Genomic DNA, 245,558 nt, shown 5'->3' on the forward strand with positions numbered 1-245,558 from the left:
TCCACCCACCGCCTTTGAAATATGTATCCCGAGACAGGATTTACAGTGCAACCAGCTTGTGGAGGATTAAAATACACAAACCATTTGAAATGGGCAAGGATTTAGTGTAGAAGGGGGTGGGCCTGGCCAACAATCTGTTAAATGTTAACCCATTTGGACCCAAGCTGCAGCGGGCTCTTTGTTAGTGAATTTTCCAAGGCTCTTCACTCTTTGGTTGTGGAATCCCACATGAAACGCCCCCCCCATCACTTTTGATGTTTGCTGGGAGGATGCACGAGTAGCTACTTAACATCAACAACAACCTTTCAGTCAGGGAAAAAGTTCCAGCGTGCTGTAAGCAGCTTTTTTCATTTCTCCTAAATAAACTTATTCGGGAAGAGTCAAACAGACGATCAAGCCATCGTTGAAATTTCTGGAGAGGTCTGTCCTCAGAGTAGGTTTAAGGATAATGTAGTAGTACACCTTATCAAACGCACAGTAAAAGACTGGTACTCGCGTTCCTACCACTTTCTCCCCCTTGGCCTTTGTGTTTGATTTCATTCAGCTTTGTCTGGCTCACCGACCTTCCTTTCTTCCAGGGTGAAAGGCTCTACAATGGACGAGGTGCCATCGCGATGCGGCATGCCCCGAGCTCCTTTCTCCCACCTTATTGTTCTCCAATTACTGAACAAGCACACGGGGTGGATCCAGCATTATTTATGGGTCCTTGCCACCACAACGCGCACATAATTACCTCTCAAAAGCTGTAATTGTGCTCATTTCTCATGTCCACGGCGGACATCCACTCCCATGCCCTCACGCTGTTTCCATGGAGATTGAGAGCCAATTGCCGCTGAAGGACACCACGGGTCGTAGGTCGCTCTCTGGATTGAGGGAGGTGTTTGTGCACTGGACGGTGGAATTGGGTTGAGCGAATTGTACTTTGCTGTCAGTGACGGTGGTTCACACTGTATAGGCTTTGAGCAGCTTCTCCAAGATGTCAAAATAGTAATTAAAGTGTTACTTATACCTATTTGGAAATTTAATTAGAGTGCTGTCTTTTCTGTCATTTAGACTCGTTTGTTGAAGTGGATGCTTTTTTTTTTTTTTTTTTTTTCTTTTTTCAGTGGAACCAAATGAAAATGCATGCTGCATAATTCTCCTGCTTCAGTTTGTGACTTCAGTTTTGAGGCTGACTGACTAATGATTGAAGTGACTGTTGAGTCCGTCAGCAGCATCCGGGCAATACAGAGTGACAGTTTGTACACGTTTGATCAATGGTGCATAGCTCAGGGACCGAGCAAGAGCAGGGGGCATTTGCAACTCTCAGACCTCTTTGTCTTTTAAAAGGCCCACGAATGGCACCCCATGAAATCCATTAACACCAATTTAGCCACAGCCGTACAGCTTAGAGCTCCGTGAACACTCGGCTCATGGTGAATTAACAATGGATTTTTTTAAACTTTGGCGATTGAGTTGATTGCGGAGAACTGTTTTCAGGACCTGGTGTGTCATTCATCATTAGTATGTGGTGTAAAGGCCTCTCAATGTGGGACTTTTCAGTGTGCATTCTATCCAGCCTCTTCTTATATAATGAAAGTTGTATTTATAATATTTCTTTTTTTCTTTTTTTATTTTCTCAGCTCTTTTGAAATGATCCTGTTTTAATACAAGTTGTCAAAGTGGCTGCTTAAAGGAGTATTACTATGAGTTTGTCTGGTCCTTTTCCCTCAAAAATAATAATGGAATCTATGTCTTTAAAAAATCTATCTAACAAAAAAAAAAAGAAAAGAAAGAAAGAAATGCTTACCTCATACACAATTCTGCCCACCAGCTTCAAAGCAAAGTTTGGATCCTGAAGTTTGAATCTTGTCCAACCAGAACTGGATATGCCAAACATTAACGTCCACTATCTCCAAGACCTGCAGAAATAGAACTGGTTGTCACTCGACGTGATCGTCCTCAATGTAATGTGGAGTTGACCTCGGGAAGGTCATGGCTATTAGGAAATTAGTGGACACCTGACACTTACTTTGTAAATACAGGTTCATAAGTATTTTAATAGTGACAAAATTTGGATCATTTTGTCTCTGAATGACACCACAATGAAACAATCAAGATGGGTTTAAAGTGCAGACTGTCAGTTGGGCTTACTGTAATATTTTTGATTGAATACTTAACAGTGGAGGAAAGGTTTTTTTATTGACAGACGCCCAATTTTAGGTGCTCAAAATTAGTGAGCCACATTAACTTAATCCTAAATTAAATTGTGGGATGAAATCTTTTCCAGGCAATCCTTGTTTGAGGTGTGGAGCCCACAGACTCGACGCAGTGATGCTTCACCAGGCTTTTATTGCAGCTGTCCTTACTTTCTGCTTGTTTTTGGGAAGCTTTGCCTTCAGCAAGTGAAATGCATGCTCAATTGGATTCAGGTCACATGATTGACTTCGCTGTCATTGACTTCAGGCAGTCATTGACTGCAGAGGATCTGGAAGCAAGTATTAGAGCTGACAGTTTAATTTATGATCATGTTACTTTGCCGAATTATATATGAAAACAATGGTTGAGTTTTCTGCAGTGAACATACAGCTAAGTGCTAATTGAAAGTGCACATAAAGCACATGTGCGGAGCACGCAAATAATAAAATATAAAATGCTGAAAGTCCAATCAATAATCAAATACTTATGAAACCACACCTCATTTTCAGTTTGTGCCATCATTTTTAACAACAGCACACTTTAAAATGTGGGTTTTTTTCTCAAAAAGCTATTTATTTTTTTTAAATGCAGATTTACAACAGAGTAGGTCTTACATAGAACACGATCCAGCCCATATGGACCAGTTAGTAGCTATATTTATAGAGCATTTTATGTCCATTGTGCCACAAACAAAACTTGTCACAACAAATGTGCCATCTACAAATATTCTCCACAACCCCTGAACCATTCACGTTATTTCATGAGATTGTGTGAATGAGTTTTGAAGCATCTCTTTGTGATGGGAGCAGGCACTTGCGGCTTGTACAGTAAACTCTGCTTTCGTGCAGGAATGAGTATATACAGTCTTCATGTACATGCACATTGTGTGTTACTGTTTACACATCTTCACTACATGCATAGCCACTTACTGTATACTGCCGCATGTCACATCATTGATGCACTGATGCATATGGATTAACTATCTGGCTATGTGTGTGTGTGTGTGTGTGTGTGTGTGTGTGTGTGTGTGTGTGTGTGTGTGTGTGTGTGTGTGTGTGTGTGTGTGTGTGTGATCATGCTCTCTCCTCCTCTGACTCATGCCTGTTGGACTGTCTGGGTGCACAGTCACTCCCCCTCACTCTTTCTCCCTCTCCTCCTTGCTCCCTCACTCACATCAAGCATGTCATCCACCACAGAGTGCTTGAACACACTCATGGGAACTGCCTGACCCAGATCTGTCTTCTCCCCTGCCCAGTTGACCACACACACACGCAGGAACTGCAGGCACAGATGCACTTGACATTTGGGTCACTGACAAGACATCAGGTGAGGACAGAGGAACCCAGGTGACAAGGAGAAGCAGTGAACCTTCTCTGTGATATTGGCCCTGTGAGCCCGAGAATACACAAACACACTCACAAACACACACTTGTCTCCATGCTGTGTTTGCCTGTCAAGCAAACAGGAATAACAGTGTATGTTTCTCTACTCTGAAAGCCAGTGAAGGCCTCACTGTTCAGAAAATGGCCTTCCACAGCTCTCATCACAGCACTTGTGAGAGCTTCCTGCTTGATATCAGGGCCACAGAATACACCCACAGAAAAGCTGCTGCAGATTATTGATGAGCTAAAGTCAGTGCTTCAGCAACGGCAGATGCAGGAGCAGCAATCAGGTGATGAAAAAGAGTTGAGCCAGATGTTCTAGACAGCTTTAAATAAATGATCAGTCAATCCTTCCTCATTGCTACTGTTACCTACATAGGTGTGTGTGTGAACACACAGATGAAATAGCGTATCTGAGGTAGTAAACAGTACATGAAGTGGTGCTGATAAACACTTTACATTCATCTAATCATCTGATTGGCCCAATAACTGGCTCACTGATGACCAAAGCGCAAGTACAAGAGTCAGAAGTTGTGGAGTTGTTGGTGGAGACCAAAGCTATGTTCATGCAGCTTTAGTTCCATTCTTAGAGCATATTGTGATCGTATCACTTGGTTAGAAGTAGCTGGCCTGATGATTCCGTCAGCATGTAATTTACATCCTCTGCTCTGACCAAACGGTCGTTCCTGACTGGTCTGCTGCTGATGCTGATTTACATACAATGACAGTGTTCTTTGTCTTTATATGTTGTGTGTGTGTGAGTGTGTGTAATGATGATGATGAGACTGTGATGATCAGATTTTCCTCAGTTTTTTTAGTATCAAAAATCTGTTATTTAAGGCCACATAGGCCATGCTGTTGTAATATGCACAAGATGTGGTTTGGCATTGTGTTGCTGGAATAAGCAAGATTTCCCTGAAATAGATGGTTGTCTTGATCCCAGCATGTCGTGCCAAATACCTTCAGATACTGGTCAGCGACAGAATTTCAGCAGAATTGTATCTGTTTAAAATAAAGTGCTGCATGAAAGGCTGAAATATTTACTCTTTACGCAGTGTCTCAACTTCTTTAGAAATGAGGTTGCAATTCCTTCATGTAAGGAAGTAAACAGACTTCTCTGCTTCAGTTTCTGCTTAAGTCAAGATTGTCATTATTGGCTGTCACTTGGCTGAGTTATGTGAGAGGATATTTGAGTTGAGCTTTTATTCACTTTCCCATTTAGCTGGGTCCTTTTTGAATCTGCCATGTTGGAGAAGCAAGCACCCACAACCAGATGTTTTGCTCCATTGGTCCTGGCTCAACCATAAAGTTTTATAAGATCTTGCCACTCTTCATGCTTTGATGTAGTAATTGTATAATATGTGTCACACAAGTCTCCTGTGGGCAGTGAACATCAAAGATTACATGAAGGACTGTAAAACAGTGAGTTGCAAACTCACTCAGCAAGACGGACACCGAGAGACTCACATCTTGTTTTAGGTGGAAGGACCAAGGTTATTTTATTTAACTAAAACTAAAACTGACACACTTGACACAAACTGAAATTAAATTTAAAACAAAATTGAGACATTGTTAAAAGGTAAGTCAAACTAAATAGAAATGACAAGTAATGAAACAAACCAAAAATGTTGGGATGTAAAACTGGGAAGTGCCATCATGAGTCTGGCTCTGGAGAACGAGGAGGCTGTTTATACTAAGTTACCAAGTTGCACATCACTCGGTGTTTGCCTCTACTTACCAATGTAATTTGTACAATGAACACACACGTTAAGAATAGACTTCGCCAGCCAGCTCTTCTTGGTGAGAAACTGACTGCAATGCAGGGAGATCTTTCTATTGTGTCGGGGATTGTTGAATACCTGAGTGGCAGACCCCAGTATGTATGTCTGCAGCACGACGTGTCACACAGAGTGGTGAGTAACACTGGGGCCCTACAAGGCACAGTCCTCTCTCCCTTCCTCTGCACCCTTTATACCACGGACTTCAGCTACCAGACAGATTCGTGCCACCTTCACAAGTTTTCTGATGACTCTGCCATAGTTGGATGTATCAGTAAGGGTGACGAGTCTGAGTACAGAGTTGTGGTGGATAACTTTGTCAAATAATGTGAGCAGAACCATTTGCAGCTCAATGTGGCGAAGACAAGGGAGCTGTCGGGGAGGCTAAGGCAATAACGACTCCAGTTTCTATTCAGGGTCACAGTGTGGAAGTTGTGGAGGATTATAAACACCTCGGACTGTTTATTGAGAATAAACTGCACTGGGGTAGGTGCACTAAAGCCCTCTATAAGAAGGGCCAGAGCCGCCTCTATTTTCTGAGGAGGCTCAGCTCCTTTACCATCTGTCAAACCTTGCTGAGGATGTTTTATGAGTCTGCCTGTCTGTCTGAGAGCTGCAGATGCCAGCAGACTAAATAAACTGATCAGAAGGGCCAGTGACATTGTGTGGATGGAGCTGGACACTTTAACAGCAGTGATGCTCTCCAAGCTGCAACTGATAATGGAGAATGGTTCCCATCCTCTGCATGACATGCTGGTGACGCATAGAAGCACCTTCAGCATCTGGGACAAAATCAATTTCCCCACAAGGATTAATAAAGTGTTTCTAATTCTGATTCTGAATAGACATTTAGAAAAAAAAAAAGTAAAACTAACTTTTAGTTCAAAGAAATAAAAATGAAAACTGAAGAATACTGAAACTGTAACAGATGTGCAGAATATGCACCTACATATTCCTACATACATGAAAGTGAATTATAAAATCGGATGTTAATAGGTGTTTACAAGAAATAGTAGGGTGATAGTTTTCCCTTCAGAGATGTTTGAAAAGTAGGATTAAAAAGTTTAAAAGTTGAGAAAAAATTAACTTTTTATTTCTCAGATGTATTAATTTTTTTTGTCAACACAAACAAATCATCTGTGTTCTTTGTAAGCTAATTGTGCAGTTGAAATATTTTTAGGAACCAGCCTTTCTATTTTGTAATTACCTGTATCTAACTACATTATATACTGTTTATTGTCGAATGCAGCTTTGCATGGCTTCCTTTGAAATGTTTGGATTTGTTCAGATAAAATAATCCTAGTTAAAGAAAGATTTTCTTATTTTTTGTCACAGTGCAATGGCTCTGCTGACATTACTGTTGAATATAATAAACTACCAAATTCAAACATATTCAAAGTTATTATTCACAGCTATCAGTGAACCTGTATTTCAATCCCAATGTAAGAGATTTAATATATAAGTAATTTGGAAGCAAAATTTCTGGTAGTAAACAGTAGTTTTAGTAGTAGTAGTATATTAATGTAAAGAGTTGGAGAAATTGAATTGAAGATGTATTTTTATCCATTTATCCAAATGGAGATTACAGGCAAGCTAAGATGTGTGCAAGTCATCTGGTTGAAAAGGTGTCATTAACATACAGTAGAAACGATCAGGCAAGTGAACGGATGATAGAACCCAGGGATGTGGGATAGAAGGAGAAGGGAAGAGAGACTAGAACTGAACCTTGGGGCACTTTGATGGAGTGTGAACTGGATACTTACCAAGATAACTTGAAGGTTTGCCTGTGTAGGTAGGAGACGAACATGCACAAGATACGGTGGCACATTTATAAAATTCTTTAAATTGCTTGAAAGTAAAATTTACAGAATAAAACAAAAATGTTCAGGTATAATACTGTTTATATGAATAACTAGAAAAAGCATTTCCATGGGCGTTTCCATTCAATGGTGTTTGCTGTAATTGCTGAAAGTTTTGCTTTTGCTGAAATAGCTCTAAAGAAATGTCTCTTCCTTATATACTGGTTGGGGAAATTCTGAAGCCAGTTAGCCTTAAAAACTTCAAGGCAATTGTGTGATGTCAATAATGATTTAATAGATTTTTAAAACTATAATAATTTTAAAAAGTATGAAAGATATTAAAAAGCTGTATAAGTAATGACGTCCTTTATAAGCTAAACGTTTTGAAGTTTGAACAGAAAATGTGAGAATGAAAAAATGTGCCAAAGTCGTTAGTCGCACCAAAAGTCAGAATAACAATAAATACTAGGATATAATAAATAATTTTTTAAAAATACTGATAATTAAATATTCCAGCCTCAGATTTGACCGTTGCTCCAGTGGCTGAAACTTCTACTGCACCTACCAAACACCCTCTCACTCTGGCAGGGGTGTCACCTGGGGTTGCCAAACAGATTGCGTCCCCTGGTTCCTCTTTGAACCCATCCCCGGGACCTGAAACAGATCGGAAGTGTTCCGTGAGACGCCAAACCCAGAGAGGAGGATCTGTTCAGGAGGGTCTGACAGGAGGGTCTGTTTGATAACAGTGTCAAAGGCTGCAGAGAGAAGATGGAGTAGGCTCATCATACTGTGTGTTCATCAGTCACGCTGTCATGTATCAGGTACATCCTGATAATCAGAAAATATTGCATGTCCTAATAATGTGGGAAAATGTCTCATCATTAAATGTACTACTGTCGATCTCATAAAAATGAGAAACTGTAGTCTAATCATTTTAGCCTACAGTGTTCATTTTCCCACAGCATTTATTCCTTTTACCTTCAATTACAGCCATGTGATGATGCATATTTAATCCTGTTTAATTGAATATATGATCAAACATAATTGAAATCTGCATCCATTTTCCTTGCACCCTGTTGTTATGGGGGACATCTCCCTTCATGTCTCCCTTTATGTCTCCCCCACATACACAAAATCTCTCAGAAATCTCACTTTCTGGCAAAAGCCACTCTGAGCTTCATTCATGGCTGTAACAATCTATTCTCTGAGGTGTTTGCTCCTTTATCTGCTCAGGCCTCAGTGTTTCTGTTTACGTATGTGTGTGTGTGTGTGTGTGTGTGTGTGTGTGTGTGTGTGTGTGTGCCTGCCTGCCTGCTATAATAAGCCTCGCTCTACGTCTCCCTCCCTCCTGCCTCCCAGTTCCACTTTCTGAGCGATGTGGGTGGAGGAGGAAGTGACCTATATAGGCTGCATCTCTCCCTCTCTCTTCTGCTTGAGCTTCCTGCATTTCCAGGATGTGTGATATGTGTGTGTGTGGAAGAGAAAGAGAGAGAAAGAGTGCAGTGGAAGGCATGTATGAATAATTCAGCAGATGCCTCAACACGACTGCCTTCAATAAAACCATCCCCCTTAATGAGTCTTAATGACAGCCACAGTGTGGAGACAATCAAAGGGTGTGTGTGTGTGTATGTATATATATATATATCTATATATAGATATATATATACATACATAAATATATACACACACACACATATGTGTGTGTGTGTGAGTGTGTGTGTGTGCAAGTAGAGTGTGGGTAGGAAGAGGGAACTTTGGTGCTAGATTTGGTGGAGTGTGTGTGAATCATGGTGTGCATGTGTTGCCACATGCTCTCGTGTGTGAGCCCGTGCAGGTACAGAGCTGAGCGCTGCCTTTGCCCCGGGCTCTGTCAAGGTTGCCCTGGGTAATACTACCTGAGACTTTGAAAAGAACATGAAAGCTGACTTCTCAGCAGGGGAGGTGAGAGGAGAAGCTTGCTGGGGTGGAGCAGCTGAGGAGACGAGCAGCAGCATCCTTCCCTCCCATCGGCTCTTCGGTCTTGTTTGTGGGTTTGAACTCTGAAAATGACTTCATGCTTCTTACTCCTCCTCCTCTTAGTGTTTACAGCATCTCTCTTCTTTTTTTCACTTTGACCACTTTATCATGAGGACTAGAGAATCCTTTATTTTCTGGAATTCACAGGGCAGGGCTTCTCCCATTTTTGCTGAATTAGTGTTTCAGATGTGATGGCGGAGAATAGATGAATGGAAAAAGTTTGTTTTTTTGACAATGAAGATGCAGTGACAATTCAAACCACTTATGGAAAAGATTTGAAAATGCATTACATAGCACAGTCATTTGAAACTTCGTTAAAGTGACCTGAGCTTTTGACTCAACACTGATATTAGCCAGTCACATCTCCATCCATTCAACCAGAGTTTTGATGACGTGATTTTACACGGACATGGAAATTGTGGTAAGGGGTTAGGGAAACCTGATAGAATGCAGATTTCTCTGGCATGTGCCATAGGCATGACCAGGTTTCTTGTCCAACAGCAAAGTTGCATAACAAAGGCTGCAGAGCTACAGAGCTACAAAGGCTGAATGAGGAAAAGATCGTTACCAGAGCAATACCACCTTGTTTTTTACACAAAGTGTTTAAAAGAAAAGTCTAAATAAGTCATGTTCCACCGCAGACTTTTCTTTCTAATTCAGACAGTTGGCACAATGTATCAGCTTTGTTTCTCCCCTCTCTTTTCCTCTCTCCCCACTGCATTGTCACTGTGCTTCTCCATTCCGCAGAGACACGAACTCAAAAAAAAGAAAAAAAAAAAGGTCAGAAAGCATCACTTCCTATCACTACACAGTTACAATGTGGGAACCAGGCTTCCAAAGTAGGTCCAAACTTTTTCATCTTCTAAAATATGGCAGCCACAGTCACTCCTGCATCTGTCATGTTTACTATAACTGCTATTTGTTTCCTCTTTATCATAACATTGAAATGGAGAAAATTTAAAGAGGATTACTGCAGCATTAATATGGACTGATAACAGCTGATAACACCCCATTGAATGGGATCATAACTCAGTCAATTTAACCACAACACATTGCAGAGCACAGTACTGCGTGGACATACTGTAGCTATTGCTGCAGTACTTATGCATTTATAGGGCTGCATGGATAAATCTGTGCAGAGGAGTCTAGTATGACTATTTGGAGTAGTTTTCTGTCTGGACCCACCAGCAAGAGTAGCCAGGATAAAGTTATTGAACAGATTTTTGCTTGCAGAACAACACCGTGGAAATGTCCTTGTAAAATCAGTGGGTGTTGATGAAAATCAGCAGTGAAAGTGTCACCTATTTAGCAGTAACTGCAGTGTCCATAGCAGAGTTAGCAGATTCATACTAAAATAAAATAAAAATGATAAGGAAGGAATGATTTGTTAAGGTGGCCCAGCAACAATGAAAACATAACTATATGTACGTAGAAAATAATATATAAATCATACATACATTAATTTGTTAGCTGAAGCATGTGTTGTTCCATGATTAGTGTGGTGGTGAATGTGTGTTGTTGTTGTTCTGAGGTATAAAGATGAAATCTAAATGAAATATTATCAATCTGAGGCATTAACATTCCGTTCTCTCAAGAAAATGAGAACAAAATGCAAACAGGTGATCTGTTCGAACCCCCACAGCCTCCATGTCTGGAGAATTAAGTCACCAAAGTCAACATTCCTTGTAAGAATGTACAGTACGAAAATCAACCCAAAAAGGACCCGTGAGTTTATCCTGCTGACCGTTCGCTTTTCTTCCAGATAAGTGGAGCAGCAGCCTGATATGAAATCAGTTTCAATCTCAAACTCATTTCCACTCAAAATATCACTTCCAGCCCTCTGACCCTGTGTTTTGTGTCTCTCAGTCCAGCTGCTGGAGACGGTGCCGTGCTGGCTGTTGTGTTCCACAAAGCCACAGATGACCCTGTCACCACCAGCCCAGCAACAGATGTAGGGGCCACGGCTGGCATGCAGGTGTCACTGCCCAAACAGCTGTGCCACCAGAGGCGGGTAGTCTCACTGGCAATGATTGATGACTCGGACAAGTTTTGCCATCTCCACTAGCCCCCGACAACTTCTGGACTGTGCGGTTTCCCAACACGACTGGTAAATTTAACGGAAAGATACAGAGACGTTTCATCCAAACTACTCTGAATTTAACTTGAATCAGAAACTCTGAAATCTGAAAATCTTCATTTGGCTTTAGGTCTGTTCTTTTTATTGGGAGGGGAGATTTTAAAGTTGCCTGTAAATTGGTCACATATCCTATTTGAATTATAAAAATAAATAAATAAATAATTATATATGTCTTTGAGACCATATAGAGTGAATAATCCTAACTCAAACAACTGCTTTTGGATGGCATTACGTTCTAAGGTTTAGCCATGGACCTCTCTTCTTTGTTCTCCCCTCTCAAACAACAAAACATGCCAGCAGCTCAGGACCAGATTTTTCTTTTTGTTTCACTGACTGCAACATGAAAACATTTCTGTATCTTTCGTTTGGTGGCACTTGTGTTCACTCGCACTCCCCAGTGTTTCACATTAAAACAAACCATTTCTCTCTTACCTACAGATACGTACAGACATGGGGATTATTGTTGCTACACTTCTTCAAGAAACGAGGAACAACTTTTTTCCCTGTTATAACCTGACAAAAGTAATGCAGGAAATAAAATGTTAAGAAATAACACAAATATAAATCCGACTTTGGAATTGTTCATGATTCAACTAAATATTTTCAGTATTAGACGAAAGGCCAATTTAAACAGCAAACTGACTACTTTTCAGAAAAAAAAATTAATAATTATTATATGACTGATATACTACAAGATTAAAGACGTGATGATACAGAAAAATTACAGGAAATACGTACTTTGAAATGTTACGATAATCCAGTCATTCATAATCTTTTGTAAGAAATCTGTTCCGGTCATTTTCATTTGTTGTTGTATTAAAATTATTGTGTTGAATCTAATATTTAAAGCCAGTTTATTACTTTTGTTATTCTTTTTTATTCTTTTTTTTTTAAACTTTTGTCAGTTTAAATTTATTTTAGAAAAAATTGTGGGTTTCTTTTTTTTTTTTTCCCTTGAAAGTGGAACAACAATTTTGTCTACATCTGTTGGTGATCTGAACCATGAAGTATTTCTGAATGCCACTATCTTCACCTAATGATGAAATATTGTCTCCATTAGTTCATTCAAACAATCAACCTTTTGCTCCAGATAAAATTCTTGTGGGAGAATTAATTTAATGCTCGTTTCACTGAGACGGAGTGAGCAAGTTTCCAAACATGGAGTTCAATGTCAAATTCTTCATCAAATCTCATGGACCCAAGTCAGTCTCCATCAGATGTGAACCCAGGATCAGGATCTTAACCCAGTGTGGGATCATTGCCATTAGGCTCCTGGCTCTATTAGACAGAGGCTCTGCATTGTTTTACAATGGCAAATTCCAACCAATCTTAGAAACCTTGATGTATTTGTTGCTTTATTGGCCATAAGGCTCCTGTAAGCTATGTATTTTTCATTATTATACCAGAGCATTTTTAAATCTTCTTCAATTTCTATATTTATATAGAACGGTCCACCTACTGTAATGTTTCTAATATTTCCAAATTAATCATTTTATTATTACATTTTTCCTTTCCTTTCATGCACATTTATTGTGCTTAATGCAACATATTTTCTAGCACTAGGTAGAAATAGCAGCCCAGTATCCATGGTTGTCAAATTCAGTGTCCAGACTGCATAGATAGAGTTCTTAATTAATGTGATTATGATTGTTTTTAAATGGGAAAAGGCAAAATCTGATTTTTTTTTGTTTACAGGTCTGGAAATCGCTCCACCTCCAAAACTAGTGTGGGGATTTTGGGACCTGACAGCTTAATAGAATGATTATTCAAATCTGGTTAATACTGGAACTTGGAAGCGCAAAGGGCTGAGGAGGTTTGTACTAAAGCTGCTCAGAGGGGAGAAAGCAGGAAGCATTGTTTCAATGTGCCATGTATCAACAAGATGCAAATGGAGCCAAAATGGAGGTCAGATGTGCTTTTGTGGAGCTGTAATAGGGAGTGGAGTGAATACAAATCTTTCATTTATCCAGTGATAGATGCAGTCACAAAGGAGACCGATTTGAATAAAATCTCATTTAGCCATTTGCCATCTCTTCTATGCAAATTGCATCGTCATACCGGCACCTTGGCAATTAGGCAACGGATGGCGGTGGTTGTGTTTCTCACGCCTTTTTGCACACACCCTCTGCTCCAACCTCGTTTGTCACACAGCTTTGTGGGTTAGAGACACATGGACTGAAGGAGAGAAAGGGAAATCGTTTCGTTTTTAAGCTGTGGCTGAATAATTTGTACACAGCATCTCAAAAGCACATTTCCCTCTTCAGACGTCTGTGTGAAGCAGTTGCTACTAAGGAGATTTGCACTTCCTGGAACCAAATTTGAGATTGGCACTTGACCACCTTGCTTGTGCTGCTTGCACATTTGGGCAGACATGACATTGTGTTGTTTGGTTAAAGAGTTATACTTATAGTAAGCATGTCAGCCAACTGACGTGTGCTCAGGGAATGCTTGTTCTCAGCAAGCACTGAAAACCGATCATCAGATTACTCTTAGGCCTGAGTATCACTTAGGATTTGTGATAGTGTATTATATTTGAAAAAGAGGGACTGGTGGCTCAGTGGTAGAGCATCGGGTTGGGATGCAGAAGGCTGTGTGTTTGAATGCCACCCCACAAGGTGTGGCCCCACCCAACCGCCAAGGATCACCTTGGAGCCGGTCCCGTGCCGGGATTATATTGGAAGGTTGCGGCAGGAAGGGCATCCGAGGTAAAAAGTCGTGCTAAATCACCACGCGGGACATGTTCCACTGGGATGACCCCTGACGGGATAAACCGAAGCCGTTGTTCTTTGATATAGTATATTTGAAAGATATGACTACACGACAACACACAGCTTTCTGTCTTTGAAAACGTGTGTGATATTATCACAGCTGCCAATTGATAAATGCCTTTACTGTATGTTTGCCTATATGAGCATTCTCCATTCTTTGTAGATTATAATGGGGGATTTGCTACCGTAACTTAGGGTTAATGGCAGTACTCACTGGGTTCCTTGTATTTTTGTTCACTCTGTCATGATGGTTTCCTAAGAACGTATTAAAAAAGGCAATGGAGATGTCAACATCCATCCATCATGATATCAACCACTTCTACTTTTAAAGGTCGTGGGAGGCTGGAGCCAATCCCAGCGATCATTGGGTGAACAGTGAGGTAAAGTCCAGACAGTTCATCAGCTGATCTTAGGACCAACCCAGAGAGACATACAGGAGCATTTAAAGTCCAAACTTCACCTAAAATGCACGTCTTTGGACTGTGGAAGGAGGCGGAGTACGAAAGCACAGCGATAACATTCAACCTCCACACAGGAAGTGGAGAAGCGCTCTGTTCTATTATTCAATGTTGCCCATACACGTGGAAGTCTTTGCTTCTGGATGCCATGAGCTGTCACAGATTTTCACGTCAGTTGTCATCCACTGTGTAGATAAGATAAAATGATTGATTGTCAGGATTGTTCCTCCAGGTTGGTGGCTTTCTATTGGGTAGTCTGAACCCAGCACAGTTGCTGTAATTAAACAGCACATGGAGTAGGTGCAGATAGTTGCTGATTCAGGTTTACCTTTTGGTGGCCTTTTGCAGCTGGACACATCACCAAGAATTAAGACCCACGAAAGTTTGCCAGGAAAACGTTTGGGAAGGTTGGCTGGGCCACAAAACCCAGGACCTTCTCACACAAACTACTTCTACTTCTGTCATTGTAACCAGTCATATGGAAAACACCATGAGACCAGTGGAACCCCCAGAAAATTTTAATTTGCACGGCTTTGGGCACATTACCACCTCCACAGGTGGAGGTTGGAATTGCAGCTCCTCAGTCGCTGAGCGCTGAGCAAGCGCCTCAGTCAGCGGAAATTGGTGGGCAGGCATGTATATTTATTTTATTCATGATTTATTTATTTCCTCATAAGTTCTTTATTTATCTGTGGATTGGGTTTTGTCATTATGTCTCGATTGAAGATGATTATATGGTCTGTATGTACTGAATATAAAGTTGGCTTGGCTTGGCTTGGAATATGATTTATTAAAGGGGGGATCTTCTCCGGGGGGCCAGTGGGGTGACCAGCAATTTTCCCGGGTCACCATTGCATGTGACATCATGTAAGGAGGCAGTTATGTTTAAGAAAAAACATTTTTGTGCCATTGTGAGTGACTTTATCTGCCAAAGTGGCTCCAAAGAAGTGCAGTAAACATTTGAGTGGGGGCACATTTCCTTGTGTTTAATAATCTAGTATAGGGCTTTTAACAAGTAAAACAAGTTGAGCTATGTGGCAATCTACCAGACCAAGGTGCTAGAGACATAGGAGTGAGGGGGAAGATCTTTTTGAAATGAATTGTCTTATAAATTAAAAAAAAAGAGTTTTATTCACAATCTATACACCAGTCAAATGTCATAATGAAGTTTAATGTTGTGGCTGATGTACAGATGCGTACGCATAGTAAAATAGTATTTTCCTCACTTTGGCCAAAGAAACCAAACATCCCATTGCCAGCTTTCCGTAGAAGACAGGTTTCAACAAACGGTGCTCTAGAAACATTTTGGTAGTTTGAGAGTGATGTTTCCCCCCCCTGATAATATTGATTGTTTTTTAGAGAAGGTTGTTACTCTGGCAGCTGTACTTCCATCATCAACACGTCAAAAAGTTGTAACCCGACTCCAGTGTGAAATGATTTAGTGCAAAGCTTGTATGTGTAGGAAAGCTATTGATCTACAGCACTAAAAGATCCCTCCTTAAAAATTCATAGGGCTAATAAACACGCACGAACCCTACCTGGCAAAGCTTTTGTTAACAACACACTCAAAGTGGCTAATGGCTAATGATTTAATGAATCTCACAGTCATTTTATGACTCAGAGCTTCTGCTTATTAAAAGGCAGACTTGGGAGTAAAGGGTGGGTATAAATTATCTGCCTGGTAAGTTCATAGTGCACGCTGCGCTGTGAACAACATCCAAATCTATCTTCTTAGGTGTGTTCCACACCTGCAACCTGGTCAGTCCCTCGCTTTTCGAGCTAGTGAAGATCATGTTAAGTCTTCCAGTGGGCTTCAGTAGTGGCAATCTCATCTGTGTTAACCTCAACTTGAAATAAGTTTCATCTTCCACTATGAGGGAATAGATAGAAATATCAGAATTCACCACAGCACACAGCTCTTCCTATTGCACAAGATGATATCTCCTTCTATACACTGTATTCCCATGCTGTAGAATTCCATTAGGCTGCTAAAATGACTTGTCCTGCCGCCGCAATAGGTGGCGTCCATTTGCAGATTCTATCATCGACCGGGCGCTAACCTCTGTTTCTCGAAAGCACACTCTTCCACATGTTCTCCCAGACACACACATGCACATGCACACTCCGTCCAGCCATGGCTAATAATGATGTGCTATGTTCGGATGTTACAGGAGTTTCTTCAGATGACCAGATGGCTGTAGAGAAGCAGTCTAATGGTCCAAACACCCTGGTGTCCATTAAATACATAGGAACCAGCCACGGTCGGTATCACAGTAATGACCTATTGATACTCCTGCTACTCCTGTTGCTGTCTGTAATTGGTGTCCTATGACACACATTCGTGGTCTTAAAGGCTTCTCTCTCTCTCTCTCTCTCTCTCTCTCTCACACACACACACACACACACACCAGGAAGCACTGCAGGTCACCATTAACACACATCAGTCCTTCTTGTTCTGATAAATCGTTACTCTCATTACTGTAACAAAGAAGAGTTTTTTTGTACTTTTTGGACTATTTTAAACTGCACTTGTATTTTATTCAAGTTAGTTTATTTTTAGGTGTTCTACTTTGAAATTAACCCAACTTTAGTTACTTATTGTACTGGTGCGATTTAAATCATCTCCTCCCTAACACTAAGGGAACTTAGTTAAGCCTGAGGATGAAATCTACTTCAAGTCCTAAACAGTGACAGCTTCATTCAGTGACAGTATCATTAGGCTGTATTTGCTGGAGCTGCATTCAAAGTTCACTGTAGCCACGGAATTTCAGATTTGGTAATAACCAGTAGCTTTAGCAGCAAATTGTTTGTGTAGACACGGCTCTCTTGCAGCTTGAACCATGTCCGCTCTTGCGTTCCCTCTAATCATCCTTGCAGTTCCAGTTGTTAAATTGTTCTTGTAGATTGTTTTCCTTCACAGTTGCTGCCCGAGGTTCTATCCCTTGGCTATCTTTAGGAGTTGAGTTGAACATATTCAGTGTTATGCTTGCATTTGACCCTGTTGTGGAGCTACATGTACCTAAGTTTCTCTTTTTTCACGTAGCTGCCTGTAAGGAGCTCTACAGCAGGAAGCAGGATGGAAAATAAAAGCACACCACTAGAAATTCATTTTTCAACGTAAATAAATTTAATAACATCTACTCAAAGTATATTTCAAAAAAGTTTTTTTTTTTATTTCAGTACAATTTAATACAAGTTCTTACCTTTACCTCTTTCCCTTTTTCTTCACTCTACAGCTGTGGTATTTCCGATGGGACTGATGTTGCCTGTCTGTTTTCGGCCTCCCAGCCACTCTCATACGAAGGACACCAGTGGGTTAATGCGGTCAGGGCCATTCAACTCTTCTTGCCGTGACTGCCATCTGTGCAACAGTGAGGGGCTCATACTGGAGACGTGCAGTGTTCACCTGAATATGAATGAAGCTTATTCAGAGGGAGTTTCTCATCATGTCGATGAGTCATGACTCATAATGAGGCTGATGGAGGAGAAAGCTAATGGTGGAAAATGCGGGTAAACAGACATGCAGACAATAGATGGTGTAGACTGGATATGCACACACACACACACACACACACAAACACACACACATAAACAAACACACACATGAATCTTCTGCTGTGTGTCTGTCGCATTCACTGCGGGCCACTGCAGTAGTGCAGGGTAGGGTAGAGTGGAGTAGGATTTCAGATTTAATTGTTTTAGGGGAGAGTGACAGGCATGGAAAAAAGTGCCCCCCCCCCCCACCTCCCCGTTCCTCTCCAATCCCACCAGCACAGCAAAGAGAGTGTGTGGTACTGAGCGAGACAGTCTATTACAGAGACTGGGGAGGGCCCTAAGGTACACATATGGGAGGAAGATAACACATAGTGGTGGCAGTGAAGGGCTGTACAGGCTGCCAGCAAGTGTACACACATGATGATGGGTGTTGATTCTGTGTGTGTGTGGGTGTGTGTAGGGGGGGTGGGGGGGGGTGTGCTTGAAAATGTTAATCCTGTGGTAATCAATGACAGAGTGTTATGCTGAGGATACCCTAAGCAGTGCGTATACATGCGCACATTTGTGCGTTTCTAAGCCGCTCTCTCACTGTCTGTCTACCTCGCTTGCTTCGGAGAGAGGAACAATAAGAGGGGTGTGGGAGTAGCAAGGTGAGACTCAGATATGAAATTAAGTATGTGTTATTACTACTGGGACGAGACTCAGAGGCTGTGAGCTGCTGGCAGCCTGTGGGCGGCCCATGCGCGCTATTTTGGCTCGAGATAAAATAAAATACCACGTGTACATGACTGTATGGCTTAAATATTTGTGTAAATGGATTAAGTGGAAGTTAAGAAGGAGCTCCAAAGTTCTAATCGTGACCGAGGAGAGAAAAATACCTGCTTACACTTGACCATAAATAGATTTTTAAATGTGTATTAGTATGTGGGTGCAAGCTATTGAATGGCTTTCATTGATTTTTAGTCGTTAAAGAGGCTCGACGTTTTCTCCCTGATATGTGACTACTTTTTTCAACCCTCTCAGAATGAAGATGGCTGATCCGGGATCCCCACCCAGCTGTCTTCAACAGCATCTTTCATTACAATACGACAGATGGAAAGAAAAGGAACTGGAGCTCAGCAATTCTGCAGACAAGATGTCAGATAAAAGGTTTGCTCCCAAAAGGACACATCAGGCTATATAGAATAGGTGCACCTCGATCGATTATCACATAATGATGGCCATAATGAGCCTTAATCAACATTCTCTTAACATCCTCCAGCACTAATGCATCCAGCCCCACCCGCCATCGCTCGCAGTTGATCAATTACAAAGCCATTACACTGAATGTCTTGCACAGCTCCCAGCAGCTCCAAACATGCGATGCAGTCCACTTCTGGGCTTGTCGGTGGCCACAGCAAATGAACTTAGTGAACAATCTGAGGATCAATTCCATCACTTAGCCAATTAGACAATAGGGAGACAGACGCCCATTACCATAAGAACCAATCGATAGCCGGAGCCAGGGGCCGAGGCGGACCGTCTAGTCACTTTGAACGGCCAGAGGTTTGTGTGCAGCTAATGTAAGGCAAAGGGGGCGGGGCCAGGTCGGGTATCTTGATGGATGGCACGGACGGGATGCTATTGGCAAAGCTGGGAGGATGCTGACACCGACAGCTGGGAGGTTGTAAACATGACAGAAAGAGCGGTGCAGGGTTGGACAGACAGACACCAAGATCAATGACAAAGTGTAGTCAAGTCACCAGTTGATTTTCCTCTCTGCACTTTGACAGACTTCCTTTCACACTTTGGACACTTTAAGTGGAGGATTCGTAGTGGATTGACAAGTTGGACAAAATTCATTGTGTGGTGAATGACTCCATATTTCTGTTTTTCTCCTTTCTGAATATCATTTAGAGGCTTTTGTTGCACATTTTCCATCATAAAACACGCCACGACTCTTGTTTATCAGTGGTCGCATTAGTGTAAAAACATTGACAGCTGCTGAAATAATAGCACCAACATTTATTACCAAATGTTTCATAAAAAACTGTCCGAGTTGTTGCTTAAATGCTTGTAATTACATACATTCACAGGGATTTCCATTACAATAAGTTGTTGTGTCTTAGCCTGATTGACGAGGCCTATTGTATATGAATGGCATGTTATTTTTCTTTCTTTTTTCTTTCTTCTTAGATGCCAATGAAACCACTGTTTTATCACATGGCACCTTTTTTGAGAACTCTATGCAAAGTGCTACTCTGGCTTTGGCTATTGTGTCTAAGGGCAATCAGCAGGAAGGAATGGAAGATGTAAGCTGTCAGCCGGCTGAATCTTTGACTCTAGTCTACACGAAAATAAACATTTTTAGCATTATTGTTGGCCATTTACCCCTTTGTGCAGACATAGTAATGAATGATAAATGAATAAATGTCCAAAATGGTCAAATTACATGCTCTGTGTAATTTTTAAATCCACCCCTTGCTACTCATGTCTGTTCTTCACTTTCTTTCCTTCTCCATGTGAATTGCAGTTGTGTTGACTCAGTCAAAAAAACAAAAAAAAAAATCTGTGTGATGTTGATGGAAACTGTTTTTTTTTTTTTTGCATTTAGCCTTTGTAGGTTTTTTCAGGTCTGCCCCAGCTTTTGGTGTCTGTTTGTTGTTGAAAGGTGAGGATGTCTCACTCTCTCTCTCTCTGTGTCTCTGTTTATAGCCACAGGGCAGCATGCCCTCAGGGGTGAGACTTCAACATGGGATTACTGTTAACATCCTGTCTCTGTCTCTGTGTCTCCCTCTCTCCGCTCCTTGCTGCCACCATGTGATACCTAGTCCACCCACTTTTATCTTTAACACTCCCAACTTGCAATCTACCTGGAGAGAGATTGGCAAAGAACTTTGGTTGTATGTGTTAAGTGTATCTCTCTGCCTTCTGTGGATCGTAACATAAAATCATGTTACTGCACAACCTGCCTCATATCACATCATATGCACAGTAACGTTCACCCATGAGAGGACGGACGGTAAATTGTAAGTAAACCACGACAAGTGAAAAAGTCAGCTATTTGTTATGTTCCCATCCTGGGAGTCGGCTGCTGTTACTGACTGGTCTAAGGAGAGCAGCTCTATAGGCAGGGCTGACCCTGGTCTTCTAGGGGCCCTATTCAAGTCTGACTTGTAACCTGATCTTTACCAAAAGTCACATCTCTCAAAGAGCACATTTTTTTGCCGAGCTGATAAAACACAGTCTTGAACATTTATGTCTATATTGAACACACCCATTAAAAATATATAAGTGATGGTGAAAAAAATAATGGCAACACAAGGCTTCTGATGTCACTAAATGCAAGCTGGAGTCCAATTAGTGAAATGAGAATGGAGCTGTTGTTTGGAACTACCTTGACATATAAAACCTCTCAAACAGAGTCAGTGTGCTATTCACAACCAGCATTAGCTGATGTAAGCCATGCCTGGAAAAACACAAGAGAAGGGTAATCTCAATGACTTCAGATATTCATCAGCCCCGCCGGTCTTTTTCTCTAGACTTGGAACCAATTTGGTTTTGTGGCTACACCCTATAGAAGTTGGTGCCCAACCAAGATCACTACAAAGGCCGAATCCATATTGCTCAAAGAGGTAAAAAAGAAAGCTAGAAAGGATAAAAGCTAAAGACTTGAACGATTGATTGCAGTCGTTTAACATCTTTGGTCATGAGTCAAACATATCCACTGTTTTCCAAAAATGATTGTGCAGCATGCTGGAAAATTCTAGTAAAGTAGAAATGAAATGAAAATAGAATAATTTAGGAGGAACTCACAGGACTACGTAAGGTATAAAAGAGAACAGTGAACTGAGATGAAAACATCATTCCGACAGAGATTTGAGGCTGCTTTGCTGCCTCTGGACCTGGACTGTTTGCCACAGTGACGGGGAAAATGAATTCTCAAGTTTTTTTCTACAGGATAATATCAGGATGGCTGAAGTTTAAAAGAGGCTGGGTGATGCAGCAGGACATTGACCCTAAACACTAAAGTTAACGCACTTTTTGGAACAAACAACAGCACTCAAATGTTAGCGGACTTCTTACCAAAGAGCAAATCCCAAATAGGAAAATGTTGGGGAACGTCAGAACCTTTGTGAAAACTGCATAAGACATTTCTACTTAAAAACATTTGGTGAATGATCCTCAATATTTAAGACTGGGTAACTACAGTACCTCTGCGATTTAAGGTAAAAACTACAAACCTGATTAGATATTACTGTATTTGCAGTGCTTTTATAAAAAACTGTGGTGGATTTTAAAAACAGGCCTATTTATTAAATGCTCATATTAAGCATTCTGAAGTCCGACATTCTAAACATTTACTTAAATTAAGCAGCATCCAGGGTCCATCGCATTAGGACATGAGCGGAAAAAACTAAGACAAGACAGAGGCATTGTTGCTGTTTCCATCTTTCCATTATATACTTCACAGTCCTCATCAGCCGCAAGTAGAACTAGTTCTCAGGAAACAACAGCTATTAAATATTAAGTGTGTCAGCTGATTGCTCAGCTGCAATTAGGTTGATGATGAATGCACAGGCCTTTAAGTGGATTTGAATGCTTTATGTTTTTTTTCACTTTTCAATATTACATGAATTCTTTTAAATACATTACATTACATTATTCTTTTAAATTAAAACCCACACAAAGAAGTAAATGGTGGCAGACAGGTTAGCTCTCTTGCCTAACAGCAAGAAGTTCCTGGGTTCAGTCCCTGGACCGGACTTTGCATGTCTTCCCCGTGTTTGCGTAGGTTTCTTCCAGGTGCTCTGGTTCCCCCCATCGCTGAAAACATGTGTTAGGGTGGTGGTGGCTTAGGACTAAGCCTCCAACTGACTTTTTGATGCGGTTTTGTTTTACACCTTGTATGTATAATGACAAATAAAGCTTTTACCTTAAAGTGAAATGTATTACACTTATTATTCATATTAGCTTTTTTGTTGTTTTTCCATGTGGTAATAAGGACTAAAAGGTAGTGCCCAGTCACTTTAGGGAGATTTGCTGACCTCGCGTATGAGCCAAGATGTTTTCTAGCTTCAGTGTTTCGCTGCACAATAGCATTTTCCCGCTGTCCCTCCGCAGTCCCACTCAGCCCATAGACATAAGCTGCTTTCACACATGGACTGTCACCCTGAACTTCTCTAGACTTTACTCTGAAAAGCCGCATGTGAGAACACAAATGACAGAGTCAGACAGCCCAGACATAAGCCAGACTTTATCCTGTGAGTCTGAGTGTGGATGGAGCACACTGCTCTATCGCGAATTAGTGGGAGGATGCAAAGCGAGCAAATGGGTGTGGTGACAACGATTTTATCATGGCTTCTTTCTTTTTTTTTTTTAATTAGCATGGGGTGGAGGTGCTGTTAAAAAAAACCCCTTTGATTCCTGGAGAATACTTTTTCTATCACGTGTTGCCCCTGCATGTTTTGGCTGGGACACTGATTTAAGCAACGTTTCTCCACGTGACAACCACGTGAGGTAGGTGGCTTGTTGCACCACTGTGAGAACACAACAGCTTTAATCATTAAATCAAACATGGAAAGAAAGCGGAACCCTAAGGCCTGTGGTGTGGAAAAGAAGCTTTAGAAAGCTTGGGTAGTGTATCCTGTAATGGAAAAAGTTCTCCTAGGGAGTTGGGTGGTTCCACGAACCCAAATTTCATGGCTTAGTTTTTTGGTACAGTGAGTGTTGACACCTAAACTAATGAGTAGTCCCAGATGACCAAACCATTTCCTGCTTTTTACTCGTGCTGTAAGGCCTAAGGTAGCTTAAGTTAAATGGTCTGGATGCCTGGGCCCATTGGTTGGCATTCCCTTTTTCTGTGCGTCGCTCCTACTGATTCCTGAAGAATATGATGCTTGTTGCAGAGAATGAAGCAACAGCACCAGCAGGACCACCACCAGCTGTTGCCTCAGATCAACATCAGTGCTGTCTACCCATACAGAGCAGAGTGGCCAACAAACTGAAAGAGCAAATCCCAGCTGACATTGACTGAGAGGTGAGGTGTACGCTGGACAGGCTGCCAGTCTCTCACCGTGCTGACACTTATTGTAGAGGCAGATGACCGTTTGCACCTGCACAGGCAAAGGGGGAGCATGCAAACTCTGCACAAGAAGCTTGCAAACCTGGACCTGGACCTGGACCTCCCTGCTGTGATGTGGCAGTACTAACCACGGCACAGCAGCACCAGCTCAATCACCAAACAATTAACCTATAGTCAAACTGCACTGTTACGAATTACTCGAGTGATGCGATGATATGTCTGCAGCATAAAACCGCGCACGTGTCAGTCAGCACCTAATGCCCAGGGGTGTAAAAATCATGGTTCATAAAGTGCTGCTAGGACTTTCTAGGTAAACTGTAGATGAGAAGAAATTTCATACGGTGTCTCAGTCACCTTCAACGTGCATTTAAAAAGCTGTGTTGTCAACTGAATATGGTTGTAGATCTGCTCCTGTAAAAACATGGTAATTGCTTTGGCCTGATCTGAATTATCAGGATAAAGTTGTTTAAACAAAGAAGGGGGCAGCGTCTATGCTCATTATTTCCTCGCAGCAGTGTTATTCACATTCACGTGGCGCCATTTAAAATGAGTTAGTATGTTTGACGTATTGCCAGCAAACGTTCCTGGTCACCACTAAACAATGAAGGCAGACTGCTTTCATCTTTAATCGGGAACATGTTGGTTTCAAAAGTTTCAGGAAAGCTTACAATTGAAAAAAATAACGGCTCTGTCTTATTTTTGGAGTAACCGTGCTCCTACTGTACAAGCCTTAAAGGGGAATTCTGGATTCACGTCATCTGGGTCAATCATTCCTGTATCACCTGTGTTGGACATCCATCCTCTCCAGTGATTAAGTGTCTGGTTACAAAATTGTGGAGTGTCAAAAATATGAGCATTTGAAATGTAATTATTGACTCTATTCTTTCGAAATGCATTGTTTTTAATACTAATTAGTGGAGGAGGGTCAGTGGTTTCCCTGGCTTTGCACCTGCTGACTGATTAAGTCTAATAAATAGGGATGTTATACACTCAAGAGCTGCACCCTATTAAATGTATCTTGTTTCTTTAAAGAAATTTCAACTGTCGTGAATTATTTGTGCTAATCTCCCTGCGACTATTTATTTATTTATTTATTTTTTCATTTGATGTAGATGATGCCAATTCCCCAAAAATTCCAAACTATCAACATCCAAGTTCAATCTCAAATCACGGCGACAAATCGGTCATGCAGGGCACTCGTGATGCTGCAGCTGATTACCTTTTCACCACACCCACACTCCCAGTCATTTCTCCCATTTAAACTAGCACCACGCTCCTCCTCTTTCTCATTTCAGCTGCAGAGGGGAGGTGCAGCTGGACCAAGGAAGGTGGGGAAACCGTCCATCAGAGGCGGGCCAAACAGGGACATGGCCCATAAGAAGCAGCATGAAGCCCCACAAGTTATTACCCTCTGCTACTCATCCCATTTTGTCTTCATCAATTCTTAAACTCATAAGACTCCCTCCCTCTCTCCTTTTCCAAATTGTACCATCTATCAAGCCCGCCACTACTCCTGCTGCCTCCCCATTCTTCCTGTCTCTTCCTCTCTTGCTCCTTGGTTTTCTCTCTCGCTCTCGCTGCTAAACAAGGCACAGTGGCAGCAGAACGTCAAATTATCCCCTGGCATGATTTTTTTTTTTTTTCCTTTTTAACAGGTAGTAATGAATACAGGACCCTTTCACATAGCCTCTTTGTCTGTTCCTTTCTTTTTCTTTCTTTTCCTATCTTATGCTTTTATTGCCTCCCTCCCTCCCCCGACCCACATCTCCCTAAATCTCTCCTTCCCTTGATCCAACTCTCAATCTTACTATATCTTCCTCCCTCCACTTTATCATCCTCCGCACCCTCCTCTCTCCCTCCCTCTCTCTCTCTCTCTCTCTCTCTCTCTGTAGCCTGTCTTTGTTTTATCTTTTTCGTCTCGCTGCTGGCTTCTAATAGTGCTGGACCGCTGGTCTTCCTTTCTTCCTTCCTTCCTCTTCGCCTCTCTTTCTCTCCATCTCTCTAATTATGTGCAGAGACAAAGGCGTTTGATTCTCCCTCCTCCCACTCAGAGCTGTCAGGCCTGGTGTAGGAGAGAGTTAATTTCACACTTACTGCATGCTTTAATTAAAAAGGGGTGAGGGTGGGGGAGGGAAAAAAACAAGAAGGGATACAGGCACTCAGTTACACATCACACAAAGGGTGGACGGAGCATGTGTGTGTGTGTGTGTGTTGACAGTTGTGAACATGCGTCATGTTTGTGGCAAATGCCTACAGGCATGCGTATGTATATATTTTTAGCTGTGTAGGTGTGCGTCTCAACACGTGCAGGGTTCACATCTTTGCCAATCAGGTGGGTGACACGTGTACCCTCTCTTCTTCCCCAGGAGCAAACATCAGGCTGTATTTTTACCTGGGAGCTTTAAGGAAGAATCAATACAATTGTTAGTGCTTATTTTTGTGTGTGTGTGTGTGTGTGTGTGTGTGTGAGATTGGTGGGGGGGGGGGCAACATTCCCGCTTTACTCTACTCACACATACACACACACACTAGCACCACTGCTTTGATCCTTTGCACTAGCAGCTGGAGTGTTGTTCACACACATACATGCTAACACATAACATTTCACACATACTCGAGCACATGCAAAAACACCACACACACACACACACAGAGTCATAAATACAGATATGACATCACAAAATGTACACACACACTTTTAGCATCCCCACCCCCAAATACAATCACTCTCACTACAACAGCACATGATAACCTTTGTTGAGCTTTTGAGATATGGATGATAGTAGTTACACCCACCATTGTCAAATCGGGTAATTTATCATCCTCATCCACTTGCTTAAAGCAGTGAGGCAGTGATCTGAGGAAGACACGTACTCACATATCCCTTTCTGCTGGCTGATCATTAAAAATCTTTGGTGATATGATATACTGCATTACAAACAACAGTGTCACACAATTCCTTTATTTCTCAAACCTGCATTGCATCATTTATGTCCTCCCCACCTACAGGAGATAGAGTTATGGTTTTGTGATTGTGAAAAAATCTTGTGAAAAATCTTTAGATGTGTATTTGATGGCCAATTTAAAAAATGTAGGAATGTCCAAAGTGTGTTGTATTCCTACCTGTAAAATTACATAACCATCCAAGGTTGTGTAATGTCTGTATGAGCTATCAGTCAACATGCTGTGTGTGTGTGTGTGTGTGTCAGTGAGTGACTTCTTACATCTCTGCACTGTAGAACATGCCATGTGCTTCTGAGTGTTTACGCACGTATGTACACATACTTGCATACATCCACTAGCCTTATGCAAGTACGTATGTCAGGGTATGTAAGTTGTATTGAAGTATGAGTGACAGACTGTGTGGCTGCGTTACGAGAAAATGCATGAATTTTTGTGTTTGCAACGGAGGAACACTGCATTCTCCAAGCTGCCAAGTTTAACATGCAAATCAAGCTCCGCTGAGGAACATGTGAAATGTTACCTGCTGTTGGATGTAAAGCCTCGAACTGGAGCCCATGGAAAAATAATTTATAATGCGTGTCTTCATTCAAGAAGCAGTCCTGGCCCAGTGCAGGTGTCGGAACACAACCTGTCAATCCAGACCCACATTTAATTGTTCCCACACTGAGTCCTGTTCTTCTGCAAACCATATTGTAGTTACATGGCACAAATTCCTAAAACTATTTCTTTTTAATTAACTTGGACTTCACCTAAGGACCTCATAGTGCATTAATTGGGCCAACAGGGTCAGTTAGGTTGAACCCCAGAACATTCATCAACATCATCAGCAATCAGTTGAAAGGCGAACATCCCATAATCCACAGACATCCATAGCACAACATGTAAAGGACCTGCAGTGTGAACAGTGAGTAATGCAGAGATGTTGGTGCTGAGTTATACTGAGGTCAAATTGATCATGTACAATTGGTTAGATAAGGTCTTGTTGTTATTTTCATGAGGGCTGTTCCAGCATAATGCATCATTAATAAATGCACCGCTGAAGAAATCTGCATCATACATGGACTACAGCTGCAGCAATACGCCCCCATACCTCACCTATAGCTCAAACTAGGCAGCCACTAGATATTAGAATAAGCTCAAGGAGAGGCGTGCTGATTCCAATTAGCAGTCTGTTGTTTCACACTGTGGCCAATGGAGCTTGTTATTCCTAGCGTGGAGCGAGTCTGAGGAGCACTGCTCTTCGACTCCCACCGTGCAATCAGCCTGTACGACTCTTTCGTTCCCACCAAGCACTGATTGCTGCATTCATCTGGCACTATTCTCACTCTGTGAGGTGCTGCAGAGGTACATTTGTTAAGAACTGTCTTAGGCACCTGTGGAACGAGGTACAAAATGGTCTGGCTTGAGGGGTTGATGTCAAGCCATCACTGTGAGCTATAAGTAGCTATAATGAACCCAGCAGAAAAAGAGTTAAATCAAGGAAAAGGAAATAATCACATTTTCTCTGTGCAATCATAATTTAGGGTATGAGCACTAATGCTTTATTATAGCCAGTAATTATATGCCTTGATTAAAAACCAGGGGATTACAATAGAGAATTCAATTGCAGGCTGACGACGCCGACTCTTTGTTTTGCACTCTCACTGCTCCGTGCATCAAGGGATTCGGAGAAGGATCCAGGTGCTGCATCTAAAATGGCTTGATTGCGTGCTTGTCAAATAATTGTGTTTGGGTGTCTGATTGTTCTTCAGAGGGAATTATTTCTACTAAACCCAGTCCCACAACCACACAAGGCACTTTAATCTGTGGACTGGCATGTACAGTATGGGTGAAATGTTAACATTTGGTAGGAGGTTTTTCAGGAACATAAATCCTCAGCTGAGTGTTGGTCGTCAGTCATTTCTTTGCAGGCAGTTTGATCAAGCTTCGAAAAAAAAAAACCCAACTAATAATAAAAAGAACTGAATCGCATGGTGCGTTAAGTGATGGTGAGGAATTTCAATTATGACAGAATCTTCTGCTCGAAAAAAGGGTGCTGTTGCTGCTCTGTGTGCACGTGAGGAAATCAAGATTATGTTTTTCATGTTATAAACAAAATAGGAAAACGCAAACACTTACATTTTGAAGAAATGCACCAGCGTCTGCATATTGTTTCTTTTTTCCCATGTTTCTTAATTCTTTAACCCGGATCATTTATAGTGAGGAATTCCGTATGTTGGACATGTTGCGAAAGGGAGGAAACCCACGCATGCATGTGGAGAACATGCAAACTCCCACAGTTGGGGGCACAGAGAGGCCACGGGCGGCAGGTGTGTGAACCCGCAACCTTTCTAGCAGCTAGTTCACAACCATTTAAACAAAAATTGTTTTATTACATTTGTATCAGAGATGATGTGAAATTACATTGCCACTGTGTTTACCTCTGGTTTGGCCCCCAGCACCACCTTCACCTCTCTCTTTGAATCTCTGTAACTCTTTAAATCTATCGATGACCCTGCACTTTAACCTGGATCATGCAGTTTTCACTTGCTTCCTGTCTTAAGCCAACTGATATACATGTCTGATGACCTACTCATGACACACGCCCAAAAAATATAAGCATATTTCCAGAAATATTGAGCTGATTCTTTAATTAATAATAGCACTTGTTCTCGTGCATCTGGCCGAGTTTTATTCGGCCTGTCATTCTCTCCTGACCTGAGTGACTTTATCTCGGGGTTGGAGCGATTTGACTGCCACTGCTGGACAGAAATGATCTCTGAGGCAGCTGGGAGGAGAGTGACAAGAAGAAAGGATGGAAGGGTAAAATGAGGGATGCAGGGAAGCTAGCACAGATGGATCGAGGGGTTGGATAGACTGAGGCAAATAGGAAGGGAGGAATGAAATAATGGACGGGGAGGACAGAAGTGCTAAAGGCATTGACGGTGGAAAAAATGCATTGATGGATAGAGGTAGGCAAGTGGATGGATGGCTCACAGGAAAAGTGGCAAAGGAGGAGAATTGGTTGATGGGATGGACAGGTAGGACATGGTGTGGGTGAGGTATTTAAGAGAGGACAGACAGAGATGTGCAATTGGCTCAGGGGTAATGAAACGATAGGCACAGGGTTTGGGTTTTACAGTCTGCTGACAGTTCAGACAAGCAAATATGGGCGAGTGACAAGGAAAAACCAACAAAGTGTCTTTGCAAACTGTTGTGTCATATATGAGCCAGCAGAACAGCTTTGTGCATCTGTTATCTCCAAGTAGAAATTTCCTCATTGGAGGACGATTGGGAGAGAGCTGTCCAACACGTCAGTCCACAGTCTCTCTCAGATGTTCAGTTCGGTCGAGATCTGGTGACTGTGAAGGCTGTAACACATGATTGTCATCATTTTCATGCTCATCAAGCCATTTAGTGACCCCTCTGTCCCCGTGGATGGGGACACTGTCATTATGTGTATGTATACACACAGACACTGCCCACTTTATTAGGTACATCTGTTAAACTGCTCGGTAACACGAATGAATTATTAGCCAATCACATGGCTGCAACCTAATGCATTCGACATGGTCGGGATGATATCCATAAGCTCAAACTGACACGAAAGGTGATTTAAGTGTCTTTAAATGTGGCAGCGTTCTCTGTGTGAAAATGTCCTGTAGATGCCAGAGGTCAGAGGAGAATAGCCAGACTGCTTCGAACGGAAATAAAGGCGACAGTAACTCAAATAACAACACGTTACAACAAAACTACCTTGAAGCACATGACACCTACAGCAGCTGAAGACCACGCCAGCGCCACCTTTGTCAGCTAGGAACAGGAAACTCAAGCTACAACTCAACTGGTTAATAGAAGACTGGAAATATGTGGCCTGGTTTGATGAGTCTCAATTTTCTGCTGCAACATTTGTACAGTGGAGTCAAAATTCGGTATAAATAACATGAAAGCACGGCTCCATCTGTTCATCCTTCCTAGTATCAATGTTTCAGGTCGGTAGTGGTGGTTTAATAGTGTGAAGGATATTTGCAGACTTTGGCCCCTTTAGTACCAGCTGAGCATCATTTAAATGCCAACGTCTACCTGAGTATTGTTGCTGACCATGTCCATCCCTTAAAGTTCACAGTGGACTCGTCTTCTTATGACTACTCAGCTTGTTAACGCACCTTCTCATAAAACTTAAAGTCCTCCCAAACTGATTTCTTGACAGTGACAATGAGTTCACTGTAGTCAAATGGCCAAATTTGGGTAGTAGAAGATTCATATCATATATCATCCACCAACTGTGTGATGCTGTCATGTGAAAATGAACGTTTCCAGCACTTCTTTAAATCTATGCCAACACAGTTTCGAAGGCAAAAGTGGTTCAATTTGGTACTGGTACATGTTGTACACAATAAAGTGGTTGATGAGTGATTATATATAGGGGATCAAATTCATTATGAAAGCAAACATAAAGCCAAAAGCAACTGAATACGTCCTTGTTGCCATTGTTGAATCTTCACCGTCTCAGTTTGTTTGTTTAACATGAAACTGAATCAATTCATGGTTTCCACAGAATGAAGCCTTCTGACTTTGGGGATGCTATTACATTTGATGGTAACTTGACATCTGTGGCTGGACGACCATAGATCGGTTCATGTTTCCAAAAAGAAAGGATACTGTATGTTTGCAGCACTGGGACAGAAAACATACTTCCACATGTCATAACTCGGTGGCCCTGAAAAATCAAAGCACTGCAATTTGAGAAAACACATGCAAATATACAAAAACAACTTCTTCAATTTGACAACGGAGGCGCGGCATTAAGAAACGTGTTGCTTTGTCTATTTGCTATTTGCCTATGTGCTTTCTCAAATTGCAGTGCTTTGAGCTCTCAGGGCCAATGTACATAACAAATTATTCACAAACATGTTCTCTACTTATTTTCTAAAGCAGCTTGCTGGAAAACAGAAAAAAATGCTGTTAAGGGGGAATTTGTCCTCAACAAACATCCTTACAATCAGAGTCTTTGTGTAATCGCACTCTGGGCGCGTATATATAATAGCATCTAGATCCACAGTAACTTGTTTATCTTTATTTTTATTCAACTACAATTCAGATTCTTTATTTTACTATATTTATTTCACAGCGTTAATCACCAGATAAATATACTAAATAATCTACTAATAAATGCTGATCTATTATTATGGATTAACCAGCTGTAAATATATGAAGTTATATTAAGTTGTTATTATTATTATGAGTAGTTCTTCTTCTTCTTCTTCTTTTTCTTCTTTGTTTATAATAATAATAATAATAATAATTATTATTATTATTATTTTGTTTTTGTTTGATAAAGTTTTGCAGAATAAATCTAAATTCGAATATAAATCTAATTACAAATTTGCCCCATAACGTGATATCATCACACATGAGAGTTTAATCACATTATATTAGACACAAGCTAAAAAACTATCAAAAATGCAAAGTGACGTTATTCCGTATTGACCAATGGGATACGTGGGCCCCATCTTAAGATCTACACAGCCCATTTACCTGTTCTTAAAAAGAAAGAAGAAAAAAAAGGGACCCTACCTGCTACTGTACTTTATAAATTCAACATTTGTACATTTTTACATGACTAATAACTAAGAAAGGATTGTCATTAATTACTGTCTCCCCATCACCGGGGCCATGGACACATTGCCAGCTGATGTTCTTGCGTGTCAAACATGGCGTAGGTTCGGCGCAATGTGGCGCATCGCTTCACTAACTTTTTTATTTTTCGTTTTGAAACATTTCTTACAGTGTTGGCATCCATTCTGCATCGAAATGCAGAGGCCCCTTTGTACAGTTATGCGTGAGTAAAGCTACTGCCTAACACCAGGGGTCAGTTAATGCTAGCGTGTGACAGGAAGTGAGGCTTCTGTTGGTAATGTCATACCGCTCCTATCCATACATTTCCTATTTTCACGTTGATTCTGAAATTAAGTGATCAAGATCTAAACCCAGTAATGTGGGATTGAGGTGTGTGCACAACAAAAACTATTCTATGCTGGAGAGTCTAAACAATACACCATTTGTAGGAACTTCTTTTCAATGAGGGGTCAAAAATGATCGTTCTAAATCCACTCTGTTTAAATGCCTGAGCCACTGAGGACAGTGTTGACAGCTGAGATACTGTTATTGTGAAGCTGCAGTGTAAAGAGGTCGAGGAGACGAAAAGTGCCCTTAGGGAAAGACAAACTTCCATCAGTGAGTCCTTTGGCAGTGGCAGCATTATCCATGTCTAGAGAGAGACAGTGAGTAGCTATCGATGTTTATCAGTGACTGTGGGAAAGGGATTCATGTCTGTTTATGCTTCAGTTTGGATGTTCAGACAATGGGAGTTCCCTACAATCTTCAAACTACACAATGTGGATTTATTCAAAATTATGTAAATAGCGAAATCATGGAGTAAATCTTAAAATAAATAGCTGCCACAATAAGTAGAGATTACTGCTGCAACCTTTGAGTTTTTTTGGAAAATCAAGGGACCTGGGGGGAACCATTTGTTGTTGACTCCATCTCTATCCACCAGTCTGTGTTGTCTGCATTCATCTTGTTTTCCTCATTGCTTTTTTTGTACAAAGTATTGTTATCAGTATTGGTAATGGTGATAGCAGCCTTGATTTGACTTGGATCTGAAAGCGAAAAAGTGTTATCACATATCACCAGCTTCTGTTTTAATGTCCTTTTCGAAGTGGAACAGGGTAAAGATTTCAGTACAAGCACAGAAAAGCCCTCACATAAACTCATCATGTGGTTTGCATCGCACAGTAGTTTGCTCACTGTTGTTATTAAATATGTAATATTACAAACCCAGATAATTGGTTTTAATACTGATGTTAAGCTTGGAAATATTGTTACCTGATATGCTTTTCAACTTCAACCCACTATGTCATGTAACCTAAAATGGAGCAAGAGAATGAATGAATGCATGGAGAAAAGGATGTCTGGAGACACACAGAGGGAAATAGAGAGAGAGGTCTAGATGGAGGAGATGTCCAGAGTCTTAATGCACCCCGAATGCTTTAGGACATTACTGATGTGAGCAGGTCGCTCCAAATCGCTCTCCTCGGGTCCATGGGAGCGTTGCACCCCTGGTACACCCTGTGGCTCATTGAAAGGGGTCAGGGGCAGGGCGCTCTGCTCCATTTAGCAGCCTACTCATGATGGATGAAGGGAGGGGGGGGAGGGGGGGGGAATGAAGAGAAAGAGTGGTGCCATGCTGAGTGCATGGGGAACAGGCTGCAACTAGGGACCTCCTCTTGGTCCTCTGAATTGTGGTAATGGGAACAGACACAGGTGGAGTCAAAGGTGAAGGCAGGGTTTGAGGTTTGAGCATTTCCATGTGCTTTTTGGCTCGCTGTGGATGCGCTACCTGTAGAAAGTATTTTGTTAGGAGTCGAAGCTTTCAGAAAGGATTTTAATTAAGAAAATAGTTTGAAATTCTTTAAAATTAAATTCGTATGTTGTTTGTGCCTGCAGATTACGGTGACTACCGGTAAAAGGTAAATAACGTGTAGCAGCTTTGCTATGAGCTGACATGAGCAAAAGAGTTATTGATAACATAAAGCAAGAAAGTCTACATTAGGAGGAGGTCAGCTCAGGAAACACAGGATTCTCACTGAGCGTAGGTTAGATTTCAGTGTGAAACATTATGTTTTTTTCCCACAGCACTGCTATAACACTTAAACACTTTTATTATTGCAATATTGTTGCCCAAGCTCCTGTTATGTAAAGGAAATACTTACTTCACACCTAAAGGCAGATTATGACTTTTTTCTGAACTCAAATTTTGTATTTTGGGTTCAAAGTGAAGTTTTCGTAGAGCCTCAACATAACCTGGACGGTTCTATACGGTGGTCTTTAGTTAGCAAATGTACAAATGTCCAAGTTATATTGTAGTAAAAATAAAAGAACCACTCTGACATTTCTCATTAAGAGTAATTAGGTAAAAAGTTTATCATTTACCTAAAGTGTTAAAAGTAAAAAGTACTTGACTTTTTTTCCAACTGTCCTTTTCTGGGGATCAGTGCTTCTTTATGTATGTTATAATATAAATAAAAAGTATGGAGTTGTTAAAAATTACTGATCATTCTTCTAAACTCAAACATTGATATCATACATAAAAGGTATTATGAAGTAATAAAATCTGATCATTATTGGTTAACCTTGCATCAGTACATAAAGTGCTTAAAATCTACTCCACTTTTACCAAGTGTGACCTTTAATTTGTATTAATTACTGTATATGTTTTGTCATATTTATTATAATTAAACATAATCTTTGCACTTTAACTTCAGTAATGAGTTTGTGTACTTTTACCACCGATGTACCAGTGTATCACATGCTGCTGTGTACCGGACTGTGTTGTTGCAGACTGCTCAGATTGAAGATGCTGACCTTTGACCTCCATTAATTGAGACAGACAGTGGTAATGTTGTAGCTGATATCATTATCATCCCACATCATAGCTCTACTGCTTTCCCCATGATATATTTCTCACTTTGATTATTTTGTAAGTCAGATTTTTTCTGTTACCCTCAAACCATAATACCCTTAAACAAAAGACTTCCCATAAACAATTAGTTTTTTTCCTTTTTTTTTTTGTATTAATGTGAAAAAACATTTTCAACAACGGTTGGAAAACTAAGAATTTAGTAAGTAAAAACTACTGTGTGAATGTGAGGAAGTTTTTGATCACACCAGTGATAAAGAGTCCAGGTATAATCTGGGGGTAATTTATCAGTTCTTAAGTGACCAGAGAGTGAGATTAGTGGTTTGGAAATTATAGTTTTGGAGTTTATGGTGCAGGAGTTTATGGTTCAGCCTCTCTCCCCTCTCTTTCTTTCCCCAGTTGTCGCTGGGCTTCACACACTGGGCGGCACAGACAGAAGTTGTTGAGGAGAACATGTCATCAGCTGAAGTGAAACTTCTTACTGAAGTTGACAACTATTGATGGCAAAATAGTCTTTTCCACTGACGAGAACTGTGCCCTTTACCCAAATCTGTATCGTCAGTCTTTTAACCAAGGCCATGGGTAGCGAGTGTCAGTCTGCTCTATGGCAACTTCTCCAGCATCCATCTTGGTAATGTTACAACTCTCACATAGGGGAGGAGGGACTAATGCCATATATACTTGCACTGAATGGTTTAGTTGGTTAATTTCTATTGTTAAAAGAAAAAAAAAAACAAAGAAAGTGCCATATAATAAAAAGTATGAAGTAATGTGATTTTAACGTTTATCAGGGCTTTAAATAAAAAGGTAGCAGAGCAGAAAGTATTTGTGCTTTTAGATGTCGCTGAGTAAAAGTCGAAGTAGCCAATTAAATTGAAAAATTCTTAAGTACAGTGAGAAATGTATTAAAATACTTTCCACCACTGGTTCCATTATTGTAATTGTGTGTTTATGAATGTTTGCATGACAACAAAGGTCCAGTACACCACCTGCCATTATGGAGCTTTTTTAGACAGTCCTATTATGAGTTGCACCAAAGGGCAGGACCACTGACCTATATTGGTACAACACTGTACAATACAATCGTACTGTATAATCCCCTTGATCTGTTTGAAAGGCTAAGACTGCAAAGCTCAGATCTTACTTCAAAAAAGTAAAAATATAAGGTATTTTCCATGTAGTACAGTTGTAGTTTGCTAAGTAAATTAAAAGTCCATTTTATTAGCCGATTTATACGAGAGTCAAGATGAGTAGTCTGCATAAGTTCAAACACAGGATTCAAGTCACACTGATGTGAAGGAAAGGCTTGGCTCTCAGCCCAGACTTTGGCTATATCCAATTTGTTGTTTCTCAACCAGTTCTTGGGGCCACGCCAATATTTTAAAAATATTCTATACTTTAATGGGGTTTTTTTTATTCTCGATGCAAGCTGCATGATCCAGCGGTAGACTTTTAGTCATAAGATAAATGAGAACCATCTTGGAGAAGATGGCTGAGTGGATCAAAGTCCCATCACCTGTGTACCATGGCACTTATCTCTGCTAGCCACCAGATAGCACTGCTAATTTGTTGAGCCACTGGCGAAGTCACGAGGTGACTCCCGACTTCTTGTGGTCTGAAGGAAAACTACTTGGAAATCTGTTCGACTAGAAACAAACCACTACAGGTAATCATGAGATATGTAACTGTTGCATGCAGGTGGTTGTTGTCTGCTGTGCTGTAGTTTAACTAATGGTGATGCTACAGCACAGTCAGAAGGGTTTTGAGGCTGAGAGTACAGTGAGTGTGAGCATGTGTGTGTGTTTGCGTGTGTTATGTGAGGCACAGAAAGAGAAGGGGCTTGAGAGAGAGAAGGAGAAAGAGAAAAAGAGAGGCTGTGTGGGAGGAGGCAGCTATGCGAGTTCCTAGGAGAGATTGGGAGGGCGAAGGGTCATTATTGACTGAATGAATTTTTAAAGAGGGCCCTCATTGGGGGTGGGAGGGGCAGCACGTCTGTGTGTGTGTGTGTGTGTGTGTGTGTGTGTGTGTGAGACTGTATGTGTGTGAAGTCATGCTGAATACTATTCTGCAGCACAGCACAGCACCCCTCTCATTCTTTCCTGTCTTTCCATTGTGCCATTGTACGTAGCTTTCCACCCAACACCACCTCAAGCCTCTTGGCTGATATAGATGCTCCTGCGTCTCAGTATAGGCTCTATAGTTTACATGCACACAAGGAAATCCTTATTGATTGCCCTTTCGCACCCTTTAACAATCAATGGCGGGCCTGGTTTTAGGAAGAGAACCTCTGGGAGGAAGGAGAGAAGAAGGTTCAAAAGGAGCAAGCAGAGGAAAGAAGGACCTCGGTTAGTGAGAAAAACAAAAACATGAGGCCTTGGGCTTTTTATTTTTTTTTCTCAGGAGGTGGGAAAGGACTGGGGTTGGGGAGGACTGGGGGTTACTTAAGGCCATAACCTCCAGCTCTGTGGATGTTGGGAGCGAGGCCAGTTTCAGTGCAAGAAGTGCCCAGAGGCGATGCATGTTTTGCAGGGAGAAAGATAGCGTTTGGAAATGCTCTGCATGTTCGCTGACCCTGGCAGATAGCAAGTGAAAAAGGGAGGGGAGGTATTTAATCACAGTAATGAGCAAAGGGAGGAAGGGGGGGGGGGGGGGGGGGGAGAAAGGGGAAAGCAGCAAGGCAGAAAAGGGGGTGATGGTGGTGTTGGGTATGGAGGGTTCTTGGGTAGTGCCAAGCAAACACCCTGCTTCTGTAGTCCCCACCACACACACACACACACACACACACACACACACACGCCTGAGAGCAGCTACACTCATTAATGCCAGAAAGACCCACTATTGGATGGAGGCTCAAAGCACCCCCCCCCCCCCCCCCCCTCCCCCCTCCTCCCCCAAACCACCACCACCACCTTCATTCATTCTCTCCTGGTGTTCCTCCATCCCTTGCATGCTCAGTCTCCCCGTTTCATCTGTTTCTTTACTCTCTCTCTATCACTGTCTTCTTTCCATTCTTCTCAGCCAATTAAGCCCTCTGTTGTTTTCCCTATTCCTCTTTTCATTCCTTTCATGCTTCCTTCCCTATATCTCCTCCTTCATCTTCTGTCCTCTGATTAAATACACAATTCTCACCTCTCATTTGTCCATACTTTACTTTTACTCTGCTTGCAGTCTCGTTCATTAGTAAATCTGTCCATTTGTCCCACCTTCCCTTATTTACTTTTCTCCCCCCTTTCTTCCTCGCACGTCCATTTGATTCCCCCTCACAGTCCTCCCCTCCGATCCCTTGCTTGTCTCCGCTCCTGTGGTGGAGGGGTGATTTGGAGGATTAGGCTGGTGGCAGGGTTGTTGCTGTGTCAGTCTAACAGGCAGGGATCTGGACCAGAGCTCAGTCCAAATCCCTTCCTCCACGCCTGCCTGCCTAGCCACTGAATTAGTGGTTTTTCTTCTCTTCCATCTTTCATCTTGCTCATCCTTTTCTCTTTCCATGCCTGTCATCCCCTCCTGTGTTTTTTCTCAGTCAATGTGTTTCTCTCTCTGGCACCTTTTAATGTCCCGGCACAATTTGATGCCACTTTTCGTATCTTTTTTCTCCTATTCTCTACTGTGCACACACTGTATATGTTCAAATTATTCACACAGGTCCAGTTATGTACCGCTGCCTGACCTTTTGACCCCAAATTAACTTTGTAGCACAACCTAAAATCATTTGACAATGTGTTTAAATCTAGATTTGCTGTAAGAGTTCACAGCCTTTTGGAGAGAGATAATAGAAATCAATATGACTCCAACTTCAACTTCTCCAACCCTTTTAGTTAAAGTAATATGTTTAGTGAGCACTCTCTTTGTATGAAAACACCTTTAAAAAATCCTTAGCTGGCTTAAAATGTCACTCTTCCCTATAACCCAATCCTTCTTAAAATATCAGGGGGCAAATGCTCTTTTTTAATTGCAGCTCTAGGCAAGTCTACAGTCAATCCTCTTGGATAAGTGAGCACTTCCTTTAGCAGCCTTAAAGGAGCTATGTGAAGCAGGTTGCCTCTGCTTTAGTGGGTTTGTTGTTTTTTTTTTAAAGATGTAATAGGTCAGAAGAGATCATTCTGGTTTACTGGAACATGGGTCTTATTTTCCTAATTTTGGCTGTCATATGCATGTGAAATGGGTTGAAGGATAACTTGGTGCAGTTCCCATGTGGAAGTAGGTATGGTGACCCGGTGGCTTGTGTTGTAGAGATTTGGGTAAACAAGACATTACATTGAACGGCAGTAATTGGGACAATCGCTTAGTGTCCAGAGTAAATGTGATTTCAGTCCAATGATTCACACACTAATCTGTCTAACCTCCTTTGACCTGATACTTCATCCTGTACTCTGATGTCTATTGAGCACTTTGGTTTTGGATACTTTAAGTACATATATTGACAAAGACTTTGGCTTCTTTTGTTTCTCCTCAGTGTTATTAGAGAGGATAAGGATGATGGGCAAACCTGCAAAAATAAGTAATAAGCAGTAACATTTTAATTTCTTTTATTGTAAGATTCCTCACTCTGTTGAAACTTGTAACTACCAGGAAAGAAAAGTGACTCATCAGAGAAGTGGGTAGTGAGAAGAGTCCAGACAGTTAATTTCCATTGTTAGTGATTTTTTTTCTGCTTCATATTTCAACTGAATGTGGCTCAGCAGTGGAAGTAGGTGCAGTCATTTCATAGCTCAGTGTTATTGTCTCTGCCTGTATGTGCACCAGACTCACTGGACCCATGGGAGGAGAGCAGTTTACACCGATGCTGTCTGAAGGACACTGGGGTGCTGTAAAAAAATGTGTGTGCGTGTGTGTGTGGAAAAATTGTGAGAATTCCAGAGCGAGTGAGACAAACAGATAAAATTTCACAGTATAGGTTGCTTTTCTGAAAGCATGTCTGCGTGTGTGACAACCTACCTGGAATGCAGTGCAAAACACTGCAGTATTGTTTACCCAGAGCTGAACAGGTGAGAGTGAATGGGTCCACACTTGAGAGTCCACAGATTTGGAGTCCCAGGCAGAATAGAATTCAGTAGTAGCAACATGAAAAGAAGCCTGATCAAGGCTGGTAGTGCAGTTCAAAGAGAAAAGTCTCGTCAGGAATGTTAAACAGTTGTGTGCTCACATACGCAGCTCTCTGTGTGAGGGAAATTGTTTTGCTACTAATTTTTTCTGTGTCATTGTGTATCTGCTTTGTGTGGCAGAACAAAGACCACATGAAAAGACAAAAAATGTGATGGACAACCGGCAGGTCATTCGTTAATTCTAATCTCATATTTATCTGCTCTGTAGTCCTCAATATTGGGTTGTTCAGGAACTGCTAATTGTCATCAGTTATCAGGATGCTGCTGATTTGTTCCTAATTAATTTCTCAGTAACTGCTCTCAATTATTGTTGTAAGTTGTGACTGTTATTTCTTCAAATCTGACTCCAAAATGTCATCAGTTTAATGGATAGGTTGAGCCAGACTTATTGAAACTTCTCTGGTCCAGCCTCCTCTAATTTTCTACTACCCCTCTCATCCGATTCCTTCAGTCTCTGCACAAGTCCACACCTTATCATTTAAAAATGATAGTTTTCCTCATGGTCCTGATTTCCTGCCCAACCCAAGATACTCTAACCACCAGAGGGCTCAAGATGCCTCCTCCTGCACTGCTTCCAAAACCTTTATCAAGAAATCGTGTTCATTGCATTTTATTCTGGCGAGGTCTCTTCTATTTGAACTCTTTTTCTGCATCAATATGACCTAAATTGTGATGAGAAATGTATGCAAGTCTAAAAACTAGTTAAAGGGAAGCAATTTTAACAACTTAGACTAAAATTACATCGTTGATTTATTGAAGAAAATGACCCGATCGTACTTTAAAGGGAAAATGAGTTAGACATTTCGGTCAATTAGATGATGATTATTAATTTAATTAATCTTTTAAAGAGCTCAGTCTTCACTATCAAAGTCTGATGTTGTCAACACAGGTTTGTACAAGGCTGTCATGGCTCAACCAAAAGAGATTTCTGGGGAGCTGTTGATGCTCACCATGCTCGGAAAAGGTTGACTGTCAAGAACAGCAATGACTATTGGTTTCAGTGAGGAATGTTCTGTTCGACGACTGCAAACTCTGCATTCCAGCATCAGAACCTTATCGGATCTGGTGGCGGTTTTAGTGTCATGGCCTTGGGCCTGCTTTGTCACGTCTGGACCAGGATAGACCATTATTGGTGGGGTTATGAGGTGATGTACCAGCTGATGTATTTAGGTTTCTTTTATCTAGCTTCAGAACTTGCATGATAATCGGAGCATGTTTTAGGTCACATTTCCACAGACGTGCGTTGAAAAATCACCAATATGTGTCACAGGCCTCTGCGCTGCAGCCCAAACAGGGGTTTGTTAAAGGGCATGAGTAACATGAGCCTGGCATTTTACTCACACTGCCGGTAGCCTGGCTAGATATACAGGACGAGTGCGTTGATCAGAGGGAGAGAGAGCACAGAGCGGCATCAAACAGATTTGAAAGATGGTGTTGACTTTTGTCACACCATTCATGCCAGTGCAGTGGGGGCACACACACAGGCCCACACACAGTCAAATCCAGGCATTCTGATCCAGACATGACTATCCTACACAGCTGAGAGAGCAGGCACAAACACACACAAACACAAAGATGCCCACAGGACTCACTTGCAAACACACAGCCACTCAGTGACTCATTTGCATACAGATATGTGCACTATAGGAGAGAAATCGGGTAAAATAAAAAAAGGACAGGCACACACACACACACACACACACACACACGCACACACAAACACAGTTCTGTCACCTGTGTGCAAACAGTTGTTTGATCAGAGTTCTTTTGAAGCTCCAGCGGAAAAGCCCAAAAAACGAACACAGGAGCGTCTCAAAGTCCCCACTGGAAAAAAAGAGAGTGCTGACAGTGACAGAAAAACACCCAGATGGGAGCTTCAGTCTACCATGGGATCACATGTACGAAATTAGATTCTGAAGTTGCTGGAGGTAACAAGAAATTATGTCACCATTACTGATAACAAGATATTTGCCGTGTATGTCGGTTTGCTTTATGCCGGGTTCAGGCTGTGTGGTGTTCGTTGGAACTGTAAATGGGCTTTGTGAATTTTCTTCTTTGGTGTCATGTGTATCGTAGTGGACATGAACAGAAACACCAGGCACCTCAGTGGCAGCATCACCACCTTAAAACTCAAAACTGGCATTTTACTACCAGTTTATTGGTGGTTGGCAGAGCAGCCTGGGTTTGTATCTTAGCCATCCAGTGTGGAGTTTGCATGTTGTCCCTTTGCATAGGAAATACATGGATTAAATGATGACTCTTAATTTAGGAGTTAGTTAGTTGCTGGTGTGAACAGTTGTCTGTCTGCTAATGTTTCTCTATGCAGTAAGTTTATCCAACAGATTTGAGTGTTTTCTTGTACAACGCCAATTTTTAAAAGTTGGGACGATGTGTAAAACGTGAATAAAAACAGAATGCAATGATTTGCAAACCAATACTTTTTTCCCACAATACAACACAAACAACATATCAGATGTTGACAATGAGACATTTTACCCTTTCATGGAAACTATTAGCTCATTTTGAATTTGAAGACATTGGTGGGATACATTGGGGATCATTTTTCTGAAAGTGTTCCACAATTTGTAGACACAGTTTGTCACAGATTGGTGAACCTCTGCCCATCTTTACATACATCAAATGCTCCTTTTTATCCCAGTCATGTTACTGAACTGTTGCTAATTAACCTAATTAGTTGTCAGTTGCTCCATTTGATTTTGATTTGCAGCAATTACTTTTCCAGCCTGTTCCAACTTTTCTGAGATCTGTTGCTGCCATCAAATCCAAAATGAGCTCAAGTTCCAACATCTGATATGTTGTTTATGTTCTATTGTGAAGAAAAAATGAGATTTGCAGATCACTATATTCTGTTTTTATTTACCTTTCATTATTGTGGAGGTTGTTATGGTTCAGAAGGTGCCTACTAACTACCAGTAAATGATTACCATAAATATGAGTGAGGCCATAGTAAATAGTACTATGTAAAGTATAGTAAAGTCCACATACAGAGATGGCCAGTGTGGAGAGGTGTCAACATATTCTCATCCATTCTTCACACTTCCTAAGATGTAAAATTGTGCCGGTTTGTACATCCTTTGGTTTATCATATTGGCTATATTAGAGGCTCCAGGAGCACCACTGTTTGATGCCCTGGGAACAACTGCGTCTGTCATTGACACTGCAGGTGCACTTTGGCATCAGTATTGGACGTTCCAGGAGCGTCAACTTATGACTCCACAGGGACAACACAAAAAAACTACATTAGGGTTAAAGAAAACAACTTCAGGGCAACATTACATTAAAAAACAACAACGATTAGGGTTGGGCACAAAAATGTCCGGGTAGGGTTAAGAAAAATTACATTAAAACAAAACGCTACAATAAGTGACTATGGCACACCTGTACTTTCTTACAAAAGTAACCATGTGTGCCAGGTCGTGAAACAACACTCAATGAAGCACACTAAAGTCAATCCCCATCCTCTCGTGGAAAAGTCCTGTGTCTTGTTGTACCATCCACCACCCTGTCTACCTCCCTATATTTAGGCATCAAATGCTGACGCGCCAGGGTTTCTAATTGACTACACTGAGAGCTCAGAGCATCAGTCACTGACGTGACCGGGTACATTAAATGTCACCATTAGATGCAGAAGGCACTGTGCAAAGCGTCGCTTTTTTACTCGTCAGGAATGAAAACGGGCTGGAGGTTTGTATTGAAATGCAGGGCTTGAAAACCAGTTTGTTTCCCCTTTCAAACAATTAGCCAATGTTGTTACTTCAGTCAATGTAGTTATTGTTTTGTATTGTTTTTCACTTTTCCTAATCCTGACCAACTTGTTTTTGTGCCTAAACTTAACCATCAGTGTGGACTTTTTGTGCCAAAGCAAACTGACATAGATTCTCTGCGTAAAAAAGCTGCCTGCTGCAATTGGAAGCAAAAGGAATTTGAATATAAAATACGTTGACTGACTTTGAAGAACGAGATATTTTTTTCAACAAAGTTGCACTAAGTTTGCACTGATGATTCATTTAATACACTTTCATTACCATCCAAGTCTTGGTGTTGATCCAACTAGCAGTTACCTTGTGTTCTTGCTTCTAGTCAAACAAAGCTGGACCAAACACAGGCACAGCTTTTGTTCTGGCCTGTTGTTACTGTTTATTGATGTTACATTAAATAATACACAATGTTGTACTGAAGAATTGAAGCACTTTGTAAGAGGACAACATGTTGCTGCTCAATGTTGGGCTAGTAATTATTTACCAAGATGCTTTTTCATGTGCAAAGCACTTATTTTTGAACTGCGCCTCACAAAAATCACCTCTCAATCAAACTGCGTAATCAAAACTAAAATAATACACCTACATAGCGTAGCTGTGTTTGTGGCTCCAAAGGCAACACAAATACAAATACAGTAGTATTGATTTGTACAATTGATTGTTTTGTTATTATATTTATTATTTCTTAATTCAATGCACAATTAACATCAAATATTTACAAAAAAACGTGTTTTTAGGAGTGATTTTTCATAATTGTTTATTCTATTTCTAGCTTTTTGAGTTTATTCTTCTGGTCACTTTAAATTGTTTGTTAAAGAGCAGCTCTCCATTGTTTGAAGGTGTCTCCTTTGTCTGTTGAGGCTTTCTATCGGTGGCTCCATTAGGCACAAAGCTTCTGAACACATGGAAGGGACCCTGTGTCGTATTCACACTGGATAAATTGACGTGTGTGGTTTCCCAAGCCGGGCCTACTTTTGATCTGTGGGCTAATGCCATCACGTTTCTCTCCCATCAGATCAAAGGCATAAAGAGAAACAATCCCTAATGCTGGTGCTCAAACCCTGACTCACAGTACACACACACACACACACACACACACACACACACACACACACACACACACACACACACACACACACACACACACACACACACACACACACACACACACACACACACCTGCAGCCATACATGGGTACTCTCTCACTCTCCTTCACTCAGGCAGCCACGCACCTTCCTTACAAATATTGATGGAATAGACACACATATAAAATGATGAGTCTCATAGTCAGACAGTTGCACGTGTCAGCCACAGATGTTCACATGCCTTTCATACCCATTCAGAACAGATGTGTTGGTTGCTCATTTGATGCTTAAAGGCAAAAACACACTTAACACTCAAGGAAAATATGATATACAGACAATCCACATTATGCCATCACACACACAAATTTCTGGAAACCTGTTTCTGGATGGTTGGACACTTAAAATTATACAAATGCCCTATTGACATGTGTTTCAGTTAGATTTAACCATCATTGTTGATTAACAACAAGAAAAAGTTCCTGTACATTGATCCTGAAAGGGCAAAATCCTTCTTTACAGATAAATATGAAAGATTTTTAAAGGACAATTCTGCCCTGTTTTAAATTGGTGAGAAACTGAGTTTTTAATTCAATTCAATTTCAGTGTAACTTTATTTATATAGCGCCATCTCAAGGCACTTAACAGAATAAGGTAAAGACTACAAAGATGTATAGAGAAAACCCACAAATCCCCCTTGAACAAGCCATAGGCAACAGTGGAGAGGAAAGACTCCCTTTAATGGAAGAAACCTCCAGCAGAACCAGGCTCAGGGTGGACGACCATCTGCCTTGACCGGTTGGGATGAGTGGAAAGTGGAGAGAGAAAAGAACAGACCAACAAAAAGCAACAACAAAACATCGGGCAGATTGGTAGGACCAGTAGCTGCACGCTGGAAGACACACAGCTTCAAAGCCCGGGGACACCTGCAGAAAGGGACAGAGAGAGGGGGACAGAGAAGGACAAAGACAACTACGGGAGAGAACACACAGAGTTAATGTCATACAGTGGTGACAATTGTGGGGTGAGAGGAGAGGAGAGAGGGTCAAGAGGAGGAAAGGAGCTCAGTGCATTTGGGGGTGGGTCCCCCAGCAGTTTAAGCCTATAGCAGCATAATTACAACTAACTATATGCTTTATTAAAGAGGAAGGTTTTAAGCCTAGACTTAAAAGTAGAGAGGGTGTCTGCTTCCTGCATCTGAACTGGGAGCTGGTTCCACAAGAGAGGAGCTTGATAGCTAAAGGCTCTGCCTCCCATTCTACCTTTGGAAATTCTGGGAACCACAAGAAGGCCTGCATTCTGAGAGCGAAGTGGTCTACTGGGATGATATGGTGCTATGAGGTCTTCTATATATGATGGAGCCTGACCATTCAGAGCTTTATATGTAAGAAGCAGGGTTTTAAATTCTATTCTAGATTTAATGGGAAGCCAATGGAGAGAAGCTAGTGAAGGTGAAATATGATCTCTCTTGCTAGTTCCAGTCAGCACTCTTGCTGCAGCATTTTGGATTAATTGAAGGATTGTTAAAGACTTATTAGGACACCCCAAAAGTAGAGAATTACAGTAGTCCAACCTAGAAGTAACAAATGCATGGACCAGTTTTCCGGCATCACTTTGAGACAGGATGCTCCTAATTTTGGCAATGTTCCGTAGGTGGAAGAAGGCTGTTCTAGAGATTTGTTTTATATGTGAGGTAAAGGACAAATCCTGGTCAAAAATAACTCCAAGGTTCCTTTCAGTAGCACTGGAGGCCAGACTTATGCCATGTTGTGCTTTTGGGTTAGTTAAAAAAACATAGTTAAATGTCAGCCCCCAAATCAGAAAAAACAAAACCGAATTTCATTAACTTATCACGGACGTTCTCACCCCATTCAAGAGCCATTATCTGTTTTTAATGGCACCATAGCTGAACCAGTGTGCACGTGTTCCACATGCTAGGAGTCTCAGTAGGTCATCAGTGTGCCAAATTATGCACCATTACTTCATTGTCATAGTTACAACAATAAACACGGAGCTACAATAATGTTTAGTTTAGGCACAAAAATGAGTTGGTCATGGTTAAAGATCATGGTTTGGATTCAACTAAAGTAACAATAGGAAGGGGATCTGGCGCGGAACACCTTCCGCTGTGACGACCCCTGAAGACCATTGATCCATTGATCTGTGTGTCTGAGAGGAAGCACAGTGGTGGAGTTGTTAGCACTGCTGCCTCCCAGCTAGAAGGTCACTGGTTCATGGCATCTCTGTGTGTAGTTAGCATGTTCTCCCCATGCTTGCATGTGTTTCCTCCAGGTAGTCCAGTTTCATGCCACAGTCCAAAGACGTGCATGTTAGGTTAAATGGTGACTATAAAGTGCTCCGTTTAAATGTGTGTGAATGGTTGTCTGTTTGTGTATGTCTCTATGTGTAACCAGGATAAGCGGTTAAAGATAATGGATGAATGTGTCTCCGGATTTTCCAAACGGATGCGATGGTGCTCGATGGATTTTCATTTATGGTGCTGATAGAAACATTTTTTTTCTAATTTACAGAAATCAGCATTGTAATATTTCCATATTTTGTTTCAGGAAACCTTATAGAGCCATGCTTAAACCAGAAATATGTAGGCATATTTCATCAGGAACATGCTTTACTTCAAATGTTTAGTGTTCATTGACAGTTTGTAGCAGAACAGCAGCAAGCCCCTGCATGAAGGGGTTTTGTTTCATTAGTAAAATGTAGCCTTAAAACTGTTAAATGCGAGGTCTGCAAGACATACTGCTGATGAGAAATCATCAGCATTATCTCAGTTTTGCATTGTTGTGAGCACCAGAAGTGTAAATGTAATCGCTGGATTCCTGATGCAAACCTATTTGAAGTCATTCCAACAGACTGGCTAAGAATAGGTTCTTTCTCTTGTGGCCTTTGTCACAAGTTGTTGCAAATAACTTTTGGGGGGTTCTGAAGGCAAAACACAAAGCCTGCAACCAACCAAATACAGTTTCAATCCAGCAGCAGCAGCAGCAGCAGCAGCATGTCTGATTCTTGAGGAAGAACCTTGACCATATGTAGCATTCTGTTTGATGCTCCGAGCTTCAATTCCTACAGCCTGCATGAGAGATCACAACACACACAAGACACAAGTTTGCCATACCCTCGCTTCCTCTCTTTCTAAACCTGCGTCTCTCTTTCATGGTGCTGTAGAGAGAAGAGTAACCACTGTGCTGACTCTAGACACGAAACCTGCAGCACAAGACAAGAATATATAGGTAATGTACAAAGTTTGACTGGAAGAAAAAATAATCCTCTGAACTTTTCTGTTACACTGATTACCTTTTACGCTTAGACTTGTGTGTTTCTCCTTGTGTTTGCCTGTTGACTGTTACCTCTATGATGTTTTTCTGCTATGCATTGTAACTGCTAAAACAGGCCTGAGTCCTATTTTACTGGCCTTTGAAACAGCAGTATCTAAATTTTTAAAAATATTTTTATGTATTAATATATATTTAAAAGTTATTGTGGAGAGATGTGTGCGTCTTAAAGTTTTTTTTTCCAGGCTTGGTCGTCTAACTAATCAGAGAATTTTAATAATTTCTGCTTGATTACTAAGTAATTTAACTACTTATTTATTGTCATTTGAAAATGACTAATACCTGAAGTGCTGAGCAAAGTGTGGCAGAGCATGCTAGATGGTAGAGTTGGCAGAGCAGTGAGAGGAAGAGTTGGGTGTATGTCAGCTTTAAGTGCTGACATTCGTTTTACATTCAGGAACAAACCAGTACTGGCGTTATTTAGCGTGCATGCATCATCTGAGCAGCATCGAAACAGTTTCTGCACTTCATCAAACCTTTGCTGGTCATATGGAACATGTCATTTCAAACATCTTCAGCAACTGTCTGACCCAATTAGTCATCTTCACAAGTCTCCCATGTGATGACTACAGCCTCAGGGCTTTAAAGGTTGGTCCTGCAGCCCATTAAATCCAGACTCGCCACCACAACACAACAGAAATTGGTCCGGGAGCAACTAAAAATACATTTACAAATCTAAATGTCTGTCACTTTTTTGTGTCCACTGTCAAATTGCAGTGCTTTGAGCTCTCGGGGACACTGTAAGTAAAAGCATCCTGACCATCACTGTCTGCTTTGGGAACTGCAACACTCTAAGACCTTACAATGAACAGTGAATACAACAGTAAAGATCAATGGCGCTTCTAAGATCATCAGCATATAGACAGACCCCTCCCACTCCAGCCACAGCCTCTTCACCTTCTTACTATCCAGGCAGAGGTACTGTACCAAAGTATCCTGACCTCCTCTGTCAGGTGGTACAGAAGCCCCTCCCCTCAAGCTGTGAGTATCCTTCCAGGCTGAACACCAAGTTTAAAGAATTTATGGTTGGAATTCCACCAGTGTGTCAAGAACGCTTGAAGAGAAGAAGGTACACTGGAGCTTGTTTACATCCAAGTTGTTGCTGCTAAAGCAATGTCCCTAAAACTGTGTGGTGTTCGTACTTGCTCATGTAAGTGCTGACATAGTTTATTTGTTAGACCAGGGAAATGACCGTTTTTTTGTACGTGCTGTACAGTCACATAAATGGAAATAATAATAAACCCGAACCTTAAAATGGGGTTCAAACAATGTGTGTGAGAGGGATGACTACGTATGTGTTACTTGACCTGCGATGCACCCCTGCCTTTTTAAGGACACACCCACCTACATTCCCTCCCACATTCAAATACTTAGATAAATAGAGCATTTTACACGAAACTACACTATAGTCATACATACGCAGAGGCTCAAATGCACATAATCACACAGACAGAAAGAGCAGGGCACTCTGCAGGCTGCAAAGCTTTGCCAAACGATGGGGTCCTAAGAGGCAGTGTTTGTGACCTTGGCTGCCCTTGTGTGTGCCTGACTCCAGTTGAGCGTCCATTACAGGGCTCCACAACAGACTCTGGCCTCTGCTGAGAGCCAAGGGTCAAGTGCCATGCACACACACACATACACGCACACATTTGTAGAAGGTGCCATTTGGAAAACACAAATCCTTGAAAACACACTCATGCACATGTGTGTACCTAAGCATTTCATAAATACACTCCAATGTAACGCTCATGGTATGAACAAAGAACCTCGTCCTCTACACACCATCACTGTGTGTAGTGTGGGGATGATGGAGAAGGACAGCAAGCAGTCATTTGGAACTTGAGCATAAATGCTTAAAAACAGGTGTTGGGGTGTTATTTTAATATTTGTCAGTTATTTAACATCGCTTTATCCCAATATTAAATAGATTCACAGTTTTACAAGTCAGATGCCCATATGTTGATAGAACCAGCAATGAAGCTGACAGACATCCTTTTCTAATGTGATAACAATGTAGTTATCAAATTTTCTGAAATAGCCAATCAAATCAATTCGTCTCATCTGGTTGGGGTCTCTGTGAGAGTTAATGTTCACCTCTCTGAATAACGTGAAGTTCCAAAATGAACAGAATTACAACCATTAATATAAACCCCCACAAACATGTTGTCAGCAGTAGAATAAACAGGCAGTTTGTGGAAAGTGGTGCAGCAGCTGTTGGAATCTCTGCAGGCAGAGAATAATAATAATCACATATTCACATATTTGAAAATGAATTACTCACTTACTTTAAAAAGTAAAACTCTTTTACTGTATGTTTTTAAAGTACAATCGGCATAAGTGTAATTGCAATCAAAGAATCTCAAATGCCATAATAACCAAACCTGACAAAATAAAAAGGTGTTTTTCATGTTTGAGGAGTGTGTACATGCACGTTTGCTAGTAAATTACAACAATTGCACTTGAGATTTATGTCAAGTGGTATTTTGGCATATATTGAGCAGCAAAAGTGCATTGTAGGACCCAAACAATCTAGGTCACACCTCTTTTCCTTATACTTGGACAAACAAGTTGCCAGAAACACTGCAAAATGGGTGCAAATTGACTTAGTGCTGCATTTTTACTGGCATTGCACTTGCAAAAAAAAAAGAAAAAAAAAAAGTGATAAAGGTATTTCATAAAAAAGCTGATCCAACTCTGTTGGATCATGTGTAAATGGTAGAATCCACAGAAAAAAGAGGGGCTTTCCAAATGGAAAAACAAAGAATTCATCTATTCACTTTGTTCTGAAAGACAAAAACCTAATGATAAGAAGAAGAGAAAAATGCCTGGTGCTCTGTGCTGTGCAGCATCTATGCCTTCGGAATCTAAATGTTTTTATATTCACTCTGCATGTTAAGCGTCTGTGGATACATGGCGGCATTTGATCCACATTATTACACACACACTGTGGTAGCAACAGGACTCAAGGCAAGCGGTGTCAGAGGGTCGGGTGGTTGATCCACTTTGGACTTTCTACAGACACTAATGGTTCCCAGTGGAAGAATCTAAGCACAGACTTACAGTGAGACACTTGCATGGCTGTTTACTGTATGTGTGTGTCCCCACGATGGCAGCATCAAGCAAAGTGTTGATACGCGCCTTAAAAATGCTGTAATTTCATTATGTTTCTTCATTGGATTGACACATTTTGCCATCGTGTGTACTACTGGCATCAAATGACATTTTATGATGTGACATTAAATACTGAAGCATGGCTGGCTTCTTGTGTTTTTCTGTGATCTTCATGCCATCACGTCTTGCTATAAAACTCCTTTAAACTTAAAACACTTTCTTCATTAAGAACATCGACAAGAAAAACCCTCAGAAAGAGCAATTGTAGTTTTTGAATTGTAACAACAGTGTTCAGGCAGCTCCCACAGCTGGCTGGCCTTTCTCTTCCTCCTCACAAAAGGACAGAAAGGCTAATTTTACCCTGCCTGCTGTCTGCAGTGGAGCCACTGAGCCACAACACTGATATGCTGCAGACACCACCTCACAGCATGCCATCTCCTTTTCCTTCTCTGTCTCCCTCTGTAAGCCGGTCAACTCCAGCATCACAACCATCATTAAAGCGTTCTGGCTGATCACACACTTTAATTGGACCTCACCAGCAGCCCGGGCAAAATGGCGCCTTGTTAGCTCAGCTGCGAAGCAGAGGGAACGCACAAACAAACAAGCAAACAAATGAGGATATAAACAAACCCCATGGAAGCTCACTTGGAACGCGGGGTATGGTAAGAAGCAACGTGAAGGCTGACCTGCAACCACAGGAGCTGATCAGTAGACATGTAGCAATGTAGTGTAGAAGGATGTGGGGCTTTTGTATCTGACAATTTCTGCGTAGTTTCTGATGATTGTGTGGAGAAGAGCTATTTTTCTGAGGCAGTTTATATTTCACCAGCTAAAGAGAACATCTAATGTATGTGTAACACTGTAGCCATTTAGAGGCAAATTTGAGTCAAATGAGAACCAAACATTCAGTTGTAGCATGGGTGGCCCCAGTGGGACTTCTAATGAAACGTTAGGATTTATTGTTATTTAAAGAATTGAAGTTAGATATGGATAAAGCAGGTTGCATTTTGCAATATAAATAAGCATTTATGTATCAATATATAAGTAACACACTGTCTCCACGAAATATTGAAGATTTCTCCTCCTCTCCTTTTCAGTGGTGTTTAATTTGGAGCCAGGAGTGTGTGCATTGTAATTTTTTCCATTTAGCGCTGAGGGACTTGGAGAATTCAGTGGGTCGTTTCACTTTCACGCTTTGCTGAAGAAAAGGCGAGGACCATCTGACAATGGTTTTCTACAAGTCACCTTGGCGCTGCTTTTATCCTAACAGGGTGACAGATAATTCAAGGTTGTTAATGCACACGCTTACCACTAAATCAAGGAGATTTAGCTACAATACAGCTCCTCTAATCCACTCTTGTTGCTTTACTGATTATAAAGATAACTGTTATGCTGCTCACTGCTGACAGGAACTTGTTATGTTGCTCAAGGGCAGTTCGGTATGTGAATGATTGCTTTCACAAAGACTTCAGCAAAAGTCATGATGTGTGTGATTTTACTGCCCAAATCGCTGACTGAAATCACCAATTTTAAAACACTGTTCCATCGTGTTTTATTGTTGGTATAAAATGTTACAATGTTCATTAAAATCTTTTAACTTTATGGCACAAAACTGATTATTTCAATATCAATTTTTAATAGCTCAGTAGAGGTAGCTCATATGGAGGGGTGGCTGTGGCTTGGTTGATAGGGCAACTGCCCATCACTTCCTGGATTGGACCGGTGGTTCACTTCCTGGTTCTTCTTGGCCACGTGCTGAGGTCTCCTTGGATAAGAACCTGAAGTCCCTGTAGTAGTGTCATCATCTACTGTGCAGCTGTCCAACAATTTCCCATTGGGTTCAATAAAGAATCTATAAGAAACAATTTTACTCGTACACAACAGCTTAAATACGATGCAGGGTTATGTGTGTCTGCATGTGTGGTAATTACTTGATGTTTCTGTGTTGTGAGTTTCATCACTAGGTCCCTTAGACAGACAATGGTAGTTGTAGTTAAATAGTAGTATAAATCTACACAACTCCTCCAACCTTAATGTCCCACCCTGTCTTAAAACCAAAGGAAATGCTTGTTGAATGGGGGATGCTGTTTCTTACAATGGCGCCAGCTGCTTTAACACTATTTTTTATTCCTTAACAGTTAAACATGCTGGATTACAACTGTGCAAAGACAGGAGATTGGTTTCAGTTGGACACAAAATAAGCATAATCAGGTTTAGTTACATTTTCTGGATTTTGCTTTAATTCACTGCCTCATCAAATGATGTGACTGATCAATACTGGACAATTCAGCAAAACTTTGATTTGATCTACATGGACTTTGTTTTTACATCATATGACTGCATAACGACTGAGATGGGAGAAATTATGGTCATGGATAGATTTTGATTGGGCCTACTTCGGGGTCTGTCTGGTTATTGGGGCTCACAGGTCACGGTGGTGGAAGCAGGTAATAAATGGTCAGTGGCAGGAGAAGTAATTCAAATTTAAGGAAAAGTAACATTAATAAAGTCATTAGAAATAAAAGTAATGCTTTTAAAAATTGTACTTCTGTAAAACAACATACTGTGAGTAAAACAGCAAAATGTATTCATATTAAGTGAACTATTTATGCACAGCAGTCACGATTGGAGTGTTATATTTATCATATACTGGGTACATATTTAGAGTGAAGGTAAAGCAAGTGAGTGTGCAAGAAGGAGACTACTGGGGGAGGCCACCAAGACCTATGACTGCTCTGAAGGAGTTACTTAATTAGACCTGTTAGTCCATCAGACTGGACACTTTGACTGTTCTAGAACCTGGGCTGCAGTTATCTGTGTAGTTCTATCCATCTCAGCTTCTGAAGCTTGACACTCCTTCAGAGGACTCAGGTGTCTTGGTGCATTATTTCTGAATAGTTTTGTAAAAATAAGCCACGTTAAAATGACCATCATTTAGCCCTGGAAAAAAGAAGAAAACTTTGAAGGGTTAGACTTTTTTCTATACCCCCTGTATCTCTGTTAGATCCTACTAACAAGTAAAAGTCAGTCTGAAATTCAGCCTTTTGCTCCATTATTCTTTCTCTGTTGCTTCCTCCTTATTGGGACTATTCGCTGGCTCTTCCTCCTTCAGCGATACTAAATATATCTGTCATTACAGATTAGGTAGGGACAGCATGCTCGTGATTGTATTCTGAGAATACCGAGCTAGCCTCTCCTTATGTTGTGCTGTAAAACAGTACACAATTCTTGTGAGGAACTGCAGGATGGGGAAAAAATAGTGGAATATTAAAAAATCCCGGCACATATGACATTGTCAGAGATACTCTTCACCTTATGACAAGTCAGTGTAACATCAAACCATTTTGAAGCTGTTAATTGAATGTAAAAATGTTTCGTACAGGGGCTTTACAAAACACTGCAGCAAGATTGTGCTGGTTGTTGTTTGGTTTGTAAAAAAGCAAAGCTGTTATACTGATGGGTGAATGGAATGGCACTAATGATTAAAAGGCATAGAAAATGCTTTGTTAAGGCAAGTTAAAGCAGCTATAGTCTAGCTATTAAAATATGTATGACTGCAGTGGAAGGGTTGTGTTGAGAGGACATGTTTAATAATTTTGTTGCATTCAGCTGTGACACACTATTTTGTCCCTCTGGGTCTGTATTCAGCAAAGGCCTTACTGCTGATTTAAAGTTATGAAAAGCTCTACAGTGAAGTAAGTGATGGAATTTTGAACACTATTGATTGTCATGTCTGCAACAACTAGGAAAATAAGGCCCAGGTTGAAAATAACTGTAATCATCCTTTAAGCACACTCGGTAGTTGAGCAGCGTGCTGTTTGGCTGCGAAAGGGAAAGGTTGCGTTCGGGGCTCTGCTGTAGTGCTCTCTGTGCTGTGCGCTAAACAGGACACCTTATTCAGGACAAAGTGAGGGAGAAAAAGGAGTCCTCCCTCCCTCTCTCTGACTCTCTGACCTTCTCAAAATGAGTAGAGACAAAGAGAGCAGAGGGGGGAGTGAAGTAAGGCCATTTATCTCCCTATCTAACCCCCCCCCCCATCACCACCCAAGTGGGGCAGAGAAGGCGTCATCCAGTGCACACCTGAACTTACACTCACTCACATTCAAGCGGCTAACAGCATTAACACAATGGCAGATTAATCCTCAAACACACACTCACAAACACACATGCTATAACACTTGCCCATCCATCACAGCCACCCTGGGCTCTGCTGATCCTCAGCCAAATTTGAGTCTGTGTGTGTGTGTGTGTGTGTGTGTGTGTGTGTGTGTGTGTGTGTGTGTGTGTGTGTGTGGGTGTGCGCACACGGAGCTTGGAGGGTGTGTGCAGGGCAGACATGGCTGGCTGATCACACTGTGCCAGGGCCTCCCAGACGAACTGTCATCACCAATTAGCACAAATGCTAACAACTGATATCCCATAATGTAGATGCAGTGTTGTGGCAAAGCCAACTTCTTTAAATCATAGGGCTAATTTTTATCATACTGTATAAAATTATCAACACATATTAAAACGTGTAGAAAAAAAACCATTTGCCCTAAGTACTTAGTACTGCACTAAGAGAGTATTATACTCAGATACCATATTGCTTGTACTTTATTTATGATTAAAAAATACAAATTAAATACGTGAATGTGAATTATCTCAATATATACAATCCCAGAAGTTGGGACCAAATGTAAAACCTAAATAAAAGCCAAATGTTATGATTTGCAAATCTCATCGACCCATATGCTGTTGTAATATCTACAGACAAGTAACAACCCTGAATAAAGTCAGAGAACTCACTGGGTTTGTTCCATGCAGTAAGTGTGAAAATGACTTTCAGATACACAGCTGTAAGTTACCACATCCAGATACAGCCTATAGAATATTTCATGTGTTCAGATCAGAGAGACACTGTGTTAAAGACAGTGGCCGTGGCCTTGTTATTGGGGTCATGTCTCTGCTGATGAGACACAGAAACACGATGAGTTATAGATCATGACTTTGAAGCTTATCATATGCCAACACCCACAGAGGTTTATGATACCATTGACAAAAGATCAACAGCGTTGTCATGGAAACAATAATATTATTGTTCACTGTGTTGATCGCCAGACATTTACCATTGACATTTTCACTACAAATGTCTCTTTGGCCATTTTCTTTTCAGCTTTGCTGGATGATAAATATATGTACATTTAACTGTGTTTGGGTGCATTCTGGGTATCACATGGTTTCTGCTTCTATCCCAATTATCTCTATTTGGAAACCACAAATAGAACTTTTACCGCCATCAGGATTACTCTGACCGTGCTGTTGACATCCAGAGGTGTTACAGAACAAGGTTGAAAGAGAAGCGAATGAGTTCTAAGAATAATCCGCATAACACATCAGCCACACCTGCCATCAGCTGCTCTGCTCTGTGCACCACAGCCATCAACCAGTGCAGCTTGCTTAGTTAGCAAACAGTTAACTGCAACAATCCGCTTTGAGCCTCCCTCGCCAGAAGCTCCCATCTTTCCCGTTCCCACACTTGGACGATGCCCGAATCCACTGATGTGGAAAATAATGACAATACTGGTTGTATGTTCACAGGGAGATTTGTGCTGTGGTGCAGTGTGTGGGGGTATATGTGTGACAGCAGTGCACTCTGTGTGGGGTAATGGGGTGTGTGTGAGGGGGCTTGAGGCCATTGGTACTAGATAAAACTCCATCAGCTTCAGTGATGTATAAATAGCTTTGCCCTGGTTTGCTAGCTTGGCACCCTCACACACACACACACACACACACACACAAAGTGTAACCCTGATCTACTTGCCACCATGCAGCCTTTCGGTGTGGTTTGGCTGCCCTTCAAGAAGTGTGTGTGTGTGTTTGGGAAGGTGTGTTTATCGAACTGTCTCTATCTGACCCTATGTGTGTGTGTCTGCAAGGGTTCATGTGTACCCTTTAATACCGTGTTTGGCTCTCTCTGCAAACAGATGGAAAAGTTTTTGTTAACTGCTGTAAATTACCAACGTGTACATGTTTACACCTGTATTTGTGCAGCGACCAGATCATAAACACACACAAATGACACAGTCACGTATGAGCACTGCTCTGCAAAAAGCACAAACACATACACATGCAAATGTCAATGTGAAATAGCAGGTTTCTTTCTCTTTTTACGGCGTGTAAATTCATTTCTTTATTTTTTCTCCTACTCATCCGAAACTTTTCCATCTCTCCTCCACAAGGGGATGTGAAAATACTCCAAAATCTCTTCTAATCCCTGACAGGTTTCCTGTTTCCCCTCGCATCATAGCCATATTGTCCCAGTCTTAAAGCCTCTCACCGGACTGCTGGAGTCTCTCTTTCATATGTTGACGGGCCAAGGAAACCACTGAGCGCTTGATGGGATGTGGTTTGAGAGAGTTAGAGAGGGAATAAAATGGTATGAGATATCACTTCAGACTAAGAGGAGGTTACAGTAACTGTGCCGCTGTGATGGCTGCAGACCAGACCAAGTCTTAATCCTGACCCCACAGAATCACTCCAGCTGAATGTGGGAAAGTAATGTCACAGGGTTGGGCGATTGGGGAGTTTAGCACTTCTTCTACCATTTGACAGATAGTGTGACCATGAAATGAAGTAAACACATGTATGAGTATCTAGTTTTGTATTATTGTGAAAGCTCCCCAATATCTAATACAGGAATCTCAATATACTCCATACATTTAGAGCTCTGTGCCTGGAAAGAAACACATCATGAACCTAGAGAGAAAAGTCTAGGAATAACATAAACATACAAAACTGCTGTTTGTGTCTCATTTCCAATTGATGGGGTTTGCTTTTTTGAAACCACCAGTTTTCCATAACCTTAAAGAGGCTGTTTATACATCATTGTGTTCCTTTTTGTATTTTGGATTTCTACTGAAATTTTTTATTATATTAGGCCTTTATGCAGTACTGCAGTGTGAAATGGATTGTTTTTGCTCCTGTCTCTTTGAGACCCCTTCACCCTGAGACCACTCTGTTCGGATTAGGTCGGCCAGTGGATGACCACTGAAACCACTGTTAAAATCTGAGAGCACGTGGGCGTAAATGTGTAAAATATGACCACGGGGACCCATCTTCACCCATCGTCAGTTAGATTACAGCAAGAAAAAAAGACTTCTTTAACAAAGGATATTGTTTTGACACAAACGTTGTTGTTTTTGTGTGGTAATAATTTGCTAAAAAAAAAACAAGGTTATAGAAGGAAAGACGAAAGTTTGGAGTCTGCAGATTGCAAGTGCGTTTATTTGAATTCTTCCACTTATTTCGGACCCCAGTTTGCGGCGTATGTTGTTACATAATCTGAAGTGCTCAGGGGAAGTGAAAGAGTGGCTGGCAAATGATGACTAAATCTATCTGTATCCTTACGCAACCCTCCTCACCCTCAGTCTCCCTTCTCTTATTCAAAAATATAAACCATACAGATCACACACACAGACACACACACACATTTTTCCCGTGAGCGCAACCCAGTTCAGAGCAAGTGTCAAGTGCATGTTTGTGTGTGTGTGTGTGTGTGTGTGTGTGTGTGTGTCTGTCTACATGCATGTGTGTGTGTGACTGACTTGTCTGTCCCTGATGCTGTCTGGCACCCCTGCAAATGACCTGAAACCAACTACTGTTGCCAAGAAACCAGCTATTGACTGCATGTGTGTGTGTGTGTGTGTGTGTGTGTGTGTGTGTGTGTGTGTGTGTGTGATAATGTGTGTGTGTCTGCTTCCATACTGATTCTACAGTGGGTATGAAGTAGGCCTGTACCCTACGTACTGCCCTTCACAGTAGCCTGACATGCACCACTTTAGAAATGTACAGGAGCTAAACATGGCTACAACAGTCAGGTAGACAATGACAATAGTGACTCTGTAGCACTGCATTTCATCTAATGTCTCCTCTGAATATGAATTGCTGTTCAACACTTTTTAGCTCCGACTCCAATATGATCCACTCAGGTTTCAGTCGCCATTGTTTGTGATGAAGAAAAGTCAAACATTTGTATGTGGGTATTAGAATATGCAGCCTATTGCATATTCTCTGTAGATTTAATGCAGACGCATAAATCTGGCTTAAGTCTCTAGGAAATTAATATAATTCAATGTAAAAACCTACAGGAGCGATAAAGACAAATGTGTGTGTGTGTGTGCGCACACTGACATAACACACAAAGTATTTTCCATTCTATATGGAATAATAAACTTTATTATCCACATGCCATCAATCCAAAATGCACACCTACAGAATTAAACAAACTACTTGAACATTGCTGACACTGTTAGAATCTCTGTATATCAAGGGTGGAATGTGTGAGTCATGGTTTGTGGGGGTGGACCATTTATATTGTTGGGGGGTGGGAGATCTAACAATCCACCACCACAAAATGTAAAAACTAAACATTTTCTGTCATGTATATTTAGCTGCTTAGATGACTAAACTTGGAAATATATAATTCGCACTAGTCAAAAGAAATGCAAAAACCCACCTGACCTGAGGGGGAGCAGTTCACTGTGACACAGAGAAAGTGATGTAAACTGCATGCAAAATATCATAGGAGTCTATTGGCAACATCATCAGAGTTTATCAGTTCATCTCGCTACACTTTATTATGCCAAAGTACTCAAAACAAATGTGTTTTTATTTGGACTCTTAAAGGGCCACTCCACCTGTTTTTCCTTCTAAGTTAATTTATTAGTGGGCGTTTCCCAGTCCAAGTTCTTTGACCTTTGACACATAATGGGTAGAAAAGCATAGAAAATGTTGTATTTTATTTTCAAGTACTTTGAAAATCTGTTGATCATAAATCTTCTAGGATTTAATGCAGTACAAAGTCCAGAAATCTTTCATTTCTGCCGACTGAACTTAGCTCCATGTAAATCCTTGCTCTATTATAAAACATCATCTTTTCACATAGACCAACATACTTTGACTGAATGTTTAGGTCTCAGACTGCTACATCAACTTTCAAGCAACTATTTTTATGGTAATCTCAGGAGTACTAACAACATTTTGACACACTGATGAGTTTCTGAATGCAAGATTGGAAAAACGTCATCTATACATTTATTAGTCCGTCCCTCCAGGAAGTCGCAACGTTGCATTGCAACAATTAATTCGACCAATCCCCCCTTGTACTCTGTGCGACCCCTGCAATTTGAAAAATCATAACAACAGCAATCAAACAACACTTTGGATGCATCACTTTATTTTTTAGAAAAGCCGTCAGTTGTGTTCTGTCAGTAACATGACAGAGTGCCATGAAAAGCACAATACAAAATAAAACCAGGGGCAAGACATGGACGGTGGCTAAAAACTGTCTGCCTCTTTGCACATCATCACCACTTAAAGCTAATCAAGCCTTACTTCCTTTAATACAACGTCCAATTATCCAAAACAAGGAAGCACCCCCTGATGATCCGAGATGTAAACATAACTAATATAAACCCACAGAAAACTGAAATTGGCTCCTACACCCTTAGTGTGTTTTGACTGATTAGATGTCTTCTCAGAACGTTGCGGTTGTTCAAAGATATTAATCTACACCACAGAATTGCAGTGTTTTTCCAATGAAGCCATTCAATACATTTACAACCAGTAAATGACTTTTGTATATAGTTACTTTTAATCTTTTGCTCTCAGGGAAAAATCCAGCATCCAATGTAGCCACAAGAAGTACTACAATGTACTCATTAAACACTTCTACTTTTGACTTTTATTAAAATACCTTCACTTTCTTTGCCTGATACACTAGGTGCTTTTTATTTGACAAAGCAAATGCATATTTGCTGTAGTATACCTGTTACCATGGTAGCCAAAACCACTGAAATCTTAATCGTTACATCCTCAGCATCGGCCTGACTGTAGTTAGTTCAGTTGACCCTGTTTGGCCAGAACATCACACAGTTTAGATTTTGGTAAATGTTTGCGTAGCACTCAAGTCTGAGCAAATCTGTTACGCAAAATCAGTCAATACACAGAACGGCTGACGAAATGCTAAATGTTCTGTGAAGCACTTGAGGCTCATACTGTCTCGCACTGTCTATCTGCATCCAGTCTGAAAAATGCACACCAACACACCACTATATCATCATGTCAGGGGAGGTACCAGCTGCTGTCATCACCTATGACCGGTCTACCACAAAAAACCTTGCTGATGAAATCACATTAGCAGAGCTGGAATTGCAAACTTTAGGAGAAATTAATATTTCGAACTGTGTGCAACAGGTGTTAATGTGGCCAACAGATATCTTATAGAGAGACATCTAATACACAGCTACACCAGCCAGGCTGGGAATGGAATAATTTCAGATATTTTAACACTGTAACATTAATGTGGACAAATTACAGTAGCTTACTGTGACCTCAAAAGCTAACTCTATACCAGAGCTTACAGCGTGGCAGAGGTGCAGCGATAGAAGGACATTCTTAACACCCCAATGAGAATGCATCATTATTGAATGGAAACCCTCACATGTCCCACATGTTCACCTAGTCACCGCGAAAAAGGCTGGATGGGTTTGATATGAAAGCAGGACCCCCTTGAACCAGGTAAATCTGTACCTGCACTTTTCAGTCTTAGCTTTGGCTGTCTCTCTGACGTGGCGTGTACAGGGAAACTGGATTTATTAAAAAGAAACACGTTATGTCAGTAGCTGATCAGGTCGCGGCATTAGGGCCTCATTTTAAAAGCAGTCTGACTTTCATGTCTGGGCGACTGGAAATGTTCAATTTGCTTGTTTCCTAGTATTGTTTTCTGCTGGTTCTGTGACAAAGCCATAAACTAAACGGAAAATAGCACGGCCTACCATTTCTTTTTTTTAATGTGGATGGACTTGAATGCAGAAACACCCGGAACTGCCTGAGGCATTTTAGAATGTACCTGGCTTAATGTTGAGACAGTCTGAGAAGGGATGCATCAAATATTTGACACTGAAGACTGGATGACATGATGCATGCTTCCACTTTTTTGGAGAAGGTTGAAAAGGAGGAGCAAGTACAAGACAAGTCCTCTTCTTCTCAAGTCCTCTTCCTCCTCTCTTTGCCTCAGTGAGTTGTATGTATAGACTTACAATGTGAGAACATTCAGTGACATGATGCATTCAATTACCTTTGACCATAATGTGGTCACGAAAAGTACACTAGCATTTTGTTTCTTACAATGAAGAATTTGTAACATTTATAATGTTGGGTACGGATCCATCTGAGGCCAAGCAGCTATTATAAATCATCCTCTGTACAAAATCCTTCTGAAGTTAGTTTCACCCAGGTCATCCAGGTGAGAAAGTTGAGTTGAGTCATGGCAACTGGACTTTTTTTTTGTTTCATTACGCATCTAAGTAGTTTCTTCAGAGTGAATAAGTTACTTGGATGAGTAGAGAAATAATTCAGTGTAACAAGAAATAAGTCCAGTTGCCATGACTCCCCGTCCAGTGAAGCCCTTTGAAGATGTGAGAGAAAGTGAGGACCAGCCAAGATGTCCTACTTTCTTAAAATGGTCTCAAACCAGTTTTAACAATATATGAATGTACAAGTACAAACAGACAATGGCTTTTTTAGTGTGAAGGTTCTTTCTTGACACACAAAAGTCACACATAAATTAATTAAGAAATTACTTAATTAAACAAATCCTACCATCCCATACAAGCATTCTTGGCATTTACAAAGACGCAAACTCTGGCCAATTGACAGCCCTGCCCCGCACTTTCAGAAATGTTAAAATAATCTTCATGATGCCAAAAAAGTTTTATACATAGATTATTTTTAAAACAGAACTGAATCAACACTATGATAAAACTCCTTACATCTATGTCCCACATCTGGTACAAACTAAAATATGGGAGAATTGTATCAGTTACAACTTAGGTTTTCTGTGTTTCAGGAGCCTAAGTCCCAATTTGGCCTTTCAAGGTAGGATTTTCCAGTGGCCAAGACTGCAGTGCTTAATGTTGTTGGTTGGTAACAACAGGAAGCTCTGACTCTACAACTTGTAAACAGGATTCATTCACATGTGTTGGAACCGCTGCCTTTAGCTTTACTGTATACAGTTACCAGCTTACCCAGGGACTGGGTTTTGCTGCTGCATATGGTTTGTGAGACAACATGGACATCTGACACCTCCAATAAGCTAAGCTAAATCATAATCCAGTGGTTTTCAAACTGTTTGTGTCCAAGACCAAAGGTATCTCTTCCCCATTTATAGGAGTTCTCTTTGTCTCATGTTTGTTCACTGAAACATATTTGCCATTTCATCATTCTCTGTGTGATGTTCTGCGGTTCATACATGCGGATATCTTCACTAAAATTAATTATTGATTAAAACTGTATGCCATAGTACAGTATGTGGAAGTCAACTTTAGTCAACCAGAAAGTGTGTCTATAAGCTTAGGTGGCACTAGTAACTGCTGAAATGGTTGCGGAAAAGAAAGAGAGCCGGCAGAGTGTATAGCAAGTCCTGAAAGAAATGCCTCTGTATTGGGAAATGGGTGCAGCTGTTTTACTGTGCCGGGTACCCTTTGAGAAGCACTTACATAATCAGCATCTATACGTAGCCTGATTGTTTGACTGCTCATGTTTCTTGAAACCTTGGATGAAGTAGAAGCAACATCAGTGTTTCAAAATACATCGGAATTATTTTGATGGATACATTTTTAGCCCAACTAGAACAACAGCAAAACAAATAGTTTATACAAACTGGAAATATACTTTGTGTAAAGATTGTTTATATATGAATGAAGGTGCTTTTTCATGCAGCTTAAGCAGAAGCTGAAGAATTCTGGCTGAGAGGAAACTGGTGTTGTTTTACTGTGTTGCAGAGTTATTTGCTTTGGAGATGTGTGGTGTTTTGGTGCATGAAATCATCATCAATGCATGCGTTTTTGTTGTTGTTGTTGTTGTTGTTGTTTTAAGTAGAATCCTTGTTAGCAGCTGTAAACCCAACAGCTGTTTTCAATTTTTCCTTTGGTTTTATATGCTTTGGAGAACAGATGTGCTCATATGTTATTCCACTGGAGCAAGCTGGACTGACCTGAAACAAATTTAGGAAGACAATACAGTTGTGTTTGCATGTCAAATCAATATTGAACTTAAAAAAAAAAACAAGGAAAACTTGCCATAAGTCGGTGCTGGAAATCAATAATAAAGGTAAATAACCAGTGAAGAGTAAGTAACAACAAGCTATAATTTCCTGCGCCATTACTAAAAAGCAACCAGCAAAAATGCTAACTCTGATAATGATGTCTGCTTTCACTTTGTGTGTGTGTGTTTGTGTCTGTGTGTGCATACTGTGTGTGTGTCTGCATGTGTTGCAGGAAACGAGGTGACCTGCTGTGGTTGAACGCGTCGGACAGAATGCATCGTCAGATGTCTGGAGAGAGTCGACCAATCAGCTCTCCTGTCTGTCTGCACTGGCCCAGACACGCAAGGATAAAGCATGCGTATGAACACTTCAGAGATGAAACATAACAAGCAAGAAAGGACACAGATTATATCTGTGGGCACAGGAAACACGAATACACACCTTTATTAGTATGCAGCTCATTCATGTTCACGCACACACACACACACACACACGAAAACACAGGAGGTGACTCAGACACTCTTCCCTGACAGAAGCCCAAACTACTTCTCTCTCTCTTTTTCTCTGTGTGAACATCATATGGCTTTCACTGACAGGGACGGATGGCTGTGCTGGTGTTATTAACTGCTCCCCTGTGTGTGTGTGTGTGTGCGCGCATGCATGCACACGCACATGTGTGCTGACTGCTTTGTAAAAATGTTAATTTAATTTATTATTATTTCATTTTATTGTATCCAAATGTTTGCTTTTTGTTAGTTTAGTATATTTGTTTCTAATTCACTCTACATCAGTAAACCCACTTCAGGACAACAAAATTTAACCTTGTTGAATAAACTAGTTGATTTCTTGTCCATTTTCCTAAAACACTATTGTTGAATGAACTAATATGGTTTTTGTTCGTGTTCCTAATGTGTCATCTTCTGTCATCTCAATTAGATTTGTTTTAGACAGCCGCACTAGAAAACATAAAATTATTAATGACTCACTCATTTATGTAAAAGCACAGAAAACATGCAACAATTTAACATTTTATTTTCACACTTGACTTTTTTGTTTAGCACCAATATTATCTTGAGTCCTTGGGGGGGGAAAAAAGCAATGTCACTAGATTTGTGTTTCAAGTTTTCTAAATTTCTAACTAAACCTTTAAACACTAACCTTGCCCAAATGCCTGCCCAACATAAAAGTGAGCTTACAATGGTAAAAAAAAAAGAGAGAGATAACCACTAATATGCAACAGTAGTTTTTCAAATTTTTAAATGATCTTTTACAGCAGAAAATGACCAAAAAACCTATTTCAGGCTATGAAAAACAAATCCGAAATAGTGTGATGCAATATCATAAAATAAAGTGTAAACATACCTGCAACAAAAATGCCTTCATAACAGTTACCGCTGTAGCTATGTTAGTAGTCTTTAAACAGGACCAGTCCACAAAGTATTTATAAGTTTGTACTGCTTCAGTCACAGTTGTCCATGTGGTAAATTCTGGGAATACAAAGAAACACTTGGACATTTGTTTTAATTTGTATCAGTCTTATTTAAGCTCATGTAATCCAGACACTTGTGATGAACTGTGCCAAAAATAACAGCTTTCCACATACCTAAAGAAATATCTCCGGCAGAACTGTTTGATTTGTATGAGTCCTCATCAAGCTCACCTGCTCCGGAAGCTTGTTTTTTTTAGAACTCTACCAAGGAAGACAACCTTGGTGCACCTAGAAGAAGAAAAATTAAGGAATTCAAAAGTGTATTTAAGTTCTGCTGGTAGCGTAGGTCCAAACAGCACATTAGTCCAAATTAAAGAGCACCAGCCAGTGCAAAGTCTGACTTGCCACCTGATGTCTTTCAGAACTTCAATTGGGAACCAAACTCCTGTGGGTGATTGTCAGGCAGTGCATCTTCCTTCAGTATGATGTACACTCCCATCACAGTTTGGGACTGTGTGCATTAGGGTCTGTGTCCTGTAGTATTAAACACATGAGGGGTCACATGAACAAGAAATATATTATAGGTGCATAAGTTGAGCAAGATGTGGACAGTAAGATCAAAATTGACTGAAACACAGATTCAAAAAAAGCTCAAATTAAAGAATATTCCCACAAACACTTAGGGATAGAGAACCTTGTAGAAAGCATACATTCAGAGAAGTACCATAGTAAAGGAGGTAAGATGCATGTATAACATTTAAATAAAACAATATGTTTTCTAGGAATTAAGTATTCACTGGATAACCACTGAAGAAAAACATCGCTAAACCTCTGCCAGCCGCTCAATATCCACTTCCTTGTCTAAGCAGAACACTATGACCACCTGTGCAATCTCTCATGAATCTGTCATAGCTCTGTCATGAATTCTACTTTTACAATGTTTTAATTTCTTAGCTTTCAGGTTGAGACTGTCAGAAAGGTGATAATTCTACTAAGTGCTTATTATTGAGGCCAAAGTGGGTAGTAATGCCATGCATTAGAAGAAGGGGTGGCTTTACGCTTTTGGTCATAATGTTATGCCTGATTGGTGTATGCTCTTGTCCACGACCACAAAAGCGCAAAGTTATCCCGGATGAAAAAATCCATAGTTTGTAATTTAACTCTCAAGGGAGTTTATGAAGAATCAATGATTAATGAATGAGCTAGGATTAGAAGATCCAGCATTACTCCTTTGATCTTGGATCTGTTAGGCCACGTACAGAGAACAGGCCCTTTAGTAAGGCTGGCCTGCCATTGCCCAAGAACCGTAAAAGCTCACCTGGAGTTTCCCAGAAATGAATGATGTATGTGGACTTTTGACTTTTGTCTCAGTAACTCACCACATATGTCTTTATGATTCTTCACAAACACTAAACTACACACAAACTAAATTGCAGCTTAAAGGTTATTGTATGGGAGGAAACGGTTGCACTTCTGTCTTTATCTGCATTGAGAATGAGGATGCAAGTTTTATTTGAAAAAATTAAATTAAAAAAATAAAAGGTCAAACTGGTATCTTCCAGCTTACGACTGACTGAACAAACCTGATGCAGGTGATCACCCTTGAGCATATGATTGTTGTACATGTAACATTAGAAAAATTGGAGTAAGTTGCCTCATACACACACATGAAGAAAGGCTCCGTGCTACCAAAAACATCAATAAAACAACACCACAAACATTGTTGACTCACTAAACTCTGAGTCTCCAAATGACCCATTAATGTTAGTTTAACTGAAACTAGAAATGAAAAGTAACGCTAAACATTGACTCAACACTAATATATGGCGTTTTGTCAGTAGAGGTGAATTATATAATTAAATATAGTCGCAGGATACTTTATAAAGAAGTGTAGCAGAAATAACTCTTGGTTAACATTATCGCTGGGCATGTAAAAAAACGTTGGCATTACATGAGGAATATGATTAATGTACTCTTACAGATGGGGAAAATAGTGTTTAGATCCAAAATAGTTTGATCCAAACATGTGCTTCAAGCTAACAGTAAGATTTAACAGCACAAAATGTGTCCAATAACTACTTTTTACTAATCGCCAATCCCACAATAATCATTAGAGACAAGTATTTACGTCGTACTTACCTACCTACAGAGCCTACCTGTACTTAAGTTCCAGGATGTCTAGCAATGAAATGCAGAATTATGATGCGCCACTTCCTCATAAAACTAAAATTCCCGCTCCTTGGATCTGCGTATTTCCGGGGGGGTTGAGCATAACGCACAAGCGACTCATTGTTTCGAATCTGTTCATTCTCATTGGATGAACAGATGCTTATCTAACTCAGTTGAGTTTTCTTTCATTTATTTACAACAAACAAGAATGACTTGTTTAACATAAGAAAACACATTATATGCAAATCAAACACACCGCTTTTGGAATTTTTTTGAGTGGATCATACAGTATAGGAGAGGAAACAGAACAATGGAGTCAAGCGATTAGTCAGGGTCTTTTCCTCTGTAAAATTATTACAGAGGATGGGATAAAAAATTAAGGATGAATGTAGGAACAATAGGAGAGAAGACGTTTTGAAGCAGCTATATGGGGAAGAAAAGGCAATGAGGAAGGGACAAGGTGAAAAAATTGAAGGTTGAAGAAAGGAAGCAAGGAAAGAGGGTAAGTAGGAATATAGACAATTAAAACCAATTCAACGTAACACATACACACACGCACACACACAAGAAAGCCAAAACAGAAATAACAGATCACGAGCTCCACTGTGGAACCTCAGCAGGCCAATATCAATACACACACAACTACACAGCAAATAAACAGCCTGGAACAGATATTTCCTTCTCCAGATCCAGTCCAATCAGAAGCAACGTGTATCTGCCTATATGTTCTAATGGCATGGATGTATATTTCAAAATGAGGTTCTTTGTTATGTCAAACTTTGCCTGGCATGTGTGTGTGTGTGTGTGTGTGTGTGTGTGTGTGTGTGTGTGTGAGTCATATCATTGGATGTAATGGGAGCTAGCAGGTAGGACCATACATGGAAACACTAATACACTAATGGACAGTGGAGATAGAAAGCCAGATACTAAAAGGCAAAATCTTGTGGTTGCACTTCGATCACGATCCGGGTACATGATTGTGTCTCTATTTGCCAGTCGACTTTGGAGTGACAGCTGTGATGACTTTGGCCAGTCATCCCTGACCTTTTCTGTCCTCAAAGCTTGGCAGAGACTGTACGGATGGTCTGATTCAGTCACACCTGAATGATTTTAGAATCAGGCCAAATTTCAGCTTGACCAGTTGTCATTGACAACATGACGTGAATTTTCAGCAGTTATTCAGCTGAACAACCAACGGTCCTCCTCGCAAATAATCGGCTGGATTTCTGGCAAGTCCGAAATTTTGGTCGGCTGTGTTGGAGTCAGGGGAAGTCAACAAGGCCACTTTGTGTTTCCACTAAAAAGTTGGACATCAGTTGTCTTTACTACGAGACTGGGGTTGTCAGCTAATAGTATAGTGTCTGGCAGCTTAATGCTAACATTTGCATCCATCTAGCAATGATAGAACCAACCCCCACTGCACACAGTGCAGTAGAGCCTACATCTGTGTTAAAGCCAGCATCTGATTAACTGAGAAGCCGGCAGATCTCTTCCTTATCAATCTGAGTCAATAGACCCACTGGTGCAGGTGGGCTATTTATTCAACGCCCCCCGTTAAGTCACATTCCCACCTCAGCAACCCCAAAGATATATGACTGACTGTGTCTGTGACCTTTGTTACTCAGCAGGTAACATCTCACTGACCTGGCTCGTCTATTCTCAGCAGGTGAGTCACATCCTTACAGCAGTCCTCTGCATATATAACTGACTGAGCAGCCAGCATTCCTACGGTAGCTGCTAGAATACATAGGCTTATCTTGAAAATGGATGTGGAGATGAAACGAGGGATGTTCACAGTGGAAGCTTTCTTGTTTGTTGGGCTTTGAACGCCACACCTGTTTATGAGTGAGCCTACGGTAGCAATGCTAGTACCAGTTTAATCTCCTCAGAATGTGAGTTAGCAGCCGTTGGAGGCTGTGGTGCTGATGAAAGTAGTACATTATACTAACAGTTTCTGTTATTATTTCCACCTTATCTATATCAGTGAGGTGTAATGCAAGGTAGTTATAGCCTCCAAAATGAACACAAATCAACAATATCACTTTCATGGGGGGGGGGGGTTATTGTAGAACTGCATTAGCTGTAACTACTATCTGTGCGTTATGTGTCCCTGGCTGAGGATAGCATTTGGCTGCATAACACTTCATATTAGTCCAGTCAATGAGGACTGAATGTAGTCTGAATAGCTTCTTGAGCAACTGTATGATACCAGCAATAATGAATATTTTTCATTAATGTTCTTTTCAGTTTCGAATGACAGTTCATCAGTGCAGGTCTTCATCTAAGGTAGTGTTGTAACTTCTGTATTACAATTTCCTTGACCCCCTGTAAAACCTCTATGAGCTTATACGTTCATTGACTGCTGTAAAAGCTCTACAGTGTGCATTTGAAGTTTATTTTACATAGAGCACAGCTCTCATCTACAGGGCTGATAGGAAACCTTGTGCAGCCAAACACACCCGATGTTTCTGACCTCCACTGCAGTTCCATAGAGGAAACTTTGCCCTTCACTTTCTCCAAAGAAAACACAGCACACCTGCTGTAGCGGTACAGGCTTCTCTGGCTAGGGACAAAACCATACAGGCATTTATACTCTAGTTATAACTTTGTAGGTACACAAACTTGGCCCTTTGACGAATTCGCAGCATAAACTTTTCAAGATAAAAAATTTATTTATTATCTTTTTTTTTTTATTTTAGATGTTTAGTTTCTACTAGATGTCTTTAATAAAAGGAAGTTGATAACAAGTGGCTAAATGAAAGTATAGAGGTTGTAAGGAATATTAAACGTCATCGTAATGAACATGGAGACTCCTCCACTCACTAATCTGCCCTTACAGCTTCATTAAGTTTATACTCGTGACTTGATGTCGACAACAAAATGTTATAAAAAGCCTCTTTTCCACTATAAGACCTGAAGGACACATAACCTGGAAATTCCCATAACTTGAACCTGTGGGAAAAAGGTTGTTTCTGCTTTGGTTTTCTATTTTATTTTACAAACTGTAAAGGGTTGGATGTATGTTGGGATGTGTGCAGTATTAACTGGGTTGATTAATTGGTCTTTCCTCTCTGTAAATGTCAATATAGCTAATCTCACTTACCTGTCTTTCTGTTCATTTTATCAGACGGTGTCGTGGAGTAAAAAAGCGAGGCTGCAGGAAAAAGTCTCCCTCTAATCTTCTCTCCTGTTGTTGGGGAGTGTGGTTCTCCTCCCTCTCTAAATGCACACACACTTTAGATAACTTATTACAGGCATTACTGTAAATTTGCAGGAATATTTTGGGCTTCAGCTAGAAAAGGATGAGCTGATCGAATAGAAATACACCTGGATTTATAAACACAACAGGCATATGTCAAATGAAGACAAAAAGGGTTTGGTGACACTTAACGCGTCTGTTTTGACCAATCACAAGCAACAACACTCTAAGCACCCCTCCCCTCCACAGACTCCACAAAAATTACTTTTCCCCAAACAACAACACTAAACAATGCAAGCTGACACATATAGTTAGTCTCAGTAAGCTCATTAACAGTCTCAGGTGAGCTACAGATTTTTGCAAGAGAGTCTATGCAGCATGCTGCGCTATATGATGCCCCTGATGCAGCCTCAAAAAAAGCCCTGCTGCTGATTCTTTCCGATGCCATACTGAGACCTGATGTTTCTAGCCTCCACTGCAGCTGCACAGAGGAAGAATTTGCCCTTCACTTTCTCTAAACTCTGCAGTAGTAAACACAGCAGCGCCCCACCCTCCTCCTGCCAGCCTTCTGTCTCAAACAAACTTGGGTGTTCACACAAAAGCATGGGTGAGCAACAGTCACCCATTCATTGTCAAAAAAAAGCTGGCTTTTCTATCATGAAGATACAGATTTAGCATGAATGCAAGGGTCAACCTCATGCAAATATAGCAACAATATAGCAACATAGCAATATGAGTGTAAACCTCTGTGGCTTGGACAAGGAAGGTCTTTAGAGCAAACACCCAGCTCTCTGTGCTCCAGATTACCAGCAGAGCTACAGTAGGCTAACAGCTCTACTTCAAGCCCACAGCCCTCTTCAAAAGAGCAATATCTTTCCTGAGTAGATGTCAGTACAGCATGGTATTCTGTCAGGTGTGTGGAATCTGACACCCTGCACTCAAGGGCCACCAGTCTATGCCTTTCCCACTGCTGATTCGGAGATTGAACTACAGTGATGGGACCCATTTCTTTTTAATAGATGGTGCCCAGTGGAATAGTTAGAAGTGCTGTTTTCAGTCATCTAAATTTTTTGTAATATACTGCATGTACTGTATCTTAACAGTTTATTATCCTACTCTACATTACATTTAATGCCCCTGTGTTTAAAATAAAAATTTTCCTAAAGTATTATTTTATTCTGCCAAACAGCACAGACCAACTGTAATTGTTGTCTTTCTTGTCTTTCTGCATGTCATTATATTCCTATCACAATTTTGTACAAGGACGGACCCAAGTGAAGAGACAGTGAGAGTGAGTAAACTGACAAAAGCTAAAGGGTTAACATAAATTCGCTCCTGAGAGGAGGACACGAAAAAACACGACAGGTAGCAAACATTGAACACGAGGATATATGGCAGAGATAACTAAACCGAATCAAGAACAGAACAAACCAAACCTTGGACAGGGAACAGGAATCCAAAAACGCATGTCAGGTAAACCAGGGAGCAAGGTGCACTGTCCGGTAGCTAGACAGAGGATCTGGCAGGGGACTGTGGGGACAGCTGGGTATAAATGGACCGGGGAAAGGTGAAAGGGTGATTAATTAACAAGAGGCAGGAAGCAGGTAAACGGGGCTACAAAATAAAAGTCTTGGGCAGGAAGTAGAACTGAAGTCCAGATCATGACATTTCTCACCTATAGCTATATAGATGTATGCAGTGAGTCTGAATCACAGGTTTGACACATTAAGATACAAACTGGAGCATATTTCTACGTAAAATTATGCAAAAAATAGCATATTGCAGCATTAAATTTATGTCAGCTTATTGCTTCTTTAATAATGATAATGTTGAAATACAAACTAGTATGCAGGTGACCCAAATAGCAGATAAACATAGCGCATACATCACAGGATGGCACTTGCATTCAAACCATTAACATAACGTGGGATAACGTCACATTCTCCCTTTCATATTAATTTACATTAAGTGGATCTGTTAATATATAAGCCATACTCTAAACGTGCTACGGTAAGATACAGTGAATCTAAAATTAGATAGTATGGTATTGCAGCCAATCTAGCAGCTACAATATGCTTTTCTCCATTACAGACATAACAATACCTTAATAAAGGCTTCATTAGCATTAAGAGAGGAAGCACTATATATATACACCTGCAGGTCTGCATGGGTTTGAGACATCATCTACATAGACAGGGACAGTGTTGGCTATAATTATCCTGAGCTCTGCTGCCCTCACTCTGCAATTTTCTGTCCAAAAAGAGTAAGTAGATGCTTGATAGCTACAGTGTATATCTGTCTCGATAGCTGCCCAGCAGGCCCCCATGCCAAAAGCTGCACCCCACCTGCACAGACCTGTTCAGACCCTACCAGAGCGACAGAGGGAGGGGAAGAGTGGAAAAGATGTCGGAGGTCCGCAGAAAGCGAGGATGGGGAGGAGGAGCAAGCGAGGAAAAACAAGTGGAGGAGAGAGGCAATGATTGCCAGCCAGCATGTAGCCAATAATTACAATGTCGTGTTCCCTTTCTCACTTTCCCCAGCTTTCGCTCACTCTTCCAGCCATTCACACCTTCCTGTCTTACATGTCTGTGTGCTCAAGGTTGATGGAAAGTTGGGGGCAATTGGCTAAATAAAGACACACAAACACATGAGTAATACCAAGATCTGATGATTGAGAGCTAATGGCACACGCTTTGCTAACATTTCTCCATTTATTTAAGGAATTTGATTGCTTTTATTTATCATAGATCTACACAGATCAGTATATTGTAGGTCAAGGAATGAGAATAACGTTTAATTTAAATGCAATGGTAGTATTATCATACAAATAAACAGTGTAAACATGAGAATGAAGTTCTTATTAAATTAAAGTTCCTATTGAAATAATATACAGAAGACAACGATGAGGGAAATGGACCGAAACCGGATTTAACCCTAACAGTTAGATGCAGTGGATTTAATAGATTTAACTGAATTACATGAGCTTCCAAAGCTGCACTAATCAATATTTGTATATTAACAATGAAAAGATTCCCTGATCAGCGACAACATCATTACCATTGGTCATAATAATGTCAGGTGTCAGCATAGCCATAAACAGCAACATTTGATAAATTGGGTGCGGAGGTGGTACGAGTACACAAACTCAATACTCAAGTAAAGATGCAAAAAGCAGCACTTTCAGTCTTTTACTCAAGTAAAGGTACTGAGCATCTACATTTTACCTAAATCAATGCATTTCAATGCACTTTAAACAAAACAGTGGTAATTGTGGCAAAATATGCACAGCAATTAATAAAAATAAGGATCAAAGGTCAGTGTTGGTTAAGATGGAGCTGATATTAACCACTTTATATACTGACAGGTGGTTAACCCATATAGACACATTGGTATATATTAATTTAAACTAGTTTTAATAAAACCAACTGGTGGTATTAATGTTGTGGGTGATGAATAACTACCTCAACAGCTAAACCAGTTGGCCATATGTAAAAAGCTCTTACATGCACGTCGCTCATACAAAGAATGTTTGCAATAATGAATATTTACCCAATTCAAGTAAATGAGAACCAAAGCAGAGAGTGAGTAATTAGACACTTAGTAAATATGACCATAGCAACAATCTGTAGCTAAATTGTCATATGTTGCCTTCGGGAGTTGTTGGAAACCAAAATAGACCAAGAAGGTGATTAGGTATTGGACATACATTTACCAGCTGCTCATGTATGCAAACCAAATTAGAAATCAAAAAGGCAGGTTCCTCAGTGCACTAAAAGTCTTATCAATACAGCCTTAACTGCATTAAGCTGTAGAGACCTGCCTTTTTTGTGTGTTTGGGGCATTAAAGACAGAGATTGTCAGTCAACAAAAGTTCAGATTCAAACATGTGCTTCCTTAGTTATACAGTATTGAAACCTGCTCATAAAACCATTGCTGTATAGTGGTGGTCAGGGACTCGAAAGTTACCCTTTAACTAATTTATCTGGCTTCTTGAGGACAAAATTACTCATTTTGGGTTTTGTTAACCTCAAAATATGGTCCAGGTCTATGTAAATGCTTAATTTCTACAAGTGTGTCTGATGTCTGTTGCTGTAAAGGTAGATTGATCTGATTTTTGTATTGTTTTTGCTGCAAACAGGTGCCTGCTACTGTGCAAGAGTAGAATTCTTAGGCCACAAAACAATGAACAAGGGCTGCAGAGTGATTATTCTGTTGATGCAAACTGTCATTGCAACGTTGTCCATTGTTAACATACTACATATTGATGGAAGGAGCTTTAATATGTATTAATCTCACATTTATCAGTTTGATTTATGACCTGTGTATTTTGTATTTTTAATTTTTTTTAAACACATAACAATTTGATGCATATTATTGTGTTGCAGTATACAGGAAAATATGTGAGTGTGTGTGTGTGTGTGAGTGTGTGTGTGTGTGTGTGTGTGTGTGGGAGATCCTTCCAGCAGCCACAGGATTCATTATTTACACGAGTGGTTAAAGTAGGACAGCCTGGCCTTCAACGCTGCCTCACTGAGAAGCCTTGATATCTTCTTGTTCTCCTTTCTCTCATCAGTGCTTCCTCTCTTAGCCCGACCGTCTCCACCTTCTTCATTTTACCATTTCTCACCAGTCCCTTTTTTGTCTCCCATTCTTATTTTCTCAGAGTCCTCTCCACTGCTGTCTTGCGTCATTTATTGCATTCCCCCTCCCCATCTTTCTTTTCTTGCTTCCACTGTTTTGCTCATTGCCTTATTTCTCTGCTTAGCTCTCTGCTTGATTCATCTCTCTCCCTCTTCTCTCTCTCTCTCTCTCTCTCTCTCACACACACACACACAGACACACACACATTTATATAGATATCTATCTATATATATTTAAAAACACATACACATACACAAATTCATTTGGCTGCTCGACATCAGTGTGTCTTCTCCACCCTCCTTCTCTCCTCCCACTCATTCACCCCAATCTCCATCTCTCCCCAGCCCCTCACTCATTTTTATTACTGTCACAGGAGCCTTTCTCTCACTCTCCTGCTGCCTCTTTCTGTCTTTCTGTCTCTGCGTTTATGAGCAGAGCTATATTGAGAGCGTCTGGCAGGCAGACACAGAGGAGAAGAGGGGGCGAGAGTGCATGATGAGGCTAGAGGAGAGAAGATGAGCCAATGTGAAAGAGAGATTGAAAGACAGTGACCGACAACACAGAAAGAGGGTTAGATAATGTCATACAAGCATATATGCACATAGCATATACATGCTGAAGAAGAGAAGCTCAGATATTCAGATGCAGTGCCTTCATTGAATCACTGCATTTAGTTAAATGGACACTAAAGCAACAGCAACAACAACAACAACAAACATTTAAAGTAACCTGATGAAAAAAAAATGACAGAAAGGATTCAGGTTTGGATTTACAGGACCTCCCACAATAAAGAAAGTTTTAGCCTTGATCTCACTTTTAATATGAAAATGTGGCAAACGCTTCCAAAAATGTGGGAAACTGTCACAACAGATGACACACATTTTAAATAAATAATTATTGATGCACTGTTAAATGATAGACACTATCATGAAATGTAAGGTTGACGCAACAATGGTCTTTGGCTGAAACTGAATACTGTGGTTATGTGGCTACAAGGATGCTCCAAGATACAGTATGTTTTTAAAAACTTAATATTAAGCCAAACAATATTTTTTGCAGTACAAACAGGATTATTTCGAGAATTCATTTGTTGTTCACTGCATCCAGTGGCAGATTACTTCACACTTTCTGGCAGCAGAATGAGTTAGTGTGGGATTACCGCGGTCAAAAATAAACTAAAGAGTGTGTGTTCATGGTAATGAAGGAACTTGCCACCCAGTTTAGTAAAGCGGCTCACTGATGCGTTTGCAAAGCATACATTCACATTTTTCAAGTGTGTCCTAAAATACTAGTCATGTACCTTTATGAACCCTGAAACGGGTTTTACCTGCTGTGGTCACTGCTCTTGTTATTACAGATCAATCTAAAAGATGTTTCTCAGATGGGGCCAGAAAATCCAAATCTTCATTATTGACAAAAACATAGCAGCACAAGGCTTCTTCCACAATTGGAGTTATAAACTCAAACTGTTAAAGAATGAAGGTTCACATTTGATGCATATGCAAGAGAACAAGAACGCTGTAGTTTAGCACCCGTCACCCAAACGGATGGAGCTTTCAAAAGACATCTCTAAATTGTCAGAATAAACATGATTACAGGGCCACGACATAATGGCCGGGTCACCCCAGACTGACTGCCAGCCAACATCAGGATGATGGGGAGTGTCTTTTGGCCTCATCTTTGCTGGCACTAGTCGGACCTCCATCTGTGGATTTTCAGACGATTCGACACGTTGAATCAGCGTCGATCAGCATGGGCTCATCAGTGAGTGTAGAGAATCTGTTCATGAGAAGAGACCATGGTGTTAACAATGCCAGTTCAGCTTGTTCTGACATGACTTCTTACTGGACATATCCTTAATGTGAACTGTTTATAAACCATCTGTGGTGAACAAGGGAAGTGTGAAAATGAGGATAAAAATGTCCAGGCTCAGCATAGTTAACTCTACTTTGTTTACAGTGTTTCAGTACTTGTGGTACCAGGTCTTCGGCTTACTCTTCCTCTGACAACAAGCAGAGCCCGCAGTAGGTATTTTAGCGCCACTTGTCAATGACAAAGGAATCAATCTATGGTTTGGTTTAAGCTCCTCAATGGATTCGTTAAAATATTGAAATTTCAAATATCACCATATTGAAGATTCAACTGCATAGAAGTCTCCTCGGTGATATTTATTACTGGTTTGGCTCTCATGCAGAAAATCCTTGAATCTGATGCCACTGTGCAAAGCCACAAAATTGGTTGAACAAACACAAGACCTAGAGCTCTAAGCGATGAAAAATCATCGGATGAGTCATCCAGTGTTTTGCTTCCAACCAAATGTGTTTATATTTGGAAAAAGACAAGTAGACCTCCAGCTGAAAAGCTGGTTTTGCGTGTATGATTACCGTAGCCACCTCTCCCTATAGACAGATTAGATGCTACAACTGGAAGCCACATTACAGAACCTGCTTTACTGCTCCAACATCCATCCACATAAGGCCAAAGACCAGAGAAATCTCTATATCACCATCACTATATCTCTATAACTGTCTTGCATTGTAGTCACAGCTCACATCTAACACAATGCAACTTATTTTACAATGGGGCAGACATTGGCAGTGGAAAGTCCAAGAACTAATATAGATTTTTCACATACCTGTACTTTAGTTAAGTGGTTTTAATTATGGCTGCTTTGATTTTAATCCCCTAAATCTAAGAACAAATAGCTATACTTTTTACTCCACTACATTTCTAATCAAAGTTGCGTTACACATTACAAGCATGTCTCTTTGCATCTTTCATAATAAACCACGTTTTCCATCTTTTATGAAAACTAATCACTAGAGAGACGGGCATAATGTCGGTTTCTCCATCGATGGTCTTATTTAAATGACATATTTGATTTTTCAGCAGTCCTCAAAGTGAGCTGATATGCAGTAATTTTACTCTTTGGTTTCCTGAACTTGGCACCTCTTCTTCTCTCTTGATATGAGTAGTTTAGAAATAAAATTGAAAGAACATCAGATCTTTAACCCATCACTGATGTCTGTTATCATTAATTAATTAATGTCCCCCCCAAACATGAAGAGGCACTGATCCAACAGAGAACAAAAATAGTCATGTACTTTTACTTTTAATACTTTAATTGAAATATAAATCATTACTTACATTTACTTAAGTATAAATTTCATGTTCCCCACTAGATTAAAAGGCGACTTCACCAATTTTCAACTTGCTCTCTATGGATTTAGTTTAGGGTGTAAATGCATTTTTTCTTTTCTTTTTTTTTAACTAACTAACTAACTAGTATAATACAAAAACATGGGGAAAAAAAGTTTTCCTTTAGTCAAACCGGACAGCCATAATTGAACTTTGACATGAGTTTTTATCATCTGTAAACACAAGCCAATGGTAAATTACCACAGATCTTGCTAAATTAGCGCTGTTCCCCCAGAATGAAGGTAGACATGGTCGGTTGCTGTCAGGAGCTGCAAGCTGCTGAGATCAGTGCTGTGGGAGTGGGATTCACTGTGCCTAGAAAATCTGATCCAATTCAATTCAATCAGCTGACCAAATCTTCTAAATTTAAATTGTTAATTTTCCACATGAAAAATATCAAAGTGGAATCAAAGCAGGATGAAAATTACAAGAGCTAATACTTTTCCACCATGACTGCTGGTCCAGTGGTTGACCAATGTGACTAACTGCGTTTACATGCACTTAAGTAACTGGAGTACTCAGGTGTCTGTGGGGAAAAGTGACTTATTTAGACTAGTACGAGGTACTTTGTGTTACTTAAATATTCTGTCAGGCTTTAAATGGTACATGTTCTGCACTTATATAGCACTTTTCTGCCTATTGGCACTCAAAGCTCTTTACACTGCTTCTTATTCACCCATTCACACTCACAATAACACACACACTCATACACCGGTGGGGGAGCTGCTATGCAGCTGGCCAACACTCACCGGGAGCAACTAAGTTGGTGTTCAGTGTCTTGCTCAAGGACACTTTGACATGTGACCGGAGGAGCTGGGGATTGAACCAACAACTGTGAGATTGTTGGAGAACCACTCTACCTTCCTGCACCACAGTCGCAGGCAGGCCAAAAATAATGGGACACCCCTGCGTTAATGACCTCTATCTCTTTTATTCCGCTACCTGTTACTGTCTGCAACCTTCCATTAGGCACAGTTATAGGAAGCACTTAGAAACCTGTTTATGCGTATACATGGCAAAGAAATCTACATTCTCCAACAGAAATCTACCTGGGGAAACCAGGTTTGCCTAATCCACTCCAATTTCAGAACCCGGACATTTAATTAGGTCCATGGAAAAGCTCAGACTGATGGCTCCTATTCGTGCAGTGCAGAAACACCAAAAAGGGGATCTTCCCCTAATAGTCTTAAGAACTACAAATCAGTTCCTTCAGTGACTAGAGAATGCATGTTTTCACTTTTAATAATTTTTACATACAAAGAAGGCTGAAGTTCGTCATTTGGAGCAGTATATTGCTGAAAACAGCACTACCTATCCTCACAGAGTTGCTAGCTGCTGTAAAGGCTTTGCTAATATCCACGCTTCTGAGAACTTGAAAGCCTCTACTGTAGGTGGTGGGCAAATACATATGTCCCTCCTCAGAAAAATGCCACCACACCGGCCGCTTAAGCTCCACTAGGCTCATACTTCTCTCAGCACGGGTACAAAGCACCATAAAGACCATTCAGACCCTGCTTTTCCATCACAATGAGTCAAAATACAAGCACAGAAACACAGAAATGCGGACCTAAAGTTAGTTCAGTCTCAAGTGCCCAGTTATTCCTTCCGTAGCCTCTGCAGTCAGATGATCTGAACCTCTTTAACCCATAACAGGAAACATCACTTCCTTTAATCCTTTTAAGAACTGGAGGCAGTTTTAGAGTAAGCAAAGGTCCAAAAATCAATCGCACAAAGTTCAGGCTGTAGTTTGACGGAAAGGAAACAAAGGACTGAAGCAAGAGGTTAAACTCCTGTTACTGTTACCATTGTTATATTTTGTATATGTTGTAGTTTAAAGAATCTGCATAGAAATCTAGTTACAGCAATCCTGAAGAAGGAATGGGTCATTGACTAGTGTGTGTTTGTGAGTCTGTGCATAGTCACTAGGGAGAAAAAGCCAGTGCATTTCAGAGTAACTGCATGAAATTTTTGCTTTGAGTAGGTGTTTGCTGATGTAGGGGGAAAAGCATGAGAACACCACAGTATGTGATTGAGAAACTAGTCAATAAAGAGAAAGATGGTGTTGGAGAACAGTCCCCAAGGTCCATTTGTGGAGAAATAACATTAAACAACGTTACAAATCTCTCGGCCTCCCTGCATGTTCTCAACTATTCCTCTTTCCTAATTCTGAGCAATGAAAGTTCAATTCCCCTTTCTGGCCTATACTGATAATCACTGTTTTCATCAGGACCATTGTTGCTGGGGCCTGAGAGTAAATAATGGAGCAAATAAATCAGCTTTATAATTAGGCAAACTGTTGTGCAAAGTAAAAACAAAGATTGGTTCTCCTGTGCTCTGCAACAAACTGCCTTGTTTTCTGTATGCACCAAAATCAGCTGAACTCTGAACTGATTCAACTCCTGCTTTTGAAGGGCGATTTGTGCTGCCTAATGGCACACTAACTAATGCCCTGGGTGATAATAGCAACACATTAGATCGAATGTGTAGGCTGCAGTTGTATAAATACCAGTTTAAAATGAAATAGGAGTTGTATTACCTCTGTTAAACTATTCTTTTCAACACAAAAGGGGTGCACAAAGTGAATATAGATGCTTTTTAAGACTCGTGCATAGAAATGTCGAAGAATAGATCAAGTTCCGCTCTGTACTGAGGGCTATAAGCTGATCTGGCTGCTTATTTCTAGGCTTTTTCAATTTTCCCTAAAGTGTGTAGCTATTAAGCTCAGTAATGAGAGCTGGGATCAATTCATATTTCAGTCATTTATGTAAAAGTAGAACCCTAAAACTGTATATTGTAGTTTTTACTTGATAAATGTCATAAGAAGTGGTGTGATTTTCTTCTAACATCCCATAATTCAACCGAAACTCTGAATTGCCTTCACCTAACGAAAGAAACTTTTTTCTACAGAAGAAAAAGACCAATAATGACTTACAACTAATGACTAAAGTATTTCTCTGCAACTTTTAATTTTCACGGGGAATTGGAGAAAAAACAATTTGAAACTTCACATTTCAGGGTAATTAAACCAATTTTATGGCACCTTTTTTTGTAAAAACTGTGTATAATGTGTACTAATAATTAATATATACTATATACTATAATACTAATACTATATAATAGGTAACAAAAATGATGCAGAGGGTTAGGGAATAAAGGGATAACAATCATTTCTACTAAGTATTTATTAGCTAACTATCTATTCTAAATATTTGCTAAGTGTTTCACTTATGGTTGTAAGTAAAAATTATGGAGGAAGTTTGCAAGAACTGGGATTTTTCCTTTTTCACAACCAGGTACATTCTTTAATATTACAAGAAACAGTGTGATCATTACTGAGCAACAATCCAGAATATTTGGCAGAGATGGTGTAATGAGTTTATTTCAACATTACCCAACAGGCTGTTTACCATCATCGGTCCATCAGGCTGCTCTGCAGTGGAAAACAAGCGTACCTCTTTTCAGATCTTTACTAAGATGACATGTCAAAACACCACTATTTGTATCACAGAGCACCCGCACAAATAAAAAATAAATAAGTTAAATAAAACTAGATAGATAAATAGATGTAAATAAAGAACTGAATCTTAACTGTGATGCGATTGCTTAACTTGTACAAACTGAGTAAATGACATAGTAATTATGAACCTTATTATTATTTGGGGGGGGGTCTCACTTTCTAATGAATGTCTGCTGCTAGAAAGGTTAAAGGATTAGTTTGATGTTGAGATGAGAAGCTCAATACTTTTCTTATGCCTGTATGCTTAATGCTGTATTGAAGCAGCAGTAGCTACAGTAGGTGATTAGCCTCTATTTGTTGCCTGGCAACCTCAAGATCACGATCAAATCCCAGGAAGTCACTGCACACAACTCCTCATGCAAACTATAACTTGTCAATTTTGCACTTTAGCTTTTGTACAGATGAAACTAATGAAAACCACTGCAACATGTTAATTAGTTATGACTGAAGTGCTGGTAGGTTGCCAGGTTAGCTGCTTCCCCCGTTGCAGCTCCTGCTTTCCCGTTTGTATTTAAGAATCAATCTTTTTCTCTCACATTGTCAGCATATTTCCCAAAACATTTAACAACTTCATGATTGATAAGGATTCAATGTACAAGGATTCACTCTATGTGTTGCTCTTTGAACAGCAGGGGTTGAGGTTGAGGTTGAACAGCATATTTGACTGATCCTCTTAATGAATGAACCTTAACATACAGTGAGTGACCGAGAAGATTGCAGCTTGAAAAAAATATTAATTACTACTTAGAAACCCTGAACAGAAGCTCATTCAATGGAATATACGATTCAAAAATACAAATACAAAAATCAACAAATACAGCTAAATTTGTAACAATATGTAAAATTCAGAGCTGGGTGAGTTCGATTCAATTCAGCTGATTTCAATTTTAATTTAACTTCTATTAAAATTACATATTATTTACTAAATACATTCATACAAGCACTACACAGTTTTTGTTTTAATTGTTGTAGTATTTTTCATTTACTACCCTATAGGTATTTGACAGCTTCTACTTTTAGAATCTTACTTTAACTAAAGTTGTTGATAAAGTTGATATGCACAATTTTCTAAACTGTGGAAATGGTAGTTTTTTGACATGATCCCCACTCTGGACTCCGTTTACCCTCACATCTGACCCTCCCATGGACCGTCCCATTCTGCCCACTCTTACACCCACATCAAATCCCACACCTGCACTCCCTCTCTGCATCTCTCAATCTCTGCCTTGGTCTTTACTTACAGCCCTGCTTTCTTGTTCTCCCTCTCCAGGTCTGCTTCTGGTTCCTGGCTTTTATTTTGGTGGTCTCTCCACATCTTTTCCTGTTCCACTGTTCCTTCTGGCAACTTCACCAATCATTAGCTTCACCAGTTGTTTTTACCTTTGCCCCTGTTCATTTACACCCCCTGTAAGACTTCCTCCCTGCCAGGTCCTCATCTGTACTCACATGGCTGCGATCGCCTGTGTCTGCATCCAGCTTTTCCTCAGCTCCTTATCATGGACTTTTGAGTATCAGATTCACTGTCGGTTGGCCTCAGACTGTGGCATAGTTTTATAGTTTCTCAGATTTAACTACTCCCTGCCTGTTTAGTTCATCTAGCCTGCTTCGTGTTTATTTCCTCTGTTCCCTAGTTCAGCCTCACTCTCTATCTTTATGTATAATTTTCTAGTTTAATCCTCCTGCCTTCATGTTTAGTTTTTGCTCAGTCTGTCTCTCATGTGTAACACTGGTGTGTGCTTAGTTTCTATTTTAGTCCAGTCCATGTTTAGTTTCTTATCCATGCTTGTCCACGCTTTTCGGGTTCACGTTTAGTTTCTCACTCACACAACCCTTGTTCCCTGAGTTTCATTCTAACTAGTTGTGTTTAGTTCACACACCCCCGATTCATGTCTGGTCTAGTTTATTCAGCCTGGTTCAACTTTCCCCCATTGTGTTCTTGTTTTAGTTACTTTAGTTACTGAGTTTCCTCCATTTATGTATTCAGGTACCCTTGGTTAAGTTCATGTTCATCCTGTCATCCAGTGTGATTTTTAGTTTGACTAGTTTCTGTTGGTTATCTAAATAAATTCTGTTAAAACTCCCCTTCCATTGTCTTTTAGCTGCTTTTGTTCCATTATTAAACGAAAATCATGATGAGGGGGTTGGGATGCAAAAGGCATCGTCCTCGAATCCCACCCCACCAGGTGTGCCCCCACCCAGACACCAACGGCGATCCTGGTGCCCATACAGAGCCCAGATAAAATGGCAGAAAGCCGCGGATTGATTCAACCAAAATCGTGATAGTTATATAAAAAAAAAAAGTAGAGTAAAAGTTAAGTAAAACATATGAGTACTTGAGTCAAAAGTCAGTTGAAATGATGTGATCAAACCGATCTCACCAAGAACATGGAAAAGTCAACAGTAAATAGTGGACTCTCCCACGCAGTAATGTTACTGTGTCAACCTGCTGCTTCACAGTATCACAAAGTACTAGGACGCAGTTTTCACTGACAAGCTGCAGACTTGTTACTGTGTAATGCTACCTTCATTTGTGAGCCCACATCATAAATACCACTAAACACTAAACAGATGCAAGTGTTATGACATCACTGACTTATAAAAGAGGACTTCTCAGTAACACTTACACTGTTAACACGGTTAATGTTGCCTCGTTCCAGCCGACTGCTCTGCTGATAACTTTACTGTGACTGTCAGTTTTTCCTGTTGCCTTCCTACATCAATAATGATGTTTATTACTAGCTGTAAAGCTGATGCTGCCTGTGCATGTTTTTCACTTCATTGTTATTCCGTCACAAATTTCCTCATTCTTTCTCCAGAGTCTGAAAGACTTGCAGAGCTTGGAGGTAGCTAGGCCTGCTAACACACACACACACACACACACACACACATATACACACACACTGGAGGGACCAGTGGTCGACTCAGGCTTTGGGGGACAGGGACAAAAACTTGTAATACCAGTATGTTGAGCTAAAAGTCATAGTTTCTTCTAGAATCTTTGAGGGCATTTAACTGTATTTGCCGTGCTGACACCATATGGGGCACTTTACTGCGTGGGGGCACTGTAGAGGGCACTGTTTTGTGTTTGCTACACTGTGGGGGCACTTTGGAGGGCACCTCTGTGGTTTTCTTTGTCCTTGTCAGCAATGGGGGGCAGTCACCCCTCCTCCTTGTCCCCTGAGTCCGCCTATGGCAAGGACACCGAAACGGATCGGAGCACCATAAAAAACAACAAGAATACTGCAGAAGATTTATTTATTTTTATTTTTTTTATATGTTAGACCAATTTTCTACATAATGAAGCTGCAGTGTTTTACTAAAGTGACCATATTTTTGACTCTAGATTTTCCAACGTGTTTCCGTTAATCTACTGAAAAAAGTGAACTTTTTTCCTCATCAGTGCAGTAACACCTCCGCAGACCTCCCACAGTGCCCTACAGGGTCAACCAAACTTTCCAAGAGAGTTCACCCCCCCCCCCCCTTGCCCTATCCCATCATGGGAGGTTTTGAGTCACAGGACTGACAACCTTATTATGCCGTGCACTTATTATTGATATTACACCGCAGAGGCGCGGTTGCCATGGTCACCGAGCGAGAGACATTTAATTTTCTCTCCTCCATCATCATTATCTATGGGGCCATCTGTTGTGGAAAATGAATTCAGCCTCATTTGCATGACTGATAAGCACATTCTTTATCTGTCCCACAGAAGGTCATATGCCATGGATTTGGGGACTAGAGAGAGAGAAAGAGAGTGAGGGGGTGAAATGATGCGTGGTCTTACCTCTATGAATGAGGTAAATGGGGTGTATGTGTGTGTTTGAGTGTCTATCAGAGCTTGGATGTGTGCATGTGTCTGCATAATGCATGGACATGTAATGTTTATGTATGCCATCTTGTTTAGAGCCATGCCGTGCCTTTGTTCTCATGTGGGGCTTTTGAATTTACATAAGCATGTGCCTGTGTGTATGTTTGTGCATGTACTCACACACACAAACACACACTGTTGTGGAAATATATGCATTCACACCCCCCAAAAAACTGCATGCACTCGTGATGGGTAGTGTAGGTCTGTGCTTGTGGAAACTAATCAAGAGTTTTTGACTTCAGATTGAATGAATTTTCACAGAGCCATCACATTCCAAGAGCGGGCTATGCATACAAACCCTATTTCTAGCGATGTTGGAAAGCCTTTTTTTGATTGTAGATCGTACAAAGACAGCATGCTGTATGTAATCCTGAAAATGAGAAATTTTTTGCTTACTTTGCTAAAACTAAACTAATGTTCTGAAATTTTTTTTTTTACAAATTTGTGTCTAACATTTAGAGAATAGCCAGCTCAGCTAAGCAGAGATCTTAGGGCCCACACAACACCAACATCTGCATACAAATATTTTTATTTTTCACGTGTTTTACATGTGAATTATATTAGGCACTGATATGTGCTGTTTTGTAAAAGTCAGTCTTTAAATACAGCAACCTGGCAACCTACAGCAAACCAATCAACCAATAGCAAGTTTTTATTTTGACAATTGGAACTCTCTTCATGTTGCTTCATGTCCCCAGATGCCCAGAAACATAAAAAAACTGAGGACGTGACCTTAGTGTTTTCATTTGTGATTATGTTCCTGCTCTTTTGATGTGTTTTAAAGCTGAAAACAGCTGCATGCTGCTACTGCTGCTGCCTAAACAGACTGATTTAGAGTAGAGTTTGTCAGAAAAACATTCAGCTAAAATAGGCTGAAAGATCCTAAGAGCTGAGGAGAATTGCTGAGCCGGCTGATAATTCTCTATGGCTTTGTCACTTTAAGTGACACTTTTCACATTACGCCTAGTCATTTAATCTATTGTTGGTTTAAAAGCTATTGATTGCTGCAGCTCTAATTTGTTGGGATTAGGTTCTGGCCGCAGGGCTGATGTTAGATATGCAGGTTTGGTGGGTACAGGTGCTATAGGTTTTGGGGCTAAGAACTGAATCTAGTTGCTGAGGCTCCTTACAAGTACAAGTAAAAGTGTGTGTGTGTTTATCCCCTGAAGCCAGATTTGTGTGTGTGTGTGTGTTGTGTGCTGCTGCAGGTAAAGTGGCTCCCTAAGGGTTTGAGTGTGCTCTGGTCTTTTATGTCTGGCACATTTGTCATCCCAATGCAAAGACACAAGTCTCTCGCTCTGTCTCACTCTCTCTCTCTCACTCACTTACTCACACACACACACACACACACACACACACACACACACACACACACACACACACACACACACACACACACACACCATACTGTACATAAGTAGGCTGAGGCTTGTTATTCCTCCTCTCTTACTCCCAATGCACAACCAATGCAACCTCTCCTCCCTTATATGTCTCCTACTGCTCCCTTAAGGTATCACTCCCTCTCCTCTTCCTCTCCCCCATACACCTCATCCCAGCCTCTCTTTTCCCTCAGCCCCACTGAACAACAAGCTTTAACCTTCTCCCACGCTATTGTCTCGACTCCCAAAACACGCCAATTCACTTTCTCCTCCTCCTTCAGCTCCCTGGCTCTAGCTTGCTTCCTCTGCAGCATTAACACCTCTGAGCTCAGCAGCATCACTCTCACATGCTCCCTGCATCCTTCCTGCAGCTACGGGTTTCCCTTTATTTCCCTCATCCTCTGTTGCTGTATCTGTAGGACACAGGGTTTCTTGAACAGTTTATCATTTGAACAAAATTTAAAAAAATGTCTAAACAATGCAGTAAAACAAGCAAACAGGGAATCGTTTTCTCAGATATCTGAGGGCAACAAGTGCATGCAGCACATTAATTAAATAAAAATTGAAAATAACATGTCTTTTGGTGCTTTTTAAAGTCTATTGCCCATTGCATATACCAGTAAAGCTTTGGATTTGAACTTACTGTGTACTTGTTAGTAACAACGGTTTACCTCCACAGTACCTATGAATACATATTTGTTTTTACTTGATAACAATAGGCATACTTTGGGGAATAACAGGTTAACAAGTTAAAAATAGGAAAAATACCAACATTGTAAGTATTTTGTAGTTAGGAGATACTTATTAATATTACACGATAGGTGCAAATATTTATAGTACAAATAAGAAAATGGTGAGAGACTCTACTTTAAGTTACAGCCCTCATTAGTTGTATACCTACTGTTTACCAACAGTTAACAAAGGGGTTTAGATTTATTAATTCCTGACGAATTAGATAATAATTATGCTTTTATTTCTATTCCCTCATAGTATTGAAAACCATTTTAGTTATTAGTAGTATGCACTTTTCATTTTTAAACAACTCATTGATAAATAATTAAATATTACATGATAGTTGTGACAGGTTTAAAGTAGAGCCTCTTACCATCTTTTTATTTGTAGTTACAAAGTAGTTGCATCATAAGAATTCACAAGTAATATTTAATAGGTACCCCATAACTACAAAATACTTAAACTGTAGGCATTTTTCTTATTCTCATGTTGTTATCCTTTATTCCCCGAAATATGCTTATTGTTTATTGTTTCGTTTGCTTATGTTTCAATAGACCAGCCTCTAGGTGTAGTTACTGACTAACCTTATTATTGTAGTGTAAGATTCATGGAAGATTTTTTTGATTTCTATTCCCAAGCCACGCCAGCAAACAGAGCTGACTGTTTACTGATAGGGCTGATTTAGGGGTTTGGGTGGTATGTTTGACTCTTAATTTGTCCGTTTAATTTGAGGGATTTCGGCCTTTACCTAAAAAAAATCCTTAACCACCAGCCCCACCAGCACTAGTGCATTCATTCATTTCTTTAAAACATGTAAAACATTATTATAAAAAGTGATCAATTTTTGCCATCAGTTGTGGACACAAAACGTGCCATGTTGATATTGATGAATTTTAGACATTTGAAAAGACAATTTTTTGTGTTGATGCATCATTCAAGCTTTTTTACTCCTGTGGCTTTTCCCTATTTCAGCACCAGGAACTGTCCATCACTACCACTCGCCTCCCCTCTTGTCCTACTAGGGTAACAGTAGCTAATAGCAGAGTGGATTAGAAAGAGAGTGGACAACATCTCCACTGACTCATTAAGGGAAGTTTTTCTTTTTTTTAAAAAAATGGCAGACCATGGAAACTTAAAATAGTTTCAAACACTGGGGTTGTGTCTGAAATCACCCCCTACTCAACATACAGTTAAATGCACCATGTGTGTTGCCATTTTGCTGTAGTGTCTATATGTTGAGTGTGTACGTTTATCCACTATATACTGCACGCAAAGTTTACATATCATGTACAATACTTTCTGCTAACAAGCCCACAATGCAATGCAGGCCCTGGGTTGTGTCTGAAATCCCTCCCTATTCACTCATTCTCCACTCCCTATATGAAATGGTTTACTCAATAGTGAGCAGTCAATTGTGATTTTGGACACTTACTTTTATCATATTGGTTCATAAATAAAAGCTATGTGAATGGTGTGGCAATGAATTTTCCTACTTTTAACACATGGAGCAACATTCAGACACCACAAAATAGCAAACACAATAAATAGTTCACTGTCTAGTGAGTAGGGGGTGATCTGGGGAACTAGCAGATGTGGAACTACACAGTTGTTTGTTTTCAACACATATTTCTAAAGTAAGAAGTTGCAATTAACTGGGATTATAACATCTGTTATCATTTAGATTTATAATAGATTTATAATTTTAGATTTAACAACTGTATTTCCAAGCATGTGAGTGTTACAGGTTACAGGTTAAACAGTTAAAAGATATAACAATCTAGAACTAGAACAGTTTTTTTCCCCTTCAGCAGTAAGAATGTTTTCTTGAAACTATGTTTGAAAAGTTTTTTTTTAAATGTAAAAACAGCAACAATTAACAATTCGAAAACATTACATTAAACATTAAAACATTACACATTACAACGAAGCATTAAAATTCAAAACTACAAATACTTCAAACTCTTATTTATTGATTTACAATTCATAGAATTAATTTGCAAGGCCATCCATTGGCTGCTAAATCTTTTTTTTTTTCAACAGAAAACAGTGGCTCCGGATCACAACCTTAAAACTCTTTGATATTACGTCATGTGACCAACATCGACGGTTTTCCCAGCTAAGGGCTAACAGCTAAAGGCTAACAGCCTTACTCCTAATTGCAGCTAGGTAACTAGTGTTTATACTAGTAAAGCAGAGTAAGTTTTACTGTAATGGGTTGTTATCAAACGCCAGAATCGTTTTCTTGTGGACACAGTATTTACCACCATAAGTAGTAAGTAAAAAAAAAACAAAGTTTTAGTGCGTAAACTAGCTTAGTTAGCTTTTATATCGCATAACGTTGACGTTGTAATTATTTAGCTACGCCCCGTATTTGTGCCAGTCATTTGTCAAAGAATAAAAGTCACAATAGTAGTGTAAGGTATAATGTTAATAAATGAAAATCGTGCAGAAAATGCCCTTTTCACTGCATATTTTTGGCTAGTATATTTGTTAACATAATTTCATGTGACAGCTTCAGTTTTAGGGTTCTGTTGCTAGATGCTAACCCACCTCACTGGCATGGCTTACTAAGGCACACTTTGTGTCCAATGTTGGTTACACCTGTAAAAGGTTGATGCAAGCTTTAATTTAATACAAAAGTAAACCCTTTTGTGAAAAGACATGCTACAGTAAAGGTGTGCCCCAACCTTTTTTTCAGGCATTGCATTGTAACCACTTGTCAACAGAGGGAATCCAATGCTTAAAAGCTAATTTCATCTCAGCACTGCACTGATGCAATCTACTGCACCGAGTCCTGACTAGTACTTCCTGACGTGTGATGATTCCTGAAATGACCAGCACGTTCCGATTTGGTGCACATTTCTCTCCGTTTCTTATTTGTTAAAGAATGTAGGTTAAATTAATTGTCCTTGATTGGCATTAACATAGTGAAATAAGAATTTCAAACTGCTAATATTGAATGCCTCGGGGGCATCTGTGTCCCAACCCACCAGAGCACTTATCATGCCTTCCTCAATTGCCTGGCAGCGTTTTAGCAGCGACGAGTGCTTGTTGGTTCTGTAAAATACTGCTGCATGGCATTTGACATATTTACAACTATGTGGGGGATCAAAACAATGTACTTCATCTAATGTGCTTGTGTGCTGGTTTGGGTGAGCACAGCATAAACTCATATCTTTGAATAATATTCTGCATATTTATGTGTAAACATGACTTTATTTGAATTAGTTATTGGTTGTCATATAAGCATATGAGAAGTTACCAATATTATTTTCTGCCTATAGGGTGGCTGCCACATTTTCAGCTGAATCTCCCCCACTGGTGAAAACTGAATGAATTAGCACCTCTTGTCCGGTAAGAAATGAACCTAATTTATAATCTAATTATGATGATGTCTCAGGGATCAAATTAGCATTCTCCGTGTTTGCATATCTGGATAAATATGGAAATCATCACTCTGTTGTTCTCATTTTTATTCACACAAGAGCGCACATGAATGTCGCCCTCTTTATGGTTTGAGCATGATTACATTGTAAATATTGTCTCCTGTTTGGGAGCAGTGCTCATCACTAAACACATGGCTACAACTAGCCTGTTTCAATACTCATTCATCTTCTGCACTTTTATTCTGGTGCTCAGCCAGCCTTGAAGCCTGGAAGTGGGAGAAAAAAAATCGTTAATTAACAGTAGGTTAGAGATTAGACTTCCTTTAATTTCGCATCCTATATCTCTGTTTTGTGAATGATTCGATGATGATGCGAATCAGGCCAAATAATGTGCACTGAACCATGAGTGGAGCCCATTTTACCTATTTAAAGGCACAAATTTACGTCTTTCCCATTTGAAATAATATACCGAACATGTTTCACATGGCTCCGTTCACCCTTCCAACCCCTCCCCAATTCCTCTCCTATTCTCCCTCTCTTCACATTCCTCTTTTGCTCCATCTTTACCCAGGGCCCGTGGGAAGAACTGACTCTGGGAGCAGACAGTCTGCAGCCCTGAATAAATGTATAAGAGCAAGAAAAGGGAAGGGAGGGCACATTAGAAGGCATACACAGAGAGAGAGAGAGAGAGAGAGAGAGAGAGAGCAAGGGAGGGAGAGAGAACATATTGAGTGTTGGAGGACATACATGCACAGTGTACAGAGAGAGGGAGATACACAGATAGAGGGAGAAAGACCCAGAGAGAGGAGGAAAGCAGTCCAGCTTATAGGACTGCAAATAGAGAGAGAGCATTTTAGCTCCCTTCACCCATCTCTCCCTCTCCTCCCAGCACAAACACATGCTCATACACACTCCCACCCTTTCTTCCTGACACACACATACACACTTGCATGCAAGCACACATACATACACACACGCGCACACACATACATAAAGACACACACACACAGACAGACACGCACACACACACAGACACAATTGCTTTAGGGTATACCAGTCGGCTTTGGCAGTCCTCTCCTTTGTTGTTTTTGCTATTGGTTAGTCTCAGCGGCAGCACGGCGTGTGCCTATATCGCTGGGGTGGGTGCATGTGTAAATGTGTGTGGAGTCTGCGAGGCGGTGTGTGAAAGATGCCACTAGCAGAACCCGGGTAAGTCAGCTCCTTCCTTCTTTCTCTCTCCTGCTTCCTGTTAGTGCCTTTCTTTTTTTCTTTCTTTGAGCTTTTCTTTCTTTTTGTTCTCTCTGATGTTCACCCTCTCCATCTCGCTTGGGATGCTCGCCTCTCTCCACCTACTGTGCACATCCGCTATGTACAGCTCCCCTCTCTCTCTATTTCTCTGTGCGCTTTCCCTCTCCCTCAGTGTCTTTCTCAGCCTGCGTTACACTGTCTCCTCCCGACTGTGCTCTCGCCATCCCTGCTACTCTCGCCTGTTTCCTTTGCGCTCACTCTCTCTCTCTCTCTCTCTCTCTCTCTCTCTCTCTCTCTCTCTCTCTCTCTTTCCCTCTCTCTCCAGGCTGCGCCTCATTGGTGTGTCCTGATTCCCTTTTTCCATTAGGCTTCAGGCCCATTGGTCGCCTGCCTTCCAACCATTATCTTTACTCCTCCACCCTTCTGTCATCCTTTCTCCCTTCGCTCACCCTCCTTCCCTCATTCCCAGTCATCTCTCAAGTCGTAAAAATGATTTGCATTCTGGAAGAGAAAGGAACTTTGCTGTGAGCACAATAAGTGAATTGGGAAAGGGTAAGGGAGAGAAGGAAAGGAAAGAGTGAAATAAGGAGAGGAAACGCGTTCTGGAGAGCAGGAGGAAAAGTTTAAACAGAAGACTGCAGTTGGTAGGTAACTTATACTTATGCCTTAGCTTTCCTGTAGATTGAAGGTTCTCTTGTAGGGTTAATTTCTAGTGTTCTGTTGTTTTGAGAGGTTTAGTCGCGCGATCTTATGGTACTGGTGCAGTGAGAAAAAGTAACACCTGGCTCAGATGATGAGTTTCTTCATTATTTTTTGGTCATTTCTGGAATGGCTAATATTATGGTCACGTTATGTTGCCTTTGCATTTGTAGAATTGCTTTAGCTACTGAAGATTAGTAATGTTTTCCTTCCTGAATGCAGTTGAATAAGAGAGAAATACATTTTCTTTACAGAACAATTTCACAACGATGTGTGTAATGGTCAAGTAAGAGCGCTCATTTAAAAGTTGGTTCTCTAAGTTTCAAATAATGCTACTCTGCAAACTTCTGCTGTGTGTGAGAAAATAAAGGGTTTTTTTATGAAGACATTTCTTATCACTATATGTTTTAACTATTACATATTATTTTGTATATGTTAAATATTTTTAATCTCCAACATGCCTCTGTGACTCATTCCGTGTGGTATCATTTTGAGGTTCAAGGTCTGTAAAGTAGCAAGGACACAGTTTGGCATCAAGTGAAGGAAGATGCAGTGACTGCCAGAAAACAATTAGAATTAGTGGAAACAGAGACACAGATGTTGCTGAAAGTACAGGAGAAAATTTGAAGTTGGAAGAGAGCTTGAGCTCTCAACTTCAAATGTAGTAAACTTTTTGCTTGAACTGGTTGCATACAAATGATACACACACGCACTTTGGTCCCTTTGGTCTATATTTCATCCTACACATAGTTTCTTTTCCGCTTTGCGTGTAAGAAAAGACAATGCAGATGTGGTTGTGTTTGCTCCCGTGGGTGGCATATACTGTATACACACAGCAGAAGGCAGATGCGCCGCAACATGTTTCATTCTGTCAAGACAAACAAAGCTCGGATACAAAGTGAGCTACTTGTGTCTACTCTCCGTTGCCCAAAGTGTGTCAGAATGAATGTTTTTCATGTCAACAAATGATGGAGACAATGTTTGGTGACATCTGGGGATACTGTGCAAGATCTTAACATTATGTTTCCCATGCCAACAAGATTTGATATGAAATCAACTTACAGGAAGTAGTTGAATTAAAAAAACTTAGAAGAATATGTATTTTTGGATCTGACTTTGATCTTTGGTCTGATGTTAATATTTCATCATAAATTGAGAAACTAAGGAACACTGCAGTCCAATGCATCTTCTTATGATTTTCCCCCATAGTAAATTTTGTATATTTACAGTGTTTACATTTACAGTTTCTGTCACACAGTAAGAATGGTGAGCTTCTGTATTTTGGTCAGTTTCCTTCAATGCCATATCTTACAGAGGGTTGTGTGACTTTATCAACAGAGTCAAAACAAACCCCTTGGCATGAGATGAAGCCATGTTCTCTGGGATATTCCTTTAGCTAGAAGAGGAAGGAAATGTCTTGCTTGTTAAGGGGAGACTTGTGTTGGTGTGCCGTGTAAGTGTGTGTGTGTGGGTGCGTGCATGCGTGTGTGTATTTGTGGCACCGCGGTGCCTGATGTGCTTTGCTGAGCGAGCCGAGGACAGGGAGGCAGCTGAATGTGATTAAATTATAGAGGGAAAGCACGCTACCCTGGTCTTACTAAGACCAACATTGCGGGAACCCCCCTCCCTCACAACAACTCTCCCTGACGCTTTCTCTCTTTTTCTCTCTCTTACACATTCCCTCTCTTTCTCTAAAATGAAAGTAAAAGAACCCAGCCCCTCATAATCGCAACAGTCAAGCTAGTCAAAGCTGGAGGGGAGAGGCAATTGGGTGTTGATGGGATTGCTGAAAGGTACTGATACTGTACTTTGCTACTGTAATGTGTGGCAGCTGTTCCCTGCCTCTATACTCAGTGCACTCTTCTATATTTTGTTATTGTTCTACATTCTAAATATTCAACCTATGCCTCGTTAATTTAACAAAATAATGTTAGAATTAAGAATTAATCAACAATGTATGTTGCTGCAGACCAATTCTGGATAGATGATTTGATGGGTGGTTTTCACTCCAGATTTGCGTGGAAAAATCTGTATGCCCCAAATTCTTCAGTAGCCTAATGAATGAGCAGCAAAAAGCCTCCTGGGGAACCCCTACATGCAATTGGCAGGGGTGGGTTGGGGGCTGGGGGGCAGCCACGCGCTAAAATTAGCTTCCATGTTGAGTGGTTGGGTTGACATGCGAATGCCTGAGTCATAAACCACCATAGCATGACTCTGCATTCATGGTAGACTGTCCTTTTGTCTGGTCATTTTTGCTGGTGCCTTCGCATATGGACTACACAAAAGTATCTATTTACACATAAAACACATTTGATATATGTAATATACAAATTAGTATTGGTTAACTTTAATTATTAATTAAATAATCTGCATGTTACATTGACATCGTCTTTTTTTCTTTTGAAAAAAATGTTGAAAAAAAAAATAAGCAAGAAAAAAAAAATCATCTTGGTATACAAAAAAACTATAGCCAGGGGGTCTCATTCTTGTTGCTGCAATGGTAGCTCATCTGTTCTATTCTACCAGTAACCTTGAATAAGATCCCTTTACACATCTACAACCTGTATCCAGTCTCTCTCTGCAACCTCTGCTATACTGGGTTCAGCTCCCAGTAGATTGTGGTACCACCAGCTACTCAGCAGGAGCCTATCTTCCCATCACAGAGCTGCTCACCCTCTCTCCCTGTGGAAAAGGCTAGGACAGGCTCACAGGCTGGCCTTCTAACATAACCTGCCCTTGACGTCAGAATGTGTTGCACCGAAACAAGTATTAGGCGTATATATTTGCCCACACCATTAAAGGTGACTGCTGCCTTTTCTTATGGTGACTCATAGCACAGCACAAATCGATTAGACAACAACCAGGATTAATTTAAACATTTTGTCACCAACACGAATTGTATTTTTTTCTCTTTCTAACTTGTAGAGAGACCAGAAGGATCAGCTTGTGGTTGTGTTGTGAATCTGTCCTCGTGAACCTGTGTGAAGAAACCATAGGGAATCAATGTGTTCCTCCACTCAGTCTCAATGACGTGGTCAGGCAAGGGCAGAGAGGGGATTGATCTATTTGAGCAGACACAATGTCAATACTGACGTCTACTCAGTGTAAGATGTAGCTGCTTCTGTGTCCTTCACACATGCATCCTTGCTGCACTTGCTGCCAGAGGCTATTAATTATAGCACGTTCATCACTTAGGCCCAAATTCAGGATTTGTGGAAGCAACTACAAAATTTAGCTTTGTCATATCTCTATTAGCTATAGGCCAAAATACTGTGATGAGTGTGATACTCAGAACTACAGAATTACGCCAGAATTAACTAAACCCCTCTTCGAGACCCGGTAAAGTAAATTTTGTGATTTGTGGTATTTTACATGTATTTCATGTACAAGTAAGAGGTGGGTGCATTTAAAAAATAATATATATATATATATACATATATACACACACACACACACACACACACATATATATATATATATATATATATATATATATATATATATATATATCTTAAGATGATAATTTTGGATATGAAAAATTGTTTTTATTTACTTGTAATTTAAGATTACTTGCTCATTTGGTAGCTGTCAGGTCACTGTTGAAATTGAAAAAAGATTGCACCACTTGTTGTTGGCAAAAGTTATGACATTTGGCAGGATACCACTTATGTCTTGTTATTTGTCACTCTTGGAAATAGGTTCATAGAGAGAATTTCGATGTTGGTATCCCTCCAGTGATAGCATATGTGCCCCCCACCATTCGCACACCTCTGTGCCTTTCCTGGGGGAAAACATGATCTGTCTTCTGGCGGGCAGGCCAATTAAAAACCAATCAGGCTGCTTGGAGTTTGCTGGTAATGGGAAAGCCACGGCACTGGAGGAAGTAGGGCTGATTAATGGACATTTTCACCATGTGGCATAACAGCCTCCCACAGGCATCCATCACCCCAGGGGACAATGCTCACCTAAACCCCAGGCCCCACACCCATCAGATACACTGTATAAGTTTGCAAATGTCTGTGTGTATGATTATTATCATAATGTGCAAGACCCACTAAGAGCAGTGCTGTATTAGCCTGTCTGGTCTGCTAAGACTTACAGTGAAGAAATTAGCTAAATCTGGCCTGGGACTATTTGACATAGAGCATGTGCTAGTCAACTTTTCCAGAAAAACAACTCCTGGAATTTTTCTGTTAGGATCAATAGCTAAAGCTCTGCCCTTTGCTGATATTTACAGGCTTTCGAGATGTTGCTGTTGTGGTTTTGTTGGGTAAAATCTGAACTTTCCTACAGGGTGCGGACACATTTTTAACAGTAGAGTCAAGATGCTTTTGCTAAGGAGGAGTGTTTGTGTCTTTCTCTCTGGTGCCATTGTAAGGCAGCAAGCAGCATTCAAAAGAAACATATTAAACAATGTGAGCGAGGTTTGTTCCATTTCAGGAGCTGCTGTGACCTACTTCACACAGCCAGGCAGATAGCTGTAAATAAGGATTTTCATAACCTGGTCTGGCCTTTTCCCATTAGAGGCACAACTGTACCTTGAAGAATATTACAAAGATCACAGGAACAGCTGTTTAAAGCAATGTGACAATATCATCAAAATACTGACCTTGAGACTGCTTGTGCTGGTGTCATGCGATTACAATTAGTTTCCGTACTACATTTATTTGGAATTTAAGTTGTGTGTGCAAACAGTCAGAGAAGGGGAAGGTAGACAAGCATTATTTTTGATCTTTTGTTCCCCAGTTAAACCTTCTCTCTGGTAATGTTGTGTTATAGCCATTTCGCTGGTACGTTGCCAACACATAATCAGGGAGGAAAACATTTCAGAGATTGTAATTCCAGCAAGTTTAGTGAGTTAAACCTTACGTCCATCAAGCTGTAGCTGAAAGTTGACAAGAAGCTCAGTGGTGTGTGCAACAGTTTTCCTTTTTTCCTTTTCCTTTTATGTCAGTCATACAAGTGTCGCATCATAAAATTGCTACCCATGCTCATAAAAAAAAGGAAAGTGTGAATGATTATTTATTCCTTTAAAATATTTCCCTTGCCATTACACTTAGATGGAAATCATGGACCTGACTCATAAAGTAAAAAGTCGCTCTTGGGATGATCATTGTTTGGACCAAGCATGGCATAGCTGCAAACCAGCGTATCGTTACAGCTATATCCTTGTTACATGTGTATCTATAAAAAAAAAATCTAAAAAAAACCCTGCTTTGTTTGTTTTTAAACTTTTCAAATTAAATCAGCTGCAACATTCACACCCGTTGACATTTTGTCTCTAAACTAAAACCAGATGAATCAGAAAAAGAGATGTTTCAGTCACACCAACACCCGCCTCCTCAGTCATGATGCTGTCTCTGTAGCATCATTGAAGGTCCCCAGATTCCTTGGGTCAAAGACACAGTTTGGTTTGTGTTACTTTTGGGTGTTTCAAGGGAATGCTGCAAAAACATGCAGAAAGCATTGGTGAAAATAAAAAGCAATGGAAAGGGGAAAAAACACAACCAAACGAAGAAAATCATGCAAAACAGAAAAAGAAAAGAAATTTAAAAAAAATAGGCCTCTGCTGGGCCAGTCTAAGGGAAAGTGGTGTGATATTGGAAAATGATTACCAAACAGGCATCCATTATTCAGCAGCACAATCAGGGAGGGCACAATCTCCTTATTTATGCTAGCTCTGTAAATCAGATTTGTCGGGTTTGATCACTCTAAAATTTCTTAGTCACACGCTGGCAATATTGGGCGAATATTACACTGTCTAATGGGTAATTGATGACGGCATGTGGTACCGGTTGAGATGAATGGACGGCTTAGAGGAGCAAGGAGGAAGGGACAGAAGATGTTGGGCGAAGAAACGACTACTGAGTACACTGTACTATTGCATTCAGCAGGCACATTACAGGTCTCCATATATAGTATAGGCTCCATCCTGGATAATCTTTTCTAAAGAGGTATTGATGCACTGCTGACTAAAGAGAGCATTGTATTGTTTCAGTCAGGACTCAAAGCAGTGATTGTTTTAGACAGCAAAAGCCATTTTTTCCCCAATCATTTTGTGTACTCAGTAGCTGCATTTGAAAAGAAGCAGACTTAATTGAAATTTCAAATAAATGCAGCTGGTGTCTGTGTGTGTGCGCACATTCGCTTGTCCAAATGAATTTGTATGGTGGTGTTTTAGGCACGAGAGTGTGTGTGTGTGTGTGTGTGTGTGTGTGTGTGTGCGTGCGTGCGTGCGTGCGTGTGTGTGCATATGTGATGGGCTGAGGTCTATTCTACAATGTTAGGAGGCAGGCAGGCAGACATGATGTGCTCTGAGTCGCAGCGTCTCTGTGAGGGTGGCCTGACCTCTGCCTTCAGCTTCGCTTCACAGGACAGCAGCAAATGAGAGGTGTCATTGCATGACAGCAGCACAGCCCCTCTTTAGGACTGACGGCTCATCGAACACATACTCTCTCTCAAACACGCACACACACACACACATGCAGTACAAGATGCGTGGATGTGGGCAGGCATATGTGTACACATGCATGCAAACATGCAAGTGGAAGCAAACGCACAGTTGGAACATAAACTGACATAGATGCACAAATATTGACACATACACTTCTGCACAAATTCCCAGGAAAACATAGCACAGATCAATAGCTTTGTTTCGTGAACATACAGCTTTTGTTTGGGGAACAATTTTCTGGATTCAGTTTTGACCATTTAGTACTTGCTTTGACTAGCTCCAAAAATCAAACTCTGATGAACAAAGGATTGTGTCAGACAACAATCCCAACAATCTCATTTTTGGTGTGGCTCCTTTTTTAAGAGGTGTCACAATAATAGGTAATCTCTCTGTTTGTCTCATCATTTTAGTTGGATCAATTGTTTTGGAGTGCAGTTTTTCGGGGAATCTGGATTAGACATTTTGTCCTGGAAGCGCACAGATACATAAATGATTAAGAAAGTTTGTTAGAGAAAGTTGACCAAGTCATGCTTTCTGCATATCTCCTGTACATCTGTGTAAGTGTGAGTGTTTTAGTAGACAGTAGACAGAGACACCGCTCCCTAAACTAGGGCATATCCACCTGCCACCTGGAGGCCTCTCAGAAATGGCCTCTGAAACTGCTGACAAGACACCCTGCACCTTGCTACTCCCCCTAACACACAGCCTCACACATCTTTCCTCATGACCCCTGCTCCCTTTCTATCTCTCCTTGGCTTCTTCTGTCATTTCATTGGCCTAAAAACTTGTGACTGGATCTTAATCATTACATGTATGTTTCAATGTTAATATTGTCTCTGCAACTGAATTTTCCTTGTCCTAGTGGTTGATAAGTTCAAATACTAGTGAAAAGTCAAAGGGGGGGGGGAAGTTTTGCTTGCATTTCTTCATTTCAGTTTAGCTGTTAACAAGGGGGGTGGATCACATATTTACTGTTAACAAGGAGGAAGCCATCATTTCTTATTCCCCCTCACCAATTGCACCCCACAGTCCCATGCATAATAAATCAGACCCTCTGTGTCAGCATCAGTCTTTGCACAGAGACAAGAAAGCTATAGTGTGTAGTGCGATCTGCTACAAATGCCGGAGAAATTTGAAGCTGTGTTCTCAGAGCTGAATTCTCATTTCCCCTCCATTGCTGCAATGTATTCAGGTCATTGCCAGGCCTGTTAAAATGCCTCTATGCTTTGCCTCCCGCATCTTGTTCATTTTACTCAAATCTGTGTACCCCCTGCCCTGAATAAATAGCACTACACGTTTTAGTTCTTTAGTCTCAACCCTCACCACCGCTCGCTTCCCAAAAGAAGGCACTGCCCTGCTCGTGTAAGTGACCTAATTTTCCTGCTCGGCCCAGCGTTTTCCGATGTGAGCCGTTCCAAAATAGCTTGGCTACAGCAAAGCGTGGCAAACTCATTTCCATCTTGCATAACAAGAACCAAACATCCCCCCTCTTCCTAAGCTCGATGGCGAGATGGCACATACTCTCACAGGCTGAATATCAGCTTCCCACCTCATTGTATGAGTTTGATGGTGATATTGTGAATTTCACTAATTTATTTTCATCCCACAGTTTGTGCATTAAGTCTGTTCAGTCTCTCATATTTATTGAATACATCAATTCTGAATGTAAGTCTGACTTTATTAAAAATTAAAAGGATATATCTGCTTTGTCCAGAATACAAAATAAAGGAGTGGGAAAGGATACAGTGACACTGCAGAGGTAGCAGGACACAATCACAAGAATTCCATAAAGATTCAAGAGACATTAGCCTATGCTATGATCTCTATTTTATACCATAATAACATCAAAATGACTATTTACATCAAATATAAAAGCCAATTGCATTGCGAGCCCTTCATAATACCATAGTAAGATGGCATTACAGAACAGTATAAGGACTGTACATGCCATTGGCCCATATCTACTCCCTGTCATTGAATTGGCTTTGGAGGGAGATAATGAGGAGTAGGGGGTTGAGAGAGGAATCATTATTTTACCCATGGCTGCAGCACTTCTTAACAGGGTCTGTAGGGCGCCTTCACAAAGCTAATGTAGAGAAATGGAAACAGATGGAAGGCATGATTATTTGATCTGCAAAGAGCTCTTGGTGGGCTTTGTAGTAACTGGACTAGACTGCTTAGAGGCAAGAGAGTGGGTTGTATATTTCTGTGTGTGTGTGTGTGTGTGTGTGTGTGTGTGTGTGTGTGTGTGTGTGTGTGTGTGTGTGTTCAGAGGGAAATGCATTAATGTGCTCGGGTGTGGGTGGCTATTGTTTGTGTGTGGAGGCCTGCATGCATGTGTGAGTGTGTTTGTCCATCTGTTCATATGTTTGAATGCGTCACACGTGCCTGCGTGTGTTTGCGTACTCCCCTAATAACAACAAGATGATCTGTTTCACACTCCAGACATACTTCTTCTAATTAGAATTCAGAAGTGATAGAGGTATAAATCTCATTTAGAGAGTTTACATTTTACATGCAGGGCACTCTGTATGCAATTCTCTTGACTGTGTTGGTGGTAACTTTCTACATACTATTGTGACATGCTTATGCTAATTTGGTAACTGTGCAGAGCTGTGTATATGGGCAACAGAATGGCTGATGTTGTGCATGAAGGATGCTCCATTCTAAAATGTTCATTCATCAAAAACAAACGCTCACAGAATGCAGCTCTTATCTGCTTTCCTCATACACATACGTGCTGTATATATACTAATATATACTACAGGTTTTTATCGCTACATATTTTTACATCAGTGCCTCTATTGTATTCGGAGTCAACCCAAAAAGGCCATTCTCCCCGTGAACAGTACATAAACACACATCAAAAATACAGAGGCATATGGCTCTATACTGTACAACCCACACACAATAGAGAAAGAATAAGTCAGGTTCTGTGTTATTCTATTGATCTTGCTGCACTGCTGGAGCTGTCTGCATGCCTTTCTACACAGTATTCACAGCTGCAGCTGCACTCCAAATACTAGCGGTGCATAGATTGGCCTTAATGGGACCACATAGCATACACACACAATACAGAATAATGCAAACAGATAAACTCAACATTACACACAATATACAGCATCATGTTTTGTCCCTCTCTCTTTGCGTTTAATAAATGCACACACTGTCACAAAAAGAAGTGCATTATAACATGTGGCTTCCTGTCTGGTGTGGGGTTGGAGGACATGTCTAGCTGGTGTGTGCATGCGCGCATGTGACTGGCGGGCCACACCTGTCAAGAGTACTCCATAGGCATGGTGGTGATGCTATCTGACAGCGTGGCTGCCATGGCAGGATGTGTGTGTTTATGTGTTCCGTGACCATTTGGATGAGTCACTGTTATGCCTCCCCTGCTATGTTTCCCAGAGGACCCTCAAGTGTCTGACTGGTGGTTCCAGTATGTGTGTGTGTGTGTGTGTCTTTGTGTTTTTTTGTTTTTTTTTTGTCTGGCTGTGTGTTCAGACCCTATTAACAGCTGGCCTCTTACTCACACAGTAAACAAACACGTTGAACCATCAAAATTTTTAGCAATCTAGTCTCTAGTAGTGTTTGCACCATGCCTCTGCAACACATTCAAATATGCAATGTGCTAAAACACTCACTCTTCATCTGGTGTGTGCTTGTGTCTGTAACACAGCAATCTGCTTTAATTCATGAGAAGAATTTATCTTAAATATTAACACCTTTGTAAAATTGTCTCATTTTAATGCACATCACATTGCTTTGAACTTGATGTTGTAGCCCACATTGCATATAGCAACTGCTTTCTTTCTGGTCTCAAACACCTCCCTTCAATCATGGCTGCCACAGACCCAGCATTATGAAGCAGCTGTACCCTCCAGTGCCTCTCAGCAGCACATGCATTTGGCTGAAATATTCAGCCCAGCTCCCAGCGTTAACTTGCATGTATAATTACCGGATATGCTGCCTGCCGCTGATAACTCTCCCAAACAATGTTTGAAGGGGGAAGGCGGCGATGAATTCCCAATGAAGTGTGAAAAAGACTGATTAAAATTGCTGTGGTCAAAAGCCAGTGCACCAGTGTGTTCTGCTCCCGTGGACCAGGGGAGATGGGGAGAGAGGCTCTGCAGTGGAGATAGCTTTTTTTTCTGTGTTTGGGATTGATTTTTGGTTTCTATTTTGGTCCACAGTGGATATTATATTGGTAAACACTTTTTTTTTTCTGTTTTTGCTGAGTTATTATTAAAAAAAGATTTTGTACCACCCTTAGCTATAGAAGCTCCATCCAGTAAACAGTTGGGTGTAAAACATCAAATCATGGAGGTGTATGTTCTATTTGTTTTGTTGCTGTATATAGTTTCAGCGGTTATAGTTGTTATTTACATATGTGTCTTATATGAATTATTATGTTTCTGTGTTTGCATATGTAAATGTGTGTGTTTGTGTGTGTGTGCGTGCATGCGTTGCTGCGTACCACAACCCAGGCGCCAGGCAGCCTATTTTGCAGAGGGGAGGGAGGGATAGATGCCGTTTCATTCGAGGCGTGTGGGCGTCAAGCTTAGGGCACCTAATTACAGCCCTGGCTCCCGCCGCCTGCCTGCGTCTCCCTCAGCCCGCATGTTTGGGTGCATGTTCCCTGGCAGAGTCAGATGATACGCTCCCCTCGTCCCGGAAGCTTTGGTCTCAGGAGGGCTCCACCTCAGCACAAAGCACCTCTGCGTCTGATTAGTTGGCTTAAATGAGTTCCCTAGCTAGCCAGCTATATTGTCTTTGTTGACAGTTATGAGATGGGCTGCCAGACAGCCACCAATGCACGTTTAGCTTGTTAACTTGATCAGGAGATTTCTATATCATGTCTAACAAACTTCGTCATTACAAATCTTTGGGGACCTCATTTGGGCTACTCTAGTTGAGAAACTAGTTAGCCAGCTAGCTAGCTGTGTATGTCTGGGCTAACAAGCACTGACAAAAACACGGAGGGCCTTTTTATTTTTCTTCCGCTCTTGTACACGGATGTACAGTTCAGTAATTGGTGGTTATTAGTGAGCTTGCTGGAAGAGGAGCTGGGTAGCTTTTTAACCCTTTCCTCCCCAAAAGGATGGCAGTTGTCTTTCATCTCATTTCAGGGGATTAAATAGCAGAGAGCTCGCACAAGAGACTATGAGATGGAGAGAGTGAGAGGCACAGACAGAGATGGATGCCTATAGTGGGGGTTGGTTATTATTTTTTTGCCAGCAGCAGATGCCAGGCACAGTAGTTTCAACCAGGAACACTTTAAAACAAAACACAGCTGCCTGCTCTGCATCTGGGCACCAGATAGAAAAAAGGAAGGAGAGAGAGAAGAGATAGATGCAGAAGATAACAAGAAAAAAGACAAGGACTAAAAATGATAAAGAGACAGAGAATGGGAGACAGACGGTGTGGGGAGAAACAGAAAGAACATAAAAGAAGAAGAAGGAAGAGAGAGGAAGAAACAAAGGCTGACACAGATAAGATCTATCAGCAAAGCAGAAACATGAGCTGGGTTTACCATTATAAATAGAGAGATACCCACATACCCCTCCCGGCTCATCCCTAGTTTAGCATCCCCTTCCAAAAGCTGGGAACCACTAACTGGGCCAATCCACAACAGGGATTAGGTATCTAGCTGCAGAGGCATTTAAATATGCTCATAGCAAGCGCTGTGCTTTATGTGGGTGTGACTGTAAACACAAACACATACTGAGGTGTCAGAAAGAAGAAAGAAATACGGTTTACTCTATGTTTATACTATATTTTGAAAAAAAATGTCACATAGAATTTTAAAGGCAATACAGCGTTTATTCCAATGAAATGTTCTCCTGAAACAGTTGGTTACAACAACAAGAAATTAGTTAAAATTAAGGTAAAATGAAAAGTAAAATTAACCAAGAGTGCTAAATACACAAGAATAGGTATAGATACTGAAAAAATCGGAATAAAATAAATGAGTGCATGCATTATTACATATTACAAAGATTGTGTGTTGTTGAAAATGTATATATTCCAATACATATATTCCATTTAATGAAGATATTGTAAATGACATTGTGCATGCTCAGTGCCCAGGGGGAAATGTAGTGAGTCACTCTTTGAAAGCTGTCTATTGAGCTGTGTGATATGTAAAATAGAGGTAGATTGAAATTTCCTTTCTTTTTCACTCTCCACCTGTGGACAGTGGTGCAGAGCAAAAGTCAGTGCCACTGAAAAGGGAATTACACACTATTATTATTTTACAATATGTATAATTTCAAAGACCCTTGCACCACAGTAAGCTTGTTTCTCTCCATCAGTCTCTTTTCCCCCTCTCCCTCCCCCATTTTCTTTTGTTCTACCTCTATTAGAGTTGTCCTTGACTGCCGAGCAAGCGCGCAGTGCAGCCTTTGGTTGAGAGGAGCCAGTCAAACGCTCTCTCGCTCTCCCGTTGAGACAAGAATAGGAGAAGACGTGGGGGAGCGAGAGAGGCAGAGAGACGGAAAGGATGGTGAGAAAAGAGAGGAGAGAGCCTTTTTCAATTCAGCAAACATCTTCCTAAAGCCACAAAGGGCTTTGAATAAGATAGGAAGCATATTAGCAGGAAGTTGGCCTGATGACTAAGCGTCTGAAGACAGGGGTAGAGCTCCGGGCATCTTGTTTGGAAAGACGGTGAACGGATTGTCTGCCAAGAAAGAAACCCTCATAAATTGCATTGCATCATTCCCTGAGATGTACTGTGGAGCTCTTTGGTTCTGGAAAACCTGCTCCTCATTTATGGCATGGGGAGATGCCATTAAGAATAATACAGATTAAATAGGCTGCAGAAACTTTTGGTGAAGTTGTTGTGTCCTCATGATCCATTATGAACATTAATCAACAGTTGTCCCTTTGTCCAAACGTCTTGTTAATATAAGTTTTGGTTGGGTCCAGAAAGATCATATAGTGTCCGACTGAAAAAGCTGAAGAGATAAAATTTGGGCTTCATTCATAACATTGGTCCTTTTTCCTTTCACAACACAAAATCCTTCTGAAATTGTAAAGTAACCACAAGCTAGAGGTTCGTGTTCGCCATTTTGAAAAGCACCTCAATGTAGAGAGGCATACAGCAAGATAAGCAAATAAACAGATAACAGACAGATGGACAGGCAGACAGGTAAACAGGCAGACAGACAAGCAGGCAAACAAATAGACACAAACAGATGACGAATAGACAGGCAGATAGTCAGGCAGATTGGCAGAGCGGCTGACAGCCTGGCCGCTTTCCGGCAGAGCAGTATTGGCTAGAAAGAGTGGCTGGCAGGCAGACAGGCAGATGGACAGGCAGGCACCCATGCACAGAGACAGAAACACAGACGCAAAAGCAGACAGACAGGAGGACAAGAGGACTAATGGATAGACTGGCTCAAAGAGAGACGGGCATGCAGAGCAGCAGACAGAAAGGCAGGCAGAGAGGTTGCCAGACAGTCATGCACCGTTGGTAGCAGGACAGGCAGTTGGCGTAGGCAGGAGACATGGGGACAGCAAGTGCCTCTGGCAGGGAAGGAGAGCAAGATAGAGGGAGACAGAAATAGAGAGAGAGATGGAGCGAGAGAGAGAGAGAGAGAGAGAGAGGGATGAGGTCAGTGCACGGCTAGCTGGCTGACTGTTGATCTGTGGCACTGGGCTGGCAGAAGAGGCTCCTCAGGGAGACAGCAGCTCCACACAGACTCCATCACTTCATCCCTCCATCCCCCAGCTGGATGGAAAGCCTATGAAGGGAGAGACTTTTAGCAATAGTGGCACAGAGAGGTGAAAGAAGACAAATGTGGACAGAATTAGGAGTCAGAGTGACACTATCCAGTAATGGCTGGAAGAATAAAAGCTGGAATGAAAACATCTAGCATCTAAATTGAGTGCAGAAATAAATGTCTCCTCTCTTTTCCACTCCTCTGTAATACACTTCAAGGACGTCGCGATAGGACTTACTGCCACATGGGGCTTTGTGTACCACAGGCTTTTAGAAAGGGGGACATGATATTCATTGGGCCTCTTGTCTGATGATAATATGGAAATATAAACTGCAAATTGCATCGTAGTGTGTGCATCACACAGCTGAAGTTCGATATTTAGCTACCCCCAGGACATCACATACGATCAAAGGAATGAAATGTTATACATGCTTAAGTTGCAGATGTAGCCCTTGAAAGTGTCAGGGTTTTTTCTGTGCGGCATGTTCGTGGTTACCCACTGGTAGCGTTCCATCAGCAATGCAGTGTGTTTAATTCAGAAAAAGGCTCATGAAATCCAACCTGCAGCTCGTCTTTTTAGCCACCAGGCGTCGCAAAGTGTCGTCCTCGTCATCAGTCCACAGTGCTGAATCCTACCGTCTGTGGATACATTAGCAACCTCTTGGCGAAAATGTGATTAAAAAATTTACTCTTTCATGCACTGTCTCATAAAAGGTTCACAAGCAACCAAACTGCAAAATTATTTGAAAGGGAACATTTGATATTTGGATTATAGACCACTGCAACATGTCTTTAACAGATAAATCGATACATTTACCTACAGACATGTGAATCCATGTTTGGAAAAAGTTTGCTGTTCTCACGCCTCTTGATTAATACTGGATATATCTTCTACTCTAGTACACTGTTGGTGTACAAATACAATACTATTTGCATGGTACACCGTGATGTGCGCACGCACCGGGTGCTGTAACTCTGAGTGTAAGCTGAGCGCCTCCCTTCAGACCATATACTGTCATCACATGCCGTCCCAGGGGACAGTAGACAAGTCATCACCGTAAGTGTGACTAACTGTCACTTTCAAAATGGGTACATCTGTAGTTATGTCAACTGATCCCACAAAATCTAGTGGAACAACGAGTAAAAATAATTCAACGCAACAACATGTTGTTAAATTAATGTAACTCCTGTAACTCCTCCTACTGCACTTAACATATTAAACATTTATCTAACACTTATATTATTGAAAGCAACAGCAGCGTTAGATTTATATATCTCCAACATTTTAAAAAAGCCGTATGTAACTGAGAAAATACATTGTGAGCCAGATGAAGCAACTCTGTCTCCAAATACAAATGTTAATCACTGTATAGAATGTTTGCCATGTGATGTGTTTTGGTAAGAATGATGTGCTACATTTTTAAAATCTAAAGTGTGGAGATGGCCCAAAAGGTTGACAGGACACACGACAGACCCAAGTTGGAATTGAGACCGGTATGTGATGTGATCAGCACTTTGGTGAACAATCACAGTTTTGTTTAAAGGTTAACAAAAACACTGTGTTTGAAGTGACAGTTAAAACTTTATTTATTATGCCCAACCACTAACTTTAACCAAGTTGCCATGAGTGTCTAAACCCAACCCAAAGGTTTTATAACAATGTAGCATTTATGTTAGTTGCAAACATGTCCTAGTTGTGTTAATGTAAATCTTTAACTGGTTGCAATTACATTCCCTACTAAAGGTATTGTGTTTTCTGTCAATTGATATAGAATCTGTGGTTCTGATGAAAAAAATATTTCTATTTATGAAATGAATACATCAGGGGTGGCAAACTCCGGTCTGCGAGGGGCACAGCCCTGCCTGTTTATTCCTGCACAGCCGTTATCTTCCAGCTTCTGACTGAACATACAAGACCAGGGTAGGCCACCCCTAGATTAGATGTTACAGAGTGGTGCAGATACCATAAAAATAAACTAAAATGATAATACAAAAGATTTAATTTATTTTTCTAAACAGACATCATAGCTTTTACTGGTATAAGTGGTGTAATGTTTCCTGATCATGTTTCCAGACACCCCAGATAAAAGGCATTGTATCATGTTGATGATGCATGAAGGAAAAGTCTCTAGCTTGCTAACAAGCCACTGGAGGTATTTTCAGGACACAGACGAAATATTAGAATATCATGGTCGTTTAGCTTTACCTCATGTTTGGACAGTTGAAATATTGGATCAGTATGTCAATATGTGATTTGAGGTGCCGAGGATGTTTTTTATGGCTTTCGCACGGCTAAAGTTACACAAGGTTAATGTTACAGCCGTGTGTGGGAGGGTGAATGTATGTGCGTGTGAGCGTGTGTATGCATGTGTGTGTTTTGCTGCAGGGTGCAAAGCTGCCCCAAATGTCCATCTGCCGAGTTCACAATCCACCTGAGCCTTCTCACAGATGCACATGTGCACCTTCACACACAGACACATCAAATTGCAGGCATTTATACAGGCACGTGCTGAACACTGAACATAGCCCAGGACCTCAAACTTCTTGTACATACCTGTACAGTTGTGCTGAATGTTTCCCTTGTTTCAAGTCTATTCAGACCTATCTTCATTCTCACAATCATTTGCATAAAAACATCCCACCTTTTCTCAAGCTGTCACCTTGATGTAGCTGCAATACGCAGTGTGATATCAACATAACAAGTTTTCTGACAAGAATCCAGAAATGCACATATACATATTTCACAGGTGTTAAGAGAAGTACGGGGGAAAGGAAAGAATCTGGCGGAAGGACCCAAACACACACACACAAAGACAAAACAGGGACTTACATATACACGCAGCCATTCATAGAGTATGTGTCTGCATGCACACGTACATGCTTATATGCACTATTCTTGTTTGCAGATTATTGTTTTTTCAGCTTGTATTGCAGTGTGGGCATGTGTGCTTGGCACGCAAAGTGCCAAGCTGATAATTACTGAAATGAGCTTGTGACTTTCTGTCGCTGGTACGACTGTGTCAAACTCTCTGAATCGGGTTCTTTTACAAGTGCTACATAAAGCACCTCGTTTTTTTGTGTGTGTGATTTCGGTTATGTTTTAAATGACACTAGGCATGGCCCAATCATGGTATTGTCTAAATAAAGAATCTCTTGGAATAAAGACAAGTGTGTGTGAACTGTAACGTGCAAATGCTGCTTTTTATGCCTGCTGTGCTCAACTATTTATTGACTGAGTACAAAGCCAGGCAACGTGAGCTATAAAGTAGCCAAACAGGTGGTGTGCAGGTGACTTTTTATAGGTCTCTAAGAATGAGCTGAAATTTCAACGCTTTCTCTTAAAGGTAGAAACTTGATCAGGCACTAAAAATTTTTAATTACATATTCTTTTAAATGTTTAAATTACAATTATTTAAAGTGTCTCATGGAGACATTTTACTTACTAATAGCCATAATTAGAATAACACATTTATCTGTTGCCTTATAGACCTCAGGTCTTTTTCACAGCAGATTAGTCACAGTAGGGTACTAGGACTGTGAAACTGAGGCAGCTAAATGTAATTTATCTTTATTTTTTTTATTTTTTTAAAACTTGAATTTCTTTTGATTATGTTCTTTTCAACTCCTGTTGTAAAATGTCATATTATAATGTCTTCCATAAAAAAGGCCAGTTGTGAAAATGTGGGAATTTTATTTATTTTCTGAAATGAGAGACAATAGTTAGCTTAATGTTTGAAACCATCAGTGTTGTCAATTGAATCACTGCTGTTTCTGTATTTTACCTCAAACCGTGGTCTTTTCCCTAACTGTCCTGATTGTCATGTTTTTGTGCCTAAACTTATCGACGGGTATGTTTTTAATGTCTAAACCAAATGACATTGGGGCACAAAATCTTACATGAAAATGACTTATTGATACTATTTCCATGTAGAGCAGAAACCTACTAGCCAATATCATTGGTGCTAAAGACGACAGATAATAATCACTCAATGGAGTGATAACGTTCCAAATGAGTCCGTAAGAAGATTCTTAGAACCTGTATTCACAGCTTTTTTGTGCATAGTGTAGGTTTCTATGTTCATAGTTTTACAATTAGAATTTTAGCTTCAGTTGTTATAGTGATAATTTTACTAAATGAAAAAAGTTCAGCGAAGCAAACAAAGAGTAGGAAGAAAATGTAAAGAAAATGGTTACATTTTGAAATTTGAAAAGTAATACTGACACCATGGCTATGGGGGCAAAATGTCCCCAATGCTGAACATTACTCAGGTTGTGTTATCAATCTCTAAAAGGCCTCTCAATTTGTACTCAAATTTTAAACTTTTTTTTTTTTAATGTGGCAAAGAAACGAATATTCGAACTGTAATACTCTGTTCGGATGCAAAAATGTACTTTATGTTTCAAGCAGAGGCCGTTTTTCAATTTCACTATCCTCCATATAGTAAACGTATCTACTAACATTATATTTTCTATGGCAAAATGGAGAACACTAGCGAGCAAAGCCGTGCTGATTGGACAATAACAACACCGTCGCCTCTTAGAAAGCAGCGTGTATTTTGGGTTCTACGTCGTAAATGCCAAATTCTTCATAAGGATAAACCCGTTTGCAGACTCTTATGTGGGTTGCGTTCGAATTAATTCAAACAAATTCATGTTGTCTAATAACAGAGCTTTTGCACCCAAGTTGCTGATATTTAGTCAACTGAATTAAAGCTTAGAGAACAGATAATATTATCATCAGAATTGACTTTAAAATTATAATTATTATTTTTGCAATTTGTGTTATTAATCAGTAAGTCAGGGGAACGTTAACCATATTTCCCGCTTATTGAATTATGTGCAGGAACCTCTGAACTGCCACCTTGAACCTAGCAGACAGCGTTTTGGGTAGTAAAAAGGCCACACTCTGCCAGTGTGTGTAAGCCTCTGAGAATACTGTCTGGCTTTCACAGAACTATTTTGGATTATCGTGTGATTCATTCAAATCAAAACAAATTCTGCATCATGTTGTCCAAGGTCTTTGACTTTGATGGAAGATATAGGTACTATTTGAGTAGAGAGCGAGAGGATGTCTTCTATTCCGTTCTATTAGGCTGCTATTTTTGGTGCCACAGGATACCCAGTGACTGTGTAGAGCTTTGTCAGTGACGAATATGTTTGTGTGAGAAACAGGCGTGGGGTGCCTTCCCACAGGAAGATATCTGTGTGTGTGTGTGAGATGGATGGAATTGAGGGGATATTCAGTGTTTTTCTATCTTGCCTGCAGGACTGTGTGTGACAGAAAGAGGGAAAGACAGCATGTGTGTAGAGTGTCAGGGTGTTCTTTCTCTTTCTCCCTCTCTCTATCTGGCTCGCTCCCCTGCAGTGATTCAGTGTGTGCCCATTAGCTTGCCCGAGTATGTGTATACCTCTGAATGCCTGCAATGGTTGTGTGTGTGTGTGTGTGTTTCTGCCTTCCTGCTTCGTTGCCTATGCTGAGATACAGGATGCCAAGCTGGGGGTACCTTTGTGTGTGTGTGTGTGTGTGCTGCACCTGCACCTGTCATCCTGGGGTAAAGCCTCAGGACATATAGGGTCGTGTGACAGACAGCCCTATCTATCTATCTGCAGACTGCATCATTGGTATTCTGGGTATACACTGGGAGCCAGGCTTGGTGTGGGGGTGTGTGGGTGGGTGGGATGGTGTTGGGGGGGTGATGATGGTGAAGAGTGAGTGAGAAAAAAGACAGAGAGAGGGCTTTTGTGAATAGAGGACTAGATGAAAAAATAGAAAAGAGAACAATAGACCTCATCAGAGTATTGAGACCTGAGTGCAATCAGACGCACAGATATTCACACACACACACACACACACACACACACACGCACGCACACGCAAAAACACTAACAAACCAGTGCACACACACTTGTAGGATTGTAGGTAGAGGAGAAATCTAACAATCCTCGGACATATATTATTCCCTTGTAACATACCAGAAGAATAAATATAGCTTGTACACGTGTGCGTGATTTCATAAGACTTCATAGTATGTGTGTGTGTGTGTGTGTGTGTGTGTAGGTGCAGCCAGTTAGTTGCATGATTTCCTTTTATCTATTCCTTAGAGAAAAACAGGGGGCCATGCCTGCCCTTTACTAGCGTCGATATCTATCCATATCCAATGATACACACTGTAAATAGCCTAGGAAGACTGCTCTGACATGCGCACGCACACACAGACAGACAATATGCCATTGTATGGTCATGTATGGGGAAAGTGGGCCTGCCGTGACATTTTCTATGACACATACTGTATACGACAGGCATGTTAGACAGAAAGACACATCAAAAACACACACCCATCATATCCAGAAACACACATGGCACATAAGGGGGCACACACAAATAGGCACATATTACAAGAGAGAGAGAGAGAGAGAGAGAGAGAGACATGCTTTATTCATGTGATGAGTATCCACACACAGACACACGCAGCAATCTCCTTCTACCAGGCTCTGAGAGTGACTGGGGCTGCCTGACCTACATTCTAGCAGATATGTATACAGGCAGAGAGGAGATGAAATCTCTCTATTGCTCTCCCTCTCTCTGTTCCATATCCTGTGTTCTTTTCTGTGCCTGTTCATTGCCTCGTGGACACACACACACAAACACACACAGTGGAGGTGAAGACGCAGCTATGGTTTCTTAGCCTGAATGTCATCATGCTGCAGATGAAACTGGCACTGTGAGAGTATAGCTACTGTACATGTGTTTAATGGATTTGGGACAAAGGCATGAGTAGGATCACTGTATGCATATTCTGTCCTTCCTCTGCTGCTTGTAAAAGATCCCTCAAACTACTCTTTGCTCTTTGTGTATGCAAATTAAATATTTAGAATCCCCAAAGTATTGCAAGTCTAAAATTCCTTCTTAGAGCAACAAATTATGAATTAAGAGTGATGGTGTGTAGTAGAAACATAGATAACAAGGTGATAAGAACTGATAGTAATGTATGCTTATGTGCAAATGAGTGTTTGTTGGGTGAAGGTCTATAATTAGCTAGAGAAGTGGATAATAAAGCCAGCTGTCACCTTTATCTATTTCTCCACACAATATTCTGTGGAAGCCAGTGCTTTAACTGGAAAGGACTGCAAACACAGACTGAGATAACGGGGAACAGCACACACATAATTACTAACTTAAATGGACCATGATTACTAAAACCTGTGTCTCCTAATACAGTGGGCGTCTTTCTCATCAGTTGTCATGGTTCATGTCCACATTTTTATATTTGTACCTATTTTGGGCAGTGTACTCACGGAGTCTATAAAGGAATCATCTCCATGCCCAGACAGCTCAGAGGTTAGTAATTCAAAAGGTTTTCAGTTTATAAAGACATGATCCACTTTATCCCTAAACTAAAGCACCCCAACCCTCTAAATCCCAGCAAGGCATTACATTGACCACACTGTCAAAGCAGTGATAGTGCAGAAAAAGAAGAAATCCCACGACCCTGCATCTAGACCATTTTAATATTGCAGGATTTGTTTCCAGCAAATCCTTTAGCAAGTGGAAAGGAAACAAATTTCTGGGTACAGCATATTTGCCTACAGTTTTAACTTTTGGATAGTTCCCGTATAGAATTATGTCTTGAGTGACGTGAAAGGCGCTTCTAAATAAAATATATTATTATAATTAAGAATATTATGCATAAGTCTGTTTTTAATTCTGTTTTTCATATTTTGCTATACACATTTCTGCTATAGACACATCCTGTATGTCTGATACATAAACATGTGTTGGTAATGACATTTTAATATAAAATTAAATTTACAGTAATTATTTGTTTTTGCAAACATCAGAGTCAAGACTTTTGGTTTACATTCTGTGGATACGGCGTTCGTCAAAACTGGTCCAAAAATGCAAATAGTTGAATGGTGTTGCATTTTTTATATTGTCATATTGTCTACTGCCATCCATCCATCCGTCCTTCTATTTCTATTCCCGCTAATGTCTCCTGAGGGTTGTGGGGCTGGAGCCAGCTCGCACTCAGTTAAAGTAATGTCCAGCCTGGATACACAAGCAGATACGTAACAAGAGGTAACCATGGAGCTGCCTGTATTGAATCATATTTTACTCTAACTGTTGGGTGATCTCTTGTTGCAACAGCCAAAAGAAATTAATCTGCCTGTCGGGCTGAATCTCTCCCACAAAATATCTTTGAACACAGCAGTGTGGTGTGAGACACTGAGGTTCAAGGGTGAAAGAAGCTGGCAGGTAGTGAAGTGGGCTGCCTCTTTATGACTTTCCTGCTCCTACCAAAGAGGAAAAGTGTGACAAGGTAAAAGCAGTTTTCTGACCTGCTTTTCTCTTCAAGGACGGGAGAGATGGAACTGACCGTGTGCGTGACCTGCTGCGCTTCACTGTGCTCACAAACACATGCGGAGTTACACAGCGTCCACTCAGGCAGCCAAGATAAGCCTACTCGAGAAATAAATAACCCAAATAATAAATATATAAAATCCACACAGCATCACATGCAGTATGCTCATTATTAGCTTGCCCCTCCCGATAAGACACACATACACATGCAGCTAAAAGTGTACCCCTACACCCCTTTTCTTTCTTGATGGACCTCATCCTCTGCAGGAGCAGAGTGTGGGGGAAATAACATCGAGCGAACCTTTGTCGCAATTACCCACAGTGGGGTAATCACCGGCACAATGCACTATGGGTTGGCTGCCTGGGAGAGAATGAAATACTCAGGTGAGGAGAGAAGCCAGACAGCAATCAGCCCAGCAGGAAGAAGGAGAGAGAGAGAGAGAGCGAGCGATGGAGGGAGAGAGAGAGAGAGAGAGAGAAGAGCAAAGGGCCATTCCTTTAATTTCCAAGGGAGAGCCAGGGCCTTAATTACTTGATGAGTCTTCTTCTCTCTTGTTCTCTCTCTCTCTCTTTGCCATGTGGCTGTAAAAAGGTGCGCATGTATGTGTGTGTGTGTGTGTGTGAGAGAGTGTATATGTGGCCCATTACCAGTCTGGGAAGACTCCAATCACCTCTCAGCACAGATAGCGAGTGAAGAGAACAACATTGCATTAAGAGAGAGGGAGAGGGAGAAGGAGCGAGTGAGGGGGGAGGGAGGAGGCGAAAGAGAGAGAGAGAGAGAGAGAGACAGGGAGGGAGTGGTGATTTACGCCTTTGGAAGTGTTAACACCATCTCTCATCCCCAGCAGCTACAGAACACCAAGGTCGAGGAGTGAGACAGCCAAGACGTGAAATAGCCACAGGAAAACATCGAGCTCTACAACACTTCTACCTATAGAAAACTACACTGTTCATGCTCACTGTTGTACATGTTGCCACCAGGGCGCGTTCAATATTCTTCTTGCAGCATGGCCCAAGCTCTACAGTGACATATGTCTTGCATATGTGAATGAAACGGTGTGTACATAAAATATTTAGGCACAATGGAGCACGTGACTGTTCTTTTAGTAAATCACTGAAAACCGCAAATGCAGCTAACATTTTACAGAGCTGGTGTCTCACACAACAGTAGGCTGCTTTTCATCCAGTCCTATTTACGAGCAAAGAACAAAACATCAAACCTCGATTGCTGGCCACAATGACAAAAGTTGACTGCAGTTAATTTTCGGTTTATTCTGTGATTGATTTAATGATAGCCCACACTGAAACATGGCTGTTATTTGGTCGATTTGCTTTCTGCCACTGACACAAGCCCCACTGTGTGTTTGTTATGTTTTACTGTTCCACTGGAATCTGGAATAGTTCAGGATCCTAATAAAATCTTTGGTGCTATTTTTGCACATGAAACAAGCTGTTGATTGTTAGGTTTTCCTGCTCTCCATGGTGTCCGCAAATGTTTCCACTCGGAAAGAAACGAGAGCCACACTGTACAGCCCTCATTTCACGGAAATACTGTACTTTGAAGCCCAAATGAGAGTCGTTAAATTTCAGCAGTCTATAAGCCAAATCAAATAAGCATCTATCAAAGTTATAGCATTTAAGAAAAAAGAACACAAAAGTTGTGCGTTGTTGTTCTGATGACTGGTTCGTTAACTTGGACCATATTTGCATTTTTTTTTATTTATTATACATCTTTTTAATCTTTGAGATGACTTGTTTTGAATTGGCGCTATATAAATAAAGTTGAATTGAATTGAATGACTAGATTCAACAGCCGGAGTGTTTTTATAGTTAATGGTTTTCCGACACAAATAATTTGATACAACATATGTTATTATATTTGTGCATGTGTGATTTGCTTTGGTTGTCACCTGTACAATGTGGATTTGTTCCTGCCAATGTGGATTGTGTTTGTTTTTATCTACAGTGTTTTGAAAGAAATAAGCAATAGGTGAAAGTGTTACACAGATTGAGAGATGAGGGGTAAGCAGAGTTTTAAACATGAATTCAGTTCCGATTGCTTAAATCACTACAAGAAGTCACTCTTTCCACCGAAGCTCAGGATAAAAGAAAAGTGTGAAATTTGTCTTTAAAAAGTTTGATTTATTCACAATTTTTAATGTCCAGGGCAACCACTGCAGTTTCATATGAGTCTTAGGGAACTTTAAATTGCATTTGTAGACAGAACAATAGTTGTAAACTGTGGCCATCATTCCGCAGTGTCCACATTTGTGGACACTGCGGAAAGCAAGAAAACTTTTAATCAACCGACAGCGTGTTCCATATGCATACTGTATGTAGCACTTACGTTTCTATTAAGACCAGATTGAAAAATCTGAAAAAATCAAACTAATCCTTTGAGGGTTCAATACAACTGGTTATTAAATACCAACAACTAGAAACTGTATCAGGGGGTTGATGTGAAGGATTGTAGACCACTTGCCACTTACTTGGGCAAGTAGCTGAAATGTTTTATTTGCTTGATACCCAAACTAACTTGTCCAAGATGGAAAATTTAGGCCTGTTAAAAATAAATATACAGGGATCGGACCAATTATCATAATTTATTACCATACAAAAATAACACTGACAAGAAATATTATTATTATTACTATTATTATTTAATTTTTGAAAGTTTTTTAATTTAAAGTTTTACAGATTGGCTCTTGAATTAAAGTAAGAAATTCAGTGTTGTATATGTATTTTTAGTTGATTGACAAGGCAAAAATACTACCGTGTTACAGTGAAGCATAAATACTGATCACAGGTCATTATACCAGGGAATGAGAATGAAAAAATAACATGCTCATTAAATGTGTATCTGACACATTATTAATGTCTGTAGTCTGAATTTAGACCTTTTAACCATTTAACAAGCTAAATGATTCAAATACTGAAAGGCCTGATTCACAAACACTAGTGAATCACTAATACTAATTCAGTACTATGTTTTGCAGTATGAATGATAATATTACGTCAGTGAGAATAAGGGCGCCTTGCAAAATGCATAATAAGAAACATACAGGTTGTTATTCCACCCTATCATTACATCTCAAATACATAGAGCCTACACTGCAGTATTGTGGATTTGAAGAGATGATTTTAAGGAAATACATCTTGCCTCAAACAATTTGCTAATTTATTTAAAGATTTGTTTTGTATTAGCGATCAGTAAAAAGCAGGCCGTCCCCTACTTAATGTTGGTCCAAAGATACCTGCAGGTAGCACCTGTGTTTTAAATGTTTGATTTTTTAATAGTTTTAATAGTTTGATGTGTATTGTTAGATACTGATAAAGTATAATATATATAAGTACAGTAATGTGAATGTTCTTTTAGTGAATTTATTTGCCCTTCTGTGCATCTTATGCATATTGTCTTTTTAATTGTAAAAGTGTAATACATTGTACATACATACATTTCTTTTAGTGCAGCTGGAATTTCTAACTTGAAGTCTCCATAAAAATGGTTTAAGCCCTGATTTCTAATACTGACCTACAACATCACAAATTGCTCTACTTGTTCTCAGAAATGTTTACGTATGGAGAGCTAAATGCTTTGCTAGCAAATGATATTAGATCCTGAGCCTTTGGTTGGTGAACTGATACCCCTGCATGTGTCCATCCGTCTAGTGAAGGCTGGATGCTTATTTACTGAGAAGGCATATACAATCTTTCCTCAATAGCCAGACAGAGGGTTCAGTAGAGAGCGGCGTTTTGCAGTATCTATGCAGTGAAAAGGGTAGCAGAGCATCTTTGAAGGTTAGATGTCTTTCATCATATCAGATGGGAGTTTAACCCTAAGTTGTGCTAAAATGATGACGTGGTGGGGAGCTTTGCCCCTAATGAAAAAAGTCTTTTTGTGATACTACATTTTCCAACATTTAATCCTCATGGCATCGTCCTTCTCCTTATTTATATCAAATCTCCCTTATGAATTAGCAAGGACATAATTCTGTGTGTTTGCACACCTGCATTTACCGTAACCAATGCACAGTTGAAGGGAACTGAGTATGCATGTGCTAGCATGCTTAGAAGAAAACGTATACTGTGTACAAATCCATGTTTGTGTGTGTGTGTGTGTATCTGAGTGTGTGTGTGTGTGTGTGTGTGTGTGTGTGTGTGTGTATTCTTTCATTTGAAGGTCCATTCTTCCTTTGCTGTCACTGTCCTTGGTGCTGAAATCAACTAGCGTCTCAACCCTATGACTTGAATACCATGCACACACATTCACGCACGCACAGGCCAACTGCACGACCACAACCGATTATGTTGTCGTATATTTTTTTTGGTACTCAGGTAGACCCTTGACACCCCCCCCCCCATCTTTTTTCCTAACAAACACACACATACCATGGAAATGTGGACTATGTACTGATGAAGAGTCAGAGAGCTGTGATTTGTCATCAGCCCCCACATGAAGACCTTCATCAGAGGGCAGACCCATCACTTACACTCTGATTATAATGACCAAGAGGCCAGGGATGATCGTGTGTGTGGTTCTGTGTGTTTGGGGGTTGCTTCTATTTTCCTGGGGGCAAAAACAGGTGGGATTGGGTATTTTTTAGTACAGTTCCAGCTATCCATGCCAAAATACGCTTTGTCTTGTTTTGTTTGCTTGTTTTTTCTTGTTTTTTCTTTTACTGGTCTTACGAAGTTCGAAAGCTTGTTTGAGCGTAAAGATGTGATTTTGGGTTTAGGGTTAAAATTGGGTCTATGTTGGGGTTAGGGTTAGAGATTACGAAATGCATTATGTCCTCATGATAATAGCAATGCAAAACTGCGTTTGTGTGTTGATGTGCATGAAGGATTGGTAAAAAAAAAAAAAGACCTCCTGCTGATTCAAAAGAAAGTCCATTTATTCACATAACCACCACTGCTTCTTTTACATAACATACACTCACATATACATATGGCTGTGTTTGTCCTTAGAGACTAGCTGTTTTAATTGAAGCTACTATGAGATAGGTTGGGAATGACTGTGTGTGTGTGTGTGTGTGTGTGTGTCTGTGTGTGTTATGGGCCGTCTGGTAGGCTCCCCATGGGGGCCTTCATTCTTTGTGATGGTCCCTATACACCATCAACACCTCATCTGTTCTCTCCCATACATTCTCTCAATTAGCAGTGCCGGATAGAGGGAAACAAAGACAGGCAGAATACACAAGGAGTGTTTGCATGTTCACTCACATGCATCTGTTTTTCTTTCCGTCTCTCGGTCTTTTTGTGCCTCTGGTTATCTCACCCTTTGTGACAGAGTGGGACATCAACCTCTCTCACTCACTCTCGCGTTGCTCCACTTTGCTCTCCTCTTTTAACTCAACGAAGAGCTGAGGAGAGAAATCATGGAGGCAGGCATGGATCATTAGCTATATTTGTCCCCACTTCCTGTAGAAGATGATAGATCTAGCTAATTACCCCATGTTGCCAAGCCTATCCCACACGACAAGCGACCATCGTTATGGCAGAAATTAGCGTTTGCTGTGGCATGTGCTGCATAGTTGATGCTATATGACTATTCATGAAGCCGAAGTCAAAGAAGAAGAGGAAATTTCAGATCCTGTCAAGGCTGTGTGCGAATGTGATTGTTCTGCAAATGACTTTAATGATGCATGTTCTCTATCTTCTTTCTCTGTTTAGAAAATGAGTTTGGAGGAGACGTGGTGAGCCATTCCTCCCCAGCTGAACATCAGTAGGTCACAGTGGAAGCAGAGGTGTGGACCAAAGATCTGTCTCAACCCCAAACCATTTCAGGTAGCATTTGGTACATCTAAACCTCCACGTCTTCAAAGTCACAATTAAAAAGCAAATTTTTAGTTTGTATTCACTTTTTTGTATTATCGCTATTCAAAAAATGTTTATTGATTTTTAAAGTAACAAAATCACACTGCACATCGGGCTAAAAAAAGAAAGCATTAAAAAAAAGACGAGTTTTAATAAAGCTTAACACTCATCGTCACATAAGATGAGGAAAAAAGTATGTGTAAAACTTTTTGTCAGACAGGACATTATTGCAAATAAAATGATGCAGAATCTGTGAATATGCAAAAAAGAAAAAAGTTAAAATCTAAATGTGTTGGGATAACAGGCGGGCGAACTTCAACTGTCTTATTATTGCTTTTTGGTTGAGGCCCAGATGAATAGTTTCCATAGCCTGCATCTTGAAATCAAATGTTCAATTTGTTAAATATAATCATGATTTCTTTTTCCACTGGCCTCATTCTAGACCACTGGATTTTTAGAAAACGATTTTCAAACACGAGCCACTATAAAACCGTTTTTAAACATTCCAGACACAACTGACATTCAATTGCAGGTTCATTTTTTCCACTCTCTACTCAGTGAATGCAGGAAAATATGCACTTTTGCTGCAGAAAGGCAATAAATCTGAATAGAATCATGTTTTATTATCAAGGAAACCTCATGCCCACTTAGACTCTGTAGCAGTCATTGAAGTTACAAACACACTCCTCTATTTAAATCCTAAAGTGTAAAGCTCTCTGTTATGGTCAGCTGAAAAATAGTCTCATTGTATTCAGATCACAGCATTTCCCACTGCTGCCATCACCCACCAAAGCCCTATTACACACTAGTTAGGAATCACTCCCCATATTTTAGCCTCTCTTTCTTTCTCCTTCACCCGTACTCTGACTGCCCACCCCAACACCCCACCCACCCCCTCACCGCTCACTCAGATGCTTCACAACAGACCCTTCACACTAATTCAGATACACTGACTATTGGTACGCGCACATGTTTACTGTCACTAGATGATGCATGTCGTAAATACCTATTTGCTGTGAAAATTGATAATGCCAGCACCGTTTTGGTGGCTCCCTGCTGCTACACTGTACAGAAAACCAGTGTGAGATATGTGTGTGTGTGCGCGTGTGTGTGTGAGCGGCAGAGGGTGGGGCTGGGTGCCATATGCCTGAAACACATTCTCCCAAAACTTCAAGGTGAAAACAAAGGGAAACCGATAACGATGTGAATTGTTGTGACAGCTGTCTGAGTGCTCCCATCCCCCCTTTACCCCCAACAAATTGATACACACATGCATGTGCGCGCACACACACACACACACACACAATGCTTTTTCTATTACTTAGTGTATAATAAAATAATTGCTGTTTTTTTTTTAGCATGTTTCATTCCCCGTAATATCTTGAACTTTCTGTATCGAACAGCAAAAACCTCCTTGTTTTTCCTCTGTGCAGTTTGTCTGTGTCTGATAGCATACCTGTGTCTTATATAATGATGGAGACACACTAAAAATAGGTGCATCAACAGAATCTTCGGCATGTTAGTTACGTACAGTTGCCAATTGGACAATCAATACCAAAAAAATGCCTAATTCCACTCACAGCCTTTTAAAGATTTTTAAAGGGGGCCTGAATATAGCTTTGTGCTGACTGTACATACATTTGAAAAAGGATGCAATTTTCATTTCACGCAGCCACTTTATCTCAGTGTTTGTATTGTAAAAGTAAATGAAATACTTATATAATACTTGCTGCATAATTTGCCACATGGATTAACAATTAACTTGATGCTATTTACATGGGATCATGGAACGACTGACTGTCTTACATGTTGAGAGGCAAAGATTAGTAAATAGGAATTTTTAAGTTTTACACCATTATTACCTGAACACCTAATGTTTTGTGTGGAGGTCGTGTAAAATGGTGTGAAATTGTGAATAGCACCAACACTAGTGAGGTCCTGTAACTCCAACTTACATTAGGTTTGTGCAACAACACAATCTATGATCCCAATGATCCCTACAAAAATGTATAAATGTAATGTGATCTTATCAGTCCAAGTCCTGCCAGTTAATGAGATTATTATTATTATGTTACGTTTTAATTTAATTTAAGTGGTCAGATCATATGATATTATATATTATAACTGCTGGAAATAAATAGTGTAAAAGTTGAATAAATAAAAATAAATATTAGAAATCATAAGAAATACAACTATTAGATTTAAAGTATTCTATTCTCCTTATATATATATATATATATATATATATATATATATACACATATATATATTTTATTTTTTATTTTTTTCCACAAACAGCCCTGTTTTCACATTTGTGACGTATTCTTCAGATAATCCAATGTTTTTTTTTTTTGCCACAAAACAATTCATTTCGTCTAAAAGTGTAATATTCACCACATCAGATCGGTTATTTGAATTCTAATTCAGACTGATGGTTGTATAAAAACAGAAAATTGGCTGGATTTTCTCTGGGGTTACAATATGTGTATTAGCTTAGCCAACACAAACTTTAGGAGCTGGGATGAACGTGGCTTTGTGGTTAATCATATGGGCCTGCAATGCCATTGATTCAGGGTCTAATTGAGACACAGACAGAGAAGGAGTGGGCCTCCACCTAATCCTCAATAAGCAGGCTAACCTTCATTACAGCCTTGACATTTTCCCATGGGGTGTGAAGAGAGAAAAAACACCAGACAGAATATGAAGAGCTCGCCAACATATGGCAAGCCACAGAGACATGCATGCTTCCTGTGTCCAACTCTCATGAGGAGCCTTGAGGGAGGGAAGCGTAGGCGACAAGACTTACACAGCTGCTGCTGTTACTGTTGCTGTTGTTTTATACTGTTGCTGGATTTGCTTGTTGTTGCTGATGTGTTCAGCACTGATGCAGGCCTCTCTTTAAACTGGGGCCCTTAGAGAGAGACTGACAGCTTCACATAGGCACTGCTTCAGCTAAACATCCATTTAAACATTAAGTCATATTTCAGTCTGCAGTAGATTTTTTTCTTTTAACAAGGGAAACGCAGGTTGATTCTTTTTTCCCTCTTGTTTTCAGTGTTTCATTAATTTTCTTTTAAAATCAGGAAGCTCCTTCTATGAGTTACAGAAAGAGATTTATCTGTTCTAATGTGATTATCAACATCATCACTGTGTAAACAGATCTTTTCTGTCAGAAAGAGAGGACTCGCAGCTCCTTTTCTAAACGCCGGGTGCTGTGTTGAAAAGGAAATGCCATTTGTTTAGAGGAGAGAATACTACCTTCCATTGCTAATCGGACAGAGAAACACCACCTACAGGAATTCATATTTAAAATTTAATGAAGAAAAAAAAACTGGCTAGTGAGCTTTGTATTTCAGTATAAAATTATCAGCAATTAGTAGTGTACATAGCAATTAAAGAATAGAAGAAATAATACAGACTTTTCTGAATTTAGACCTGTATGATATAGAAGCTGAATTAATTGCTGCTGTAGATTATGTATTATGTGTTTAGGAATTTGAAAGTTCAAATCAAAGGACTCCATAGCTGTATAATGTAAGTGCTCTGTTGTTTAGACACAAATGGCCAGTGTGGTGAGGACATCTACATATGCAACATGACTTCTCTTCTAGTAGGGACGCTATCACTTCTGCTCGTAGTGCGGATTGTTCCAGAGTAGCTGTGATAAAACAGAACAATGTTGAGTCCGATGAGAGACGCTCAGCAAAAGGGGACTAACTTGACTTTCCACACACTACTGCTTCAGAAATCTGCACCACTACACACACACATGCAATATGCTCAGTTTGTCTTTGTTAGAGCACTTACAGGGGAAGAGGAGCAAACTAGATTGATAAGTTGTTTTCTTTTCTTTTTTTTTTTCCAAGTTTTGTTATCAAGGAAACCACACTTATACTTCTGGTTATATAGATATGTATGTGTAGATATTTTTGGCTTTTTCCCTCTACACATACACACCCACACAATAACCTTACTCTCATCAGTATACCCCAGGTTATTCCTTTCCTGCTACACTAATAAGATTTACAAGGTATCCTTGTCTTTCATCATATTGTTTTTTTTCAGTTGAAACATTTATGGGCATTCATAAAGAAACACACCATTAGGACTGAGGGGCTCTACAGTACCATAATTGGGCTGTTAATAAATCATGTTTAACAAAAAGGGACATCCAAACATCACTGTGGCCCCTGTCACAGTCACAAACCCAGCAATCATGACTGTCTAGGAACATATTTAGGAACTGGAAATAGAGTTTCAAAGGCCATATTTATGATCAGTGAGGGGGTAGACCTAGGTATAGACAGATATATAGGCTTAACTTATAGCTTAACTTTTTACACACAGCCTTATTCCAAAATGGATTAAATTTATATTCTCCTCAAAATTATATAAACAATGTCCCATAATGACAACATGAAAGAAGTTTGTTTTTTTAATCTTTGTACATTTTGTTTTTAATAATCACATGTACATAAATATTCACCACCTTTTCTTAATACATTGTTGAAGCACCTTTAGAAACAATTACAGCCTTTGAGTATGATGCTACAAGCTTAACACACCTACTTTTGGGCAGTTTCTCCCATTCTTATTTGCAGTACTTCTCCAGCTCCTCCAGGCTGCACAGCCATTTTCAGATCTCTCCAGAGATGTTCAATCGGGTTCAAGTCTGGGCTCTCCATGGGCCACTCAAGGACAATCACAGAGTTGTCCCGTACCCAGTCCTTTGTTATCTTGGCTGTGTGTTTAGGGTCGTTGTCCTGATGAAAGATAAACTGTCGCCCCAGTCTGAGGTACACAGCACTCTGGAACAGGTTTTCATCAAGAATGTCTCTGTACATTGCTGCATTCATCTTCCCTCAATCCTGACAAGTCTCCCAGTTCCTCATGCTGATAAACATCCCCACAGCATGATGCTGCCACCACCATGCTTCACAGTAGGGATGGTATTGGCCAGGTGGTGAGCGGTGCCTGGTTTCCTCCAGACATGACACTTGGCATTCAGGTCAAAGTTTAATCCTTTTTTCATCAGAGTCCTTCAGATAGGGTGTCATGTGTCTTTTACTGAGAAGTGGTTTCAGTCTGGCTACTCTACCATACAGGCCAGATGACTCTGGAGTGCTGCAGAGACTTTTTTTCTTCTGGAAGGTTCTCCTCTCTTCACAGAGAAACACCCGATGGTCACTCTGAAAAGAGTTCTTGGTTACCTCCCTGGCGAAGCCCTTTCTCTCATCCATTTATGGATGATGGACGCCACTGTGGTTATTGGGACCTTAAATGCTTCAGAATAAAAACATCTCAAGGATGATCAGTGGAAACAGGGTGCACCAGAGCTCAATTTTCAGTGTCATGGCAAAAGCTGTAAAAATTTCATTTTTTTATTTTTTATTAGATTTCAAACAAACTTCTTTCACGTTGTCATTATGGGGTATTGTTTTTAAAATTTTGATGAAAATAATGAATTTAATCAATTTTCAAATAGGAGTTTAACATAAAATTTGGAAAAAGTTGAGAACTGTAAATATACCGGATGCACTGTATATTAAAAAGACATAGGGTGCTTATGAAGAGTGCATGAATAGTGACGACAGTGTCAATGGAAATCTTGGAAATTGTTAATGTAAAGATGGTGTGACAGACGCTGACAAGTTAATTTAAGCTAAAATTAATGAGTGTAGAAACATACAAATGCAGATGCATCAACACGCACATGTGGCATGTGGGAAAATGTTGAATCTGTTGATTCAGAATTTGACTCAAGATGGCATCAGGTCTTAATGAATTTGAAAGAGGGTTCATTGTTGTAGCACAAATGGCCCGAGCTTCAGTCACAAAGGTGGATCAACTAGCTTGTGTTTACATAGGAACAGTGTCTAAATAAACTTCTGCATTTGGATCTTTGTGAAATCCCTCAGGTGACTAAGAATGTCAGTAAGAGATGTGATCAGACTGGGTCAGGGAAAAGAGTCCATCAGCAATTGCACGCCGAGGGTTTCAGTGAATAAAGGCCTCGTTACAAAGATAATCACTCATACCACAAATACTGGTGTACAGTGGAAAAAAGTCTCGACAGATGACTCATCCTTCATTATATTCTCAACAAGTGGACGAGTGCATGTGTTGCACACTGCCAATCAAGAAAAAGTTGTGTGTGATCACTTTTATTCTATGATGAAACACTTCTGTCAGGATAAGAAAGGTGTTGCCCAGACAATAGATGCTTTTGGACCGGAGGAGCACTCTAGTTCTTAGAACGATGCTTGGAAGTTCCTCCTTTTTCATGTGTTTGGATTGCATAAGATTCAAATGACAAATGTTCTAGAAACTTGAGGAACCTTTTTACTGTAGCTCCTACTGTACTTCAGACTAGGTACTTTCTGACCTGAATAGGAACGGTGTTCATATGTTCCAGCTGATTGACCGAACACTAACCCAATACAATGATCAGAGGATTATTAAAGCCATTTTTTTTTCATCCTAGAACTGCCGGTTTATTAGGTTTATATACGTTTATATAAACCTTTATGAACTTTAATTTTTTCATTCTAAAAGTTAACCATTTGAAAAGATTTAGTCAGTTTATCCGGACCGTGGATAAATGTGCCTTACCCTTTTCACCACAGTGAGATCCGCGCTGCCAGATGAGACCATGGTGATCTCAGCAGCTGGCCCGACTTTCTGGAGCAGCGCCCTGTTTGTGTCTGTGTCTTCCCAGGGCAGAACAGCTGGTGCAGCAGTGATAGCGAACTACGGTCAAGACTTTTTGACCTAGGACTGATGCTTAATAAGTTAATTTCTTCATGCAAGAAAGTCCCCATTTAGGTTTAGAAGATGTGGCCAATTTATCCAGATTTATAAATTTGATGTGTATCTGGGCTCCCCAGCTCTTTACAGTGCCATCCGGTTTGTCTCTCCCTGAGGAAGGAAATGCATGCAGTGGTGATTGGTGGTTGAGACCCAAAGAACTGCTGTCATTTTTATCCTAGGACTGCTGCTTTATTGGGTTTTTATATAATTTCATGCAAGAAAGTCAACATTTAGATTTAAAAAATGTGAACAGTTGATCACAGATCTTATAATATAGATCTCAGCATGGTGAGAGCTTTGCCAGGTGAGACTTTAGTGATCTCAGCATCCTACAGCCCAGTACCTGAGAGCAACCCACCGGTGTCCGCCTTCATTTCCGAGGAGGCAAACAGTGTGTCACCTTAGTTACTTTACCACTGGTCCATGTTCTTAGATTTTAATATGTTAGAATTAGTTTTGGAAGAGAGAAGCTGGTGTTGGAGTGGAAATTTGTGCTGCCATTTCCTGGAAGGAAAAGTTGATAAAACATTCTCTAAAATTTAAAGTATAAAAAATTATGTTAATCTTGTGCTATGGTCGTCACAGCCCTTACTATCATCATCATCAAACATCATCAAAAGAAAAATGACCTACTATCCCTGCAGTAGAGTTCCAGACATTTGAAGAATCAATGCCCTAAGACACTGTTGGCTTTTTCCTTTAAATTGTTACCTGTCTGTGTGTCTTATAAAGACTTATAAATTAATACTTCAGAAATCATAAAGTTTAGAAAAGGTTAAGAACTCGATTTTTGTATCATTCCCAAACGTGAAAACATTATTTTGTATAAATGCATTTATATACAGTATGTATAAATATTTGAGAAGACAGATGTATTGCAAAGAGCTTTAATAAGTCTCTCAGCAATGATTTGAACAGCAGGAAACTACATTAAATGATTCACAAGTCTTTGAATTCCTCAAATCATTTACGAAAATCCAGCCAGTCAGTCCATCATCTACAAGAAATATTAAGCGTTACTGTTGTTGTTGTGACCCAGAACCTGAAAGAAAATTAAAGATAATTTGGCAACGCTGTCTGTCGTGTGTTTAACAGCTTGTTTGTACCTTCTCTGCAGATGGAGGTGGATGCAGACGATAAGCGCCATCGCACACGCTCCAAAGGTATCTTCATGGACGCACACACATAAAAACAGGCAGCAACAGCACTCAGGGTGACCTTCATTCCCCCAACACAAACACGCACATGCACAGACACAAGTATTCCACAGTACACACCCCACTGCACAAATCCCGGTCTGTCACACTCGAGTTGTCTCTTCTTACTGCCCTCTCTTTTTCTCCTTTTCTGTTCTTTTTTTCTCCTGTCTTGCAAAACTATAACCATAAAGTCCACATTTTAAAAGCTTTGTTCAAAATGAAACGTCTACCACAGCAACATGTAATCGTACAAATTGATACGGAAGGTAAACTGCAAACAAATTAGGCCGTAATGGTCCTTCCTGCCAGCTGCCTTTTGCTCTCATAGGTTTGAAGTATTTTAAAAGACTTGCCCGTCAGTGGACCCTCTTGATACATATTTTATTGCCTCCTACTTTAGAAATGATCTAACATGTTTGACCAAACAAGAAAAAAGGTGATGACCATTGTCTCTACATTATGTGGTTCATGCCCTTTGTCTGTTGTAGTAAAAGGGGTCACCACAAGACCCTTTTTTGATTGGCCAAAGGGGGAGCAGATGTGTGAGTCGAGACTTGGCATTGAAACCATTGTTATGTCCGTGACCAAAATCACTTCACCATTCAATGTTTCACTGTTTCCTCTGTAGACACTCCCGAGTTTACACTATATGCTTTTTTTTTTTTTGTTCACTGAATGAACATTTTAAGCAGGGCATAAACTCTATGCTCAGAATTCAGAACCGTAGAGAAGATAGCACACAGTCTTTACAGTCATACACTATGTAGGTGATAAATGATTTCATACACAGCCTGTTTCTCTTAGTTTACACTAGATTACTCTGTTTTTGTGAGCCATTTCAGGCCTTTACCATGTTAAAGAATAAGTGGATATGCCAGCATTTGCCAACAATGGTATTTAATTTCACTGTGTGGCCTAAAGACTGTGATGATGTCCCCTAAACAAGCAAATCAGTTTTACTGTACATGTGCTATTTGAGATAACTATCCACCCACTGATATTGGGTTGTTATATCCACATGGCCTTTATGCAGTTAAGAACCTGTAACACACTGAGTTACCTGAACATGTGTAACAGGAACAAACATGAACTGTATGCGTATACAACAATCAGCCACATCATTAATACCACTTGATAGTTTGATTTTTTCTTTTGTGGTGGACTGGGGTCAGCAAGGGCCCTCTGACAGGTTACACTGTGAACATTTACGCTGAGTCCTTGAAAGAAACACAACCAATTCAACCTACATAGATCACAAGTCATAATGATCAACTATTCATAGGGTCCATTTATTTGTGTTCTACAAAGGGCCTGTGGGTTTATCATGCTCAAGCCAGTGCTGTTTTATAATCATCCTCTCTTTGTCTCTCTCTCTCCCTCTCTCAGTGCCTGTGGATCCAGCATTAACAGAGCTTTTCAGGTCAGTGGGATTTCAAAAGTGCACTGCACTGAAACACAAACACACATACAAAAGCAACGCACACACCAATGCACAGACTGGCATAAAATAGCCCGAGCTGCATTCCCATACCCACACGCACTCAAACACAAACACACACAGAATGTTCCTATTGTTCTCTCAGCGGCAATGTAGAGACAGTCAAACAGTACCTGGATCACCTGTCGGCTTATTATCAACCAGAGACACTCCTCATTTTCCTGTGCTGTTTGACGGCTTAACATCAGCAACTAGTCACAAGTGTGTGCTTTGATGCCGCTGCTTTCTCTTTCTCCTGCTTTTCCTCTCCACTTTTCCGTTTCTGTTTCTTCATTCCTCCCTCCTAGTGTGACTTTCTCACTGTCTCCTTCTTTTTCTTTGGACATCTCCAATGTCACAGAAGCTGATAACAGCAGAACAGAAAACAACAAGCACTAAATTCTTTATTCTCTCTAGTTAATAGAGGTCTCTCCCATATGAAATATGAAATAAGAGGCTTTTCTCCTCATTTAATGTTGCAGCTAGACAAGCTAAATAATTCTGTTTTTGTCTCACACCCTTGATGATATTTAGCATGATAGCCAATTATCAATTCATTACCCATGCAGCACAATTCTTTCTCTCCTTCTACGCCCACAGCCTTAAAGTTGTTGTTGGGTGAGTTGAGTGGGTGGAAGGTAGAACACAACTTCATTTTACATTTGAAGGTTTTCTTTGTCCCTGGAAAAAGTTTCTTCCCAGAATATATTTAACAAATATTGTCACTTTTTTAAAAACAGCAAATATGTGAGAAAAGCCTAAAGTTAATTAAAACATATGTTTAAAAGTAGTAAGAGCCTTCATTTAATTGTTATCAATAAGATAAGGCTTAATATCAGGTCTACTTATATAATATATTGTAAGATTTTTATTTGACCCTGTATGGAATATGTGTGTTGCTTAGCTGGCAAATACTCATTGACAATTAGTTATAAACAGTTGGGCGGAGGTGATATTATCTGCCTGATAATATGCTGATAATGATTCATTTCTGGATTAAATGTGGTTCTCAATTTTTTTCCCTAATCGTAAACCAATTACTTACCACCTTCTGACTTTGGCAGGGACAGCTAATCAGATGTTTTTGAAAGGGGCCATACTAGCTCTGGTCACCCCTCGGTTCATACCCCTGCAGTCCTCAGACTGTACAAACACACCCAAGAAGCAATGCCAATTTCAATAAAAGTAGCTTTGTCACTTGTCAGTCGAATGTACGAGCCATTCGTCAGCCTTAACCTTTATGGATCCCTTATACTTGCTTTGTACCACCTATTGACTTTTGTTACACAAGACCCAACACTGTCTCTTGGGAGGACTGTGGCCCAAAGATCTGCTGAGTTTATTACTGTTAGGAGCTCAGCATTTTTATCAACCGTCGTTCCATTTGTAACAGTAAAGTTAGCCACACAACCGAGGCTGGAATGTTTTGTACCTTTTTTTCCTAATTATTTTTACTCTTACTTGCAGAGTATTAAGTATAATCTGTTTGGGAATTCAAGGGTGGGTATTGCAGTGTCCTCTACTTGTCTTTGCAAGTTGTTTTCACCCCACTAATGTGTGAATTTTGTTTGGTCCTTGGCTGTATGTTGGGGGGTGGTTGCAGCTAAGATAAGGGTTTCTGCCTACCCATATATCAATAAATAATATTTCTCCTGGAAGATTACTGCGTAGCCTTTAGCTGATATTCATAGATAGTACAAGGTGTACTCTCCCTTCTCTCTCCCCCGAATCCTTCATTCGCCACCACTTTCACTCTTTCCCCCTTTCCCCGTTTTCTATCATTCTCATCTCCTCCTCTCACTATCCCTCTCTCTTTCTCTCTCGCTCAGCCGCTGGCAGCAGATCGTAATTAATCAGGGGATCGATGTGAAGCCTATCTCCAGGCTGAGGGATCTATATTGTCGATAATGCTGCTCGATGGCCTCTCCCCCTGGAGAGCTGATAGTCTTCAGGACGAACACGCTTGACTTTGCATGGAGCAGCCTGGGCAGTATCAGATAGGTGTCGGCTGCTGCTACTATGCTTGTGTGCAGGTGTGTGTGTAAATATGTGCACAGCCTACCTGTATGCATCAATGTGAGGCTATACAATACATTTACACATGGGAAATGGCCTAGAATTATCTACAATCACAACGAGTGAGAGCGGCTGCGAATAAGGGAAAGTAGCATGAGGGAGCTCTCACCATGTACCTAAGTGACAGTTTCTTTACACAGAGACACCGCCAAAATGATGTTGACATGGTTATTATGAGAACCTACATTATTGAGAAGACATAATGGTAGTACTTTACATTATAGAGTTGTGTAACAAGGTAATTAGGGATATTGTTATGGAAATAAAAAAGTAATATTGTGGTAATTACCAAAATAGTAGCTTTGTATTACCAACTGGGATGTCTAGATTATTTATCTGTAAACACATTTTGCAGTGTCTGTGTAAATAAAAATTGAATAGATCTGGAGGCCAGAGATACACATTTGGAAACATTTAATGGAAGTATTGAAACTATTTTTTGTGAATATTGCAAAACACAAGTAATGAATCTGTGAATATTTAATCTTTTGTCCATCTCTCTCATGTAAATTCCACTGTAAACACTGCAGTCACAACACAAACCTTTAGTGAAAACAAAATAAACCCCAAAATGTGCCTTTTTGTGGAGAGTTGTAGTGCAGGGATATTCCCTTCGCAAGGTTTTTGAAGTTTGTCTATTTAAGCAATTTACAGAACTTCAATAGTTTTACAACTATTGTAGCAACAAATGTCCTACCTTTCCTATAATGGCACAAAAAAGATGTGCTGGTTTCTCTGAAACACTATTACTTCTTCTTTAAACACTGGGTTAACAAAATCAATAAAAATCAAAAAATTGAACGATTATCATTTGTGCCATTTAGTTACATTTGTGTGTTTAGAGTAATGGCTCTGTAAAACAAATAATACATTCAATGGTGTTTGACTTGGACTAAATTGCAAATTACAATTAGTTCTGATTTTGTTCCATTTGTATGAAGGGGATGAATTTAACGAGTTATACCTGCAGTATATATCACATTATTAATGAATCACTCATATTCAAATTTTTTTGTGGTACTGTAGCTCTATGTGGACATCTAAAGACATGTTGAGCCTCTTATTCTTATTTTTACTTTCAAACCCCCCTCAGCTACTGAGGCTGACCTGACCTCTGTAATGTGGTGACTGACAGCAGATAATCAGATGCCTATTTCGCTTTAAAACAAGCAAAAGCAAGAGTTACAAACCCATGGCTGCTAAAAATAACATTACCTTACAGTCACTACATTTAAAAAAAACAAGTGAAACCAAAATTTGGAGTGAAATTATCAATATTTTTAAAAACATTTGCCGTTTCTATATTAAAATTCAACCAATATACTCATAGTAGTGGTATACATTACAAAACTAGAATGATAAAACATTGGCTGATATTATTTCATTGCCAGTCGTCTCAGATTTTTTACTAGATCACCTTTATCCAAAACAATTGAATCTCAGATGTCAAAAATTATATCCCCAGACCATCGTGTTAAGCAAATCTATGATTCACAGTAATCACAAACTTGCAGGATGGCTAAGTGATGTAATATACAGTACCTCACACAGGAGAGAGAGAGGACGGACATTTGATGCATTGAATGATGGGATTTACGTCCAGGTTTGATGCGATGATGAGGGAAAAAGCAGTTTACCTTTAACATGTGATTGGGCATCACTGCATCTCTGCTCTGTGTCTGTGTAACATATCTGCAACCACTCCAGTCAAATAATAATAAAAAAAAAAAAACAGCAATACTGCAGGTAAAGGCATCTCTTCCCATTTAAATTACAAGGGTTGTTTTTTTAATTTAAAAGAAATGTATAGAACTTTAACAGAGACTCCATGAACCTCGTGTTTATTATATGGGAGGTGGAGGCTGTGCTGGAGAGCAAATACATTCCCCTCCACATCTCTTTTGTAATTTGCATATTTACAATCCGCCATGCCAATTGTGTTTTTTGGGGTTGGTAAGTACTGGGCATAAACTGGAAAAGATAACTTTATGTCAAAAAATGTTGTGAAAGGCAGCTGAAAAGAATTGGCCCTACCCAATTTCTGGAACTATTTGGTTTCTCCTGTGTGAATCCAATTTCAAAAGACAAAAAGAGACATCTTATGTAACTAGGGCAGCATAAGCTTTTGCTAATTATGGTGTTAATGCAGACGGAACAATTCCCCTGATTTCTAACAAAAGCCAAGATTTGTGAAGATATTGTAAGATTTGATTTTGGTCTTGTGTAGTTGAGCAAGTGACGTTCTTACATTAACATATCATAAAACAGTGATTATGCAAGGTGATGGATGTCTGGTTTACAAGAATAAGATATTTGTTTGTTAAATTGCCTGTATCAAAATATCGATATATTTTTTTGATACAGGCAGTTTAAGATATTAAGATATTTGTTTGTTAAATTGCCTGTATACATTTATTCATTCATTTATGTATGTATGTATGTATTCATTTAAAAACCAGGAAAAAGCTATCATTATGTGAATATTCAAAGTGGATGTTTCAGTGCTAAGGCTCGCTTGCTGAGGTAAACTATTCACTCTTTTATTTGCATTAATCAAAATAAAATCCAAGGAAGCCAAGACCAGATTTGTGCAATTTCACCTTGAGCATGTAGATTTCATTGTTAGCCCAGGTTTACTTTAGCACTGAAGTGGTGAGAACAGTTAAGTAAGGTGGATATCTGCTAAAGCCCCTGATTTTTTCCTCTGTCAGATTTCTGCTTCCATACAGAAAACACAAAATGTCCTCTGACTGGCTGATTGAGAGAGGCAAACAGATTTGGGCCTGACTTTAATTGCTGGTGTCAGTGCTGCAACAGGGCCGAACAGGAAATGATCAAGTTAATGAAACGTTTTAATTATTCAAGATAATTGTGGAACGTGACGAGTGCGTCGGTGAATCCCTGGCCTGGCTGTTCACACTAGGTGTCTCCCCAACGCACACTGCCATTTATACACTGGCGCTCTTTCTCTCTCTCATTCCCTTTGTCTCACCCACATGTGAACACTTGCTTTCCCATGGTGCTCTCCCTCATCCTTATTACAGCCGTTCTCCTCAGTGATAGAACAAGTGAGATCAGTCTGTGTTATAATTACTTGCCCTTGTCTGCTCGGGGTCGTTACTCCCGTCCTGTATGCCCACTGGCCTTAGCCCCTGCAGCCATTCTGCACATCACTGCAAAGCTGACGGGCACTGGCAAATCGATCTGAGAGCTAGAGGAATGAAAAATCGTGTTTCTCATTTTCTTTTCCTTTCCTTTGTCTAATACCACACACATACCCACACAATTGCCCACTGTTCACATCAGATAATTAAAGTCAACTTAAACAAACATGAGGATATCAGTTCATCAGCACGCCTGAGACTCCTTCCTATCTCACTTTCAGTCTTCAGTTGCTCCTTTTTGCAGTCCTTCTTTTTCTTCCTCTTTTCATCTCATCCGTGCCCCTTTTCAGTTCCCCTTTCCCTTCTAACACCCTGTCCCTTCCTTACTCCTTTCCTTCCTTCCTTCCTCTTTCTCTACCCCTCCCTTCACTCAGCTGTCTCTGGCAGAGCTAATTCCCTCTTCAGATGGTGCAGCTCTCATTTGCATACTTATCAAAGTGTTTGGACTATCCGACAGAAGCTGTAGGAAGGTGGGGTCATTAATATGTTAATTACCCCACTCTTTTTCCCTTGCCTTTAGATGGCGGCACACCATCCATATCCTCTACCTCTCTCTTTGCTTCACACTCAGCCTTTGAATGTTTGAATACCCTTAGAGGCCCTGTAAATGCCATAAGACCCACAGTAGATACCCACAGTCGGGGAGTGGGGGTAGGTTTTGCAGTTCTCAGCTATCTATAATGTGTAAGCTACCATAAATTACATGACTACAGTCATGGATTAGCACCATTTGTACATATGGACAAATGTGGCTATAGGACATTTAAAGCCATAATATGATCTGGTTGCACAATAGACCTTTTTCACAAACACCTGAAGTACTTAGCGAACAGGAAACTATTACCGCTGTGCAATGCAGTGACGTGGTAACAATGGATGCAGTAGTGTTTTCAACTTCTCTGTCAAATAATAAAGTTACTGTATTTGTATAGTTATGAGCATAAACATCCCTAAAGCTGGACAGCTAACCAGGTTGCTGTATTTCAATATGTCAGAATATTTTTATTTGACATGCTTGATAAATGTAATTGTGCCCAATTTAATGACTCACTGAAAAGACTACCACCGTTTTTATCGCTTACATTTCTCCTGTACAGATTGCACCTCAGACAAAGATGTTTAACGTTATGTTATGTGGTACCTTTTCCATGTAAATGGAATTACTGTTATGAGCAATAACTTGTATAGAAGTATGTTAAACTTAAGTTAAGTTGGTCAGCTTTAAATTAGAGCCAACAAAACAGACTAAAAATGAAAAGGGGTAAAATTCCAGCATAACAGCTTTTTATATTACATCACATCTAACGTTAGAGTTAATTTTTCCTATCTGTAGTGGTGGAAAACATAATTGTGGTCCAGTTGAGAACATCAGTGGCAGCTTCCACACTTACACCAGACCGTTTCCTTTCCCTTTCATAGACATTCTCTCCTTTCTGTGGTGCGAAAAGTTGTTCCACGAAAAGCGGCTTGGGACAACTACATTTCTGAGCAGAGTGCTGCCTACTTTCATATGATGATCCAGAGTGAAGTGCTCACTATAAACATACTTGCCACCTCTTTGCACCTTAAAACTTTGTTGTACATCTCACCTAATGGCCTGCACCCAACTTTTTTTGAGGAGGGAACTTTTGAAAGAACAAGTTTGTCTGTTTTTGCGCCATCCACGAAGATTCCGATTTGCTACAATAGCTCAGGTTTTTAGATTCTGCTTCCAACGGCAGTTATGCAGCATGTTCTCTGCTGCTTCTAGTTGAGAAATGCGCAAGTGTGAAAAAGCTCTATACCTATTGTCCAATCATAGCTATAGCAGCTGTAACTAAGTATGAGAGGCCTGTCAAGCTTTCAATAATTTTAAGAGTGTGGTGCATGGTGTCCTTTTCTCCAGTCTACAAGACTAAATACACAACAGCAAAGGTGGGAATGAATTAAACAGTATCTGGTCTAACACAAGCTTTTGAGCACACCTGGGTAAATAACATGCTGCCTACAGCAATACCTGAATGTTAATGCTACTTTTCAAAGAAGTGTATCCCCATCTATCTAACTATGATAAGATATGAAAAACTTGTCAGTTCACATTGAAATTTATTTTGCATTTACATTACAGTGGTTTGAGGAGTTTACGGGTTGTTGTTTTTTTTGTTTTTGTTTTTTCAAAAAAATCCCTCTTCACAATTTGCAAACCTCCTGTGTATTATTTCACCACTGTGTGTAACCAGGTGCAGGTTCTGAGTCAAGCACCTTAGCCACGCCACTAACAGCAGCCATCCTTAATATGCATTACAGCCATTGCCCTTATGCCTGTCTCTGATATTAAAAATAGAAACCTTGTAGTAACATTAAAAGCTTGTTCCTTGTAATACAATGAGTATCCACAAATGTACGTACGGCCTGATACAGTATATACATTTTGTCCAACACCCACTCCTACAGCAAAGCAGTGTTGATGAAGAATTTTTGCCTTCTTGGTCCAAGACCTAAGTGGCATATTGTACAGGATGCTGCTCCCATGTCAGCTGAAATAACCAGATTAAGATAGCTGTCTGTTCTATGTATATGTAAGGGCTGCAGGGTCAGTAGTTACACTGAAGTAAAGAGACATCTTGTTAATTCTGACTCTGCTCATGAACAAAGGTTAATGGGTCATTGGTGTGTTGGCTGTTCTAACAAGCCTTGGTTGGCAGTGCATTGCAGATTAATCAACATGGGGGCACGTGATTGACTGGAATGCTTACAACATGCAACTCTGGCTGACATTAATTGAAAATGGCACGACAAGTTATAAGCAAATGTTGGTGCAAGGCATCATGGGAATTGCTGTCCTTGATGAGTTTGTTTTCTAGTTCCACATTTGTGGTTTCATTCTACTGTATGGGAATGCCAAAATCAAATTTTTTTTTCTAACATTTACTGAGTATTACGCTGGCAAACAGAGGTAAGTGGTTCCTGGAATGAAAGAGAAACATGAAAATAAATCAACATTTTTCTCTGTAGAACTGAAAGGTAACCAGGGACACAAGTGCTTTCTAAAGTAGGTTTCAATAATTTAACCAGGAGAGTGAAGGCAGAGTAACTGTTCCAACATTCCTGTTCACCAGTTTTGATTTAACTTCAACAAATAGCAGTTCTAACAGCTACCTCAATGAACATGTTTATGTTAAGTAGACTATGTTTTAGTGCCTTGCTTTCACCTCTACTATTGTCTCTTTCCTGTATTTTGGTGCCCCTCTGCCAAAGGGAGGCCGGGGCGTGGGGGAGGGGGGGAGTGCTTTGGGTTAGTATTATGTGTGGTAGACTCAAGATAGACTCGATGTAGAAGGCAGTGCAATATATTATCACGGAGCCATTTTCGTCAATTGAAGATAAACAGTGGGATTTATACAACAAGAGGCAACACACATCACTATCGCTTCCTTTGCAACCCCCATTTTGTAAGTGGTTTTTCTCTTTTTGTGTCTTTCTCTGCAGGTAAGATAGAACAAGACAGAGGCAGTGGAGGTTAGGGTAGTGTAGAGAGTAGAGCACAGTGTTTGTACAACTAAAAATATACCATTAGAAGCAGGTCAGATGAATAAGGACAGAAGTAAACGAAAGGCAGTAAGATTAGACAAGACAAAAGGTGAGATGAGGAGAGCCCTCATCCTGTTCTTTGCAACAATAAAAGCCTCACAAATCCACCTGGCCTTGCCTCTGAATATATATTTCGCTCTGTGCCAAACTGAGAGGGCGTTCAATTCAACCCACACAGGGCAGACTTAATAATTACTCTCACTTTGAACGCAATTTTCTAGCTGGGGGAAGTGATTGACAGATTGCATCCATGGTGTCAGGGGGCCAGCCACGCCCCTTCTGACTAAGGCAGAAATTAGAGAACAGCAGGAGCTAAATTACACCTTCGAAGAGACCTCTGGCAAGAGGACAGGAAAGGAAGCATGATGAATGAGAAAAGGATCAGAACAGAAAGGTAGAGGGTGAGTCGCGTGGGAGCATGGAGATGATTGGAGGAATAGCTCAGAAATACATTTGTAGCCACACACAATCACACGTACACACAGACGCTGTTAGGAACACAGACACACACACACCGAGGTAATGGTTCTGCAGTAGTATTGGAGAGCAAAGGGAGAGACACTTAAATGCCATCTCTATAGTTGGGATGCTGTTTACTCCCTCACACACACACACACACACACACACACACACACACACGCTCACAGCCATCTCTACTCTCTCTACTATGTCATGCTCTCAAAGCACTCAGACTGATATGAGAGCAGCAAGCAACCAGCAGAGTGGCACAATGAGTCTCAGGGTATCTACAGCAGAAGAGCTCCACAACAGCAGGAAGCGGGCAAGACGAGTGACGGATCATTGGCTTGTACGTGTAAAACAAAACAGAAGTGATAGAGAAAAATGTTCTTTTATAAACCTAGATTTGGTCCTAATGTATAGGCCTGCTGATGTTGCATTATTATCAAAAAATGCAAACAAACAACTGGTTCCAATTGCAAGTATTACAGGTGTACATGGGTCTAGACCCTAATATATTTTGTTCTTCTGTGCCATAGAGCTTCACTCAAAAGCTACTACAGCACACAAATGAAAGACGTTGAGTACATCTCAAGTCTCTTAAAAGATTATTCGTCATCCCTCGATCCTTGATCCTCACTCGCACCAGAAGTCCCTCCAGTCCTCCATGTTCAAGGACGTCCCAAAGCCTCTCGTATTTCATTGGGGCTTGAGGACCAAGGACTGAGGAGAGATAAAGCAGCCATACAAGAGATCATCCTTTGCAGAAGGATGGACTGACACAACCCTTATTTGAAAACCTGTTGCAGTGAATGGACGCTGATTCTGACCAGACTAGTCTGAAAGCATATTCCAACGGCAGCACACTTTATGCTGAGATATACTAATGTCAAAGCTCCCAAGCTTTTAGGGTCACCAACTTGGTAAAAGTTGTGAATTTGTGTTCCATTTTGACCTGATAACCATAAACAATTTTCCATATTTATTGAAAAATCAATCTATTCGAGATCTCTTATTTTTTTACATTCATTTGTGATGGCCTTTGGATTGTTAGTTGAGGGATACTGATATGACCTTAATTTTGTCATGGACAAGAGAACCACATTTTAATTGTTTGTCATCATGTCAATTATTCAGTCACATGAGGCAGAACATCCTTGTGCATACAGAAATACAGTTGTGATCTACTTTACACTTATGTAAAACATATGATATAGTAAAGCATTAATCTGCAAAACTTTGAGCTGTACAACATAATTACATACTAATATAACCTAGATTGGATAGTTAAATATTTAATTAGCAAGCAGAATACCAATAAATGTCGCTGCAAAAATGCATTGCTGATACTTCTGTGGTCATGCAGAGCAGCATTAGCATATCATTTTCACACCACCGTTGCTTGTCTCAGACACTTTACAACTAGTACTAATTGAGGACAAGAAATAATGAATGGCCTTCCAGGTTTTGTCAGCTCTCTGTCTCTTTTTGTGTACATATTAGTTAAGCCAATCAGAGAGGTCTCTCTCAACAAGAGGACCACCGCTGATTCAACGCGCTGAATGGGCTGAAAAGCTGCCGACTAGTGCCAGTGCTGCAGGGCACACCACAAAAACTGGAGACATACTGCATTATAATATCTCTCAAGTAATGTTTGACCTTTGTTTTTATTAATTACTGTGGGTTTTGCACAATTATCAAAATCATCATAGCTTAAAATACAGTGTTTTCTTAGTGGATTACTTTTACTTATGTGCTATTTTACTTTGTAAAATGTATTTAATCTACTTGGCACTTTTACTTGAGTAAAGGAGCTGAAGTAGTACTTGTGGTAAATGTTTTCTTTTAGACAAAAACTTTACTTTTACTTGGAATTCAGTTTGTGTACTTCTATCACCTCTGCACACATTGTATCACATTTAGCTGCATATCTGCAGACTGCTCAGAGTTTCCATGCTGCCTCTGGTCATCCATGACATTATTAAAACCACTAGTGGTAATGTTGAGGCTGATCACTGTATGTAGAACAAAACCAGGCTTTTACATTTTGTATGTAACATGAATGTGTGACATGAATTAATTGGGCTAGTCTATAGTTTAATCTCTTTCAATTTTGTAGTCAGAGTGTAAAAACAATATATATATATATATATATATATATATATATATATATATTTTTTTTTTTTTTTTTTTTTTTTTTGTTTAGTAGAAGAATACAGTAAAGTAAAACTTTATGTGGATGTGGATAATTTTTTTGCAGCATGGGGCGTTGCTTGCTCTTGGTGCCAAACAATTTGTGGCTGCTATCTGATGGTCCACAAAGTGTTAAGACTGCTAAGACAGATGGTGTACTGTCAGTTTACCTCTGTCTGGGTAACGTGCTGCCAGCATGGCTTTATGGGCCCTAGAACGGAGCAGAGCTCTCAGAAAAGGCTGTTCACCTGCAGAGAGAGAGAGGGAGATAGAGCGAGAGGCAAAGGGCAGCACACTGACACGAACACATTCACACGTACATTCACACCTACATAGGCTGTCTTAATGTGCATTGACACAAATGTAGCCATACAAGACACACACACCTCTTAAGCCCTGACACACACACACACACACACACACACACACACACACACACACACACACACATACACACACACAGAGACAACCTACTTCACATGTAGAGCAGCATTCCCAGCTGAGTGCCTCTTTCCAACCTGGCAATTTCAGCGAAAAGAGAATCCAGCTAAAGTACACAGGGCGTCATGCTGATTTCACAACAGGGGGGGTTGAATGGCAGAATGGCCTCACTACAGCCCTTGTTACTGATCTGCCAAGATCCGACTCATCTATTTCAATAGCACTCTATCATTCACACTTGTGTGTGCATGTACAGATGGAGCTAGATTGCAGAAGTCCTAGATTTTTTTTTTCTTTTTTTTTTTGCAGTCTTCCAACAGAAGTGTTGGATTGTTGCTGTAAATATCGTTTATTTAATGCAGGACAGATTTAGGGTGGACAGACCTCTACCCTTACTTCCATTGAGCAATAACATGTCTACACATTCATGCATAGATGCAATTTATACTCAGAAAAACTATGTTCATGTTCAAACCCACAGGGCCATCTGACAGTGATGTTTTGGGTGACATTTAGTTTCTAGGTTGCACAAGATGCTCCTATAAATGAATCATGAGTAAATCTGTGATGTGTGAATAATAGATAGGAGGAGAGGTAAAAAACAAAGGAGTGCTGTTATTATTTGTTAATAAGACACTCTGGAGCATCACTAACTAGATCTCATTACCACAGTACACACAGCCATGCACACACACACACACACACACAGACCTACAGCCACTCGCATGCATTCTCCCACTCACATACACGTACACACACTTTGTGTGTACAGCCCACATGCCAAACACATGTAGAAGTCTCTCATCCTGCATACCTGTGAAGCTTGTCGTTGCCTAGCACTCTGTAATTACATCCCACACTCCACCAACGAGTGATTAGAAACAGTGATGGATGGGTTAATGCTGTCACCTAAGAATCCCTCTGTGCAAAGCTAATTACACGTACCATACATGTGTCATATGCCTGATACATTTGATGGCCCTCTCAGCCTTCTGCCATAACTGGAGAACAAGTGTGATAAAGGTGGACGAGGTGTCTCCTGTTAATCAACAGATAAGACATGATGAAGTGACCGCTGATTAATAGATCTTTGTAGCTCAGTGGTTTCTTAAATGTATAGGCGAGCAGATTGACAGAGTTCCTCTTTTGGCGTTTGCATTCAAATTTGACTCATCAACCATTTCACATTTCTTACATGTGAAAAAGTTCAACTTTTTTCCCCGGCAATAAAATGAGCCCGTTTCATAACGTAGTTTACTTAGTGAAGTTTTATATATCTTGGAGATGGACTGAAGCACTCCACCTACAGTTGATGCTGATTTCATCATTATCCTCTATGAAATCACTGTCAAAAATATTTTTAGACTTTCATTTATTACTGTGCTTTTTTGTGGAAAATGTATGAACGTATAATGTTTTTCTTTTCACTGCCAGAAAAATAGTACTATGGATTTACTGTAATGTACGGTGAGAAAGTTCTATAGACTTTGTCTTTGCACAGACAATTTTGGTGTTATTTGGATCAGGTGATGGAGTGTGCATGTCTGCTTATCCATGCAAAGTGTGTGTCTGTGTAGTGTGTGTGCAGATGGGGATGTTAGGGTTTGCGTTTATGATTGCCACGACTGCAGCTGGAGCTGTGGGCTGAGTAATTGCCTGTCTTGGTAGGTAGAGCGTGGTAGCGAGCTAAAAGTCAAGTGCTCTCTTCCTGCTGTAGACCTCATTTGGATTCCACATAGCTAGCTAGCAAGCTACAGTAATGCCAGCCTTGGGCCTGTATTATTCATAGCTTGACAGATAGCTCTCACTAAAAGCATTGGAACTGGGCCAGATGGTGATGGAGCGACAGGGGGAAGCAGCACCACTGCACCTCATTCTCTGCCTGGCAGGAGGAGAGGATACAGGATGTATGATGAAGGTAGGATGGGAGATGAGGACTTTTAACACAAACAGGTAAATGTGTAAGTGGGACACAAAAAAGAAAACAAAAGCTGTGAAGACTGGACATGAGGTTAAGGCATGACTTAGACAGCATTGTCAGAAGGCTCTATGAAGTCAAGAAGTAATTAATAGGTGTTAAGGCATAGCTGTTTGTTGTAAAATAGACAGGATGAGTGCTTCAACCACAAAACTGTGAAAATGGAGAGAAGGCAGAAGCAGAAATGCAGAGCGAGTGAGTGAAACCATTTCAAATAGAGGATAGAAAGAGGCCTGAAAAAAGGAAGAAGAGAACAAGCAGCCATCCACCCCCGCCAAGCTCAGCAACCCCTTTGCCTCCATGTGCACAACCAGATAAGGTCGCATTAATCAAAGTCTGCCACTTCCCCTTCCAAAAAAACACAGTCTATGCCATCAGCCCCCCTCTGTGAAGTATCTGTCACCTGAAACGGAAATTTCCATATTTAATGGGAAAGCTTTATATCACCAAAAAGGCAGTGTGGGCTGAGGGTGAAAAGAATAGAGCTGGTTGGATCTGTCAGCTCTGTCATTAGCTCATACACTTTAGACTGTTTATGGAGCCTTGGGGTTCGCTGGAGTTTGACTGTGATATGTTTGCTATCATTTGAGCAGTATGATGGAGCTGGACAGAGATTGGTTCTTGTCTTGTACAAATACAGTGACTGCTGTGATTAAAGTCTGTTATAACAGTACTCTATTATTTATTGTACAGTACAGTCTCTTTTTTTAGCAGATTAAAGAGTATTAGTACTTTTCTTCTTGCTGCATATTCCGTCCTCACATAAACCTCTAATGCAATTTAAAACACACTTTGAAAGCATTTCAAAACCAGGGCCGTTAAATTTACAGTGGCATGCACGTGACTTCCCTCGTCATGACTTCTGCTCTGATGCCATTTGTTTATTTTTTCCTTTTGTAATTTTCCCCCTCATTTGCCTCCTGTGCATATTATGACAATCCCGCAAACTACCTTTCCAACATTACCCGGCATCAGATAAACAGGCCGTGTTTTTTTTTTTTTTTTTTTTTTTTTTTTTTTTAAATCTGTCTTTTTCCTAATTTTTTTAAGCAACCTCCCCGAGGAAGGACATCAAAGGGAATAACAGATCATGTGCAGTGAGTGCGGAGTGTGCCAGGGGGATGTGGGCATGAAGGAGGGAAGTGGGGAGGGTTGGGGAGAGAGGAGGGGCAGCTGCACAGGGCCAGCTTTGGGCCAGGCATACCCTGACCTCAAACCCCTGAACCCCCACCCAATCTTCTTGATTCCAGCCTTACACTCCCACCACGAGCCAGACCTCCCCTCAGTGCAGCTGCCAACCAAATTACATCAATGTCAGAAAGGCCTCCTCATCTGGTGTGGAGCTAGAGCTTGGTAAACATTATGCAGAATGGGACTCAGTGCAATACATGAAGGGCAGACACTTTATTTTGTTTATCAAAATTACAGATTAGGATAAGACTGGTGGTTTTTGTTACTGTCAACAAACCCTTCATACTTTCCCATTTCCCCGGCTTACTCTGTAGTTCTTAGCCCCAAGACTGTTGGATCCTATAGGCCTGCATTTTTTATTGGGCATCATGAATGTATGCTTTTATTTTCAAAATAGGATCAAATATCTGGATACTATAGTTTATTGCAAATGTTACTAACTAAAATTGTGCATTTGTTGACAATTGTTTTCTATAGAAGAAGATTAGAAACATAAAGAAAAAATTATTCTTAAAAAATAAATTATTTTAGCCTAAATTTGAAATACATTTGTTTGATATTGTACCTAAATTGATTTGGTAGTTTTCAGAAATAGATTTAGAAAAAAATAGAAAAAAAACTGTACTAAGTATGTTTTCAGTATTTTCTAATTTTAGACAATTAGCACGTGTTTTCCGTAATTGTTTTAGCGTAGTTGTAATTTTTCACTTTTTTCTTGCATTATAATATTAAATAATGCATCACACGCTATAAAAAATAAATTAAACAATCAATTGAGGAAATAATCAGCAGAATATTTTATAACGCTTTGATGATTATTGCGGCCATTGTAGTATAGGTAGTGACTTTCAGTATAACAAACAGACTCTAATTAAGATGGTAAGTGTCATTTGCATTCATCATCTACACATCTTATTTAGCTTTTTCCTTTTATCTATTCACATCAATTTGTTTCTTTTAGCTCATACGAGTAAACAACTATATGGACAGCCTGTAGTTTGGCTTGCACAAATGAACAAGTTAAAGGAAAGAATTCCGTTTCTAAAATGGCTGCTGGGCAAGCAACTAACTAGCTGCCTTCTCTGTGTATGTCTCTGAGTTGGGGTGATTGATTGAAGTCATTACGCTGTTAGAGAGACTCCTTACCTGGCTAATCCAGGAGTGAATTTAGCTGCAGGATGACAGATAGCCCCATTAAACCCCAAGAAAGTGTTGTCCGATGAGCTATCCTGTTCAGAGCCTCCACTGGAAATGTATGTAAAATAACTTGTATGATACACATATCAATATTGTGCCCAATTAATTGATGGAGTCTTAGACCACAATGATCTCTCATATTTAGCTATTCTATTGTGAATTAAAAATACATAACATGTACGCTTACTTGTCATTTGGTTATTTTTACCTGTGTTTTCATGTGTTTTATTTTATGCAAATGAAATCCGAATGTATCCACACGCTTTTCACAATGTTCTTATTTTCTGGATTAGTTGTATGGTGTATGATGCTCAAAATAGGCTAAAACAGGTTTATGACAGCTTTGCATGACCAACAGTCCAAAACCTCCAAAGAAAAAAAAAAAAAAGAAGTTTAGTACAATGTATAAAATAAATTCATTACAGAAGAGACATTTTAGGTCTTTAGCTTGAAAAAATAAAGTATCAAAATAGTTAATAATTAATATTAGGTCGAAATACGTATTGACAGATAATTTCAGGACCTTGGATATGCAAGCCACCATAGACGGTTTATAACTACTTATAATAAAGAATATGCCTTAATGGTAAATGGCCTGCTTATATATTTCACTGGTTTTGTTTATACCATGGTCTGTTCCCATGCGATGATTTGCTAATCGGAGTTGATAAATGGCAATTTAACATGTTAAATTGTGGTAACGCCAGCAAGTAGTCAGACCACTGCCAACAATATGGAACCCACCGCAACAATTAAGGAGTCAGACGGTTACCAAAGGCCCAACAGCCAGTTGCTGGTTGGGATGTTTGGTGCATTGATTTGGGCAGTGAGAATAGACATGTGAAATGTCCACTAGACAGACATTAGGTTATAAGGACAAGCGCAGTGGTGTGGATCAAGAGTTACCAAAGCAATGTAAGGGGCAGACTGTTTGACTAGCATGGGTTTATTAGCTCCAGGCTACAAATGTTAATGCTGGAGCAGTGAATGGGTTGCAACAGGCTTATTGAACCAGTGAGTCTTAACTTCTTTATCACTGCACTCGCTTTCTAAAACATGCTCTCCACTGTTTGGGGAAAAAGTATGATATGCTATGTTCAAATATGTAACAAAACCTGCAAACCTTTAATGTGTTTCTTGTATTAAGACTCTGGTTTAAACCCAAGAGGAACTGGAACTGCTGCATATAAACACTTGCACACGAACATAAGCATCCCTGACACTGAGGATTATTTCGATACTGTAGCTATGAAGTAATATTTTATGAGTTTTAGGAAAAACTGACAGTCATTCCGTTATGTCTGAATGAGCCATGGCGGCTGATATGCGAGCTGGAGCCTGAGCCGCCAGAAAACGCCCCAAATTGCAGCGTCTGCCATGCGCTGAGTATCCTGCACCAAGTCACTGTCTTTTGTTCTCCCCTGCTAGCGGGAGAAGCCTGACAGCTCTGAAATGATCCTCTCTGCTCTTTCTTTCTCTCTTTCTTTCTCTCTCTCTTTTTGTCTCTCTCTCCCTACCATACAAACACACAAACACACACACACACAAACACACAAACAGCATCTTTCTTTTTAACCTCTCTACTATATACTTCCCAATCTTGTGTGCGCACAAAAAATGTGTATACACACATGCAAACTATGCACAAAACACGCATTCCTCTGCCTGTCTCTCTCCTATGGCCTCTATTTTTCCCACCTCTGTTTGTCTTTCCCTCTCATTTTTCCTCACTGGCTGGCTATGAGGATGGCAAATTCCTCATGGATTTCTGGAGGGTATCACCATGGAGACAGGGATCTGCCACACATGTCTATAGCTTCTCCTACTGGATAGGGGGCACAGCCAGAGGTGGTGCATTTCCTCAATCTCCATTCTGTTCTGTGGGGAGAGAAGGAGAGACAACAATAAGATAAGGTTGTTGGAGAGATAAGATGAAATGGGGAAAAATGTAGAAAGGGTAAATTGGTGTGAGGTAATGTATACCCGTAGATATACAATATATGAAAAAGATGTATGTATGGAAGGTAAAGGACTAGCTGAAGTTATGATGTGTGAGGGCAGAGGAGGAGAATTATGAGGTGAGAATGTTGGGTGACAGAAGCAAGAGAGTAGTCTTGAGACAAGCAGCAGTGAGAGGGAGCAGAGGAAGAGCAACAGCAGCCTCATCCCTGTGTCAGGGAGACAAATAGCGTGTGATGCTAATGACTGGCTAAAGCTTTTGCCCCTGCTGAGAACAGCCGCTAATATGACTGCTAATAAAGGCGCCGTGGAACGCTGTCGCATTCCAGCAGTCGCTCAACTGTCGCTTGAAATTAGTCAAACGGGAGCTCTCTTTCTCCTGCCACTCCACTCTCCTGCCTCATGGTCCAGAAATGGGGCCCTCTCCATAACGTTTGCAGAAGGTTATTTTCTGCATTAAGGAACCACTTGTTCACACTGTAATAGAATTTGTTCCATCTTATAATGCTGAGGATGCCCACTCCATAAAATATGAAGTGGTCTTTTTGTGATCTGAAGCTCTTTTCTTCTTTGATTGCTACCTCTCATACCACACACTCCTCATGGAGGAGTCGGTGATTCTGCCAGTGGACGAAGCAAAGGGAATCTCTGCAGTATTTTCTCATCTCAGTCCTTTCTATGCACAATGCCTGCTGAATTTCTTTTTCTTTTTCTTTTTAGATATATATTTTTTATTGAAATGCCACCTAATTATTTCTGGAATGTTAATTGCGCAGCGCAGCGAGTGGGATGCATCGCCTGTGATGACGACTGTCGTAGCCAAGGTCATACGGCGACAGAGCCAGGGAACGTGGGATGGCAGAGCTGTGGAGGCTTCCTGTGGCTTAGTCATCATGGGGCTTGAGCGCCGGAGCAAACGCACTTCTCACACTGTCACAACAACCTGACAGCTCAGGGACGGGACGACACCTGAGACCTAAATTATTCTCTATGCAGGACCCCTTAACATGAGTATGATTAAAAGTAATTTAGTAATTTACATAAGATGCTCTACCAAACGTTTTAGCCAAATATATGTTCAGCTGTAGGTGGAACTTTTAGCATAGCAAGGTTTTACAGCATCTCTGCAAACATAAGGCCTCTTTGTTTGTAGAATCCTGACCCAAAATAATGAAGTGCACTTGACTCCTTTTAAAGATACAATGGGGGAAAAAAAGAAACAAAACCAAGCATTTATTATTCACTATCCATTAGCTGATGTTGCACAGCAATTATAGCAATTCAACAACTATTTTTCAGAGTGACTCAGGTGTAGCCACATTAATACATGTCAGCTACTGAGCTATGCTGTGACTCTATGCTTGACAGCAAAAAAGGTAGAGAGACAGGACCAAAAGACAGGGAGGGGGGAGGTAGAAGAGGGTGGGAGGCTGCCTATCTGCCTTTCCCACACCGCTTCTCCCTCTACCTCTTTCCATCCCTGCTCCCCCTCCTTCTACCCACTCACCTATCCTCCTTTCCTGCCAGCCCGCCTGCCTTGGCAGCCGCTAACCTTCTGGGACCAGCCCTTGATTTATTTGGAGAGGGCCCTGGAACGGAGGGGCCAGGATGAGTGGCATTTTAATGTGCTTTTGAGATGTTTGGTCACAAGCACTATTGATCACAGTGCTGCAGCATACCAACCCCCCACCCCCCAACACTGCACCTCTTCCCCCTCACTGTCCCTCACACTCTCACACTGCCCTGGGGGAGAGGTCCAGCTGTCAGGCAGGGAATGAGTTTTCATGTGGGCTTAGATTAATGAAATGAGCCCCCTGGTTGCGGGGGGGGTGGGGGGGGGGGGGGGGGTGGGGGGGTGGAGCAGGGTTTAGACCATTAAGGAATCTCTGGGCCGGGCAAGATTGAGCCTGCCAGCTGACTGGACCCTGACTGACTGATGGACGTGCAGGACTGAGGGCTGGGGGGAGTGAGAGAGAGAGTAGGATAGATGGATGGGATATTCCACTGTGGGACACAGTGACATGAAACCCAGCGAAAAATGGAACAGTAATGACACCATCCTGCAATAGGCTGTTAGCACCTAAACACCACGATGAGCCTTTTTACATAGCTGCTCCACCACCACTGAGTAGAAACTACCATTTTCCCACTCTCACACACAGCCTTGTGCCAATCATTCACATCAGGTCTTACTCTAAGTAGCGCAGAGCTGGGGAAACATCCAGAGGTTGTAAAAGTAGAAGCCAGGGATATTTCACAGCCGAGTGAACATGCCTAAAGCGTGTTTAGCGCTCTTACACTCCAGCCTGGACAGAGGGTTTAATTGATGGGCAAAACACTCAGCAGAGCTCATCATAATTCTGACTGTGTGGGTGCCGTTGTTCAAACCTGCCAAAGATGTGTGTAAATACACAATATAGGTACATAGATCTATAAACAGCAGCACACATTTTAAAGTCATACACACACAACTGACATTGGAGGGCCAGGTGGCAGCTCAGTGCTCTCAGAGGTTTGATGAGTGAAATGGATTAAGCCCCTGTGATCAATAGCCCGAGCGCATACACAGATTATCAGATTATCAGATTACGATCTGTCCCCTTGCTGCCGAGGGGAGCCAGAGAATACATTAAAACCTGAGGTACCTTGGCAAGAATCAATTAATCAGGCTACAGGTTGTCTTTTCTTCCTTACAGTCAATTCCAGACGAGCAGTTGTGTTTTGCTTTGCTTGGTTCACGTCAGAACAGTGGCATATCAGTCTGGAACAAAGTGTTTGCCAAGCTTGCACAGTGATTTTCTTTTGCCCCAAGAACAAAGTGATGTCACCTGAATATAAATTTATGTAAAAACAAACTGAATCTTCTACTTTGTATGCTTCAAAGATAGTGATTGTATCCCCGTTTTGTTGAAGGAATGGCTCTTTTTATTATAATTGCTCAATAGTTAATGAGCACATGCCTAATTAAGGTTTGGTGAAGCAAGGTTTGATACTTTTCCCAGTAGAAGAACTTAAGAGGCATTTCTTACTCGTAGTAAGAGGCTCTTGTCTTGTTCCTGTGCTGCTGTGTGCCTTACACTCTTTTACATGCAGTTTAAACCACAGCACTTTGACACAGAGATATGAGTGGAAATGAGCATTAGCATTTATGACCAGGTACCACTAACAGCTAATGGTTGCCCTCTTATCTCTCCCCTGCAGTGTATATGGCTGCCCTCTGGCCAAGAAGAGAAAGAGTCTAGACAGACAAACCCTGGAAACACCGCCCAAGAGGAGCACCTACCTTGACGACATGGACAACTCCACAATGGAAGAGTGCTATGAGACAGATGGAACAGAGGAGATTGATGACAGGGAGGAAGAGGAGGAGGAAGGACCTGTAGAGGAGGAGGAAGATGAGGAAGAGGGTGAGGTTGAAGAAGAGGAAGAGGTGGAAGGCTACATGGACTACAATGTAGAGCAAATGGAGCATGAAGACGGGGAGGTGGAGCGAGGGGATGGAGAAGGGGAAGAGGAGGAAGATGAAGAGGTAGAGGTGGAGCAAGAAGAGGAGGAGGAGGGTGATGAGGAGAGAGTGGAGGAAGCGGAGGAAGACGAAGAAACAGTAGAGGAGGTGGACTACGAAGAGGGAGAAGAGGAGGACGGAGAGCAGGGTCAAAGGCCAGGTGAGACACTCACTAACTATCCCGCGTCTGATTGGTTAGCATGTTAGCCAGGCCCTCTGAAACCAAATCAAGTCCAGCTCCCAGCACTTTTCAAGCTCAGTACTATCACGTTATTTCTCAGTTGTCAGGTGCACAAACACAAAAAAAGTTAATTAACAGTGCATCATTTAACTGCAAGACTATTTCTAAGCCGTGTACAGTAATGTCCTCTAGTAATGTACATGAAATGGATGTAAATGTATAAATTAAAAAAGAAAAAACATGAATTAGCAATCTTTAGAGCTGTAGTTTTTTACCCTCAGAGTCCGGCTAACTTTCCCACAGTTTCCAGTCTTTGTGCTAAAATAGGCAAACTGGCTGCTCCCTGTAGCTTCATCATATTCGGACATTAGAGCAATCTTGTCATCCAACTCTCTAACCAAAAACAAAAACATATAGTATTTCCTGAAGTGTCAAACTATTTCCTTAAACACTTGCCTGTTTAAAAATGTTATTTATTTAGCATGCAATGACTGTGGTTTATACTTCCATTTTTTTATGATAGAAAAAACTTGGGGCAAGCGAGTGAACACTGTTTCCAATTGGAATGTGATTATTGGAGCCTTAAATTGCATTAAACCTGTAGCAATTGGTTAGTTCTTGATTTTCTTTTATCGTTTTTTTTTTCTTTTTAACAATTTCATCACACATGTCACTCATTTCTGAACCTATGAGAATCTGGAGTAGTTGTACCTGGACTGACACCAAATTATTTGGAAACAAAGATTTGTTTGCTACCTTGTTACTATAATTTTTCAGTGAGCTTTTGAGAATATTTTCGACTTCAGTGACACATTGTCTAAATTGATGGCTAAAATTCTCATGTTCTACATTTCAAATATTTCCTACTGAAATACTGTAATCTTTTTCCTTAAGACTTGTTGAATTGCTACAACTGTACCCATCGTACATTACAGAAAGACTACATTACTAAAATTAGTAAGAAAAGTATCAAGAAATTAGTAAGAAAACTACTAAGATACTTACATACTAAATTGCGAGGCTCTTGATAAATTTAAAATATCTTAAAATTTAAAACATTAAAACTGTCTAAAGTCAATCATTACCTTAATTATCCTATCACAAAGTATTAGTATGGGATAAAAATCTATCACCCTGGTATTTGACAAACCCCTGCCCCATATGTTATCGCATGTTTCCTCTCGACGTGCCCGACACCAGATTTGGCAGGTTTCTCTCTGTTTTGCACCCCCGCATCACGATTGGACCTGACAGTGCCTTCAAGTCCAATTAAGAGTGGAGCTCAGTGTGGAGTGTGTTAACCCCGGTTGGCGTGTAGCTCTACCCACCCAAAGTGTTGATGTGGCATCTCAGCAGCCATGCTCTGTTGTTTTTTTGTTTTTTCTTCAGACCTGTGAAAACATCTTTACAGACTGGTGTTCATTAGAGCCCACATTCGAGGCCTTACCCTTAACACTGAGACAGTGGACTCTTGCCACTGTCTTTTCAGCCTGTCACTAGCCTCTCTTTCTAAGGGTGGTAGCTAATTACCATGTGTTTTTAAAAAAGTGCCATCCACTTGATGCTTACTGGAACAGAAGAACAGTACATTAATCTGCAGTATGTTCCTTTAAATGATGATAGAACATTTCTATATGCAGCTTTACTACATATGTTCCTATTTACCCCAAGACAGCTGTACTGGATGGTTGCTGGGCAGATTCCAATCTCCTGAATTTGTGATAGAGGTTACATTCTGGAGCTTCTTTGTGTTTCTCAGAGGCATGCACATCTCTGTAGCTAATCCAAAGCCAATTCAAGGCAGGGCAGTCTCTCTGTTCCCCCCTTAATCTGTTTCGCTTCCATATCCCTTTTGTGTACCTTGATTGCTCTTCAAATTGCTTTCCTGTGCCATGTTTCATGCCATCAAAAATTAAACCCCTAGTGCAGGAGGTTGCTGTAAGAAGCCTTCCGCTGTCAAAAGATGTGCCTGGTCAATCGTGACTGTTCCCTCTTCCCGCTCTAAAGCCCTCACCCCCCGAGTACCAATATTGTGTTACTCTCGTTAGATTTGTGTGTGTTTGTGTGTGTGCATGCACATGCACATGCATGTACAGTGATTGAGCTAAAGTCAGAATGGCTGTTTGTTTACACAATATATTTAGATAATGTTAGGATTAGTTTAAGTGTGCATATTCCAACATGTTTATATACAGTATTTTATATTAGTAACATTGACCTGATAAATATAGGATATTGCAATCCCCTGAACCTGGTTCGCTGTCAAATTAACATTTCATCACTAACAATTACACTTTATTTTCCTAATTATTTTTTGTCTTGTGATTTGCTCATTCCCACCATAAGTGAACTACTCATTTATTATTTTCTGTGTGTGGGCCTCTGGGTTCATTTTCTCTGCAGGAATGTAAGTGGCAAATGTGACGCCAATGTGAGCGATGTGCTCTTGGCGGCAGGGCGGAAATGTGAAAGGAGAGATTGGAAGTGCTCCAGGAGTGAGTGCTTGAAATTACTGACAGAAGAGGTTCAGTAACCTTTTGCAGCCTGTCAGAATCAATTAGACAGTGAAAGGAATTCTAAAGATACTGATGAATGAATGAAAAAAGAACTTTACTAGTAAATGACAAATAGCTACTGAGTGGAAATCATCTTGTTGCAGATAGAACACCATATTATTTCTTAGGTTTCAGACTCCCCTGTACAAAACTGCTCTCTCTAATTGGAAGGTTTTCTCACAGACTTTTCATTTAAATTACTGAAGAATAAATAAAATGTTCTCTCATTTGTAACTGTTTAAATAATATTGCATTCTTTTGCAATATTATTAATTGTAAGCCACGCGAATATCTTTCCTAATGGAATCCAGTAAATTAGGGCAAAAGTAACTCTTGCCAGTGTCAAAGATAGTCTCTTGTTTCCTAGATTTTCATTTACCAAAGCATCTTTCTCTGGAACTTTCCCAATCTGCTATATTTAACTTCCTGTGCTGATTCCCAATTCAGAACACAAGCTGCTGTTAAGACTCTCAAAGTAAATTATTAGGGGAAGCAAAGAGTTCCTTATCCAATTTAGATGGACCAAGCCCAGAAATCTGATTTACCAGTAAAATAGAATGACGGCAAATGAAATTACAAGACGTTTGTTCTTTCTTTCTTACAGAGGACGATCAGATGAGCAGTGGCGAAGGGGGAGAGGGTGATGGTGGAGGTGGCGGTGGCAATGCCAAATGTGGTCTGATGACTGAGAAGGACGACAACAACAACGACGAGTATGAAAACTATGATGAACTCGTAGCCAAGTCCCTTCTCAACCTGGGTAAGATCGCAGAAGATGCTGCCAACAGAGCAATGACGGAATCGGAGATGAACAGCAACTCCTCTAACAGTGCTGAGGAAGAAGAGGAGGATGAAGAAGAAGAGGAAGAAGAGGAGGAGGAGGATGAAGAGGATGAGGAAGAGGAGGAGGAGGAGGAGGAAGAGGAGGATGAAGAAGAGGGGGAAGGTGATGAAACTCAGAGGGGTGATTTAAGTTTAGACGTTGACAGTGATGTGGTTCGGGAGACAGTGGACTCCCTCAAACTGCTGGCACAAGGTCACGGTGCTGTGTTGTCTGACAATTTAGATGGACAGGAGTTTGAGGACAGAATGGCCGAGAACGGGAATGAAACTGACTGTACCCTCACTGGGGGAAATGCACACAATGGTGGTAATGGACAAGTTAAGATCAACAGTAATGGACAAATAGAAAACAGTGATGAGGAAGTGTGTTTAAGCAGTCTGGAGTGCCTACGAAACCAATGCTTCGACCTGGCTCGAGAACTAAGTGAAACAAAGTCTGCTGACAGAAATGGACCATCCCAACAAAACCATTTCTCATGCGGGGACCCCAATCAACAGCCCCAGCATCATGGCTATGGGGATTTCCACCATAGCCAAGATGACAGGCGGGGACTTCATAGGAACTATTCCGACATGGACAATCTCATGAAGCTTGAGGAGCAGCTGAGCCCACGCTCCAAAGGTTTCTCCAGTTGTGCACAGGACAGATATCACAACAAACACCCAGATTTTGACGAGGACACTGCCTCAGTGTCATCAGACCGTTCTGAAGAAGTATTTGACATGACAAAGGGAAACCTGTCCCTGTTGGAGAAGGCCATTGCACTAGAGTCAGAACGTGCCAAGGCAATGCGAGATAAAATGGCAGCTGAGGCTGCCAGGAGAGATGGGGTGAGGTATAACCATGAAGATCACGGCCCGCGGCACGGCTATGGTGTGGAGCGTAAAGCCCGGCTTCCTGATGGTATGAAGAAGCCTTTCTACCATAAAGGTGAGTGTTTCTTTCGGACATGGTCATGCTCAGATGAACACAGAGCTTCCATTGGAAACCATATCTACACAAGTATAGACATGTTTACCTCATTTAACAAGCTCAGGTAAAAAAAAAAAAATGTTCTGCCAGCTTTTGGCTCTGCATTCTATCGTGTACTGGAGACTAGGCAGCCCACATGCATTCTGGGAACCTCGATATAACCCCAGGACAAGCTTTTTCAGCCAATTTGGAAATTCGCATCTCGGTAGCAGCGGGAGCGGCAGCAGCAGCTTATGTTGTTAAAATAGGCCAGCATGGAAACATCAGAGGGTAGGCTTGTCAGGCATAAGTAATGGCAATCTGCACGGCCTGTTAGAACCGCAAATCTCATCCCTACGATGCAGCTTGGGGTAAAGCTGCCTATTTTTAAACCTGCACAAGCATTTTGGAGAGGAAGCCACAAAGCACAGGCCTTCTGACTTTCGAAAGGATTCATTCTGTGATCTTTTTACATTTGTGAATATCATGCAGATATACTACACAGAGACAAATACTGATTTAATGTACAACTACGTGTATTTGATAGCGGCTAATCAAATATGAGAAAGATTGCTGTATTGAATAAGTGTTAGGAGTAGTAAATGTTCCAAATATCTGTTGGTAAACCTACAGAGGAGAGTTGCAGTCTGTAAAACATGGCATTGACATTTACATTGGTCCGATTGCAACTCCCTTGGTAAACTCTTGTTTCTCGCATCCATTACTGCAGCAATATTCAGACTTAGGTTAAATGATTTCCTCCCATAAAGAATATATCAGATGAGACCAACAAATAAGAGCATGCTAATTCACAGCAGGGGGATATTACACCTTAAATGCCACACAACTCACAGCAGGTATATATTGCGACTTAAATGCCATACAAATGTTAATTTCAAGAGCCTTCCATGGCCCCTGTATCTGGCTAATGTTGGGATAATGAGAGGACGCGAGACAGTTGCATCGTGATAACATCTTTCCTTGGGCAAGATAGTAGCAGACACTCGTTGACCAGGGTTCTTGTTTGTGATTTATAAAACAGAGCGTGACAAGGAAGAGCAGAGAAGGCGGTGGTCAGAGAATATCCCAGCCTTCGTAAGAGAAACATGAGCTTGAAATGGAAATTGAACAGTATCAGAATGACCGATAACGAACGACAGGCCCACTGACTGCACATTAATTATCTAGAGATGGTATGGTAATGGGGGCCATTTGCTATGCAAAGCGCAGACCGTCCCCAGCCACAATCAATATCCCCTGCTTTCTAATATGCCTTCCACTTGGCTGCCTACACTCTCTGCAATGGAAACGTGGCAGGCAAAGCACATGGGCATCATGCATGTGTGTGTTCGTGCATGTGGAAATAGAGAATTATTTCCAACAGACTCTTCAAACACTAACAGCCAATGTAATAATGTGCTCCAAAGAAGCCATATTTTACATGCAAACCAAGTTCTTTATCAACATGAAAATTACTTTATTGCACTGGTGCCAGATAGAAGAACCAGACATGACATAGCAATATTGTACCAAACTCATATACCCCTAACATGACATAGATAGATGTCAGCCATAAAGGATAATGAGTTGCTTTTTCTGATGAATGAGACACAGAATTTCATTTGGTGACTCACTTGTAAATATATGAGTAGGTGTGCACTATGCGACCTCTCAATTTTGTCCTTTATCTACCCCTTCCTCTGTCTTACTAGATCGTTCTTGTCTTTGCTCTTACTCTACATCCCCTGGGTTTCGTTTGTTTTTTACTAAGTACCTTAGGTTGAACTAAGTTACAGATGCCCTAAAACTTTAATGATCTGTCTTTTTGTGGCATGAGGTAATAGCCCACGCTCGGTCTCTGGATAAATACGTCTGTCACTCAAATTGAGTATACAATCTGATGCCTCTCTCACCTTCTGAAATTCTGTTAAACAAAGATGTTATAGGCTATAAAACTGTAACATAAACTACACCTGAAAGGGTCACTGCATGTTGACAGTAAGAATTTTTGACTTGATGCTTAGATATGGTTGCATTAGCACCAAAAAGCAGATGCAAAGCAGCTTGGCATCTGCTTTTTGGTGGTAACCAAATATGTTATCTTGGTTTGGAAGTAATTGGAGAACCAGACAATTTCTTTCTGTATGCGTGTGCGTGCGTGTGTGTGTGCAATGCAACATATCTTTTGAGTGAATGAAACCCCTACATTTAGTGATGAATACAAACTTGTCAGAAGTTGGTTGGGGCGGGTGGTGTGCACACATAGCACGGGAATGTCATTCTACAGACCCGAGTTTGACTTCAGAATCCCATTTTTGGTTGGGTTAAAGCATGAAAAGCACTTAAGTTAGGTTTAGAGAGATGGTTAGCAATTAAACACATTGTGTGTGCAGTGACATTGTTAGATTTTCTGTAATAAGCAAGTCCTTGATCTTTCTTTAACACTAACAAACTGCTATGAGTGTGTAAACACAGCCACACAATGTTTAATAATGCTGTAGTTGTCTGGTAACATTTTATTCATATGTTCAGCATTAATATTTTTCTAACTTGCAGTCAAATGTCAACAAATCATCATAATGTTCATAGAAATTGTAAACTGGTTCCACTGCATTTTGCTGCATTTGCGGTTTAGTTGTATAAAAATGTAATTTTTAGGAGACAGGATTGTTTTGTCAAACTGTGGAACCAAGAGTGGTTTTAATGAAGTGACTTCTGCTAAATTCTTCCTTCAATATAAATTGGAAGATGAAACACTTGTTGTTGAAGGTTACTAACATGAGAGTTGTAATATTTCACAAATCTTCACAATTTTATTACCGTAAACAAACTGATCAAAAGATCTGTCAGCAAGCCAGTTATTGCATATTTGTCACTGTCAGTTTTCACTCAATCTCTATCGATAAATGCAGCAATACATGATGGCGTATCGATAAAAAACAAAACCCACTTAAAATTCAAATGTGTTCATCGAGGGTGCGTTAGATTGGATGTCAAATGTGAAAAACACATGAAGTCAGGCTGTTCTGCTCAAATGAAAATTAACAATACTTAAAAGTACTAAACACATTGTTTCCTTTGTCAGCATCTCTTCTACAGTGCAACCTGTGACAAAAATACATACTTTAAAATATTTTTATTAAAAATCTAGAGGCAGTGTATGTCAACAGTCTTCCTTTCTGGCTGCAGTTCTGGCTGCTAAATTTTCATCATGCAGGATTGGGCAGTAGTCTGTCTCAGAGGCGAAACCAGGGGAAAAGAATCTCAACAAACCACTCACAGCTGCTCATTAAAGGTTTTTGCGCTGAACTCAAACTGAAAGCTAAGCAAATGGCAGTATCAATATTTTTACCATCTCTTATCTCACATCTGAGTTGTGGCTGCTGGACAGTGAGGGGACAGTACTGAAGGACATTCATTCACTGGTGAAACCTGTGATTACCTCCATCTGCCTTTCCTCTCACAGATGCTTCGCGCGCAGACAAGAAGGAAAGCCGGTGTCCAACACCGGGGTGTGATGGCACGGGTCACGTGACAGGCTTGTACCCACACCATCGGAGCCTCTCCGGTTGCCCACACAAAGACAGAGTGCCGCCAGAAAGTAAGCATAAGTCACACACAAACACCCATTAACCCAGGTCTGTTTACCGAGCCTTGATGTTTTTTGATGTTCAAGAATCGGCATGTTACCTGTGATTGCTGCTGTGTCGTTGTGGTTGGAATGTGTTTGATCCTGTATTTCAGCAGGGTGTACAGTGAAGGCTTAGGCAGGTTGCAGTTACACTTCTCTTGTGACCTTTTGCATGGTGCTAGGGATTTGCTTGCTGATTGCCTGCCCAGTGTGCTATTGCGATGAGATGGGAAATTAGGCCTTGGTGTGTAAATAGTGACCATGTAGTGATTGGTGGGATGCTTTCGTTCATTGAGTGCATGAGACTTTCTTCTCTAGTAGACTGGTTGACAGTTATTGAGAGCAAATGTTACAGGATGCTGAGTATGGGTTGCATGCTTCTTCACAGCATGGTCGGTCACTGCATGTGTGACTGAAGAGAAAAGGCCAAATGTCATGCTTTGTGTTTCATTAACTTGTGTAGCTTTTCAAAGTTAATTGCGTCTTAACATATCTTTTTTTTTTTTACAAAAGTTGAAAATGCTCACATACCTTGGTAACACTGAGCCTGCTTAAGCCATCCATGCCAATATCCCCTTTCATTTATTGTATTGCTTGCTCAATTACGTTCTGTTGAATAGAAAGGCAGCATCATAATCTCAAAGCCACAGATCAAGTGAAGTGGCAATAAATATTAGCCTTGAATGAATAGTGAATTTTTCCTTTAGAGAATTCACCCCATCCATTTGGTCTCATTCACCTTGTGCAAACTTCCCAATAAAACCCCTTTACATGTTTCATTAACTGCAGCATGAAACATCAACGTGTGATCTTCCATGACCCAGACTGCAATCAAAATAAAAGAGGGTTTTAATAATGGCAAAGAAATTTGTTACCATTAAGCCAGGCTTGTAAAGACCAGCAGTGTCACACATGACTTTTGTTCAGTGGATTGCCACTGACACAAAGGTCCCCAACCAGAGACGGGCCTGTCTCCTAGAAATGTGAAATCACTCTGAGCAGTTGACCTTGACTGGGATCAAGAGCCCCAAAATGGAATTTAGCCTTGAATTGATTGTCACTGGAGATTTTGGAGTATGATGTCTGTGTTCCTCGTTTGTGTCGATGGGGCTGACTTTTGGGGGAAATGACACCAGTAATACTGCACAGGATGCTCTAGATCACTTCTTGATCTTTGTGGCATCATCTTCAGTCTTTCTTCCCTGACTATAAAATGATATTCGAGAATGAAACACACACATCTTTGTTTCTAAAGGTGACCTGCTTTAGGTAGGCATTACCTACCTACCTACCTTGGGACTGACTGCAGGGCAGACTCAGCTATGGGCAAGTCTCTCTCCCTATTAACACATTTGCTGTCTTGAATAGACAATGTATTATTAATGCAGTGGTTTCATTTAATTTAATCACACAGTGCAGCCAGACTCTTCCTTGGGAAATGTGAAAAATGACAATTAAATTACATCTCAAATTTCTCATTGCTCATTGTGGCGCATTGTAGAATATTAAAATATTTAATCAGGGACTCTTTGTTTTGTCTTTTAAAATCATTTACCTTCCTAACATACAAGGCACTCGGAACCACGTCGCTTCCTGTTTGCTTCCTTGTATTATTCTGCCATAGTTAACCCCTGTAGTCCTATCTGTGCCCACTGAATCAGGCCCAGGACTTTAATTTCCTGCCTCCCTATCTATCTCCTTACAAATGGGGGAGGGCATAAGTGGGATATGCATAATGTATTCACTTGTCGCATGTTGAGGTAGCAGGCTGCGTCCATTTACCTGCACCGCACACCAATTAGTATGGAAGACAAGGAGGATGATGAGGGGTTAAAGTTTAAGGGGATGATAATGATGAAGCTGATGCCGATGGGGGTTTGGCCCTGCATGCCACTAGTGCCGAGACGACCCTTTCCCTCACCCCCTGCCTGTGGTACTCCAACAGCTCCTGTTGGACATCCATAGATCATTAATCTAATTGGCTGGTTGCCGAGGGGATCTGAGACAGTTATGGACTGTTTTAATGGTAAATGGTATTGAAGACTGCGCTCTCTACCCTAACAACGTGCAGATGATAACAAAGCACACTCAGCCAAGGTGCTCTATTCCATCTGTCTGCTTCTTCCATTGATTTCCAACCTTGTGTTTTACATGATTGCTAGCTGTTGGTTACTCCAGTCTCTGCATGCCTAAAATTTCCCTCCATCTCTGTCTCTCGCTGGCTTTGTCCTGTTAAACTTAAATGACATCTTTTTATTCATGACTGTCCCTATTCCATGAATACTAATTTAAAAGGGCTGGATAAGTGGAAGCAATGTGGTGGGAAACCTTGCCTGCCCTTTCAAACTAGTGTTCATTAAAATGAAGAAGAGGTCATTTGGGTTCACACAGGCTCATTTCTTAATGATGTTTATAATGCCAAGCTCCTCATACACTAATAGAGCTCGTGCGTGATTGTAAGGGGCTCCTAACATTCCCTGTCTTTCACTCCTATCTCCTGTCTGTATGAAGTTGTGGCTATGTATGAGAATGTTCTTAAGTGTCCTACGCCTGGCTGCACGGGACGCGGTCATGTCAATAGCAACAGAAACTCTCACAGAAGGTAAGTGACAGCCTGCCTAAAATAACTGGCACTGTCCATGTTGCACCCTTCCTTTTTTACTGTGGGACTTTTTTGGTTCATATTTCTTTAGGTGTTGTTGAAATTGTTGTCATTTGTTCTTTCATGTCACTTATTGTTTAATTTTTTTTGGAACACATTCTTTTTCTTTTATCCAGTACATTATTTTCGTGTGTGGTTAAGTTACGTCTTTTACTTAATGTTGGGTAGCAGGAACTAAAGTGTTTCAGATGCTTCACAATCCCGTGGTTTAACTGTGACTGATTAGAATGCAGCAGTTCACACCTTGCACAGCATAAATCATTTATCAGCTTGTGGCGAAAAATGGTATCTATCAGGTGCAGGTTTGGAGGGAGAAACTAAAATAGCAGGGCGCTCTTGCCAGTGCTGTCAGACGAGGTGAGGTGACAGTGAAAGAGGAGTGTCACCCACAGCAGATGCTGAGGGAGTCGGGCATAGCAGCAGCCATTAGCACCTTTCTGCCACTCAGCCAGGGTGACAGGAGAGGTGCAGACCTAGGAGGACCAATGTGCCTCCATGCTGTGCACAGTCACACGGCTGCAGCGCAAAATAGACATGAACAGTAAATTTTCACTTTTGCTAGAAAGAGCTGATACAAACCTCCATATACTCCCTTACACTCCCCAACACTCTCATGCCTGCACACATTCATGCACGTCTGATGACAGGTGCTCATGAACGCAGCTCTATACTGGCTTCAGGCCATTGTCAAAGATAATTTTTTCACTACACACCGACACACTACAGTTGACAGGTTGGATGGAGAATAATAGAGGTTAAGGATAACAACATGAACTTTTGTCACATTTGGTCAGTTAGTTGTCACGGGGAAGTTTTACAGCCCTAAATTCTGTAGGAGCATACTGTAGGTGTAGATCCCAAGTGTATGTGAGTGTGTGTCACTATGTGTTTGATGGAAACAAGATGCTTCAGAATGCACATAAAAATGCTTATTTGTCCATATGGGAATATCTATTCTAAGAGTTATTTCAAGCCGCTCAACCAGAAACCAGCAAGCTGTTGCCAATTGTGTTGTTATTTAAAGTATAAAAAGTGACTAAAATTAATGATTTTGCAATTTAAGCAGAGGCTTTCTGAACTGTAGTCTGGAATTTTCAAACCGGTAGATGCTTGTATTGATTGGCTGACAGACAGATGTGCACTAGCTGCTTTCAGGCTGGCAGACTGGCTGACAAGCACTTTAACAAGCCCAGCATTTTACAGTATGTGCATTCAGTGTTGCATTTGCACCTATGAAAATGTGTCTCAGATGCACATTGCACAGCATCTCTTAAGCCGTTTTCTCCTTCCAGTCTGTCAGGGTGTCCCATCGCTGCAGCCGAGAAGCTGGCTAAAGCGCAGGAGAAGCACCAGAGCTGTGATGGACCAAAGTCTAATCAGGGGTCCGACCGAGTCTTAAGGTAGTATTCACTCTACACTTTCATCCACATCAGGAATTATTGAATAGAAGGTGTTTTTTGTAAAAATGAGTCATGCATTTGCGATTAAATATTTTGACTTTACTGATCCCTGTTGAAATGTTTAGTTCTTTTTTTCACCTACATTTTGTAAAGCTGTTGAAATTATAAGTCTCCTCTTCTTGTTTTATGTTCACCTGTCCCCCTGAGAATACTTCCAAGAGACTGCATCTCCATTTCTCTGCTCGCTATTGAAGGCAAATCGCTTTATTAGATTTTAACAAAATTGGCCTCATTTGTCATAGCGAAGGCAGAGCTTTTTGAATGAGAGTTTCTTTGATAGTCGTGAAAATGTTATGATGAAAAGTCATAAGTTATTGTAAATTTTATATTTATATCTAACAGAACATCAACAACATAAGATCTTCCACTTCATTTCTTCCTGGTCTCAGATTAAGCCTCTAAATGCATCTCAAATGATAAAAGCATATCAAAAGTATGCAAGAGTAATAAAAGAAATGTGGAAATTGAATTTTGCATGTTCAAACACTCTTGTAGCAGGGTTGTGTTTTTTAAATAGAGGAGGAAACTATCCATGCTACAGCATATAAAAAGGATGCCGTGCACCCACAGTTACTACTCCACCCACCAGTATCATCCTCCATATTCTGATACTGGAGCTTAACCATAGCAGCCTGCCCCCGTCCTTGCACCTGCCCATTTTTTTTTAACTAAACCCCAAGTCCCTCACCATCCCCTGGGCAATGTTGAGTGCCTCGGTCCAACTTCCACCCCCTCGTCATTTATTTTCCAGGCCTATGTGCTTTGTCAAACAACTGGACTATCCACAGTATGGTTACAAGAACAATGTTTCCACCAGCACGCCCCGCTCCAACCTGGCCAAGGAGCTGGAGAAGTACTCCAAGACAAGCTTCGACTACAGCGCCTTTGACAGCAGCAACAACCAGCAAGTATATGGGAAACGGGCCATCGTACCCAAAGTTCATGGACATAGGGACAACTCACCCAAAGAATATGACGGTACTGTTTTACAGCTAGATAACTATTTTATTTATACTGCCATGACATTTTTGTAAGCTCTTTTTTAAAATCAGCCCATGGTGAATTCAGTGTTCAGTGTAGGCTAAACATGATATTTGAAAAACATTGGTTTCAGCTGTATCAAGCATCACCAGACTATTTTTCTTATCTTCTGTTGAGAAAGAAAAAGTTCAACACGGAAAGCTGTCATCTTTCTAAAGGACAGGCTTACAGTTTTTCCAGTCTGTACCTATATGAACAGTGATACAGGTATTTACTTGCTTTAAATATTCCTCCTGTTTGTACTGGCCTTTATAAGATTTGAATAAATAGTGTAAAATACAAATTAACTTCCCTCTATTGCAACTCAACAGATACACACTAATTAATGCAACATAAAGGGGGATTTTTTTACTAAATAGGACGGGAATAGGAGGAATAGGAGGAATAGTGACAGCACACCTATTTCCGAGAGGTTGAAAAATAATGTGTAACTGTCCTTCATAAGAATTGAATCGGTAAAACATATATAAAATTAAACTGACGGGTAAACTGCTCACTTTGGAATGGAAAAATGAGTAATCTGTCTTTTTTTAGGCAGTTAATATTATACAGCACTGTAAGTGTGCTTCCCTCATTTTAAATTTCTCGGTCTGTCCCACAGCCAAACGTTACTGCAAGAACTCCAGCTCGGCCAGCAGCACCACCAGCACCTACGCGCCCAGCAGTAGCAGCAGCAGCCTAAGTTGTGGGGGAGGAGGAGGGGGCACGGGAGCTGGCGGCAGAGGTGGTGGTGGCAGCAGCGCCAGCAGCACCTGCAGCAAGAGCAGCTTTGACTACAGTCACGACATGGAGGCCGCCCACATGGCAGCTACGGCCATCCTCAACCTGTCCACGCGGTGCCGGGAGATGCCCCACGGCATGGGGGAGAAACCCCAGGACCTGTGTTCGCAGGTAAGAGGGGAGAAAAAGGCTGCTGGCATGAGTGCCATGACATGTATTATATTTAGTCTGTCAGTTAAAGTTGTCCACCAAAAAAATCAACAGGTTTATAACCCATTTAGGAAGTTCGAAGCATCCCCCTTTGACACTGAAGCCTCAGACTGACTCAGTAGCTACCACATCTTTTGCCTCCTGCTGTATTGTAGTTACAAAAACACTGACAGATTATATCTATTCTTGCTTCATTATGCTAATGCTAGCAGTGAAAAGTGACAAAGATAGGGAGATTTGAGCTGCATATACCAAACGTACATACCCACACGCGCACACACACACACACACACACACACACATTCCATTAAAGATCCAAGGCTGTGTCTTACACTCAGGGCTCAGCAGGGCAGTTTTTTATTTTCTGCCTGGGGATCAGATAGGAGCAGGACGAAGCGCTGTTTGACACGGCGTGAGCCCAGTGTGTCATTTCTGAGGAGATAAGGTAACGGTGTTCCTGTATTATCTGCGCCCAGATGCTGAGCTGGAAAATGGGGCCAGAAAGAGAGCGCACAGCAGAGAGCTAATGCTGGCTTAATGCTAATGTTGACAGCGGAGACTGCCAGAGAATGAGAGCCAGTAGAATAGAAGAGAAAATAAGGGAAGGGAGCAATAAAATCCTTTTCGGTGGGAGACTTCTAAATGTCACATTGCAGAAGGACAGGAAGTTACAGAAGAGGAGAATGGTACGGGGGACTGGTTACAGAAAAAGAGGCGGGGAAGCAGAGGAAAGGAGAGCCAATGGGAAAAGGCCATAAGCAACTTAAAAGTGGAACAAAGTAAACTTGGAGGCAACGAATGCCTGAAACAGTCAGGACCTCCTCTGGTCCTATTTCGTTGTCTGTCCTTCGGCTCTGGGACCAGACATGCAGGGTGCTCACAGGCCATGATGTAAAGATTGGAATTCTTCTGAGGGGTGTTTATTTTCTTCTTCTTCATTCATCTTAACACCTTACCGTGTGGCACATATTCTTCCTTTCTGTGTATGAATGAAACCTCACACGCCTCTAGTCAGGCCTCCTGGTTTTTAATCTATTTCTCAGCCGTGCTTATTGAATTTATTGGTAGTTGGCCTGACTGAAAGACTGAAATGAACCTTCTGTCTTTACTCTCTTATAGTCATGACAAATTAGGCTATTTTAGGGAATCCTACTTTACCAACAGTAAATAATGTTCGAGTGCAAGAAGCGTTGGCCAGTGATATTAGCCTGGTCTGGCAAGAGTTAACCATTATACACTTTCAAACAAAACAATTGAGAAGCCCAACAGCATTTTTTCCTCTCCACTGTCAGTAGTTATAACCTCTCTAAATTATCCTGTGAGCTCTCAGACAAGTGCTGACCCTTAGGTTGAGTCCTACTGGTCTACAGAGTCAAATTGCAGCTCCACACAAAGTTGGGGGACCATATCTATGAAAAGTTACATCTGTGTTTTTGTGTGATTTAGACATTTTACAAAACATAATGAATAATATTTAAAATGTAAAAGGTAATTCAGCTACATTTCCAACTACACAGTCATTTAGCTTTTTCGTGTTTTGGTACATTCACTATTCCAAATTCCCAGACCTTAAACCTGTTTGCAACAATTAAAATTGTTTGGCTCAAATTCTTATTAGACTGGACCAAATTTGCAGCCCAGGGAAAAATGTGTTTCACATACATCAAACATTTAGCAAAAAGGTGCATATTACTAATAAACAGCAGTGCACTGACTCAGTGGATTTCATTAGTTGCTTTCACATTCAGTATTTGATATAGTATGAAAACATATGCAGGCACATACACTTATTTTCATGATAATGTGAAAAGTTAGTTTTAAAGGTGACAAGCTGTTTGCCTAATGATATATATTTTGTTACTAATATAGTAATAAGTATTGTGAAGACAGTGTAGGGTTTATGTCATCTCTTTTATTTGTCTTCTTTTAACATATATAACATCGAAATTCATCTTCAATTACTGCTATGCAATTATTATTACTATTACAGTTATTATTTGGAGCGTTAGTTTTCGTGAACCATGCTGATTTTAAAAAATAATAACATTTTTAGTTATATAATGATATAAAGTGAAATGTATAAGAAATGACTTTTGTAAATTGTGCATTAATTGCTTTTTAAAACATAAAAAAAATCATTTTCAATAAAAATTAAATATTGAGACATGAAGCATATTTTATGTCATGGTAGCAACAGTATCCTGCCATAATTTTCAAAGGTCTAATCTTGTTATTATTAAAGGAAATTATTAGTGAGGACTGGGATGCACGGGCTGGAGGATGCAGCCTTTCTCTGTGGAGTTCTTTCCCATGCTTGCGTGGATTTCCTCCTGGTAGTCCTGAACAGGATAAGCGTTTACAGATAATGGATGGATGGACGAATTAGTTATGAACTTTGTTTGCTTTAAAAAAAAAAGTGATGAGACGAGAAGCCGCATTTCCCTGAACAACTCTTGAGGTTGAACATTCCAAGGACAACCAGAACATTTTGCCAAAATAAGAAAATGTTGGTGTCAACACAGTATCAAAACATAGGCACCCAAGAATGTTAATATGGAAAACCAGCCCAAAGAGAAGAGGCAGGAAAGATTGAGCACAGTGAGACAAAGAAATAACAGAGGGGAGAAAAGGCCAATATGAGAGGAAGACAGGACATTATGCTGGTTTTATTTTAAGAACTGGAACAGGAAGTAATGTGAGAATTAGCAAGAGACCTCTGACACTCTGGCCCACTGCCTCCCAGCATCACCATAGCAACAGAGGTCAGGGGTTACTGCGGCTTCACAGTAAGAAGGGGTGGCCTCTAATGAGGGGGGGTGAATCCGCACATATCCTCCTTGTTAATTTGATATGAAGGGGTGGGTCACATTAATTGGACAGTGACATACAATTCAGTGGCTGACAAGGAGAGGGCGGTCTGCAGAGCATATTCACAATGACAAGAAGAGTCATTGCAACACACAATGAGGCGCATGCCATTAGATTTGTTCCTCACGAACTTGACCTTTACTTAACAGAGACTGTTTCTGTTGCGCTTACAGTCCTTTACTCGTTTTCTGCTCATCTTCTGCCTCCTCTCTCTTTCACAAGCCCCAAGCCAACCTAGTGTTAAACTGTTTTAATAGTGAAGCGCATGTGTGATAGAAGCTCATGCAATCGTGTCAGCAGAACAGGGGCTATTGTAAAAGTTCAGTTTGTCTTAGGTCTGTTCAGCCTTGTCATGAACAGTTGTCATTATCTTCCCTTCATCTCCATGTTTGTCTGTGTTGCGAGATTGTCATTTGCTTTATTGTTTTTCTGCACAGTATTCTAGCAGTAGCAGTGTTTTGGGGGGGGTTTCTTTGTGCTCTTTATTTATTTATTGTACGTCCTTGGCCCAGCTACAGTTTTTGCTGCAATCATGTCCAGTCCCAAATCGTTCACCCCGTGCGTTTGAGTCAGTGTGCGTCAGAGAGGTTTTGGCTTCAGACACCAGGAGAATCCACCCCAAGGGAGACTGTCAGCTGGAATAAGCATTACTGTGGGCTTTCCTGCTCATGAAAGGAAGCCAAAAGAGTGAGGAAGATAAGGAGAGATTAAAGAAACAGGGGATATTATTAAAAGCAAGGACAGAAAAACATGCACATACATAAAAAACAAAGGACATACAGTACAGTAATCCTAAGGGGTTTGGGACCTATTTTGAGGTATGTAGTTTGCCCTATCTACTGTGGATTAGGTCAAATGAATGTGTGCATCAATATATACATAGATTTAGACTGAATATTTTAGTGAGCAGTCAGTCTTATTGGATGTGGCCCACTTTGTTTTAGAACACAGTTCTGCCTCTACTTTTGGGTTTGCAGCAGTCTAGTTCCAGCCACTGCTGCGCATCACTGCTATCAACCCCACCCCTAACCCTCAGCCTCTGCGCCCCCCCCCCCCCCCCCAACTCACACACACACACTCCGATGTCCACTCACATTAGGCTCACACACACATGCCCTTCTGACTGCAGACCAAAGTAGGATGGAGGGAAAGAGAGAGACAGAGCAAGAAAGAAAGAAACGGAGGGGTTCACAGAGGGATGCACTCGTCCTCTTCTTGTTTTGACCCTCTTCTAGGTGTAAAGCTACACATTGCTACTGTACACTGCAAGTGGCTAATGATCCATGCTAGACAGACTTGGGCAAAAAAGACATTTGAATATTGTTGCAGATCTTTGAACTTGGAGGCGTTCTTCATCTGTCTTTCCAGACATCAGGAAAGTTAAAAAGTGAACCCAACATTTATGAAACACAAAATTCAAGCCCTGTTTATTTACGTCTTCAGTAATCATCATGTATTTAGTTACTGTTTTGCCCAGCTCTGATGCTAGAATATAAATATGTTTGACTTGCTATTTAATCAGAAACTCTCTCTCTCTTTTATCCCTTTTCTCTATTCCTGCTTCCACCATATGTTCTGTGCATCCTTCCCCATAATCATCTCAAAAACTCAACGCGAACACACACACACATTCACGTACACCCTCCAGAGTCCCAGTCTAGATGTTGATGAAAATGGTACGTTGGACCTGAGTATGAGCAAGCGTCTGTGCAGCGGCGGTGGAGGGGACTCGGTGCTCACCCCTCTAGAGCCCATGTCCCCCCAGAGGCAAGCCGCCCTGCTGGGCTCCCGCTGCTACGGCATGGGGGATGCCACCGACTGTTGGGACCTACCGGTAGACTACACCAAGATCAAACACATAGACGAGGACGAGAAAGAGGTAAAAAGGAAACTAACAAGGACAATGTTGAAAATTCACTTAACCACTAATATGTGGTTATAAATGCTTTGAATACTTTTTTTAGGAACAACTGTACACAGTATTACTACCTGAACTTGATCGTACAGTATCTTCGAAATATAGAGAAAGCTGTCTGTAAAACGGGGGTGATCTCAAAAAGATAACATTTATTTTGGATCAGCTAAAACCTTAAGGTTATTTCCCCCTCTGCTTCAAAATGTGCCAACACAAATTAAGCGTCCTTTGAGATGTTCATGAGAGTGTCAGCATTAAGTTAGAAACTATGATGAGTGACAAAGAGAAGAATAAAATAGTTATGACGATGATAATTATAAAACAGTAGTTAATGTGAGTTTGTGGTTTTTGAATCTGATAGACTGCACAGTTGGCATGTGTCACTTACAGTATCTGTTCCATGTGTCTCAGCCCAAATTATCTCCCTCCAAGCCATTGATTCAACACAGTGTCTCCAAGACAAACATTTGCATTGCCGTCTGATTGTCTTCAAGGTTTCTTACCTCCCTTACTGACTCACTGTTATATTTGGAATCATTAGAAAGTCATATTAGAGATTTTTGAGGGAAACCTAATGAATCTGCATGTTAATTGATGTCAGCATTGGCATGCACAGAGGTATCTGCTCTGTTTGTATCATGCTCCCTGCATGCTGGCTTTCTGTTTTTACATTTCGCTCTTCTCCAAAATGAATTATGCAAAGTAGCACCTTGGGAGGGAATCAGAATGGCTCATCTCATCAAAGAACTGCTGGAAATCAATGCAGGACTGCTGGGTGTGCTTGTTGGTGTGTAGACATGCACACATGTACATTTGCCTCCGTGGTGTGTGTGGGAGATGTGAATATTCATATTTGAGTGTGTGTCTGTATCCATGTCTCTTTGGGAGTGTGTCTGCTTGTATGTGAGTTTCATCCCTAGCCTACTTTCTGCTCTGCATCTCTGTATGTATGCATGTGTCATTCTCCTTCCTGTCTGCCTCCCAGCCTGTACTCCCTTTAATTGGAGGAGCTCGCTGGTTGACCCAGCATAACATACTCCGAGGCAGCTTGAGCGCTGGATAATTTGGGCTGTATCTGGACCTGTCTCTTTATAAGCATTACTGTACATACACTGCATGCATGGAAGAAAGGAAAGGGGATTTGCATCAGTAGCCGTCATGCCCTGGCTGCATACACTGCAGACAAAGCAAAGCCCCACGGTAACGCCACTGCCAGCATCGCTCTAATGCTGCACCAGAGTGCCATCTAGTGACTGCCTGATGCATAACAGGAATACACACAACTCGCACGCACAAACAGTTGTGCCTTACTCTACTTATGAGGAAACTCATCAACACTAATCATCATAATTAAGTTTTAACACCAGCCATCGCTCTAATAGAAAGTTGCAATCCTCAAAACACCGTTTGAAGTTCTGTGAACCGGCCAAAATGTCCTCAGTGGTATCGAAATTTGTCTACACAAGGTTTTAAATACATGAACACACACAAAAACATGTTTCCATCCCTTCAGAGGGCTTTATATTGACTTACCATAATCTCAACTATAGCCACTACTGACTTAAAACAAGTCTTGTCTTAATTTCAAACAAATTAATGATTTACTTCATGGGGACTTGCTTTTTGCTTTCTAAAAGGGAAATTAGTCCCCACAATATGATAGTGCGAACAGATTTATGTGATAGAAGCCCACAGAAACGCCATTAGTGAGCCCAGACGCAGACACACACATACTGCTCACTTGGCACTGAGTTACTTCCTCTCAGGAATTCTGTTTCCTAGCTCTGTTCAACTGACCAGTTAGACCCAGTAGCCACACAGGCTCATTAGATTTAGGTTTCAAACCACGAAGAGCCAGTGCCATGTGTGTGTGTGCTATGTGGTTATGAGGTTTATTGTGTGAATTTTGAATTTTCGTATCATTTAACATGTATGAAATCATTTCCGATTTTGAAAATATGGCCACCCAAGCATGATTTCCTGACAGTGTGTAATGATGGCGTGACAAAACAAAAACTATCCCTTCCTCTTTTCTTCACCGTCATACGATACCCTTTTATTTATCCTTCTGTTTCCACTCAACCACAGCCAGATGACCTAGATCCTTTCCATGACCTGCTGGAGGACCGATCCTACACCACAGATGTTAACATGTCCAGCCCCAAGCCCAAGTACGTCCAGTGCAAGGAGAGTAAGAAGGACCTTATAACGTAAGAGCCCTTCTATTGTCTCATTGTTTCTTCTTTCCACCTGACCCCACTTGCTTATTTTTTGCTTTGTCCCACCATCCCATTCCTTTCTTAGTTTTTCATCCTTCTCTTTGCTCCTGCTGGCCTTAGAGAACCACCTTTCTTGCGCTCCCTCATGCTGTGCTGCTGGCAGTGGCTTGCTATATGAGTTTTATTTAACAGCTTTATCCATTTGTCCACACTGATCTTAGAGCTGGAATGATGGCTTCATTGTAGTTTTAATGCTTTACCTATATAAGACACAATACTAGTTGTCAGTATCCTGCCATATAAGATGTAGCTGATCTCAGGAAGCATAATAATAATCACAGACAGTGAAGCTAAACTGGAAACAATGAAAACTATTAATGGAAAAAGAAAAACAATTGAACAACCCGTTTTCCTGTAATTTTCACATTTTCTTCTCCTTCCTTTTGGGCTTATAAATCTGTCTATTTTTCCGGTGGCAGATGTCCCACACCGGGGTGTGATGGAAGTGGTCACTTGACGAGCAATTTCGCCTCACATCGAAGGTGTGACTTCCTTTTCTCCTGGTGGATTCTAAGTCTATTTCTCTTTATTGTTTTCAGCTTACCTCGACTATGCTGTCACAGACCTGTAGGAAAAATGTGACTCTTATTTGTTAGACCTTTGACTATTGGCAACTTGATATCCTGAAATAAATAAAGAACAATTAATTAAAAATTGGTTATGTGCTAATTTTTAAGATAAACCTTTGCTTAAAAGTAAGAGTTTGTGTAAAGCCTCCCGAGCTGATGTTGTTCTTCAGTCTTCCACTAAACATTACCGAGCAAGACGACTGAAGCAGGTTTGCTGAGTGTTGCAGTGTGAGATGAGTCTGCAAAGACTGAATGATATCCAGCAGTCTGCAGACTGACATGGCTCCACATACATGAGATGTATCCTGAACAATTTTCTCACAAAGTTTCAGCCTTATGCAAATTCACTCCATATGTAAATTTACCACTTATATCCTTTCAGTCCTGTTGGAATACAGTGCAAAGCAGAATGTGCCTGAAAACAAATTCCTTCTTGTTGCATACGAATACTAATACTCTGAGGGTTAGATTGTTCTGATCAACTCCCTGCACTTGCATCATGGCTTTTTGCATTTCCTGGTCAATGTTTTATGTATGCATGTGATTGTATATGTAGATATGAGTTCGGGCTAAGAGACTGTTATGCATTACCGGGGAGTCATGTCATTTTGGTGAAACTAATGTTCCACTGGTATATTTTTCAGTCTCTCAGGTTGTCCTTTAGCTGATAAAAGCATTCGAAGCATGCTGGCCAACAACGCACAAGAGCTCAAGTAAGACAGGAGATGACCCACTGAGACACACTCACAACCTACATCTCCCAAAATAATCACTTTCAACAGGAACAGAACACTTTCATATAGGAAGACTTGTTACAGAACTGTTTTATTAGACCGCATTAGTCTTAGCTTGGTCTACCTAATAAACTGACAACTAAGTATACGTAAGATCCGTATGTCCTGCTCATTCCGTCTAGGGAAAAGTCAACCTTATTAGTGTTAGTTCATTCAAGCTCAAACGTGGTCAAGCGTTAAAACACTGCATGAATAAAAAGCCATGAGTCTACAGTATATGTAACTGTCCTCACATGTAGCTGTAATAGGCTTCACCTGCCTCATAAGGAAAAGTATTAAAGACTGTTGATTCTCTGCATTTTTCTTAGTTTTCAAAAATCTGTTAAAAGACTAAAGACAAATAAAGAATTCTTCCTAATAACAAGTATTTCCATTGTTGTTCAGAAACGGTAAATGAGCCACACTGTTCCGCGGGGCAACATGTTCCTCCTTTCACATGATCACACACTAATTTAGTGTTTGAACTCAGTCCCAAATACACTCTTACTGCCACAAATACTCAAGAGAGAACCAAATCCATCCTGCCAATTTGAATTAAAAAAATACTGTAAAGCACGTATCCAATACCTGTAGCTCTGCTTGTTGAAAAACCTCAGTGGAATGGTTTGGGTTTGGTAACCTGGTTTTATTGCATTATTGAGGTCCTTACATGTACATGATGTGATATTATGTTTACTCTCTTTTTTCAAATGCACTGCATTACATTTTACCCAGAAAACGTAAGTGTTTTGAGGCCAGATTCACAGCCCTCGTTTGGTGCAAAAGTGTAGTCCAGTGTTCAGCTGAGGCTCATATGAAACTCTGCGTTGGGAGTCTGACTCGATTTAAATTACTGGGACTATTGAGTTTCATATGAGTCTTAGCTGAACTTTGGAGTTCTGAGTGAAATTTGATAAAGCGTGATTAACAAAAAAAAAGACCTTAGTAGCAACCAAGACATACTGCCAGAAACCAATGTGGACCTCAATTATGTAATAAGACCAGCTGCACACACTCAAACTAATTCTTTAAGGTGCTGCACTTTTGCTGTAGGCCCTGAGCCCTTTTTGTGTTTTCTGCCCCAGGTGCCCGACACCAGGGTGCGATGGTTCGGGACATATCACTGGCAACTACGCCTCACACAGAAGGTACACACACACAACTTTTTTTAATGTGTCTTCTTCCTGTCTTTCCTGTATTGTAAAGCTCTTAGCTCACCCTGGTTCTCTTTCACTCTCACTTTCTCTCTATCTCACACACACACACCGATACACGCAAACACACACACACACACACACACACACTTTATGCTTTAACTTTGTAGCACTGTCATTTATCTGCAGTCTCTCAGGGTGTCCGCGGGCCAGGAAAAGTGGGATAAAGATCATTCACAGTAAAGAGAACAAGGAGGACCAGGAGCCTATCAGGTACAATACAGACACTGATCATCAGTCTTCTGTCTCCCTGTAAAACACTGAACTCCTTCCTCTGTCCACCAGTACTGCTCCCTGCGCACACATTTACCATTTCACTTAAATGTTTTCCGTTTTAAAATGATTCAAAGGTGCTGTGTAAATTGAATTGATTAGAAATCAGTACATAACTCTTTGAGATGCACTGATGCAAGCGGGAATAAATCATTATTCAGCTCTGACAAGACTAATGAGTGATGTGAGTGTGAAGTTTCAACACAAATCAGAAGGCAGTGCAGGAGAAACTTCAGAAATGCAAGCTTGTAGCAGTTTAGAAAAGGTAGATTCTGCAGTCTCCGGTGAGCTCATGCAGACACATACATTAGGAAAGGCAGTGAGAGATTGATTGGACTCTACCTAAATTCCACAATGGGCTTCTCAGGCAACAGCCCTGCAGCTGCATCGATTTTTCCGGTGCTGCAGAGCAAAGACACCACACTGTGGCCATTCTCGTTCCTGTCATTCGGTTGGATTTGGGGGAAAGTTATCAAAGATATCACTGTCAGTATGTTCAACTTACATTGAGGTGTCTGTAATATACAGCCCCAATTCAAAAAAGTTGGGATGATGTATAAAATGTAAATTAAAAAAAGAATGCAATGATTTGCAAATGTCATCAACCCATATTTCTTTCACAATAGAAAATAAAAAATATATCAGATGTTGAAACTGAGATGTTTTACAATTCCATGGAAGATATTTGATAACAGGATTGTGTTTATTAGTCCTATTTTGCTGAAAAGGGAAATTCAGTTTCATGCTATGCCCAATATTTTCTTCTTTAAATTTTTTTGTTTTAAATATAATATTTCTCCCAGACTTAATTGGGATCTCAAATAAAACATGTAATATAAACAAATATTATATGTCGGTTCAGTCTCCTGCCCCCGGTCAATAATTTCTGAACAGTTCCTAACTTGTTCTACCTCTGTGGTTATAAAAAACAACAATGCACTGACTGTCATTTGGGCTCCGTTAAATCAGTTACAGCACACATGTTGGTCTCATCACAGATTGCTGGATTTATTTGCTGCCAGGTTTTGGCATATTGGATCCAAGGTCACTGATGTGATGTTGTGAGCAGATATCTGATCCAGGCAGCTGAAACATTTATGGCTTGAACAGGCATCCAGAGTTCCTGTCAGAGGACAAGAAAAGCTGCAGTGAAGCGAGAATGTAAAGACATTTCTAGAGCTTATACTTTACAAATCTGTAAAATGTTACACACACGTTTACATCCTGGAGATTGACTTTTTGACTTTTTTTTTTTACTGTTTCTAACACAAACAAATTCTTTAAAAAAGCAAAAGTGGTTTGAGGAAAAATCCTATTAAACATATAGAACCTTTCAGAATGCTTAGTTGTTTTGTATTTGAGTCACCAACAAACTGACTCATGAAACACTACTGGACTCTAAGCACTTTTTAAAACACGGATTACCGAGCCTACACTCCACTGTCCCTGAACGCCTCACATCAAGTGCACCAGAGATGTTGCTTTGAAAGACAGCTCCTCTGCACCTTCTGTATAGACAAAGAAGTTTATTTTCTTAATGTAGAACCAACAAAAAAAAAAAAAGCAAGTGGTAGGTTACAACAAGAACAGGTGAAATACGACATTTCAGGGACCATGTTATAATGTCAGACGTTTTTCCTCCCCACCATCACCTGGGGTTGTTCAAGGGGGGTTTGTTTTCCTACAAAATCTGTATAACTTGACTTTATTGTGTAAAGTGCCTTGAGATGACTCTATTGTGAATTGGTGCCGTTTAAATAAAGTTCAATTGAATTGAATAAAGTTTGTCAGGAAGCTGCTATTAATATGTGTGAACACAAAGATAGACCATTAAATAATTTGGTCCAAAAGGTGAAATTTTTTTAAATAAATATTAATAACAAGAAAAGATTTTATTAGTAAAGATTCAGCTATATCATGTTAAGTTTTGTGGCAGTAAGATCAGGAATTGACACACTTAGAGGTAGATCTCAGACACCACAGAAAAAGACACTGTAGCAGACACCAGTGCAAATATTAGCCACCATGTTTGTTTGTTTTTAAGAAAACAAACTCCAAACCAGGGTGCAGCTGATACATTCATAACCAATTCTAGGTTTAGCCATAATCCATTTCACGCGCTATGACATTTGGAATAATTTACTGCCTCATTGCATCTGATTAGCACTGGCGTTGATGCACTGTCAGCATTCCAAAAGTGTGATAAGGATATCACTGGGACAGCTTTAAAATAAGATGATAATATCTTTGTTTATATCAAAGCAAAAGAGATAGAGGGAAACAGAAAATGAAATCTGCTGATATACTATGTGGTGTTTTGTATTCACAAAGCAAAGACTAAATACTAGTGGATACCAGAGAGCCAGAAGCTGAGATTCAGCACGTGACTCTTTGAAAGAAAAAGAAAACTGTCTCCGGTTTGATGGCAAACGGCATCAGCTTTGAGTGTGTTTGCATCGGATGCTTGTGGTTGAATGCAGAGATGTGTGAGTCAATCTGTATAGTATGTGAACATTTCCCTCTGACCCCCATCCAGGTGTCCAGTCCCAGGTTGCGATGGTCAGGGTCATGTGACAGGAAAGTACGCTTCTCACAGAAGTGCTTCAGGATGCCCCATAGCAGCCAAGAGACAAAAGGACGGCTATCTAAATGGCATTCAGTTCACATGGAAGTCTGGCAAGACAGAGGGCATGTCCTGTCCGACGCCAGGCTGTGACGGCTCGGGTCATGTCAGCGGCAGCTTCCTGACACATCGGAGGTGGGTGTGGCCAACATAAACTTATATAAATAACTTAAAAAATTACATATTCTCTAAATCCTGCCAAACTGAAAAAGTTGCGTTGTTTATTGTTTGAGCTTCACTGTGCAGAGGTTATTATTATCATCATCATCATTATTATTATTATTATTATTATTATTATTATTATTATTAATCTGCTGAAGAGGCCAAGTTTTTTCTGTGCACACCTTAAATCTAAGTTTAAAAGTGCATGTAAAATGATAAATCTAGCAGGAATTACTGCTACATTTGTGACATTTATTGCTAACATTACCTATCTGTTTTTCATAATAATATATCCTAGAATTAGTTTGCCTGTCTAGTCTTACCAGAATAAATTAACATTTTTTCAAGTATCACACCAACTACAAACATGATAAACACGTTTTGTATAAAAGTGGAGATTTTGATAGGCGCCCTGCAGGGGTTTCGTTCGAATAATTATCAAATCAAAATCATATCGTGTTAGGATAAATTACTTAAATATCAGTGGAATGAAGATAAGGATTTACAGTCACCTTCGCTTTCTTATGGTAAATTATTAGTACAATATGACCTTCCATTTCTCCAACTTTTTCAAATTTTTCTTCTTCTTTCTAATTTTTGTTTTCATTCTCAAAGCAGTGTGTCACCAAATTACAAGGAGACACCAAATTTCATTCATTCATTCACGGACACGTAGTTTTTTTGTTCTGGGCTACTGTAAAAACATAGACACAACGTGACAGCCTTTTAAGAAGGAGACCTGCTCTCTATGCATTTGTTCATTTGTCAGGCAGAGCGAGTACTATTCTGCCTGTGAAGGCACCTATATGTTCTCCTCTGTGACTCTGAAGCAGATTTGAGAAAAAGCAGTCTATCACTGAAAAATGTCTAAGAAAATATGCTTGTTGTTGTGTTTTTTGGAGGGGGCCCAAACTATGAATCGTGAACATTCTTTAAACACAGTGCTAAGTCACTATACTGCTCCCCTTTAAGACTGACGCTGGTGGAATACTTCTACTCGCACCAGCAGTCTATTAACCACATTGGCCCTGTTGTTTCTGTGGAATACAGTAAAATAATGCTTTCGTCCTTGTTGCTGTGTCCAGCCTGTCAGGTTGTCCACGTGCCACCTCCGCCATGAGGAAAGCCCGGCTCTCCGGCGTGGAAATGCTAACAATTAAGCAGCAGCGTACCAGCAATGGTAACTACAGCTACCACTCACTCAAACAATACAGCCAATCAGAATTCTGGATGGATGATTTTTGTGAACACCGTTCCAATTTCACATAATAAACCAATCAAGAGGAAGTGTGTGTGTGTGTGTGTGTGTGTGAGCGTGTGTGTGAGTCAGCAAACAGCATCTGAGTAAAGACGTAAATTGGAAATAAACTGCTATTCAGGAGCAGGGTGAATAATACGACGAATGGCTCCAATCTGCAGTAACAGGGCTGGTTTTACATGGCAGTAATCAGACATGAAATATGTGAGCTAGCTCATAGTTGTATGCTCCATCTGTTTTCCTAACACATTATCCTGGACCGCAGTCAATGTCAATGCTTCATAAAGAAATGTGACAAGATCACAATGTAATTTGTCTGTGATGTTTGGGAATCTTAATCAGCTAAAATGACCTGCTTCATTTCTATTGTAGAGAGGAAGACAGTCACACATATGTCCAGCAGAGCTACCAAGTCATTTTTTGTTAACTGTATTACTTCAGTCAAACTGTGAAAGTGGTTTAAGCTAATGTGTGATGAGAACTGAGGTTTAAGTGCGAGTGCTAATGCTACTCTTCGTTTGTAGGCCTAGAGAATGAAGAAGAGATCAAACAGCTGGATGAGGAAATCAAAGATTTAAGTGAATCTAATTCACAAGTGGAAGCAGACATGATCAAACTTAGAACACAGGTACGTCACTTCCTTTCTGCTGCATCCATTGGCCTGGTGTTTGACTCGGCCACCGTGTGTAGCTGTATTCTAACACCCTGTCATCCACCCGCCTTCTCTGCAGATTACAACAATGGAGTCCAACCTGAAGTCCATAGAGGAGGAAAACAAGGTGATTGAACAGCAAAATGAATCTCTCCTGCATGAGCTGGCCAACCTCAGCCAGTCACTGATTAACAGTTTAGCTAATGTCCAGCTCCCTCATATGGTAAGGGCCACCAGGAACGGCAAGCCAGCAAGTTGCAGAATGTAACAATCCATAGCATTATAGCAGCTTATTCATTTATTTGTGTATTTAACCACAGCATATTGTGCATGCTTAGTCTAAAATGTGGAGCATTGCTTGTCTTTCCAAACAGCGAGGGGGAGTTGGGATTGAGGTTTGATTGATTGGGCATGTAGTTTCTCACAGTGGTAGCAATTCCAAGAGCTGCAATTACTGCTGCATTCTACTGTTCAGGTTAAACAAAAGTGTGTGCGGTGTACATTGGGGTTTTGTCTGTGCTTTCAGAGAGGTATGATCATTCCAACCTTTATTATACAGTGTGAGAGCATGGTGCTCTCATTGTCAATTTGATTCTGACATTTTTGGGGAATGTTGCTGTTTTTTGTAGAATTATTACTAACAAAATGTCCATGTGCTTCCAATCACCTTATTCCGTCTTTTTTCTTCTGTTTCTCGGAGATAACTAAAGGCTCATAATAATCACACATTTTTTGTCCTTTTTCATCCTTCACAATTGCATTCTTTTATGATGGATTGGTTTCCACTAATTGTTAAAATAGTGAGCTAATCCTGCATTAAACATACGTGCCTAAGTGGCAGCCATTTTGTTACTATGTCTTCCTTGTGTATTTCAGCAGTTCAGAAAGGTTAAAAGTTTATGCATTTGCATTTTAGCTGCTCTGGCTCTGTGTTAAATTATATATTTGGCCATTTTATAACGTGAATCCTATTTACAACAGTCCCCACACAGACACTAAACGCACAATGAATGGCCTGCGCTCATGAGTAAGGTCTGAGTACGGTCAGCCAGACACGCCGCTCCACTGGCTGTTATGTTTTTTCATTCTAAACTCTGAAAAGCTCGGTCGAGCAATTTTTTTCAAAAGTATTCCCTCAAATTATCCCACCAGTGATGTTGTGCCTGTGCGGTTGACTCTTTGCTTTCTTCAGACTGAACAAAGTTATGGTTATTCTGATTTTGAGCTGTGTGTCTGGCTATGTCTCCTTTTGTGTCTCTGTGTGTTTGAAAGACACTTAACACGAGTCTTGTATGTCTCCACCTATGTATGTATAACTTGTCTTCTGTATGTGACTGTATGTCAAATGCTGCCACCTGGTATGTAAATGTGAGAAGTGTATTTCTCACAGCAAGCTGAAAGAATTGTGTACCTGTTTTTCTTTGCATAGAAACCGCTGACACACAAAGAACCTCCTCTAAGGAATAACAGCTGCTTACAAATGCACCAGCAAGTAAGTCATTGACTTTATTATTCATCTTGCTTTGTTCATATACTGTTTGTCAGTGTTGTTTGTTTGTTTTTTTGGGTAGCAAAAAAATCTTTTCCAATCCACATAGAAAATTCCACTGCGCAGAACTAAAGACATGTTCAACTGGCAATTCATTGTACATTTTCCCCATAGATGGCTGACAAATGATACAGTATTTTGCCAAAAAAAATATTCGAAAAAATAAGATGTGTAAAAGGAAAAACGTCCTAAGAAACCTTTAGGACATTTTTAACCTCCCATCACATGTTCTTTTATAATTGTCTCCACGTTGTGTCTCGTTGTGCAGGAGCCAATAAGCGAGCAGAACTTTGACGCCTATGTGACCACTCTAACGGACATGTACGCAAACCAAGACCAGTACCAGAGTCCAGAAAACAAAGCCCTGTTGGAAAACATCAAGCAAGCTGTTCAAGGGATCCAAGTGTAACCATTCAGCTAAGGGAGATTTTTGTTCCCCCAGAAGATGTGGTTGGTGCATCAAATCCACATACACACAGGCAGTGACGGTTTGAGCTCCTCTGTTCAGTGCAGTAACTTATATAGTGTTATGTATTCTAAATTCTGTTATCTAAAAAAAAAAAAAGAGGTATCAATGCTTAGAACGACCTCCAGATGATTTATTTCTTTCTTTTCTTTTTGGGTCTTGCTTTGGGGAAGAACATAAAAAAACACAAATAGTTTTTGAGGACATTCACATTTTGTACGTTTTCATATGAGCTGACATAGTGTCATGTAATGTTTCTAGCTGCTCATGTATGCACATTTTTAGTGTATATTTCTGAAAAGTAAGCTAACGATAATGGAACGTGAGTTCTTTTTATTGCTTGCCAACGGAGCATTTTAAACACAGGACAGTGAAATAAAAATGAAACAATTACGAGTGAGGAGGAAGCAACTCCTTTTTCTCTTCATGGGGTGATTTTGGACTTGATGATTTTAGATGTTTTTTTTTTTGTTTTTCTCGTTTTTTTCTCTTCTTTGTAGTCTTTGTCTTCTTGCATATAGATTGTTCAACAGCAAGAACTGGTTTGGGAATTGCTTTATTTTCTGACAATGCTTGAGAAACATTTTGTGTTTTTGTTTTGATGAAAAGAAACATATGTGTAGCTGTAAGGTGGGGGCATCTTTAACTGGTGCTGTAAATGAAACCGGAGAGGAAACTGACCTGATGTATGTATGAATGTATGTATGAACAGTTATATTGTAAACATCATTACACGGAAACCCGATGGTGGAAATCCCATTATCTAGGAGAGCCGGTGAATTCCTAGAGAAACACGTCTGTGCGGTGCATACATGTTCACATGCTCATACTTATTATTCTCTAATAGAAATGATGTGTAAAGACAATAACCTATAGAGATAACATTCTAGTCTTGCTAGTATCAAATCTGCTCAATTCTGAGATTGTGTTGCTAGGATCAAGTAATGGCTCAGCAATATAAAAATTAAATCATTTGTTTATCATAGGTACGGGATGCAATCTGCAATGGAAAAAAGGTTGGGTATATGCAATTTCTTGTTTATAAGCATAGTGGGGTAACATGAATCTTTTTAATATAGCCTATGTAAAATATTGATTTTTATACAAATCTTTTAATACAAAAAGTCTTTTTAAAAAAGAGGACGGAACCAGGACATTGCGTTTTAGAAGCGAAAGTATATGAGTTCCACTTTTTTTCTGTACAATTTTGCACAGGGACACCTTCGTTTCCATGTTTTGATGTTCTTACAGAAACTAAAAGCAGTACCCGAGAGCCTAAACGGAGGGTTTCAGAGGGTTTTGTAAAGAGTATTTATGTATGACAGCGGGACTTACAGGGTCACTGTCCCCACTTATGTGCCAGTAGACTATTTGCACTTGTCCTTGAAGATATTATCCTTACGTACGGCGCCGTGCAATTTTCCAGGTGACCTCTTTGGCACACGATTGGAGCAACCAACTGCTTGGAGCCACTGTAGGTGTGGATTTAGTACCACTGATAGAAAGGAAGAACAGGGACTTGAAATCAGAGAAGAAGATGATTATAACCAAGCAGTTATACTGTAGGCTATTATCAAGTGTAAAAACATTATCAATGTTCTTTAATTTTTTTGCTATGTTTTAGGAAGATGAAGTTATCCCCCAGCAGCACTTTATATCTAATCACTGTACAAAGGATTAAATAGTCAATCAATTCAAGGTTTTAAAAAAAAGCAGAAGAAATGAAGGCCTGGTGAAACGAGACCTTTGAGGGGTGATATACAATCCAGCATTACACCTTTATGCCTGACTGTATGCACCCCTCCATTCTGTTTGTTCTAGTTGTTAGAGATCATGTTCAGACTTTGCCTTTTCGAGAGCTAATGCAAAAGGTGCTTGTCGTTCACCTGATTGAATCTCATCTATTGTACTTTACTGTCCACTTTCAGGACTCTACTACCCATCATCCATGACTGCATATGCCTTTTTCCACAGCATCGTGTCTGCAGCTTTTTGCCAATATAGTAATGCTTCAGTAGAGTAATAGCTAGTACCAGTTTTTGAATTAATTCTCATTATCAGTAAAAATGGAAAAGGGATTTTAAAGCACAAACCAGCTGCTCATCTGATGTTGGTACATAAATAACAAATCTGAAAAAGAGTTATCTGTGACTATCTATAGGGAACACAAAAAGGTTGTCACATATTTAGAATGCTGATTTTTCATAGAAATTATTGTGAATTCATCAGACTTTATTATTTTATTTGAGCCAGTTCATTTTGAGATTGATTTCAGTGACCATTAACAAAGACAGGATTTTGTATAAACTATTGTGCTCTCTGTGGAACTGAAGTTTGATTTATTTTTGTACTACACAGCATGGATTTGTTGACATTTTAATTTTGCTATAAATGTGTGAGATCACAAGTTGCTGTGATATTTCATTTATAAATTGTGAACTTTGTACAATTTTTGTCATGCTGGATGTTGACACATCTTACTCTGAATAAAGAAAAAAATGTGTTGCCAGAGGCCTGTAAGAGGATTTTTGTGTGTTCATCACATATTGATAACACAAAATCCACTTTATATTTATGGAAGACCTTTACAGTGAACTTAACATTTCCACCAGCAGATGTCAGCAAACCCAACCAACACCCCAGGTGCACCCGTGTAAACTGAGGTAAATGTTGAATCTTTACAGCAGGTTATTTTTCAAATTGGAATGAAACTAAACATAATTACCAATTTTTCAAGCTGTTCTCAATTGATTCTTTTAGTGTTGCCAATCATTGATAACAAAACTACAGTTTGCAAAATTTATTTTTTAAAACTTTTGTGTGACCAGCTTATTATTTCAGTATTTTTCTGCCTTTAATTGACAGTCACAGCAGTGCTGTGAGAAACAAGAAACACTTGGACAGAGGAGGGTATGATATGAAACAAAGGTCTTTGTTGACTAAGTGGCTCCAGAAGCGTGGGCAGGAAGATCATTGGTCAAATTTTGTGATATCAGGATTGTGAGTGGAGGCGTTTGACAATATGTATTTTGTGCAAGAATTTCATTCCTTTACCTAACCACAGTCCAGAACATTTTGGACTTATTTCTTATTTTCTTCAGTCTCCTGCACTGGCGTTGTTCCACATTTCATGAAGTGATGTTTGTAGCTACTGTAGAAGGTTGCAATATAGCCAGTGCCTCCTTGGCAAAAAGATCAATCTGATGGCACTCTGCACAGCATATGGTCCAGATCTAAATGTCAACATCTGTCGTTGGCCTTGCCAGTTTGGCTTTCAATTCTCTTTTTTAATATATTTGTTTTTTTTGCTGAGGTGAACATCGTTTCATGTCATGTCAAAACTGATCTTGTAGACCTGACAGGGTCTGTGATCGCTGTTCTCCTCTCAGACTATACTTTACCAACTCTTGGTAAGGTTCAAGGTCCACATCTGCAAACATCAGTAGTTTGTGATGCGGATCTACTTTTTGATGCAGAGCAGGTTTACTGTGGATTATTTATCAATGAGGATTTAAATATGAACCGACTGCAAGACTTAATGTGTTTTTATTTATTTATGGTGTTTATCGTTGTGCTATACAAGACTAATCACATATTTATATCCATTTAGATCTTATTACCTGAAATATCTCCACTCTGACAGTGGATCCCTGCAGGACACACAGGTCATCACCATGGTAACACCCATTTGTTGGCAGTTACACTGAGCCTACTGAGTACAAAATAATCAGCATTTAAGATACATTTTGCACCGACACAAACACTAGACATACAGACTTTCAAAAAAGAACCTCCCACACACTAAGCAAGACTACAGAGCATTCTAAACACTTTTCAACTCTCTGTACACAGAGTGTAGGAATATACACTCTGAACTTTTTTTCCACTTTTACATCCATTCAACTTTTAAACTTTTCCAGCAGTGACAATCATCTTAAGCGGTTTAGGAGCCACGCAACTAATGGATCTAATGGAAAGTTATTGTAGCCTCTTTTGGAGAAAATGCACCACTGGATATTAAGAGTTAAATTTTCACTTAAGCTCCTTATAAATAAAATACCACAGTCCACAGAATCTCTCGGTTTATTGTGGAAACTAGAACATGCTGAAACAATGCTTTCCAATCTAATCAGTGGCTGCAGGCTGTGGAAATACTAACAATAGTAATGGGATAGCATTGTTAGTAGTGGAAATGCAAACAATGACACAGTAGGGTGCCCACAAGCACAGACTCAACTACCTCTCACCTACACAATGTAGCAATGACGAAAGTAGGTGGAATGATACTGAGCAGAGGTCCAATTTTAGATAATTGACCAATCCGGAGGTTGAGTGTATGTAAGGCAACCTGTCTATTTGTAGGTGTAAGAATACGCTGGTGCCCCAGGATGGAAAACAAGTAGTTATTGACTGATGTATAAACTTGACAGTCATGACCTTAATGTAGAATAATTTAATATTTTTTTTCTTTAAAGCGTCACAATTATGGAACAAGGTTAAGATAATAGATGGATGGACAATATCCACCAGTATTCAGTGTCAGTCTTCATTTGCTCTTCTATTTCGTGTCCCGATGTGTAGTGTTACGTCTGTACCAGCAGATGTCAGTAAACCCAAACTAGAACATTGCGGTGTGCTGACAGGCTGGTAGGTGCAGGTGCAAATGTGAGGACCTTGTCATCCTGTCCAACCTTAATGAGTCCTAAATACCTAAATCTTTATTTACTTACTAATACTGACTCCATGTACACTGATCCGCCACAACATTTCCACTGTTGGTCCTTAATAATGTCATGAGGACAAGGGGTCAGGTCACTCTGAGAAGTCTGCATCTACACAGCCCCATATCGGGTAGGAAACTGACACACTGTGTGCAAAAATCAATTATTACTGAAATCAATACACAAACCAATAATTGAGTACAACTTTACTTAAAAAAGAAGTACAAAGCAGATTATCTACCTTTAAAGCACAAAGGTAAAAATACTGTACTCCGCTAAGAGAATAATATATTTCAAGGGTCAAAGGTCAATGTTGGTAGAGGTGCAGCTGCTTCTAACCACTTTATGTGCTGACAGCTGGTTAACGAGTAATAATAGATCATAATTAATTAGTACATCCTATTTTTTTAATTTTCTCTTTAGAGATTCCATATTATATTGGCTGTGGCTGATGGCAGCTTGTTTTGAGTGGTGAGGTTTTGAAAAAAAGATGATTGGCTGCTCCAGGAGAGCATCACACACACACAGGTGATTCATCTAATCCTAATCAGTCCACCAGTAGCTTAGCTGCACGTTGTTCAGAGGTTTTTCATTCTTGCTATTAGCTATTAGCTGGATCACTTTCGTGGCTGGAAAAAAGAATCATGGAGCCTGAAGAGCCCAAACCAGATGTCACTAAGTGCCCTCCAAACAATCATGGAAACGTGAGAGCTGCTCTTTCCACATCTTTGTTTGTTTTTAGCCAAGGTTTGCTTTTTAAATCGACACCAAAGGCGTTTTTATTTTTATTTTTTTGTGGTCTGGCAGTCAAAACTTCAGTCTGAATAGAAGTGTAAATAATAAAAGACTAGCTTAAAGTTACTTAGTACTCTTAACAGTGTGTAGTGTTAGGGTAGTACTGAGGTACACGAACTCTGAATATGGACCATGTACTCATTAAGTATCAGAGGTTACTTTAAATTACTTCCTTTTATTTTGATTTTGCCTTTCTAAAGTCTCAGTAGCACAAGTACATACGCTTTTTGATGGTATTTTCCACACTGCAATAATGGAGACATTTTCTTAAAGACCCGTCTACGTGTGTGTCAGGCTGTAACGTTACAGTTAAAAATAATCAGAGGTGTTAATAACTGATTATGAGAAACTCAACACTGGCTACAAATGTGTGATAGCAAAGACATTTGCCGTTATTAAAAAACACGGCGAATATCAAAAATGAGTTGGAGACAAAAAGACGTTTCTAACTGGCGCCTCGCTGAAGGACATAAAAGTTCAACTGTCGCAGGTCTGGACTTCTCTTTTCTGGGATTAGCTGCCTCTAACACACTGCCCGCCCCCCGACTCCCCTCCGTCTCTCTGTCCCAGTCGAGCTAACGTGCTTTCCCCCTTCCCTCCCCCTCTCTGGTGTGGCAGAGCAGAGGCAGCTGGCCCCGTCTGTCTGTGCTCGGCTCGGCTCACTGCTAGCAATGGCGCTGCGGGTTGACCAGCTCCTTTCTTCGTGTCTACTCGCGGTGGCCCTGTTAGTGCTCGCCGGGGGACCACAGGTGGCCCTTTGTTGTCCGAGTCGCTGTTTATGCTTTCGAACCACCGTGAGATGTATGCATTTAAACCTGGAAACCGTACCAGCAGTGTCCCCTCAGACCACCATACTGTAAGTAGCAGTTTTTGCTCCAATCTAACGGGAACAGTCCGTGAGGACTGTGGGCTGCACGAGAATGCAACTTCAAAAGTGCAACTTATGTAAAGCCCATGTTTTCACCTTTTTTTTTTTAATTATTATTTATTTAAAAGTAGGAGTAAAATTTAAATAGAAATCAAAGACTTGTGGTGGTTATATCCTGTTGTAGTTTTGAGCTTTATAAAAAGTCTTAAGAAAGTCTTTACAGTTTTGACACCTGCCATTTGGTTTGGCAGTGGGCTGGAGTTGTTAATGAACCCCCAGTTTTTAGGGCCATCCAGTTGCTAAAGTCAGCTGCATGCTGGAGATGCTGTCCAGAACAAAGGCTTTCCTGTTATTATGGGGAAATGTGTACTTAACTTCCTGGGAAGACCTTTGTTCACAGTCAGCCCAGTAGACTTGCTTAGCTTTTGACTGTGGATCACCTCACTTTGTGTTAGGGACAGAACAAGAAGCAGTTTTGCTAAGCCGCCTCCTTTGTTGTAGTCCAAAAAGCTGTGTGTGTGTGTGTGTGTGTGTGTGTGTGTGTGTGTGTGTGGATGGTTTTTGGTTCACAGGGTAAACAGCCGTTGAACGACTCTCAGAAAGGGGCCTTACTTGACAAGGACTTCTGAATCCATATTTGTTGTCAGGACTCAGCAACAGTGGCCCAATTACACAGTTCAGTTTAATATCTGCAACAAGAAAAGACAAGATGTAGATCTGTGTAGTCTCCCAGATATGTGGCACCCTTTGTTTTTAATTGACTGCAGTTTTGCATTTTAGTCAATACTGTATGGACCTGTAAATGGTATGATTCAGCCTGTAAGCAAGAGGACAAAGGGGAAGCTCAAGTCAACAAGTACCACAGCAGTTCACCACGAATGAGCCCTTTCCTCACTCATCTGGGGTCAGCCCACAGTCTTGAAGGGAACCCATAGTGCAGCCCAGCCCAGATAACCCCAAAAGGAAAGATGAAAGTCCACCCGTCACTGAAACAATGAAAGGATTGTTTAGATCCTGCGAGGATGTGTCTGAATCTGTTGGAGGTCTGATCAGTACAGACGAACATGCTGTGGTTTTCCAGAAGCTTTCATGCTGGTGAGGTTTGAAAGCTTTCAAACACTTGTCCCCACCCCCCCTCTTTGCGCAGCTGTCGTGTCAGGACATGAATGCAGTTTCTACCTGGCTTTCCCGAGTGCTGCTGTATAAAATCCTCAACACATCACTGGCTGTCTGCTGTGGGAAACCCCTCTACACCAAACTCAAATCTTGAAGTGTCCTTGAACATAGAGATTTGTTTGCTTTAGTGGATTGAATGAAGCCTCATAACACGGCTGTCAGAGCAGAGTAAAAACATGTTTCTAACAGGGAACTTGCATGTCAAATTGTACAACCCCTGATTTGCTTAGCTTTTGGGTGATATTGTAGCAATTACAATCCTCGGCTCCTATCTCTTCCTCAATGTAGTGAGAGTTTTGCAGTATTAAGTCATAAAACATAAAGAGATTTTTGTTATTTGGACACTTGGACACCTGGAGCTATGTGCTACACGGCCAGTGGGTATAGGCATTGCAGTTCTGGTAGCCACCTGGCAGTGGGTTATTCAAGGAATCTAATCTAATATACTAGTGTGAGATGAACCACAGTAGAGGCCTTTGCCATCGTAAAACTAAATGGAAGTTAAAGCAGCTTCTCAATCGTTTTATGTGGGTAAGAGTATGTAAATCAAAACCATTGTTTGTTATACATAAAAATACTCCTACTTACATGTTTATTACATTACTTTTTATTTTTTTATTGAATACTTTTTTTAGCGGTTGCTGCTTTTATTTGTGATAAAGGCTTAAATGTGAGTGGATTTAAGCAGCCTTTTTGATTATCATCAATTCAGTCCTTAATATATAATATGCATATAGTATATCTGTTCTTGGATCTATGGTTTTGTAAATCTATATGGGTTTGTCATCTGCTGGATGCTAAATGAATAAATGAAATCAAAAATTGAATTGAGGAGCATTAGGGCCATCATCAGGTTTTATACAAGGCTCCACCTAACATTGGAGGAAGTAGGGATGTTGCTTCTCTTTGCTGTGTCTGTCAGAGTTTGAGCTTCAGCTAAACAGCATTAAAGGCATTTTTAAAGGAATGAGTCAGTTAATGTATAAATATATTTATTTAACGAAGGTGCTTAACTAACTGTTGATTATGAGTAGTTTTAAACAATAAACGGTTTTGCATTTATCTACTTGAAAGTCAAATCCTTTCTTTCTGTCTGTTCTGGGCCGTTGCAGTAGAGAATAAAGGGTCTTGGCTCAGAAGTGCTACTGCACACAGGCTTTGTGCCGAGAGCTTTTCTACATGACACTTGGACTAAGAAACATGGAATTTTTCCCCCAGACTTTTTTTCTGGCCTACATTTGTTTTTGAACTTTTTTCTCAAGGGTCTTTCTGTTTGAGGCATGATCGTCAATAACATTTCATTTCTTTCTAATGACACTGTGGCACTGTTACTTTTACATTACCACTATTTTGCCAACATCAAATGTTAAATGTAATTTTACTGGCAGGCCTATTACCATAGGAGCTGAGATGCTGATAAACAGTATACATTAAAATATACAGTCTCCTAGCTTGTCATTATGATTGAGCATTTGTATTTCACTTGAGCCCTATTATCAGAATTTTGACATTCTGGGTGTTTGCCTTTTATAATGACCAGATATATTTTATGTTGGTATTATAGTACTTTAGATGTGCTATTATGTTATGTAATACACAACGAAATACTTTCTACATTGTGATACTGGAGCCGTACTCTACACATAATGTATATATTTGTCTGCTTAACTGAGAACATGTCACACCATAGTAAATGTGTTATTGCATGCACATTCTAGTGTTGTTCATTTGGTTTATTGTCTTGTGATGAACCAGGCTCCTAAACATTAGACTACAAAAAATCATTTTGAAACTGAACACCTGGGTGTGACTAGTGACAGTGTTAGTAAGTCAGGGAGTGAATATAGACTGCCATTGTATGGAATTTGCTGGAGTCAGGGTTTCTGAGGCATTCAGTCTATCCAGCAGTATGGAATGCAAAGCCAGAAATCCACAACGCTTTGCTCATCTGCAAAGGGAGATTGGGTTCAAGGTTGTTGTTGAAGGGAACGATCCACTGCAAGACAGCTTGTCAAGGATTTATATTCTTCTGGATTTGTAACTGAAAATGTATCCCGATTAAACCATATAAATACTAGTAATATATTTAAGTAATAGACTACATTTCTTAGGTTACTGCTCATCCATTGTACTGTACATCCATGTTGCTGGATACTGTTCATGTGAGGCACCTATTGTGCTATTCTCCCAAAAAATGAAAAAAATGTTGTTGTTTTTTTCCTTTTGTGTACTGATAATCAATTATTGTCTAATGCGATTGTCATATTAATTGTCCATTGATTATGATGTCATTTAGAAAAAAAACAGTATTTTAAAAAAAATTTTTTTGATGTACATACATCACCTTTTTGTGGAAGTGATTAAAAATCTGATACAGGTTTTGTAAGTATAACAAGTTCCAGACAAGTTTGGAAGTATAACATTCTCCCACCTAAGTGTTGTGTACAGAGTCACAACAATCCATTCACATTTTGTGTATTTAATTTCATAAATGGTTATAAAGTAATATATAAAATAAACAAAGAATACATTAGTCATTGTCCCCAACCGGTCTAAAATAAGTAACCTATAATGATAAAACTGAAGCAATAATAATTTTCTAAATAAATTATATGTTCTTCTTCAGGATTGGCTCATTTTCCTGAGTGGTAGACCTCAAAAATTATTAAAAGGACACCAGCCAAACACAGATGAGTGACATGTATCTTTATTTCAACAAGTGGAACTTTTTTGCCCCAGAATGTCTGATTTACCGTATATTTGTACCTTGGTCTGAAGTAAGCCAGACAACCGCGTATCTGTGAGATGTTCCTGTTGAAGCATTATTATTTTCAGAAATTGGGGTGACACGTTTTACATTTTTATATTTTATATTCTAAAGGTTTGAGTGTTCCAAGAATTGCAGTGGTTTCAATAATGATGAAATGGAAATTGAGTTTTGGGACATGAACATTTCAACATGCAGACTGGAGGAGCCAGAGAATAACTGTCAACCCTGAACCCTGACAACCAGCTCTAGTTCCAGTTGACAGATTACATGGCCATTCAGTCTGATGGAGCTTGAGAAAAGCTGTTGTGAAGAATGGAATGAACTGGCCAAATCCAGTTTTGAGAAGTTTAAGGAGACTTACCCAAGAAGAGTCAAAGCTGTAATCACTGCCAAAGGGGCTTCTACAAAGTCCAATTATGTCATAAGTGAGAGATTTTAGGTTTTGACCTTTATAGATATACAGATCCACATGTAAAATATTATCACATAATTCAAATATAAAATACAACTATAATAAGTATAATATAATAAGTTGATGTAAACTGCAAACTCCTCAGCAATTTCAAACAAACTCATTTTCTCATCATGAACACAGTGTGTATGACTCATTGCTGCACTTAAAATGTCTTGGTCTTTTTTACCATGACATCATTGTATGAAAATCCTCCTACAAGAAGCCCGTTTATTGATATTCTCAAAGGCTCCCAAGTGCTCTCCTTGCTTCCTTTTCCCAGGGTCTGTTTTCACCCACTGAAAGTGAAGATTTTCCTTTGTTTGGTAAATTCTTTAGAACATTGTTTAAACCGAGTCTGATACAACTATTGACTACTTCTATTTGTTATGGTGTCCCGTTCTCCAGTCCCTTAATCAGAGTTTTTGATTGAATTTTCTGATTTTTTTTTTTATCTGATTTAGTGCTTAGTACAGATAAAGTCATTATAGTGGGTGACTTTAACATTCATGTAGATGCTGACAGTAACTGACTCAACACTGCGTTTAATTTATTATTAGATTTAATTGTTTTTTTCCCAAAATGTAAATAAACCCACTCACTGTTTTAGTCACACTCTAAGACCTTGTCCTTACATATGGCATTGACACTGATAATTGAATAGTATTTCCTCATAATTCTCTTCTGTCTGACCATTTTCTAATAACATTTGAATCTACAATAGTGGTCATACAGCAGTTAGGGAAAAAAATCCACTAAAGTAGATGTTTATCTGAAAATGCTGTGAACAAAGTTAAAGAAATTATATCTTCACCTTTTTCACCACCATGTGTCAATCTTACTCCTGTACAAGTTAATTATCAGGTCGATAATTATGCAGCATCACTGCGGATGATACTAGATGCAGTTGCCCCTCTGAAAAACAAAGCAGTGAATCAGAGGAGCCGACCTCCATGGTACAATTCACAAATGCACAGCTTAAAGCAGGCGTCATGAAAGTTAGAAAGGAAGTAGGGTTCCCCTACTTTAGAAAAATTTCGGTTAGCCTGGAAAAACAGTTTAATAATGTATAAAAATCTCTCTGTGATGCCAGAACAGCATATTATTCATCATTGATAGAAGAAAACAAGAACAACCCTACGGTTTCTGTTCAGCACTGTAGCCAGGCTGACTAAGAGCCATAGTTCTGTGGAGCCTAGTTTTCCCTTAACTCTGAGCAGCAATGACTTCATGACTTTCTTTACAAATGAAATTATAGCCATTAGGGAAAAAATTCACCAGATCCTCCCTACAAATATTACAGATAAATCTTCATGTACAACAGTGCTAGAATCATCACCAAGGCCCCAATCCATCTTAGACTGCTTTTTACCCATAGATCTCACTGAGTTAACTTCAACTATTGCTTCCTCAAAACTAACAACATCTCTTTTAGACCCTGTCCCAACCAAATTGCTCAAAGATCTTCTACCATTAATAGACAAGTTCATTAGATTTGATCAACCTGTCTTTAGAAACTGGCTATGTACCAAAGGCCTATAAAGGTGCTGTAATCAAACCGCTACTTAAAAAACCTTGTCTTGATCCAGGTGATTTAGCCAACTATAGACCGATATCAAATCTCCTGTTTATTTCTAAAATCCTTGAAAAAGAAGTTGCAAAGCAATTATGTGACCACCTGTACAGGAACAATTTGTATGAAGACTTTCAATCAGGATTTAGAGCTCATCAAAGTACAGAAACTGCACTAGTGAAAGTCGCCAAGGATCTTCTCTTGGCCTCAGATAATGGGTTTCTGTCTGTACTCGTGCTACTAGCCCTTAGTGCCACATTTTACATCATTGACCACAACATTTTATTACAAAGACTGGAACATGGATTTGGGATTGAAGGAACCACATTTCCTTGGTTTAAATTTTATCTGTCAGACAGATTCCAACTTGTTCATGTTAATGATGAATCTTCTTTATGCACAAAAGTCAGTTATGGAGGGATCTGTGTTAGGACCAATACTTTTCAACCTATATATGTCACCTTTAGGCAAAATTATTAGGAAACATTCCACTGCTATGCAGATGATACCCAGCTCTATTTATCTGTGAAAACAGAAAATACCAACCAATTGGTCAAACTTGAAGCATGTCTAAAAGACCTAAAGACCTGGATGTCCTACAATTTCCTACTTCTAAGTTCAGACAAAACTGAAATGATTCTATTTGGGCCTAAAAAGATAAGAAATATGCTGGCTGACAATATAGTTACTTTAGATGGCATAACCTTGGCCTCCAGTACTGCGATGAGGAACCTTGGAGTTATTTTTGACCAGGATTTGTTGTTTACCTCACATATAAGACAAATCTCTAGATCAGCCTTCTTCCAACTACGGAACATTGGCAAAATTAGGAGCATCCTGTCTCAAAGTGATGTTCATGCATTTGTTACTTCTAGGTTGGACTACTGTAATCCTCTACTTTTGGGGTGTCCTAATAAGTCTCTAAAAAGCCTTCAGCGAATCCAAAATGCTGCAGCAAGAGTGCTGACTGTTTGAATTGGCAAGAGATCATATTTCACCTTCACTAGCTTCTCTCCATTGGCTGTGTGTTTCCAGTGTGCAGCTACTGGTCCTACCAACCTGTACAATGTTTTGTTGTTGCTTTTGTTGCTCTGTTCTTTTCTCTCTCCCACTTTCCACTCACCCCAACCGGTCAAGGCAGATGGCCGTCCACCCTGAGCCTGGTTCTGCTGGAGGTTTCTTTCGTTGAAGGGAGTTTTTCCTCTCCACTGATGCCTATGGCTTGCTCCAGGGGGAATTGTTGGGTTGCCTCTATATACTTGTATAGTCAGGACTTTGTTCTGTAAAGTGCCTTGAGATGACTTTGTTGTGAAGTGGCGCTGTATAAATAAAGTTGAATTGAATTGAATTTTGGGGTTCTATAACAAACCTGGGTCCACCCACCCACCCATATTCTGTGTTTGTATCTATCAGCTAGTTCACCTGCAGCTTGTGTTTAATAATCTGTATACGAATATCACCAAAGTCTGTATTGAGTATTCCATGTTGCCCCAAATTTTTGCTTTTGTGCTATTCATTAGTAGGCTGTGCAATAGACAAATCCATGTCATTTTTATACAGGATCTGTTTTGCGGGGAAACATCAAAGATGTGTTTGGAGAGCCTGGTTTACTGTTCTCCAACCAAACAAAGAGCCAACCATGTTCTTGTTTAACTAAGAATGACTCACTCACACCCAAGAGTCCCTGGCAAGGCCATGTCCTGTGTCACAAAGCCAAATGACTACCCTCACTAGGGAGGGAGGAAATAAGATGAGAGGTTCACACATGGCATTCAGATGCTGGCTGGATTGGGCAGTAGCCAGGTTCAATCGTTGTCCTGGCTAAAACAAGAATTTATAGAAACTAGAAGCTGTAGACTCCATCTACACAATTCACCGTTGTGAAGCAAGTGACATGGTTGCAGCTGTGTCCATCAGTTGCTGCTAGTGGTTTCAGAGGGTTTCATTTTTTTCAGCAAATACCTTGCATTTAATTGCTTAGTAATTTTGTAAAGAAGTAACGTGTGTACATATTAGATCACTTATCTGCTGCCCACTATGTAGATGCGGTAGCACGTTGAATATTTATTGGAATATGTTGAGCAGTACATGTTGTTTTTCTCCTGTGTGAAGGCAGTTGCTCTGTCCCTACATTACCTCAGGCCACTCAGTGGACCCGTAGTTAAATCTCAGACACAGTGTGCCCCAAACACAACAGACAAGCTGTTTTTATTGTCCAGTCTAAATAGGTCATTCTAATTATCGTTTGTGAAATGAAAGGCTTACGTTTTAGTTTATGCAAAATAGCTGCAGTGCAATTTCATGATAACATTTTTTGCATTCAGTTTCTTGAAAAGCGTAGTTCACATCTATCTCTACTAGTAAATCACTGGGCTATGGTTTTAAATCGAAACATTTTCCCTCTGTCTTCTGGCTCTAATCAGTGCAGCATATTCAGTTCTAAACCTAACATCCTGTGTACTGTAGGTAAATGATAAATGTCTTTGTTTTCAAAGAGATCAAATGATCCTTTGTTCTGCCTTCACTGTGTTAGTGTAATTGTCTAATTCTCATGCCTCCCTCATTACCGAGACAAGGAAGTTGTTTAATTTATGTTTTTTTATTTAGGCAAAACCTAGAATACTTAGTCAGCCCCTACAGGCGTGTTAGTCTTATTGATTTATAGTTCCCTTTGGCAAAGCACCATCAAAACAAATGGAGTCATCACATTAATTTATTAAATGTTGAAACATATATAAATTTTAAAATATATATAACATATTAAGAAATATGTGTTATTTTTTGTGGCATCCTAGCCGTCGCTTTAAAACTATTGAGAGGAATGTTTTTAAATGACTTGTTTACTAAATCGTGTCCATATTTCTCTCTGTATGTTTCGCTGTGTGGACTGACTCATTTTCCTCCCCTTCCTTTCTCTTGTTGATCATCAGCCATCACAAAGCCGCTACAGTATTTTGCTTTTTTATTGCAGTGAAAGAATTAGGAATTGTTGCTTTCGTGCTTGCATAAGGAACATAGCAATAAGTGTAGATGCAATGTATAAGTATCATAAAAGAGCCTGAAAGTGAACATGTAAACCAATCAGTGTCTTTGAGTTATAAAGAGTGGGTTAGGTTTTGGTACACACACAAGGGATTTATTATTAGATAACAGCAGACATGCAGTAGGTTGGCAGTGCTGCCAGTCCATGATTGAAAGCAGCTTTTTACTCTTACTAACTGCTTGTCGGACAACACTTTCGGGATACATTGGTGCTGATGTAATCAGCCTCAACAATTCCAGGATAGTCTGGTCAGCTGTGCTTCTTCTTTGCCATCATCATCAGCAAATGTTTTACACACATCGTGCTGCCAAAGACTGCATGTCTGCTTGACCTTATTTAGCCTTCTCTACAAAGAAACAGCCGTCTTAGCCATTAAGGCAATACACAGTGGCAATATAACATAGCCATTACAAAGACAAATGGTTCAGTCGACACACTCACATTCACCCACAGCAAATATCGAACATAGTCAGAGTGGAATCTTTTAAAGCACACACACTGACTGCGGACTGGCATCAGGTCATGTGAGCTGTTAAACACCATCTCCCAGCTTTCCGCTCATGCACTTCAATAACTTAACACGCAGTTGTTTTGTTGCACATTATGTTGGCATCCTGTGCAGCCACACTGTAAAACCATTTAGCTTAACAGTAGGCATCTGCTGCCATCAGAGCAATGTGACATTCAGTGATGCACGAGTTTAGGTCTAGATTATAGTACAGGTATGCAACCCTATTCCTCTTTGAGCTTTTGTACCATTTCAGGCAGCTCAAGGTAACATATACTTCTCTCAGAAGAAATCAGAACCATTGCTTTGATGTACTGTATGCAAATAAGATGTGCTGCCTAAACCCGGATGTAGATCTGTTTTCTTGCCTTCATCTGTCGGAGCTGGAGGCAGACAGGCAGGAAAGTACCTGCATCAGCATGTGTCAGCAGTGCACTCTACACTTTGGGGCTGTTTCCTGGAGAAGGAAGATTTCTTCACAGTTCTGTACCTGTTCACCAAGCAGTGACCCCTGTTCTTCCATGGAGGGGAACTGATTGTGAGGAATTATGTCCTGGTCAAAGCTAGCCATAGTTCAGAAGCTCCTTATTCGTTTAAGTTGTGATCAGAAATGCTCTAGATTTATTTCAAGTAATTTGCACCGTATGAGAAAGAAATTACTGTATAAATAAAGATTTAGTATTGTGAAGTCTTTTTTGACATTAAGATTTTAATTAAGTTTCTCAGTTGCCGAAGGTTATGCCAGAAACATCTCCATAACTGAATGATATCACTCATAAAGCATGTAAGCTACAGATTCTTGCAATAGCTCATAGCGTTATATGAAAGGAAATCAGCATATAAAAAAGAGTTACAGTTACATTCTGATTGGATCCATATGTGGGAAGTGTGACAGTGGATGGCCCATAAACATTTGAATAGCTATGAAATGAGTTGTTGTTTTGTTTGTTTAATTTTAATTTAAATGTTTATTTTCTGGCCCAAATTTTCACAGACACATAAGAACGTGTAACGTTAATAGTGCTTTATACTGTTGTGCATAAATGGAAATAGACACAATGGTATGGAAAGATACACTGTCTAAATTAAATCTATATGTCCTGGATGGTTTTCATAACATCAAGTGTTCTCTCGTGGTTATCATTAAACAGAAAAACAAGAGTTAAAACAGTTTTTCTGTAAAAAATACATCTTATGGGGGCCCGGTGGTTCAGTGGTAGAGCATTGGGTGGGATGAAGAAGGCCATGGGTTTGAATCCCAGCACGATACAAATGTGAGGTTTATGGGAGGAAGGGCATAAAAACTCATGCCAAGTCAACATGTGGAACGCATTCAGCTGTGGTGACTCCTGAAGGGACATGCCGAAAGCTGTTGACTATGAAAAACTGATCTTATGATTCTCGTCACCTTGGTGTCTTCACAGTTCTCCATAATCGGTGAAGTGATTCCTAATTATAGGAATTATCTTAATTGTGTGACCTGGTGTTAGAGTATTTAATTTCTAGGGTAATGGGCAAACTGGATTGCTGGGGGAGTTGTGCTTTCTGAAGGAGAAAATTTATTGTGGCTCTCTCTTCCCTAATTGCAGTGATAAATATGATTTTTGGTTCACCCCAAATGCTTTCTTCATGGTTGAAGATCATGTTTGTTAGTCATCTTTTTCTTAGGTGTTGGGTAAAGTGATCCATAACTTGTCCGGCGTGGCCTGTACAGGACAGTACAGGCCATAAACCAGTACAATGTGTGAATGATTGATTATAGCTTTTCTAAATGCACACACTCTTCGGCTTTAAATCTATAAATGTCCCTCTTATGAATGGCTGGTTCCACTTAGAGTTTTTATGTTGTGAAAATACACATGGCAAATGGCAGAGTTAAAGGTCAGATGACTTAGACCATAAGTTCCACAAATATAGCATCATTGTTCAGATGAGATTTCCAATTTCCCCTGGTCTTTCTCTGGCTGGTGAGGCCACATGGGGTTAAAAATTATTTAGCCATCAAAGAGATCATTGCAGTGGCAGTTTCTCTAGTTTGTCATTTTTATGGCAAATTATTGGTTGTAAGACCCACGGTGAATAATGTCAGGTCAAGCTACAGAATATTACCATTACAATTACTGTCTCTAATAATTAGGAAGAGAAAGATCCTGTTGCCTGCTGACTGCTGTGACTAGCCATGCTGTTGTTAATTATTTGGGACAAATGTTAAATAAATCTGCCCTTCTGCTTTACAAAAGCATTCTTATGAGATGAGTAGTCTTTGCACATAATTGCATAATCACTTTGCATCTTAATTTACTACATACATATTATTATGCATTGTGCCTGCTACCCAGTAACATACCTTCCAAGTATAACAATGGCATTTATGTTACAGTACAGCTTTTTCTGCACTTCACCCACTGATATATTTACATGAATAAAATTATATTTCCTTCTGTTCTACAGAGACCTGAGGTTCAACAAAATCAAGGATTTACAACCAGGTTCCTTCAGGCGATTAAAGAACCTCAACACACTGTAAGTCTTTGTTCTTGCTCTGCATGCACAATTGAGACATTTTGAGACTTACAGTAAAATTGTTTTGTAGTCATACAGTAAATACATGGGTTTTGCTTTGACATTGGTTCCTATCTAATGTGCAGGTAATGTAAAGTGCTGTTAGTAACAAAAATGTAGTTCTCAAGGAGCCTATAATTAAAATGCAATCAAGCTACTTTTCTTTGAAGAAAACTGCAGAATGATTGTCACTTCCTTAGAAAGTCCGGTTTGTATTGCACATGTTGGCACATTCTTGCTCTCTTCTGCTGTTTCACAAATGCAGGTCCGCCCATAATCTATGAAGAATTAGTTTTTCCGCTTGGGCCATTTATATTTTGTCCAACCTGCTAAATAGTGCATTGCTTAGCTTGTTAAAAGTTTTTTTTTGGGGGGGGGGCAATGTAATATTTTAGTAACCTTCCTGAAATTATGTATGTGATCATAATCTGATAGAAATATATATAATAATATGTGGAGGGCATGAACTATTGGCTTTATATGCTGACCAGTGGTTTGGTGAACTGCCACCTGAAGCCACAAAAACAATCCTAAACTCTGGTCATCTTTAAACTTCGGTAAAATGTCCAGTATAGCTGTTGTGCAAATGGAAATGTGTCTATAACACATGTTGAAGGTGGGAGTTTTGATTTCTCTCGAGTTATCTTTCTGATCAGTGTCTTGTAATTGTTTACATTTATTTATTACAGAAAATAGCTTCATCACACAAGAGAAATAAATTAGCACAGAAATTTACTAAGAGAGGTCAAGGGTCAAATAAAACAACTTAGAATTAAATCAACCTGCCTCAATCCTTTCTTTTAACCACAAAATAATCATTTTTTTCTTTTTGTCACAGTCTCCTCAACAACAACCATATACGAAGGATTCCCAGAGGGGCTTTTGAAGACTTGGAAAATCTAAAATATCTGTGAGTTGCCCTTATTTAAATTTTGATTTGCTTCATAGGTCAAACAAAGTTTTAGGACAGTATGGAATTATATTTGCTGTGGCTAAACTCAGTGAGTGAAAATGCATTCATACAGTTTACAGAAATTGCATTCCTGTGACAGATCCTCTGCACTTATATGTACGGTAGTCTTACCTTAAAGGCATATTAGTGAACAGAGGTGGTTTTGAGATGCGAGTACCCTCGTGGTTTCTGTGGGATTGGATCACTTTGTTAGCCACTCTCTTCATTCCAAGTTGTAGTGAGCCCACTGTCAGTGGTTAATGGGTGAATCTAAACTCATCCGTAAGTGTGAGTGTGAGTGTGAATGGTTGTCTGTCTGTGTATGTCTTGCTGTGGGCCTGAGATAGACTGGCGATCTGTCCAGGGTACACCCCGTCTCTTGCTCGATGACAGCTGGGATAGGCTCCAGCCCCCCTAGGAACCACACAGGATAAGCAGTGACTGATAATTGATGGATGGACTTTTGCTGTGTCTGCATATATCACCAGCTAATACCTTGATCAAAAAAAGAAGGGATGTATGGATGTATTTCTTTCTTAATGAAGAAATCCCACTCTATGTTATAATAAAATCATGTGCCTTTTTAGGAAGTATTCAGTAATTATAGAGCTACGTTCTCTTTAAAGGAGAATTTAGTAGCAAGTGTACCATTGCCCTAACCTCTGTGATCAGGCTAAGATACTACACCATACGTCTGCTCCCTGCTCATTCACTGTTCTCTAGCTGCAGGGTAGATTGTATCTCCCACTTCACCTCTTTTTTGTATATATTTTTATATATGTTCAAATAGATAAGGTAATAAAAAGGTGAAGAAGAGAAATTCACATGGGTTTTAAATTGAACATTTAACATAAAACATTTGAAGAAGGGGATTTTTGAGTGAATGGTTTTCAAATGGCATATCTTCCTGTTCCGTGTAGGCTGTTTAAATGTAGCACAAGGTTTTGATGAGTAATACAACTTAAGGGTATCTGTTCATTGCAGTGCAATTTTAGCCCACAACCTCCCAGTCTAGTCTCCCATGTGAACCTCACACAAAGCCTGTGTAAAGGATATTTGTGTGCAGCTGTGTTTTACACTGACTTACAAAGTCAATCAGGCTCATGGATGGGAAGTTTTGAAACTGAAACCACAACTCTTCATCAGTTTGCAATTTACAGGGTCACCACAGTGAAAACGATTACCCTTTTAATTTTACAAAATCGTTCATCATGTAGTTTCAGTTTGGTCTCATTGTAGTAGAAGGCCATCTGGAACGTGTATTAAAGGAGGGTTCTTTTTCTGTGAATGTCACTTGTGGCTTTTAGCCCAATTTATTAAAGTGACATTTTCGTATTTTTTTTCACTTGCTGTGGTAAGAAACCTGATACAGCAGTGCTGACACAGATAGGAAATACCATTTAAAATGATATGCACTGATAAAAATAAGATGTTTTATTTTTTCAAACTGCATCATTTATGTTGCAGGGATATTTGCATGATCCACCACTTGCTCCTGGGTGCAATGGAAAAAACAGAAATAGAGTGATGAAAGATTAAAGGACAGACAGCTGTGAGCCTGTACTTAAGGAGTATCACCTTTCTTCAACAGGAATAATGAAGAGAAATTATCTACACTTTAACAGTGTTTGTCTTTTGTTGTGCTAAAATATCATGTTAATCTATAAAGGCTTTCTGGGTGTTTCAAGTTGAATTTTAGAAGAAAAAAAGTGGAGAATCAGTTTAATTTGCAAATTTGTGTTAAATTACTTAACTCCTTAAGTGTAAAGATTTACCTAGAAACATGACTGTTTAATCCTGTGTATTGTTAGAATCAGGTGATGCAATATGTTTTACAAAGGGCTACAATTTAATATATTGTGACACTGTAAAACATTTTTTTAAATATATCTAACTTTAGGAACTTTTCATTCAACAAAACAACACCATATGCATAAAACCTTAACAAAAGCTTACTTTATTTGCAGTCAGAGTGGCAGAAAATGTTGTCATCAGTGATTTAAATAAATACTTTGCAATGTTTTACTTCTTAATAAAAACCCGAGTGAGTGCCACAATGTCCAGCCTTGGTTCAAAGTAAAACATGCATTTTAATAATTACGAGACTCATATGAAATTTCAAAGAAATTCAAAATGTGACACAACTATTAGTTTGTACTTTGTTTCTGACTCACTCTGTAACTGCAAGTAAGAATTCACTTGATTATATCTCCTCTGGAGCTCAGGAAAACCAAAACAAAAAAAGAGATAAAAAACATTTGTCTTAAAAATGAGGTACCTTTGACAGATTTGGAATGGGTGTATCCCAGTGCAGCCGCCAAAGTTAAATATGAGCCTTGGTAAACTTCAAAGGGCATTTTTAGATAGAACAAGGGCTGTAAACCATGGCCCTTTTTTCTTACAGTATAGTACAGTGGAAACATTCACAGACACAGGAAAAATTAGGAACGTTTAAGACCAACAGCCTGCTCTCTATGAATAAAATGCCTTCAAGTCTCTATTAAGAAAAAATCCCACAATGTTCCTTTGCACACAAAATAAACCTCTGTCTGCTATAAAATTTGGTATGTAAACAATTCATTGAAAATCGATAAAATTTTTTGTAAATTCATAGTAATCACAAAAGTAGTGTAGTAAGTGCTAGTTTTTGCTAAGTTAAAGGAACTCGACACATTTCTATCAACAAACCTAAGTAGTAGCATACCATACATTTTATTTTTTAGTAGCAGGGAAACAATCACTTCTACTTTCTCTCATAGTAACCAGGTAGGATTCAGATGACCCTGTCTGACTGTAAGTGTGTGTTACTAATGTTACTGATTATCTCTCCTTTCAGCTATTTGTACAAGAATGAAATCCAATCAATTGACAGACAAGCATTTAAGGGGCTTGTCTCTCTTGAGCAACTGTAAGTGAACAACTTCCTTGTCCACATTTTCTTTCTGCCGGCCCCACTGTTCCTCCTCCCACCTACTGTCTCACCATCTGTTAATATAAAAAAACCTTCTCTACCTGCCCAGCTGAAAAATTGCTGTTCTCTTCATAAAGCCTAATATTGTCTGCATTGTCACGCCATGATTTAATGGTGCGTCATCGATGGTGGCATAACTTTTGTTGCTTTTATAAATGTTGTGTAGACCTTACACAAGTACCATGAAGTCTCTGTTAAGTCAGTTATAAATGCGGTGAAGCTCTTCCTCTGCCTCTTTCCCCACATGCACCGCTCTATCCACTTTTCCGCCGACACCATGCATGCCATGTGTGCACTCATCCTTGTATGTTGCACTTGACCCGCTTTGGCCCTTTTGCATGAATCACATGTTTCATAGTCAGGACAAGAGATATGCACTACCCAGTCCAAAGCTCAAAGCATGACATCCAGCTCTGTGCTGCTAATGATGCTGCTAGCAGTGTTGTACTGCTGAAAGAGATTCTGCTTTTCAGCAGAGCTGGATTTGCCTCTATCCTGCTACCGTACCAAACACTCTCCTGCTATGATTTGCTCTATTGTTCTATTTAATGTGATTTATATGTTCTATTTAATTTTTCAAATCTATTTAAGTGGTTATTTTTGAGTAACCTCCACTGCAGTATATATTTTTGGTCTGTGTCAAAAAAAATAATATCCACATTTTCTGCAATACCACCTATGTTATGTTTTGACAAACTGGCATGTTGGACAATAGAAAACATTAGCAATTGTTTGTTTATTTTCCACACAAATAAAACAAAAGTCAGGAGGAGCTCTGAGTTGTTATTTTGTTTTATAGCTGATGTACACTTTGCAAATTAAGCTTTGTCTGCTCTTGGAGGATACATCTTCATGCCATCTACAATTGGAACAGCTGTGCTGGATCATGAATAGTTTTGAAGGTGTAATTAAATAACTGGGATGCTCATTAATTCAGAGAAAGTAATAAGGGGCTCTAAAATTAGTTAACTGCTGCCTTTCTTTCTTTCTGCTTTTTTGACTGTTAAGTTTTCTTCTTCTGCCTCTTTACTTTAGGCAGCACACAACACCCAGTAAAGAACATCAAATAATAAGCATATGTAATATACTTAAAGATAAACCCCAAATTAGTTTTTCTTGTGTGGAAGACATGTTCAGGGATATTTTTATTTTATTTTATTTTAGTTCTGTGGTGCTTTAGTCTTTTTGTATGTGTTTGTTTTGCTTTTGCAGTTGCTTTGACTGTTGCTTTCCCTGACTCTAAAAGTAGAAACTCAACCAGACCCTTACAGTTACCTCAAAATCTGCTTTTGGATTTCATTTGCTAAAGATTAATTTCTTAAAATATAGTTTGATTTATGTTTTTTCTAGCTCAGAGCTTTGGGGAATAATGTTTGCATTCCATTTTATAGTTACTTCATCTCATTTCAAACCCAGACTGCCATAGATTTTCAGACCCTGTATATCAAATAATATCAGAGCCTGCTGTGTAAATTACACAGTCCTGCTACATTCATTTAAAGGGACATACGTAAAATCTATATACACTACTCACAAAAAGTTAGGGATCTTCAACTTTTGAGTGAAATTTATGGAAATGTAAACAGTTCATGCTACAGTGATATTATATCATGAAAGTATGACATTGTCAATCATAGGTTTCATCTTGTTCTGTCAAAATGTGAACAGCATGATAAGGAGGACTGTTTGAATACAAATTGTCATTGAACCAGAACATTTAGTGGTAAATTCATTCATAAATTCACAGGCATGACCCATGAATCACGTTGAGATTTTTGTGGTTAATCATTGTATGTTATGCAATACAGTACTGAAACCTTGAACTGTCAGACATATGCATTCAAAAGTTTAGAGTAGGTAAAAATAAGACAACCTGTAAAGGTTATATTTCATTTTAGGTGCATTCTGAAATTTCACACAAAAGCCAAATATTGCATACACACAGACACACACACACATATACACAATGTATATAAAAACACGCATAAAGCCTGAATATATTTTAGTAATCTGAGTTGCCAGAACACTTCAGTGGCGTTATTGAGCCACCTCGTAGGGCCTAATAGAGTCATCTAATGTATTTAGTTAACCAGGGAGCTCATCCAGTTTTATTGTGCTTTGTCTACACTTTGTTCTTTTCCAGGTACCTGCACTTCAATAACATTGAATCGTTGGAATCCGAATCATTTACCGATCTACCAAAGCTAGAACGACTGTAAGTTCCAAAAGTATCCAGGTCTTACACAATCTTACAAAAGAAAAACATTTGGTTTATCCCAGATCTGTATTTACTTTATATACTGCTGAAATATTTATAAATTATATTTGAACATGTTATTTCAGCTTTGTAAGATACTTTTAGCTATGGGTGGAAACTGAGACATTTTTTCCATTTAATGGAAAATATTAACTCATTTTGTATTTGATGGGAGCAACACATCTCAAAAAGATGGAGCAGGGCGATGTTTACCATTGTGTAGCATCACACATGGCTTCTTCTTTGCATGACACAGCTTCAACTTAAATTTGTGGATGGCACAGCAAACTGTGTTCTCACACACAGTGATTTCTGGAAGTGTTCCTGAGCCCATGCAGTGTCAGTAAAGAATCATGCCTGTTTTTAATGCAGTGCCGCCTGAGGGCCCAAAGATCACGCGCATCCAGTTTTGACCATTCAGCCTTGTTTCTTGCACACAGAGATTCCTCCTGATTCTCTGAATCGTTTGATGATATTATTTACTGTAGATGGTAGGTTCTTCAAAGTCTTGAGGAAGGATTTTTTTTTAAATTGTTACACGATTTTTAGAGGCAGTTTGTCGCAGATTTGTGATCTTCGGCCCATCTTTAAGTTTGAGGGGCTCTTCCTCTCTGAAATGCTCCTTTTATCCAATTCATGTTACTGACCTATTGCCAATGACCTAATTAGTTGTCAAATGCTCCTCCATTTGTTTTTTTTATTTGCAGCAATTCCTTTTCCAGCCTTTTGTTCCTTTTATTACAACTTTTTTTGAGATGTGCTGCTGCCATCAAATTTAAAATGACCTAATATTTCATGAAATAATAAAATATCTCAGTTTCAATATCTTATATGTTGTTTATGTTCTATTATATATAGATTGGTTGGGTTAATGAGATTTGCAAATCATTGCATTCGGTTTTTGTTTACATTTTACACATCGTCCTACACAACTTTTTTTGAACTGTATGTTTGGGTTGTATGTTTAAGCCTAACTTTTCTCTCTTTCATTGCTGTTTTAGGCTACACATAAATCAAAGCTTATCAATTTATAACCACACTTGCAGTTTGCTCCAGTCAGCCTTATCTGCTCTTTGTAGCTTTACATATGTCTAGTAAAATCTATATAAAGGGATTATATACTGTATTTGTCCATAAAGTGGTCCCACGTTGGTGGAGCGGGCTACCAAACTCTGAAATATTCAAAAAACTGCTGAAAACAGAAGTCTTGTGCAACTTCCTACGGCCTTATCTTAAAATTCATTTCCATTTCATGGAATGGAAACACTTCTTCTCATAGCAGTTTGCTTTAATGTTTTTAACTTGACTTAGATATTTGCACATCTTGTACCTCACTTGTAAGTCAATTTGAATTAAAGGGTCTCCCAAATCACTATATGCAAATGTAAATAAACAATCAGCTGTATGTTAAATGATTTTAAAGCTGCTGTTCTCTTGCACACAGTTTACCATTATGTTTTGTATTTAGCCTGTAAGTCATAGCACTACTTCTGGATATGAACTTTCCTGTCAACATGCAGATGTGATGTAGCCTCCGCTTCTAAAACTCTTCACCAGATGTCTAAAGGTCGAAACGTCCTGTTAAATTTCTGTTTCATTGTCCCTGTTTATGGGCCAGTTGCTGCCAAGTCTTTACATACTTTGCACTCTGGAGAAGACAAGAAATTGAGGGACACCTGCAAAAAGGGGGAAAGGGGGAGAAAAGGAATTCCCAGTTGCACAGTGAGTTGCTTGTTGGGGAATATCTCCATGGTTACATCCAAAGCAGTAATTTTGGCAAAGGGTCCAGAGAGCATAACTCCAGATTTCCAAATTTCTACATGTTGAGATAAAAGATAAAAAAACTGCATAGGAGTTGATGTTGATTTACAGTAATTCAAAATAAATTATTTTTGAGGAATGTCTTTACGTGGAGTCTTAAATAAACTAGAACATTTATTAATGTCCTGCTTTTAACCAAAAAATGCAAGTCACACTGAGGCACCATAGAATATCTGGGAAAGTGATCAAATTTCTTGCCCTTTTTGGGAACGTGACCTTTGATATTGAGAATAGATTTTTTTTCATAAATATCCACTATCAATAGTTTTATTAGTTTGTTTTGTTTGTTTTGTTTTTTTTTTTTAGAATTAGTTTTTTTATTTATTTTTTTTATTCACATCATGCATTTTAGTCGTGCACTGAAATTTAGCGTATGGTGGTCTATAAAGCCAGTGATACGGTGAAAGCTTGCTTTGCAGTAATAGACCTTGAGAAGGAATTTTATAGTTTTTCTTTCTCCCTCTTAGATTTTTGCACAACAACAGAATTACCCAGCTAGTCCCGGGAACCTTCTCTCATCTTCAATCCATGAAGCGACTGTAAGTGGAAAAGCTCTCAACAACCACTTAAACAGCTGTGTGAGAATGCAAGTTTGTGTCTATGTCTGTAGTTTACCCCCATGACACCCACTATGTAATAAGGTCTGTTTGTCAGTAAAATGCTGTATGACCACACTACAGTGTTCTCACGCTTCTTTGGTTTCAAGTTAGTTTCTTTTGTAAGAGTCACAGCCCCGTCTGTCCCATAGTTTGGATTTTCCTTCCTGAGTCAGCTGCAGTGGAAATGAGAAGGGACTGTGTACGGTGTGTTATGTTAAGAAAACCATAGATAATGAAAATTCTACCATACAGTTCCACAAAATATCATTAGTTTATCCTGAAATATGAGAATTTGGGGTCTTTGAGGCCAACTGTCTCCAATATAGCTCCAAATTCCATCCTCTTCCGCCCATTGCAGTGAACTAGCATTGTCTTCACCCAGATTGTGATGTTTAGTATTCTGGCTAGAAAAGATAAAACAATAAGAGCTTTACAAACAGTCCCACAAATTAAAAAACAATGTTCAGTTTTTTAAAGGCATGTGATTTGTAATCAGCTCAGTGTAGTAGAAAGAAAAACTAGATGATTTATCAGAACATGGAGGCAAGCAGAGATAGAGTTTCCCACGGCAGGAGAGACTGTGTTCCTGTATGGTCCTGCTGAGCCCCACTGTTTGGATTGAACTGAGCTGTGCCTGGTCATGCCAGACCAATTTTACTTCATAAACTGCCAGAGAGGATTTACCTAAAACTGCTGAATGCACAATTTGTGCAGTTATATGTTGTCTAATGTAGCCTAATGTTTCTCACTTGTTTCTTTGTATGTTGTCTGTTTGTTCAGGCGACTTGATTCCAATGCTTTAAACTGTGACTGTGAGTTGCTTTGGCTCGCTGACCTATTGAAGCTGTACGCTGAATCGGGCAATGCCCAGGCTGCTGCCACCTGCGACTACCCCATTCGCCTGCAGGGCAGATCTGTGGCAACTCTCACAGCTGAAGAGCTCAACTGCGGTAAGGAGACAAAAACTGAGCATGACATTTCGTGCAGTGTCGTAGAACGTTTGTCCAAAATAGTGGCAATTAGGAATTGACATGAATGTGGGGAGTCTAGGAATATTAAGACTTTTGTTTAATGCATTAATCATTTTAAGGTATTCTGCACATCTATTTTTAAATGATTTGACCTTATTTCTGCTTCTTCACATTAAGTCCTGCTGCACTGAAAATTAGAATGATTGTCTCTGTGAAATTTGAATGTGCTGCAACATTTAACGTCGTAACCAAAGAGGACAATATATAACATATTGAAAATCACTTTAATGAAACCTAAATGAAATTGAGAGAAATGAAAATCTGGGCAGCCATACGTATCCCAGTACACAAATCCTGGGTAGCAGCATGCCTTATTTTCCATGTGTTTATCCTTACTGTTCAAAACTCCCTGCTCACCGTGTTTACTCTTCATCTACATCAGCTGTGTCTCTGATCTGTTGTCTCTCTGAATTGTGCCTCCAGTATCAGACCCCCCGCAACTGCTCAGTCCATGTGGTACATGGAAATGCTGTGTGTGTGTGTTTGTTGGTAAGAACAGAGATAGACTGATCTTCCTATGAGTTTGGGTTAGTTGGTTTGGTTTTCTTGCTTGTCTACACAGATGTGTCTGCACTGAGTTTGTGAGGCAGCGGCAGGTTTGTGCCGCATGTTGGCATGTGTCAGCGTTTCTTTCTACTAGGGCAGAGGTTTGCCCTGCATGAAAAAAGAGTTGTTCGGGTTGGTTGTTTCATGTACTGGTAAGCAAATTAAGAGTCTAATCAAGTTCAGTTAGCAGAAAGGTTTTATATCTTTGAAGCTTAATGGACACAGGAATACACCAATGCGATTTGTAACACTTACAGACACTGGATTGTACATCTCTGGTAAGTTTGCATCAGCAGCTTTATCTTAGGTATGGCAAAATTAAGCCTAGGTGATTGGCCAATGCAGTGAATTGCTGGATTGCGTCACCTTGTGTCTCAGACAAAGTTGAACCACATCAATTTTTCTCAGTTAGCCCCCTATAGGTCCTGTAGTTCCTAATTTTTTATATATATATATATATATATATATATATATATATATATATATATATATATATATATATATATATATATATATATATATATATATATATATATATATATATATATATATATATATATATATATATATATATATATATATATATATATATATATATATATATATATATATATATATATATATATATATATATATATATATATTTTCCTTCCCCCATACTAATTAAGGAGGAGGGCAGCTAAGCCAGGTTAGGCTGAGAGGATTGTCTACTAATTGTGTCAGTGGTTTCTAATTACTAGTTCAGCCTTATCTCCCAAATAAGGCCTTGATTTAAAGAGTCTGGATTTAAATGGATGGCATAGCATAAACATACATACATACAAATGCACATGCATTTACACCTGTTCATGTTTAACATCTTACTGGACTATCTGACCTCCTCTTCCAGAGGTACCCAGGATCACGTCAGAGCCCCGGGATGTTGATGTTACATCAGGAAACACTGTCTACTTCACCTGTAGGGCTGAAGGCAACCCTAAACCACAGATCATTTGGCTCAGGAACAAGTAAGAAGATATATAAAGAAGCAAAAAGATCTTCCACTAGTGGTTATAACAAATTTGTAGGTAAATAAATTGTATACATGATTGATTTACGTTTAATGAGTTGGTGTGTGCATCTCCATGGCAGCAATGCTCTAAACATGCGTGATGACAGTCGTTTGAACCTCCTGGAAGATGGTACGCTCATGATCCAGGACACAAAAGAGACAGATCAGGGAGTCTACCAATGCATGGCAAAAAATGTGGCTGGTGAGGTCAAGACTTCACAGGTCACACTTCGATATTTCGGAGCCCCCTGTAAGTATCTGCTATAAGGAAAATGTGCTGCCTTTCATGTTAAATTATTTTTATATACTTACACACAGAGACACACAAGTCTTCATTGCTCTTTCTATCTTTTCATATTCATATTCACACACAGGAATACATGATAATCCGCAATAGCTGTTGCTGTGGGAGATTAGTTTGATTGTCTTCTGATGACCCAAAGGTCATTCTTGGGGTGGGAACACTTTCTGATAGCAGATGTCTTGCATTTCCTGTGTGTGTGATTGTATACACCAGACTCCTCGCTGTGTACATTTCCTCAGAATCCACTGTAATCGCTGGCTAAACGTGGAGAGGACTCAACCACGTGACTTTACAAAGCTTATTAGTGGCTTTCTTTTGAACATTTTGCCAATGTTTATGTAGGTCATGACTAATTTTCTAATATGTTGAATTTACTCAAAGCGGACTAACAGACACCTAATTAATCAGACCCCATTTCTGTGTTCCTCACTTCAATCTTCCTTTATTCTTCCAGCACGACCAAGTTTTGTGATCCAGCCCCATAACACCGAGGTTCTGGTTGGTGAGAGTGTAACTCTGGAGTGCAGCGCCACAGGCCAGCCGCAGCCCAGAGTGTCCTGGACAAGGGGGGACCGCACACCACTGCCCAATGATGTTCGAATCAACATCACACCCTCAGGAGGTCTTTATATCCAGAACGTGGTCCAGGCCGATGGAGGACAATATACCTGTTTTGCCTCCAATAATGTCGATACCATACATGCTACAGCTTATATCATTGTACAAGGTAGGATTCAGAACTCATTTTTATATTAGTAGAGTATGAGTTTATTGAGCAGAATGTATATAGTCAATGAGTTTCTAAAGAATGTTTAAACCAGCTGTTCAATGTTTCAGCCTTCTTAAAACTATAACTGTGAATTCAGTCATTTACAATTGTGTGCAAATGTTTGCATCCCATTATTTTGAAATTTAAAAGATTAAATCAAAATCATTTTAAGTTAATTTTCAATTAATTTATAAAGGGGGAGACATATTTATTTTACTATAACATTTCAAAATAAATTCAATTTCAATTTTTTCAATTCAATTTTTTATTCTTTTGATGATGACATTTCTACTACCTGAATGTGTATTATTATGTTTGTTTTAGGGTTAAGCCTACATGTCCTTAGATGGCATTTCAATGTAAGGATATGCAAACCTAACCTGAAACTGAACATGTTGATCATATGAGGTATGATCAAAGACTGTATATGCTATACTAGATAATGATAATTACATTGTGCAAACGTTTGCATCCCCCTTAAATTAATAAGGGGGGTACAAACTAGTAAAGTAGTAAACTTGTTTAAAAAATTACCTTTAATTTCTGATGAAAGAAACATTGTACAATTGTACAATTTATATTACAGTTAGTTGATGAAAGAAAAGTTTTGACAATTCAAGATTAGACAAACTTTTTCACTTAGAGGAATTTAATCTTATTTATTAAAATAATGCATTTCAGTCTACTCAAATTTGTCGAATTCAAGTTCTGCAATTATTCTCCTCCGACTTCACATGAACTCACACAAAATGCCACAGTCAATGGTATTAAACATCCTCCCTCTACACAAATTTGTTCTGTGTCTGCTGTTCCACACCTCCACACCAGTGGCACTTCCAAAGTTTTTCCTTTTAACCAACAAAGATTAGAATGTCTCATAATCAGGTAACTTTTATTTGTTATTTAAAGTTTTGGCTTACAGACTTCTCCTCTTCAGCTATGACCTCAGCCTCAGTATAGATTTAATTTTTATACAAAATTACAAAATAAAACTTTTCTTCTGCCCACAGCAATCCCACAATTCACAGTCATACCGCAGGACCAGTCTGTCCTGGAGGGTCAGACTGTGGACTTTCCCTGTGATGCAAGCGGTTACCCGCAGCCAGTGATTGCCTGGACACGTGGGGGCAGTCCATTACCACCGGACCGTCGTCACGTAGTCCTCTCCTCTGGTACTCTCCGCATCAGTCGGGTTGCAGGTCATGACGAGGGCCAGTATGAATGCCAGGCGGTCAGCCCTGTGGGAACCGTGCGCACTGCAGTCCAACTCAATATCCAGCAGAGAGGTGAGGCTGTATGGTGAACCTTAGTGTATAGAAATGGTTAGGCATGATAATGTTTGAATCTAATATCCATGGATGATTCGCTGTGGTGACCCCTGAAGGGGAACAGCTGAAAGTAAAAGAAGAACACCATCATTGCATGCTGCATTGGAAATGTTGATTTTACACTGGACTTAAAACACTGCTTTTATCATGGTGGGTAAGTAGTGAGTGTCCACTGTAAGACCCTCTTCAAACGCTGCATTTGTGTGAAGGAGGAAGGTACTAAAGTGAGTGGGAATGCTGCAGTGCCCTTCATTCACAGCTAATTTAGTTAGTGGTTACACTGTTACGATACACAATGTAGATTAGATAGATTAAATAGACTAGATATAGACTGAAAGACACATAGCTCTCTCTCTCGCTCTCTGTGTGTGTGCGTGTGCATGTGCGTTCCTGTGTGTGTTCACACGTGTGTGTTTTTGTCCAGAAGAAGGCATACATTAGTTGGTATGTCATGCAGCTTGTCTCTTGGTTGCAGATGGTTGTATTGTGTGTGAGTGTGTGTGTTTGTGCAAAATTACAGGCTTGGCTTAGCACAGAAAAGGACTGCAGTCTATAATCCTGAAATGACACCATGTTTTCCATGTAGTAATGGATGTTAACATTACTCAAAGTACACGTTGTATAATGACCCCACACTATACACACAGTGGAGTAGAGGCCTCCAACCATGCGGGGACTGTGATGGCTGCCTTATGTTTAAAGTGCTGGACAGATTTATCACCAAAGCATCAGAGGAAAGTGAAAACTAGTACTAACAGGGTATATAATATTTATCGTGTTTAGCATGCCGCAATTTCACATACATGTCATTATCCCTGTAATATTATCGAATCTTGTATGATACAGAGTGGTACTGCCAGCACGTGTTCTGCATACTGTGCACTGCATTGTATTAAAATGGCATTAATTAGTGTCAGACTGCGAAGAAACTACCTCCCACTCCACTGCTACAAGAGAACCGTGCAGGAATTTGAATATTGTGTTTTTGAAGCAAACATCCATCCCCTCCCATTAAACACCTCAGCTTAGGAGTGACTGTATAATGAAACTTAATCACACTGCAAGTTCAACACTGTGTCTATGTGTGTGTGTGCTTGTAATAAAGGCAAGACAAATGAAAAAAAATGTCTACAGCATCAAGCAACACATTATTTCCTTTTAAAATACACTCTGCCTTTCAAAGGTTTAAGTCTGCTTTGATTGTAAGGAAAATACTCTCTACATGTACAGCACTTTAAGCAGTGGTGCAGAATCATTAACAAATTCACGTGTGTGTGTATGTTTTAACTCATTCAGTAACGCCTGTTTTCACAACTGCTCCAAGGGACCTGGCAGTCGAGTCTGGCCAAGATGTCCAGATACCCTGTAGTGCTCAGGGCCAGCCACACCCTGAGCTCACCTGGAACAAGGTTAGATGCTAAAGTTGTTATGAGCTGAGTAAGGTGGTTCAGTAATGAACAATTATTGGTTTTTATTATATTTGACTTTGAATTACTGTTTCACAATTTGAAGCTTCCATGGATATGATCCTGTCTCTCTCCCAGGATGGTGTACAAATCACAGAAAGTGGCAAGTTCCATATCAGCAATGAGGGTTACCTAGAGGTGAAGGATGTGGGAAGTGCTGACGCTGGACGCTATGAGTGTGTTGCCCGCAATCCCATTGGCTACCAGGTTGCTAGCATGGTGCTAACTGTATCAGGTAAAAATAAATATGATATCAATACCTCCGAGTCTGAAAGTGGTGTTCCATCTCCTTTTCTGCCTTCTCCCTGAAAGCAAGGAAGTTTTGAACCTTACTTATAAATGCTGGATTAAAAATGGTCACAGAGTTATAAAACCTTCCCTGCAGTACCATGTTTGGTTAGTTGTATGTTTGCTATCTGATATTTTAGTAACTTAAATCCTGTGATATAATTGTAATTTATAAAAATCATTGCTTTGTTGTGCATGCTGTTATGCACATACCACTACAAAGTGTCACATTCTAAAATTTCCTGTAGAATAAATATATGGTGGTCAACTTCACTGTCACTGTACAGTACAGGCGACACACCCTTTCTCCATGCACCACTGATATTCAGAGTTCGTGTAAAAGCAATTACGAAGGCACCATTTCTTGATCTTTCTGATTAATTAACTAGTCACTGAGAGGAGAAAGTGAAAGAAAAGGTTAACCAGTAAAATTCAGAAAGGATTACTAAACTCTGCAAAGAGAGTTTTAACTTAATAGGGAAGAGATTTAATGTTTTATAATTAGTGTATATTGCCTTCACATGCATACACAGTGCACAGAGTCAGAAGAACATGTTTTTTGTCCAAGTCCGTAGTTTAGTCACACTCTGGTGCTTTGCTATCTGGTTTGTGTCAGTTCTTCCCTGTGTGTGTTGGTGTTTCCTGCTGAGATTTCTCAGGTCGGACCACAGCACTGTGCTGGTGAACAATAAACTGTATCAATGTCCTCAGTTGTTGTTGGACTGTCTTGGACCTCACATCACAATGTAACTGTTTTAAATGGCACCTCGAGATCCCTCCAATGCCAGAAGGAGAGTTGAAGTCACTAACAGTATTCTATTGGAAGTAAAGAGCACTAGTTAATCCAAGCTCCATTTACTAACTACTGATTTTAGCCTGTAAATTTGTTTTGACCCCAAATGTAACCAAATGTATGTGAAAGCACAGAATATAGTGTTGTATTTACAACATCAATTACTTATGAAAATAGTTTTTGTAAACTTTTAAATGTGGGTTTTGGCTCTCTGTCCCTAACAAACAGTTCCTGCAGTCAGCAGAGAGGGAGACACCTTTGTGAGCACATCCATAGAGCAGGCCATCCGCAATGTTGACAGTGCTATTGAGTCCACGAGGAGACGTCTCTTTGATGGGTAAGATCTCAGAAACCCACACACGTGTATGTCTGCCAGCTATGCAAATAAGGGCATAGTTTACCCAAGACGCTGGAGCTTGTGTGCAGCCAGCCACCACTTCTTGTCATGATTAGGCTTAAATTTAATTAGCACTGAGTCTACAATTTAACGAAAGTTTAACTTAAGAATCTGAGCCTTCGGGGGAAACATTCGAAACAGCCACTACTACTGCGGATATTTTTAGAGCACACTTATCCCCCTCTGTGCAAAACACATCTATTAAATGTAATTATTAATATATGAGAGATGTGTCCCTCTCCATCTGTGCTGAAATTTAAGTTGTGCATTGCGATAAACTCCCCTTAAGTAATAGGGTTCACTCACCGGTTCCATGCAATTTAGCATCCCACTGACACCAGAAAGTTGACACGATGACTCTAACTCTACAGATAACACGAAGTCTGGGACTCATTGACACACTGAAAAGCTGTTAGAGTGCTGCTCTGCTGCTACATGGCAGCTGACCGATGTAGTAGTTCTTGTGCATATGGAAAGGAAGGTGTTGGTCTTATCATTATTATTGGCAATATTGCCAATAATAATTAATGTTATTAATTTAATAATTAATGTCATTTTAAGCACACTATAATTTGTTTTTGCATATTATACATTTGTGTGATATATTTCACATGTTCCATTGTACTGTCTTATATTATACAATATACACATTTAAAAGATTATAATTTCTCACGTTAAGTTGAAACCGTTAGCAAGGTGAGAATTCTATGTATTTATTTTTGATGTCACAGTGGGTGGTTGAACTGTACTGGAGGATTGTAGGATTGTACAGGTTTACCTAATGAAGTGGCCAATGAGAGCATGTCATAACATAAATAGGTTTGCAAGGTGAGACAACTTTTATTTATTTTTTTGTTTTTCAACTTAAGCTGAGACGACCACCAGATCTGCCAGCTCTGTTGAGCTCTGGCGGATCTTTAAAGGCTAGAGTTGAATGCGTTTAAAGCATAGCTTGGGGTAATAGCAAAGCAATCCAGTGGTCTTCTGGAGGTTATGGAAGCAGCAGCACACTGTCTGAAAGCAAATGTAGTAGTAGGCTTCTCCTTGTCTGAATTCTTAGAGCTGCTCTAGTTTCACTGAAAAAAAAGTGTCTGAGACACTTTTCCTTCCCTTTCTCAAAAAACAGAAAAATACATTTTAAACATGAGATTGCTTTCTTGTAATTTGTCTCACTTCTCCTTTACTTCCACATATGTTTGCTATCATTTGCTTATGTTCTTGTGCCTTCTTCTTCATGATTCCTTCTTTTCTCCCACCTCCCTAATACCTCATCCCCTTCTCTATTTTCACTCTAGTCAGCCACGTACTCCCGGAGAGTTGCTAGCGCTTTTCCGGTATCCACGTGACCCCTACACACTGGAGCAGGCTCGTGCTGGGGAGATCTTTGAGCAGACACTTTTGCTTATCCAGAACCATGTCAACCAGGGTCTAATGGTTGACACTAACGGCACTGGTGAGACTTGTAACCAATTATATTGTAGTTTTTTTTACTAAAAGCTCCAGCCAGGAATTTGGAACTTGCTCTCACTGATCAGGCTTTCACACATACACTGCAACCCTGCAAATCTTGAGACATTGCCTGGAGAAGTTAGATGTGAGAACACGGATGTTCTAACATCTCACACTTCTACTTCAAACGGAAGTCATGGAAGCCCCAGTATAAAATGTCCAAGTAATGTCCGGTCATCCTTGATAGAGCAGCAAATTCTCCTGAGGATTTAAAACAGAAGATTAGGCTTGTTTATGCAGTGTCTGTGAGGCACGTAGCACAGCTTTATTTTCTTCTTATGTGCTTTAAAAAAACACAGCGCTCCCCACAGACAGCATTTCTTGTGAGTCATGTCCTCTCTCCTGCACGCTATGATCAGGTCTACCCCACTAATCGTTTAAAACTCGAGAACAATCCTATGAAGCTGAATGTTTTGTCCATCTGGTGTTTGATCTATAGCTGCACAAAACTGCTGCTCTCTGTCATCTTTGGAGGGCCGATAGCAATCTGCTCCCTGGTTTAATGGTGTTGCAGGGTGGAGACTTTGGCACATTCATTTTATTATGCTTTGTTCAAAGAATGGTGAACAACAACTGCAATAACTTATTGCTGAGAGTAAATGATTGTTACTGTAGGTGTTTGTGCAGAGAATGACAGCATCAAGACAATGATAGGACTTTGCTTTGATGTTTTCTCCTTGATTTTTGCTGCCTTGTACCTCACTTGTAAGTCACTTTAGATAAAAGCGTCTGCTAAATGACTAAATGTAAATGTAAATGTAAAATTATTTTTAGCTTGTTTTCTGTGGATCCATTTGCTCCTGACAATCATTTCCATATTTTAGGAAACGCATGAAGTGCAAGACAAGGTTGTCTTGTCATGGAGCTTTGTTACAAATGACCTCCCTGATTAAATAACATTTGTTTTGTTTTTTACTTTGTCAAAGAAAACCTGAGAAAATTTGTTTGGTTAACGTAAAGACAGATGTTTTGTAGAAAAGGCTACTGTACATCGGACTCCTTTTACAAGGAGTTTAGGAACTTATGAAGCCATCCAAACAGCTGACAAGTCATTAGCAAATAACATTGCTATTGTGAGCCCTGTTTGACTATATATAAGGTGTAGGCCATTTTTTCTCTTAAACAAGATCCCAGTAGACGTATTAATGGAGCAGTTAACGAAGAGTTTATGAACTTTTTCATCAGCTCTATGTAAAACAAATCCTAACCTTTAATCATGTTTAAGCACAGGGGCATTTAAGACGTTTAAGAGCGTAGAACTCTATGAAAGATGAAAAACAGAAGACAGAGCCAGTTTTCATTACCTTTGCCAACAACCAATTGTTCATCATCGCACTAGCCCCCAAACAAGCAAACAGGGAAATTTCTGCCTGTCAGCAGAAACGTGTTGTTTTATTGTAGCTTCATCTGGGAGGGCAGCACCACAGTTTCCCCGTTCTTTTCCCAATGCACATGCAAACAGTGTATGTACAAAGCTAAGGACGTAACACTTGTGACATGTAAACATAACACCACATTGCAAACACTTCAAAAATACACACAGTTACACATTGATTTGCTGCACATTGGTGCTTTCACATATTTGAGCAGATCAGGGCAAGGAAAATGAATTTGAACATGAGATTATTGAATCTCAGAGACAGCAGCAGTAAGGGAGTATTTGTATATAAAAAAAAAATTTCATCCATGTTTGTGAAAAATATAAACCAGGCACTTTCAACTGCTTCTCACATGCACACTCACACCGATGCAGGGAGCTGCTTTGCAGCTGTCCACAGTCACCAAGAGCTTCTAAGTTAGGGTTCAGTGTCTTGCTCAAGGACACATGGGAGTAACCCTGGGATTGGTAGGTGTCTGCTTTAGCTCCTTAGTCACGGTCACCCCTAGTGCTACATCACCGTTTAATTTGATCTTAATGAAGAATTACTACTAATACAAATGCTATATTTTTTTTCCACAAATCTTTAGCCTCTTAACACCATGTGGCCTTTCCACAGCATTTCGCTACAATGACCTGGTATCCCCACATTTCCTGGATATGATCGCCAATCTGTCAGGCTGCAAAGCCCACCGGCGCTTCAACAACTGCTCTGACATTTGCTTCCATCAGAAGTATCGCAGCCACGATGGCACCTGCAACAACCTGCAACACCCCATGTGGGGTGCCTCCCTCACTTCCTTTGAACGAGTTCTGAAGTCTGTCTACGATAATGGCTTTAACCTGCCAAGAGGGGCCACTGAGCAGCTGCATAATGGCTACAGGTTGCCACTGCCTAGGTTGGTGTCTACTACAATGATTGGCACTGAGACCATCACTCCTGATGACCGCTACACTCATATGCTAATGCAGTGGGGTCAGTTCCTAGACCATGACTTGGATTCAACAGTAATATCCCTAAGCCAGTCACGGTTCTCTGATGGACAGCTATGTGCTCAGGTCTGCACCAATGACCCACCATGCTTCCCAATTCAGTTCCCACCCAATGACCCACGGCAACTTCGAAGTGGTGCCCGATGTATGTTCTTTGTTCGATCAAGCCCAGTGTGTGGCAGCGGGATGACATCTCTACTCATGAACAGTGTATATCCAAGAGAACAAATGAATCAGCTGACCTCTTACATTGATGCTTCCAATGTCTATGGGAGCTCACAACATGAATCAGAAGAAGTCAGAGATTTGGCGAGTCAAAGAGGTCTGCTCCGGCAAGGTATCATACAGCGGACTGGAAAGCCACTCCTTCCATTTGCTACTGGACCACCGACTGAGTGCATGAGGGATGAAAATGAGAGTCCAATTCCATGTTTCTTAGCTGGAGACCACCGTGCTAATGAGCAGCTTGGTTTGACTGCCATGCACACAGTGTGGTTCAGAGAACACAACCGCATAGCCACAGAGCTCCTGAGACTGAATCCCCACTGGGACGGGGACACCATCTACCACGAGACCAGGAAGATAGTGGGGGCTCAGATGCAGCACATCACCTACAGTCACTGGTTGCCGAAGGTAACAGCTATCCACTAAGTTTTAAGTCTTCTTGTTTTTTTTGCTTTACCTCTACTTCCCTTCTACTTTTTAAACCTCTATTTTCCTATTCATTCGCAACATGATAATTCATAGAGACATTTATATTTCTTTTCCCATCTCCTAGATACTGGGTGAAGCAGGCATGAAGATAATGGGGTCATATGCAGGTTATGATCCAAATATAAACCCCGGCATTGTGAATGCTTTTGCCACTGCCGCTTTTCGCTTCGGGCACACACTGATCAATCCAATACTCTACCGCTTAGATGAGGACTTCCAGCCTATCCCCCAGGGACACCTCTCTCTGCATCGGGCCTTCTTTTCTCCATTTCGCATTGTTAATGAGGGCGGCATTGACCCACTCCTTCGTGGACTCTTTGCTGTAGCTGGTAAAATGCGCGTTTCCACACAGCTGCTGAATACAGAACTGACAGAGCGGTTGTTCTCAATGGCCCACGCGGTGGCTCTGGATCTGGCTGCTATGAATATACAAAGAGGAAGGGATCATGGCATACCACCATACAACGATTATAGGACCTTTTGTAATCTGACCTCAGCTCATACCTTTGATGATTTGAGGAATGAGATTAAGAATTCAAATGTCAGAGAGAAATTACAGAGGTAATTATGCAGTCCTTAATATTAATTTACTGGTTGCCAGTTTAAAGTAGGGGAATCTTTATATTCAGGGAAGCTTGTGGTACATATTAATTTCCTGTCCATGCTTTTCCTTTATAACAGGCTGTATGGCACTCCTCTGAACATTGACCTTTTTCCCGCTCTGATGGCTGAAGACCTGGTCCCTGGCAGTAGAATGGGGCCAACTTTAATGTGCCTGTTATCAACTCAGTTCAAACGCCTGCGGGACGGTGACAGGTACACGACTCACATTACCATTCACAAACACAAGGTCTTGGAAAGAATGCCTCCAATTCACCCTGTGGTTCACTACTTCTTGGGTTTTATTATTTTTTATATTTTACTGATATTTTCCTTTGAGGAAATATCTAAGTAAACTTTAAAATAAAAAAATTAGTTAAATTAAAGCCATACAGCACGTGGTGTGTTTCCCCATTACGGTATGTCAAAGTGAGAGAGCAGAAAACAAATTTTAGGTCATTTTTTTATTTAATACTCCTACGCATCCCTACCTTGTTCAGATTCTGGTATGAAAACCCGGGTGTGTTCACTCCCGCCCAGCTGACCCAGTTGAAGCAGGCTTCTCTGGCTCGGGTGCTGTGTGACAATGGAGACAATATTACACGCATCCAGCAGGACATCTTCAGGGTGGCAGAGTTTCCCCATGGCTATGGCAGCTGTGAAGATATTCCTCAGATTGACCTGCGCATGTGGCAGGACTGCTGTGAAGGTAATATTAATGTAATCTTTTTTGATTAGGAGTCGTTTTTTTGTTCATGTCTTAATATATCCTATATTTATAATACATCAAAATCCAGAGGTTGTTTTGTCCTACAAAATTTGAGGAAGCTATTGGAATAAAAATCGTATCAGTACATATTGCACGTTTTTATTAAATAAATAGGATATGAGTATGTACTAAAGAATATTCTGATATTTCGATCAGATCTATGTCTTTATTGCACAGCTATTGTCTAGGCCACTCGGCCATTTTTCGTGCTATTCATCAGAAATCTGAAGGTTGTGCATGTAGGAGGAGGCCCTTATGAAAAAACTGTTGGTTTGACATATCTCAGCCAAAAAGTGTCAAAACTATTAAGAAGAAAAAGGCTGTAATAGCTCATTTGACTACAATGCATGTTTTTTTATTAAAAATCTAAGGGTTGTGCATATAGTGGGAGGAGGCTTAGATGTCAGTAAAATTAGTTTGGACTAAAACGATGCTATTGGGAAAAGAATGCTGTAACACATGTACATAGTACGTGTTACATTTTATTCCAAAACCAAATCATCTTTATGTAATGAGTAGACTAAAATGATTATGGAGTTGGTTTTAAATAATATTATATTAAGGAAACAGTGCAAAGAAAGGGGGAAATGAGGGTAATGAGAAACTACATTTATCTACCCTGTTGGCCACGCTGCATGCACTTTGGAGATGGTCCCTAACTTCAGTCTGTCATTTCCCTGTGAGCCTTCGGCTGACACAAAGCTTTTTAAATGACTACGCTTCAAGCACAGATCGTTAAAGAAAACACTTCCATAATACACAACAAATCTGGTGGAGAGTTTATTGAAGATGGGTTTTGCCAAATCTCTACAACATGGTTGTGAGATCACTCCTTAACAAGATGGATGAGCTAACTGCATTAGCCCGGAGTCAAAAGGAAATACCAGTAGTGTAGTCTGAGGATTTTTTCAGAGTCATCGCTACACCAGATATTCCTGACCTTAATGTCTCCACTTAGGCATTTCAGACTATTTGGGCTGACAGAGACAGCACGATAAGATGTAAGAGGGTCTCGCTGTTTCAGTCAACAACAAATGGTGCAACTCTGGTCACATTACAATCAGGGACCATATCTGTAGCTCGTACATTGAACTTGTTAGCTGTTGGTCTCAGACCTTATTATTTACTCTGTGAATTCTCACATGCTGTTGTAGTTGCTGCGTACATTCCCCCGACTGCTAACCCAACGTCTGCATGTGACATCATCAACACTATAATAGCTGGTCTGCAGACTAATCTAGGGTGAATTTAGTCATCGATGGACAAAACATTCCCCAAATTCACACAGTATCTTAACCTTACGACCTGAGAGGAGAGGACGCTGGACTCACTGTATGCTAATGGATGCATAAAGCTTTACATCCTTCCACCCTCTGGTAAGATCCGATCACAACTTGGTGTTTCGCACTGCCTGCTATGTGCCTCTGGTTAAAAGGCTACCTGTGACCACAAGGTCAGTGAGGAGATGGTCAGAGGAGAGGTACGTAGCAATGCAGGGTTGTCTCGAGGCAACGGACTGGAATGCACTCTGTAAGCCACATAGAGAGGATATAGATGAGCTTGCAGTGTGCATAACAGACTGCATTCATTTCTGTCCAGTGTTCCACCATGTGTTTAGCATGAGCCTCAGTCTCAAGAGGGTTCCAGAGCTATGGAAGACGTGTCTTGTGCCAGTGCAAAAGACGCAACCATGGGTTTCCTACATCACACATTATGAAGACCACTGACTGACTGATTCTGTAGCGGCTCTGGCCCATAGTTAGGCCCTACCTGCCACTAGAGAAAGTCATTCCTCCTGTTACCATCAGTCTTTTTAACTTGTCCCTCTGAGATCATATCAACGGCTCTCAGCTTGTCCCTTCCTGTTGTGACCCTCCCATTTTTTCTGGGCTCGGGACCGGTACTAAGGTGGCCCTTGGTGGCTGGGCTACACCTTGTGGGGTGGGATTCAAACCTTCCGCATCCCAACCCGTGCCTCAGTGTTAGAGCACATATACACATAGTTTTGCAGCACAGGAAGTTGGTCAGACATCTCACTGAATTGCTGACACTGCTCCATGATTTGAGCCTTTTTGTAAAATTAAAGCCATACAGTATCCTCACCTTTGTTTCTCTTTGCCCGGCTTCACAATAACCACTAGTTTAAATGCTGCAATTTAAAATATCAACTTTTTTTGTTTGTTTGTTTGTTTTGATTTTTGCAGCTTATTTAAATGCACTTCTCTTATTATGGTCCTTATGAAATAGATATCACTTTATGTAAATATTGCCTAACTCTGTAAAACATGGAACAGATGATTCCTGCTTAATTGTTACTTTTGATGATGAAACTTGTGTACTAGCTAAAGGTGTATGATAATCATGTTTTAGGGTTAAGTCTGCTTCCCCTATGTGCCATTTTAATGGAAGAGGATGTAAACTTAAACCTAAATCTAACACAATAAAAATGGATGTTTAGCTAGTACACAAGTTCTTTCCTTATCAGCAGCAGCAAAACAGGTTCCTTTTTCTGCTGATCACTTGTAAGCTAAAATTATAAAGGGTTGAAGTCATTTATTCTATATGATCTGATTTCACTTTGATTTTTTTCCACTACTCATGTTATAGTAGGATTTGCTGTAATTTTAAGAATAAAACACTTTTAGCTTTGCCAATATGTCAAACACTATGAACTGCCTGCACCTGGTTTAGATAAGCGATTCCAGTCTCACTATTTTCATATTATAAAATGTATTATCATTGTAACATGTAATGCAGCCTTGATTAGAGATGTAGTGGAACGAGTATAGATATTTAATCTCACATGTGATGCAGTAATGAATACTTTAAATGCAGATAGGGGTGTCTGTGGGCGTGCACGTCTGTTTTTCTGTCTCTTTGTCTCATGCACAGCATCTGTGTCCATGTATAAATATCAGCATGAGATAGTCTTATTGTCTTTAGATAGTCTTTGAGTCTGAGCTTAGCGCCAAAGTTTAAACTTTACAGATAAGCATACGGCCCTTTTAACTGCAGCATGAGATGGCATTTCTTTGTCTTTCCTTAGTATTATAATGGCCTGGTTCTCAACACTCTGATACTCAGCATGTCCCTAGGCTCCTTGTTTTTGTGTCTTTTATTCTCTTTAATCTGGAGACAGTGAGAGAGGAAAACTGAGCTAATATATTTAACCAGCACAAAGAACGTGGGCATCAGGATCAACAGTTCCCTGTTTAATGTATGCTGATGTTGATTGGCTGTATTTCTGTTTGTGTATAAATTAAATTACACTCAATTTATCCCTGCAGCTGTGTTTGTTAATCTCTTGACACTAACACTTGAGGAGATATGTAGTAATGTTTGTAAAGACTCTTCCCTGTCAGCCTCTCTACTTGTTGTTTTCTTATGTTAGTTAACTGCAGTGCATTGTGTTGTCTTTGACCCATCAGACTGCAGAACCAAGGGTCAGTTCAATGCCCTGTCATACCACTTTAGGGGACGTAGATCAGTTGAGCACAGCTACAGAGAGGATAAACCTGCCAGCAGCAGCCAGGAGAACAGGTAACACCACATGGCAAATATCAGAAATAAGTTGTGTGCAAAAAACCCAGGAAAACACCAAACAATCATCACTAGAAAACAGTAGAATTGGCCAGTAAGTTAAAAAAGATGCCAAACCTTTAAAAAGTTATTATGATGTCAATGTGGGACTATTTTATTCTTAAAACTCTCAGAACACATTTTTTTACTGAAGCTATTGTTTTGGGGGCTTTAATGCAGCTTTTTGTGGTTTTAAATTCCACTGGGAATTCAGAAACTCTATAGTGTTACATAGTGTGCATTTGGAGCAGCCTGTAACCAAACCTAATTGTGTATCTGTGCATTTGTCTTTCAGCCCAGTGGAGAAACCTGTGGCAACTCTTGTAAATGTTACTCTGACCTCCATAAAAAGCACTGAACCCTCAGTCGACTTCCAGGATTTTGTATCCGACATGCAGAAGACAATCACAAGTTTACGGAAGCAGGTGTGTGTCTGTATTTACACTCACACAGACACAGATTAAATTCTGTGCCTTTGTTGCCCTTTTATGGCCTGGTACTCTACATGCCTTAAAACATATTTGTGTCTGTGCATTAGGTTGCAGAATGCAGAGAGACAGTCTCTGATGGTAATTTAAGCATCCTACTAAAGAAAAGCTGGTACCTGCACAACACATTCAACAGCAGTCACTGTCCGTGTCTGTCTGTACATAATGGCTGTTTACTGAGCAGAGAAAAAAGTTCGGTTTTGTGAACATAACACAAAATGTTAATGATGCTACATTGCTATGATCATTTCCTTAAGTGAGAAGGTCAACACACACTTCTTATTGTAGATGGAATCTTCAAAGTGCAGGAACTGGGTTTATTTGAAAATATTCTTTATGTTCTGAACCTCCAATTCCTCTCCCTCCACCAGTTAATTTAACATCTCTGCGTCATGTCTTCTTGTCCCGAGTTGCCTTTTGCACATGCTGTGTGCAAGCCTTCTATATCGGTTTAAGAAAAACTGTAGGGTTACACAAAGTCAGTCAGAACCCCATACATAGAGAAATGTTTTTCATTAGCATGTCAGCAGTACAGTTAATTCCACAGGATGGGGCCCAGGATCCTGACCTTGTCCTCCAGTCAGCTGTAGGGTTTTAAATGCAGAGCAGCAAAGTATAAAATGTCCAGTGTTTTTGGAAATGCTGGATTGTTAATAAGGAGTGTGTTTGGGTTGAGATTTTGTTGAGTTTGTCACACTATCTATCACAGTTCATATTGTACATTTTGTACGTAAAGTACAGGCTGAATGTTCTCGTTTATTTGTACATCGTATTTCAAAATACTTGTTCCGGAGATAGAGACTTGTGTGTTAGTGTAACCACAAACATCCATTCTTTCTCAGTAAATGTTTGTGTCCTTGTCTGTCTGTAGATTAAAAGACTTGAAGCCCGTCTGAGCAAGACTGACTGCACTGATAGCGAGGGACGTGAGCGAACAGATGGAGAGCGGTGGAAGAAGGACTCCTGCACCATATGTGAATGCAGAGTATGTTCGTGATATAAATCAATATGCAGTACAAATGGCTTACACACCACACAGTACCGAATCCCCTCATTCTTCACACTCTCAGAGGCTGATTATGTTTGAGGCTCTCTATGGGACTTTTTCGACAACAGACTATCAGTCCATCAGTTTTAATGCTCCACTTTCTGTCTGGTTTAAGTATTGCTCCTCTTCCACCAGCTCTTGGCAGCAAGCCTCCTTCTGGCACCATTATCTCCCCACACAGTGTTTGTGTGCAGCCGCCACTTCTCTGCCTTTCATTCTTTATCTCTGGCCCTTTTTCAGTGGCAACTGCTGGCAGAGGTAATGCCTCTCTGTGCCAAAATTGATTGCTTCAGATCTTCTTCTTCAGTCCTGTGTTTCTCTCACTCACTTATGTTTATTTTGTCCAACACCTCTGATACTACACCTGTGAGTTTCTCTTTTGTTTTTCAACTCTCTCTTTGGAGTTTTTATTCTGTTTCCATCTTCCATGCCGCCCCCTGTAATTGGAGGATTTTGGTAGTAATTGAATTTGCTAGGCAATGAGAAGGCTTGTCTGGGAAAGAGCTTAGCTGTTGCTGTAAAATAAAGTGTTTTCTTGTTGTGTTTGGCTTCAGTGGCAATTACTGTGGTCTAATGAAATATAAACTATTACTCCTCCGTGCCATTTTCTTTAAGTGTTGGCAGTACTATACCTAAAAGCTGTTTTTTCTCTCATTGTCAGGGTGACCTGGAGCAGTGGTTTTCAATCCTGGTCCTCTAGGACCCCTGCTCTGCTCTGTTTCCAACTACGCACTGCTTATCAGGTCTCTTCAGTCAATCAGAAGTTTTCTTGTCAGATAAGAAGGGGAGTGGGGGAAGACAAAGTTAACTTCCATCTTCAGACTGACTGAACACACCTGAGCCCGGCAATCAGCAGTGGGTAGGACAGGGTTGGTTGGAAAATAAGCAGACCTAGGGTCCATGAAGACCAGTATTGAGAACCACTGACCTGCTGCGGTCATAAATATTCCCTCTTTCGTGTAACACGACATTTAACCCCTTGTTTGCCTTCCCCACCAGGAAGCCCAGGTGACCTGTGTTGTGGAGTCCTGCCCACCAACCGAGTGTGAACGACCCATCAAACTAAAAAGCACCTGCTGCCCAGTGTGCCTGGAGCAAGCAGGCAAGCAGCAAGCAGACACCCTCCACGACTAACCCTCAGGACCCCCTGACAAACAACTGTAGTGTCTGAAAGTCACACAGACTGACACAGACATCCTGAAATAAGGATAAGACTCTTAAAGGTGCTAATCACCTTGATAGACCCAACAGCCTCAGTGTTTGTTTCGTTTCACCTTGTATTTTGATGTTTCTTCAATGAGATGAGGGGCTACCTTCTTTGAGTGGTGGGGGGGGGGGGCGACAAGCCAGCAGTCACTAAATGGAGTTTTTTCTGAGCTGATGGGTGGATGGATGAATGAATGAGTGGATTTTAAACCAGACCAAGAAACCTTTTCTGACTTGGAGTCCACTTAAGTATAACAAACAGCCACTGTGGTTGCTCTCCTGCAGCTAACACTTGGTGACAAAATGCAGGGTCAGTCGCTGTCGACAGGCCGGAAAGGGAAATAGATTGAAAGGCGGCAGCCATTTTGTTGTCTCACAAGATTTTCTCAGGTTAGAGATGCCGACAACTGGTGCTATCCCACCCTTTTTATGAATGACTTAATCACTAAATACAAACCTTCAAAGTATTTTCTTTTGTACGTAAAGACATTTATATACGCTCAGTATATGCATTTTAATGATAAATCACAATTAAGAGGATTGTTTTATTCAAACTAAAAGACTAGAGTTGCTTTATCTTTTATTCCACTGTGCTTTTATATCATGTTATGAATATGTATTTTCCTTCTTCCCTTTTGTATAAAATGCCTACATGTGAAGATAATGTGAAGCCCTTCAAATTCTAATGCAAAATATGTCTACTGATTACTGTTCCTCTGTCCATGGACAAGTTAGTTAGTTAACTTACTTATTGTCTCCGCTGGCCTGTCCTAAACTTGAGTGATTGGGGCCATGTGCTTATTCCCATTGCAGGAATCTCAGTCCGGCTCTTGCATGGTTGTGCTCCTCTCCCTGCTTCATTTTGCGTTCAGAAAGCAGTGAAAGAATATTCTTTCCCCGCTGAAATTTTGTGAACTCTGTCCCAGTATTGTGCTCAGCGTTCTAAAGCCAAATGAATGATTTAGTAACGTCTAAATTTCACAAATACTACTTGTCTCTCTATGAAACTGTGTATGAATGTTGTAATGAGGTCATGGTTCAGCCTTTTGTACTGCTAACTACCACAGCAGTATTCTCCTTTAGACCGGCTCAGTTCTTAGTCCACAGACAACACACCATTGAAGGACTGCTATTATTTCTATTGACTGCATCTCTGCCATTGTGAACCTGCAGCCCTCTAGCTCCAGTTTACACGAGAACACATTTGCATGCATTCCTTTGTCAAGCATTCCCTTTGTCTCCACCTTTTCCCTATTGAAGTCTTGACTCGTGTGTTGGGTTCTGATTGTTTCCCCCTGTGCAAAGCATCTTCAGTATTGATCGAGTTGAGGAATGCTGGCTCTGCTCATGTTTCTGCTCTTTGCTGTGTTAAAGGTTTAGAGACTGAGGTGACGTCATTCAGCAGAGCATGTGTGTTGTGCAGGCTTCTCTAGCTCTCTGACCCTCATTCCACTGTAATGGAAGCCATATGAGAGGGGAAGCAAGGGTAATGTTGGGGGGGAAGGGCGCTGATGATGAGGATACAGTGTCAAGCTAACATTTTACTATTGTAAGATAGATTTATTTTACTGACTGACTATTGTCAGCTGGTCTTCCACATGTACTGTACCACATGCACTGTCTCGCTTAATGTACCACGAGTCATGTTTTTTGTTTTCCTGTTTTGCTTTGCTGCTAATTGTGTAACGGTGGCTACAGCTGCTGTGTTCCCTTCCATTGTTTCCTTGATGTGGTAACGTCCTGAGCAAGCATCTGTCACTAAACAGAAATAATACTCTACATAATATTCCATTCAGGTTTCCAGAGGGTTTACAGGGATGGCAGTCACACTGGTAAATTATCATATCACATGTTTAAATATACTGGACAGACTTTTACAGCTCACTGTGTGTTTACAGGTGTAAACCTATGTCCTTCACAGGTGTCCTTCACTTGGTTCTGACAGTGGCGTCTCCAACATATATAAGTAACATCATGCGCTCTGAATTCTGCTATATTTTCTTGGTGAATGAATGATGGCTTGAATCTCTATCTCTCACCATAACAGGCTAGAAGCATTTGGCTGTGGATATCAGTCGTATTCATATATCTGTATCTGTATTAGTTCCTTTTGATTTTTTCCATTTTCATCTTGGTTCTCTCTCTTTTCAAGTATCAATACAATGCACTGCTCTTTAAAGACAGAACACGCTGTTCCTACACTGTGCCTTAACCAGTGGTCAATGTGGATACAGTAGAACCTATCATGACACTTGTATTGTATGTTTGCCAAAGAATGGTTTGCACTGCAATGTATGCCTGTCAACCAGTAATAATGAATAAATAAGCCACATTTGAATAACAGTGTAACATGTTAGTGGCTGTTCTTTGTCAGCTCCTGTGTTGGGCACAATCCCAATACTGAAGATGAGATGAGTCTTGAAGATGTGACCTGTTGTCAGCTCATTATTGCTCTGGCCAGGCTCAAGCATTAGGGCCTTTTGCTTATTACGAAACGCTGTTTTGCAATACAATACAGGACACATGAGAGAAGGCGACAGGAGTCCGCAGTTAGACTGACAGCTGGATTTGTGGCGTTTACAGTTTTTTTGACTGAAATCACCCAGCAACAACCTTAAATGAAATATGATACCAAGATTCATGGTGCTCAGGATGAATACCGCTGACATTGGTGATGCATTTAACCGCCCCCCCCCAACCCAAACCTAGATCCTGCATTTCGACAGTACTCAGTACTCACTTAAAACATGACATAAGTTTATCAGGTTTATGTTGGCTTTGATCCATCTTGAGCTACATCCTCCCACTTTTTTCCTCCATCCACATCTCTCCATCTGTCCTCTATACTTCCCCCTGTAGAGACAGTGCTGGCAACCTGGATGGAGGTTCTGGAAAGACAACTGGACCAGGAAATGAGGTTTCCAGTGACTGCGCAGATGAAAGAGCCTTAATCTTCCAGCCGGGCAGAAAAAGACATTATCACCCCACCTTACTTCCAACTAATCGCTCTAGTCCTTAGAGATGCAAACATGAATACACACTCTTCCTCTGGTTGTTCCAATATTAGCGGCACAGTTTCCCTTCCCTTCACCAACAACAACCAAAGATCCAAAGGTTTGCCTTGGAGAGAGATGGGAAGTCTGATTATGTTAAAGTGCTGAAAGTGTATGGAGCCAAATGTAGACAGACAAAAGAACAGAACATGCACATAATAGCCCAACTGAGACTGAAGCATCTATCCTTGTACATCTGAATCTCTATCAAGTGTACTTCTGAGCTTCGAGGATACTGGAGAGGACTGTGGCTGTCAGGATTTGGACAGAGCACAAGCCTGCAGCTGCGTAAGCCTGGCTACCCAGCAAGCCTCTCACTTCCCACTCATCACATACTGGAATTTCATTTAGACAATTGGCTCTCTGCATTGCACGTCTCACTTGCCAAGGCGGGGAATTCTTTCCCCTCACTAATGGAACGTCATTCTCATTTCCAGAGCGAGGTGGATGAAAGAAAGAAGCGGTGTCCTGCTGAGGGAAAATAGTTTTCGCATCCTGGGACCCAAAAGGAGTGTTACGATGGCTTGTCACCCCCAGTGGGTGGGAAATGTCATGAGATGGCTTCCCATGAATGGTTTGAGCTCTTGCACACAAATCCACTGAGTTTACAGTGCAGGTGTTTGCACAAGCAGCTGCAGCACATGTAAACCAGCGTGAAAAAGTGGCCAACCCCCAAACCATACGCTGGTAAAGTTAAGTCTGCAATTAACATGGTACTTAAAGTACTGTTGATTTACACTGTCTGTGTACTGCTGCAGCAATGGAACCTGTAAAGTGTATCCTGGTGGTGGCGCAACAGGAAATGTCAGGTCAAGTGCAATGATTGCAATTTGACAAAGAGTTCATGAGGATCGTAGGTGGATAATTTACAGCCGAGCTAATAAATGCGCTTTTATTAGATTGTGTGTTTAAGAGGTTTGGAGAGACAAACCCTCAGAATTGTCACTTGCTTCCACATTTCACCTCCAGTGTCTTTTTTAGTAAGTATTATTTATTCCCCCACTTCAAATTATTTGTTTGTTTGTTTAACTTGTTTTGGTGGAACAAGGTCTCAAAAAAAAGTCCTTTGTTTTTTTGTTTTGTTTTTTTATTTATTGTTTAAATGTTTGTTTTAAACTTGAATTTAGTTTTAGTTAGTTTCAAAGCAAGCAATGTTTATTTCAGTGTTCTTTTAGTCTTTATATTGAGAATAGATAGGCTATTTATTAATTGATTGATTGACTTTTAGTGTCATTTTAAGTAGCTATATTACCTTGGTCCCCTCAGCTCTACAGTACCTTTTTGGCCTTAGACTCATTGTTTGGGTTTTCCTGCAAACCCGCAAGCTCACATCAATACCTAATCCAGCATCAAAAAGAAAGCTTTGATAAGAACTTCCTCTGACTTATAGAGAAACTGGATTGTCAAAAAAAAAAAAAAAAAAGACCACCTAACCTAAATGAGTTTAGTGGCTTAAAAGTCTGGTTTGTTTCAGTATAGAAGCTAAAGTAGCCAGCACTAACGGCTAAACGTGTATACATGCATAATAGCCACGTATTGGCCAACCCTCATCTTAAACCAGTCTCAGATGCAGGGCAGTGAGGACATTTCATATCCACATTAAACAAATATTTGAAAAAGGAAACCACATTAACATCATGATTTTGGAGAACGCTCACGCCTGCTAACCTTTCAAGTAATAACAGTTTACATTTAGGTTCATGTCTTTGTAAGGACATGAATTTTTTTTTTTTTTCTGAAACTGTGCATGGAAAACTTGTGCACATCAAACTTGGCACAAAACAGATTGACCTCATTTGTAGTAATTGCCCTCTCAGGGGGTCCTTTGTCAGTGGTACTATAGTCAGTGAGCTTCAGATTATTCAAAATAGTCTTAGTTATGTCCTGAACATTCCCCTTGATCTGCTATTTACATTCCCCCTTTTACCTGTTAAGTGTGAAGATTTAACCCTGTCAGGACCAACTGCATAATAGAAGTTTCCATAGCTCTTGTAATCTGCAAAGATACAGATGTGCACTGTATAAGCACAGAAAACTACTGTACAAGACATACTCCTCAGATCTAGATAGAAGTAGAGCTGGTAGAAGTACACAATCTCAATAATCAAGTTAATGGGCAGAAAAGGTATTAACAAAAACATACTTTAATACAAATACAAATACCACTTCCAAATCAAGTTGATTTACTCAACTAATACAGCAATGCATTTTAAATAGTACTGAATTTGATCTGTTAACATAACAAAAAGAATAAAAAAACTGTTCCAGATTTGTAATGTCAAAGGTGAAAGTTATGTCAAAGAAAAATCTATAGCAAATATTTTTAAAACAAGAGCCAAAGTTACCTGACAGCTTGTTAATGCATAGTAATACACAATAATGTGTTAGTTAATTTGATTTTGTATTTTAAAAAATCCTGCAAAAGTTTCCCATTTACTAAAGGTTTAAAATGAATGTAGTGAAATTAAAGTGAAAGTTGCCTAAAATGCAAATACTCAAGTAAAAAGTACAGTACTTAGGTATATGTTCTCCTGTGTTCTTATACTTAGCATCTCTGCATAGAAGACACTTGTATTTGAGTTTGGTAGAGACCACAGGGATGTCACATTCATATAAAACGTGAAGTCAGTGTTGGGGTCCACCAAAAGAAACAATTCATGCACCTTTAAATACATAAGCCAGAGTATAGCCTAAATGTTACCAGAGTCTGCATTCTGTCATGTAGGCTATAATGTGTGTGTGTACTAATATTTTCATATTCCAGGAAACAATACAGAGGGCAGGAAAAGCTCTCACAATATTTGAATGTGAATTCACAAAGAGTGTTTACATATTTACGCAGACACGGGTCTTGTCAGTTAAAGCCTGGGTGGAAAATGGAATGAGGTCTGTGTTGTTCATCATTCCAATATGACTATAGTATGTTTTATGTAGTATGAATAAGACACTGTTAATCCTATTTAAATATTACAATACATGTAGACGGTGCATCTAACTACTATGGTTTAGTCACTAAAGGGACTCACTGTATGTTACATGGAGGTGACTGTGTGCTCTTTTTCCTCCTCACTCCTTTAGTACCTAGCAACTCACAACTTTCAAAGCGCTTTCCACCTGAGTGCTACATTTGACCCCTCACCCACTGGGGAAACTTTCCAAACTCTTTTGCCAGGGCTGTTAACTACAATTGCCAAAACAGAACACATCTTTTTCTGATATATAGACAAAACAGGTCCATGGATTTGGGCTGAGCTAAATTATCTTCATGTCTCCTAGATAATATACAATTGTGTAGAATACCTGTGTGTGTGTGTGTGTGTGTGTGTGTGGGGGGGGGGGGGGGGCAGTGGTTGAGAAGAACATACAGATCCTACAGAGTACGTGTTGATAAAAAGCCAAGCTAATCTCTGGCTGAGCTGGCAGATGACTGACTGGCAGATGGGTTGACTCAGTGCGTGACCAACCGACTGGCTCAGTGATAAGCTCGCTGGTTGATTTGCCTGCATTCCTCAGTGGGCACCAGCAGGGTACAGTCTGACCCAGCGCAATAATCCCCTCACCACCAGGACCCCTAATCAGCTCTCCTCGAGACCTGAAATGCACTAGCTAATAGGGAGGAGTCGACTTGACACTCATTGTGACGCCAACCTGTCTACTAAAGGTGTTATGCCTTGTTAAAGAAAATGCTTTCTGGACATGATAATCAACATCATGATTCACTGGTTTTATCTCGATAGATTGAGAGATGAGAACCTGAGAGCACCAAATTCATCAGGAGACATTAAAATACATACAAAGGCCTTTATTAGGTGAATTCACCTAATACGTTAAACAAAATACAATAATATGTTAAAATGTAATATGAGGCACTAAGGATCAAGAAAACAGCTCTAGAAAAGTAGAACATCCCTCACTGGTTTCCCATCCACATACTCAGCTATTAAAGGTACTGTAGCTCATTTGTTACGGAGGTCATCCATGCACTACAGGGTCACTGGTTCGACTCCCAGTCCCTCCTGACTGTGTGTCAAAGTGTCCCCCTAAGTTGCTCCATGTGGGTCAGGTCAGGTGAGCCCCTTGCATGACAGCTGTCATCATAGGTGTGTGAGTGTGTGTGTGAATGGGTGAGGAAGCAACATTGTAAAGAGGACAGGTTCTATTACGCCTAGGCACCTGTGACAACCGTGGCCAGAGGCATTATATTTTTGGGTTCTGCATCCACCTGTCTGTTCACCTCATTCTTATGAGTATCTCCAGAACACCTTCTTCAAATTTGGCACAAATGTCCACTTAGGCTTAAGCATGAGCTGATTAGATTTTGGTCATCAAAGGACAAGGTCACACATCTGTCTCATTTTCGTTGCAATAACTCAAAAACACCTGGAGAGAATTTTATTGCACCTGGCACAAACGTCACATGGGCTCATGGATGAACTGATTAGAATGGGGTGCAGACGGAGATGTGTTCAAGCTGCATTTTGACCGGTTAGTGCAGGCAAACAAGCAAAAGGCAGCAATTCTGCTTTTATTTTCTTACTATGCCATTGCTATTCTTGCCTCGCAGTATTTAGAGCTGCTCAGTTAAAAACTTAACTTACTGTTAATCTTCATTGGATGTGCGCCAGCTCCTATCAAACAGTGTCAAGCTGCTGAGTCATCTCTACCTGCAGCTGCTTGTAGTGACTTGTAGAGGTTTAACACTGATAAGCTTTCCTGTTATGGCTTCAGTACAGATTACTGATGCCCTGTGGAATTCTGTTGTCAACAAACCAAAAACATGTTTGCATTTATTACTCAACAAGGCACATTATGTGTATCCTTAGGCTCTCGTAGACACACTAAATGCATTTTCTTCTTCTTCAAATATTTGCAAAGTATTTCAGATGCTGCTTTTTTTATTACCTCCTTGTTTACCAGCTAGCAGCATTTTTCTTCTATGTTGAAGTGCTCATTACATGTATGAATTACTCTTTAACACTGACTCTAAAGTTATGTGATGGTACTGAATCATCATTGTCACTAACCCAATCAGGAGGTCACCAATGAATCTCTTCCCTGGTCAATGAGAGCACCATGAGCAGGTCAGCTGGGATTATTCAGCTTTATGTGCAGTGAATGGATATGACTAATGTTGTCTTTGACTGAATGGAACAGACAGGATCAGTGGTAAAACCAGTCATTTCATTTCATCTGAAACCTATAATTACCATATATCAAATGTTGAAACGGAGACATTTCCCTGTTTTAGTGACCCTGGAGATCTGGGAAATACCATGTGCATTGACTCAACATAGCAGGGACAAAAACGTATCAACAAGTCAGAAGTTTTTCGCTATATGGTCCCTTTTGTGACCTTGAGTTTGGTTTGATAGTACTGTACATTCACATTTCATTCACAGCTGTGATAGATAAAAGACCAAAGACAAGCCGATTAACACCATCAGGTACCCTGCTGGCATAATGAGCTGGCCAAAAGAGGAGAAAGAGGGCACTGAAATTAAGATAAGGAAGCTCCTTACAATGCATGGAGGCTTTCAACCCAAATCCAGCATCCAGCATTCCACTGGACACTAAGTGGAAGGAAGGAGGCTGAGGATTAGTGAGCACCAGAGCCACTATCCAGGATGTATCAACAAAGACCCATGAATACATCAGGAAGATGGCCCCATTTGATGATGTGCTTACTGAATTCCTGGGGCAACAGAAACCAGAGGAGAAAGAGAAGGTAGAGCAGAAATCCTCATGGAAGGACAAACCCCTGCACGGTAGAAGAAGTGGCTGATGTCAAACAATCCTACCAGTGGCTTGACAAGGCTGGACTGAAAGACAGCTCAGAGGCAGTAATCATAGCAGCACTGGAGCAGGCTCTAAGTACAAGATCAATAAAGGCTGGGGTCTACCAAACCAGAAAGGTCTCCAGGTGCAGGCTGTGCAAAGAAGCCCCAATCCAGCACATGACAGCAGGGTGCAAGATGCTAGCAGGCAGGGCATCCATGGAACCCCATAACCAAGTGGCTGGCGTAGTGTACGGAAACCTCTGTGCCGAGTAAGGGCTGGAAGTCCCAAAGTCAAAATGGGACACACCTCCAAAGGTGGTGGCAAATGACAGAGCTAAGATCCTGTGGGACTGCACTGCCTCTTTTCAGACGGATTTACTCTAATGTGTTAATAAAGGAAAATGATTGACACATTAATGTGCGTTTATGTTGCAGTTGGTAAAACTGGAGGTGATCTAAGTTCAATGGCTGCAAAGCACTTTAAAAGTAAAGACACGCATTATAGTATATCTGAACGGTACAGAAAGCAAATGTTAAAGTAGCATCAAATGGAATCCTTAAGCAAAGTACAAGTGCCTGAAAATTGTTCTTAAGTACAGTACTTAAGTAAATGTACTTCGTCCACAGTTACTGAACAAACAAAAGATGAACAAAGTGACTCTGACAAAGCATTTCAGTTGGTTGCGTTTGATTGACAGAGGATAGGAGCTGCTAAAGACTCTAAAGCAGAAGCATGATTTCATAGTTTCCTCCCGCTGTGAACATGTTGTAGAAAGAGAAATGAGGGAAGCCTGATAGAGACTAGCCATGAAATGGAAAAGGCATCTTATACTTTAGTCTGTAACTTCCACCTCAGGGTTGTTAAGGCGTGGCGGGTCACACTCTGCCAACAGGGAAAATATTCAGGAAATAACTGGCAAGCACTGACATATGAATGAACTGCCTTAACTGAGCTTGCAACAGACGATGTACACGTCTCCAGAAATCGTGGCTTCAACACTTCAGTGCTCTTTTTGATTCATTTCCATTTACACTCTTAAGTACTTTATTAAGTGTCCTTTATTAATTGACCTTTAATTCATAATCTATGGGGGGAGAGATAAGCAAGTAGTCCCTCACGCCGTTTAATGCTCCAACATATTCAGCAGTCCGATATAAATATGTTGGCCATAGATGCATCTCAAATTAACCATATGTCTGCAGGCCAAGCAGAAAATGAATAATGAACTAAAGTCTCGCATAACAGCGTTTGCATGAAAAGCATTCTTTTCTAATGTTTTCCTCCCATTAAAAGTGGGGAGTCTGCATTACTGAAGTCACACTATTGCCATTGTTCACCAACATCTGGTAAAGACCTTGTAATGTAAGAACAAACGTAGTCGCAATGATTTTGCACAGAGAGATGCAGAAACACAGATTTAGCACAGTAATATTTGCCCAGGCTAAACTACCAGGCATGCAAGTCCACCAGGACAATATACCATGCTGCAACAATAAACCCTTTCAACAGTGTTGACTTTGGAGAGAATGATTCATACGTTAATTGTGGTATAAGAGTCAAAGGAGTGACTTCATTATGAAATTCCAGATGTTTAGAAAACAGTACACCTCATGAAAGGCACCGAGGATCTGCTTTGAGTACATTTATCCTCAAAAGAGGGCCCCTCTTAGTCTCTGTGGTGCCTAAGATGGCACCCTGTGCCACGCTGTTATAGCATGTTTATAATGTGTAAAACTGAAAAAGGGTTATCTGGAACGGGCCTGGGGGCAAGCGGTCTCTAAATCATCATGCCGAAATGCTATTTTACAAGTTGGCATCTCTCTGAAGATGAATAGCAGGTTATAAATCGTGATACCTGACCAGGGGTGAGTGGGTTAAACCAACAGAGAAGCTTCTTGTGTGATAAATTAGACTCTCGCATGCCTCAACAACTACCCTGAGAGTGGCCACGTGTAAGTAGCCTTTTGACAGCAACCTGGTCTCTAAACGGGTTTGAGAGACACTTTTATTCTTTGTTATCTTTGAGAGTTCAAAGCTGCATTGTTTTTTTTTCTTTCTTTGTTTTTACTTTTACCGCCCATAATTTGTTTTGTTGTGTTCTATCTCGCTGCTCGCCAACATATCACAAAAACACATTGGCCCAAATAAACCCTTAGGAGACCATTTCATCAAGAAATTACTGTTTTGCTGTTGCTCAATTTCTAATAAACTGTTCCCATAGCTGCTTGTAAAGGCAATAGGTTTCTGTCTAAGAGCGTTTAAAATCCTGAGTTTTTCCTTCTGTGACCCATGAGAAAGGCCTACAGTGAATCTGTTTATTTTTTCATTTGAATTCATGCATAGATAAGCGAGTAGCCAAAAAAAAGGGAAACTGTCCAACAAAGAAGACACCTGGGATAAGTGAACCAAACCATGACAACAAGAAACCAGCCCCAATGTTTTTATATGCAGCATGTGCACGTTCATCCACTGAGCAAAGACTAAACGAAGTCTACTGAGGACATCAAGTGGTTACAGAGGGAACACTGGTCCTGTTCAGCTTCTTCCTCTGGAGATAACGTTTCCAATAACTTATTCATGTCATGGTAGGTGGTGTGCAACAATAATTCGGGGTCACAACACTGTGCTCTCCTCTGTTATAAAGGTAGCAGGGAAACATAACCAGCTGTACTGAAACCATGCAGCTCAGGTTTGCACTTCTCTTTGCTGATGAAATATAGTTGTTGTTCTCCATCTCTTTTATATTTTCTGCAAAATAGCCTGATAGTTAGGTGGATTGCATCGAAATAAACCCAGTGTCATACAGCTGCGGGGTGAAAGAGGCTTATTGCGTTACATTTTTGCAGCAAATCAGAGATGTGAAGAATTGATTCGGTTTGGCTTTGGTTGGATTCTCCCGCCTGGTTTGTTTTCTATACTAGAAACCTGTCAAAGTGTGTATCGAGCTGTGAAACATTAAACTATGTCAACTTCTGCTTTTCAACTTCTCTCCTCTTTCTCTGTTTGCAATGCTTCAGTTTTGTTTCTTTAATTCGATCTATGTCAATTATATGTTTGTAGCCCAAATGAATTCAAAATCTGAAACTTGTCTCCGATTACCCACTAAAAGGAGCAAAAGAACAAAACTAAAGGTCGCTCAAATACAACAGGTACCACAAGAGCTGCTGTTGTCGAGTTGTGATATCGCATAAACAAAACTTGTTCTGTTACCACCAAAGCCACAGGATCTTATAAATTATGGTGTCAGCTGCCACGTGGTTGGTGCTCATCTCTCTTTACTGAAAGTAAAAGACCCACACTTTTTCTGGTTTTTGCTCTTCACAGAATCCCTGACTGGGCAGAAATAAAATAGAGCATCATCAATAACATTTTACCTGTTGTTAATGTCAACTTGTTTCCTTTCAGGATTTCATTTCTCTTTTTTGGTCTGCGCTTCAAACAGTGTAGCCGCCCCCCTTTTTTTACTTTTACTCCTTCAGCTTACCGAATTCTGAAGTTTCTGACCTTGACAATGATTAATTGTGGTAGCATTTTTTAGAACTGGCACATAACCACAGGAAATGACCTGAAAACAGTCTGGGTTCAAGGAGATCTGTTTCATTATAGATTTTGCCACACAAAGACGTCAGTAACAGAGTCTAATAAGGTGTATCAATCTTTTGTTAATGTTAAAGACTATTTGGTTTTGTTAGGCAAGATTATGTGCTCATTGTGGAACCCTTCTGTTTAGATCTTAGATGCAACATGCAGCACTGATCTTGATGCAGATGATACACTGATCTTCACACCATCTTTGAAGTGGTAAAAACTGGGTAAAAAGACACCTCTTTATCGGAATGAGCTGCAGCACAGCCTAAAGTTCATTTATTTAATGTTTATCTCACTGCCATCTAACAGAGAGAAGGTTACCGGTTCACGCCCAAGGCCAACTAGATACTCCGCTTTTCTCCCACTGTCTTCAGACACATACATTTTAGGTTAATTGGTGACTCTAAAATTGCCCAACGGTATGAATGTGAGTGGTTTTCTGTGTATGTCTTTCTTTGGCCCTGAGATAGACTGGCAACCTGTCCAAGGTGTACCCTACGTCTCGCAAGATGACAGCTGGGATAGGCCCCAGGTCCCCCCAACCCAAATAGGATAAGCGGTAACAGATAATGGATGGATGTTTATCTCACTGAGATAAAAGTCTATTTTTGAAAAAGAGTAGAAATGTCAAGTTATTTGCAAGCTGAATCCAAGCACATGAGTAGTCCTTTTTTTCATTGAAGAAGTCCCGCCACCATCTAAGTCCACATGCATCTAGTGTGGCTACAACTTAACAATGAACACATACATTAGTGCAGTACATTAAATTAAACCAGTGAGTACTTCATGGTTACTTCCTATGGTTACGGGCCCTAAAAAAAAAGTTGTGCTGTTCCTGTGCTAATTTGGCTCATTTGAATTTGTTCTAAATCATCTATTTAGTTTTTCAGTGCATTTACCTACCTGCAA

General features: G+C 40.2%; 3 protein-coding genes and 1 long non-coding RNA gene across 15 annotated transcripts in view; 3 read left to right on the top strand and 1 right to left on the bottom strand.

Moving 5' to 3' along the window:
- The window catches only part of eipr1 (EARP complex and GARP complex interacting protein 1), a 66,914-nt gene extending 54,842 nt beyond the window's left edge, over window positions 1-12,072 (top strand). Inside the window, exons 9-10 of the mRNA XM_067480107.1 lie at window positions 11,020-11,260; window positions 11,729-12,072. Of these exons, the coding sequence (XP_067336208.1) occupies window positions 11,020-11,218 (199 nt within the window). The 3' untranslated portion in view covers window positions 11,219-11,260; window positions 11,729-12,072. The remainder of the gene's footprint in view (window positions 1-11,019; window positions 11,261-11,728) is intronic.
- An 80,528-nt stretch (window positions 12,073-92,600) lies between these two features.
- On the bottom strand, window positions 92,601-93,724 carry LOC137101536 (uncharacterized). The gene is made up of 2 exons (XR_010911069.1): window positions 93,585-93,724; window positions 92,601-92,796 (listed from the first exon to the last, which is right to left on the bottom strand). It is a non-coding gene; the product is annotated as an uncharacterized lncRNA (long non-coding RNA).
- myt1lb (myelin transcription factor 1-like, b) lies at window positions 93,600-187,418 on the top strand. Of its 10 annotated transcripts, XM_067480061.1 has the most exons (24): window positions 94,217-94,422; window positions 122,688-122,801; window positions 130,759-130,804; window positions 132,227-132,260; window positions 134,147-134,350; window positions 153,747-154,210; window positions 157,391-158,560; window positions 162,048-162,182; window positions 164,724-164,814; window positions 166,167-166,274; window positions 167,086-167,312; window positions 167,977-168,266; window positions 172,822-173,052; window positions 175,177-175,298; window positions 175,787-175,849; window positions 176,581-176,649; window positions 177,795-177,857; window positions 178,053-178,136; window positions 180,733-180,954; window positions 182,067-182,161; window positions 182,764-182,867; window positions 182,971-183,114; window positions 184,321-184,383; window positions 184,709-187,418. In XM_067480061.1, the coding sequence occupies exons 5-24, from the start codon at window positions 134,337-134,339 to the stop codon at window positions 184,847-184,849; spliced, it is 3,900 nt and encodes a 1,299-aa protein (XP_067336162.1). In that variant the 5' UTR covers window positions 94,217-94,422; window positions 122,688-122,801; window positions 130,759-130,804; window positions 132,227-132,260; window positions 134,147-134,336; the 3' UTR covers window positions 184,850-187,418. The 10 variants fall into 10 exon arrangements, with proteins under 10 accessions (XP_067336158.1, XP_067336166.1, XP_067336162.1 ...); XM_067480057.1 differs by lacking the exons at window positions 94,217-94,422; window positions 134,147-134,350 and adding an exon at window positions 93,600-93,739; XM_067480056.1 differs by lacking the exon at window positions 134,147-134,350 and having other exon boundaries at window positions 94,219-94,422.
- A 3,598-nt stretch (window positions 187,419-191,016) lies between these two features.
- On the top strand, window positions 191,017-234,579 carry LOC137101243 (peroxidasin). 3 transcript variants are annotated; one of them, XM_067479401.1, is made up of 23 exons: window positions 191,017-191,278; window positions 203,263-203,334; window positions 204,212-204,283; window positions 207,162-207,233; window positions 209,440-209,511; window positions 211,842-211,913; window positions 212,754-212,923; window positions 214,440-214,557; window positions 214,682-214,851; window positions 215,360-215,632; window positions 216,685-216,960; window positions 218,299-218,411; window positions 218,547-218,703; window positions 219,778-219,886; window positions 221,242-221,399; window positions 223,453-224,459; window positions 224,605-225,101; window positions 225,222-225,356; window positions 225,641-225,849; window positions 229,338-229,449; window positions 229,784-229,913; window positions 230,027-230,057; window positions 230,848-230,961. In XM_067479401.1, exons 1-23 carry the CDS (start codon window positions 191,094-191,096, stop codon window positions 230,850-230,852), a joined length of 4,215 nt encoding a protein of 1,404 aa, XP_067335502.1. In that variant the 5' UTR covers window positions 191,017-191,093; the 3' UTR covers window positions 230,853-230,961. The 3 variants fall into 3 exon arrangements, with proteins under 3 accessions (XP_067335502.1, XP_067335501.1, XP_067335503.1); XM_067479400.1 differs by lacking the exon at window positions 230,027-230,057 and adding an exon at window positions 232,024-234,579 and having other exon boundaries at window positions 191,019-191,278; XM_067479402.1 differs by lacking the exons at window positions 191,017-191,278; window positions 203,263-203,334; window positions 204,212-204,283; window positions 230,027-230,057 and adding exons at window positions 211,172-211,275; window positions 232,024-234,579 and having other exon boundaries at window positions 207,215-207,233.
- The last annotated feature ends 10,979 nt before the right edge of the window (window positions 234,580-245,558 follow it).

This window comes from Channa argus, chromosome 16 (assembly GCF_033026475.1).
Source record: "Channa argus isolate prfri chromosome 16, Channa argus male v1.0, whole genome shotgun sequence".
Lineage (NCBI taxonomy): Eukaryota > Metazoa > Chordata > Actinopteri > Anabantiformes > Channidae > Channa > Channa argus.

Coding starts and splice junctions, on each gene's coding strand:
- myt1lb (XM_067480057.1), top strand. CDS start 130,759: ATGGAGGTGGATGCAGACGATAAGCGCCATCGCACACGCTCCAAAG. Junction 166,275..167,085: donor GGGTCCGACCGAGTCTTAAG/GTAGTATTCACT, acceptor TTTATTTTCCAG/GCCTATGTGCTTTGTCAAAC. Junction 178,137..180,732: donor GAGGACCAGGAGCCTATCAG/GTACAATACAGA, acceptor ACCCCCATCCAG/GTGTCCAGTCCCAGGTTGCG.
- LOC137101243 (XM_067479400.1), top strand. CDS start 191,094: ATGGCGCTGCGGGTTGACCAGCTCCTTTCTTCGTGTCTACTCGCGGTG. Junction 212,924..214,439: donor AGCTGAAGAGCTCAACTGCG/GTAAGGAGACAA, acceptor CTCCTCTTCCAG/AGGTACCCAGGATCACGTCA. Junction 219,887..221,241: donor AGGAGACGTCTCTTTGATGG/GTAAGATCTCAG, acceptor TTTTCACTCTAG/TCAGCCACGTACTCCCGGAG.